At 46.1% G+C, this 288,358-nt stretch overlaps 1 protein-coding gene, 1 long non-coding RNA gene and 1 pseudogene across 3 annotated transcripts; 1 reads left to right on the top strand and 2 right to left on the bottom strand.

Annotated features, from left to right (window-relative positions):
- The first annotated feature begins 24,981 nt into the window (after positions 1-24,981).
- Positions 24,982-29,167, top strand: LOC139057221 (uncharacterized). The gene is made up of 4 exons (XR_011512643.1): positions 24,982-25,283; positions 25,538-25,717; positions 26,039-26,234; positions 26,543-29,167. It is a non-coding gene; the product is annotated as an uncharacterized lncRNA (long non-coding RNA).
- A 62,778-nt stretch (positions 29,168-91,945) lies between these two features.
- LOC139054450 (mblk-1-related factor 1-like) lies at positions 91,946-246,840 on the bottom strand. 2 transcript variants are annotated; one of them, XM_070531430.1, is made up of 9 exons: positions 246,514-246,840; positions 231,412-231,525; positions 231,045-231,113; positions 230,910-230,986; positions 230,772-230,856; positions 230,475-230,568; positions 165,041-165,338; positions 132,537-132,691; positions 92,593-93,073 (listed from the first exon to the last, which is right to left on the bottom strand). In XM_070531430.1, the coding sequence occupies exons 2-9, from the start codon at positions 231,503-231,505 to the stop codon at positions 92,728-92,730; spliced, it is 1,218 nt and encodes a 405-aa protein (XP_070387531.1). In that variant the 5' UTR covers positions 231,506-231,525; positions 246,514-246,840; the 3' UTR covers positions 92,593-92,727. The 2 variants fall into 2 exon arrangements, with proteins under 2 accessions (XP_070387532.1, XP_070387531.1); XM_070531431.1 differs by lacking the exons at positions 132,537-132,691; positions 246,514-246,840 and having other exon boundaries at positions 91,946-93,073; positions 231,412-231,673.
- Positions 140,947-141,614, bottom strand: LOC139054967 (piggyBac transposable element-derived protein 4-like; annotated as a pseudogene).
- Positions 246,841-288,358: the final 41,518 nt, after the last annotated feature.

Below are 288,358 nucleotides of genomic sequence, written 5' to 3'. Positions count from 1 at the left end.
ATTTCTCATAGTGGGCTATGTACCCAAATGGAGCATAACAGAATGAAGCCTCAGCGATCGCAGCGACCGACCGCCCACAATATGTGCACGCGCACCGTGCCGTGAACCGCAGTATACGAGCAGTGCACGAGCCACCATTGTTGCGCGCACAATATGGGAGCTGTTCACAGTTCGTTATAACTAGGGGCTTCGGCGCCTACGACGGCGACTTGTGATGTGCCGTCGCGACGATTTCATCTTTTTGTTTCTAAAGCCTTGGATGTTTCACTGTAATTATTGCTCAAGTTTCGTCGCACTTATCGGTCTTCTCAGCGAGCAATCATCCGCTGCTTCTTAATCCAGTACATTTCTTTGTTTGGTGCTGCACAAGCATAAGCCTATGCCTTTTTTTAACGTGTTTTTTAGCGTTCCCTTTCCATTCCGGTGAACTTGCCAGCGTCTGCCATTAACAAGTTCACCGACCAAAGCTTCATGACGTCAGCCGGGCAGCGCGCGCTTTCTGCTGCTCGCCGAACATGAGCAGAAAGCTTCCTCGCGGACCTGCTTGCAGCACACGTAGCCGACGGCTGCTTGCCAGTTCTAAGTTTCGTGATCCACGCTTCAGGCAGCTGCTTTTCCCGCGTGTGAAGGTTGACGCCGGGCTCCGTTGCGTACGTCCGGAACTGCGGCACCAAGCAGTAGCCTACCATGTTGGACGCCTTCACAGGCAGCCACTACCTATTATAGTGCTCTCAAGTGTTGTCAAGTAGACACCCGAAGCGGGAAAACCTCCCCACTTAATCAGAACCGCAGGGCAGGTGTGTCTTTAAATTCGTTTTCAGCTCGCTTCGGCGCTTCCGAAGCAGCCGACGCGGCCGCTGTGTCCACGTGGTCTCTCATACTACGTCACTTCGATGGTGGCGCCAGCTTTTCCAGTAGTGGAGCTGAATTATGTGTACGAGATCTAACCCACGGAGTGTGAACGAGCCTTACACTTGCGCCGCAAAACCAAAAGCAATGCTTGCATACCAATTTTGTTACTGCATTGCGTCAAACACTTTGTCGCTGTTTTACTTGTGTTAATTATAATTTGCGATACTTTGTTCAACAGGTGGAGAACAGCAACCCGATATTAACACTCGGTTGTTGCGAAATATTTTGTTAGGTTTGATATTCAGAAATACCACTACACGTATTCGAAACATGGAATATTCTCCCACCCTATAGTAAATACATTAGTAAAGCTAAAGCCCTGTATACCCTGCTGGTAAATTCATTGTTTTCCTTTAGCTGCAATGTCATATGTAAGAGGCATGGGACACAAAAAGAAGAGGAAGATGTGCGCCGACCGGTGCGAACGGCACGAGCCCTCGAGACGCGTGCCCCAAGGTGTGATCCGAGGAGAAGCTGGGATTATCGACGTGGCCCAGAAGGTTGGAGCGCCAGCTTCGCACTGGCGACGGTAGCCATGGAGGTTCGGACTGGCCCGTGACGCTGGCGACACAGGGTGTGGCCGTCGACCTCGGCGACGTTCGAGCGAGGCTCCCTGGACCTGCTGCAGCCTCCCACGGCAGTGCCGGGCGCTCCAGGAATTGGATCCCCCTTCTTCGGCAGACCAGCACGAACGGTAGTTCCCGGGGCTTCTCGTCGGCACTCGAAGAGGTAGTGGCGGAGCCCGGCGGTAGGCCTAACCAGGCCGGAGTGCCACGTCACCGACATAGTTCGGGGCACCGACATCGGAGATCGAGGAGCTGGCCGGTCGACGCCACGACAACAAAGCTTGCAAGTCGGCAGGTGCACCGACTGGGATCAAGAGACGACGCACATCGGACTTGCAGTTGCGTGCGACAACGGAACCTTGTAAGAGCGTTCCTTTTTGTTAGCGTGCAGTGATAGGCCAGGGTTGCCAGACTTTCGCGCGAAACGCCCTAAGGACGCACGTAGGCGAGGATTAGGACATTGTTTTAGCTATGCAAGTGTAAAGTTTTATTTTTTGCCAATTGAGTTTAGACGTTTCCTTCTCGCGTTTTGACTTTTCTATTTCGAGTTTGAGTAAATTAAAATCTGTTTGCTGTGCTCGCCTACGTCTCCCGACTCCATCTCTCCCAACATCCGCACGGCCCCGAGATCAGTGTGACATGCACGGACATTCGACCAACATGAAATGTCTAGGTGAAATATTTACTTCACATTAGCTTGTATTAGGCTGTTTCAAAACACCTACAGTTTTGAACTGGACAGTTATAGCGAGAATCTGCGACTTTTTTGTGTCACTTGAGTCACGCGCTTTGGCAAACAATGTTCGCAACATGTTGTGGTGTATATTAGCGCGATTAAAACCCATATCGGTCGATGACAAAGATTCACTGGCGCATTTTTTCAGCCTTTTCTTATTGCCTTGGCAATCGGGTAATCCGCAAGGCAGGCGATCTTTACAGTATACGTGCCACCTGGGCCCGGGCTGAGTTTGCTCCGCCGAGTAATGAACGTGAACTTGTGCATAATCTCCAATGAATATCTTACAATAAATGAACATGCCGTTATTACTTTAAATAAAAGAACGTGTCGTTTTTTGTTTGTCTGCGACCGCTAAATCGGCATCCCCTTGGCCCTCCGTGTCAGGCTTTGTGGCAAAGCATATGAAAAACGAACAAGTGCTGCAGAAGTCAAAGGGGAAAATTATATGCACGTTTACAGCAGTACAACTTCGGGCTTGGCGTCAGTGCCGACAGAGTAGCGGCGGCAGAGCGATGCGAGGCGGCACGTGCTGCACTTTCCAATCCGCAACCTTTCTCCGCGTCACACGAACAGTTCTCCGGATGTTGTTTTAAAATCACAGCGAACGAATGTGCGAAACGCTTGTTTTTCGCGATGTTTCGGCCGGGGTCCGGCTCTTGCCCTCCAACTCTAAAAGTAGTTGGTACACCACTGGTGTGAAGAGCAATTTTTCAGACTGAATCAAATACGCATCGGATTGAATCTTGAATACCTTTGCAATAGCATTCGAATGAGGAACAGTTGTTTCCACTATTACTACAACTTAATATTCGTCTCCTAGTATTTACAGTGTCAACATGTGTAAGGTAAAAGCTATGGCGTCGACCAGATTTCCACAGATAGTAAATTTTTGTTCACATACGCAGGACTCCTCGGCGAGTGTGGATAATTTCGAAGCCCAGAGCGATCTAGCGCGCTCCGCCGCAGTGGAATTGTCCCACGTGTGCTCCGAGCTTATATGCTTGTTTCCCGCACTTGCAGATTTGAACTATCCAAACATTATTCGAGAGATAATCATATTTACCAGTATCCACTATTCACTATTGGAATCAATAGGATAGGGTATTGAAATCGGAACACTCCTGATTCGTTATTAGTAAGTTTCGAATATTCCTAACGATCACATGTGCCACTTGATTCCAAAGAGTTGATTGATGGGCTAGTTGGCTTTCCATAATTGCAGTAGTAACATTGTGCAATAAAAACCACAGACACAAGAAAGGTAGACAAAGACAAGCGCTTGTCTTTGTCCACCTTTCTTGTGTCTGTGGTTTTTATTGCGCTAAGTTACTTGTTCAGTTAAGCCACACGATTATTTGTGCAATTTCCATGAGATGTGAGATAAAGGTTTTTCTTTATTTCGCCGATTCCCGTCGCCTTTTTATGCACTTAGGCTTTCAATGTTTATAAGGTGCTACAGCTATGTTTAACGATTCTTTCCTTTTGCCAATTACCGGAATCTACATTCAGACTGGCTCGTTCATGAGCCTTTTTAAGAAAAAAGCCACAATTACAGCAATTCCACAACATCTGCTTATCGATCAACGCTCAACTTGTAGAAATTTTGCGTATTTCTTGTACACGTTCCTAGTCCTCAGCGGCTGCGGAGCAACTGACCAAGGTGGCGGACAGACCTGCGAAGGGCCAGAGGGTGCTACGAATATCTGGATTCGGACACGCCGCCACTGGAAACTTAACCTGGCAACGTTCAACACACGAACCCTCTCGGTTAAAGCGAGCTCAGCAGGCTTCTTTGAGGAACTATCAGGCATTGTGTGGGATATTATTGGTCTCAGTGAGGTTAAAAGAACTGGGGATGCTTATACAGTGCTCACTAACGCCTACCTCCTCTGCTACAGAATAATTCCAAACAAGGAGCAATAAGGGGTAAGATTCCTAATCCATAAGGAGATGGCGGGCAACATTGACGAATTATACAGCATTAGTGAGAGGGTAGCAATAGTCGTAAGAAAGCTAAATAGGAGGTATATAATAAAGGTAGTACAAGCCTGAGCTCCAAACTCCAGTCACGATGATGAAGAAATACAACAGTATTATGGAGATATTCAATTAGCGATGGGGAATGCGCAAACTCAGTATAATGTAGTAATGTGTCACTTCAATGCAAAAGTGGGGAAAAAATAAAGCTGGTGAACAAACAATTGGCAACTACGGCGTCGATTCTAGGAACGCTAAACCAGAGATGCTAGTAGAATTCGCAGAAAGGAATAAGCTACACATAATCAACACCTTCTTCAGAAAGCGTAGCAACAGAAAGTGTACCTGAAAAATATCTAATGGTGAAACAAGAAATGAAATCGATTTCATACTTTCTGCCGATCTCAGCACAGTGCAGGATGTAGAAGTGTTAGGTAGAGTAACGGGCAGTGATCACTGGCTAGTGAGGGCTAGGATTCACCTCAATTTGAAGAGAGAAAGAGTAAAATTGGTCAAGAAGAGACAGGCCAACCTAAACGCAGTAAGGGTAAAAGCAGACATATTGAGGCTGGTACTCGCAAACAAATATGCAGTCTTAGAACAGAGAGATAAAGACGGCATAGAGGTAATGAATTAAACCGTAACTAGGCTGGCTTCAGAAACAGCAATTGAAGTGGGAGGTAAGCCACCGCGGCAGCCAATATGTAAGCTCTCCCAAGTAACAAAGGACCTAATAAAAACGGCAAAGCGTGAAAGCGTCCAACTAAAGAGATCAGATAGAATTCGCGGAACTGTCAGAAGTGATCAACAAGGACAAAGTAAGGAATATTCGAAATTATAACGTAAGAAAGGCTGATGAAGCAATAACAAATGGACGCAGCACGAAATCAGTGGGAAGAAAACTTAGCATAGGACAAGCCAAGATGTGTGCACTGAAAGATAAGCAGGGTAATATCATCAGCCATTTCCAAGATATAGTAGAAGCAACGGAAGAATTCGATACTGACCTGTACAGTACGCAGAGCAGCCACTCTACCTTCATTCGAAGTAGTAATGAATGGGTTAGAGAGGCTCCTTCTATAACTAGCGATGAAGTTAGAAGGGCCTTGCAAGACATGAACCGGAGAAAAGCGGCATGAGGGAATAACAGTCGATTTAATAAAAGATGGAGGAGATATCATACTTGAAAAGCTGGCAGCCATTTATACACAATGTCTGACGACTACAAGTGTTTCAGAGTACTGAAGAATGCCAGCGTTATACTAGTCCACAAAAAGGGAGACATTAAAGAATTGAAAAATCATCGGCCCATTAGTTTACTTTCATTATTGTATAAAATATTCACGAAGAAAATTTCCGATAGAACAAGGGCAACACTTGACTTCAGTCAATCAAGCGAGCAGGTTGGCTTCAGGAAGGGATACTCTATAATGGGTCACATTCATGTCATCAATCAGGTAATCGAGAAATCTGCTGAGTACAATCGACCTCTCTAATGGCTTTCATGAATTATGAAAAGGCGTTTGATTCAGTAGAGATACCAGCAGTCATAGAGGCATCACGTAATCAAGGAGTACAGGGGGCTTACGTGAACAGCTCGGAAAACATCTACGAAGATTCCACAGCTACCTTGATTCTCGAGCTGTAAAGTAGAAAGGTACCTATAAAGAAAGGGGTCAGGCAAGGCGACACAATCTCTCCAATGCTATTCACTACATGCTTGTAAGAAGTATTGAAGCTATTAAACTGGGAAGGCTTAGGAGTGAGGCTCAATGGCGAATATCTCAAGAACCTTCGGTTTGCAGATGACATTGTCCCTTTCAGCAACACTGGGGATGAATTGCAACAAATGATTCAGGACCTTAACAGAGAACGTGTTAAACTGGGATTAAATATTAATATGCAGAAGACAAAGATAATGATCAATAGCCTTGCAAGGAAACAAGAGTTCAGCCTCAGTTAGCCTCTAGAATCTCTGAAGGAGTACGTTTACCTAGGTCAATTACTCAAAGGGGACCCTGATCATAAGAAGAAAACTTATAGAAGAATAAAAATTGGTTGAAGTGCATACGGCAGGCATCGCCAGATCCTGATTGGTATTTGTAAAGATTGGTTGCGCTTACTAGACGATCACAAGGAAGAAGACAGGACAGGCGCAAACTAACAACTGAGGTTTATTCGAGGAAAGCACTTAAATATCAGACCATACCAGCGCAGGCGCATCAGGGCATCAGCAGCAGAAAAGAAAAATACAAAATCAGAAAACACCAATGGCGTGGCTCAGCTAACCATCTTATCTAGGAAACGTGCCTCCCAATTGTAAACCATGACCGATGTGTTACTGATGCATGCTTGTCCCTTCTTTTTTATACAATATGCCTCTAGAAGTTCTCGTGCTTTTTCGTTATTGCACTTGCGCAGGATCTTAACCTGGTTGAGGAGAGGCCTGCATTTATGATCTAAGCAATGCATGGGTAAATGACGTTGCTCCCGGTTTATAATTGATCTTTCGCGTTCTCGGATTCGCACATTCAAACAACGGCCCGTCTGGCCTATGTAGGTTTTGCCGCATGTCAGGGGAATCTGATAAACAACGCCAACTTGGCAATCTAAATAGGGGTTCTTGTGTTTCACGCCGCAGCCACCTTGCTTCTTTCTGGCGTGAAGTCTCCCAATGTGGGCGCAAAGGTGACTCAGCTTGCAGGGAGCCGAGAAAACGAGTGGGACACCATGCTTGGTTGCTATCTTCTTCAGGTTGTGTGCAGTTCTGTGAACATATGGAATTACGACTGGCTTGGAAGCTTTGTTGCCAACATCAGAGTTTACTTTTGGGGGCGCTTTTAGCCTCTTTTCGAGCGTTTCAACCACTGCCAGCACAACCACATCAGGGAAGCCAGCCTCTTTCAGCCTAGAAATTTGCATGTCGAAGCTGGCCTGCATGGCATGCGTACATGACTTCTTCAAAGATTGCTCAATAATCTGTTTAGCAATGACCCTTTTGGTGATTTTAGAGTGAGCTGAATCATATGGTAATAGTTGTTTTTGTGTGCGAGGGCAGAAACAGCAACAAACGTGCTCTTTTCCAAACGTAAGTTTGAGGTCAAGGTACTGCAGAATCTTATCGACAGGGAGCTCATGTGTAAAGGTTAGACCTACGGCATTAGTCTCAAAGAGATTTAAAATGTCTGGAATGGCATCGTCATACATAAAATCATTTCGTTCTTTCAGCAGCACAAGAAAATTGTCAACATACCTGCAAACGTGTGCTACTTTGTCTTTGTCAAGTACACCAAACAAGGTGCGGTCAATACTCTATAAGAAGATATTGCATAAAACTGGTGCTACGCATGACCCAATGCACACTCCCTGTCGCTGCAAAAAGGTTTGGTTGTCAAAGGTGATAAAAGTAGCACTGAGATAAAATTCTAAAAGAGCCAGGAAACTGTCTACCGAAATGCCTGCTGAGTTTTGGAAACCAATGACACCATTAGCTTCAATGCAGCAACGCACTGATTCAAAAAGTGGCTGGTGAGGTATGGAGTAGAATAAATCTTCTACATCAACGGAGAACCCAAATCCGATTGAGTCTACTGTCTGCAGAAGCGAAATAACATCTTCAGAATTCTTCGTGGCAAAAGGATCATCAATATGCAACATGTTCAAATGCTTCTGCAGAAATATACTAATTTCGTGTTGCCATGTGCCTTTCTCGCTACCAATGGCTCTGAAGGGTACATCAGCCTTGTGCGTTTTAGCGGAAAAAAAACACAGACAAGCTATCGTTCTTACTGTTGTTAACAACATGAGACAGTTTGGCTAACTCTAGGATATCGCATAAAGAGATTGCGGCTTGCTTTACGCGAGTACGCTTCACGGGTACCCTTTTAAAGTTCTTGAGCACAGCTGCAGTTGCTTTTTCGTTGAAAAGTCCGGAGGGCAGAACGACGAAGCCACCTTCTTTGTCAGATTCGATGAGCTGGAGGTCATTCCTTACAAAGAAGTCGTAAACAAAGCTTGTTGGGTGTTTCTTGTAGCCAGTCTTGTTCACTGATTTTGCCAAGCTGTCGACTCCGTCCAATAGGCACCTTTCCTCGTCTTCCGGACCTGCTTTCCTTGATATTTGGCGATTCGTGGCTAGCCATTCATGGGGTTCCAATGTTGGTTCGAAGCTAAATTTCTCGCCTTTCCGGAGTAGTGACGACACTTTGTCTGAGACCGCAGCTCCGCCCAGACACATCAGGTTACCTCGCACCAGGTTACCTCGCTGGGGCAAGCCCCAGCCAGGTAACTTGTTGTGAGCTCCCTGTCAATAACATTCTGCAGTTCCTTGACCTCAAACTTACCTTTGGAAAAGAGCACGTTTGTTGCTGTTTCTGCCCTCGCACACAAAAACAACTATTACCATATGTTTCAGCTCACTCTAACATCACCAAAAGGGCCATTGCTAAACAGATTGTTGAGCAATCTTCGAAGAAGTCATGTACGCATGCCATGCAGGCCAGCTTCGACATGCAAATTTCTAGACTGAAAGAGGCTGGCTTCCTTGATGTGGTTGTGCTGGCAGTGGTTGAAACGCTCGAAAAGAGGCTAAAAGCGCCCCAAAAAGTAAACTCTGATGTTGCCAACAAAGCTTCCAAGCCAGTCGTAATTCCATATGTTCACAGAACTGCACACAATCTGAAGAAGATAGCAACCAAGCATGGTGTCCCACTCGTTTTCTCGGCTCCCTGAAAGCTGAGTCACCTTTGCGCCCGCATTGGGAGACTTCACGCCAGAAAGAAGCAAGGTGGCTGCGGCGTGAAACACAAGAACCCCTATTTAGATTGCCAAGTTGGCGTTCTTTATCAGATTCCCCTGACATGCGGTAAAACCTACATAGGCCAGACGGGCCGTTGTTTCAATGTGCGAATCCGAGAACACGAAGGATCAATTATAAACCGGGAGCAACGCCATTTACCCATGCATTGCTTCGATCATAAATGCAGGCCTCTGCTCAACTAGGTTAAGATCCTGCGCAAGTGCAATAACGAAAAAGCACGAGAACTTCTAGGGGCATATTATATAAAAAAGAAGGGACAAGCATGCAGCAGTGACACATCGGTCATGCTTTACAATAGGGAGGCATGTTTCCTAGATAAGATGTTTAGCTGAGCCACGCCATTGTTTTTTTTCTGATTTCGTATTTTTCTTTTCTGCTGCTGATACCCTGATGCGCCTACGCTGGCATGGTCTGATATTTAAGTGTTTTCCTCGAATAAACCTCAGTTGTTAGTTTGCGCCTGTCCTGTCTTTTTCCTTGTGATCGTCTAGTAAGCGCAACCAATCTTTCCAAACACAATGAACCACCTTGCCCAACAACGCATTCTGCTAAACTTCCTGATTGGTAGCTTACCACTACCATTAACGTTAAGGCGTAACGTTAAGAGACAGGAAGAGAGCGGTGTGGATCAGAGAGCAAATGGAGATAGCCGTTATTCTAATTGACATTAAGAGAAAAGAAATGGAGCTGGGGAGGCCACGTGATGCATTGGATAGATAACTGGTGGACCATTAGAGTTACAGAATAGGTGCCAAGAGAAGGAAAGCGCAGTCGAGCACGGCAGCAAACTAAGGTGGGTCGCCGGCGCAAGTTGGGATCGGTTGGCGCAGGTCTAGGATAATTGGATATCGCAGAGAGAGGCATTCGTCCTTCAGTGGACATAAAAAATATGAGATGATGCATACGTCACAGCAAATGTTTTCGCTCTGTCCCTGTGTTGTGATGGCCACGCTTATTGATGTATTGCCTAAACCTTACGCAATAACCCACAAGGGTGAATAAATCGTGGGCTCGTTAAATGCCACCTACTTAATCCCGAGGCTTGCATTAAGCGCTCGGAACGCAACACCAACTCGCTCAGCAAACCATTAAGCGAATCATTTCAAACCGGTAGGTTTTTTTCACAGGAAAATATTTCACTCCTGGAATCACGTAGCAGCTGCCAAGGCAATCTGCTTTTCTTGCTGTTGCGAAAATTTGAAATAGCTTACCGGCTAATAAATAATGTTCATCAACATTATCATCGTACCAGCATTCACGTAAAACAAACAATGCAACATTGTCAACTATCACTACTTCAATGTATTTGTTCCTTGTGTATTAATTTATATCGGAATGGACGCCTTTTTATTAGTGTGTTCTGAAGAAACTAACAAGCGGTCCCGCTGCAGTTTCTACTTGTGGTACACGAGTGTGTATAACATATATATAGTTGTACCACTAATGAAACAATCAAATTGAAAGTGAATCCAACAAAAATATGGCGACGATGAATCATCAATTAACTGTGCCAGCATCAAGTATCTCGAGCCCTGCCTTGTGCCGATGGGAGGCTCGAATGCTTTCCGTAACATTGCGTTCTCGACTTTCAAGTTTCCCGCGAATGCCATGCGCCGCGCGGTGGGCCAGGTGTCGAGCGAGCCGTGGGAACGCCGCCGCGCCTTTGTGCGCGCGGGCCCGCGTTCTCACGATGGTGAATGGGTGGCGCTCAATGGCGCCGCCGGATGCGCTTGCGTAAGGAGCCCTGAGAAAACGCCGGCCTTGTGCAACCACGGCTTTGTGCACCCACGCAACCTCCAGCGACAGTGTCTGGCCCGCAGCAGTACCGCATGCTTAGCTTAAAACATCTTCTGGAGGACAAATGGGATTCGTTGATTACGCTACTACGAGATGTGCCGCGGAAAATTCTGATATTCTATAAGGTTCCATCGTCATTGTTTGTCCTGCTGTCCATAGAAGATATAGCCATGCCTTTTGCGGATAATCGCATGCCGTATAACCAACTCTTCAGTCCTAGTATTTAAATAACTTTTGACGGAATTTTCATCAAAATTTAGGCCTGGTGCTCATCGCGGCAAAAGAATAGTCATCACTGACACTCACGCACAAAAAAGATGATGGCAGTGACAGTTGCACGCAAAAGTGACAAGCTAAATTTTACTTACCAGATTAACGATAGCTCTTTGTAGTTTCAAGTTACAAACGTTTAGTGCTTCAATCACGTCAATCTCAAATAGAACGATAACGTATGCTGAGAGAAAGGCGATGACAGAGAGAAACGTTATTAGACAGCAACACTAGTTTGAGGATAACTCTCGCTAAGGCCACGAAGGGTACAAAATTGCAGGGGCTGAATTCACAAAGATTTTCGCTCACAACGGCTCCATTTGCCTATCGCCTTCGCCAATAATATGTCCTGCATCACTATTGACCGGCACGAGCGCTTTTAGCGTAAGAACGCTTTGTGAATGCGGGCCCTGGTATTTAAAACCTATATACGACTAGTATCTGAATATGGGCCCTGTACACAGGTCGAGCGATATCAGCCATAATATCCTGGTCTGTATAGCTGCATACAATGCACTGTTGTGAGAGGGTTTGATTTACCATGACAAACTTGAAATTTATAGAAACAGTTTTTGAAACATTTGGCTCGGTTACCTACTCGTTCCTTTCAGGTGTAATTGAGTGTTGCTCACTTTCTTTCGCCACAATTATGATTGATAAGTTATCAACTCACACTTTGTCGAATTATAACTTGATTCAATAAATCATCGATCAATCAATGTCGCAAAATAAAAGAACGAGGGAGAAGTATAAGTTTAAGCATCTCGACAGGTTCTCAACTCAGGAGCATGAGCAGCAGTTACAAAAAGTAACATAAAATAAACACGAGGCAGTGAATATAGTCTGACAAGGATATTCAGATATGGTAGGGATAAAATTAGGGCCTTTTTCGCTGAATACAAAACTGAAACACTGTAATCGCAATATATTATAGTGTGCCGAGGAGTTATATGAGTCGACTAAGGCAATTTATATTAAAAATAATTAGACTTTCAGCAAGTAATGGTGAACAAGTGTTTGTGCGGCATAAATGAGAAATACACGACAATTATTCCGATCTAATGCACCTGAAACCAAAGTAATCAAGTACTAACAACGATAACCCTTGATATCTTAAGCAGTTTTTTCTTCAAGCACCGTATCATGCTCATGAAATTAATTTAACATCGTCAGACTTGCGTTTGCCAACATGTGCATAGTTCGCTCATGACGTAGAAACGATCGTTCGTGCTCGCATTTTTTTCTGCTTTGTCACGCTGTCATTTTTAGCTTTCGGCATAGGCAATAGTCACAGTATTTCTTTAATGTTCATTAGGCAAAATATACGCAGGAGCGGATCAGCTTAATATAACGTGGAGGCTGCAACTATGACAATCTTGTTTTGTAGTCGCGCAATAGTTTACAAATTAGTCGATGCGCCCCATACGAGAAAACAACAGGGATCGTAATTACGCGAGTGATAAAAGTGCAATGCTCCCGAGTAGCAAATCGGTGTATTAAATCTCTGCCATAACGGACAGCTGACCTTAACTGTGTTCCAAAGGCTCAGTGAAAGTTATTCCTAACATTCTAAAATTCTTAAATATTCCTGCTGTATATGCATTCAGATGAAGGGAATGTCTTGCGTAATTTCCGTCGTTCATTGCACTGCTGTTTATTGCACGCAGCCCATACCTGTCATGCGTGTCATGTGCCAATATCTGATGGTATTATAAGTATTCCAAAACTATGTGGTAATGCAGTTTTCGATTTTTAACGATGTCACTAGTATTCAAGAAGAGTTGCATGACATTGTTATCTGGTGCAACGAACGTATATATACATATGTTTTTTTCTAAATGCACGCGCGCGTCTCGCACTTTATCAAATCTCACTAATGGTGCCCTTTCCTTGTCAATCAAATACCTGGGTTTTATCACTACTCTAGCTTGGAGGGATCACATAGATTCAATCACTGAAAACGCTAACAGAATGTTGGGATATATCACACTAAACTTCTCTTTGGCACCGCTTCCGTTAAAAAAGTTACTGTACACTACATACATTCGCTTCTTGAATACGCTTCAGCTTTACACTTTTTGTGCGCAAACAAACAGGGACGAAGAGTAGGGGCAACACAAGGACGAGCGCTTTCTAACAACTGATTTTATTTTTGAAGAACTACTTACTTAAATACCCACAGAACTGCGCGATCTAGTGTATAAATAAAAGTATAAATATGAATATGTTCCAACTAGGCCAACTCGCAGTTATGCTTCGCTTCAGCTGTTTAGAATCCGGGGAATGTCACTAACAATACGAAATCGCACGTTTCATATTGAATTCTGGGGTTTCACTTGCCAAAAGTACCATTTGATTATGAGGCATGCCATAGTGGGGGGGATTAATTTCCACCACCAGGAGGTCTCTTTCACGTGGCGTCCTCGTCTCGTGTCATCAGACCACAACCCAGTGTATCCCTGCACGCCGGCGGACCTCTATTCGTTCCACGAAAAACGCTCTCGATAAAATCGCCACATATCAACCATGCCAGGATGAAAAACATTTTGCCGAAATGGATTGGCCTCAAAGCATTGTCCCGCTTTCGTGCGAGTGACTTTCGCTTACCACTCGTGTTCCTGTGCTCGATCATCTTTGTGCTGCTTTGTATTACTTCCAACTGTTCTTGCTTTTTATTTCCTTTTGCTCGCTCCTGCTCCCCTGTGTAATTCTGCGAAGCCATGATGGTAAAAATAAATGAAACAATGAAATTCAATTCCCCTGTGTTATACTAGAAGGGAAACTTGGGCGAGTTGGTGGTAATTCGTGTTTCTGGAAGGTCACACAGACTTGGCCATTTAGCGCTGTTACTTTTCAAAACATGAATTCACTATATAAATACATGTAAGACGAGAAATGCTTTTATTAGATATCCACTGCAGCATTTGAATGGTTTGTTGCATTTAAGAGAGAAACAAATTTTGGTGACACTATTAAGCGAAATTCTGATTTATAACTTGCCATTTCTTACCAAAATTCCAGAAAATTGCCAAGTTTAAAAGAAATTACACCAGTAGGTTTACAAATCCGTAATTGCGCACAGAGATCGCAATTCGGTAAGGCGCATTCGTTAGAGCATCTAACTTTGGTATAGGAATGTATAGCTTACGTTGAAATTTTATAGAGGGTTTTGCAAGAGGTCCTACTGAAAATTAGTGCCGTGTTTCAGAGGGGTGTAAATGAGTCAGTGTTTTTTGTAAATAAACACCCTGATATTTTTGGTGCGCTGATTTCAAGTGTATAAGTTGTGGAAACAATCAGTTAATTTACCGACTTTTTGCATGTTCTGTGACGAGCTGCCGCGATACATCTTTTTAAAGGAAAAATAACTCGCACATTATTTCCGGTGCTAAAGTCACAGTTGGTAGAGAGGACACAGATGAACATGGAGGTACAAGTATCCGTACACCTTATGCGGTAACAAAGAGTTCATCGCACATGTGGCCGTCTCGCGTCTCCACAGGACGCATCGTCAAAGCACATCAACTAATTCGAATCAACTTATGAACAAATGTTCTCCTGAACTATATACTTCCAGACCACTTAAACAAGGAGTTCTATTAGCGCATGGATTATGTACCATTTCTTACCATTAGAAAGCTTTATGTAGACAAAAATCCGCTTCCTTGTTTGTTTTTTTTTTTAATATTTTACTTCTTTCGTTTTTTTTCTTGCTGTTTTGAGATTGTGTTATGTCTAGCATGTCAAACATATTCATATATTACGCCTTCTCTTTATGTTGTAGCCACTCATTATATTGTACTGTAGTCACCACTGCCGAAGTCTGGCGAGGCCTGCCAAGCAGTCGTGAAGACTGCTTTATTCTCGTCAACCCCAGTTGTTGTACATGCCTTGTACAAGAAGCTGAAGTAAGGAATTCATTCATTCATTCATTCATTCATTCAAGTCGTCACCGACGGATTTTGCTTATGCGGAATGGGACTTAAAATTCTCAGAATTATCAGACAATCGTAAACATTAATTACAAAACCAATTTTGTTCAATTTAGAGGGTTGGTGACCAAACAGACGGTTTCATGTCGCATCGACCTAACATAAAAATTACTTTTTATCAAGATTATGTTCTGTAGGCGACCAGTGAAATAATCACAAAACAGGGCGCTTCCTAGCCGAGCTCAACAATTGCAGGTACGTGCTGGTTGTGGTCGCTTGAAACCTGCAGGCCCTTGCCATGCTGGAGTACCACATTTTGTGTGGCCTCCATGGCTGTAGTGCTAGCTATTTTGAGGACGCCAAAAAAGATACATCTTTCACATGAACGTAGCCTGTTTGGCACCCAGGCGCGTAACAGTAGTTTTGTCGATGTCGTGGCATGGCTCAGTCACTGCAACGTATCCTCATCTCTTGCATGCTGTGTGCGACGAAAACACAGCAGGAAAAAAAATCACACAAGCCCTGTGGTCCAAGTATGCGTAGGCTTGTGCTCATACCCACGCAGCCCAGTGTCAGTATCAATGTTACGGAACATGATCCGACCAGTATAAGCCCTTAGCTCGTCGTGTTCGCTTATTATGTTCGATAGCGAACTTAATTAAGATAGAGTTCACTACGGCACTTCCTCGACCCGCGACCATTGACGGTAATTTCGGTGAAGTACACACAATGAATTAATATAAGGTAAATTGATGAGGCATTCGAACCCACGACCTTGAGTGTTAATTAAGGAGAACTAGGGTTAATTTAGCGGAGCTTTTGCAAACCCGCCGCTACATTTGCTGAGGTAGGTATGCAATGCTTTATTGATGATTCGGATGCTTTTGAGCTAGTTCTTTATTGAAACGCATGCTGTTCTGTCTGCTATTTGGGTAATTTCAATAAATTTATGCACTGTTCGCTGTTTTCATTTCATTTTATTATACAGTCAGCCTCATTTAGGCTTTAACAGGGGTGGACAGGAGCATATATACTCAAAAATAAGCACTCCTTATACAAACAACTACAAACATATTGTCACGTGGTAGTGACGGTGAAGAAAGAAGCAATACGGTGGAATACAAAACTAGCTTTTATTGGGCGAACCTGCGACTTCAACGATAGTGGCGAACACGGTCGGCGATCGTCGGAAAACTGATCAGCGGGTCAAGCGCGTCGGCTTTTATAGATCAGTCGTCGAATGTTCCAGATTAACTGATGGGATCCCCGCGTGTCTTCCACAAAGTTCTACACCATTCATGTCACGCGATGAAATCTGATAACACAAGGTTCGGCGACAACAGACGCGCGGATAGAAGCGTCGATAACTTTCCAGAAACGTCGGATACATGCAGGCGCGTCCCTCGCTCTGCGATTACAGTTGTTAAGCGGCGAAACGTGGTTGCCCGATAAAGATAAGTACACGTGTCAATATAACAATGATTGACAAAGATAGCCAAAGCTTTTTACTCTGAAGCACAGCAAACAATACATAAAATACACTATACATCCTTACACACTAAGTCATTTAGTTTTTTTTTACGAAAGAAGGTACACATTCACATGAAACAGTGGAATTTGGCAGCCTGTTCCCCTCATTGATCGCCCGCGGAAAAAAACTGTACTTAAAAGAATTGTTGTGTTGTCTCGGAAAAGGAATGTACATGTTATTCCGGTGCCTTGATGTTTCCCCAGTTTTTATTTCTATGTACTTTGATCTGTCAACTTTTACTTTATCTTTAATTATTAGAAAGTGTAATTTAAGCCTTTCATACTCGTTCCTTTGTTCTATAGTGATTGAAGGTGAGCTTGTTTACAAAGCTGAGATGGCGAGCGCAAACGCTGGTACTTGTTAAATATGAAACGTGAAGCCTGTCTTTGTATTCTATCTAGCTTACTGCAATTACTTTTTGTATACGGATCCCACATCACTTTTGCGTACTACATGATTGGCCGTACGAGTGCCTTGCAAGCCAAACATTTGATTTCTGGGCTGGCATTGTGCAGATTTCTCCGAAGTCTCCACAGCGCTTTGTTGGCCTTAGCACAAACGGCGTCGATGTGTAAATTCCATCGCAGATCTGGAGTTATCGATAAACCCAAGTAGTTGTGTTCTTCAACTCTGGCAAGCTCATGATCACCTATGTAGTATGTCCAATACGGAATGCTTTTTTTTTCTTTGAAACGCTCATTGCAACGGATTTTGCCGCGTTTAGATGCACATGCCAAATAATGCGCCAGTTATTTATTTTCTGGAGGTTTTGATTTAGTTCTAATTGATCAGAAGGAGATTTAACTGGATTATAAATTACGCAATCTGCAAAAAAACTGTATAGGGAACCGTAATATCTTTAGGTAAATCATTGGTAAAAATCAAAAACTGCAGTGTCCCCAAGACACTACATTGGGGAACTCAGGAAATAAAGTGAGTAAATGTAGATTTTTTAGTGTTGACTTGAATGTACCGCTTGCGATTGGAGAAAGAGGAGGAAAACCATTGCGTTATGTTGGGGTTTTTAAAGGTAGTGCTCATTTATTTTTAACAACAGTTTAGCATGGGACACCTTATCGAATGCTTTCGCGAAATCTAAAAATATTATATCAACCTGACCACGGCAATTTATTTCAGAGGCGAGATCATGAACAAGCTCAACGAGCTGAGTAATCGTGGACAGGCCTTTTCGAAATCGATGTTGCTGATGGTATATTATGTTGTGAACATTCAGATATACCAAAAGATGTTTGGTGACAATATGCTCGAGAAATTTGGATAAGTGAAATGGGAAGCAAATTTTTGCAGTCGTTAGTGCTACCACCTTTATGTGTGACCTTGGCGTCCTTGCAAGCATTGGGAAAGCAATCACTGGTTATTGAGGACTGGGAAATAATTGCTAAATACTTCGAAACCCAAACTGCGTACTTATATAGAAATTCATTTGGTATTCCATCGAGTCCTGCACTTTTCTTTTTATCGATTTTAAGAAGCAGGTTCAATACCCCATGTTCACTAATCGCTATTTATTCTATGGCAGGTGTGTCAGAAGCCTCATTAAAAGTCGGTACTTTTCCGTCATCGTGGGTGAACACTGACGAAAAAGAAAGCATTATAAATTTCAGCACATGCTTGTAGGTCTTCTCCATCGACATTAAGACTGGCTTGTGTATTTGGGCTCACGTATCTCCAGAACTTTTCTGGCACTTCATGTAAGAATTTCTTTAACTTCACATTATAAAAATTTGGATTTTTCAACAAGATGCCTCAATTCCGTGCTCCTAATGGGAATGGTTCTCTTCCCCTCAGGCCAGGGTTTCTTTGAGTGTGCTTTCCGTTTCCATTCCAGCTGCCTTTCAGCATGGATCACTTCACGTGTTACCCAAGCATTTTTCTTTGCTTTTTTTTTTGCCTGTTGGAATAAACATTTGAATGCATTCAGTGACCACCTGCGAGAAATAATCCTATAATCTATCCGTACCTGCCTTATATTTTTGCAGAACCAATGTATCGAAGGAGTTTTGAAACATTTCTGAAACAGAGAAGTCATCCGCAGCCGCAAAATTCAAAACTGTATATTTGTGATCACTATGCTACTTGGCAGGCGCATATCTAAGGAAAAGATAGCCATCTTATGATCTGATATACCCTCAATTAAATAATAAGTTTTAATTTTTGCTTCCAAACAAATACAAGGTCGAGAACAGAGGAAGCAGCTTTAAAAACACGCGTGTATTCTGACACAATTTGGCATAAGTTAAAACAAAAGGCAAGGTCTACAAGCTTCACTCTGCTGATCGCTTGTAGCTTCTGCCTTACGTGTCTACGAGCCATTGCATTTTTTGCTGGCTTACGGGGGTATGAGTCATTGACTAAGGGGGATTACAATAATAAGGTATTACATTGATTACTGTAAGCCATTCATTGCCTTACGTGACGGAATAATTCAGTTAGTTAAATTGGGTTTATTGGCGCAAAAGCGACTAAGGCTATGCGGCGCCAGACACAGGGTGATCAAATTTCTTTAGTAAATGCAGCATACCTTGTACTAATTAAAGCTTAATTTAAAAATATGTTTCGTCTGAAAAGCAGATCATATATGTCAGAGGTATCAGTGTATCATCTCCTACCATCAACATCGGGTGAAATGAGGTGTGTGACTTGTGCAATACGCGGAAGTACTTATTTCTATGCGTCTCGAGATATGAACACGTGATTAGAATGTGGATTACTGTTAACGATTCATGATGTTTGCCAAATGTTGGTTGTTCCTCCTCTCTCAATAAGCAATTCTGTGTGATTCGCGTGTGGCCTATCCGAAGTGGACGATGAATTACTTCGATGAAGCGTTCCTGATGACAGCATGTCTTCCACTCCCCAAGGACAGGTTTAATGAGTTCAAGTTTATTGTTGTCTTTGAACTCCCATTCGCGTTGCCAGTTAGAGAGCAGTGCCTTGTGAACAATTTGAATGCCATCCGTAACAGGTATGTTAACTTTTGAAACATTTAGATTTCTCGCCCTTGCTGCATGTTCATCTGCTTTTTCATTTCCGGGCATCCCAACGTGGCTTGGGACCCAGCGCAAGCGAACGGTCTGGCCTTAGATTTGTTAGTATAGGTAGGATGTCGCCTATGATGGGTTCGTACTGTGATTGTGTATTCAGGGTTCTAAGTGCACTTAAAGAATCTGATAAGTCATAGATTTTTTGTGTTTTGGGTTTATAATCACTGCCATCCATAAGGCATAGCACTCAGCAGTGAAAACTGACACAAACTGTAGTAGTCTGACTGTGTGTTCCTATTTACCTTCAATTACGCTGCGTTCGACATAAATGGGCGTCTCCAAGCCATCGGCGTAAAATTCTGTGTAAGTGTCGTACGTGTCTTGCACTGTGCAAAATTCCTATAGTATGTAACTGAAAGGTATCTGTATAGCGCAACAAATCGCCCATATCGCCACCCTCTTTGATTTCATATTTCTAGTATGTCTGCATGAGGCGTAATCATCCTCATCTTCATCATCAGACTGTTTTATGTCCACTGCAGGACGAAAGCCTGTCCCTGCGATCTCCAATTACCCTTGTCCTGCGCCAACCGATTGCAACTAGCGCCTGCGAATTTCCTAACTTCCTCGCTCCACCTAGTCTTCTGCCGTCCTGGACTTCGTTTCCCTTCTCTTGGTATCCGTTCTGTAACCCTAGTGGTCCAATGTTTATCTAACCGGCCCATTACATGACCTACCCAGCTCCATTATTTTTCTCTTGATATCAATTAGAATATTGTCTATACCAGTTTGCTCTCTGATCCAAACCGCTCTCTTTCTGTCTCTTGACGTTATGCCTATTAGTCTTCGTTCCATTGCTCTTTGCGTGGTCCTTAACTTCTTTTCAAACTTCTTTGTCAGTCTCCAAGTCTCTGCTCCATATGTCAGCGCTGGTAAAATGCACTGATTGTACATCATCCTTTTTCAATGATAATGGTAAGCTTCCAATTAGAAGCTTACAATGCCTACCGTATGCGATTCAACCCATTTATATTCTTCTATGAATTTCTTTCTCAAGATCAAGGTTCCCTGTGATTACTTGACCTAGGTAAGCGTAATGCTTCACAGACTCTAGAGGCTGAATGGCGATCCTGAACTCTTCTTCCTTTGCCCGGCTATTCATTATTATCTTTCTCTTCTGCATATTAATCTTCAACCCTGCTCTTACACTTTCTCTGTTAAGGTCCTCAATCATTTGCTGTAACTAGTCTGTATTGTTGCTGAATAGAACAATGTCATCGGCAAACCGAAGGTTGCTGAGATATTCGCCGTAGATCCTTACTCCCAAGCCTTCCCAGTTTAATAGCTTGAATACTTCTTCTAAGCATGCAGTGAATAGCATTCGAGGGATTGTGTCTCCCTGTCTGACCCATTTCTCTATAGGTATCTTCCTTTTTTTGTGTAGAATTAAAGTAGCTGTAGAACCTCTGTAGATATTTTCAAATACGTAAGCGTTCTGTACTCCTTGATTACGTAATACATATATGACTGCTGGTATTTCTACTGAATCAAATGCCTTTTCATAATATATGAAAGGCATATAGAGAGGCTTATTGTACTCTGCGTATTTCTGAATAACCTGATTAATGACATGGATATGATCACTTGTAGAGTATCCCTTCCTGAAGCCAGCCTGTTCCTTTGGTTGACTAAAGCCTAGTGTTGCCCTTAACCTATAGAAGATAATTTTGGTAAATATTTTATATAATACTGGGAGTAAGCTAATGGGCCTATAATTTTTCAATTCTTTAAGGTATCCATTTTTGTGGATTAACAACTGGTTTCCAGTTGTTACCAGTTGTTGGTCTGCGCTCGTGTTGTGTACTTCCTTTCGTCCTTCGTCCGGGTTGCGCTGCCCTCCCACAGGAACATGTTATAGGAGGAGTTTCTGTATCCTGTTCATTACTATTTCTAATGTAGGTATCCTGACTCCTCTTGGTAGTGTACAGGTCAGTATAGAATTCTTCCGCTTCTTTTACTACATCTTCGAGATTGCTGATGATATATTGTTACGCAAACGAAAGAATAATAACTGGAGACTATTCACAAAGTGTATTTAGAAAGGATAATGCAACGCTGGCCAGTTCATCCGACAGCTCGATTTGGTTTGGTTTGGAGCCTGTGGTTACAGCACAACCCACCACGGGGGATTGGCCATGAATCGGGCGGCAGTGGGTTGAAAAAGAATAAATACCTAAATAGGATTTTTTTTACTGAAAATGAGATATTAAATGAATTCTAATCGTTAATAATAATTTTCATGCTATGGTTTCGAAAGCCAGAGAGCATTCGTCGTCTTCGTCGGGGCGCCCGCGTGCCTCGTCCACAAGAAACACGCAATATGCATGTATATTGGCGGCGGAAGCACCGTGCGATGTGCCTAAATATCGATGATAACAGGAGGGTAATATGGTTTGAGGCGTGCGACATGCACAACGTCAGTGGAATTTGGGGCAGATGAGGCACTGCTACTGACTGGCGTGATTTCGTACGTAACTGGAGTCACGGCCCGCAGCACGCGATATGGGCCTGTGTACCGAGACAGGAATTTTCTGACAGGCCAACGTGACGAGTCGGAGACCAGAGGAGTGCCAGAGATCCAGGCGAAAAGTGGACGTCTCTATGTTGGCGATTGTAAAAACGGCGCTGCTTCTCTTGCGAGGTCAGGAGGCGAGCGCGGGAAATTTCGCGTGCTTGGGCTGCGTTCGCTGGTCTCTGCTGAAGCGGACGGAAGGGATGCGTCCAGTGGCGTTCTCGGTCGAACAACAGAAAGAACTGGGAATAACCGGCAGTGTCGTGACGCGAAGAATTATATGCAAAAGTGGGGTAGGACAAGGTCCCAGTCAGTATGGTCGGACGAGACATACTTTGCAAGCACGCCTGTTAGCGTACGATTCAGACGCTGCGTGAGACCATTAGTCTGTGGATGGTAAGACGCAGTCAGCTTGTGCTTGGTTGAGCAGAACTGCAGGATGTCGGCGGTGACTTTAGAAAGAAATGTCTGACCATGGTCAGTGAGCTGTTGGCGTGGAGCACCATGCTACAGAATCACAATGCGTAAAAAAAAATGGTGGCATCTGTGGCGCAGCTCATTGGAAGAGCTCTCGTGATGGCGTAGTGCGTGGCGTATTCTGTCGCCACAGTGACCCACTTGTTGCCAGACGTGGATAGCGGAAAAGGGCGAAGTAAGTCCAAGCCAACGCGAAACAACGACTCCGAAGGAATGTCGAGCGGTTGAAGGCACCTGGAAGGGAGCGTCGATGGTGTTTTTCGGCGCTAGCATTTCTCACACGCCGCAACGTATTTCCGCACGGAGCGCGCAAGGCCTGGCCAAAAGAAGCTGGAACGGGAGTTTCTATTTAAATTGAGACTTCTCGAGATGTCTGGAGGAAGATGGTTTTCTTGATCAAAAATAACGTACAGAGCGAAGGACAAGGACTGCGAGAGACGACATACACAGCGCTCTCGCAGTCCTTGTCCTTCGTGCTGTACGTTATTTTCGATCATGAATTACCAACTAGCGCAAGCAACCACCACGGTTTTCTTCTTTTTTCCTTTTTGAGCCATGATGTGCCTCATTTTACGACTACTGCTTTTGGTTATCAGGTTGACGGAAGCATACCTGGGAAGTTGTTTTTCTTCTTTTTTTGCCAATACTTCCAAATTGTAATTTTATAGTTTACCATTTATGGTCTCTATTATTTCCTCGATAACAGCCATAGCCATTGGATTATTTATAATTTCACATAGCTTTTCTGTGAGATGTGTGCCATATTTTTTTTCAATTGCGTTCGGTATTTTTCTGTTATTTCACAGTTATTAAGATGATGATCTAGTCAAATGCTTCTATGTTGCAGGGACAAGTTCTATGTCGTCTTATATTGAACCTGAACCTGGCAGCTTCGGCTAGATGCTCTCTGCTCTCAATTAGCTTCAAGTTATGCCCCCGTGCAAGCTCGTAAATAGTTTGACATTTCAATGCTCCGTAAACCCGCCGTGGTTGCTCAGTGGCTATGGTGTTGGACTGCTGAGCACGAGGTCACGCGATCGAATCCCGGCCACGGCGGCCGCATTTCGATGGGGGTGAAATGCGAAAACACCCGTGTACTTAGATTTAGGTGCACGTTCAAGAACCCCAGGTGGTCGAAATTTCCGGAGCCCTCCACTACAGCGTGCCTCATAATCAGAAAGTTGTTTTGGCACGTAAAATCCCATAATTTTTTTTCAATACTCCGTATTTTACACCTTACTCTAGTGAACTGCCACCTTTTGTACTTTGTAGAATCCTGGCGTTCGGCATATAACTCCTACCTTGAACAAGTACGACGGTTGCAAAAACGGGCTATACGTACGATAACCTTCTCGCGATACTATATGAACCAAGCAAACCCCTGTTTTCTATTCTAAAAATCTTGCCTGTGATTTCGCATGGGAATCATGATTAGCCACATGTATTAACAATGTTATAAGATACAACAAGCAATTTCCTATTTCGTTACTGCACCACACAACGCCACATTAGGAACCAAACTTTTCGTTATTTAGATATCCCACCAATAAAAAAACACCTATGGTAAACGACTGCTACATTATACTGGAGCGAAGGTGTTGAATGGCATTCCGCATTACATAAAGAACTCGCAGAACTTGCTGAGAGCAATGAAAAAGTATTATTTCGAAGTTATTCTCTCTACTTCTTAAGCTGATTCTCGTGTTCTCTTTTTGTTAAACCGTGTACAACTATTATTTCATCAGCATTTTCTTGTGTTTATTGCGAAGTGTTGCAATTTTCCTGTTCTCTTTGCTGTTACGTTTCGCCTATGACGCGCGGTATAGCCGGCGCGGATGCAACGGACGCCGGGGCTTCACTCAAAGCGGCGGACATTTTGGCCCGTTCGGCGCTGCCGCGACGCCTCCCCGCCAAGCGCGTCCAGGCATGTTTCGATGCCACGTGTGTTCGTGTGTGCGTGTGTGTATGTGTGCATGTTGGCGCCCACGCTTGTCAAAGCGCGGCAGCCGGGGAGAGGAGCTCCCCAATTGTAAAGCGAGGAGGTCTGACCGGCGCCGGCCCGGCTGATGCGTCACTATACACGTCTCAACATGCCTCTCAGCTTGTCCGTGCCCCGCCGTCACGTGGCCTCATCCCGTGACCTTCCTTCTTGCCCTCGACTCCGAGAGTATAAAAGCAGCTGCCCCCGGACGCCAGGAGAGAGGCTCCGATTTCTTCTGTCGAGCAACGTGCTCTCCCGTCTCTCCACTTCGGTCGACCTGACCGGCCGCTCTTTTGCGATGCTAGAATAAACAAGTTGTTCTGTTAGCAGTCGACTCATGCTTTGCCGGGACCTTCGGATGCTTCCAGTTGTGCCCCAGGTCGCCAGGCCAATGCTATAGGCCTCGTGCACTGCAGCTTCAAGCCGCGCACGTAGCGCCCTCTGTCGCGGGTGACGGCGATTATAGGTTGGGGGTGAATGCGAAGTGGACGCGTTGACAACGTAGGGGAGCATGGCGCCTCGTCGCGTGGTTGTGAAAACCGGGTCCAGGAAAGACAATTCGCCGTATTGCTGCGTTTATGGCTGTCACAACAGCTACAGGAACACTGCTGGAAAATTGCCGCCGATCAAATTCTACCGTTTTCCTTGGAAATCGTATGAGACTGAAAGAAGACAGAGGTGGATCGCAACTGTCCGCCGAGCAAGGTAAACATGTCTTACTATCGATTGATGCCAGTTTAATGTTGCACATTGGGCTTCTTGGTATATCATGATGGAGGCAAAGTAGTTGCGCATCAGAAACAGAACAAAAGAACACAGACAACACACACCAAAGCGCCAAATGTGTGTGTCGTCTGTGTTCTTTTGACCTGTTTCTGATGGGCTGCGCCTTTTGCCTTTATAATGCCAGTCTGTGCGCCTTATGTATTCAGACACGTTATCTTCTTGCTTTCTAACAGCTCAGAGGGAGAGCTGTGGCAACCGAAAAGGAATGAAACGCGAATATGCAGTGCTCACTTCGTGGGAAACGAGAGAAGCAACATCGCTCAGCACCCAGCGTACATTCCAACAATATTTCCACCTTGCTACAAAAAGAGTGATGCCGCCTTGCCCCAGACAAAACTGGGAAGATTTGAAAGGTAAGCAGAGAATAGTTTCGTGCCGACTTTTACTAGTGTAGCATGATTATCGGAAGTTCGGAATCATTGTTTGGAAAACTACGTGAGCGTTCGGCCGGCGCGCGGGCGCCCGCAACACGTGAAAATAATCGGCATGATAAAGGTGAAGTCGCAGCGCCGACGACCAATCATGGGCAGTACTACGTAAGGGAAGTCTTCTGAGTACAAGTTTTGAAACACTTGGTGGAACCTTGAAAGTGAAACTTCGTAGTTTTGCCCCGATGGTGCATTCGGGCACCTTCTTACGCAGTAACACTCATGCTTTCTGTCTCGTTCTTCTAGGATTCAGCGACGGAGCGCGCTGCGACCAGTCATTGCTCCAACGTGTCAAACTGCCGTCTCCTTGAATTCAGAGGACGACACAGCGGCACTGGAAGAACGCAACGAAATGTCAAACTTGGAAGCCACCGTTTGCTTCAGTCCTGACTCGGCACAGGGCACATCCGCGTCGGAAGAATGCAACAAGTTTGCGTCCGTGGTAAGACTCTCGTTTTTTTACACAGTACACAGTCGGTTTGTGTTCCAAGCAGGCGCATCTTGAAATCTTATGGGCTAACATTAACTGTTGTGCTGATTACGTTCTGTTGCTATTTTCTGTTCTACAAAATATATTTTTCTGTACCTAACTAGCTGATACTGATACAGATAGGTTCAAAGATTTTTGTCCATGACTTGTATACTGTTCCAGACAACATACAATGCCTATATTTTGGTCTGTTTGATCATTTTCATGGCAACACAACAATAAGGTGTGACAATAATATATGTTAATATTGAATTTTTCAGATGACTCAGACAGAGAACAGTTCATTCCAGGAGCCATGTAGCTTGTTTCTTTCTGTGGTGTCACAGTGTGATGCATCGACACAAGTGTCTCATATTGAAACTAGAGACAGCAGCGTGCAAGCAGAACCTGCAGTGAGGTCAACCGCCACTGGGCCAGAAGAGCGAAGCTGCGTTTTCCTTGGATACAGCTCTCTTTGCGAAAGGAAAGATGCATTCACAGAACTATGTGGAGTCAGTGCAAATGTGTTTGCCATGCTAATGTCTTTATTTTCATCTGTAGTCGTGAGGTCTGTTGATGTCCCTATCCCTCAAAAGATGGTGATCTTCCTAATGAAGATGAAACTTGGCATTTCATTTGCAAGTATAGCTGTACTTTTTGGCCTGCATCGTACAACTGTTAGCCGCATCTTTTTTTTCGTTTTGAGGAATCTTCTTTACTCAATGCAACACTTCATTCCTGAACCGCCGCAAGCTGCTGTCAAGGCAACTATGCCAGCATGCTTTAAGGTACACTACCCTAACTGTCGTTTTATTATAGACTGCACTGAAGTGAGAACGGAAGAGCCACCTACTGTAGAACAGCGTCGAGCTCTTTTTTCACACTACAAGGGATGCTACACATTGAAGTTTTTAATTGGAATCTTGCCCAATGGTGCAGTGACTTTTGTATCAAAGGCTTATGGAGGTCGAGCTTCAGACACGCACATAACTCTAGAATCAGGCTTTCTCAATCGAATTGAGCCAGGTGATGTTGTGTTAGCCGACAAAGGTTTTCCAGGCATAAAAGCACCAGCGGAAGGAAACAAGGGCATTGTTGTCTTGCCCCCTTTCTCTAAAGGAAATATGCAATTTACATATGATGAGCTCCAGCAAACTTACCACATTGCTCAGGTACGCATTCATGTTGAAAGAGCTATCCAGCGAATAAAATTGTTTAATATTCTTAATTTTCGAGTATCTAATGATCTCATTCCTTATATGAGTGATATCATGCGAATGTGTTGCATCCTGGTGAATCTGCAACCGCCAATTATAAACACACAAAAGCTTGAGCAATCTTAAGACAAATGCCGTAGAACATGGTACTATTCATTCCGAATTAGGAAATGAACCTTCTCACCCTGTCAGCCTATATTATATGTTAATGTACATGCTACAATAAATTAAGAAATTTCACGAAGATTTACTCCTTCAAATTGAAACTGGCGTGAAAAGGTTCACCTTCACTGTTGTATTATATGCATTTGCAGGTAATTCAGGACAGCATTAGTCGTTTTACCAGCATTTATCATGTAGGGAACCATTGCATGTGACCTCAGGTGTGTATTGCAAGGAGTACCTAATTGTGAGAGCTAGGCCCATCATTCTTCTTGTGTACAGATTTTATAGGAACTGTGTTGAGTTTGAGGATTTTCACCTTGGTATTAACAATGGAACAAGCTGTAGCCTTGGGCAGAAATGCAAAAGACCTCTGTATGTGAATTTAATGCACATTATAAGACCCAGGCAGTGAAAATTAATGCGGAGCCCTCTACCATGGTGTCTCATAGCTCAAACAGAGCTTCAGTAACCATGCTTTAGAGTTGAAAAGTTAAAAAAAGCAGCTGCAACATGTTCATCTATGTTGTCTGTAAAATAACAAAATTTGACTTAACAGAGTGCACATGGCGCTGTGTACAGTACTTTTAATGAGGTTCCTTTTGATATAATTTCGCTAAAGTGGAACTCAGTGAATGCAAGCTGCATCATTTGCACTCTGCTGTAATAACACCAAGCTTGTTTCACATTTATTGTCTTTGCACTCACGCTTGCAGACAAAGCATAAGAATATGTAATGGAAAAGGAAACAAAGTCAACTATATGAGCAACAGGTTTGTGGCTTGTAGGCAACACTAGGCAGATCACTAGCAAACTACCAATGGCCTTGTGTGGAACTCGTACAGATATTTCTTAGTGAAATATTTAGCGCGCACAATTGGAAAGGACACAGTGAAATGGGGACCCACGAGCGCTTACTCACAACTGTATTATTTTCGGAAAGACACAGAACATAAATACCCCAGCTGTCAGCACTGAGCATGTGCAACAAGAGTCGTCAGTATAAACAGAAACAGATTAAAAAGGTTCAACCTGTATTTAAAAAAGCAAATTCTTTGTCAGTGATTGCAACTCATGTTTGGCTTACGCATTTTTCAGCACACATTTGGATATGAAATGCTTCTTTCACGTGTTTGTTTTTATCCGAAAACAAAATGTCGGTGTCGAAAAATACCAGATCATAATGACATAGATTACAGTGGTTTGACAAGTGCGAATAGTTTTCTTTACTGAGAGAATGCTCATGTTCTTTTAGACGGGTGTTTATGCATTGACCGGTTTGTCCTATGTGCACGTTGCCACAGGTTAACGGAAGCCGGTACACAACACCTATTCTGCATTTTGTGAATATTTGGTCTTCTGTATGACTGCAGCTGCATTTTTTACCCTGTTGTCAAACATTTGAAATAGCTTGGCACAGTTTTCTCATCAGATCGGAAACAGGGGTGTAGATTGCATTTTCTCTGCATTACCTGCTGGATACCACTGTGGCTGGATATGTTAATAAAGAATAATAAAGAAGTGTATGTTAATAAAAAAACAAACCTCCTTACGGCAGCCTGGCCCTTGGTGATTTCGGCAATCTCTAATATTTGATCAATGTTTTTTTGACGAATTGTTTGTAGAAATCTTTTCCAGGGATAGACATCTTTGAGACCATGTTCTGACTTTTCAGAATAAAAGGAGAGGTCGAAGTGACCCTTAGCACACTGTGTATGCTGCCCTCCTTATCTAGTTTTTTTTTTTAGCAACTCTCGGCCGAAGCTGTCGTCTGCTAGATGTGCCGTCGACGGCACCTGGATCATGTCCCTGCGCTCCTCAAGCCCCTTAATGGCACAATTTACACCTGCAAACTGCGAGAAAAGAGCTGCAGGGTTCACCATCTGCAGAATTGGTTTTCGCGAAGGTCGACTTGCAAAATTGATTGCGTCAATCAGCGGCAAAGTCGCATCACACACACAAAAAAAGTAAAAAACGAACTTCCCGTACGGGAAAAGACTTCTTTGATTGATTTTTTGACATCGACGTTGGGACACGATGATGGTTTCTTCCATGCGCATGGAACATCCGTGCACGATGTATATTCGTATTCATTTACGAATATCGCCATGGCCGCGGCGTGCTTGCACCAGCCTCCACAGCCAGCTTTGCATGTACAGCTTGCGTGCAAAATATTTCTGCAATTTTCTGACAACTAAAAAAGAAAAAAAATGAAGCGGTTAGCGATATTGAGGCACTTATTTATTTATTATTTTTTTTGAAGAAAGGATCGGTTCACCTCAAGACGCACATCGTAGTCCACGCTTTTCATCTGGGCGACACATTTGCCGACGATGTCCGACGGGCCTCTTGCGTTCACCGATTCTTCTCTTACTGCGTAAACGTGCCTGCTATAGTACAACCTCGCACCCATGCGTAAGCAGCTCTTCTTGAAGTAGCCATCGATGTTTTCTATCTTTAGAAAGCCGCAAAACAACACACGCCGATCACTCGTCAACGCCATCTCCACCCATAGCGCAGTGCGCGGCGCGGCCGTAAACAGTAGTGCCCCCAACCTGAAATCTCCGAGGATGGCCGCATGTGGCGCTGCATGTACCGGTACAGTGGCGCCGCGTAACCAGAGCTCGAGGCCTATTGAAGATATTTACAAAGAATGTACTTGCGTTTTGATACAGTAATTGAATAGTTTCAGTTTTAAATTACCTGGTCCTGGAAAGACATCTTCAAGTTTCTAACAGCTAATTCTACTTCCGCTTGTGTGAATTCCAAATCAACATCTTGGTTGTTATTCATTTCAACTGCTTGGATTTTTACCATATCTAGTTGTGTTTCCATTGAAATTGCATATAAGGTGCCTAAAATATATTCAGCTGTTCCGGCTAAAAAATTTGTGTTCTTATCATCTTTTGTCATGCTTTTTGTGTTTGGTGGTTGTTTTATTTGATGCCTAGCAATTTTGTAACCTATGCTGAATGGGTTGCTAGTTTTTTTTTTTAAAAGAAGTCGTCCCAATGTTTTCTTTATTGCACTTGCTATGTTTTCTACATATGCTTGGTGTTCTTTTTAAAACTGTTCTTTAAAAAATTCTCTTATTTCTTCTCTACTCTTTATGAACCATCTTTTCATTGCTTTTATATTTTTTTTCTTTGTATTTCCAACTCCATATTCCACCAACTTTTCTCTTGTTTTTTTTTCTCTTTCGTTATACTTTTTTGTATTTTTTGTATACATCTTCAAGAGTGTTATAAAATTCACTTATTAGTTCTTCAATGTTTTAACGTTACTAAAGTGGTTCGCTTACATACATATGTAAAGACACGGGTGTCGTCCCCCATTTTAATCTCATCCGCCCTAGTATATATATCTTGTTGTTGTTGTTGTAGCTTGTGGCACGTGTGGCTCCTACCCACAATGGGGGATTGGCCAAGAAATGGGTGGAATATTCCAAAATAATAAAGAGCATAAATTTCCTAATGTCTATGGGAATAGCATATAATAGGGTTAAATTACCGGCTAAAATAAAATCAGGAAGGTGCTGTTGAATGAGTAATAGTTAGTTTAAAAGTAATAAAAAAAAGAATTTAGCAGGGCATTCGTTACACTCTGTAAGGAATGTTTGGACAGCGAAGCATGCATCCCTGTGGCTGAATCCCAAAGTGGACGCCCCGAATGAAAGAATTACAGGTTCTGTCAAGTCCAGGCCAATTCTTCGAAAAGGTATCTCCAACAATCTTTTTCTTAACGCAGCAAAGCGGCGACACGATAGAAGAAAGTGGTGTATCATCTCTTCCTCATTACAAAAAGAACAGAGGGGAGAGGGAACCAAACCCGACCTGTGTACATAGAAATTTAGGGAGGGAATGCGGCAGCGTAATTTGGTGAGGCAGACCTCAAGCATCTTTGTGTAACAAGATTCGCTATGCCAGGGAAATGCCAGGTGTTTATACTCTGGAGAAGCTGTCAAATGTGGTTTTGATAAGGCTAATCTAATTGATCTCATCCGAAATCTTGCCCCCATGATCTGTGCTGTCACTGGTAGAATAGGAAGAATAGGGCCGGATAGTGATGCATGTGCCAGTGAATCGGCAGTTTCATTAAAAAACAAACCTTTATGACCAGGCACCCAAATCAAATGAATCTTCTTGCTCCTCTTCTTACCCCTCTTCATCGTCTTCTATGACTCTTCCGGGGCAGACCGCTTCCCTCCTCCTCAGTTCATTGTTCACACCTCCTGGTGAAATATTTGAACACATTGCTGATGGAGGCGTACTCCATTTGCCCAGAGTTTCCCAAGTACCAGATGGTCTTCAGGATACCACGCAGTCTTGATGACTTGAAAGGGTCCCCAAGATGTGTCATCGGAAGTGCCACTGCTCTTGCGTACTGAAACGCGGTCGCCGGGTTGTATGTCCGTTATGTCATTGCTGCGCCTTCTGTCAAAGTTTCTCTTCATTCGATCTTTATATGCCTCTTGTTGTTTCGCGCTTTCCTTGCGCTCAGAAAGCTTTAGGTTGCTAAAAAGGCCCAGTTCGCGATCCGCTGGAAGTATGGGCACAGTCCCTGAAACAGCGAAAAGAGGACTGCATCTGAGACCACTCCTGCATGAACGGTTGTGATGTCTCACAGCGGCTTCGAGGCAGCACATCCAACCACTTGCAAAGTTCGTGTACATTTTTATGTACTGTTTCGTGTCTCGTATAGCACGTTCGGCGAGGCCATTAGCAGCTGGGTAATATGGTGAACAAAACTTGATTGTCATTCCTTTATCAAGCTTTTGATAAAGGAATGACAAGCTTTTTGCTCCGAGAAGCAGACCCATTATCACACACTAAGATCTCTGTGTCTCCAAAAGACCTAGCCTTAACAAGAGCTATGAAGCTGTTGGCGTCTTCCTTTCCTGCCCTGGCCATAACCATCCTTGTACATTCATCAATAGCCAGCACGAAAGCTTGTGTTTTCCTGACGCCTTCCCCTTTCTTTCTGAGCTCCGCGAAATCCAAATGAACGACTTCAAACGGTATACTTGAATGCTCTGTGGTTATCATTATATCTGTGGGCTGCCTGAACTTGTCTTTATTCGTCTGGCACAGATGGCACGTTCAAATGTAGGTTCTGGTATCATGCTTCATACCTGCCCACGTAAATCTCTTGAGTAGTTTATTGTACGTGCGCCAGGAACCATCATGCCCACCGCATTCTGGGGTGTCATGGTAGAGAAGCAGTATTTTGGGAATCATTGTTTTTGGAACACGATATTTGCCTTCGATAAACTTAATTTCTTTGGTGCCCTCCCAATGCTTCATGCGATTAATTTCTTGAGGTACCAGCAAACTGGATACTGCATCATCATCGGTGATGAGAAGACCGGGGCGATGGGAAATGACGAAATTAAACTGTTGGAGATAATTTACCCATCTAGCGATGCGTCCTCTTGGTTGTGTCATGCCAAGGTGAGTCAGTGCCTGGTGATCCGTGAAAAGCGTGAATTTTCCGCCTTCTAGGAAAGTTCGAAAATACTGCACAGCTTTCAAGACCGCCAGGGCTTCTTTTTCTGTTGTAGAGTTGTTGATTTCAGCTGGCTTCAGTGTATAGCTCTAGTACCCAACTACATAATGCTTTTGGTGGTTAGACTCCGATGATTTCTAATATAGAAGGGCGGCGGTCACATAATATGACGCATCTGTATTCAGCACAAATGGCAAGGTCTGGTATCCGTAGGATAGGGTCCGACGATATCATTCTCACAAGTTCACCGCACGCAGTCTCACACTCGTCATCCCACCGGTAAGATATACCTTTCTGCGTCAAACGTGTGAGACATCTCGTCTTAATAGCATAGTCTTTGATGAAGGACCTGAATTGTCCGGCTAAACCTAGGAAAACACGCAGTGAGTGTACATCAAAGGGCATCACCCATTTTGAAAGCTCTGCGAGTCCCAACTACTGGCTTTGGTTTTACGAATATGCAGAAGAATTCTGACATGCATATTTGAAGTTATGCAGCCTGAGCACAGTTGACATGAGTTCGCTCTGATGCGTCTTCTGTTCTTGCTGTTCCTCGATGACATTCAAAATAAGACTCACCTCTGCCGATGTTTTCTGCTTTAAGAGGAAGCTTTAGCTCGGGCCCAACTCCGACGCGACCTATTCAAGTACATGTAAAACGCAAAAACGTTTTTCTGAGATAACCCCTCGACCGATTTTAATGAAATTTGTTGCATTTGAGGGATAAGGTTAAATTCTAGTGACTGTTGGAAGCGGAATCTCCAGTTAGGGCCTGAATTTTGTTGGAAAGATTTTCAAAAATTTGCAAGTTTGAAAAAAAATAGAAGCACGAAGTTTACAAATTAGTAGCTCTGCATCAAAAAGAGATATCACGGTTCTGTAAACGGCACCCATTAGACAATTAAAAGAGAACAAATACAACATGTCATTTTATAGCTTACCTGAATTTGTTACGTTGTGTACAAGGCTTCTGCAAAAGCAGTATTTTTATATTACTAAATTTTTTTCAGATTCATGTGTAACATATCAGTTTTCTCGGCCTTAGGGGTACTATTAGATGCAGTTCACGGAATTGTGAGATCATTTTTCATTGCTAAGTTACAGAGTTGTAAACTTGATAGTTCAGTTTTCTTGAAATTCTCAATTTTTGACAATCTTTTATAAAAAATTCGCCACCTAAATGAAAAATTCAATACCAACAGTCACTACATTTTAAGGTTTCCTTTGAAATGCAACAAACCTAGTCTAATTTGGTGCAGTGGCGGCCGAGAAAAGCGAATTCTCCTTTTGCATATATTTAGATAGAAGCACCCGAGCTAAAGCTTCCTCTTAACGGTGCGTCGGTGCGATGGCTCCAGGACCAAGTCCGCAAGCTCCTCTCCAAAGTCCACAAGCTCCTGCAGCTGAAGGTCCACTTGAACGGATCCCGTCTGCAGAAGTTCTTCGCAACTCATAGAAGCTCCTTCCACTTCGACGAGACTGGCCGTTGCCAGGCAAGGTCTTTCGCTGGCTTACCTTGCACCCTGTAACGGCCCGATCGTGACTTTGGGTCGACGAAGAAAGTCCCCCACATGTTCGCTTCAATGGCTGCACCAAAATGTAACGTTCCTAAAGTGATTTACTTAGACACATATGTAAAGAGACCGTCCGTCCACCATTTTAATCTCCTCCGCCCTAGTCTCCTTCCTCCCCTCATTACCCGTCTTCATCGTCTTCTATGACTCTTCTGGAGCAGACCACTTCAAATGTCTTCTGGGTTATGGAGGCGTTGGGATTCTATTTCCCAGTAAACTTATAATAGGTCTGTAAGTGCTATTTGTTTCCCTGTTTTAGTTATTTTGTACACAGATGATGATAAATCTTCTGATATTTCTATTTTTATGACCTTATGATCACTATATGATGAGTCATTTAGTACTTTCCAATTTTTCGTTTAATTACATAGATTGTTCGAAATGATGGACAAGTCTATCCAACATTTCCTATTTTTGGTTTCAAATGTAGGATTACTGTCTTTATCATTTAGTGAAGTTATTTTTTATAATAAATTCTGTTACACTTTCTCCATTATTGTCTAGAATATCACCTAACCGAATGTGTCTCTTAGCATTGAAATCCCCTCTGCTATTAGTACATTTTCTGTTTGAGCCTATTGCATAATGTTATAAATTTTAAATATTAGCCTCTCTATGTTACCTTTAGGTGTGGAATAACTATTCATTAATAATGTTCTTTACTTTTGAATTTTACTCTTACTGCTACTAATTCTTCTATTTGCAAGGGGAAGATGTTTACAGTATTACAGTGGATTATTATACTTACTTTGGGATTTTCATTATGCGCTATTATTCTATCTTTTATTGGGAAAGGGATTAGGATAGGATAGGATAGGATAGGATAGGATAGGGATAACTTCAATAAAGTGCCGGCAAACAACGGTTTAACGCGTCGTGACGCTGGCCAAGCGTCGGCCCGGGGTTATACCCTACTCTGCAATACCCCAGTTGAACCCGTTTGTAGTGGCTCATGAGGTTTGTGCTTTTCGAGCGCACCCCGGGCCTGCTGGACGGCCCATAGTTGTGTGTCCTTGTCTGCAGACTGTAGTGCACCTTGAAGTTTGGGCGGGTAAGTCCTTGAGGTAGCTGCCGTCGGGAACCTGTCACAGTCCCACATGATGTGCCATTGGTCCGCCGGACCCGCTGCACAAACAGCGCACAGCCCACTCGGATAGAGCTCTGGGTGAAGCACGGGCAGCATTGCGGGGGCGAGGAGTGACGCCGTCTGTATCCGCCTTAGGATTACGGCCTCCTCCCGAGTGTCGGGTGGGGAGGCGGCAGTGTCCGTCGAACTAAGCGGTAACACTTGGTTACTTCGGCATAACTGATCAATCTGTCCTTGGTTTCGAACCACCACATGGAACGATCACTCTCGGGGGCGCGGAAGGTATTATTTTTCCTTTCAAATGACAAGGTCCTTGTACCAAGGAAATATGTTGCTTTTTATCTTGTCGAAGATTGCTGAAATTCTCATTTGCTTCAAATGCTCGCTCTAAGTTGTATTCTTTGAAGCTTATTATTGTTTCGATTTTGCTTCTGATTTGCCATTTTGATTTAACAAGTAAACACAAAAATAGTTCTAAATGTAGTTGTTTTAGTTTTGACTCAGTGTTTTACACTCGTGCGAGTTGTAGCTGCTTGAGGATATTTCCGCGTTCTTGCTCTATTCTTTTTTTATATATAGGGCAGCTTACCGACATCATTGAGTGCACTGCCTGCCGCACTCCCTCCGCCATGCAAACACACCATTCATACTCACTGCTTCCACACTCCTTGTAGTGATGCCGTCCTCCGCAGTCAGCACATTTCGCTGTCTTCGCTTGACACCATTGCTGGGTGTGGCCATAGTTGTCGTAAAAGGTGCATCTTGGCACAAAGGTGTTGTCGAAGAGTGGGCATCTGTTCCATCCAATATTGATGTGGGTTCTACCCCTCAATTCTTCCCAGGCTTGCAAGTGCATTGATATTATGGATGTTTTGCCATGTTTCCCCTTCCAAGTTCTGATCACCTTTAGTTCCTCGGTACACTGAAGACCACTTTACTCAATCATTTTTCTTACTATTTCTTCGTTTCCATGTTCTTCATCAATTCCGATGACTTTGAGTTCCAAGCGCTTTTCTTTGGGTTGCTTAGTGCTGAGCTTGCACCCGAGCTCTGGATCGTTTGCAATGAATTCTTCTAATCTGCCAAGTCCTTTTTTGGAAGAGGCCATGACAACTCCCTCTTTTCCTGGTCGCATTTCAGGCTCGTGTACCCCCAACTCATGTGGGTCGACCTTCCTCTTGATGATTTCTTGTATCTCGTATTTGCTCACCTGATCTGATGTTATGATCACTGCCAACTTTGTCTTGTTCTTTTTTCTGTCTACCCGCCGTGGTTGCTCAGTGGCTATGGTGTTAGGCTGCTGAGCCCGAGGTCGCGGGATCGAATCCCGGCCACGGCGGCCGCATTTCGATGGGGGCGAAATGCGAAAACACCCGTGTACTTAGATTTAGGTGCACGTTAAAGAACCCCGGGTGGTCAAAATTTCCGGAGTCCCCCACTACGGCGTGCCTCATAATCAGAAAGTGGTTTTGGCACGTAAAACCCCATATATTATTTTTTCTGTCTTTGCTGTCTTCGTTATAAAACTCGGGTAGTTCCTCGCTTTGTCCTTGCGCCTTCTTTTCGCCTGTCGCCACTGCTGCGTAGGTCGGCCTTTCAGTCTTTTCTCTCAGTTGAGTTGCAATTACTCCTTGGAGTCTTGCAACTTCGTCTGTGACGTCCAATGTCACACTTTGTAGTTTTGTGAAGTCTGTGAGAAGTTTGTCGAGTAGAGCTTCCTTGTCTTCTACTCCTGTTGTCAGCGTCAACAGGGTTTCCATAAACGACATGTCGATTTCGGAAAGCTTCTTCAATGTTTGACCCAAACTCGTAGCTTCTCTTGTCGATGTTTCCTGGTCATTCATTTCGTCGTCTTGTCAGGCCTCTGCAAAGTTCTTTGATCCCTGTTGAATCAGTTGTGTCTCCTCGGACTTCTTTTTACCCTTTTCTTGCGGTTGTGTTTCCTCTACTGAGTTCTTTCCTGTTTGTTTGTTCCTTTTCTCGTTGACTGTTGCATGAATTCCGTTTCTTCCCACGAGTCAGGAATGTCCTCCCCAGAACTCCAGTCACCCTCAAAATTTGAGCTATCGCCCAGAACTTCCTTGTATCTGGAGTTTTCTTCTTTTCTGTGAGGTTCTGCAGTGTCATCAATTTGATGCCGCTTTCAACGGCCTTATCTTTTGTGCCTCCTGCTCCTGCTTGTTGCTTCATTGTAGAGATGGATTGCTTCTATTTGCTCTCCCGTCTTTCAGAGTGTCCTCCTGAACGGAGCATTTTCATTTGGTTTCTCTCGTCGCTCTTCTTTTCGCCCATTTTTTGTGGCGCTGAAATTCTGGCTTATATTTACAATGAGTTGATCACACTGTGAAGTTGCACTTATCTCACTGTAAAAGGTTATTTGAGGTCCTTGTTGCTCAATGTGTAGGTCTTTTTTTTTCGAGATGCCGCTTTGAAAATACGAGATGCTTCACTGCAACACTCTGTAAAGTTTTCGTGTACTCTTAATCCATGTGGTTAGGGTGTGATTTGTCCGAACTCTTCTTTAAACTGCACAGTTGCCCCTTTACAGAACTGGGATGTTTCAGCTTCCTGTAGAAAAAACAGGGGCCTTGTGTACTTGCATCCGGTCCCTTGGCCTCCTAGTGGCAGAGTAAATGAGGGGACAGTATGATATCGCGCTACAGTGAACTGTAGTCGCACCACTCAATAGTTGTAGTACAATCTACCCATGCACACAACTAAAGTCCCTTGATAATTTGAAAGTACCGCCACGCCGCCGCGCGACCTCCTCGCCTCCTCCTCGCTCCTTGCGCGTCCCCGCCCCCCCCCCCCCCCCGCGGGAAGCGGTCTTGCACCCGTTTTTCTGCACGACGATTGGTCTCCCTGCCGTTGCCTTAGGAAACGCGCGTATCTTACGTTTTGCGTGTGTTTTTCTTTTTCGTCCGCGCCATTTTTTCTCCTCACCTCGGCGCTTTAGCTCGGTGTAGCGAACGTTGTACACAGTGTTTCCTACTCTTTGTGCTATCGCAATGCCCTGCTGTTGCGCATATAACTGCAGCAGGAAGCCTGAAGATGGTTATGCAACATTTGTGACACCACATCAAAAAGCGTGACGGCTGGCGCAGGAAGCAGTGGCAGCATAACAAGAGGCTCTCGTCCAGCAAGTACGTCGAGCAGCCATGGCCAGGGGAGTCCTGGAATGAGGACACCACCCACTCGACCTCAATAGAAAGACCTCGATGGTCCAATTAAATGTTTTCTCTCTCTCTTGGCCGAAAGAACTTTGTTCTGACAGACAACAATGTTGTTTGCGAGGTGAGACGTCTTTCTTATTGCTCGCATCAAAGCATTCCCTAATGCTGCATTTTTTTTAATTCTCCCGGCCTGTCACCAGCGTTTTTGCTGCGGCAATTTGTACGTTGCATAAAAATCGAGTTGTCCTCAGTATGCTTAATATTCCTGTGGGACTCCATCACCTCGCACGTCGCCAACTCTTGTTATTCAGTCGGAAATGTAGCAATGTAGGTTGTTTCCCTCTGTGAATAATTCTGAGCGATGATACAGCCTCTCGATCGCACTTCTCGTTATTGTTAGGGTGCGTTGCCTGTTTTACTGAAAATCGAAATAGCAGCTTGTAGAGGAGCTATTATTTTCAGCTTACGTTGATGTGTGCGTCAATTATACGATGAATGCAGGCCCCGAAAAGATTAGCGGCAAGTATACCCGTGGCATTGCAGGTGATGAGCGCTAGCTAGTTCACATTGCGTTTTTTTAAGCTTTAAGGCGAAATCCTCTAAATAACGCGACCCAGGAAGGCCAGAAACGACCCAAAGCATGTCCAGCCGTGTATAAAAGATTAATGATTAGCCAAGTTAATTAATCATTCATTTGTGATTGAATTAAGGCGGATTAGGGAGCAGTAAGGTTGATTAGGGTGTAATAAAGTGGAATAAGGTGTATTAAGGTGTGTTAAGGTGGATTAAGATGTATGAACAAGGATTAAGGGGGATTAAGGTGGATGAAGGAAGTTTAAGGTGAAATAAATTGCACAAAGAAGGATTATGGTGCAAGAACAACGATTAAGGCGTATTAAAGACTATTAGCGTGGATTAAGGTGCATGAAAAAATTAAGCTCGATTAGGATAGATTAGGGTGAATTAGGGTTGATGGAGAAATAAGACAGATAACGGTGGAGTAAGGAGGAATAAGGTGGAATATAGGGTGGATGAAGGGTGATGGAGGTGGATTAAGGTGAATTACAGTAGGCTTTACAAGACTTTCGCATTCGCGTCTCTTAGAATATACCTAAGGACACCTTGGATTTTTGGAATTTGCTTTGAACTGCACTTCCACGCACGCATGAGTGGGCGACGATTATTATTTGGTTTTCTCTTGGATACAGGAAATGTGCAGGAGGTCTTCACATGATCGCGCATGCTTGCTGTTGATATCGACATCTAGGCGGAGGCCGGTGATCTTCGCTTTAATAGCGAATGTTCAAAAACACTTTTCTGCGGTTTTGTTCTGTAGGGAAACTTTTTCTATTGATTTAACAGGAGCCGAAATCATTGCATCAATGCGCTTTGATTACGAAGGTTGAGCAATCAATCGTGATTGTGGTCATGAAGTAGTAATGCAAGAAATATTCTGCAGGCAATAATGTTTAGCACCCCAACGTATTTCATCCTATTCCACCGTAGTCCACCTTCATCCTCCTTCTACTAGAATGCCAGCAAACTTGAAAGTAGAAAAAATCGAGAAGCAGACATAAACAAAGAGACAGTAAGGTGGCAGGACTAACAACTGGACCTCATTCATGAAAACGACGTCCCCTACGTTTTTAGTAGAGTAGAGAAAGTAGATTTTTTTCTACTTTGAAGTTTGCTGGCATTCTCCTAGTATAACCATGTACCAACTAGCCTAACAAGCCACTCCCATGAACTCATCCTTCTTCATCCACCTCAGTCCACCCTACTCCTCAAGGCACCTTGATCCACTTTCATCGACCTACATTCTCCTTAAAGGGACACTAAAGGTTAATATTAAGTCAACGTGGACTGTTGAACTACCAACCCAGAAACCTCGAAACGCTTGTTTCATGCGAAGAAGAGACTTATTTTAAGAAAAAATGCGTTATGAAACGTCCGCGTATCTCTAGCGCAGTTCAAATCGCCCGCCCTCCGATCGAGGAGTGGTGACGTCAGGTGTCATAGTGATTTTGGCTTCTAGCGCGAAGTGAAACACGGACACAGAAAGGAGCAGACAGGACAAGCGCCCAACTGTCTATCTTTTTGTCATAGTGATGTTGCGCCGTCGGTGAGTAAAACGGCGCCCGCAGACGGCGCTACGACTTTTCTGCGAAAAACGCAAACGCGCGGCCAGAAACAGAGCCAAGACAGAGCCGACAGCAGCGCGAAAGCGGAATTATGGTGGCTAGCTGAAGGGAAAGCGCGCGACGATAAGCTGGTTTTTTTTTTTTATGACGCCACCTTTGACGCTCGTTGCAATGGACGACCCTGACAACCACACAATGGCTCGCGATGGTGGGCTCGACTTCAGCGATTTAAGCACTGATGAACGTGACCTGCTGCTAAGGGCTCGCGCTGCCGGCGTGGTTGCGTACTACTACGAAGGCAACTGTACGTCATGTACATATTCGCACATTTTAGCTTTTCCTTCGCGAAAACCAAATGCCGCACTCACTTCAACCTGCAGTTTTTCTTGCGCTTCAGATAATGCAGGCAAGACCGACGGAACAGCGCTACAGGAAAGTATTGCTTTGAAAGGTACTCCACACGACTTCACCGTTGAACTCTTAATCCTCTGGACGAAAGTGCAGCGAGCACACTATGCAATTTTCGGCTCTTTGCCAACGTGCTGTGGCAGAGGTACGGCACTTAAGCACTTCGAACGGATAGTTTCACTCGTTGACACATAGTGATAAGTAACATTGGATTCGCCGCTGCAACTGCCCTTGGCCAAGTTCCGCAGACCGTTCGCGCATCACACGACATCACATGGACGTGGCATTCTCACTGCTTGTTCCAAATGCAAGTTTCGCTAGCCAGCACAACCAGCGCAGCACGACGCGATAACGAAACAACTGAAACTCCAAAGCGCGCGCGGCGCAGAATCGAGCGCGCAGAGTCGAGCGAAAACGAAACCTTTCGACAGCCCATACTAGTTAAGGGTAACGTCAACATGTTATTTTTTCGTATAATCAAACAGAAGTAGACAAGTAGCATTTTCTTCCGTCTTATAACCAAATGAAATGATCTTTTTAGTATGAGTAGTTGAGTACTAGTGACATAAATTATGATGAGGAGTGCCTTCCTCATCGGGCTACTACCGAAATCTCGCTGGGGGGTCTCAAATCGTGTCATGCATTAACCTCAATTTCTCGGTTACTAAAGGGACCCTGAAACGATTTTGGCGATTTTCTACAAACGTACTGAGTCGTTAGAGTAGGTCCTTCTGATCATTAATTGACACATCTAAGTGCTCTGCGTAAAGCGTGTAATTTATTATAAGGTTTTGAAAATGCACATCGCTGTCGATCGCAGCGCACTGCTCGGCGGAATTTTAAGCCGCCCCTACCCATATGATGCAAATAACCCATATGACGTCACATGGGCGAGCTATCTGATTGGCTGACCAGGGCGCGTGGTCGATAATTTTTCCAACTTTATGGTGAACAAATGATGCTCGTAATAGTTGGAATGTTAGTTACATTGTTTTTGTAAAAAGAAAATAACTTAAAGAGAACACACAAGAATAGTTTTTTAGCACACTTGAGCACTTCCGGCACACAGCAAGTGTCGTCTGCTTGTGTTACAACGTGCGCAGTCTTTGACGAGAGCTCCGCCGTCAGTGTCGATCAGTCTTTTCGTGAGCACGATGAATCACCCTTGTTGCGTTGTGGGCTGCAGACGTAGCGACTGGAAAGATGTGAAGTTGCGAAATCGTGTCTCTCTGCAAGGCAGCATACGAGCGAACTGGCTGCTGCGCATCGGACTGCGGCTATCCGATAGGCGCCAGGATTTGCGCGTTTGTGGCCGTCACTTTACAGCGGAAGATTACTAACGCAATAGCGTTTCGCAAGTCCGGTATTAGGGCAAACACAAGCGCAAGGGGACGGAGTCTGGCCGCTTGACTGTGCCGGGATGAGCCATGAGATGAGCAGAAAGGTAAATGTGAATGGTCTGCACGGTGCAGCCACCTGGTGGCACAGAGCTCAACCATACACAGTAGCAGCAACGAAGTGCATTCTTCTTTGCTGCAGGTGTGTATTTTTCGCAGGAGTGTAATCATCAACACGTTGTTCTTATAAATGTTTAAAATGTTTTACACTTGGTTAGAGCAATATTAGCGCTTCGTTTGACTGGTTGAGCGCTGCGCCAACAAGTGTCTGGACAGTGCAGACCGATCAGGCTGCTCACGTACGTCTACTCTGAAGTTCCTTCATCAGCTTGAGTTTATGCCTCCAGTCATTTGCCGAAATGACCAGCTTGCCTGTGGTTACCGGAATACCGGCCACCTTCGGTGCTACGACAGAATGCTCGCAATGCACGCTGCTTCGATGGCTCTCGGTCGACGGCCAAGCGGCCAGCGGAGAGTTCTCGCGCGGGAGGAGGCGTGCTCCAACAACCGGAAGTGGACGATGTGACGTCGCATCGTGACGCAGGACCAGTGAAGGCGGAGCTTAGCGCCGCTCGCTCGGCGAGCGAGTTGAGGAGGAAAGGCATGGCTAGGGAGGAGGGTAACTTCTAATCGCTTGTAACTCCATTAATACGTAACGCTTCACTTAAATTGTGGTGCGAATGTTCTACTTAAGCTGTACCCTATGCGCCTACAAAATTTGTCCGAACCGTTCCAGGGGCCCTTAAAGCTCTGTTCGCGATTATATTGACGCCTTAGACGTTCTGGAGCATTGCTTTATCACTTTAACTTGACTTTATAGTAACCTTTAGTGCCCCTTTAACACACCTTATTAGTCCTTAATACACCTTAATCCATATAAATACAGTTACTAATCAATCATTAATTAACTGTGCTAATCAGTAATCATCTCTTATACACGTCTAGACATGCTTTGGTTCGCTTCCGGCATTCCTTGGGTCACGTGATATTTTGAATACCTTATAACGCGACCTTGAAACAGAGATCTAAGGCATTGGCTTAATAAACCACACGCAGAGGGATGTGCCACAAGCAATACTAGGTCAGACGCACAAAGTAAAGCTTCTCATCATGGGGCAGAAAAATTGTCTGCAGCATCGAACTCGCCTCGAAGCTCCTTTTACATCAGTATGCCCCGTTCATACGGCTTTAGGAAAAAGCCTACCTCCTCATAAACGTTGCCTTGAGCATTATTGATGCGGTTATCAGCATTTTTCAAAATTTTCAACACCACTGGGCTGTGCAACTGGCCCAAAAAATAACGTGCCTCCACAGAATGCTGCGGCCCGGCAGCCAAGTAGAAAAAGCGAGGGGAATCGAGGAGGAAAACGCCGCGGGGAGGAGAGTGTCGCTACTTTTAAATTACCAAGGGATTTCACACACAACAGCGCAGCAGCGCCAGATTTCCCTCCGAGTAATATTGGCCTCGAGCTCCACCACTGGAAAAGCTGGCGCCACCATCGGCGTGACGTGCTAGGAGGGATCACGTGGACATAGCGGCCGCGTCGGCTGCTTCGGGCGCGCCGAAGCGAACTGAAAACGAGTTTAAATTCTCTCGTACGCTGCGCTCCTCATTTAGTGGCGAAATTTTCCCGCTTCGAGTGTCTCCTTTACAACGCTTGAAAGCACTACAATAGGCAGTGGCTGCCTTTAAAGGCGCGCAACATGGTAGGCTACTGCTCGGTGCGGCAGTGCCGGACGCACGTAACGGAGGCCGGTGTCAGCCTTATTCACACGTAGCCGCAGGACAAGAAGCTGCGTAAAACTTGGCTCGCGAAACATAAAACCGGCAAGCAGTCATCGGCTACAACTCGGGTATGCAGCAAGCACAGCCGCGAGGAAGATTTCTGCTACGGCGCCCGGTCTGCGATGTTCTGAAAACGCGCACTGAGACGCTCGCCCGAGTCCGCTGCCCGACTAATGTCATGACGGTTTGGTCTATGAACTTGTCGATGCTATAGATACTGGCAAGTTCAGTGGAGTGGAAAGGCAGCGGTAAGAAGCACATTTAAAAAAAGCATGGCATATGGTCATGTTTGTGTTATTAATTAATGCACTGGATTACAAAAAAAGGAGCAGCGGGAAATTGCACGATGAGAACACCGATAAACATACAGTGCGACGCAACTCGAGAAATAGTATTGAAAGGTCAAAGAATTTAGAAGAAAAAAAATGGCTGTGGCTTAGGTAAGGTTAAGCCCAGGATGCGAAGCATACTAGCCTTTATTTTAGTTGTTGAACCACTGTTTAGCTTGGTGAACTGCTGTTGCTTGACTATATTTGGTTCGGCTAGACGAAGAAACAACTCATGCGTTACTCTGCTTCGCCTTGGACGCCCCGCATTGGACGCGGTGAGCGTCGAGCAACGCAGCGTTCGGCGCGGCAACGAAATGTGCGCCTGAGCAAGCGACGCACGCCTGAGCCTTAGAAACAGCTCGTTTCTAAGGCAACACCGCATTCACTAGAGGCGCTTTTGTACCGCTTTGAAGCATCGTACTCGTGGCTCAGTGGTAGCGTCTCCGTCTCACACTCCGGAGACCCTGTTTCGATTCCCACCCAGCCCATCTTGCAAGAGTTGAGCCAAAGCCACTTCTCCTCTGTCGTGACGTCACGGTGTCACGTGGTATTCAAGGCGACACCGCCGCGCCTGAGGAGCTGGGTTGAGCTCTCGTAATATGCTTCGCATAAAACTCCTCGTAACTCCTCGCCGCCAACAGGAAGAAACTCTATGAGAGCACCAGTACTATGGTGGCTAGAATGGGGCAGTGTGACAGGCAGGAGCCGGCTGCCTGCACAGAGGAGCGATGAAAGTTGTAGATGGCGCTACTTGTAGCTGTTGTGCAGCTCGCCCGGCGTTTGAAGGGGGCTGCGCACGGCAGCTAGCACTCGCGTTCACTTTGCGTTGCGTTTGAATTTTTAATGTAATTCACGGTGCAAACATCACCAAGTGTTTGCAGCTCAGGGATGCGTTATTAAGAAGGAGGATACTTCTTCGGAGAACAGACAACAGAAATATGCGTTATTGGCAACACCAGAACGCGCAGCAGATGTTTAGCCATTCGATTTGAAAAAGGAGGAAGATCACATTTGAAGGCCACTCTGGACGATTTGGTTTTTACTAAAAGGCTTGGTGTTAGCACAAGCGAACGTGGACCGTGAACACAAACAATCCGACTTTCAACTTTTGTCATTCGGTCATCTGCCGCAAATGTAGCCAGTGGGCGCAGAGAAAATCGTACACACAAACAGTCAGAAACAACGCTGGGGCTGCGCGCAGTAAGCCTGGGAATAACATTGTCGCATCGTTCAGTTCACTATCCGCGTCCACCAGCAACATGCCCTCTGAAAAGCGTTAGCGTTGTAAAAAAATTAGGTACATATGTGGGCGCTTTGACAAAACTAAACATGCGCCAAATATTTTCCATCACTACTTTTGTTGTACAGGTCCACAAGACGAGAGGAAACACTTATGGCTGCATGCGGACAGAAATCCGCATGCACCCATCAGACCTAGCTTAGCAGTAGGCTCTACTTCACTCTCCTTAACTTCAAATGTTTCTCGCGCTCCTTTTGAACAGCCTTGTCCTTGTTCAAAGAGTGTGTTAAAAGTGCAGTCTAGTTAACACCACAAACTGGATCAATTTTGCAGTGAGCTCTATGCGATGGCACCCCAAATCCCACTTGCCGGAGTGTTAAACGGCTGAAGAACTGCATGAAATCATGCACACTGAAAACTTAACGCTTCTCTGTCGGAACAAATAATGTGAATGCATCCTCTAGCACTTTAATCAGCGTGGTTAACTCATCTCCACGGTACAATAGGCCTGCCCTGTTAAATTTTTGCGTGAACACGCTGTCTGCATTGCATTCAGTTGCTTCTCTGGTGATTACTTTTCCATTTATCACATGCCGAGAGGTCCTTTCGATGTACTTCAATTCGAATTGTTCTTCGCAAACGACACACACTGTTGTCAACTATCCGCACGTTTGATGTATCGCAACCACAATTCACGCCGAGCCGCGTCATTATGCGATCTAAAAAGGACGATTTGGCTTGGCTTTGCACGTTCTGTACCCACTTCTGCACCCGGGTACAAGACATGTTCGCGCTTTCGACGCAATGAGGGCACGCCGCGTTATCTAATGCATAACACATGAACTACGCACCTCAAAATAATCACAGTGGCACATGTGCGACACTTACCAGCTTCCAGGTGATCACGATATACGTGCAAGCAAGTCGCGGCCGTCCTCGCTGGCGCTACACTGGCAAGGGCCGTGCCATGTCTTTGGGCGATGGGTGGGTGTTGTGAGCGGAAGGCGGGTTCCTCCTAGACTAGAAGGCTCGGCGAGTGACGTCACGGGCAAGAGGCCATCGGCAGGCTCGGGGTTCAGTGAAGGGATCGCGGCTTGGTTCACCTAGCAGCCGTGTGCTTTTATTGACCACTCCACACGTTTTCTTCAGTCGAAACTGCGGAATGAGCAGCAGGCACCTTACAAAGCATTTATTTAGAGGCACAGATACAAAACAGCTTTGGAAAGCTTGTGCATGTATTGATGCCAGAAGCTTTTATAGCGTCGCGCTTTGTCGTCTTTGTAATGTACGTTTTTTGTGAATTATTATTATTATTTATTATACCCTATACTTCATACCTATTACTTCAAGTAAATTGAATCCATAAAAACCTCTCCTTCCGTATTTTGTACTTGTTTTTACGGCACGGCAATGACGAATGTAATGCACTCGATTAGCTTCACAATTGCGTATGAACAATTTTATTGGGGACACGTGTATTTATTACAATCTAGAATATGGTCAAACGAATAATTTCGCTTTCGACACACTAAGTACCGCAGTCCACTAATTTACAACAACTCAAATGAGTTTAGAAATGGGATATAAAACATTTGTGCAGCTATTTACACGATAACAGCTGCCTTATTGCGCAGAGTTTCAGCTTTTCTCTTCCTTGCCTTAGCATTGGCGTCCAATATCTTGTCATTCATCTTGCAGCAGTAGTTCTTCAATAAAATATTCGTGCTACACCACAAAAGGTGCCTAAACACAAATTCAGATTTATGTCTATCCTCGCAGGCGTCGAACTCTGAGGAATCATCACTTTCTGTAAATGCACTTGCTGTAATTGAGCAATTAACCTTACCGTATTTTTGAAAAGTAACTATTTAAAGAAGTTCTGAACATCTTACCCTGGAGTGCGCTAATACAATGAAGTCTGCACGTGGTAGCGCCCTAATCCAGGCACTCTGGGCTTCTTCATCTTGCGGAAACTTGAAGACATTATTTTTCTGCCTTGATTTGCACATGTAATTGCTCCGGCAATTGGGCACGCAGCACTTATTAGGCATATCTTGGCATGGCACTCCACATTCCGGGGCAATGAAGACTCGCGGTACACACAATCGCAAGGAAAGCACAAGTGTTGAGACTACATGCACTGGTCACGTCTAGAAAAAATGTGCGTTCGGAAGCATGCAATAGCATGGCCGAGTATGCCGGGACTTGTTTAACCCCGAAGCTATTCAAGGAGCGCCAGGGCTCCTGGAACTAATTGAATTGTCGCCGCTTTCGTACCCTCGGTCTTCTCCGAATAGCCGGGGTTAACCATTGTTTATCTTCCGCGCTTCATTTTCAAAACTGGTGCGCCGCTCGTAGCTTCGTAGCACGCTGCACGGAACTTCTATGTTTGCCTCTTGTGCGTGACGTTGCTCAAGGGGAGAGGGTCAACAAGAAGGCCTTAAGTTCTCTAGAGGGTGTTGGTTGCGCCACCAATTGCTCTTATCTTATTGCCTAATCTCCTACCTATGTTAAAAAATTAAAAATAATAAAGGGAGCAACCCACGATGAATTCCGATCGCCAAAGTCTCTGAACCCCTATTGTGAACACTGTTTTTGCAGGCTTCCGTTTTTGTACGCCTCCGCAGGATCATGCACACCATGGATGGATGGATGGATGTTATGAGCGTCCCCTTTGGAACGGGGCGGTGGCTTGCGCCACCAAGCTCTTGCTACTATGCTGCCTAATATCCTACCTAGGTTAACCAATGAAAAAAAAAAACACTATGAACTACCACGTCCAAATTTTCTGATACCCTATTGCGAACTGTGCTTTTGTACGTCTCCGTCCTTTGTCGTTTCCCTACTTTTCTTCCACCAATCCTCCAATCGCCTCTTACTGATGTCTATTGCGGACCTGTTTGCTTTACCACTGCTCCCGCTGAACCCAAGGGCTTCAAGGAGGCCAGTGGTGCCTAAATCGACCGCTGGGCAGATATCTTCACATTCTAATAAAACATGCTCCGTCGTTTCCCTAGCTTTACCGCAGCAAGCACATGCTTCTTCTTCCTTCTTATATCTCGTTTTCTAGGTGCGTGTTCTAAGGCATCCCGATCTCGCTTCGAAAAGTAATGAGCTTCCCTTTGAGTTATCATAAATGGTATCTTTCCTAATTTCGTTTTTTCCCCTTAAGTAGTTACTCATGGCAAGTTTCTTTTCCATTGCCGCCACCCATGAGATTAATTCAGCCTCTCTGACTTTCCGCTTGACCTTCTTTGTTGCTGTGTTGCCCACCCCACAGGCCGCATACTTGCTGGTAAGCTTCCTAGTTCTTTTCCTCCACTGTGAATCAATGTTTTGCCTGTACAGATACCTGAACACTCTCCCAGCCCATTTACTTTCATCCATATTCCTCAGCCGTTCTTCATACTCAATTTTACTGCGAGCTTCCCTCACTTCAAAACTAGTCCAGCCCATATCCCCTTGCACAGCTTCATTTGTAGTCTTCCCGTGAGCGCCCAATGCGAGGCGACCCACTGACCTTTGGTTCCCGTCGAGTCCTGATTGTACCCCTGATTTAAAGCAAACAACCGCATTTCCAAAAGTAAGTCCTGGAACCATTACCCCTTTCCACATACCTCGGAGGACCTCGTACCTATTGTATCCCGATAGCGCTCTGTGCTTCATTATGGCTGCATTTCTCTTCCCCTTGACTGTTATGGTTTTTTCCTGTGTTTCCATATATCCGTTGCCTTCGTTTATCCATATACCAAGGTATTTATATTCTGTTACCCGAGGTATTTCTTGGCCCTGTATCTCCACTGTCTGTTCACTGTTTTCATTGAATACAATAACACCTGATTTTCTAACACTAAATTTCAAACCTAAATTGTTGCCTTCCTGTCCACAGATATTAGCCAGACGTTGCAAATCACTTTGCTTGTTTGCGAGCAACACAATGTCGTCCGCATAAAATAAACCTGGGAGTTGCTGCTCTATTACTGTACCTGCCTGTTTCTATGAGAGATTAAACCTGATATTACTTCCTTCTAGCGCCCTCTCCATCCTCACCATGTACATCATAAACAGCAGCGGGGATAAAGGGCACCCCTGCCTCAGTCCCTTGTTGATATGAACTTTCTCCGCGCTCCTCAACCCTTCCCATTCAACGCAAACAGTATTTTCTAGGTAAATCTCTCTCAAAAGCTGTATACAATCGTTACCTAAGCCTTCCCCTTCCAGAATATCCCACAAAATGCTGCGGTCTACGTTGTCGTATGCTCCTGTAATGTCCAAAAAGGCCACATACAACGGTCTGCTTTCTGCTTTTGATATTTCAATATACTGAGTAAGAACAAACAAGGTATCATCCAAACGCCTACCTATTCTAAAGCTATTCTGAAGCTCTCCCAAAATTCCATTATTTTCTGCCCTTGCTTGAAGGTTTAAATTTGATTGCCTGCATTGCTAGCCTGTATATTACCGATGTAATGGTCAACGGTCTATACGAGTGAATTCTGTCTTTCTCCCCCTTACCTTTATAAATTAAATTCATTCTACTTTGTCGACAACTGTCTGGTACTCGTCTATCTTTTAAAGTTTTTTCAACTGCTTTCACGAGAGCTTCCTTACTTTTTGGTCCCAGTTCATTTATCAGCCTAACGGGAACCCTAGCCCTGTAGCTGTGCGCTTAGGAATTTTCTCTTCCGCTTTCTTCCAGTTTAAATTTGTAAGCACTAGCTCCTTTCCCCCTTGGGTCTCTTTCATGCTCTCTTTTTCTTCAAATACAACCTCGTCCTTGCCTTGGAAAGATTCGGCTGTTACTTTTTGGATGTAATTTATTGCTGCTTCTCCTTCCAGTCTGTTTTCATCTTCGTCTAGGATATGTTGTTGTATTGTTGTTGACTTCCTGCCTAATAATTTTATGTGATTCCAAAATATTCTAGGTGCGGCCTTCTTTTTCTCACGTATTTCTGACAACCAACTTTCACTTTCACCTTTTAATTTTGCTTGCACCAGTATTTGAACCATAGACTTTTTCTCCCGGTATATTTCCCATTTACTGGTTACTTCATCCTGTGGCAACTGCGCCTTCTTTGCCTGCCTGTGCTCTCGGGGCGCTGAATTCAGCGCCCCTACCGGCTCCGGGAAATTTCATCGCTCATCGCGCCTCTACCTCGCAAGGCGGAGATACGCCGCCCGTCACATACAACGTAAAAAAACAGCAGTTGGCAACCAAGGCACATGGACCGGGCGGTGTTGTTACTTCGCCAGCCAGTCGCAGAAGCAAACAAAATCGCCGTCATGGGATCATTTCAAAATGGCGTCGTACTTGATACCTCCGGAGCATCTGCTGTTCTTGAAGAGTCTTTTCATCGGCGGAAGCGATGAGGTGTGCAACAGACATGAACAAAGAGTATGGAGTCTGAGCATTTCACTCTTCAAAAGTCCGCGGTACAATTAATTTCACTGCTCAGCCCATTTTACTCATGAGACTTTAATGCCAACTGAAGCGAAACTTGACAGTAAATAGTTGCAGCGAAGCAAGCATTTTATTTCAATTCAATAAAGAATTACGTTTTCACCATTCCACTATAATAGACCAGTCAAACCGTATAAAATTACGCGCATATAATTTTATTATTGTTGTTACCCCCTTATTTAGGTGAGAGGAAAAGTTTGAATTACGAACTATTTGCAGCCTCGCGGAGAAACAGTGGCTGGCGGTTCAGCCAAGAGGAAATGATGAAGCTCATTAGGGCCCAGGACCAGATAAGAAGCTCTCTTCCGTTTGCGGGGTTCTGTCGCGCTTTAAAATGTAAATTAGAAGTTTATTACGCACTCTTTTTTTCACCATAACTACTGCAATTTGGTATGGGCCACAATGACCAAAACTAACATAAATAAGGTTCTCGCCCTGTAAAATAAAATTGTTCGACTAATCGCCAATATTGACAACACAACTACCTCCACGTATGCTTTTGAAGCACATATCGTTGCACACATCAACCATTTGTATCACTTTAAGTTGTTACAAAAAATACATTTTTCGACGGCATCCATTGCCAATTTTTATTCGACTCTGGCATCTTTGGACATGCGTCATGCTAACATACACACAAGAACTATTAGTACATGGAATATACCACGCTTTCGCACTAACTATAAATTACAAATGTCTTACAACCTGCCCCATGTTCTAAACACTTATAAACACACAATACGATATACCAAAGCTGAGCTGCTGAAATATTTTGTTCAAATGTGATTTTATGTATTTTTTATGTTTTGCTTGATTATTCCTATTCAATTCTGAAAATCTGTATGACCATTTGAGCGTTTCTATTTTAGATTTTATTGTTTAAATTTTCGTGCAATAGATTATTAGACTTTGTATGTATAACTGGTGAATGTTTTCTCTTTATTGACTGTAACTATTGTATGTGCGTCTGATTTCTGTACCACTCGTGTACTACTGCTTGTAGGGGTTTTCTGGACATAGTCAAGCTGCTAATGCAGCTTTTTGCCAGAAAACCCTTCAGATGAACCTGGAAAATAAACTTTTACTTACTTACTTACTTTACTTACTTACTTACTTTTACTTACTTACTTACTTTTACTTACTTACTTTTACTTACTTCACTTACTTTTACTGATGATACCCCTGTCAAGCGGGCAAGTTAAGTGCACTTACTGGGAGTGCACTTCGGGACCTTGAGTCACACTTTAGGCAACGCGCTTCTTAACGGGAAAACAGAGTGCACTCCCAGTAAAAAAAAAAATGGCGACAGACTAAGAGCGCGTTTTTAAAGATGTAAATTAACAAGAGAAAGCTGCTAAAAAGCGATTGTTTTAAGTAGAATTATATATAAAAACAAACTTCATCTATTCGTCTCAACAAAAAACGAATACGTTTTTATTATAAATCTGTTGCAAGTCAATGCTGGCCAAGACGAATGCCTAGAAAATCCAAAACAACATGGCGGCGTGCGGCGAGGCGACAGTTGATCCTGCTAGAACAGAATATGAGCGAGTATATATGAGCAAAGACGGCGAGTTCGATATAGCTACACTGCAAAATGCCACGCACACGGCTCAAAGCACGACCGGCATGGTCAGCACGCTTTCATACCAAAATAAACACGAACTGAATGAACATGGCGGCGCCGCAGTGCCGCATCGTTCTGGCGCCGTTAGTTGCGTACATGATAAATTCGTTTCTTTATTGTGCTGTATCGCTTCTCGCTAAACACAAATTATATTCTTAAAAGCTGTTCACTAACTGAAATGAACTTCTGTGTCCTTTTTCTATGCTTTACATTTTGTGTCGTTGAAAGCGTTGGCGGCGAGGCTAGGCACTCCTTCAAACCGCTGGCGGCGAGGCTACGTACTCGGCCAGCAAAGTGCGTTCCGTGAACGTACTCCGTCTTGAGTGCACTCATCTGAGAGTACACTCCGCTGCGACGTTAAGATTTGGAAAAGTGCACTTAAAAACAGAGTGTACTCGCCGTAAGTGCACTTAACTAGCCCGCTTGACAGGGGTACTTTACTTTACTTACTTACTTTACTTACTTACTTTACTTACTTACTTCTCAAATCCTGGCAGTCCAGGGGGCTCGCGAGAGGGCCCTCAGGTTTCACCTGATGGTCCCAGATGACGTTGAGTTTGCTTGCGTCTATTGTGGACCAAATAAAGTTGTTTCACTCAGACACTCACCACATAACGTGCGCATGCGCACTAGCCATTTACAACATCACGTGCTAGCAATGCACCAATCACAGACGCGAAAGAATTAGAACAGAGCAAGTAAACGCGAGAGTGAGGAGAACGGCGGCAAAACCCATGCATGAATGGTGCAACCTTACATAATTGTAATTGTGGGGTTTTAGCTGGCAAAACCACGACATTATTATGAGGCACGCTGTAGTGGGAGACTCCGGATTAAATGTGGCCACCTGGGGCTCTTTGACGCATTTCTCTTCTGCACGGTCCACGGGCGTTTTTGCGCTTCGACCCCATCGAAATGCGGCCGCCACGGCCGCTATTCGGTCCCGCACCCTCGGCCTTTGCAGCTCTACGCCAAAGCCACTAAGCCACCATGTCGGGTGGCGCTACTTTGAAAACGTTTCCTTCATCCATCCAGGGTCCTTAAACGATGATGATGATCTATTGGCATCCCCTTCCAAAACGGCGCGGTGACAGATAGTCACCTAGCGTGCTTGATTTAATCATGTATGCTGACATGGCTTTCATCCTGCTATTTCGTGTACATCTCCTTAATCTTTTTTTTTTCTCAAACCTTCTCTATCTACCTTGTACCGCTACCCATGACGGTATTTGATCCAATCGTATCAATCTCTTGTTTCCCACCAATACCATTAACATATCTTGCTTATCTCGAATGCTGACCGGTTAGTGCTTCCGTCCACTTTAAATCCAAGCGCTTCTGGAAGGTGTACGTTGCGTAAAGGTCTCGCTGGGTGAATTCCTTCACATTCCATTGGGATGAACTCAGTGGTTTCCGCATTTTTTATGCACCATACACATGCCACATCTAATTGCGAATATTTGCTGCGGTATGTCTTGGTCCTTCGCAAATAGCGAAGCACTTCCCTTTGTGTTATCGTACAAATTTTCTTTTTTAATTTATTTCTTTTTTCTCATCCTTGTAAATCTGCATAGCCTTTTTCGCTTCTACTCATCGTCACCAGCCTATTTTATGTCCACTGCAAGACGAAGGCCTCGCCTTGCGATCTCCAATGACCCCTGTCCAACCGATTCCAACTGGCACCTGCGAATTTCATCGCCCCCGCCTAGTATTCGACCTTCCTCGGCAGCGCTTCCTTTCTCTTGGCACCCATTCTGCAACACTAATTCTCCAACGGTTATCTAACCTATACGCATTACATGGCCTGCCCAACTCCATTTTTTTGTCTCAATGTCGATTAGAATATCGGCTATCCCCTTAAGCTGTCTGATTCACACCACTCTTTTCCTGTCTTCAACGTTACGCCTAGTATTCTTCGTGCCATCGCTCTTTCCGCGCTTCTTAACTTCTTTTCAAGCTTCTTTGTCAACCTCCAAGTTTCTGCCCCATATGTTAGCACGCGTCATCATCATCATCAGCCTGGTTACGCCCACGGCAGGGCAAAGGCCTCTCCCATACTTCTCCAACTACCCCGGTCATGGGCTAATTGTGGCCATGTTGTCCCTGCAAACTTCTTGATCTCATCCGCCCACCTAACTTTCTGCCGCCCCCTGCTACGCTTCCCTTCCCTTGGAATCTAGTCCGTAACCCTTAATGACCATCGGTTATCTTCCCTCCTCATTACATGTCCTGCCCATGCCCACTTCTTTTTCTTGATTTCAACTAAGATGTCGTTAACTCGCGTTTTCTCCCTCACCCAATCTGCTCTTTTCTTATCCCTTAACGTTACACCTATCATTGTTCTTTCCATAGCTCGTTGCATCGTCCTCAATTTCAGCAGAACCCTTTTTGTAAGCCTCCAGGTTTCTGCCCCGTACGTGAGTACTGGTAAGACACAGCTGTTATACACTTTACTCTTGAGGGATAATGGCAAACTGCTGTTCATGATCTGAGAATGCCTGCCAAACGCACCCCAGCCCATTCTTATTCTTCTGATTATTTCAGTCTCATGATCCAGATCTGCGATTATTACCTGTCCTAAGTAGATGTATTCCCTTACCACTTCCACTTTACTTCCAGTTAGCACCCGTAGAATGCAGTAATTGTACACGTTTATTTTCAATGATAATGGTAAGCTTCCGGTCAGCATCTGACGATGCGTGCCGTATGCACTCCAGCCTATTTTTATTCTTCTGTAAATGTCCTTCGTGATGAGGGCCTAGGTGCACGCCAGAGGCTGACTGGACGCCCCGTTTCCTTGCAGGGCGAGGATCCTCTTCTTCGGCGACCAGCGGCGTGCACACGATGCGCGACCGTGCCTGCCGGCGCCGCAGAAAGAGCTGGCATCTTCAAACCGCCTCGCGGGCGCCGCGCCGGAGGGATGAGCGCGCGTGTCTTTGCTGTCGCTCTCAGTGACTTCGATAATTATTCAGGGCAGCATCTGTTATATGTGCAATCTATTGCATCGATAGACGAATTAAGGTTTAGAGAAATAATAAAGCACACAAACCGAATGTGTGTACACGGCAGCGGCAATGGCGCATAACCACGCATGGCTTGTTTTACAGATTCTGCCGCTTATCGTCAGCAGTTTGGAGCCCAGTTCAGCAATGGTGGACGTCACCTGGATGAGCCAATTAGATCGTCAAACAGCAGTGACATCAGCAACGGACAGCGGGAATATAAAACCAACACTGCATTCGGCTACCTTCAGTGCGGGCGGCAGCACGGCAGCGGCAATGGTGCGTAACCACGCATGGCTTGTTTAACAGGTTGGTTATTACTCTCATGTATCAAGAATACGGTCAAATTGCCTATGTCTATTGGTGCTGCCGCTCCGTGTGAAGTGTTTGCAAGTTTTGAGCATGTGGTGGTTGGAACTAAAAGTCTTGCTTTCCGGGGACGTAGAAACAAACCCTGGCCTGTGGAAGAAATGATGAAGCAAATTTGGGATAAGCAAATTCAAATGAACAACAGGCTCGCCAATTTACAAGAGAGCCTGGTTAAAATTACGAGTCAATGTGCTCGGGTGGAAATCCTAGAAAGAATGATTGAAGCCGTTAAGCGAACAGTTCAGTATCAATAACAACAACGACTAAGTGATTTGGAAGAGCGGGCACGACGGAATAATGTTATTGTACTTGGTGTTCCCGAGACTGAAAACGAAACGCGTGAAGACATCGAGCAGCAAGTTGTAAAAAATATTTTTTCCGAGAAACTTGGCCTCACGATTTCATCACTTGAAAGAATGCATAGGCTTGGTCAAACGAAAACATCACGCAATAGACCTGTTATCCTAAAATTGTACGACTACAACGAAAAGGCGGCAATCTTTAAGAACTGCAAGAAACTCAAAGGAACGAAAATTGTTGTTTCTGACGACTATTCACCGCAAACAGTCGCAAAAAGAAGACTACTTTGGAAATCGGCTCAGACTGATAAACGCGATGGCGCAAAGGTCAGTCTGGTTCACGATAAGCTTTTCATCAATAGCATTGCTTACACATGGGACTTTGAGCAGAATGTGCGCATGAGACTGCGCAATGAACGACCACCTGCCACCGAAAAAGTTGACTGACGCGCAAGGCACCCCGAAATAAGGTTACTGAAGATTAATGCACGGAGCATAGTGAATAAGGTAGAACAGCTTGAATACTTGTCATTGCTTCACGACGCAGAGCTCATTGCCATAACAGAAACGTGGTTGCACAGTGACGTGAAGGACGATGAGGTATTTCCAAGCACTTACAATGTAATCCGCAAAGATGGAGCAACACGAGGCGGTGGCGTGGCGCTTCTAGTGAAGAAACCATTCAGATATGAAACTGTGCCATCCATAAACGGGCATGAAAGTGTGTGGTGCAAACTATTTCTTGGCAATACCATTTTGCTAGCTGGCGTTATCTATAGAGCCCCCGAAAGCCCTGTTGAATTTTTGTATGCTCTTGACCAGTATTCAAATACCACAAGGAATGTCAGAAATAAAATCTCCTGTTAAAATAATTCTAATTTACCCAGTGTGGATTGGGATGCGAGAATTACGGGGCCAGTGGAAAAGCCTAGCGCTGACATAATGTTCGAGATCATGCTTAAGCATAACTTTGTTCAGGTAGTTCATGAGCCGACCAGGACACAGGGGCAAAATCAATCTACGCTGGATTTATTTTTGACTAACGGAACATGTAATCATAATGTCGAAATTGAGGAAGGCATATCAGATCATAAAACAGTAGCAGCAATTTTAAGTATAGGTAAGACGCAATTAGAAAAAAAAATCCCTCTGTATATGTGTATAATATAACGACACGTCGGTTATCGACTACTTAGAACGTGCTCTTGATAATAGGCCGGTTGATAATGACATAAATAGGGTTTGGAGATACTTTGTATCAGTTGTTCGCGCCTATTTAGAAAATATGTGCCCAAGAAAATCAAGCGCATAGGAAAACCCAGTCCATGGGTAACTAGAAACACCATTCATTTGAAGCGGCGACTGAATCGTGCACGTAGAAGGATGCCAAAGCGATGTGCAGAAATAGCCAGTCTCAGTACGCAAGTTAGAAAAGAATTAAAAGATGCGAAGGCGGCATTTTTTTTTCAACAACACTGGTGGATTACTTGCAAAACTCGCCTAAAAAATTCTGGAATTACTTATCTGGTTCTACGTGCAACATTGATGAAATTAAGGTAGACGGAAATGTCTGCACTAAACCAGCTTTGATCGCACAGGCTTGTAACAGTATGTTTAACTCTGTATTTACTCCTGGCAGTAATAGGCACCCCATAAATGCGAGCGATGGTTTGTTGCTGTATGAAGATAAAAATGATATGGTACTTTCTCGAGAAGGCATTCTAGCATTGTTGTTAAAACTGGATACCAAAAAATCTTGTGACCCCGATGAAATACCGAATTAGTTTTTAAGGCCTTATTGTGAATGGATATCACATTTTTTGTGTAGAATTTTCGCAATGTCATTTCGTATCGAAGGTGTGCCGGAAGATTGGCTCCTTGCACGCATCGTATCTATTTTTAAAGCGGGCAATAAGTTATTCGCGGAAAACTATCGGCCAATTTGCATTACATGCTCCGTGTGTAAAACGTTAGAACACATAATATCGAAATATCTGGTTGAATATATAAAAAATAAAAACTTATTCTACAGCAAGCAGCATGGCTTTCGCCAATGTCTGTCAACAGTGACTCAGCTTTTTGAGGTGTCTCGTGCTTTCGGCGTCGCAATTAACAACAAGGAACAAATTGATGTTATAGCAATTGATTTTTCAAAGGCTTTTGACCGGGTGTATTCCACAAAACTTATTGAGAAATTGTATAAACTTGGAGTTAATACACAAATTGTGAAATGGATCCATGCGTACCTTACAAATAGAAAACAATATGTTCAAATAGCAGGCGAAAGATCATCCTCCTTACTTGTTTTATCTGGTGTGCCACAAGGTTCGGTTTTAGGACCAATTTTGTTTCTATATACGTAAATGGCATTGCTAATGACTTGCATCCTAACATTGAACTGCGTCTATTTGCGGATGATTGCCTTATTTACTGTCGCGTTGAGAATGTCCAGGATCAAGTGTTGTTGAACGAATGCTTGCAGAGAATTTATGGCTGGTGCGTTACGTGGGTCATGAAAATGAATTTCCATAAATCAGCTTACATGACTGTATCTGACAGAAAATCCCGTTGCTTTTTACTTACCGAATAAATAATAGCCCACTTCAACATGTTAGTAAGCTTAAGTATCTCGGGGTCACAATCACGCACAATTTGAATCGGAACGAACACATTGAAAACATTTGTGGTTCTGCTCAACGCAAACTCGGTCTGTGAAGGTGAAAGTTGAAAGATGCTACACCCGATGTAAAGCTTAATGCGCACAAAATAATTGTACGGCCCACACTGGAATACACATGTATAGTCTTGGATCCGCACCATGTGGACTTGACAAATAAAGTGGAATGCATTCAAAGACTAGTCGCATGGTTTATCTTTATTGCTTACCAAAAACGCAGTCTGTAAATGCGTTATTATCTCCTTCCGGTTTGCTCAAGCGCGCAACGCACAGAAAAATGGTGTGGTTGAAATTCTTGTCAATTTGGACTCCATACTATACGTGCGTCCCCTTGGACCGGTGTCCCCACGTACAAGTCACCCTCATGCTGTAATGCCCCATGTGCCGCGCGTTCATGCCAATCGAAACAAACTTGACGCAGATGTATTTATTGAAACGCACACAACTGAATCATTTGAGCGTAAACAGTCATGTGTGTGCTGAATACATTGTTTCTTTATTGCGGAACCGGTGTTACGTGTTTGTGGAAAATTATTTTCCCCCCATCCCTGTAACAGCCCGCAAGGGCTAACAGTATTGGAAATAAATAAATAAATTGTTTTACTTCGCACCGCAGTAAGAGAGATGTACAGTACTTCCGTTTCGTCTGCTTGTTCCCACGTCGTGCATTCGCGCGCGCACACACCGCAACTATGCAAATGTCTCCCGTGCGCGCGATCATGCTCCGCTTGAGTCCGCTAACACTGGCTACAGTCACGTGTTCTCGTGCACAGCGCGCACAATCGAGTGCTGCGCGCTACGAGACAAATGGTCGCGCGCGACACCATCAGCGGAAGTACGCCGAGCCGCCAAAAAGCGAGGGGAAAAAATATGAAGGCGGGGCCCGTGACATTTGCGCCACGCGATCCTCGAGGTCCGGTATGGGAGAACGCAAGGAAGGAATTTCGCTTGCGGAGGCTAGACGGAGCGAGTGTCTCTCTCGGCAGTGCCGCTCGCCTCCCGAAATCATGGGTTCCCGGCAATGAATTATTTATATCTGGGCTATTAATGAACCAATTCGAATAATTATTCCGGCTGAACGTTCCTTAGAGGGCGTGTAACAACTTCAAGCGTATAACCAAAATTTTTTACGGGGCATGGTGAGGGGCCCTTTAAGGTCCACAACCATTCGTTGCCACTTGTACCCAGTGTTGCTGAACAGGACAATTTGAGCTGCAAAGCGAAGGTTGCGGAGGTATTGGCCGTTGATCCTCACTCCTAAGCCTTCCCAGTTTAACAGCTTGAATATTTCTTCCAAGCATGCAGTGAATAGAATTGGAGAGATTGTCTCCTTGGCTGACCACTTTCCTTATAGGTACCTTTCTACTTTTCAGGTGGAGAGTCAGGGTAGTGTGAAATCTTCGTAGATATTTTCCAAGATATTCACGTAAGCCTCCTGTACTCCTTGATTACGTAATGCCTCTATAACTGCTGGTATTTCTACTGAACCAAATGCCTTTTCATACTATATGAAAGCCATATAGAGAGCTTGATTGTATTCTGCAGATTTCTCGATTACCTGATTGATGACATAGATCTGATCCGTTCTAGATTCGTTCCTGAAGCCAGCTTGTTCCCTTGGCTGACTGAAGTCTGTCTGACTTGAGGCTGACTGAAGGTTGACTTAATATATTCGAAATTAACTTGGTGAATATTTTATACCATACTGGAAGTAAACTAATGGTCCTGTAATTTTTCAATTCTTTAACATCTCCCTTCTTTGTGGATTAGTTTAATGTTGGCATTTTTCCGGTTCTCTCGAACCCTTGAAGTCGTGACACATCTCGCATAAAGCGCCGCCAGCTTTTCAAGTATGATATCTCCCCCATCTTTGATTAAACGGACTGTTATTCCATCTTCTCCTGCCGCTCTTCTCCGGTTCATGTCTCGCAAGGCGCTCCGAACTTCATCGCTAGTTATAGAAGGAGCATCTGTAGCCCGTTCATTACTACTTCGAATGGAGGTAGCCTGGGTACTATGGGTACTGTAAAGGTCAGTGTAGAATTCTGCTTTTACTACATCATCCAAATTCCTGATGACATTACCCTGCTTATCTTTCAGTGCATAGATCTTGGCTTGTCCTATGTCAAGTTTTCTTCGCACTGATTTCAGGCTGCGTCCATTTTAACGGCTTCCTTATTTTGGAGGTGACCTGGGAATGCAAGGAATCTCTACTACTACACGACAGCGGTTGCGGGGCAACTGGATATGCTTAAGCTCAAGGTACGGTAAACACATACCTGCTATTTCTGAAAAATGAACACCATGCAACTATGTCAAGCAGATGAATTACGCAGGGCACGGAGAAGCAGAGCGTCATTAATTAAAGCGCACCGCAGGGTCCAGGCGACAATACGAATGCGGTCGACCGTCAAATCTACACTTCCGTGCCCGCCGCGGTAGCTTTGTGGCTATGGCATTTCTAGAGGTCGCAGATCCCGACCGCGCAAACCGCATTTTGCCGGTGTAGGAGTTGGCAGTCGTAGCTGTAGGAAGGAGCTTGACTCTTCGTCGGGACTTAGGAGAGCAGGATTTACATTTAAAACATGAGGTACATCGACAGTCTAGCGTGACTCCCATATGGAGCCCGCAAGACTAACATACAGCAAACAGCTTACGAGCACACAGATCACTAGTACATTTCTAGCATGACAACGAGCACTCAGCTCCCGACGACGAGCACATCTAGCAGCCGGCAACCGCTGCTTATAATCCCTTGGTCCCCCCTTGAGTCCCAGTAGACGGAAACGTTCGTCCAGTCATCGTTCGACGTCACCGTTCGACGTCACCGTAGATGACCCGCCCTTTTGGAGGAGGATGATGACTCACATACACGTGCCGCGCATACACACAGGTGAAAAGGGCCGGAGCCGACGTCAGAGGGCTTCGTAGAACTCTGCTTTGTCCCGGGCGGCGCGGCCGAGTACTACATTCCTGAGCTGACCGCGCGCCACGTGGCTGCCGGTTATTCGCAGTTCTCTGAAGTGTGCCCCGTCTGGTTGGATTGGAACACGTGCATCGGGCTGAAAGCTGGCACGTTGTCACCCCATACGGCCATTCCTAACAGCTCCTCCATGGCCCGGAAAATCTCGCCTGGCCAGTGCTGGCAACCGCTGGTCAGGAAGAGAATGGCTGGCGAGCAAGACGATGGCTTTGCTCTCTGCAACCCTTGCGTACTTGGAATGCCTTCAACCATCTAACAACAACTGGCACAGAAGAGTCGACGCAACACAATACCGCTCAGTGTTCAAACGCCCGGAATTAGCTGTTAACCCGCCAGGCTTCCTATGAAAATTTCAATGCAAGTCACTCAACTGGGAACCCCAAATTTTGCCCCAAAATTTTGTGCCGCCAAAGCGAGCAGTCACGTTCCCCCTGAGTTTGACCAAACCTGACCGTCGCACTGCATACGAGCAAAGTTTTACGTAGAACTAAACCGAAGGCTTCTCAACCACCAATCCCCGAACATATCTCAAGCAGCCTACGTTCACGAACAGTCTGTTCTTATCCTATCGCAGTGGCGTACTTATCTCATGTACGGTTTCCACTGAACCGTCTCGCCAACTCCATAGGTACGTCAATACAATCGCGCTAGCTTTGTGGTGTCTATTCAAAACGCGTACTTGCGACGCTTACTGATATTTGTTCCTTTAATCCACACAGGACACGTTCCTTAAACAACCAAACTTGCGTAACTTACGCAACACAGAGGAACCTTTGAACAAATGTGTCTTTTACTAACTAGCTCTACGCACGCGTACTAGGAAGTCAGAACACGGCTCTCCTCGACACACACGAGCACAACCAAGTCATTAACAATCTGCTTCACACCGTCCACACAGGACACGCGCTAAAGGAACTAAGAGCTCTTCTCAGTGCAAATCACGCACTTCCTGAAAACCTACGCGCTTAACCTAAGAAAATTCAAAAACACTTAAAAAAGAAGGTTAAACAACACACCTGCGCATTACGATAGGCCTCTCAACGATAACCTTGTCCTTCAGGTTACTCACATACGCAAAAAAAAAGCCTATTTACTCATTAACTAACACCTCGCGAGACTAAACATTTACTTAAAATGCATCTTTCCAATTTCGGAGCTTCTCGAACAAAACACAAAGCTCATACCTTACATACTGAAAGAAACCAGTCTCAATTCGCGAAAATTTTCAACTGCTAAAAAAATAAAATGAAACAGAACGTTTTACTTCTAAGGAAGCTCTGTTTGCCTCCCGTTGCAAACGTTTTCGACTGACTCACTTTTGAGCCGTGCTCGAGGTGGTCGCGGTTTGAAAGCTATTCTGGCTACCGGGAAACAACAAAAGGCCTGACTCACTATCAGCTCCCCCAAGACGTTACAATCTCCTGCCAATTTGCGTCCTGGCGCCCCTCTTTCCTCACGAACTCGATTGACCGCGTTGCTACTCCCCACCTGGTCTCGACTTGCCACCTTGCGCTTCTTTGTACTACACGCTGAGCTTCGAAGAGAACGACGGAACGACGAGAAATTTAACTGCCCCGTGCCCTTTGTCCACGTCCGTGCAGAACATGCTTCTCGGTCCCCCTTGGACCGGTGGCTCGAACGTGTTTGATGCCTCAACACCGTCCGTGACGACCGCACCTTTCTTTTCGCGCCTGCCGTCGTCCTTGGCTTCGCTACATTAGCCACCGCATTCCGATCTTTTCGGCGCCTCTTTCTGCGGTATTTTTTTTTGTGAATTCTCTTTCATGTCACTCTCTCGCGCCTCGTGCTGGCCGTTACACATCTCCTCGGCCCGGATCGGTCTCATACCCGCACAGTCTGAGTGATTATCATTTAAATCGACTCTATCTTTGCCTCGACTGGCGGACAGCTCAACCGACTCTGGCACAATGCAGCAGGCTTTACTCGAGTTATGCAACTCGCACTCTTGCGAACTGCCTTCTACTGCATTGCCCAGTTCATGCTGTGCATCGACACACAGCCCGTCAGTCTCGATCGCTGTCTCACGCGCACAGTTCGAATGATTCCTAATTAAATCATCCATCTCTAGGCTACCTAGACTGGCGGAGAGCCGCACCGATCCCTGAACAATGCAGTTGTCTTCTCTTGAGCTACGGAGCTCGCCATCCTGAGAACTACTCTCAACTGCATCGTCCAGCTCGCACATCACTTCGGCACGCAAATCTGACTCGACATGGGTGCTCGTGTCTGTCAAGTCCGTAGTATTCTGTACCTCGCTAACGACCTCGCTACCATGAGATGCAACGCACACGCGCGGTAACTGTGCCAATTTGTTCGCAGCTGGCCTAGCTGTCTCTACAGTCCTCTGTTGGCACAGCACCTCGTCGCTCTCACTCTGGCCTTTAACGGCCTCTGCTGTCACTAAGGCATCCTTAGCAGCTAGCACTTCGAGTTCACTTATGAACGTGCTGCTATTCTCACAGGTACTACTACTCTCAGCTTTCTAACAAAATCTGCTATCTACTTCCTGCCACTTTCACTGCGTCCAGCCTACAGATTTCTGAAGCCGCTGTTGACTTTGTGCTTTTAACTGCTGCAAATCCTGTATCTGTTTCTTCACTGCTGCCATTTCCCTTTCAACCTCCTGCCGTTTTTGCTCACGCTCTTGGCGTTTTCGCTCGCGCTCTTGGCATTCTTGCTTAATTGATTCCTGTTCCTGTCTTTTGCTTAGAATTTGTTTACCTAGATGTTCGATTAAATTCAAATCGTTGCCACTTTGCAGAATGGCCTTACGAATTTCTGATTCCTTCAAGTCCTTCTCTACGTCTACATCGATCTCTTTACACAACCACAACAGGTCAGCTCCCGTCAAACACATTAGGACCATGGTCGCTACTTTAAGATTTGGCTCTGCTGTCACACAGTACTTGTTGCGATACTCACGCAAATCAAAATACAAGTAAAACATCCCCAGTGAATCAAATCCAAAAACACAGAGAAATTGAAGCCTGGTAAATCTTACGGCCAAAACCAAACGCTTACCCACTGAAGCAGCACCATATCACCAGTCCTTCTCCGCCGTACCCAGTCAGTTGCAAGAGGTGGTCAATCCCAAGTAGCCGCCAACTTGATCAGGATGCCGGTCGGTCACCATGTGCCAACGTCCGTCAGCTGCCGTTGCTGTCTCCGATTCGTAGGCCGATTTACGAGCCGTAGGCCGATCTCACCGCTGCCATTCAGTTGTAGGATTTGTCAGTCGTAGCTGTGGGGATGAACTTGGGAGGACAGGGCTAGGCGAGCAGGAATTATTTGCAGAAATTTACATTTTAAGCAAGACACATTGGCAGCCTAGCGCGACTCCCACATGGAGCCCGCAAGACTAACGTACAGGAAACAGCTTACGAGCACACAGCTCACGAGTACATTTCTAGCATGACGAGCACCCAGCTCCCGACGACGAGCACCCCTAGCAGCCGGCAACCGCTGCTTATAAGCCCTTGGTCCCCCCTTGAGTCCCAGTGGACGGAAACGTTCGTCCAGTCATCGTTCGACGTCACCGTAGATGACCCGCCCTTTTGGAGGAGGTCGAGGGCTGTTGGAGGATGATGACTCACATACACGTGCCGCACATACACACAGGTGACAAGGGCCGGAGCCGACGTCAGAGGGCTTCGTAGAACTCTGCTTTGTCCCGGGCGGCGCAGCCGAGAACCACATTCCTGAGCTGACCACGCACCACGTGGCTGCCGGTTATTCGCAGTTCTCTGAAGTGTGCCCCGTCTGGTTGGATTGGAACACGTGCATCGGGCTGAAAGCTGACACGTTGGCACCCTGTACAGCCATTCCTAACACCGGGAGCAAAATAGAAAGCGCACGTGCTCTAAGATTTTCATCATCACCATCATCCTATTTTATGTCCACTGCAGGACCAAGGCCTCCCTGCGATCTCCAATTACCCTTGTCCTGCGCCAACCGATTCCAACTAGCACCTGCTAATTTCCTAATTTCATCGCACCACCTAGTCTCCTACCGTGCCAAGGTGGATTTACCTCAACGGGGCACCGCACAGATGCCAGCTGTACCGCAAAAAATACGAAGTGTGTGTCGCCTGTGGCCGACTCGGGCATCGCGCTGACGTGTGCCCGGACCCGACGAACGTCAAGTGCCGCGGCCGCGGCCTCGAGAACCCGTCAAGTGACCACAGGTGTGAGCTGAAATGCCAGCTGTGCGGCAGAGGCCACGCCCTAGGAGATCCCAAGTGCCGAGAACTCTTCCGCACTCCCTACGATGTTAAGAAGCGACAGTGGGAGAAGATGGAACAAGCAACGACGACTGGTGCGGGACATCAGAGTCGACAACGCGAACCCAAAGGGGGAAAAGATTTCAAGTTCCGCGAGGACTCTTTCCCAAAACTGGAAGCAAATCAGAGCAGACCATCGCCGCCGCCAAAGGACGCTCCAGTTCTCGTGCCAGGAGCCAGTCCAGGGGGCGCTCGAGCTCAAGGGACCCTGCCAACCCATGGAGACGAGGTAGGAGCAAGGAGCGTAAGGGTGTGAATTTCGCAGGCAAGGTCTCCTAGGAAAATAATCAGAGGGATAAACGGGACGAGGAAATTGAGAAATTAAAGAAAATGGTCGAAAAATTAACGGGGATAGTCGATTCGCAACGGTCCGAAATCCAAAACTTAAAGAAATCACAGAGGCAGGCAACCCCTCCTCCGCAACAACCCATTAGACAGATGACCCCCCCAGCGGCACGTCAACAGCCGCAAGGAGAGGATAAGATGGTCACAGAGCGTCCCTCCCGCCACCAACGAAACGCAATATTCAAGACGCCGACCCTATTCAGGCTATAGAGAAAAGGGTCGAAAATTTGGAAAGGTTAGAGGCCAAGATGAATGAATTTATGAACCATATCAACATCCAAATTCAAGCTGTCCTCGGGGCAGTTCAGAAACAGGCCGAGGAATGCCAGTGGCTAAGGAATGAGATGGTCGCCATGAACGGGTGGCAACAGAATATGAAGCAGATCGTCACGCAACTGCAAAATGGCCAGGCGCGCAAATGAAAATCAAATCTGGCAGTGGAACTGTCGCGGCTTCCGGCGCAAGCGGTCGATTCTGCAACAGTACCTTCCGCTATTAGATGAGACTCCTTTGGCGATTGCCCTCCAGGAAACTGGAGGACCCGCAAAACTGTCAGGTTATCAGGCATTTCATAGTGGCAGGGGGGAGAAATCCTCGGTCACAACACTCGTGAAAAGAAATATCGCGGCCATTGAACACGATTTAGAGTCGAGAGAGATCGAGAACGTGTTTGTCGAAATTCTAACCGGAAAACAGAAGGACCCTAGTTTATTCCTTCTAAATTTATACAGCTCACCCAGGCAAAGGATGGTGAGGTTCAGGGCTCTGCTTCGCAAGGCCCTCAAAATTTCAAGCAACCAGCCACTGTTGATAGTGGAGGACTTTAATGCACATCACCAGGAATGGGGGTACCCCCACCAAAGCCCGAAAGGCAGACAGCTGTGGGAAGATACGCATGACATAGGGCTCACTCTGCACACGGACCCTGAGAGTCCAACGAGGGTGGGCAATAGCGTTAGTAAGGATACATCTCCAGATCTAACATTCTCGAAAAACATTAAAGGTCTAGAATGGCATAATTCGGATCAAAATTTTGGCAGCGACCACTACATAATTGTTTCCATATTGAAAGTGGGCCTTCAAACGCGCAGGGCTCGCGCGCCGGCCGTCGTTGAATGGGATAAGTTTAGAGATATCAGGAGAGCGCAGTAACTGGGGCCCATCAGAAACATCGAGGAATGGACGACGGCGCTCAAATCGGACGTTAGAGGGACGACAAAAACGCTCGAAGGGGATAACGCCCCGGGGATAGCGGACAGCCGTCTTCTGCATATGTGGGAAGCTAAGCAAAGCATGGAACGTCGTCTCAAAAATCAGAAATGGAACCGCAACCTCAGAAGAAGGATTGCTAGGCACAATAAGGAAATCGAAGATTATACTTTTGCATTATGCGAACAAAATTGGGCCAACAAGTGTGACGAAATGGAGGGGAGCATGCACCTCTCCAAGACGTGGAACATCCTCCGGCACTTGTTGGACCCCGCAAGCTCGAAAACTCAATCCGGTATAAGATTGGCAAAAGCTAGGCACGCGTTCGTAGGGAACGATGATTATTTCATGAAGAAATTAATTGAGACGTTCAGTTCAGTTTCAGTTTCAGTTTATTATTCGTTCATAACAACTTGTTACAAAATATGGTATACAGACAAGGGTCCCAAAGTCAGAGACTGCACCGGGACCCTTGGTTTAGAAGTTATACAAAAAAAAATAAAGCGGAATACAGAGCAGAGAACGAAATCATGAAATAAGCAAAATATAACCAAGAAACTCAGTGACGAACACACATAAAAAACAAACAACAAAAGGAAAGATGCACAATCAATGGTAATTCCACAGCTTCTAAATAGCAAAATAACAATGTAGGAAATTAATCAGACAGCAAATAATTCTTGAGTTCACATTTGAAAGAGTACAAGGTAGTTGACAACTTAATGGGGAAACATCGCGAACTCCACTACCCGACTATGGTGGAGCGCCTAACGAGGCGTTGGACGCCCCCATCACAGAAGCGGAAGTGCGAGCAGAGATTGTAAGACTCAGAACGAAGTCGGCTCCAGGCCCTGACGGGGTAACGAACAAAATGCTCAGAAACTTAGACGATGATTCCATTAGTTATCTAACGAAGTACATGCAGGAATGTTGGGAAAAAGGCGAGCTCCCACAACAGTGGAAGACGGCAAGCATTATTTTAATACCAAAACCCGGGAAGCCTCCGCAATTGGAAAACTTGCGGCCAATTTCCTTAACTTCATGCGTGGGGAAATTGATGGAGCACGTCGTCCAGACCAGACTGATGGGCTTCATGGAGCAGGGCGATCTGTGGCCACATGAGATGGTCGGGTTCCGACCTCAATTGTGTACGCAGGACGTCATGCTCCAAATCAAACATGATATAATAGACTCAAGGTCTAAAGATGCAAAAGCAATTCTGGGACTGGACCTCACGAAGGCTTTTGACAACGTAAAGCATGAGGCGGTCCTGGAAGGGCTGAACAAGATTAATGTTGGTACCAGGACATATCGATACATCAGGGACTTCCTGACGGTAAGAACTGCTTGCATGAGGTTCCAAACGCTGGAATCCCCCACAATTGAGCTAGGGAGTAAGGGTACGCCCCAAGGATCAGTGCTGTCTCCCCTACTCTTCAACGTGGCTATGAGAGAACTCCCCGAGCAATTGGCAAAGCTCGAGGGATTAAAATTTAGTATATATGCGGATATCACCCTCTGGGTCAACCGGGGAAGTGATTCAGCCGTCGAAAGCCTGCTCCAGGCCGCCACCGACATCATAGTTGATTACGCGGCCGAGAGAGGCCTAGCATGCTCACCGCAGAAATCAGAATTGTTTATATACAATCTGAAACACTTAAGGTGCAAGGCACCGTCGGAGATCAAAATTAAGGTGGCGGGTAAAGAGGTACCAATAGTCGAGAAAATTAGAATCTTGGGCCTGATTCTCCAGTCACACGGCCACAACGGCGAGACCGTCAAGAGGCTGCAGAATCACGCATTACAGACCCTGAGCCTAATTAGGCGGGTGGCCAGCAAAGGCCGAGGGCTAAAGGAAAAAAATTTAATTAAGCTAATACAGGCGTACATATTCAGCCGGGTGAGCTATGCAACGCCATATCTCGATTTGAAAGTGGTAGAAAGAGAAAAGATTGATTCTCTAATGAGAAAATGCGTAAAACGAGCGCTGGGACTGCCCATGTGTACATCAACAGAGAGACTGATGGCTCTAGGAGTGCACAACACATGGGCAGAACTGGCGGAAGCGGTGCGAACCTCTCAAATTGAGAGACTTAGCACCACGAAGACAGGAAGAGCCATATTGGCCAAAGTTGGAATAAATCCGGACAGAGGCCCCACCAAAAAGGTGGAAGTAGATAGGGAAGTTAGAAAAAATCTGATTATCCCCCCTCTGCCAAAAAACATGCACCCGGAACATAACAAAGACAGGAGGCATAAACGAGCCGAAGCATTAAAAATTAGATTCGGTAATATCTCGGAGCATGAGGTGGCCTATGTAGACGCGGCGGGAGGTAGCGGCAGTTTTACAGTGGCAACGGCCGTCAGCGGCCGGGGTATTCCCGTGACCGCTGTCACTCTGCGCGGGCGCAACATAGAAGTTGCCGAGGAAATTGGGATCGCATTAGCTTGCGCTGGAACGGACGCGAAATTTGTGATCAGTGACAGCAAAACTGCCATACAAAATTTTAGCAAGGGAAGGATCTCGCCCTTAGCCGCCAGAATCCTAGGCCAGAGAAAGCTAGACAGAAAAATTCACATAATTTGGACTCCGGCGCACGAAGCCGTCCCCGGCAACGAGGCGGCCCACGAGCTGGCTCGAGATCTCTACCGCCGAGCCGCTACGGTGCCCGTCGATGACCGAGGGAGCGGAGAGCGCATGCTAAAATATGGGGAGATCACGCAGCATTATAGATTGGCTCGTAGACTGGTATCCCCGCCAGACCCAAAATTAAACAAGACAAGCAGTCGCGTGGAGACGACTACAAACTTATACATATCCGCACCCGGTTATGGCGAACCACATGTTCCCCGAGGCCAGGAGCGATAAGTGTAATCTTTGTGGGGCGAGAGGGACCCTCGACCACATAATATGGGAATGTCGGTACTCTCCCGGGGGAACGCACAAAATAGGTAGCAGAGACACCTGGGAGACCCTGCTGCGCAGCTCGGACTCTGAGCTCCAGCTCCGTCTCGTCCAACTGGCTGAAGAGGCTGCTGGGACCCAAGACCTCCCAGCCTGCATCTGAGGCGGCGGCACTCGCCCCCTGACCTGCGTGTCGGGGGGTGGGTAGATCACCTTCTCCGTTGGACATTAAAGTTTATTCTATCTATCTATCTATCTTGGTATCCATTCTGTAACCCTAATTGTCCATCGGTTATCTAACCTGCGCATTACATGACCTGCCCAGCTCCATTTTTTTCTCTTAATGTCAGTCAGAATATCGGCTATACCCGTTTGCTCTCTGATCCCAACCGCTCTCTTTCTGTCTCTTAACGTTATACCTAGCATTCTTCGTCCCATCGCAATTTGCGCGGTCCTTGACTTGTTCTCAAGCTTCTTTGGCAGTTTCCAAGTCGCTGCCCCATATGTCAGCGCTGGTAAAGTGCACTGCTTGTACACCTTCCTTTTCAATTATAATAGTAAGCTTCCAGTCAGGAGCTGACAACGCCTGCCGTATGCGATCCAACTCATTTTTATTCTTCTATGAATTTCCTTCTCATGATCAGAGTTCCCTGTGATTAAGTGACGTAGGTAAACGTACTCCTTCCCAGACTATAGAGGCTGACTGGCGATCCTGAGTTCTTGTTCCCTTGCCCAGCTATTCACCATTATCTTTGTCTTCTGCATCATAATCCTCAACCCCCTTCTTGCACTCTCTCTGTTAAGGTCCTCAATCATTTGTTGTAACTCGTCTCCAGTGTTGCTGAATATATGTCAATGTCATATGCAAACCAAAGGTTACCGAGATATTCCCCGTCGATCCTTACTCCTAGGCCTTCCCAGTTTAACAGCTTGACTACTTCTTCCAAGCGCGCAGTGAATAGCATTGGAGGGATTGTGTCTCCTTGTCTAACCCTTTTCTTTATAAGTATCTTCCTACATTTCTTGTGTAAAATTAGGGTAGTTGTGGAATCTCTGTAGATATTTTCCAAGACATTTAAGTAAGCGGCCTATACTCCTTGATCACGTAATGCCTCTGTGACTGCTGGTATCTCTACTGAATCAAATGCCTTTTCATATTCTATGAAAGCCGTATAGAGAGGTTGATTGAACTCTGCGGATTTTTCGATTACCTGATTAATGACATGGATGTGATCCATTGTAGAGTATCCCTTCCTAAAGCGAGCCTGCTCCCTTGGTTGACTAAAGTACACTGTTGCCCTTATTCTATTGGAAATCACCCTGGTGAACATTTTACATAATACTGAGAGTAAACTAATAGGCCTATAATCTTTCAATTCGTTAACGTCTTCTTCTTCGTGGATTAGTATAATATTTGCATTCTTCCAGTTTTCTGAGACCCTTTAAGTCGATAGACACTTCGCATAGAGAGCCGCCAGTTTTTCAAGCATTATGTCTCCTCCATCTTTGATTAAATTGACTGTTATTCGATCTTCTGCTGCCGCTTTTCCCCGCTTCATGTCTTGCAAGGCCATTCTGCCCTCATCGCTAGTTATAGGGGGAGTGTCTGCAAACAGTTCATTACTGCTTCGAATGGAGGTATCGTGGCTCCTCTGGGTACAGTACAGGTCAGTATAGAATTCTCCCGCTGCTTTTACTATATCTTCGAGATTGCTGATGATATTGCCCTGCTTCTCTTTCAGTGCATATATCTTGGTTTGTCCTATGCCAAGCTTCCGTCTCACTGATTTCCGGCTGCGTCCATTTTTGCCTGCTTCGTCAGTCTTTCTGACATTATAATTTTGAATATCCCATTCTCGTAGTTGATCAAGTTCGACAGTTTCGCGAATTCTATCTGATCTGTTGAGTTGGACACTTTCATGCTTTGTAGTTTCTTTATTGTGTCCTTAGTTACTTGGGAGAGCTTGCCTACTGGTTGCCTTGATGTCTTGCCTCCCACTTTAATTGCTGCTTTTGAAGCCAGCCAAGTTACTGTTTCATAGACGGAAAGTCTTCATTTTACCGCGGAGGGGGGGTGGGGGGCTGGGGCCCGACCAGCTATATATTGTCACGTGGTAATCAATGCGAATGCCGTCTGGCATGACCTTATAGTCCAGTGCGCCAATACGTCGAATGACCTTGTAGGGTCCGAAATAGCGTCGCCATAGTTTCTCACTCAGTCCTCGTCGGCGTGTCGGGGTCCAAACCCAAACACAGTCGCCAGGCTGGTACTCGACGTAGTGTCGTCGAAGGTTGTAGTGTCGGCTGTCGGTCCTCTGCTGGTTCTTGATCCGAAGGCAGGCGAGCTGTCGGGCTTCTTCGGCGCGCTGGAGATAGGTGGCAACGTCAAGATTCCCTTCGTCACAGACGTGCGGCAGCATGGCGTCGAGAGTAGTCGTCGAATTCCTGCCGTAAACCAGCTTGAACGGTGTGATCTGTGTTGTTTCTTGCACCGCCGTGTTGTACGCAACGGTTACGCACGGCAGGACCGCGTCCCACGTCTTGTGTTCGACGTCGACGTACATCGCTAGCATGTCGGCGAGGGTCTTGTGCAGGCGCTCCGTGAGACCATTCGTCTGCGGATGGTAGGCAGTTGTCCTCCTGTGGCTTGTCTGGCTGTATTGCAGAATGGCTTGGGTGAGCTCTGCTGTAAAAGCCGTTCCTCTGTCGGTGATGAGAACTTCTGGGGCACCATGTCACAGCAGGATGTTCTCCACGAAAAATTTCGCCACTTCGGCTGCGCTGCCTTTTGGTAGAGCTTTAGTTTCAGCAAAACGGGTGAGATAGTCCGTCGCCACGACGATCCACTTATTCCCGGATGTTGATATCGGAAACGGCCCCAACAAATCCATCCCGATCTGCTGGAATGGTCGACGAGGAAGTTAGATCGGCTGTAGTAATCCTGCTGGCCTTGTCGGTGGTGTCTTGCGCCGCTGACAGTCTCGGCATGTCTTGACGTAACGGGCGACGTCGGCGGTGAGACGCGGCCAGTAATACCTTTCCTGTATCCTCGACAGCGTCCGGGAGAATCCGAGGTGCCCAGCGGTTGGGTCGTCGTGTAGGGCGTGCAGTACTTCTGGACGCAGCGCTGACGGTACAACAAGAAGGTAGCTGGCGCGAACTGGTGAGAAGTTCTTCTTCAAGAGCAGGTTGTTTTGTAGCGTGAACGAAGACAACCCGTGCTTAAATGCCCTAGGGACAACGTCGGTGTTCCCTTCCAAGTACTCGACGAGGCCTTTTAACTCCGTGTCTGCTCGCTGCTGTTTAGTGAAGTCTTCCGCGCTTATTATTCCAAGGAAGGCGTCGTCGTCCTCGTCGTCTTGCGGCGGGGGATCGATGGGGGCGCGTGATAGGCAGTCGGCGTCTGAGTGTTTTCTTCCGGACTTGTAGATCACCGTGACGTCATATTCTTGCAGTCTGAGGCTCCACCTCGCCAGCCGTCCTGAAGGGTCCCTCAAGTTAGCTAGCCAACACAACGCGTGATGGTCGCTGACGACTTTGAATGGCCTGCCGTATAGATAAGGGCGGAATTTTGCTGTAGCCCACATGATGGCGAGGCATTCCTTTTCAGTTGTAGAATAATTGCCTTCAGCTTTTGACAGCGACCGGCTAGCATAAGATATCACCCGTTCATGTCCGCCTTTCTTCTGGACTAGGACGGCACCGAGGCTTAGGCTACTGGCGTCATTGTGGATTTCGGTATCGGCGTCTTCGTCGAAGTGTGAAAGTACCGGCGGCGACTGCACGCGTCGTTTGAGTTTTTGAAATGCCTCGGCCTGTGGCACTCCCACTTGAACTCGACGTCACATTTGGTTATATGTGTTAGCGACTCAGCGATGCGGGAAAAGTTAGTTAATTTGGGTTTAATGGCGCAAAAGCAACTAAGGCCTAGCTGCGCCAGCCACAAGATATTAAGAAATCAAATGTTAAAGCCTCGAAAGCTGCGTTAGTTATAGTGTGTGCAAAAAACTGGTTTCTTCTAAAAAGTTCAACAAGTCAGTGAAGGACACTAGCTGTTCATCTCGGAGTATTAAGGCGGGGCGGGCGTAAAGGTATGTGTAAGTTGTAGAGATTGTGTAAAAGCTTCCGTCTCTGTGTTTCAGTGTTTAGACATGTCATAATAATGTGCATTACTGTGAGTGGGTCATGGCATTTCTCCCAAGTTGGCGGGTTTTCGTTTTGAAGTAGAAAATTGTGTGTCAGGTGCGTATGCCCTATTCGAAGTCGACATAGGATCGCCTCGTAGAAGCGTTGCTGGTGACTGCACGACTTCCACTCGCCAAGCAGGGGTTTTATTGCGTGTAACTTGTTATTTATGCAAGAGTCCCATTCTAGTTGCCACTTTGATGTCAGAGCCTTATGAATCGCTCGGATACTGTCTTTGTACGGAAGTGTTGTTTGCGTTCTTAACTTCGTGCGCTGTCATGACGTGCATCTATCTGCTGCTTCATTCCCTGGTATTCCAACATGGCTTGGGATCCAGCAGAATCGTAAGGTTCTTCCGTATTCATTATAGGCCAACATGTTTAGGATATCGCCAAGTAAGGGTTCAGATGCGGAGTTAAGGTTTAGAGCTCTAAGTTCGCTTAACGAATCGGTATATATGATAGAATTCATCTGCTTGTCGCTGGTAATTTTTTTTACTGCCGTCCATATCGCAAAAACTTCGGCGGTAAACACTGAAGAAAAATTGTTTACCCAAATGCTATTTTGCCAATTTTTCGTTATTATTCCGACACCTACGTATTCTTGTGTTCTGCAGCCATCAGTGTAAAATTCCGTGTAATTTTTATATTTTCCTTGAATAGCTGGGAACTCTTGTGTTATGTGTTCTTGTGAAATGTCTTTTTTCTTTAGATGTGTTAGTGTCCAGTCACATAGCTGTGAAAAGTTGTACCATGGGGGCAATCTTGGTGGCCTTTCAGCAACCTGCAGGACCTCATGAGGGAGTTCATAAGTCTGACAGTATTCTTCGTGTCTTAAGATCAGTGGCCGAATCATGTGCAGTTCGTTTGTATGGCGTATCCGTGATTTGTACCGTGTTACGATGCTGCAGCATATATGTTGTGGTGATGACCAAATTCTCAGTATGTAGGAAAGTGTAAGTAGTGCTTTGCGGTGCTGTAAGGACGGCTCATTACAGTCAATGTATAAACTTTGGACAGGTGATGTTCTGTAGGCACCGCTCGCCAGTCGTAGGCCAAGATTGTAAACTGGATCTGGAGCTGCACCGTAAACTACACTACCGTAGTCGAGGATGCTATGCACAAGAGACCGGTATATATGTAATAGACAAGTTCGGTCAGATCCCCAGTGCTTGTGCGATAAAACCTTGAGGAAATTTAGATTTATTTGCTTTTATTTTAGTTGCGTTAATGTGGGCAAACAAATTCAGTTTTGTGTCAAATGTTATGCCTAAAAATTTGTAGTCTTCTTTGACCGGCAGCGTTGTACCATACAATGCGAGAACTGGAGTGCAGTGTAACCCTCGCTTCTGGGAGAAAAGAACTGTAAAGGTTATGTGTATTGAAAAACAGAAACCATTTTTGTCAGCCCATTGTGTGAGATTATTTAGAGTTATTTGTAGATGTCTTTTGCAGGTGGGTAGATTTGAAGTGTGGCAAGCCACTTGCAAATCATACATATAATGAATGCATAACAGAGGACAGGACGATCTTATTACCAGAGTTCATTTTGACTATGAAAAGTGTCGTGCTTAGAATGCAACCTTGTGGGACGCCATATTCTTGTGTAAATGTGAGTAAAGGTATTGTGCCGAGACGCACTTGAAATGTTGAAATCACATAGACAATTTAGCATTCTGCCGCGAATCCCCAGGTCAGCCAGGTCCCTCAAGATTCCATATCGCCACGTCGTATCATGCGCTTTTAGAGCGCAGCTCTTTGGCGTCCGTTCCTGGGTTTCGCGTCGTCGTCGGCCTCGTAACCAGCTCCGCCCCCCTTTCATCCCCCCAGCGCTAGCAGCGACCGACTGATACCGCTGGATGCCGCTGACGCCGCTAGAGAGTCAAGATAACGTGACTGCATAGAACACCGTCGCCGCCATGCAGAAAGAGGAGGAAAGGGTCCCCCCCCCCCCTGTTCTTGTGTGGCGGATAGGGTGCTCTTCAGTTGCCGACGCGCCGGTTATTTCACGTAGGCCCCGGCACGTCGACGAATACGTGACCACCTTCCCACGGCTAGACCTGGTTCTTAGCGCTGCGGAAGCGAGGGTATCATATTGTTTGTGTCGGCATCGGCGGCGTTGTCCCTGAAACCAACTCCGCAGCTGGGGTTGACTCACTATCGGCGTCAGCGGCATCAGTCAGTCGCTGCTATCTCTTCCCTCCTCCCTTTATCGTGTTGTCCGCTTGCTGCGCGCGCTTCTGCCCCCATCGTTTGCCGCTGGGTGTACACGCCGCCCCCCTCCCCCCTCTTCCTGCGAGTCTCCGGTTGTCAAAGCGCCGGCTCGAACTTAATTCCTTTCTTCGCTCCTCCTCCAATGCAACCCCTGTGCAGTGGCAATCAGAGAGCCAGATCGGTGGCGGCGGATCTGTATATGTGCACCGCCCGAGCCGAAATTGCCGCTGCCGTTCGCCCTGTGCGGTGGCAATCAGAGAGCCAGATCGGTGGCGGCGGATCTGTATATGTTGTCAAGAATGGCGAGTTGCGCAACAAGATTGCCACCTTGCCACCCGATTACGACAAGGGGTGCAAGACGCGCACCTCCCCCTCTCCGTCGCTGCAGCTGCGAGGCGTTCAAAGAAGCGACCTTTGCGCTGGAATCCGCCGCCTTCCTCCAGCCCCTTCGACATTGTGACGGGACGAGTTCGGTGTGTGGACAATGATTCCAGAGTTCCCCAACGCGGAGCTGATTTGACACGCCTGGAGAAGCTACCGCGGGAACGCCGTATTTTTGCGCTTCTCACGTTTCGGCAGACGCAAAACAACGAGCGACCCTCGAGCGGCGTCGATACTTTCCGGAACGGCACCCCCTTCAACGCCGTCGCTTGGGCTTCGGAATGTGTGTGCCTTTGTGTCTGTAAACTGATCAGCAGAGCAGCGGCGAGGTGGTGATGAGTAAACGATCAGTCGCCGCGTCGTAGGACCGGCGCATCGAGTGTATAAAAACTGTGGTTGTGCGCATGCTGGACACACTTCTCTTGAGCAGTCATGTTAGACTGGTTCACTTTTCTCATGCAGTCCTGTTGGACTAATACTCTTTTTCTCAAGCAGTCATGTTAGACTGAGTTAATTTCTGTAAATAAACCCTTTTCCCTCGTTCTCGATGAGAAGCAGTTCTTCACTTCATCAACGATCTCAGCGTAAATAAGTTGGACGACGGCATGGGCCAGCTACCTTCGAATTCATGCCGTACTCCAATCTTGGCAAAGGACCACGGACGAAGGGATTGAGCCCCCAATCCTGACAACTGGCTGACAGCGGTGAGATGGACTTTGCGACATGGTGCTGTATCTGCGGTGAGTGCTTGGTTTTTGCTTTGACTCTCTAGGCTTCATTTTGTGGTTGTTCTGTTTAGAACAGTAGGGAAGCTAGATTGTTGTGTGTTAGCTAGGTTGTGTTTTCCTAGCTAGATTTAGAGAGCAGAATCAAGGCAGTAAAGCAGCAGTCATGGAGTTAAGGACACTGCTGAGAGACGAGTTGTTGATTGTTGGTGAGGAACTGGGCCTAGATGTACGCAAGGAAATGCTCAAATCGGAATTATTGGAGCTAATTTCCAATCAGGCCAGTGAGCAAGATATTGAAATGGGATTGGAACTTCTCAAAAAGAGAGAGAAACGGGAAAAAGAAAGAGAAGAACGAGACAGAGAAAAACGAGAGAGAGAGGAACGGGATAGAGAGAGAGAGGAACGCGATAAAGATCGCGAGATAAGAAAAATGCAACTTGAACTTGAAAGCAAACGTTTGGAGATGTCTCAAGGAAGTGAAGGCGCTCTGGGACGATCAAGTGAGGCAGAATCGTACCGCATGGACAGGCTATTAAAGCCATTTGAGGTCGGGACCGACATAGGCTTGTTCCTTAGCAATTTTGAAAGGACTTGCGAGAAGATGAACTTCGGCCCGAGTACATGGCCACAGCGGTTGCTGTCTATGTTGCCGTGTGAGGCGGCGGAAGTAATCGCCAGACTGAGTGTGCAGGATGCATATGATTATGCAAAAGTTAAGGCTAGTCTCCTGAAGAAATACCGCCTTTCAGCCGAAGCTTTTCGGCAAAGGTTTAGGAGCACAGGCAAGAAAGATAGCGAGGGCTATCCGGAGTTTGCATATAGCTTAAAGGCCAACCTAGTCGAGTGGCTTAAAAGCGCGGAAGCGTACGACAGCAGAGACATGATCATTGAATGCATGTGTCTAGAGCAGTTTTACAAAACCATCCCCCAAGCTGTGAAACTGTGGGTGCAAGACAGAGGTAATGTAAACACTGTGGAAAGGGCGGCTGAATTAGCCGAAGAGTACGCAACCCGTAGAAAGTTGAACGCCGAGGAGGGAAACTGGGACGGTCGAAATGGACCGCGGAAACCATTTCCGTTCAAAAAGGGTGCGCAAACTAGACGATCCGAGCCTGTAGACATGGCGGAAAAGCCCGCAGAAAAGAGCGAGGAGAAACTTAACGGAGAAACCACACAAAAAGAACAGAAAAGAAAATTCGAATCTGTTAGACCAATTCGCTGTTACAAATGCCACAAACTGGGACATATAGCTGTAAACTGCGAGAAGTCTAGCGTAGTTTTTTCCTACGTGGAGGAAAAGGATGAGAATATGGAACTTTTAAGACCATATCTCCACGACCTGCAAGTTAATGGAAAACCATGCCGAGTGCTAAGAGACAGTGCCGCCACGCTGGACATTGTCCATCCGTCCTACGTGATGGTAGATGACTTCACCGGAGAAGTAGCATGGATAAAACAGGTTGTAGAAGAACACAGCGTGTGTCTGCCCATGGCCAAAGTCAAAATCAGTGGACCATTCGGGGAGCTAGAGACTGAGGCTGCAGTTTCCAAATTTTTGTCACGGCAATATCCCTACATCTTTTCGAATCGTTCGAATCAGTTGCTGCGTGACAGAGGGCTCAAACTGGGAGAGGGCATAGTACAGGCATTGACCCGAGGCCAAGCTCGTAAGATCGCGGCGCTTTCGGCTGAAAATGCTCAAGCTCCTCCAGCGGAAGCAGAAAAGGGCATAACTTCAATACCCGAATCCGAGCTAGGCCCGAGGGACAAAAGAACAGTTGAGGAGAGCCTGCCAGCTGACCAGCTCAATGAGAGCGTAGCACTAGAGTGTCAGAGTTCTAGCCTGCAGGAAGAGCAAGCAGACGCGCTCACAAGCGAGACAGGGTCGTTATTATCACCGGCCTCAAAGAACTTCGATCAACTCTTACGCGTGGATAGAGAGTCACTGGCAGCTGAGCAAAAGAATGATGAGAGCTTAGCTAAATTACGTGACACAGCTAAAGAAGGCATTGCTAGGCGCAACGTAACGATACATGAGAGAGGAGGATTGTTGTATCGGCATTACAGAGATCGAAAGGGTAAGATTTTAGATCAGTTAGTCATACCTACTAAGTATAGGGAGGACCTTTTGAGTCTTTGTCATGGAAATGGGTGGTCCGGCCACCTAGGCATAAACAAATCAAAGGAAAGATTGCTTATGGAATACTACTGGCCTGGCTGTTTCAAAGATGTAGAAAACTTTGTAAGATCATGCGACGCCTGCCAGCGTTCTGGTAAACCAGGAGAGACTTGGAAAGCTCCACTGAAGGTAGTGCCCTTAATAACAGAGCCTTTCAGACGGCTTGTAATAGACACGGTAGGGCCTCTTCCAAAAACAAAATCAGGCTACAGGTACTTGTTTACCATGCTGTGTCCGGCTACCAAGTTTCCAGAAGCAATCCCTTTGAAAGAGCTCAGCTCCACCGAAGTAGTAGACGCGCTTTTGACAGTGTTTGCACGAGTTGGATTTCCAGCCGAAATTCAGGCAGATCAAGGGTCAGTATTCACGAGCGCACTGACTTCCACATTCTTGCAAAAATGCGGGGTAAAGTTAATACACAGTTCTGTCTATCACCCTCAGTCAAACAGTGTAGAGAGGTGGCATTCGGTGCTTAAGCGAGTTTTGCGTGCGCTCTGTTACGAGCACAAGGAGGACTGGGAGAACTGTCTGCCGGCAACTTTGTTTGCTTTGCGAACGGTTCCACATGAGGCGACAGGGTTCTCACCAGCAGAACTAGTGTATGGGAGGACACTCCGTTCTCCACTGAGAATGTTAAGAGAGATGTGGGAAGAAAGAGGGGAGATTCCGACAGTGGTTGAATACGTGCTAAATTTACTGGAACGGCTAAGCGCAAACCAAGAACTAGTCGGAAAGAACATGGCAATAGCTCAAAAGAACGCCAAAGTCTATTACGACAAGAATGCGAGGCTTCGTACGTTTAAAGTTGACTTAACGATGAAAGCGGAAAAGTGTAGGTTTGGTTGTTCGCAGGTTACTTATCTGGGCCATGTTGTCGGTCAGGACATGAGACGGCCGGCTGAGCTGAAAATAGCGACGATTGGAGATTTTTCTCAGCCGCGCACGAAAACGGACCTTCGTTCATTTTTGGGACTTGTGGGGTACTATCAACGGTACATTCCGAATTACTCGCAATTGGCAAGTCCATTAACAGACGCCCTCCGAAAGGGAGCACCGAGTAACGTACACTGGGATAAGGACAAAGAGAACGCTTTTCAAAGTTTGAAAACGCTATTGGTTTCTCGCCCTGTGCTTCGCGCGCCAGACTACACAAAGGAATTCATAGTTCAATGCGACGCAAGCGACAGAGGTATGGGCGTGGTACTTAGTCAGGTCGGCGACGATAACGAGGAGCATCCTATCCTCTACGCCAGCCGTAAACTAAATGTAAGAGAGGAAGCCTACAGCGCTTCAGAGAAGGAATGCGCTTGTTTGGTTTGGGCCGCCCAGAAGTTGTCGTGTTACTTGTATGGAGCGAAGTTCATCTTCGAGACCGACCACTGTCCTCTGACGTGGCTCAATCAAATGTCACACAAAAACGGCCGCTTGCTCCGATGGAGCCTCACTCTCCAAGAGTACACCTTCTCCGTTAGATATAAGAAGGGAAAGTTGCATAGCAATGCGGATGGTTTGAGCAGGCTAATTTGAATTCTGCGTTTGGGGGTCCCGCCTAAATTTTAGGGTTACTAGTGTTAATTTTATTAAGCGAAGAAGATCCCCTCTCATTTAGCAGGATTTCCCTCCATTGATTGCTGAATTTGTCAGCAGGAATTTGCTTCAGAAATTGGCATAGTGAAATGCAGCATTTTTTTTTGTTTCTGCACTTATGTTGTTGTTTTTTTGAAGCCTAGCGAGTCTAAAGTGAGAGCCAATGCACGTCATCTCGGCGCAGAGCCGTGTTGTGGGGTTCATTTTGCAGTTGCCTGTCCTTGTTGGATGTTTTGGGGCGGTGACATCAATGCACAAGTGGTCGCTGCGAGCCAAGACATCAATCCCCCCCTGACCAGCAGCCGTTCTCTTCCTGCCTAGCGGTTGTCAGCGCTAGACAGTCGAGACTTTTCGGGCCATGGAGGCGCTGTCAAGAACGGCGAGTTGCGCAACAAGATTGCCACCTTGCCACCCGATTACGACAAGGGGTGCAAGACGCGCACCTCCCCCTCTCCGTCGCTGCAGCTGCGAGGCGTTCAAAGAAGCGACCTTTGCGCTGGAATCCGCCGCCTTCCTCCAGCCCCTTCGACATTGTGACGGGACGAGTTCGGTGTGTGGACAATGATTCCAGAGTTCCCCAACGCGGAGCTGATTTGACACGCCTGGAGAAGCTACCGCGGGAACGCCGTATTTTTGCGCTTCTCACGTTTCGGCAGACGCAAAACAACGAGCGACCCTCGAGCGGCGTCGATACTTTCCGGAACGGCACCCCCTTCAACGCCGTCGCTTGGGCTTCGGAATGTGTGTGCCTTTGTGTCTGTAAACTGATCAGCAGAGCAGCGGCGAGGTGGTGATGAGTAAACGATCAGTCGCCGCGTCGTAGGACCGGCGCATCGAGTGTATAAAAACTGTGGTTGTGCGCATGCTGGACACACTTCTCTTGAGCAGTCATGTTAGACTGGTTCACTTCTCTCATGCAGTCCTGTTGGACTAATACTCTTTTTCTCAAGCAGTCATGTTAGACTGAGTTAATTTCTGTAAATAAACCCTTTTCCCTCGTTCTCGATGAGAAGCAGTTCTTCACTTCATCAACGATCTCAGCGTAAATAAGTTGGACGACGGCATGGGCCAGCTACCTTCGAATTCATGCCGTACTCCAATCTTGGCAAAGGACCACGGACGAAGGGATTGAGCCCCCAATCCTGACAATGTGCACCGCCCGAGCCGAAATTGCCGCTGCCGTTCGCCACTGCGAAATTATCTGCCAGTTCTTTCTGAGCCATGAGCGAGACGCCCGATGGAAGTCCTCCGTCTGCTGCTGCTAAACGAGCTGCCAGAGCAGAGGCCCAGCGCCGTCGCCGTCAGAATCCAGAGGTGCGTGCCGCCGAAGCAGAAGCTTACCGTCGAACATATATCAGTCTATTTCTCCGACCACAAAGCTTCCTTCATGACTGTCAAGAACTGTTAGTGGAGTCTTTGTTAAAGGAATACGTGTGAAAAATAAAAAAAAAATTCTGTGATAGCGCATACATGTGTTGCTCGATTTCTTTGCCTCAATCTATCGAAAAGGTGAAACAGCTTATTTGCTGCGCTCAAATTTCGCATTAGGAAGTCACGTAATCGTCGGTAATTTTTTCTAAATCGAAGAAAACCGTGAGACAGTATTGTTTGTGTAGAAACGCGTCACGTATTTCCTGTTCTAGTCGCACGCGATGGTCAGTGGTGGAGCAGCCCTTTTAACGCGATAGCGTTAAGGAGCTCGTGTCGCAGAAAAGCCGGTGTCGTCGGCGTCGGGTGTCGGCGTCGGCGGCGTTGACCGTGAGCGATAAATCACGGCAGGCTCTTCATAAATAAAAAGCAACTTCCAAGATTGGCCCGGTGGGAATCGAACCCAGGTCTCCGGAGTGTGAGACAGAGACGCTACCACTCAGCCACGAGTTCGATGCTTCCAAGCGGTGCAAACGCGCCTCTAGTGAATGCGGTGTTGCCTTCGAAACCAGCCGTGGAAAGTTATACTGCGGTGTATATCGGTAATTATGAACATGTAACGTACAGAAGTCACAATTACACGAGTTGCGAAGTGCGTTTCCGCTGCATTTCTTTTGCGCTTTCCGCACACGCAGAGCCATCTTGCGGCAAACACAGAAGACCCCCTCCTCTCAATGTACGGCGCTGCCCCGACAGGAGGCGCGCCGCGCGCGCATTGGGACCGCTGCCAGGCGCGTCGCGGGACTCCCTCTCCCCTGACGACGCTTCGCCGTGCTTCCGGTTTAGATTACTATCTCTCTGCCCGTGCCGATCACGACGTTTGGCGTGATCGTTCGCGTAGATCGTTTTCCCTCCGAGACACCGAGTTCTTTGGTTCGTTTCGTTCGCTCAGGCGCACGTTTCGTTGTCGCGCCGAACGCTGCGTTGCTCGACGTTCACCGCGTGATAGGTGGGCGCTAAGTCCGATGCGGGGCGCATCGTAAGTGATTGCTGTGCGTAGCGCATTGTCTTATAACCCTTGGCGGGTCGACGGGAACGCTGTCGCGTCCCACTCTTGAAGGCGAAGCTTAAGCGTCCTCCAATTTTTTGTATCCGCACTGGTGCATATCTATTAGACGTCTTGTTTCAAGGGTGAATGTGAGTCTGATGTTTATGATGCTCTCATCGGATTTGGCTAGACAGCTTGTTAATGTAATGGGTCTGTAGCTGCTAGGGGATGTTGCGGGTTAACCAGGTTTTAGAAAAGGCACTACTATTGCATTTTTCCAATCTGTGGGCATTACCCCGGACTCGTATATCTTATTGAAAAATTTAAGAAGTGCCCCTACCAATGCTTGAGATAGGTGTGCCAGCATTGTGTAGTGGACACGGTCAAGACCTGTTGCCTTTTTTACAGGCAGAGAGAACTCTGTCCAATTCATGCATAGTGAGGGGGTTGTAGTACATTTCAGATGAAGTAGCGGGCAGTGTCTGTCTCTCCGCCGATTTTTTATATTTTAAGAATGAAGTTGAATAGTGTGCTGAGCTGGAGATGTGTTCACCCAATGAGTTGGCCTGGTCCTGTAGTATGTTTGTGTGCCTGGACATGTGAGTAGTGGTATTGTGTATGATGAGCACTCTCCTCTAAATTTCCTCACCTGGTCCCACATTTGTTTTGATATGACTGTACTATTGATTGGAGATATACATTTTTGCCATGATAATTTTTCCGCATTTCTTCGAATAAGTCGCGCTTTGGCCTGTTCAAATTTTAGAAGATTGTTATAAGTGGGGTACCTCCGTAGGATTCCCCAGGCCTTATTTTGTTCTTTTTTGGCTTCAGTACATTCGTTTGTCCGCCAAGAATTTAGCTTTTTGCGCACAATACTGGATGACTGGGGTATTGTCTTTTCTGCCACCGAGATTATAACTTCAGTGATTTTTTTTATTAAGTTCACCAATACTAAGCTCTGGCAAAAAGACATTTTCCAGTTTAGCGTTCTCCATAAAAACCTGCCAGTCAGCCAGCTGTAATTTCCATCGGCGTGGTCTAGTTACTAAGCTTTGTGGTGATGATAGGAGTTTGACGAGTGCGGGCAAGTGATCACTACCATATGACGTGTCGAGAGCTTCCCATTTAAGATCAGTAAAAAGAGAGGGCGAACAAAAAGCTAAATCTAAACAACTAAAAGCGCGGGAAGTCGGTGAGAAATAAGTTGGTGCACCTGAGTTTAAAAGACATATGTCATTTCACAAAATAAAATCAACGAGTTGCCCTCTTTGGTCAGTTTTCACACTGCCCCAAAGAGTACAATGAGCACTAAAATGTCCTACTAAAACAAATGGCTCCGGTAACTTATCGGTTAGATTTTATAAGTCTTTAATAGTAAAATGTGTGTGGGGTGGAATATATAGTGAGCAAATGGTGATGGTTTTGTAGGATAGAATGGTGACAGCTACGGCTTCTAAAGATGTATTTCATCAAACATTTCGGGTAGGAGTTCCGCCCTGCAGTGGCGTAGCAACAGGGGGGGGGGGGGGCGGGGGCCCCGGGTGCAAGGGGCCAGTGAGGGGGGGGGGCGTCATATACGTCTGAAGACACCCCTCTTTCCGCCGGCTACACCTGGGGAGGGGGGTGACAGAAGACCTATGGGCCCCGGGTGCCAGACGACCTAGCTACGCCACTGCCGCCCTGCAAGACTATAGCCACTCTACCTGACAAACGGCTGGAACATTCGCGGTCCCTTCGGACAACGGTGAAGTCTCTAAGGAAGTGACTGTGTTTAAGGCTTAAGTTTGTTTCCTGTAGGCAAAATATGACTGGCAAAAACTTATTAGTGATGTCGTTAATGTCACCTAAATTGTGAATTGTGAACCACGGCACTGCAATTTTACTTCAGTAATTTTCCTTTTTTTTCTCTCCTCCCTTAAACTCGTTCTCTTAACTACCACATGCAGAAACAAAGCAACAGCGCTCGCATTCGATCCCACAAATGAGAAATATATATATATATATATATATATATATATATATATATATATATATATATATATATATATATATATATATATATATATATATATATATATATATATATATATATGATATATATCATATCATATATATATATATATATATATATATATATGATATGACTATATATATATATAGTCATATCATAAGAAGCCAACAAACACTGACACCACGGACAACATAGGGGAAATTACTTCTGTTTCATAAATGAAATAAAGAAACGATAAATTTATGTAAATTAAAGTGGATGAAAAAACAACTTGCTGCTGGTGGGAACCGAACCCACAACCTTCGCATTTCGCGTGCGATGCTCTACCAATTGAGCTACCGTTTTCCCATCCACTTTGTTGGGCATTTATGTGTCCTAGTATAAGCCTGGGAGTATATATATATATATATATATATATATATAATTGTCAGTCATAGCACTCGTAGTACAGCGCTCTGCGCCATTCTCTTTTCGAAAGTAGTCATATTAGGGTTATTATAATTAGACAAAGGTATTTCGCTCTCGTGAGCAGCAGTCCTTGGGATAGTTACTCGGGCTAGCTTCCCACGCTAAGCGTGCCGCGCTCGCCTCACACCTGCTTAAGCTTTTCCTAGTCTCTAGAGCCGCTCGAGTTCCCTCTCATCGACGGTCGGCCATTTCTCCCAGAAAGTATGCCTTCCAACCAGCAAAAATTGATCGTCGCGGACAACATCAGTCTCTTTCCACGTCTTGGCACGGCCACATTGCTGCCGTGTTCGGAAGTCAAGTGAAATGATGGGCAGTGTGTCGACTTTTTGCGGCCTAAAGTGCTTGCACTCTTGGATGATGGAAACGACGGTATCACAGTCTTTGCAGATTAGCTGACTGAAGGCATCATCTGCTATCTCCTTTAACATGTGGCCCACTTTCTCAGACTCCACCATTCCGTCGTTGGCTTTGCGGCAAAGGGCAAGCACATCCTGTATATAAGTCAGGTACGACTGTCACTGCGCACAAGACGCCAGCTCCTTCTTTGCTGCTGCCTTTCTACCTGCAGACTTGCCAAACAGGGAAGACATCTTTTCCTTGCATGCATCCCAGCTCCCAGTTTCGTCTTCGTTATCTTCAAACCACACCTCCGCTGCTCCTTTGAGGTAAAATAATGTATGCCAACATGATCGTCTCACCCCAGTGATCATTCTAACTTGCACGCTCATACAGGGGTAGCGAGTCCTCCGTGTCAACATTGTCAGTTCCGCAGAATGTGCCTGGCTCCTTTAGCTGAACCGAGGCGACTGCTGTCATTGCAGTCGCCTCGGTGGGCGCCGACCCCTCTTCCGCCACTGTGGAGAAAGCCAAGCATCGGCCGCTGTGGAGCTCTGTTGTACCCTGTGGATATCCAGCACCTTCCACCAAAACGCCACGGGGATGAGACCAGCCAAAAGGGATAGGAAATTGTATTTACAATATATATACAGAGAGAGACAGCTACAGGCTAGATGGCAGAACAACACGAGCGAGACTCTGATCGTCATCTTCACCGTCTTTCTGGCGCGTTCTTCCATGCTCAGCAGGATGCGTGCTTCATCATCAGCCTGGTTACGCCCACTGCAGGGCAAAGGCCTCTCCCATACTTCTCCAACAACACCGGTCATGTACTAATTGTGGCCATGTCATCCCTGCAAACTTCTTAATCTCATCTGCCCAACTAACTTTTTGCCGCACCCTGCTACGCTTCCCTTCTCTTGGAATCTAGTCCGTAACCCTTAATGACCTTCGGTTATCTTCCCTCCTCATTACATGTCCTGCCCATGCCCATTTCTTTTTCTTGATTTCAGCTAAGATGTCATTAACTCGCATTCGTTCTCTCACCCAATCTGCTCTTTTCTTATCCCTTAACGTTACACCCATCATTCTTCTTTCCATAGCTCGTTGCGTCGTCCTCAATTTAAGTAGAACCCTTTTCATAAGCCTCCAGGTTTCTGCCCCGTATGTAAGTACTGGTAAGACACAGCGGTTATACACTTTTCTCTTGAGGGATAATGGCAATTTGCTGTTCATGATCTGAGAATGCCTGCCAAACGCACCATTCTGATCTGCCATTCTGGTTATTTTAGTCTCATGATCCAGATCCGTGGTCACTACCTGCCCTAAGTAGATGTATTCCCTTACCACTTCCAGTGCGTCGCTACCTATCGTAAACTGCTGTACTCTTCCGAGGCTGTTAAACATTACTTTAGTTTTCTGTAGATTAATTTTCAGACCCACCCTTCTGCTTTGCCTCTCCAGGTCAGTGAGCATGCATTGCAATTGGTCCCCTGAGTTACTAAGCAAGGCAAGTTACTAAGGTATAAGCAAGCAAGTTACTAAGGTATTTTCCATTAACTTTTATCCCCAATTCTTCCCAATACAGGTCTCTGAATACCTCCTGTAAACACGCTGTGAATAGCATCGGAGAGATCGTATCTCCCTGCCTGATGCTTTTCTTTATTGGGATTTTGTTGCTTTCTTTATGGAGGACTACGGTGGCTGCAGAGCCGCTATAGATATCTTTCAGTACTTTTACACATGGCTCGTCTACACCCCGATTCCGTAATGCCTCCATGACTGCTGAGGTTTCGACAAAATCAAACGCTTTCTCGTAATCAATGAAAGCTATATATAAGGATTGGTTATATTCCGCACACTTCTCTATCCCCCGACTGATAGTGTGAATATGGTCTATTATTGAGTAGCCTTTACGGAATCCTGCCTGGTCCTTTGCTTGACAAAAGTCTAAGGTGTTCCTGATTCTATTTGCAATTACCTGAGTAAATAGCTTGTAGGCAACTGACAGTAAGCTGATCGGTCCATAATTTTTAAGTCTTTGGCGTCCCCTTTCTTATGGATTAGGATTATGTTAGCGTTCTTCCAAGATTCCGGTACGCTTGAGGTCATGAGGCATAGCGTATACAAAGTGGCCAGTTTCTCTGGAACAATCTGCCCACCATCCTTCAACAAATCTGCTGTTACCTGATCCTCCCCAGCTGCCTTCCCCCTTTAGATAGCTCCCAAGGCTTTCTTTACTTTTTCCAGCGTTACCTGTGGGATTTCGAGTTCCTCCAGACTATTCTCTCTTCCATTATATTCGATGCATGCTTCAGTGCGCGGAAGTAGCGCATATATATATATATCCTCTTGTCTATCGGCAAACAAAGCAATTCATTTGCACACATGAACCCTGGAAGACATCACTCCACCTCCGCACTGTTCACATAGGATTATAACCTACCTTATTCCATGCCTATCGTGTTTCCAAACACAACTGAAGATGCCTCAAGCAGTGGCGACTGCTGGCCAGGGCAGCAGAGGACAAGTGTCAACAAGGAGTGCCCCACCCCTAGAGAAATGTCGACTTGGAAAGAGCACAGTACGTAAGTGAGGGTCAGCAGCACTGAAGAAAAATGTGCCTATATATACAGGCCCAAGGGCACATTCTGTGCATTGAACAACCTAAGTGCGTGCTCCATTGTGTGCTCATTGCCACAATGAGCACACAATGTGTGCTCCATTGCCGAGGAGCTTACAAGGCCAGAAGCCTCTGCAGCATTTTCACTGAACTTATGCTACTGTAAACAAATGTTAGTATTCTAAACTGCTAGGATCCCTCAGGGATTGTTGTTGACAATGCTTTTACTGACCCGGCTACGCTACTAAGAACCTGAGTCAGAACAGTATGCACTGCACTTCTCACCAATGCATTCTGGGATGACCACAAATGCTGCTACGATACAGGCAAATGGAAGTCAATTGATCACCTCAATTATACCAACACTGATCACAAACAATCATGCACAAGTGTCTTGAAGCCTTGATCAGAAGTTACACTAACAGGTTGCCTGAGCAGATGAGTGCTCACACATGAACAGCTGCTGACCTACTAAATTAGGTTAACAGTGCTCCTAGCTTCGTTTCAACATATAGACAACTTTAATTGCTTGCTGCAAAGAAATGACATTGACTGAGGCAACATTCAATGCTTTAGTAACCTGAAGCAGTTTTCAGTGCCTGTTGTTGCAGTATCAGTCAAAATACTGTATTCATTGAAATCTAAGCCGGCAGTTTTTTCCAAATGATCATATAGCAAACTGTAGGGTTGGCTTAGATTGGAGGATTTTAAAGAATGTGCCAGTTTTTCATTGAAACTGATAAATATGGTGCATAGCTGGCACCATCCAGAAAAGTCGGTAACGAAACCACTACTAGCCGCACCAGCAGCCAACTGAAGTACCGAGCGACGCTGCCATTTTGACCTGTGTCGTATTGGCGTGCGGTGTGGTGTTATCCTACTAATGGCACCAAACAGGCGATGCCACTATAGTGCCACTTTCAAGCGAAAAGTTGTGCTCGCCATAGAGGCATCGTCAAGCGTTCAAGCCGGGCAGGACTTGGGCATCGATGACAAAAATGTCCGTCGTTGGAGGGGGCACTGGGAGATGCTTTTTGCGTGGGCTGCAATGAGGAGATGACAGTGATAAGGAAGACAGCGATGAGGTTAGCAGTGATGATGAAGAGTGACATCGGCATGTTCATATTCAATAAATGCTGTTTTCGTTTTGTGAATGCTGCCCTCACTTTTTTGTTTAGCTTACATTCGAGGTAAACTTTTTTCCCCGACTTTGGACTTTCGGGGGTCGGCTTAGAATTGGGGCCAGCTTAGATTCAAGTAAATACGGTAATTCTTTGACACATAAGACACCATGTGTGAAAGCACAGCAATAAAAACCGTGCTGCCATATTTGCTCTGCAAAGGTAGACTTCAACGGGGAAAAAATCACGTGGTTTAATCATGGTTGTCTCTTTAATACAGACTTGCCCACTTAAGGATTAACAGGTGGAATGTTCATCCAGTCACAAAGCAAATCATTTGGCCTTTACTCCTTTTTTGTACAGTGGTGTCTGCCACAGAGACTGGGAAAACGCCGCCAGAAGTCTCTCATTTCAGGGATCTCAAAAATACATTGACATGTAGATATCCTCAAAAGAAAAAAAGATGAAATCTCTGACAAATCAACAAAACAGTAAACATAAAACATATGATAAAAAAGCGACAACAAAGATGACCTAGCCACCGCTGTGTAGGGTCAGCGGGACCAACTCAACAAGGCTTTGCACTAAGTGTGGAATGGGCGCCGGGCGCGGTATGGCAGTGCGGTTAAGTCCACTGGCCGCCCAGCCCAAATTATGCGAAAAATACTCTGCGTGGAAAAATAGTCTTTCTCTAAGTACACCGGGCAGGCACTTGGCAGGGACCCATAACAGGGCCCCGAGGCACGAGATCCGGAAAGCGCCGTCATCACAGTCGGCCCAACAGCAGTCCAATATAAAATACTCTTTCTCTCGCCGTGGTCATCACAGAGTAGACTAGCTTATCATGAGGGACGCTTTCCGGCCAGGTGCCGGTCACTTGTCCAGCGTGGACTTGATAAGCGCCTCAAGCAGGCCGTCTGGCTGGCGCCGCTTCTTGGGCCGCAGCAGGTGGCGCTCCTTGACCTTGTATTCGAGCGTAGAGTGCGGGACACCAAAGTAGGTGCCTGCGCGGTGCACGCTCATCTCACCCCGCTGCACAGCAAGCACCGCCTGAATGAGGTGGTCACGATCATAGTTGCGGTAGCGGCCCCGTTTGGGCCGTGTGCGTTTTTCCTCAGTTGGTGGCCCGGTGGCAGCCTCTGATGAACTGCTCGAGGCGGCAGCGGCAGGGGTGGAGGGGGGCACAGCTGGTCGGTACGATGGCACCTTGAGAATGACATCTGCGGGGGCTGGACGGCGCGCGTCTGCCAGCCGCTCTTGTGCGAGCAGACGGATAAGGTCCGACACAACTGGTAGTGCAGGTGCCTTGGGCGCCTGCTCCTCGGACGTCTGGTGCAGCGCCAGTTGCTGGATGCTCGACAGGAACTGCGTCACAACCAGGTCCCTTCACTGCCGACTCTTGCGAGAAATTTCTACCATTATAAGTGATTAAGGCCCGTATTCACAAACCAACCTTATCTTAACGCTATAAGGCGCCCTTTTATAAGGATGAGGAAAGTATAAGGTTGAGAAAAGGCCAAGGTATGATTCAGAAGCGTCCCTTATTGCGTGAAAAGGCGTCCTTATCGAAGGCGGCCTTATCGTCATAAGAGATGAGCATGGGTGCGAGGCTATGAACTTTTCTTGGCCTTAAACCGCTCAGTTATTAAAAAGGAAACACATTTTTGTCGCTGAGAACAATAAATATAAAATTTGGATGGCGCATTATTACGCGTTGTGAAAAAAACAATGTGAAAAGAGCGAGTTCTAGCCGTTGCGCGTCTCATCTGCAGATGAGAGACGCGCAAAAAGAAAGCGGCAACGCGTGTTGCCATGGCAACACGCGTTGCCGCTTTTTTTTTTTCCATTTGCGGTGCTTCATTTTCCATTTCCATTTTGCGGTGCTCGAGCGCAGTTCCTTCACTTTTTCTCGTGTGTTAGCTATAACTTGCGTTAGATGCTGTAAATATTGCGCGTATTTATTTATTTATTTCCTTATTTGTTCATTTATTTGTGTTTTGAAGTGTTCGTTTGCTTATTGTAAGATTTGTTGTGGGAATGGCCACTGAGAGGAAAAAAATCAACTTTACGGAGGAGGAGCGGGGAATTTTGATTGACTTGGTGACGAGAGAGAGCAACGTGCTGGAGAACAAGCGTACTGATGCGGTGTCCCTGAGCGAGAAGAAAAAGAAATGGCAACAGATAGAACAACAGTTCAACAGTAAGAACGGAGTCCACCCGCGCACGGAGCATCAGCTACGCAAGTGTTGGGAAAACTTGAAAGAGAAGTGGCGGCACGGGCGAACCGCGATCGTCTGGGCTCGGAACAAGTGGCAGGATGGAGAGAAGGTGTACCACTGCTCGTTTTGAAAAGCGGAACCTGCCAAGAAACTCGCCGTCGTTGTACATCTCCATGACATTCTGATGGTCCCTGAATACACGCCGGATGAGCTTTACATAAGGAAGGGCTTCGCGAACATCGGCTTCCCTTAATAGGGCGACAAAATCGACTAGCTCCGAAAAGCTGCTTGCGTGGTCGGCCATAATAAGTGGCGCCTTAAGGTAGCTGCCGGGCTACCTTAAGGAACGCTCCTTTTCCGAGCCGGTAAGGTTAAGGAAAGGTTCGACTTAAGCATAAGGTTTGTTTATGAAACGCGTTAAGGCGCTGAAAAGGTAAGGAAGGCAAAAGATAAGTATAAGGTTGGTTTGTGAATACGGGCCTTAATATCAATATATCGTGTCACAATGTGCTTGCCAGTAGCCTCTCGAAGTAACCAACTTGGCTGGGTTACCTACTGTTATATATCCCAGTGATGCTACTGGCCCATGTCATTTAGGAGCAGCTTTTAGAGCGGCCAGAAATGCATTTTTGCCCACAAAAATGAACACAAGTAAGGCCCAGCATTCTGAGTCTAAATTGCCTAAATAAAAAAGTATTAAATGCTGTAAAAACCAGAATATACATGGAGTTTCTTTCTCAGAAAAAAGTGGAAAAATGCCCCTTCATCTAATATTGTGGCCTTTGGCACAATTTAAACTGTCTGGCCACTGTGACACAAAAAAGAAAAGAACTAAGAAAGCGTTGCATCATTTTTGTTGACATTGCGAATGCATGCACAGAGAAAACTGACAACGCACAAAGACCACAGGACAAGTGCTGACTTGCAACTACAATATGCAGTTTCACTAACTCACCAAACTTTCCATCTTATTGCGCTATTACCATCTCGAAGCGGAAAATTAGTAGACCTTGGCTTGACTTTAGTTCTGTCTTCCAAATTGATAGAGCATGGCGGCACTGCACCATTTGGTTTCCACCAACAGAAAGTGAAACGGTGAAACTGTTGACTTTCACTGAAAACTTCATTCTGCGATTGCTACGCTGTGGAATTTCTTTATGAGCGTCATACGCTAGTTCAAATAATAATGGCAGATTTGATTCCCTGCAAAGGCTGTTGCATTCGCTTATAAGTGCGTCATTTCACATAGCGAAAAAGGCTTGAATTTTTGTCATCTGCAAAAGCGGACAATATTTTAGCACTTTGTAAACAGAGTGCAGCAGAAGACTATCTGTTGGGAAAAATCGCCGGTCTGAAAGAGATGTCTCGTCGGCCGCCGCAGGCTACGAACACAGTGCAAAAAACCTTAAGCTGCTATCGACGAGAGGCCATCAGAACAAGTGATCGATGGTGTGCAATTCATTGGCCATGTTTAGTTCTGCATAGCAAATGCTTCAGACAACACTGATGATGTGCTACGCCACGTCATAAGCGATAGCCGCTATTCCCAGACAAGAATGCTGACATCGCACATGCGATTTTTGTCCTCAATGATGAATGAGTGCATTGATTGAATAAAATATGTTCTGTAGTTAACTCTAACAAATAACTAAAAAAATTTTTATTCAGCTCAAATCAATGATCAACCTGTACTCTGACAACTTATATTTTGCTTTTTACCGTACACATGAATATTTTGTAATCTGAGTAAAATTCTATGAGCTATTATGGCTCCAAAATTGAGCTTCCTGTAACATAAGAGTGAAATGTTATCACAAACCGCAGGTGAAAAATTTTTTCAAGCTTGACAAACATTTGAAAAATCGCTATCCACAGCATCCTATATACTTTCATGACCACCCATCGGTGCAAAGAGCACTGGGCTCTAGCTGTGGCGCTTAGCTGCCAGTCGACAGTGACATCCCAGAATAGAGCAGACCAGACTGGCATTGTTTTGCTGTGCACCGACTGTTGCTTTAGTGGAGCACCTACAATGCCACAAACAGACTGCTGCAAGTTCTACATGTCGCAAAACATTATGTGCATGAGAAATTAAGCATAGGAAATAGACCACATATTACCTAAGATGCTTTCTTGCGCTTTTACACGGCGAAGCTGTATTAAACACTGACCTCGCCAAAGCGCAATATGAAAAGTGCGAAGTGCACCACAAACACAAATATTGCCATCATTTACAGCTACACCTTGCAATTATCTGTGAAAACATTCTGGCAATGTTGTTCTTATCCGTTACCTTCAGGCCAAATTTCATTATGAGAGGCCGAAAAAACTTAGGAAGGTCACATCATTTATTTTACCCCTACATAATATTTAAGGTGGGGGGGGGGGGAGAGAGCAGAGGTAATACAAAGAACAATTGATAAATTGAAATGTGGTTTCATAGCATGTAAACGAAATACGCATTTTATAAGACATTTGCAAAATTAAAAGAGAAATATAATATGTGACGAGGAAAAGTTAGAATAGTTGACTCACATTAATTCGTCTTTGGTTAAATTGATTTTTAACACGACAGCATTTAAATGCCCATTTCGCAGAAAATATGCACCGGCGGCGATGTCCATATAAGAAAAATTATCCTGAACCATGTATCCTGATCCACGCAAGCCTTCCATGTGGCACATAGGCGATACTGAACTAATTGAATTTATCAAAGCAAAATGCATCCGAAAATTCGCAAAGTATGACTTACACACAACCTACAGACATAATAGAATCGGAATGTAATTTGAATATGCAAGAAAACATAATTCTGTTACGCAGAAACTCAAACACAAACCCCTTTTCCAGCTGCCGTTTGAGGTCTCAGTAGGAGGAGCGCGCTCCGCTCGATTCCTTGTGACACCACCCAGATGGCGCTTGCCTCTGTGCATTCGTTGCTGATTCAGGAGGCTGCGTTTCAACCAGAAAGCTCGCCTTCATGCATAGCGTTCACCGCCAGCATTTCACGGTAAATATTGCAGTTACATAAGCTGCAGTTGCTGGGAAGTGCGAGAAGCAGTCAGGGACCTTTGGTGCAACCGTGTTCCATGCTTAAAGGCAAAGCTTACGCATCCCCAATTTTTTTTATTGAAACGATCTTGACCGGAGGTTCCGGCTGGGCATCCATGTATATTTTTTGGGGCCCAATCTCATTATTTCGATCCTAAAATTGGCCTTTGCTGGATGATTTGAACTTAACCACTCAGCACACACGTGCCCAATTCCTACGGGGACCCCAATGGCGACCCCTTTAGTGGCAGCGTCTGTCTTGGTGGAGGTAACGGGACAGCGTTGAACACACGTCATCTCTTGTCGAAAACACCTATCTTCAGCTGGCCCTAGGAATATTTTCAAGCAATAACCGTAGCGTAGCTCACGATGTCTGATTATGCTATTTTTTCCTAACTTTAACATGCATCTTCCTTTTTTTTTCAATAAAAGGTGGGCAGTGCTTAAGCTTCAGCAAGTGAAATGCGATAAAATTAAACGATTCTCGACTGCTTCTCATGCTTCCTGGTAATTGCAGCTTATGTAACCATAATGTTTTCCTGAAAATGCTGGCGATGAACACCATGCACGAAGGCGAGCTTTGTGGTTCTTTTTCTAATGGTATTTGAAGTAACCCAGCTGGAAGAGTCGCTCCAACTAAGATAGACCTCAAACGGCAGCTGGAGAACACTATCGCGTTAAAAGTGTTGGAATTTCCGCGTAACAGAACTATGTTTTTTTTATATTCAAATTACAATCCGACGCTACCATGTCTGTAGGTTGTGTGTAAGCAATACTTCATGATTTTTCTGATGCTTTTTACTTTGAGAAAATTAATTACCTCAGTAATGCCTATGTGCCACGCGGGGAGCCTGCGTGGTTCAAGATGATTTTCTCGGCCAAAGATGCCGGCGCCGGTGCCAAGGTCGATCCAAATAGGTGGCGAAGCTTCGGGCGAAAAGCGGTTCAGAACAAATTGTCACCAACATCGGCAAGGGTGGTTATGGAAGCAGCAATTGACGTGCAACTATGTGAAGAGGAAACAAATACTGGGAAAGAAAAAGGTGTTTTTTTTTTTCAATTAAAATGAGACACAATTAGATTATTTCAAGGAAAATAACATTCCTCTTCAAATTTAAACGCATGTGACGAGAAAAGAAAAGACAGCTCTATTTTTTTTATCATTATCAATAAATACCTTTTTTCCACGCCAATCATAAGAGGGGGCGGGGCCCTATCACTTGCAATGCAATGCACCTCTTGAAGTGTGCAGAAAGGCGTGCTCGTAAAGTGCACCTGTTACAATATGTCCCTGTTGCACGTTGTGTTGTTTTGCTTGTCGACGTTTGTCTGAATTTGATGGCGTGGGTAGTTTCATCGTTTCTTAGCCTGTTCAGTGAAAAGTGGAGTTTAGCTGTTTTCATGCGACTGGGCTGGCTGGTGGGCTTGGCGTCTGAAAATGGGACCAGCACTTTGCAACCAAAGCTTTCGTCGGCCTCCAAAGAAACTATGTTCTGTGCAGGGGTACGACTGCAACACTTGTACGGCTGACTTTTACTGCATCGCTTTTCGGACCGAAAACTTGGGATGCCCATCAAGTCGAATGGCAGGGAATTTGAATATACAGCTGTAATGGCAGGCCACCAAAACAAATTTCGCATCTTTGAGAACAAATAACATCACTTCTGTTTTTAAGAGATATGGCGTACCATTATTTTTTTCTCCTACCAGAAGTGTTCCGTCCTCACAGAGATGACACTAAGCCCGATGAACTGCCATGTTTTGAACATATGGGCTTCTATGGAAGCTTTGCTACCAGGTATATTAACCTTGCTGGCACTGACACCAGATTTTCTCTGACAGAGGGCCCTTAGCACAGCGTTAAAATTGGACAGAAAATTGCTGGTGCTGTGCAATTGGAGACGAAACGAAAAGTGCCTTTGCAATGGTCGTATGCTTTAACCGCACAACCCTGGTGTATTGCAGCGAAGCTGACAAAGAAAAAAACACCGTGTGGTTTAGGAAACAGAACACCATTGTGCAAGGCTTTTTATTGCGGTAGCAATTATATGGACACTCCAAGCGCATTTCTGCCATTGGCATCAACATGTGTTTCCGTATAAAGTCCCAGAGTGATAACACTTTACATACTAACACCGGCGCGTAATGTAGGAGTGAAAGCGTGCGAGGGGAGCCATTGATTGCGGTTCAATCTCGCCTGTGCGAAAGGGACGAATGCGAAGAGGAAGTGCGCAGTCTTCTATCACGCGCGAAGCAACCAACGTTGCGAGGCGGCGGGTGATGTTCTTTCCGGTGGCAACTGTGCATGTGGCAGCAGTGTCTTGAGAGCGATCTGCGTTGGGGGCAGAGTCTAGACGTCACCGGCTCATAGCTTTGTGCATGGTGTGCCCTATGCACTCGCTTAAACTCAGGCGATTTTTCAATGTCAGCGGATGTCATTGAAATTTGCTGGCATGTTCCTCTGAACACTTCCGTCATGTCCTCAAAAAAGCAGGTTTGAGAGTTGCACAGATTTTTTACCAAACAATTTAATTGCCTTTAACACCCTACCTTGTCTCCTCATCAATTACAGGCCACATTGTGTATGACGTCAGGAGTGTTCCATGCAGAGCATGCCAGGATTATGCAGATGACAGCAACAAGAGCGTCGAGGAGTCGACGATCGTTAGCTAGCACGTGTTATGAAAAGTTGCTTCCCCTGTAGGTGTGCAAGAGATGGGAGGCAAGTGGTGTTGTGTTGTTGGCTGCACGAACTTCAGCCCTCGCCATCCGCACACACAGTTTGAGCTGATCGCATTCAGCCTAAGTTAAGCCTATATGTCACAGTCGCGTAGTTCATGCTCCTGGTGGACCTGAGTGACCATTATTTAGCTTCCAAGGTGCACTGCTTGCCTCGTATTTCAATTGGGCAGCAAACGCAGACCCCCCAAGACAGCAGCATAAACAATCGCCTCGTTCAGCTGCCAACGGTGTCTGTACTGGCATTGGCATTCCCATGAGAAAACTAGGCATTCTGTATATGAACGACCATGCACTCAAAATCCTCATCTATGTTAACTTTACGGAACATAATGTGTGCATGAAGAGAATACAAAGAATGATGAGTAGGCAGCATAAACTGCCGTACTACGGTCTCCCACTCGCTGTTTCCGAAGGTGTGTGGTCGCTCATATCAGCACGATTCAGAGTGATGCAACGGCACTCACATGCACAAAATCTGCCTGTTGGGTATGTTCCGACATTATTTGACATCACAGATGAGCAGCTAGCATTATATCTCAAGCGAACGACGAGTGGTCGCTGTACCTGCCGATATAAACAAATGCACCATTCGGTGCTTTGGACTGCCAGCGGTGTTCTTGCGGGATACAAATGCGGACTGTCGTACTCCACATGTTACAGTGGGCATGCAGTACGTTTCCCTGGGAAGGGATAAAACACCTAAAATAGCAATCAGCACGTATAAAATTAGTGTGCAGCACGATATGTAGTGCATGGGCACTGGCTCTCATGGCGACGGGTCGAATGCGAACGGCGATTCGTGGCTGTTGAAGTCGTCAAAATCATAACTGTCAATATTTGACAGATCCGAAGAGCTAGTGCAGCTGAGACTGTTCCCCGAAGGTCCAGCGCGGTCACGATTCAACCGAGTGTCTGCTCTTCGCTGCCAGTGGGCGAGACCAGCATACCTTGCGCGCCGCCTTCCCCGGTGGAGACACTCGTGACGTCACATGAAGAGGTTTGCTCAACTGCTTGGTCAGGTTTCGGTTTCGTTTTTGCGCTTTTTTGCTTATTTAAAATAATTTGCAAAGCAAGTCTATCAGACACATGATAAAGGGGTCTCAGGAACCTAAACATTCCATTACCTTGACATGGTCAATTTCGTCGAAATTGCATTTTAACATTGAAGCGATAGACAGCATGAACGTCACTTCACTTGCTGCTGCTGTTGTATTTCCTCACGCCAGTGGTTTTGACGAGTATCCGCAGTCATCGAGCGTGACTTGATCATGTTTGCTGTGCGCGCTGACACCATGCTTATTAATTAAGTTAGCAAGCAAATGTTTACAAGTTAATACGGCTGATATATGTACTATCCTTACTTTGTATGGCTGTTTGATGATTTGCTGTTGCAATCGATGCTTCGCCTATCGGGCGAAACTGAGTCTCTTTTTAGCGAAAAATCGGGTGCTCATTAGATTTCTACTTCATTTAGGAGCTTTATTGTCATTCTTAGGTTAGTTTTCTCCTTTGCACACATGGAAAGTGGCGGTGCATTAGAATAGGGCCAATAGTGCCAAATGAATCGGCGGTATGTTTTGAAGTTTTTTCTGCATCTTGTTTAATTCGACCCGCCGGGCAATTCGGCCAACTTCGGTAGTCCCATCAGGGTCGAATTAATGGAAGTAGACTGTATAAGTTTCTCAGATGAATTGGTAGCATGCACTTGAATTTTAGGGGTTTCTTTCATTGGGGACTGTTAATTCTAGTAGATTGCATTCTTCAATTGCTGTTGGGAAAATTGATTGGTTAAATTCAGCTTCCTCTCGCATACAGTGAACTCTCACTTGAGTGAACTTCAAGGGACCGAAGGAAATAGTTCATTTAACTGAAAGTTCACTAAACTGAATATTGCTACGAACGGGTGGATGTCTGATTTTCCCTTTATTCATTACTTCTCTCCACTTTGTGGGTTTCCGCAGAACTACTATGTAAAACACTGAATATTCACTAGACCAACATAAGACATGGCATACAGAGTCAAAAGTTTGAAGTGCAATTCATGGAGCAAAAGACAAGGCTTCCATATGTTAGAAATATTGTCACGTGGTCGTGACATCAAAGAACACAGTAGCAATACTGTCAAAAGGCAAAAACTAGCTTTCATTGGGTGAACCTGTGCCCACCAAACAGGCTACACTTAAAGCACAACGAGAGCGGCGAACACAGTCGGCGATCGGCGTAAATCTGATCAGCAGGTCAAGCGTGTCGGCTTTTATAGAGCAGTCGTCGAATGTTCCAGACTAATCGTTCGGACCCGCCTGCCTTCCACAAAGTTCTACACCATTCGCGTTACGCGATGAAATCAGATAACACAAGGTTCGGCGACAACAGACAGCTGGGTAGAAGCATCGATAACTTTCCAGAAACGTCGGATACATGCAGGCGCGTCCCTCGCTGTGCGATTACAGTTAAGCGGCGAAACGTGGTCGCCCGATAAAGATAAGTACACGTGTCAATACCCCCCTCTTAAAAAGCATCGACCCGATGCTGAAAACAAATGAAGGTAATAAACAAAAGCACTCGTAGCAAAGAAAAGAACAAAAATGGCGAAGTTCGTCAGTGTCTGTAAAAGGGTTTAAGGCGCACCACGTGGACCACTTCAGATCGTGCGCGGCGCCGCTGTGAATGCGAAATGCCGTCTGGCACGACCTCATAGTCCAGAGCGCCAATACGTTGGATGACCTTGTAGGGTCCGAAATAGCGTCGGAGTAGTTTCTCACTGAGTCCTCGTCGGCGTGTCGGGGTCCAGACCCAAACACGGTCGCCAGGTTGGTACTCGACGAAGCGTCGTCGGAGGTTGTAGTGTCGGCTGTCGGTCCTCTGCTGGCTCTTGATTCGCAGGCGAGCGAGCTGTCGGGCTTCTTCGGCGCGCTGGAGATAGGTAGCGATGTCAAGGTTCTCCTCGCCAGTGACGTGTGGCAGCATGGCGTCGAGCGTTGTCGTCGGGTTCCTGCCGTAAACCAGCTTGAACGGCGTGATCTGTGTTGTTTCTTGCACTGCCGTGTTGTACGCAAAGGTTACGTACGGCAGGACCGCGTCCCACGCCTTGTGTTCGACGTCGACGTACATCGCTAGCATGTCGGCGAGGGTCTTGTTCAGGCGCTCCGTGAGACCATTCGTCTGCGGATGGTAGGCAGTTGTCCTCCTGTGGCTTGTCTGGCTGTACTGCAGAATGGCTTGGGTGAGCTCTGCTGTAAAAGCCGTTTCTCTGTCGGTGATGAGGACTTCTGGGGCACCATGTCACAGCAGGATGTTCTCCACGAAAAATTTCACCACTTCGGCTGCGCTGCCTTTTGGTAGAGCTTTAGTTTCAGCAAAACGGGTGAGATAGTCTGTCGCCACAGCGATCCACTTATTCCCAGATGTTGATATCGGAAACGGCCCCAACAAATCCATCCCGATCTGCTGGAATGGTCGGCGAGGAGGTTCGATCGGCTGTAGCAATCCTGCTGGCCTTGTCAGTGGTGTCTTGCGTCGTTGACAGTCTCAGCATGTCTTGACGTAACGGGCGACGTCGGCGGTCAGACGCGGCCAGTAATACCTTTCCTGTATTCTCGACAGCGTCCGGGAGAATCCGAGGTGCCCAGCGGTTGGATCGTCGTGTAGGGCGTGCAGTATTTCTGGACGCAGCGCTGACGGTACAACAAGAAGGTAGCGGGCGCGGACTGGTGAGAAGTTCTTCTTCACGAGCAGGTTGTTTTGTAGCGTGACAGAAGACAACGCGCGCTTATATGCCCTAGGGACAACGTCGGTGTTCCCCTCCAAGTATTCGACGAGGCCTTTTAGCTCCGGGTCGGCTCGTTGCTGTTTAGTGAAGTCTTCCGCGCTTATTATCCCAAGGAAGGCGTCGTCGTCCTCGTCGTTTTGAAGTGGGGGATCGATGGGGCCGCGCGATAAGCCGTCGGCGTCGGAGTGTTTTCTTCCTGACTTGTATATTACCGTGATGTCATATTCTTGTTGTCTGAGGCTCAACTGCGCCAGCCGTCCTGAAGGGTCCTTTAAGTTAGCTAGCCAACACAATGCGTGATGGTCACTGACGACTTTGAATGGCCTGCCATAGAGGTAAGGGCAGAATTTAGCTGTAGCCCAAATGATGGCGAGGCATTCCTTTTCAGTCGTAGAATAGTTGCTTTCCGCTTTTGACAGCGACCGGCTAGCATACGATATCACCCTTTCAAGTCCTTCTTTCCTCTGGACTAGGACGGCACCGAGGCCTAGGCTACTGGCGTCAGTGTGGATTTCGGTATCGGCGTCCTCGTCGAAGTGTGCAAGTACAGACGGCGACTGCATGCGTCGTTTGAGTTCTTGAAATGCGTTGGCCTGCGGCGTTTCCCACTTGAACGCGACATCACATTTGGTTAGATGTGTTAGCGGCTCCGCGATGAGTGCAAAGTCCTTGACAAAGCGCCTATAGTAGGCACACATGCCAAGGAATCTGCGCACTGCTTTCTTGTCGGTTGGCTGTGGGAACTTTGCGATGGCAGCTGTCTTCTGTGGGTCAGGGCGTACTCCTGATTTGCTGATCACGTGGCCTAGGAACAAAAGCTCATCGTAAGCGAAACGGCACTTTTCCGGCTTCAGAGTGAGCCCTGATGACTTGATGGCTTCTAACACTGTCGCAAGCCGCCTAAGGTGATCGTCGAAATTTCCGGCGAAGACAACGACGTCATCCAGGTAAACAAGGCACGTCTGCCACTTCAGTCTGGCTAACACCATGTCCATGACGCGCTGAAATGTTGCAGGCGCCGAGCACAGTCTGAATGGCATGACCTTGAACTCGTAGAGGTCGTCTGGCGTGATGAAGGCAGTCTTTTCGCGATCTCTCTCGTCGACTTCTATTTGCCAGTAGCCAGACTTGATGTCCATCGACGAGAAGTATTTAGCGTTGCACAGCCGATCCAATGCGTCGTCTATCCGTGGAAGGGGGTACACATCCTTCTTCGTGATCTTGTTCAGTCGACGATAATCGACGCAGAAGCGTAGGGTTCTGTCCTTTTTCTTTACCAGGACTACAGGAGAGGCCCACGGGCTTTTCGACGGCTGGATGATGTCGTTGCGCAGCATTTCGTCGACTTGTTGCCTAATAGCTTCACGTTCTCGCGTCGAAACTCGGTAAGGGCTCTGGCGGAGTGGTCGAGCGCTCTCTTCGGTTATTATGCGATGCTTTGCAACTGGTGTTTGTCGAATCCTCGATGACGTCGAAAAACAGTCTTTGTATCGTCGGAGAAGACTTTTGATCTGTTGCTGCTTACTCATAGGAAGACTTGGATTCACGGCGAAGTCTGGTTCTGGGACAATGCTCATTGGGGTAGATGCGGCTGAATCTGAGAGGACAAAGGCATTGCTGGTTTCCACAATTTCCTCGATGTATGCGATTGTCGTGCCCTTGTTGATGTGCTTGAACTCTTGGCTGAAGTTGGTTAGCATAACTTCCACTTGCCCTCCGTGGAGTCGAGCAATCCCTCTTGCGACGCAAATTTCACGGTCGAGCAGTAGATGTTGGTCGCCCTCGATGACGCCTTCTACGTCAGCGGGTGTTTCAGTGCCGACGGAAATAATAATGCTGGAGCGCGGCGGGATGCTCACTTGATTTTCGAGCACACTCAAGGCGTGGTGACTACGACAGCTCTCCGGCGGTATCGCTTGATCTTGTGACAGCGTTATCGATTTCGACTTCAGGTCGATGACTGCGCCATGTTGATTCAGGAAGTCCATGCCGAGAATGACGTCTTGTGAACACTGTTGGAGGACAACGAAGGCGGCAGGGTAAGTCCGGTCATGAACGGAAATCTTGCCGTGCAGATTCCAGTCGGCGTAATGAGGTGTCCTCCAGCGGTCCGAATTTGGGGGCCCTCCCATGCAGTCTTAACCTTCTTCAACTGGGCGGCGATGTGTCCACTCATTACGGAGTAATCGGCCCCTGTGTCGACTAAGGCAGTGACTGCGTGGCCGTCGAGAAGTACGTCTAGGTCGGTGGTTCTTTGTCTAGCGTTGCAGTTGGGTCTTGGCGTCGGATCACGGCTGCGTCGCGTTGAACTGAAGCTGGAACGTCCCGTCGTCAAGTAGTCTTTCATCGGTGTAGTCTTGGATTCCTAATTTCGTCGGGACGGCGGCGTGTCGTTATGTCGTCGAGGTAGTTTCTTCGGTGTCTTCTTTGGCGGCGGAGGATCTTCCTCAGTTCGACGAACAGCAACCGCACCTCCATCGGTTGCTGCTTTTAGTTTTCCGGATATGGGCTCGCTGACCGGCGCCGGGCTGGGCCAGTGTAAGGTTGGCGCTGCGGCTACAGGTAGCGGCCTGGTGATGGCGAACGCGACGGTCGTCGAGAGCTCCACTGAGTAGCGGCGAGGTAATCGGCGATATCGCAGGGGCGTTCACCTTGCTGCGGGCGCGGAGCGTTCACGGCGAAACCTCGCAGTCCCATCTCCCGGTATGGACATCGTCGGTAGACGTGACCTGCTTCTCCGGAGTGGTAGCAGAGCGGGTGGTGGTCAGGAGCGCGCCAAATGTCCGTCTTCCTCGCGTAGGTGCGCTGGGCGACGGGTGGTCGTGCTGGCGGTGGCGGACGACGGAACTGCGGCGTGACAGGGCCCTGGCGCGGTCGAGGAGGGGGACCTTGACGGCGTGCGACGGCGGCGTAGGTCATCGCTTGCGGCTCCGGCTGGGGCGATTCAGGGGCTACTCCAAGTTGTTGTTGGAGCTCCTCACGCACGGCGTCGGCAATCGAAGCCACTTGAGGCTGTGATGGTGGGAACAGCTTTTGTAGCTCCTCCCGCACGACCGCTCGGATAGTCTTGCACAGGTCGTCGGTGGCCAGTGATTGAACTCCGGTGTAGTTTGTCGAGTTCGTGCGGCGGTCGAATTGCCGGTTTCGCATCTCGAGTGTCTTCTCGATGCTGGTGGCCTCGCGAAGAAACTCGTCGACGGTCTTCGGTGAGCTTCGTACCATTCCGGCAAAAAGTTCCTCCTTCCCACCACGCATCAGCAGGCGGACTTTCTTCTCCTCGGGCATTTCAGGGTCGGCGTGGCGGAAGAGACGGCTCATTTCTTCCGTGTAGATTACGGTCGTCTCATTAGGTAGCTGCACCCGGGTTTCTAATAGCGCTTGGGCTCGTTCTCGGCGTACGACGCTTGTGAATGTCTGCAGGAAGCCGCTTCGGAAAAGTTTCCAGGTTGTTAAGGCTGCCATTGGGGTGGACTTGGTGGCAATCTTCCTGCTCGTCTCAGGTAGAAGTCAGTGCTCTGGGGGCAGTCCTTGCAGTCGGCGGCTAGCACGCTGGTCTTGGGCGACGTTGGTTTTGTCCTCGGGCTTCGGGCTTGAATCGAGGCTTTGCGGGGGCGTTCGGTACATGAACGCACAAGCACCTCCACCAGATGTCACGTGGTCGTGACGTCAAAGAACACAGTAGCAATACTGTGAAAGGCAAAAACTAGCTTTTATTGGGTAAACCTGTGCCCACAAAACAGGCTACACTTAAAGCACAACGAGAGCGGCGAACACAGTCGGCGATCGGCGTAAATCTTACCAGCGGGTCAAGCGCGTCGGCTTTTACAGAGCAGTCGTCGAATGTTCCAGACTAATCGTTCGGACCCGCGTGCCTTCCACAAAGTTCTACACCATTCGCGTTAAGCGATGAAATCAGATAACACAAGGTTCGGCGACAACAGACAGCCGGGTAGAAGCATCGATAACTTTCCAGAAACGTCGGATACATGCAGGCACGTCCCTCGCTGTGCGATTACAGTTAAGCGGCGAAACGTGGTCGCCCGATAAAGATAAGTACACGTGTCAATATGTGAAATGGAATTTGTACATATCAATAAAAAACACACCACGTGGGTCGTTTGTGTGCACATGCGGAACCAACGAGGCTGGAAAGAAAGAGACGACGACCATGCCACGACTAGCCGGTCAGAAAAAAACACACACCACGTGGTTTGTAGTGTGACAGATCGCCGCTTTGCTCTGACGGTGTTGCAAGCAGCAGCGATGTTACTTTCTTCATGGCCTCCGAGATTACATGCTTGCTTGTTTTGTGTGGGCGACCTCGGAGGCCATGCCTCGTTGCCATTCGTTTTCCACGCCGCCGCTTTGCCCCAGAGGCGCTGTAGTGCCAGCGATGTTACATTGCCGCTGGAGTGGCAGTTTGATGAGGGCAGGCATTGGTTGTGCCTGCAGTGCAGTGCAGTTCAAGCCTTGGTCCTCTAAGCGAGTTCGTTAAATTGAAATATTGACTGTTCTGAAATTCGTTTAAGTGAAACGTTTTTGCATAGAATCGATAAGAAAACTGCCGGGGATTTTTAAAAAGTTCGTTATTGTGAAATATTCGATATACTGACGTTCCTACAACTGAGAGTTTACTGTATACAGCGAAAACTCATTACCACGAAACTAAGATTAAGGATCTCGTGATGATTGGGACCTGAATACTTGACGCTGTTGCAGCCTTTCAGCACTATTATCGCCACAGTCAAGCACCCCTAATACTGGTCACGCGTTCGTGATAAAATGACACCAGTCGAATGCCAAGAACAACTAGCAGTCCGAGCTTTCAGTATGTGGTATACAATCGACTATGTTTCCACTACACATTGAACAGATAATGTTGTGACTGTTTATTGACAATGTGCAGAACAAGAAAGCTGCACATTATGGTAGACGCTCTCGACCAATGCTGTTATTTGCATAAAAGTTACTGAAATTTAATAGCAAACTAAAAGTCTGTTTAGTACAAAGCACAACAATGAATTTGCTAGGACAGGCTGCTCATCTGTACTTTTTCTGGGAAGGATATGCCGACAGTGAACTCCAAAGATGAAAGTGCCTTTTTGCTTCATGCACAGTAGCCGCTGCTTCACACTCATTTGATTCTTTATCCTCAGCTGCTGCTTTATCCAGGCAAACAGGTTTTGTCACGCTTTAGTAGTCTTCCAGATTTGCACATGCTACCTTTATGCCTTTTCCGCATGCTGATCATGGCTTGGAGACGCTTTGATAGCGCCCCCAGAAAGCGCATTGTCAGCCCAGAATCAGTGAAATGCGAGGAGGCCAGACGAAGAGGTCAAACGACACCAGCGGAGCAATGCACAGAAACAATATAGGAGGAGGCTATGCCCCACCCAAAAGACTGTTTTGATGTAAATATATTTCAGCACTTGCAATTTCAAAACATGGAATATTTCAAGATAACAACCAAAACTTGATGCTTTCCTTGTATTAGTAGCACCTAACGAATTTGTAAGCCTAAAGATCATGCACATTTGTAAGCCAAACATCATGCCAAATCACGTAAGCCAAACATCATGCAGCACCACCACCAGCCAATACACAGCTGCCTTATCGTCGCAGTAATGGTCGCCGCCAGAAATACAAACCAGACCTAATACTTTGAGCAGACTCATTCAGGGCTCATTCACACCACCCATTGACATGCGACTGACCATGACTGGCGACCACAGAGCGACTCGCACACACCAGCAAGCACGACAGTGGCACATCATGTGCAGAAACCCTGCAAGCACTACATGCTCCTTGACAGTATCAGTTTACAGGGGCCCTGAACAACTTTTTAGCCAAGTCGAGAAATGCGTCTGAAGTTAAAATAGACTATTCCAAAAACACTTTGCTGCAAAAAGTACATCAAAGCGTTCAGAAAAGGCAGAGGTACCCCTGCACGCTGCTTCCACTAAGACTTCAATGACTTGCACTGCGAATGCTAGGGCAGAGCAGTGCGTCTTCACAAAGCTCTGCCTACTGAATGTCATCGTGGCGTAAAATTCTAATTTGGGGCCCTATAACGCAACACTATTCCAATATGTTAGTATTCCAATCTCCTGACATCAAATTTGCGTAACCACCGACGCAAGCATCGGGTGGTCAGCCGCAGGGTTGTCTGAAAAGATTAATCAAACGCTCTCCTCATTTATAGGAGGTCAGTTTTGTTTGCTTTAAAAACGAATAAGATTGCCTACACTGAGTGTCTTGCCTTATCTAATTGGCTGACGAGAGGCGAGGAGCACGATCAAGTGGAGAGGGATTTGATGGGGCTGAGCCAGTGCACTGAAAATCGATAACCGGATGAAGAGGGTGGTGCCGACGTCTGCTATTGGTCCCCTTTCCCTTGCTTTGCTTACAGTGGCTGGTCGAAAATCGTGGCGGCATGCAACGGAAGGTTACGAATGCTGCTAAAACGGATCCTCAGCAAAAAAGAGTTGGCAGAGCAAGATCATAAACATGCCGATAGTGCTCGAAAACGTTACAAGGCCACACAAAATGTTTTATTGTACGAAAATAAACCCATGCTCTCTGGCAGGTGCGAGTAGCCAGTGCCTGAGCAATCGGAAGCAGCCACCTTTCATTCCTTTCATAACGCAGCAGCCTGCGGCTATTCAGAAAAAAAATTGAGTTTGTTTTCGGCATATTAATGCGTACGCATGAACGTCACTTTGACGCGGTGAGTTTTTTCGGTTTGGTGACGTTGCGTGACAGGCAGGTGAAGTGGGTGCAGCCCTAAAGCTTTTGACCAATAGCCGAGGTCTAACGGCAAAAATGTGTCGAATCGGAAATAACTATTTTTCTTTTGTTTGGTCAAATCATGCATAATCAGTGTGTACACGTCATATCAGATGGGCACCTATCGCGGTTTTTGTGACATCACATGACATGTAGGTGAAGTGGTGGTGACTCAAAAAAGTTTTTGATCAATTGCAGAAGGCTTATTGCAAAATTGGAATAAAGTTTGGAATAGCTTTACATTTTAGCGTCCCTGGCTTTTGGATGTTCACATAGGCACCATTACTTGCCCTATGACGCGCCGAATGCAGTTGTGCTCAGTGAGCTGCAGTGCTCTCAGAAGACTCATCCCAGTACACTGCAGAGGGGCAGCGGTATCTACACTACGTGCAGCAAACCGCAGCTACATGCAACTGTACACTGCGTATGCGCAGCATTTACTTTGTGCACGGCTTGAGTGTGCGCTTGCACTCCAGTGTGGCCGTGCTACATGCGTGCGGACCAGCTTTGTCCTGCACCAGCTTGACCAACATAGAGTAGCCACATCCAACTTGCGCATTTTGATGTGCTATTAATAGCTCAATACGAAGTCTGCCAAGGCGTTCAACGAGGAGCGGCCACGGGTGAGTATGCGCTGGCAAACGTGCGTGTGGTCCGATCTTATGTTTTGCGTAGTTCGAGGCTAGTTGAGCGTTCAAAACTAGTCGAAATTAGAGACCTGGCGGCTACGACACCGATAAGCAGGGTGCCCAAAGTGTAATTCTTACGCGGGCGGCCGAGCGTGAGCAAATGATGGCCGGCTTCTTCCAGATGTATGTAATTAGTATAGAAATTCAAAAGAATATTTTCACTTACTTCAGCCTGTTTATTAAACTGCATCAATAAATATACACAGTAACAGTTCAAAGGAGCGCACTTATCCAAACACCCTTCTTGATTGATGTCAGCTATTGGCCAATAGCAGCCGCGTATGGGAACATGCTATATTACAAAACGAAGAGTCCAGAAAAGAGTGAGGAGCAGGTTTCTGTTGAAAAGAGAGCGTTTGAGAAAAAAGTGACTGCGTTCTTCTTGCAAGCTCCACGAGCCATGCACAACTGCAAAATATGGCTGAAATCCTCACAGCAGCGTATGCTGGACCCCTCACCAGGTCTGGCCACTTTGAGCTGACAAGAGCAGTGCATACAATGCGCGCTAACGATTGTGTCTGCTAAGTATTACATTGCTAAGCGCTGTGGAAAGAGCAGAAAATTCAAACCAAATGCCAGTTGCTTGTCTCCGCGCAGGCACCGCGCTCCAAGAGAGTTGATGTATATATGCGCAAGTGCACCTGCGTACATGTCCGCTGTGACGTCGCTAAAAGTGAAATGTGACTTCGAGAATTATTCATGGCAACATGTTATTTGTGTAATCTGTTGCTTCAACAGACGAATCAAAGCTTAGAGATATAATAAACACACAAACCAAATGTCTGCCTGCTTTTGTTTTACTTCGCACTGCAGCAAGAGAGATTCATTCAGCTACTTGCTCCGACATGGTGCTGTTGTGCGTGCACACACCGAAACTATGTCATTTTCAACCGTGTTCCAGTGCGCCATCATGCTCTATGATTTGCTTGTGTAGCATCAACTTATACAGCTAGTGAGGTGTTCCCATGCACAGTGTGCAAAATAGTCCGCTGCACGACACAAGACAAATTGCAACAGCTCACGCGTGACACCACCAGTGGAAGTGTGCTGTGATGCAAGAAAAAGCAAGGAAAAAAAAGGAAATGAAGTTGGGGCCCATGACGTATGCGTCGCACGATCATCGAGCTCCGGTATGAAACAACGCAGAGAAGGAATTTCGCTTGTGGAGGTTAGATGGGGCAAGTGGAGAGAGTTTCTATTTATTTATTTATTTACTCAAGGTTCTCATAGGCTCCGAAGTGGAGTATTGCGTGAGGGGAGCTACAATAAGGTTAAACAATGAAAAGGCGCAAGTAAACTTGTACACAAATTCACCATTATGGAAATGGAAGCTATACAATAGTGAGCAAAAAAGGTTGTATCCAGCTTATGCAATTCAGGCTGGAGAAAGAAATTTCTAGATATACAGGTAATGGTAATTACAACATGTTCACGACATATTTGAATATCAATTCAAAGTCAACATTTGAAATGTGCACTTTACTCCTGTCTAAAAGTCATGGGATTAAGAATATTAGCTATTGTGTCAGGAAGATCATTTCAATATTTAATAGCCTGTGGCAGGGCGGATGAATTAAACACATTAGTTAATTAAATCATGTTGAAGGTGAAGGTCACCTCCTTAAATTGTAGATTCGAGGCACCGAAATATTTAGATCTCAGCTATTATTAACCAATTTCAAATATTCTTGCACTAGAACGCTCCCTAGTGGGCATGTGACAACTTCAAGCGTACAACCGAAATTTTCTATGTGGCCTGGTGAGAGGCCCTTTAAGCAGTAGCATAATAGTGAGGTGACGGGAAATAGCAGCGCCAAAAACAAATTTTGCAGAAAGTGACTGAACTATAATGTGATAGTGTAGTTTACATGTGGGACGTTGTTCAATTATGCTTTAAATTTAGCATACATATTGCACATAAGTGATTTTATCTAGTTGCCAAGCTTAGCATGGGCGTGCGAAAAGCAGTGCATTGTATTCGTACTTCCTATGTCTCTCAATCAGTACAAGCGAATTCAGTACAAGCCTGCCGCCCGTGACTTCAGAGATCACCCAATCTTGGTGGCCAGATGCCGTTGTGCCTAGCTCTCGACTTCGATGATAGGCGGCGCTGCCATCACAGAAGTGACGTTTTTTTTTTTTAACCTAGGTAGGACATTAGGCAGTATAATAGCAAGAGCTTGGTGGCGCAACTCACTGCCCCGTTCCACAGGGGACACTCATAACAGCCATCCATCCATCCATCCATGGCACGAGATTGTGGCAAATGGACGTGCTTTTCAGGGCTTTGTGGCGACGACGAAATCATAAGTTTTCTGTGCCTGCTTTGAGCTTGCTTCTGTTTTTGATTTGCAGATTTTTTTTTAAATATTCATTGGGTAGTTTTTTTTTTCTTTCTTTTTTCGTGTGCATTTGGTTTTGCAGGATAGTCAGAGCGTCCTTTCACGCCGCGCGCTTCAACTGTGCGACCGAGTGGAACGTTAAGTTTTTATAGCCTTTAAATAGTAGCTTGGAAGTGGCAAGACTAATAGCTATTAGTGGTTTTACTGTGTTTGCTTTGGTAGGAAAGTGAGAGCATGGCCGCATAGTTGAACACGTGCAAAAACGTGTCATACCTGAAGTCTATGCGGCGTGGATTGCTTTTAAAACATTGGTGAGAATTACTTTCCGGCATTTTAAGGATTGAGATTCTGTGTGCGTATTGGTTTTTGCAGGAAGGCATGTGCTCTGCATTATTATAGTATTATGGTATTTGCATTAGAAAAAGCCATGCAATACATGGCAACAAAGCCGGGAAAGCGTGCAGTTTGTGGGGGGGGGGGGGGGGGCCTTCAAGACAGAAGAGGGGATGGATGAGAATGGAGGGAATCGAGTCAATCGGCACACACTGTGATGTTGATGCTAGGCTGAAAAAAATGGAGGCTTTCCAGGAAGAGCATGTCAAACAGGTTGAAGAGCTCAAAAATGATCTACATAGGGAGCGTGACGCACGGAAGGTAGTGGAAGAAACACTTCAAGCAGCCGAGGAAAAACTGAACAGGGCCGCCACTGTGAACAAGAATGGTCGTGACAATGTAACGCAGTCCCCCGATCTGACAGGAAACGGCATGTCAGCGAAGCATGTGGAATGCGTGCAACGTGGCGAGGAGGTAGCTGGAAAGAGCGGCACCTACCTTGAGGCCACCACACACAAAAAGCAGGGAGCGCAGAGGTCAGTGCCCCTTGTCGAGTCCGAATCACGCGGAGAAGGACAAAGGGAAGCAGGCAGAGGTAGGAGAGAGTGAAATGGTGATTATCGCCCGCGACTCAAACCTGGCTAGGTGCTCACAAGCAATTGGGGAGAGAATGAAAGGCGATAAAAGAGTGGCGGTAGGGACATTTCCAGGGCAGACATTGGGTTCTGTCATAGAGCGAGCAAAAGCGAAGCTCGCGGAAAATGCCCATGTGCGCAACCTTGTCATAGTAGCAGATGGGCTAAATGATGTCCTAAACGGGAAAGGGACAGGACTAGCCCAGTGCTTGGCGAAGGGGGTGGACAACTTGCGCAAACTATCCCCTCAGGTGCAGATTGTGGTGTGCACGGTGCCGGAGGTACCTGTACGTGAAAGACGCGTACAAAGAGCCGTAGTGGCTGCTAATGAGGCAATATGGAAAATGATTCGAGAGAAAGCTTTCGAGGTTGTCGAAATAAACAGGGAGGTGAGAAGGTGTAGTGGTTTTCAACGAGATGGGATTCACTTCAATTACAGGCTTGCACAAGAAGTGGGCTGGCAACTTGCTGGTCGCGCTGTTGCTTCTTTAGGGGGCCCACAGGCGCTCAGGAGCCCGGAGTACATAGTAACGAAGACGGCGCCCTAAGGGAACCTCGGAAGAGCATCGCCTTAAATAACAGAAAAAGGAGGAAAGCAAGAAAGAGAGCTTGCCATGCAATTGGCTACATAAACCTGCAGGGCAGCAGAAGAAAGGAAAAGTGGGCAGAGATTGAGGAGCAGTTAAATAGAGAACAAATAGGGGTGTATATGGTTACAGAAACGCACCTTAGAGACTCGGAAGAGCCGCCAGATATTGAGAATTATGTTTGGGAATGGTGCAACACAACTAAGTCAGAAATAAAGGGAGGGGGAGTCACAATGCTCATCCATGAGGGAGCCAAATGGAAAAGAGTAAATTCAAACTGTCAAGAGCATCCTTGGTTATCATGTACAATGAGTGGGGAAAAAACTTGGCTGGGCGTTACGTATTTGTGGACTGGAAATAACTGCACAGAGAAAAATAGAGTTAGTGGAATGCATAAGTGCTGATATTAACGGTTTCGGGCTTGATGCCGAAATTATTCTGATAGGCGACATGAATGCCCACACACAGGATTAAGATAGCTATACCAACAACAACAGGAAGTCAATACTAGACCTTCGTGAGCAACATAACCTTGTTATCATGAATACAGGGCCTAAGTATGAAGGGCAGATCACGTGGGAAGTGGGAAACCGGCAATCGACCATTGATTACTGTCTGATGACAAAAGGAATTCGTGATAAGTTGAGAGAAATGGTCATTGATGAGGAAGGGTATAGCAGCATAGGGAGTGATCATAAACGGATCATTTTGAAAATGGGATATGTAGTTGGGAGAGAGAGCAAGGAGTGCAAAATGGACACTCCAAATTTGAATGCTGAACAAATAACAAATAGAGTCACAAGAGTTGAGGAAGAACTTGGCAAATGGCCAAATAAAGAGTGGGAATATAGTGAGCTTCTAAGTGTAATAATGACAGAAATATGGAAAGAGAAACAACATGTTCGTTGGAAAGGAAAATATAAACCGAAAAGCTGGTGGAACAGGGATACACGAGAAGCGATCGCCGAACAGAAAGCATCCCGAGAGCACAGGCAGGCAAAGGCGCAGTTGCCGCAGGATGAAGTAGCCAGTAAATGGGAAATATACCGGGAGAAAAAGTATATGGCTCAAATACTGGTGCAAGCAAACATAAAAGGTGAAAGTGAACGTTAGTTGTAAGAAATAAGTGAGAAAAAGAAGGTCGCACCTAGAATATTTTGGAACCACATAAAATTATTAGGCAGGAAGTCAACAACAATACAACACATCCTAGATGAAGGTGGAAACAAACTGCAAGGGGAAGCGGCATTAAATTACATCAAAAAAATAACAGCCAAATCTTTCCAAGGCATGCTCTTTCCAAGAAAGAAAGAGCGTGAAAGAGAACCAGATGGAAAAGGAGCTGGTGCTGAGAAATCTTAACTGGCAGAAAGCTGAAGAGAAAATTCCTAAACACACAGCCACAGGGCTAGACGAGGTTCCCCTTAGGCTTATTAATGAACTAGGACCAAAAAGTAAGAAAGCTCTGGTGAGAACAGTGGAAAAAAACTTTAAAATATAGACAAATACCAAACAGTTGGCGACGAAGTAGAATGAATTTAATTGATAAATGTAAGGGGGAGAAAGAATTCACTCGTATAGACCAGAACACGCTAGTCTCGCACCCAGACTAACCGAACGCATACTCTCGCACCCGGGTTGCCCGGTCGACCGGCGCGATTTTGTACTGGGCTGCCAAAGTGTGTTCGCCGGCGACCAGTAGACATGGCATGCGCCAGCTCTAGGGCTCCAAAGTGCGGAAATGTGCCCGTTCACACGGATCCAAAGTAGAAGAAGTCATCTGGGCATCATTGCGTCGTGTTTGGATGCCAAAACAACCAGCGGAAAAGGAGCAGGTTGCTTAGCGCTGTTTGCGAAGAGCACAACACACGTAGGGAATCGTGCCGGTGCGGTGTTTTCAGCCTGCGCCGATTTCCATCCGCAACGAAGAATGCCAAGCTGCGCCACCGCTGGATAGCTGCAGTGAATAGGAAGAACTACCAACCCAGTGAAAATGCACGAGTGAGTATTGGATCTGTGTATATTTTGGTGCCACGTTCAACTTTGCGCCCTACAAACGTAATACGTGTAACACGCAGGTTTGCTCCGAGCACTTTCTGGGCAACAAGCCTACAGAGCAGAATCCCGCGCCCATGCTTCGCCTTGGCTATAACAAAAAGGCAAGCCTTTTCGTGTTTTCAGTCGGGCAGAGCTCCCGACGGTTAAGCGGAACAGTTGAGTTTGCGGTTAGCGATACTTGCAGCTGGTGCACGGAATGACTATTAAGCGTGAACGACAAGTTGTAGGCCTTGCTGGTGAGCGTTATTGCTAATGAAAGTAAACCGAAGTCTGCTCGTCACGTAGCATGCGTCCACAAAAACGTAAACGACGACTACTCGTCGCCGAAGGTGTTCTTGCAGCGCACCTACCTTTACGAGCTGGTGTTGCAGGTGTCATTCGTAACGAATTCATTTGAGCCTCCTGAGCTCTAAACTGCGTGCGGGCTGTTATGCGGGGCAAAGCGCAAAATATTTCCGTTCATATGGCGAGGAAAATAAGGTGCTTAATTATTCTTGTATTTTGTAACAAAATTTTGATCGTTCTCACAAGTTCTTTTTTTACTGTTTTCTTTTCTAAGGGAGCGCCAACAATCCGATGGCCTCGCACAAGCGAAACAGGTCTGGTACCAGGTAGCTGCAGTTGGTGGGGCTAATTTCTTGGAATGCAGGTGCGGTTGTTGTCTTGTACCAAAGGGGTCCTGATGATGCAGCTTTAAGTAGGGATGGTAATTTTATGTGCCCTGTCATGGTTCGTGCAACTGTACAACACCTGCAACTGTCATGCTCGCCCTGTTATACGGGCTTTGACTGCACATGTAGTTTAACATTATAACTACTGTAGTACCTCATTTTCCAATGAGTGCAGGTTTAGCATCATATGCTGCTTGTTCGAGTGCTGCAGGCTTGTGTTCTGAATGTTGTACTCTTAAGTGGTTGCACGATACAATTGGCCTGGTGTATTTTCTATTTCATTTTGCGAGGACTTTATATCTTCGCAACAGTGATGGCATGGGAAAGAACTACAGCCCTTCTTACTATAACATCTATTTTGTTTTCAATGTGCAGGTGGTGAAGGGCAGGCGTCTGCTAACCAGGCAGTCAAACGACCTCGCCAGTTGGATGCCAAACGCGGCCAACCCAGTAGAGACCATGACAAACAAGACCAAACTGAAAGTGCAGATGACAGTGTTCTGCGTGCTTTAATAATATATGGCACCAACACAGTGCTGTAAATTCCTTCACAGGTTACGTGCCGAAAAGCTCACACGTGTTCTAGCATATAGCGCGCGGTTTGTACAAACGTAATAGCGTACCTACCCGATGTATTCGCTTCTGCAGTCTGCACAGCACTCAGTGTGGCCATTGCGGACTTGCATGAGGTCTTGAAGTTTGATTGAATCCAGACAGCGAAAATGACAGGTTAGAAAAAACGCGAACCACGCCTTCCGCCCAGCTAAAAAGCCCAAGTTTCGCTTTCGCGCCGGGTCGCATCTCCCGGCGTGGCAGCCCAGGCCTGCTACTTGGCGGCGCTTGGGATAGATGGCGCGACCGGCGCTCATCAATATGGCGGCGCCCTTTGAATTCACGGTGTTCTGGTGTATAGACCGTTGACCATTACATCGGTAATATACAGGCTAGCAATTCAGGCAATCAAATTAAAGGTGCAAATATGGGCAGAGAATAATGGCATTTTGGGAGAACTTCAGAATAGGTAGGCGTTTTGATGATAACTTATTTGTTCCTACTCATTGTACTGAAATATCAAGAGTAGAAAGCGGGCCGTTATATGTGGCCTTTTTAGACGTTACAGGAGCGTACTACAACGCTGACCGCAACATTTTGTGGGATACTATGGAAGGGGAAGGCTTAGGTAACCATTGTCTACAGCTTTTGAGATATTTACCTAGAAAATACCCTCTGCATTGAATGGGAAAGGAGGAGGAGCGAGGAGAAAGTTGATATCAACAAGGGACTGAGGCAGGGGTGCCCGTTTTCCCCACTGCTGTTTACTATGTACATGGTGAGGATGAAGAGTGCGCTAGAAGGAAGTACTATATTTACTCGCATAATGATCGCACTTTTCTGTAAAAAAAAAAAAAAAATTTATGCAAATTCAGGGGTGCGATTATTATGCAAGCTAAATTTCCCGGAAAAAAAACATTCTTTTTTTCATCCTGCATTTGCTGCGGGATGACAACAGGTCAACAAATAGGCGGCTGCTGCTGTATGCAGTGCGGGACACCAAAACAAAAATGGCGTCCGGCGGAGCAAGCTGAACACGCCGAACACGTTTTTTTTTCTTCTCGTGAGTACATTACGTGCATTGAAACAGTTTCTTCCGTATCAGTAATGAATAATATCGTTAATATAGGCAAGTTTGCGGCAATAACGTAGCCATGTCCACTTTGGGGGGACAGAAACAGATGGGCACGCTTAGCTGCCAGTGACATAGAAACACATGGCACGCATACTGCGGAAACTGCGGCATTTGCCTTCACTACTATGCTAATACGGCACGTTTTCACTAAAGGTGGGTATCTTAGCTGTATATCTTATCTTATGCTGTGTTATCTTAGCTGTGTTACAAGCGTCGGCGTATGAATAGGGTACACTTCTAATGTATCAGTGTAAACATGGCTGCTACCATCTTCGCTCGCGATTGGTTGTGTGCCCACGAGTGCAGACGAGAAGAATCGAAAGGAGCCTTTTTTTTGTTGTTGGTGTTGACCACAACCATTAAAAGCCTACACATAATAAAGGCAAGTTTGGTTGTAGCTTTTTTTTTTGTCATGGAAGTGCGGAAAGTGATGAAAGGAATAAAATGGGGCATCTGCTTAAGAATGTTTGGTGCATGCAAACATTCTTGGTTGCGTGCACCAAGAATGTTTGGTTTGTCTTGGTTTGTCTTGGAGAGTTGTTCGTGTAGCATTCCACAGATGGTAAGCACGAACATTATTAGCTAGACTTGGCACAAGACATATCTCTGCGGCAAGTTCGGGGTGCAATCATTACACGGGAAATAAAAAAAAGCAAATTTTGATGACAAAATGCAGGGGTGCGATCATTATGCGAGTAAATACAGTAATATCAGGTTAAATCTCTCATGCACACAGGCAGGTACACTAGCAGAACAGCAGCTTCCAGGTTTATTTTATGCGGATGACATTGTATTGCTAGCTAACAAGCAAAGTGATTTGCAACGTCTGGACAGGAAGGCGAGAATTTTGGCATGAAATTTAGTGTTAGAAAATCAGGTGTTATGGTATTCAATGAAAACAGTGAACAGGCAGTGGCAATACAGGACCAGGAAATACCTTGGGTAAGAGAATATAAATACCTTGGTATACGTATAAATGAAGGCAATAGATAAATGGAAACACAGGAAAAACAATAACAGTAAAGGGAAAGAAAAACGCAGCCATAATGAAGCACAGAGTGCTATGGGGATACAATAGGTACGAGGTGTTCCGGAGTATGTGGAAAGGTGTTGTGGTTCCAGGACTTACTTTGGAAATGCAGTTGTTAGCTTGAAATCAGGGGTACAAGTAGGGCTCGATGGGAACCAAAGGTCAGCGGGACACCTCACACTGGACGCTCACGGGAAGACTACAAATGAAGCTGTGCAGGGTGATATGGGCTGGACTAGTTTTGAAGTGAGGGAAGCTCGCAGTAAAATTGATTACGAAGAACGACTCAGGAATATGGAAGAAAGTAAATGGGCTGGGAGAGTGTTGAGGTATTTGTACAGGAAAAACATTGATTCACAGTGAAGAAAAAGAACTAGGAAGCTTACCAGCAAGTATGCGGCCTGTAGGGTGGGCAACACAGCAACAAAGAAGGTCAAGCGAAAAGTCAGAGAGGCTGAAAAATCTCACGGGTGGCAGCAATGGAAAAGAAACCAGCCATGAGTTACTACTTAAGAGGAAAAAAAGAAATCAGGAAAGAAACATATTATGATAACTCAAAGGCAAGCTCATTACTTTTCGAAGCGAGATCGGGATGCCTTAGAACACGCACCTATAAATCGAAATATAAGAAGGGAGAAGAAGCATGTGCTTCCTGCGGTAAAGCTAGGGAACGATGGAGCATGTTTTATTAGAATGTGAAGATATCTGCCCAGCGGTCGATTTAGGCACCACTGGCCTCATTGAAGCTCTTGGGTTCAGCGAGAGCAGAGGGAAAGTAAACGTGTTCGCAATAGAGATTAGTAAGAGGCGATTGGAAGATTGGTGGAAGAAAAGTAGGGAAACAACAAAAAACTGAGATCTACAAAAGCAAATTTCACAATAGGGGGTCAGGAAAGTTGGTTGTGGGAGTTCATGTTTTTTTTTCTTTTCTTTTTTTTTACGTAGGTAGCACATTAGGCAGTATAACAGCTGCAAAGCAGACGCTTAAGCCTCGCCTTCAAGAGTGGAACGCGACAGCGTTCCCGTCGACCCGCCAAGGGGTGTAAGACAATGGGCTACGGCGCAGCGACTACACGCCCCGCATCGGACGCGGTGAGTGTCGAGCAACGCAGTGTTCGGCGCAACAACGAAATGTGCGCCTGAGCAAGCGACGCACGCCTGAGCCTTAGAAACAGCTCATTTCTAAGGCAACACTGCGTTCACTAGAGGCGCTTTTGTACCGCTTTGAAGCATCGAACTCGTGGCTCAGTGGTAACGTCTCCGTCTCACACTCCGGAGACCCTGGTTCGATTCCCACCCAGCCCATCTTGCAAGTTGTTTTTTATTCATGAAGTGCCTGCTGAGATTTATCGCTCACGACCAACGCCGCAGACGCCGACGACACCGGCTTTTCTGTGACACGAGCTCCTTAACGCTGTCGCGGTAATAGCAAGAGCTTGTTGGCGCAACCCACTGCCCCATTCCAAAAGGAACGCTCATAACAAACATACATACATACATACACGCACCCGCCCACCCGCTTGTTCGTCCGTCCTCGAAATCTCCGCAAGGTTATCCATAATACTCTGTCGTCGAAGCGGCCTGATACTAGGTGAAGGCTGTTTACATAGTCATTTGCTACAAACAAAGTGAATTCTACAAAAGCGATCCCAAATTCAGTTTAAAGTGGGTAGCCGGGACCACCACCTGTTGCCACGCTATGTACAGTCGAGAGCAAAAGTTTGGGGGCCAGCGGTGCCACTAAAAATGTTTTTCTTTGCAGCCTAGACATAAAGGCTGAAGTGGTACTGCCTACGTGTGCCTGTATCACCAGCATCATGCATTAAGACAATAGAGTTTAGAATTGAGGCCCCAAGCTGCATTGTGTTGGTTGCTCTTGGGTTCAGAGGACTAAAGTTTTAAAATTGGGACAAGAGCAGCGTTGGGTTGCGCTCTCGGGACGCCGCAGTGATGAGGATAGAAGGCACTTGAAAGCGTCAAAACAAGAAGAGTTTTTAGGAGTGAAACCTAAAGAAACGCATTTTAAAGAATAAAGCCTTGGGATAGTTTCTAATAAATATAATGACTATGCTATTATTTGTACGACCTGCTTCTGCCCTTTTTAAAATGGCGCCAACCGGATATCAGCTAGTGTCTTCTTGAGTTGCCTAGAGTCTTTTACCTATAAAAATGCCCAACACAAACCGGAACATGGCAAGCTTGCTCTGCAACGAACTTGACTGAGTGACATGAGATTCGGATGTCTTCAGCTCGTATTTCTCTTGGCTATCTCGTGATATGTCGTCACCCGTGACGCCACTGTTGTGTTATTCACTTCGGGCTAACACAGGTGCTCCAAATTACCCGAGCATTAGGCCTGGCTGACGCACCTTTGGGCTACCAAACGGAGTGTGGAAAGGCAATTCACTGCAGTGTGTGCAGGAAGCACGACCAGGAACTACGCCTGTCTATGTCATGTGCCTGTTTAAGTTTGCCTGTCTATGCTGCTTCTGTCATTCCTCGTCTTTTGCTGCACCAGAGAGCTTGCAGTGTCTCATTCAACATGCGGTTTCTGAAATCATTCTTTGTCAATGAAACCTGGCTGAACACGCGTTCGACACGTGCGTTCAAAAGAGGCAGCACAAGTAGGAACAAAGCAAGCTTAGACAGCAGGGGGAACATTGGATTTGCTGCACTCCTTTTTGTATTCCTGATGCTTGGTGATACTGGAGCAGAATATTTCATTTTGTGTTTGCTGAGCATGTACACAGACTCTACTTATCGCGTTTCTTCTTTAAAGAAACTTGCAGATTTTTTTGTAATGTTAATGGGTAAATAAATAACGCGGTGATTTGCGGAAAAACCAAGCAAAAGGCTTTGAAGAACCCCTGACAGACATTCAAGGACCATGGGAGAAAATGACACGACATGCATGCGATTACTTCAGCTGTTGTGTAAGTCGACGTAATAGTTCGCTGTATAGCAGCTGGCATGAAATAGATACTCGGTCGGCCCCACCGTTTTTTCTTACTGAACCATGCTTGAATCGGGAGCAGATGACACCGAAACCAAAACAACAAGAAGAGAGCATAACGCTGGAATGACGTATAAATTTGGCAGCCATGACTTGATGCCATCCTCCCCAGCAGGAACATTGCAAAAAACACAGCATTAAAGATTGCCTTTACATGTCTTTATAGCAGCAATGAGCTTTGGCTTTTCATAAACCGGCATTCTCAAATTTTTTGTCAGTGTTCATATGTCCTTTGGAGTCATAAGTCCTTAAGACAAAAGTAGCCCAAATCAAGCCATGTATCCAACTTGAAATTTTCTATGGGAACCTGCATAATAGCCCAATTTGGCTATTAAAGGGAAGCTGAAAGGTTTTCCAGAAAAAATGAGTGAACATGTGTACGTAATGGTTTTCAACCCTCCGAATTCGAATATCGTATCGAAATTGAGCGAAAGAAAGCGCAAATATATTTTATTTCGACGAAAAGTGCAGCAGCGGACACGCCCAGCTCGCGCGTCTCGTTTCCGCCTGTGATTGGTCGGGCGACCCGTGACGTCAACTTTAGCGACCGGCCGCTGCCGCTCCACATGAAGCGCGGTGCCAGGTAGTTTGGTGCCGTAATGGAAAATTAAGAGGTAATAGAAAATTCAGAGAGACTGCGTTTTTCTGAAGAGTTCGGCGTTGCTCCCTACATGTACGAGCCGATTGCAAAGAGCCGGCCTCTCGAAGAAGCAAACGATGCTGGTGCGAGCAGTGCTTTCGACGAGAACGAAAGCGAAGTCTTGGGATCTCCTCGTGTTGGAAATGCTCTTTGGTGAGTATGTTTTTTGCAAAGCGATCTAGTGATCTCGCCGATCTTTCGCCGATCTAGTGAGCTCGTTTCCGGTCAAACTGCAGTGTTGTGTTCCTGCATGCCTCCTCGTGGAACGTAAGCGGGGATGCGATCGTCGGCATTTGTGCGCTGTCCAAAGCTGTCGGCAACCTACAAAGACGGTTCAAACGCGTGAAAAGCTTCCCGGTTCATGCAGTACGTGTAGTGACCTTCATCTGTGCGCCATCCGCACACTACTCGTAACCGAAGTCGTAAAGGCGGCGAATTCCGTCGGCTACGTGAGACGGTCGGTTTCTCGCTGTGCGCGAGAGAAGGGGGGAGCGTAGCGTCCTGGCGTGCGCCGGCTTTCCAGCACATGCAAATTCTACATTTGCACTGCGTTATGGTAGCTGCGTGCAGGCTGTTTTACAACACACGCGCAAATAGAAAATTCGCGGCGCTTTGCGACGAAACCTGCGTCGAGGGCGGAAAATAAACATGCACCTTCCGTTCAGCGTGCTAACATGAAGAAGCTCGCAGTAAATCAAAATCCAGGTTTGGGCGAGTTCGTGTATTCATAAGGCCTTCCAACACCAGTTATCATCAGTCAGTCCGCACTCGTGCTGTCTTTGTTTTCGTTGCTCCGATCTTTTCGCGCTGCGTTTAGAAAGCCTGCTAGTGGAAATTCTGGTGATAATCGTCGTCACGGAAGTGGTTGGAGCACAGCAGTGTTGTTCTTGAGGGCTTGAAATTCTTTCGCTTTACAGCAGCCTCCCACTTCCTTAAAAGCTTCTTGTCTTGTGGGAAGCAATGGAAGACACCATCGTCGCGGCCGCTGGTGTTCGTGCAACCGTAGGCTGCACAGAAAGACGGCATGATCGGCCCACCACATCAGTTGATGCTGCGCACGTTGACCACCACTCTACATACACACAGACGCACCAACAAAGAAATGCAGGGTCGATCGAAGCAGATTACGAAGGCACGCACGTAGAAACAAGCACGGTCAGGCACGGTCGCGCAGGCTGCGAAGGAGCAAAACACTAAAGTTGACGTCACAACACCGCGGTTTCCGGTCTCCGCTCGCATCGTCAGCGTCAGCAGCAGCGCGCGGCATTCGACGGGGGGCGGAGCTACAGCGCAATTTCAACCGACGATTACGTCGCTCCTATTTGAAAAAAAAAAAAACCAAATTTGACCTACATGGTTTATAAGGTTCCCGCATCCGTATACGAGCGTCTTATTGAATTCGACAGACTCTTCAGCTTCCCTTTAATAGCCCAGTTTGGCTGCCACGCCTATGATGGCCATCAATGCAAAGATGCCGACACCAACTATTGTCCTTGGGATGCACGACATGTGCAACAGTGTTCCTGAAAGACAGTGTTGTGATACTAGGCCAACAACACAACCAATGACTGTGGTTGGTTGTTTAATTCGGATTCAATGGCGCAAAGGCAACTAAGGCTGTGCCATGCCAGTCACAAGACAATAGAAAATGCAACGTCTGAGCAGTTAAACCTGTGCTACATTATAGATGGTGTAAATAACCAGCTTTTTCTAAAAAGTTTAACAAATTAGTAAATGGCACTAGCGAGTCATCTGCCAGTAGTAGGGCAGGGTGTAAAGATACATTACACAGGTTGTGTAAAAGCTTCTGTCTCTGTGTTTCAATGTGTGGGCATAAGGATGTGCATCACTGTAAGAGGTTCGTGGCGTTTTTTGCAAGTTGGTGGGTTTTCTTTTCAAAGAAGAAAATTTTGTGTCAGATGTGTGTCCAATCCCAAGTCGACACAGGATCACCTCACAGAACGGTTACTGGTGGCTTCACGGCTTCCACTGGCCAATTATGGGGTTAGCAAGACATAGCTTGTTGCTTGTACAATGGCCCCATTCATGCTGCCATTTTGACCTCAAGGCCTTCCAAATCGCACGGATACTATATTTATATGGAATTGTTGTGTTTGTTATGTCTTTGTATACTGCCATTGATACGCATCTATCAGCTGCTTGATTACCCAGTATCTCAACATGGCCTGACACACAGCAAAAACTAATTGACCTATCGTATTTGTTTGATGTTACCATGTCTAATATATCCCCTAACAGGCATTCTCATTCGGATTTCACATCTAGAGCCTTCAGTGTGCTTAAGGAATCAGTGTATATGACTGTGTTTTCGTGTTTGTCAGCGATGACCTTTTGTACTACAGTCCATATTGCGTAGACTTCGGCCGTGCAAACAGAGGCATGCTGTGGTAATCGAATGCTTGTTTTCGAATTTTTTGTCATGGCTCCCACATTCACATATTTTTTTGTTTTAGAGCCATCAGTGTAAAATTCAATGTAATTTTGATATTTGTCCTGAAGAGCACGAAATTCTTGTATGGTGTGTTCATGTGGGGTGTCATTTTTCTTTAGAGGTGCCAATGCTCAATCACATAACTGTATGAACTCACACCACGGGTGTAATCGTTGTTGCCTTTAAGCAACCTGAAGGACCTCATGAGGACTGTCATAATCGAAACAATAGTTCTCATCTCGCAGAAGAAGCGGTCTAATCATGTTCGGTTTATTTGTGTAGTGTAAGTGTAAGTTGCACTGTGTGACGACGTTGTAGCATATGTGTTGTGGTAATGACTGAATTCTGAGCATGTAGGAAAAAGTTAGTAGCACTCTACACTGCTGTAAAAGAGGCTCATTACAGTCATCGTATAAACTCTAGACAGGTGATGTTATGTAAGACTCACTTGTCAGTCGTAGTCCAAGGTTATGAACTGGATCAAGTCGTCGCATGAAAGACTGCCTGGCTGAACCATACATGATGCTATTGTAGTCTAACAGGCTGCATACCGAAATGCTGTAGATGTGCAACAGGCATTTATGGTCAGAGCCCCAGCGCTTGCGGGACTTTGAGGATGTTAAGTGCATTGTTTGCTTTAATTTAAAGACTATTAATGTTTCGTGAGAAAGTTGAACTTTTTATCATACAGAACACCCAGAAACTTGTGTTCTTGATTACGATAGACATTCATCCCTTGCTCCATAGAAAACAAATCCCACTTTGTTGATCATTCATTGTGGACGGGTGCAGCACAATGGCCATTTTCAACAACAGCAGTGCCATGCAACAGAGCTACCGGCACATAAGGCTGTCCGAGAAAGGTCCACCGCTGGGAACGGATATGTCGACTTTGCATTTACGGTTGTAATTTGCCCAAAGAGGGGGGGGGGGGGGGGGGGGGGCATATTGCCTTTAGTGTCCCTTTTAAGGGCCACTAAAGGCAAATACTAAGTCAACGTGGACTGTTAAAAAACCATTCCAGAAACCTTGCAGTGCTTGTTTCGTGCCAAGAAAAGACTTCGTTAATGAGAATGTCGTGTCTGAAGAGTGTGCATACTTTTAGCGCAATTCAAGTCGCCTGCCCCCGAGCAGGGAGTAGTGACGTTGCATATGCCACACCACTGCTCTTCTCTGCCGTCGGTGAGTAAAACGGTGCCCAACAGACAATGCTACGGTTCTTTGTACAAAACGCAAATACTTGACCATAGAGAAACTGAACCAAGACAAAGGCATTTGATTCATCGCTGCAGCTGCTCTTGGTGAAGTGGTCAAGTGGTGTGGACCATTTGGGCATCCTGCAACATCACATGGGTGAGGAATTCTCTACTACTTGCAGTTTATGCGAGTTTCACGAGCCAGCAGAACTGGGGCAGCACTACGCAATACTGAAACCACTAAAACGCAAAGGCGCAGGCGGCGCAGGCGGCGCAGAATCGAGTGAAAATGAAACCCTTCGACCGCCTGAATTATTGTCAAGGGTAACGTCAATGAGTTCTTTCCTCTGAAAAATCAAATAGAACTGGACAAGTAGCATTTTCTACCTTCTTATAATGCAATGATATTTCCGTAGCTAGTACAGTGAAATCTCGTTACAACGAACTTCAGGGGACCGCGGGAAAATGTTCGTTATTCTGAAAGGTCGTTATAGTGAAAGCCCAAAAATTAGCCATAACAATAGCATTTCAGTAACGCAAGCGTCCTACCTTTGAAACGGTACCTGCTTGAACTCGTTTCTCACACAATGCACACGTGATCGTCAGACAAGGCACATTTATTTGAAATAGTCCGTGATCGTCTTCTGACGGGTGCAGCACAGACTCTGCAGCACGAACGATTCCAGACCGTCCGCATTCTTATGCACGCCTTCGGTCGCTGTGCCGCTTTTGGCTATAAATATGCGGAGTTTTCGCAAGCAGTCCAACGCATCTGTGGCCGACACGGACTCGTCGCGGTCTTCGGGTGCTGCCGTAACGTGCAGCAAGATTCTTGCTGGTGCTTAAAGATTTTCTCCTTATCTTTGAGAATCGTGGCGATCGTCGACCGCGCCACTCCACGTTCTTTAGCCACGACAGATTGTTTCTTCCCGTCTTCTATCTCGCGAAGAATCTCTACTCTCTCGCTCAAAGAAAACTGCTTTCGCTTCTTCGCCGTGGTTAGAGTTGTTGAGCTCATGGCAACGCGAACGCCGGCACGCACTTCTAACACAATAATATAACCAGAAGAAAAACAAGATGGACAGGCCTGATACGGGTGACAGCACGCGAACAACTGAGAAAACAAGCAAGAAAAACGTGATGCGTTGTCACCTCCGCAACAGGAAAAAAATAAAAAGGCCCACTTCAGCGTTAATTACTACTTTTTTTTTTCTTCTGCCGCACCGTCTCAGGTTTTACGAGCCCATGCTCCCCGCCTCTCCACTCACAAAACCTGGTGCGTCGTTGCCTCCACAACGGAGAAGGACCTCCGTGGAGAAGGAAAAAAAAAAGTCTCCGCCCGCATCTTTCTCCTTCCGCGCCATCTCAGGTTTTTGCGGGAAGCAAGTTGCAAGGCGGCCCCCGCTCTTCGCGCTGCGTCGTCTGCTAGCTTAGAGCTCCGACTGCCGTGACGGATACACTGAAATCTAAGAATCCTCGCATTTCGGGATATGAGTTCGTAGTACTGAGGTGTTGTTAAGAAGACACGGAAATTAAATAACGATCGTTATTCTGAAATGTTCGTTATTCTGAAGTTCGTAGTAGTGAAATGTTTTTACATTGAAACTATAAGCAGTCGGCACGAGATTTCATAAAAGTTCGTTAATCTGAAATGTTCGTTAATGTGGTGTTCGTTGTAACGGGGTTTGACTGTACTAATGACAAATATAATGAGGAGTGCCTACATTATCGGGCTAGTACTTGAATGTACCGGGGGAGCCTCAAATGGTTTCCCACATTTACCTTAATTTCGTGATTACTAAAGCTCTGTTTGCAATAATACTGTTTGCAACATTAGACGTTCTCGAGCATTATTCGTCACTTCAGATTGACTTAATACTTGCCTTTAGTGTCCCTCTAAGCCCAGACCACATGTACACCATCAGAACGGCAAGTTGGGCCACTTGGTTGGGATTCATGGTAAGGGTTGTAACAGCGCACCCAAGACAAGGGCAACAGAAGGAATAAAACGACACAGCGCTGTGTCATCGTTTTATTCCTTCTGTTGTCCTTGTCTAGGGTGCGCTTTTACAACCCTTACCATGAATCACATGTACACCATGCCTGCCGCACCTTGCGATGAATAGCGGTTAGTATCTACAAGGAACGTGCCAGTATGTGCTCGCTCCTGGCCAAGAGTGCATAGTGCTTCGTATGGAATGCTACGAAGTGCGCAAACTGAATTTGCCTACTATCCGTGCGGGACTAAGCTGGCCCACACCAAGTAGCACGGGCTAGCTGGAGCACATGAGCGCACACTTCAGATCTGTCGTGCACTTACAGGTACGCACAGTTGCTTAGTATAAATAACAGCGCGATGCTTCTTGATGTAGGCAGGGCATCACCACTTTATCACAACCTTCACAACAGAAGACACTGAGGGCGAATGGCAAAAGTAAATCTCGTGCTCGAAGTACTTATGCTCATAATACCTTATTTACTCAAATCTAACGTGCACTCTTTTTTCTCGATAGAACGTGTCTAAAAGTTGCGTGCGTGTTAGAATCGAGTACGACCCTAAATCTGTGTTACCGTACTGCCATCAGCATTTCAAAATGGCTGCCTCATACGAGCTTCCAGCCTAGCTGCCGTAGCTTCCTCCATTTGCTGTAGTACATGGCTTAGGCAATGCTTACTTTGGCTTAGGTTAGTGCACCATCTGTCTTCCCATTTTCTGCGTTTGCTCTATCAGCATGGAAGTGCCGACTGCGAAGACATGCAGAGTTCATCACGATGCCGCAATTAAAAGGAAAGCGATTACGTGTGCAGAGACGGACGGAAATCGGGCCACACCACTGGCGTTCGGAGTTCCCGAAACATGCGTGCGGAACTGGCACAAACAGGAGAAGCGTTCTACACCGGCGGCTGCTACATACGGCGGGGCCACGCGGCCCCTATCTTGAAAGCGATCTGCGACGGAGACAAGAGTCTACGCATATAGGCGCAGAGCGCTGCGTTCTCGTCCCCTAGTTCGCATCGAAGTGAGAGGCCGCACAAAAGTCAATTCCTTCCCTCCTGCTACCACACTTCCTCACTCCAGTGTTTAAAGAGTTTCCACGGTCACTGAGTGAGACGTATTCCTGTTTGCTTGTGCATGCTTGACGCCAAGCTTGTTAATTTAGTTAGTGAATGTTCAAAAGTTTATATGGCTGATAAAACTACTATCCTAATTTTTTGTAAAGCTGTCTACTAGTGTGCTATTGTAATCGATGCTTTGGCTGTAGGGCAAAACTGCGACTTCCTTTATTTATCGCAACTTTAATGCATTGGGAGTAAATCTTTTGTTTTTTTCCAAATGAGAGAAAGTTGTATTTCTATATGAAAGAATGAGGTGCACGATACTGTAAAGGACTTTTCTTTCTTTAGGTCACGGCGAACGGGTGTGCGTTAAAATCGAGGGCGCGTTAGGATTGGGTAAATACGATGTCTTTTTGAAAAATTATTTCGGCAATATATTCTTGGGAGGTATACTCGTATGAAGGTGTTTTTCAGGCTTTAAAAGAATGTGGTTCAGGGCCCCGTTCATATATAATACTCCCTCCATCTTTGATATTGTTAGCTTATTTGATAGATTGCTATTCCATCTTCTCCTGCCGCTTTTACACGTCTCTTGTAACCTCATAGCTAGTTACACATGAAGCTTCTGTATCCTGCTCATCACTACTTGCAATCAAGGTTGCCTGGTTGCTCTGTGTTCGGTACTGGTCAGTCCTCTACTGCCTTTACGAAATCACTGAAATTGCTGATGACTTGACCGTGCTTATATTTTCGCTAAATACATCTTACTATTTCTTATGCCAAGTTTCCTTGGCACTGATTTCATGCTAGGCCCCTGCTTCCTCAATCTTTCCGACGTTACAATTTTGAATTGCACTCCAGCCCAGACCACGCGCAGACGGTGCGGAACAGCTCGTGCAGCGTGAGCGCAGAGATCAGACAAACATCAGTGCTCAGGCTGCCTCGTGTTGCTGTGTGCCTGGCTATGCAGCAACAGCATGGTACAATCAATTCTCAGTGAGGCTGATTTATGTTGTGTGAGAAAGTGCTTTTTTCTTTCCTTTTGTTACACTGATTTAAGAACTCTAGAAAAATTAAAACAATTACTTTTATAAATATTTAAGCATTTCAAAGCAAAAAAACAAAACAAACAATGCCTGCCAAGATGGTTATAAGTGCGTCAAGTGAGCATGCGTCTCTTGCCGATGCAAACCGCCATTACTCACGAGGCGCCAATGCAAGCACTGGTCTGGTCTTTACTTTCTTCCTTGTTAATCAGCTTGGACAGTTCGGTCTCCCCCGAGCTAGACATGTTTTGTTGTTTTTTTTATTAGGTCCTTTGTTACACAGGAGAGCCTACCCACTTGTTGCCTCGGCGCTTTACCACCCACTTCGATTGCTGCTTCTGAAATCAGTCTAGTCATGGCTGCATTTATTAGCTCTTATGTTATCTTCACCTTCCTGTTCTAAGACTGCATGTATGTCTGAGAATACCAGTCTGAATTCATGTGCTTTCACCCTCCCTGCACCCAGGCTAGCCTGTTTCTTCTGATTTTGCTTTCTCCCTACAAAATAAGAGCAATCTTAGACCTCACTAAATGACCAATGCCCCTTACCCTAACTAACACATCCAGCACTATGCTAGGGTCGGCACAGAGTATGAAATCTATGTCGTTTCTTGTTTTGTTTTCCACTTCCTGTTATTGCACTTCCGGATGAAAGTATCGGTGAGCGCACAGGCAAATACAGGATAGCGTCCACAGGGGAAGGGCTCATTAAAACGTAAGGACTCATCAATACACACAAAAAGTAAGAGGGGGTGCGGGGAAGGGCTGTCAGCGCTAAAGTGCTGGCATGTCTGAATTTAGAGAACTGCACAGGCCCGGGCTTACCCGAAAGCCCTGGTCGGATAAGGTGATTTTTGGCGGGCCTGTGCCTGATGCCCTCGAGCCTGGGCCGGGCTCGGGCCTGAAGCCGCGGGCCCGGACCGGACACGGGCCTGTTCGCTGATGGGCCTAGGTCGGGCCTTCAAGCACACGCGGGCGCTCTGCATAGATCCAAGGCATTCTGCGTGAACCTCAAAAGACAAGTTGGAAAAAGTGGCCCCCAATTACCTTACCAAACACAATATGAAACGATCCTAATTCTTTTATTTCTACAAAAAACGAACTTTGTTCCCACAAAAGAAAAGGAAAGCTTGCTACAAGAGCCCTTGGCATGGCCTATTACAGCTTGTGCGATTGCAATTTTTTATCGCTCTCTAAATGATTATTTTATTGCAAATGGATAATTCTGCCACTTCTTATTTAAGCATTGCACCACATTGATGATTGCTTTATGGTTGCTGCAGTACACAAGCTTCCACCTTAACCGCTTTTGTAATGTTCTTCGTGGGCCTTGCATGTAAACAAGAGAAGTGGTCGTCGTGTACTAGCCTGTTTTAGTCCGTCCACTTAAACACCGTGTTCAAGCCCTGCTGTACTTGTCTCTCACACACTGAAAGGTTACAGGATTTGAAACCTATTTGTATGTCATCTACGCAGATAGAATCAAAAACAGCTGGTGGTAATAAAGCACGGAGCATGTTCATCTTAACGATAAAGAGTGCGCAGCTGAGTGCACGCACCCCTGAGGTACACCAGTTTCTTGTGCAAATGGATCTGAGCACACACTGCCAATTTTGATGCGGAAGGTACAATTAGACAAATAGCTTTCCATTATGTTTAGCATACTTCCATGGATGCCCATTCCCGACAAGTCTCTCAAGATTTGGTAACGCTGTGTTATGTCGTAGGCCTTTTCCATATCGGAGAATACTTATGAGAAAAACTGTTTATGCAGAAATGCGGCACAAACATTTTCTTTGATGTGCACTAGGTGATCAGATGTGAACCGCCTTCCTCTGAAGCCACACTGATAGCGATCAAGCATTTTGCGCAGTTCAAGGAAATGTATGAGTCAATAATGAACAATTTTTTCCAAAAAGCTTACAAAGGGAACTTGTGAGGTGGTAACTTGCACCTGAGGAAGGGTATTTACTCTGCTTCAAAACGGGGACCATAATCACTTCTTTCCATGTGGACAAAAGGTATCCGACAGCCCAAATAGTGCTGAGAAGTGCGAGTAGTGTATCAGTGTGTACGGTATTAATCATGTCGGGTCCGGGTGCAGAGCTCTTGCAAGTGACCAAGGCAACTCTCAATTCGGGCAATACTGAAAGGACGGTTATATGGTTTGTTCTGCTGCCATTTTTGTATGAATGGTGTACATTCTTCTATTTGTTTATATTTCAGGAAGGATTGTGAATAACGGATTGAGCTTGACACACGCTCAAGTGCTCGCCAAAAGAGTCTGCCTGCTCTTGCGAGGTAATACCTTGGTCATTCACCGGAGGCAATGGATGGATTTGTTGTCCCTTTAGTTTTCTTCAGCCATTCCACACTTTCGCCTCTTACGTGTACCAGCTTATACCATAGAGGAATCTCACCCAGCTTTCTCTCTTTGCCTGAAGTCGTGTCCGCCATCCCTGCAAATAAGTGTGCTTAAAAGCAATGACATTTTTCCCAATTGGCGATCTAAGCAGTATGCCCCATGCTTTATACTGCCTCTTCCGTGCATCTTTGCAGTCTTCGTTTCATTAGAGAACATGTCTTTTAAGTGAAGCACCACTTGTCTGTGAAATGAACTTTCTGGCTGCATCAATAATAAAAGTGTTAAAATATGCAACAGCATCATCTATAGAGTAAAACCTCGTTAAACCGTACCCGCTTAAACAGTAGTTTCGTTTTAAAAGTAGTAAAGTCAAATCCCCGACTCAGCAGCCATTGAACATAATGTGTTTTGTATCGACATAAACCGTACCAGCTTATTGCGTACGCATCGGTTAAGACTTAGGGTTTCCACTTTTTGTCGTGCAAACACGGCGGTGTGTCGTCTCCATCGGGTGGCCCGGCAGAACAAGCCTCAGAGATAGAAACAACGGCCTCCAAGCGCCCTGTGCGTTTGCGCCTAAAGCCACATCAACATCAACATCATTTCGACGCTGTGCCAGAGAGCGTTGTGGCGTCGTGCAAGCGAGGACTTGCGTCATGCCGAAGCTCGGATAAAAAAGACACCGGGTGCTCAGCATAGAAGAAAAATTAGACATCATCTGTGCTATCGAACGTGACATGAAGTCGGCGCTAGCATGCGACAGGGATCTGCTGTTGACTACGGTGTGCGGCATTTGGGATGCGAAGAAGTTGCTCGGCAGCGCTGCTGCGTCCGCGAAGAGATGTCGGCTACGAGGCTCGACTTTTCGCCATCGTTGCCTCTGTTGTTGCCGAAGTGTCGACTAGCGACAGTGATGAGGATGACACGGAAAGCGACAGCACGGGCGATTCAGGCCCGACAGTGGCAGAAGCTGGCGTTACGCCAGCCTCATGAATGCAATCGTTGCGGCAAGAACAGGGGTGCAATAACGTAACTATTCCAAACGAAAAGTATTCCAAACTCCGGCACCCGGCAATGAAAAAGGTGCCCCGGGACGTCTGCAGCACTACTGCGTGCGTGCACAGAGAATACGTAACGCCAATGAGGAATCTACCATGTGAGTGTTTGCCGAGAAGAGGGGGCTGGCTGAAAAGCTGGCACGCAGCTTCAGAAAGTTTGAGGCCACTGTCGCCGTGCTAGGCCGCTGCGGCATCAAACGAAAATAACACTTTTGTCTCGTGAAATGAATAAATACTGCATGTTTTTTCCCCTTTAATCGCACTCTTTCTGAGTTCCGTTTTCGACAGGTAAGTGGGCGATCTCATGTTATTTCGGTTAAACAGTACTGCCGTTTAGTACGTACTTTCTTCGAGCTCCGGCCAACTACGGTTTAACGCGGTTTCACTGTACTAAAATTTTTTATAAAATGTCCTGGTAAGTAAGTGGATTCTTTAAAATGCTCCCAGTAAGCCGATGCTAATTTCCATCGAGGAATATAAGGAAAGTTGTCATGCTGCATTATAAAGTTTAAAGTTACAGCAAAGTGGTCACTTCCAAAGCGATTTTTGATGACATTCCATTCCAGGTCGGGCAGAAGAGCCAATTGCTAGATCTATCGACGAATATGATTTGTGTTGAACGTTGTAATAGGTCGGCTTCTTATAATTAAACAGGCATGCACCAGATGCCAGAGGAAAATTTTCAATGAGTCGACCTCTTGTGTCGCAATGGCAATCTCCCGACATCATGTTGTGAACATTAAAATCTCCCATGCGTATGTAGGGTTCAGGAAACTGATCAATGAGGTTACAGAAGTCAGTTTTCCCAAGATGTAAATTCAGAGGTACATAAATGAAACATACAGTAATGGTGTATCCACACGACGGACGGCTCCGCGCAAATCTGTGCCGCGGACGCTTATTCCACCGCCCGTCCGGCTGCGAAGCGCATCCAGACGACGGACGGACTGAGCAGACGACCGCGCCGGAAAAATGAAGATGGCGGCACCACCCGAAGCGACTGCCGTCAGCCTCGAACCTGTCAAGTCGTCGTCGTCCACTGTGTGGCCCGTAACTTTCAAACTGAGGATTGTATTAGGCCTAAATTTGTGTCCAGAAGCTTCGATAGCAATGTATTCGTGATGAGTGGGCACCGTTTCCGAAAGCGATACTCAGATTCTCGGCGTGTAGGCTTAGAGTGGCTGTATTGGCTGAACATGGCCTCGAAGATGTTGCGGCTGCCCGGGCGGATATCAGTGGCCGTAAGTTAACATGATTGCTTGTTTCTACTCGCTCTAGATGGCGCCATCGGTGTAACAAACACTTTGTCATAGATGTTTTTCACTCTGAATGAAAATGGAGGTCGAAAGGAAACGACGGTTGGCCGCAATGGCTGTTGTTTTGTCCGAATTGGACACGAATGGTGTCAGCAGCGATGAAGCTGTTTCAGAAAGATCCCAAAGCCGTGCTTGTTGCCAGACTGTAGAGCATGCTAGGCTAAATCCGCAGCATTGGACCCCCAAAATCCGGATGCGAAAAATAGCTCGGCATTTTCCGTCCGTGGGGGTCGCGGACTACGCGCGGACGGCACAAATCCGTGATGCATAGTCACGTGATGCGCCGTCCGTCGCGAAAAAGACGGATTTCGTCCGTCGTGTGGATCCACCATAACCAACTTATTAAAAAGATTTGCCCGAATCGACGTTGCTCGCAAAAAGAATTGCCCGAGACCGCAAGACGACGCGTTCATCTCATCATGGTCTTTATGATAGATTGTGTATTGAAGAAAGTTTGTGTGTGTGGTTTTCAATAGTGTCTTTTGAACACACAGCAAGTTTAGATTATGTTTGTGTAAGAGTTCTCTAATATCATCGAGGTTAGGAAGAAGTCCTCTAACATTCCATTGTAGTATTTGCGTCTCCATAAAGAGAAAAGTGCTTGTGCTGTGTGTTTAAGAGATGGAGATTATCTCACGGGGCCCCTTCTAGGCACTGTGATGCGATGTTTTTCTTGTTGGAATGGTTGAGAAAGGCTCGCCACTCCTTAGGTGCTGGCAGTGCCATCTGGTTGCAAGATGTGTCCATCGTCTCTTCCGGGACGTTAGACACGCACCCTTGCAAGCGCTGTGTTTGACGTGAAGGCCTCATCTCAATAGACAAGACCCTTGAGGCCACCAGCCCGGATGTCGAAGGCCCCTTCTCCTGGGAGGCGGCGGGGCACTAGCTGCACTTGCCAGGGGAGGGAGGGGAGATGGCGCCACTTAGGCAAAGCTGTTCTTGGGCAGGTATAATACCTGTCTACATGCCTCCTTGAATGAAATATTTTCCTTGACTTTGATTGTACAATTTCTTTTTCCATGATGGGCATGAACGCGAGAATGCAGTCCCCATCCAAATTTACACAATGCAGAGTATTCTTACATTATTCAGACGTGTTTCAGAAGCACTGCATTTGGCACAAGTCAGTTGACCTCGACAGCTTTGTGAACTGTGGCCGAACCTCTGGCATTTGAAGCATCAAAGGGGACTAAGGATATATGGCCCGACTTTGATCTTTACATATCCTGCCTCGATAGACTCGGGAAGTACACTTGAGCCAAAGGTTAGAATGAGGTGCTTGATCAGAATCTCCTTTCCACCATGACTCATGTTAATTCTCTCATTATCACTGTCATCCTTGGAATCACGTAGGAAGACAGCCACTCTCTGTTTATTTCATAAGACAGTCTACGGTGTGCATGCAAATAACTTGCCACTATCAAAACCACATCGCATATCTCGCAGGCTTCATAATCAACATAGCTTTACTTGTCTTTTTGGCCATACCCGAGCCTTTAACACATCTATGCTTCCACGTGCATTTGGTCAATGGAATGACCTCTACGATGATGTCTGTATTCATGACCATATGGCACTTAGAAATAAAATACTAACCATCTATGAGTGTTTTTGCTAACCACATGATCACTTGAAATCATGTTAATAGATTTTATAGGGATATTTGTAGGCCCACTTAATTTTGTATAACACCTACTAAGTATTCTATTATTATAATGTTACACCATATCTACTACATTTTACCATTGTATAATACCTGGTTCTTGAATTTCTATTGTTTGTTTTCGTGTTCTTGTAAAAAATTATTGTCTAGTCCCCCTCACATAATACTCCTCCATGGAGCCTGTGAGGTATTTGTAAACAAAAATATAAAAATTCACTTGACACTGACGACATTCTAGTGATTCCATCTCTCTAATGTAGTTCCGTCTCCATTAGCTCCAGCAAATCATCCGAAATTACAACACGACTGATGTTTATAGTGTGGTGTGCGGTCACAGTGAAAGGAAAGTCTAGGTTCTTCAGTTTCTCATGTCGTTTGATATTCTAGAGTTCAAGAAGAAGGTCACCGTTAGCCAATTTCATAGCATTATAGCTGGCCCTTATTGTGTCTGTCAAGCACTTAGCAACGAGGAAGGGAGAATGCTCTCACTGGCTTTTCTGGTCTAATGCTGTTAATAACATGGTATCGAGAAAATGGTGTGCTCCCTTTTCTGGGGGCGATCGGGTAACGTGAGAAAAGACCAAGCTATGCAACTAATATTGTTTTGGCAGGAACGCGAGCCACCCACCATGGAGTCTAACAAGGGGATGCTGGAGGACCTGCAAACATAGGCCCCACAAGCGCCAACTGTACTTCTGTCTATCATAACCAAATATGTATAACCAAGGGTGGGTTATTAAACAAGAAGGGGTTTAACCGAGGGGCCCGAATTTTATTAGTCATATCATAAGAAGCCAACAAACACTGACACCAAGGACAACATAGGGGAAATTACTTGTGCTTAATAAATGAAATAAAGAAACGATAAATTACTGGAAATGAAAGTGGATGAAAAAACAACTTGCTGCAGGTGGGGAATGATCCCACCACCTTCGCATGCGAAGGTTGTGGGATCGAATACTTCCAGGGCCCTGCCTTTTTTTTTTCTCTCTCTCTCTTAGGTTTTAGCTGAGTGATGTGCTTCCGATGACGGTCTCATGCGTAAGCTGTTGCGTCTGTCTCGTTTCACGCAGCGGATGATCTTGAGCGCTCTGCATGAGAACACCTGATTAGTGGTGTAAGTCAGCACCACAACCAGGAGCACTAAGGCAGGCACGAGAGGATGAAAGAGCATGATCGCAGTGCTGGAACACGGTAGAAAATGACATAGGTAGTTTCGTCCTCTGCATGCATGACTGCCCGATGTGGGGGAAAAGAAGACGAAAAAGTACAGCTCTCTTGCTACAGACATCGTCATCATCAACCTGTTTTATGTCGACTGCAAGACGAAGGCCTCTCCCTGCGATCTCAAATTACCCCTGTCCTGCGTGAACAGATTCCAACTAGCGCCCGCGAATTCACTAATTTTATCGCTCCACCTAGTCTTCTGCCATCCTTGACTGCATTTCCCATCTCTTGGTACCCATTCTGTAACCCTAATGAGCCAACGGTTATCTAACCGGCGCATTACATGACCTGCCCAGCTCCATTTTTTCTCTTGATGTCAATTAGAATATCGTCTATATCTGTTTGCTCTCTGATCCAAACCGCACTCTTTCTGTCTCTTAACATTATGCCTAGCATTCTTTACTCCACTGCTCTTTGCGCGGTCCTCAACTTGTTCTCAAGCTTCTTTGTCAGTCTCCAAGTCTCTGCCCCATATGTCAGCACTGGTAAAATGCACTGATTGTATGTACACCTTCCTTTTCAATGATAATGGCAAGCTTCCAGTCGGTTGCTGACAATGTCTGCCGTATGCGATCCAACCCATTTTTATTCTTCTGTGAATTTCCTTCTTACGGTCAGGGTTTCCTGTGTTTAATTGACCAAGGTAAACGTACTCCTTCAGACTCTAGAGGCTGACTGGCGATCCTGAACTTTTGGTCCCTTGACCGGCTATTCACCATTATCTTTGTCTTCTGCATCATAATCTTCAACCCCACTCTTACACTCACTCTGTTAAGGTCCTCAATCATTCGCTGTAACTCGTCAGCATTTTTGCTCATCATCATCATCATTATCATCATCATCATTACCAGCCTGGTTACGCCCACTGCAGGGCAAAGGCCTCTCCCATACTTCTCCAACAACCCCGGTCATGTACTAATTGCGGCCATGTCGTCCCTGCAAACTTCTTAATCTCATCCGCCCACCTAACTTTCTGCCGCCCCATGCTATGCTTCCCTTCCCTAGGAATCCAGTCCGTAACCCTTAATGACCATCGGTTATCTTCCCTCCTCATTACATGTCCTGCCCAAGCCCATTTCTTTTTCTTGATTCCAACTATGTTACACCCATCATTCTTCTTTCCATAGCTCGTTGCGTCGTCCTCAATTTCAGCAGAACCCTTTTCGTAAGCCTCCAGGTTTCTGCCCCATATGTGAGTACTGGTAACACACAGCTGTTATACACTTTCCTTTTGAGGGATAGTGGCAACCTGCTGTTCATGATTTGAGAATGCCTGCCAAACGCACCCCAGCCCATTCTTATTCTTCTGGTTATTTCAGTCTCATGATTCGGATCCGTGGTCACTACCTGCCCTAAGTAGATGTATTCCCTTACCACTTCCAGTGCCTCGCTACCTATCGTAAACTGCTGTTCTCTTCTGAGACTGTTAACCCATTGGCTTCCGCGCCCTCCGCCGCGTTTCCTGCCTGGTATTCCATGCGGAAAAAGCGACGCGCGTTGGGCGCGCGAGCCGCTCTTGAAAAAAAGTGATAAACTCCGCTGCACACCTCGTAGAGAAACAAAATTTACTTTATTCCATTCGGAAGGGCTCGCTGCATCATCCCGCCTAATATGATTTGCGTGTATGGAAAGCTTTGAACCACACAGGCATGCGAAGTGCAACTTCACATTTTTCACATTCCCATCGGCGCTCCGACTTTTTGCCGTGGGTCTTGCAGACTAAGCATAGCCTCGACGGATTCTGCTTGATTTTGTTTGGTGGGATATTGCGAGGAAAATGAGCCCACTCGGAAGCCTGCAGCCGCATTGGTGTAGCCGCGACAGGCGGCTTACGTCGACCATGGTACTGGGGCAAAACGGCCGCTTCGAGAATCTCCTCTGCGAGGTTCACTTTCCAGTCTGTGTAGTGGAGCCGCTTGCCTGATGCTTTGGCAGATAAAACGTAGCTGTTATAAACAGCGATGTGCATAATATAAAAGAAGATTTTCTTGTAGCCTTTGGCGTATCTTCGCATAATTGGAAAGGAAGCCAGTTGTTGGTCCTCGCGATCCACTCCACCCATGCCTCGTTGTAATCGATTACAACCTGCGGCTTCAGAACTGGCAAGCCATTCTTGCGACCCTTTTTTCCGGTATCAGTGAGACCCGTTGAACTGTGGCAGGTTGACAGCATTGTGACCTGCTTTTTGTCTTGCCAAGTGAGGGCCATGATGCCTCGCGCAAAGAGGGACTTGCATTCGCCTTTTTGCAGCTTCGCCTTGAAATCCTTCGGCATGTTCTTTTGGTGAAGGCGGACTGTGCCGACAGCATTCGAACCAGCTTCCTTTAGGTGGCGAAGAATACCAGTTGTCCATAAACACTGTGTGGCCATCGGGCAGACGGTTTTCTAGAAGGTCGATTACAACTGCCTCACTGCACAACAATCCAGCGGTAACTGGAGTCTTCTCACTTTTTCCTGTGTAAATCGAAAACTTCAGGCAGTAGCCGCTTGAAGACTCGCACAGTTTGTAGAACTTAAGGCCAAATCTTGCCGGTTTCGAGGGGTTAAACTGGACGTAGGAGAGCCGACCACGAAACTTCATAAGGCTTTCATCAATTGCCAGACACTCTTCCGGATCATAGGCTGTGTCAATGCATTTCAGTACGTGGTCGAGCACAGGGCGCAACTTCCACAGCCTATCTCCACTTTGAGGGAGAGAGTTGTCGCAGAAATGCAGATATCTTGAGAGTGCCCAAAAACGCTGCCTCGACATCACAGAAGCAAAAAATGGTGTGCTTATAACAGTTCTTGTTGACCAGTAAGATTGAATAGTGCTTTTTTTCACTTGGCTCATCAACACACACATGGCGAAGTAAGCTTTCATTTCATCCGGTATTGTTTCATGCCAACTGGGATCGGGATGCAAACGCTGTTTCTCGCATGCAAAGGCATTTGTGTGTAATGCGATGGTGCTCCAAATTTCGTCTCCGAGGAGAGCGTTGAACATTGCCAGAGCACTGGGATTTGCACCTACTTGTGGCTCGTTTGATGCCCGGTTGACCACAAAAGGTGCTCTTCACAACCTTTTCCACTGTGTCAGCTGCTCCCCATTGCCAGTCTTCTAGTTTTCGCGCCTTCGGAGATGGTGGCCGAGAGTCGCATGGATCTTGCGCTAAACACAAGTTGTCTTCATTGTCGCTGTCACTGTCCGTAATCCGGTCACTCTCGTCATCTGACACAACATCCTCTTCATCGCAGCTGTCACTCTCGTCATCACTCTCGAACACAAGATTGAGAATTTCTTCCGCCGTCAAAGCGCACTTCCTCAGCGACGCCACATTTGGAATGAGATGGGAGTGCGAACTTTTTGTCGATAAAAACAACAAAACTGACCTCAGACAGTGGACAACTATGTCCATCTGGTGGAAAACACATGAATCAATCACTACACAAGCTGTGTTGTGCTGCCATCTATCGAAAAAAACCCGAAACATACCATACCCTGAGCGGCCGGAGATTCGCTGGCCAAAGTGACTTTGGCCTCAGCCGGTGCGGCCGGCGGATCGCCGGCTGCGGAAGCCAATGGGTTAAACATTACTTTAGTTTTCTGCAGATTAATTTTCAGACCCACCCTTCTGCTTTGCCTCTCCAGGTCAGTGAGCATGCGTTGCAATTGGTCTCCTGAGTTACTAAGCAAGGCAATATCATCAGCGAATCGCAAGTTGCTAAGGTATTCTCCATCAACTTTTATCCCCAATTCTTCCAACTCCAGGTCTCTGAATAGAAACAATTTATGATAACTCAAAGGGAAGCTCATTACTTTTCGAAGCAAGATTGGGATGCCTTAGAATACGCACCTATAAAGCGAGATATCAGAAGGAAGAAGAAGCATGTGCTTGCTGCGGTAAAGCTGGGGAAACGATGGAGCATGCTTTATTAGAATGTGAAGACACCTGCACAGCGGTCGATTTAGGCACCACTGGCCTCCGTGAAGCCCTTGGGTTCAGCGAGAGCAGGGAAAAAGTAAAAATGTCCGCAAAAGAGATTATTGAGAGGCGATCGGAATATTGGTGGAAGAAAAGTAGGGAAACGACAAAAAAAGGAGACATTAAAAATTAAATTATTGGGTTTTACGTGCCAAAACCACTTTCTGATTATGAGGCATGCCGTAGTGGAGGACTTCGGAAATTTTGACCACCTGGGGATCTTTAACGTTCACCTAAATCTAAGTACACGGGTGTTTTCGTATTTCGCCCCCATCGAAATACGGCTGCCATGGCTGGGATTCGATCCGGCGACCTCGTGCTCAGCAGCCCAACACCATAGCCACTGAGCAACCACGCCGGGTCAACGGAGACGTTAAAAAGCAAAGTTCACAATAGGGGGTTAGGAAATTTGGTTGTAGGAGTTCAGTGTGTTTTTTTTTTTTAACCTAGGTAGGACATTATGCAGTATAATAGCAAGAGCTTGGTGGCGCAACTCACAGCCCCGTTCCAAAGGGGACGCTCATAACATCCATCCATCCGTGGTGGCACCCATGAAGAAACGGTGTATACATGCATCTTTTGCTGCTGTCTCAAAGCTATTTGCAACACTCCTGTGCATTTTGATGAGTTCACGGCCTATATAATCTAATCTGATTTGCTGACGCGAATCCATATTTATGCTCCGTTCCTGCAGAGAGACCCTGCCTTGAATGTGCAAATCTGCTCAAAAGCGAGGAAAGCTCACGTAGGTTTTAACATTGCACTTGTGAATGTGGTGCTCTGATGAAAGAAATAGTGCTAGCTTCATTTTCTTTTTTCATCCCGAAATGAAGTGCTGAGAGTGTATGTACAGGGTGTCCCAGCTAACTTTAGCCAGAGTTTTAAAATATGCAAATGCCACATAGCTGGACAGAACCAAGGTTATGTTGTTTGCCATCGCTTGGAGATACTCAAATTGTTTTTCTTTTTTTGCATTCTGCCTCAGTAGATAATTAGTCTTAATTAATGAACTTTTCAAATATTATAATTAGATGAAAATTATCAATGAGAAAATTGTAGAGCGACATGAAGAACTCCCAATACAGCTTTTTGTTGCTCAATACGCGCTGAATAAAAGTGTTTTTCTGAGCGTGAAAGAAGCCCGCAAATGCACAGAAAACTGCCGTGCGAGTGGCCGCTACAGGCACTTTGAGTGTACTGTATTTTTCAATATTAATACTGTGTTGTATTATGTATCGATGTATCCTTTTGTACCATCAATCATCTGTATTTGAACATATGTATAATATTCCTTCCTCTACTCTAATGCCCAACATTGGGCGCTGTAGGTATGTAAGTAAGTAAATAAATAAATAAATAAATAAATTGGATTGCGCTGTCTCTGTCAGCAGGGCCCTTTTTCATTGAGGCTAAACAGTTTCTTCAAGTAGCAGAAGATTTCAACCTTCAACAGGGGGTAGCAGGTCTCACCAGAGGCATAAACATACTATACTTGCTCCTTACTAAACAACCGGACGACATTTCCGCCATTACTGCGATACCTGGCTTCAGCGATCATTTCTAGGGCCACCTGCCAACTTTGATGGATCACCCGTTGGTCACTCGGAACCACCTGTCAACATTGATGCATACCTGCCAACCTGGCGAGATCAAAAATCGGGAGACTTTTTATTTGCGCCAAATGGGGGGGGGGGGGGGGGGCATTACCTGTTTCAACTCCCAGGGGGGGGGGGGGGTTCGTTCAAACTTTCAGGCACTGTTCCATGAATCCTTTTGCAGGACATTGCAGCAGCAGACTTTGCTCACTTAAAAAATTCGTCGGAGTAGCTTTGTTCAAAACATGGTCCAGACTGATGGCCTATCACTAGCAGCTGGTGTTGGGGGGTTGTGTTGCACATTGATGAGCGGAACTCAGTCCTAGTTTTTCGCGCCGTGGTAAATATCTTCTCACATTTTGCGTTGCTATGAGGCATTACAAGTGAATCCAGCATCACCTTAACAACTCGGTGAAACACGTTTTCCATCAGTGTTTTCCATTTTTCCAACCATAGACCACTGCACGTCCCACCTTTCTTCATTGAGAATGTCCTCTGGAAGACTGCGCCTGTAGTGCAGCAAACTCAGCTTCGAGAGCATCTAAAGCGTCTTCAGCAGATTCAGTGGAATCTCGGGGCAGCAGCTGAGGAAAATGCTGAATAAAGAAATGAAGACTCGAGAGCGATGCCTGCGAAATAAATTTCAGGTTGGCCACCTCTGCATTCTTCAGAGTTGTGTTTCAGAATTGCATCCACATCCATAGTGCTTCGTTTCATCGCATTTGGGAAATATTTTATGTAGAAGAGGCCCAACGTAGTCGCTGACACTAAGGGGTAGGTTCTGTTCCGAGAAGGAATCCCGTAAACAGGCACTCCACACGTATAACACTGTCATCGCACTTGTTCCGAAGAATGTTCACTATGTTGCCTTGCTGCTCAGCAGTACGAACATAGCTTTGATGCTTTGCCATGGAAACACGCAGTTTCAAGTCGCCTTTGACACCGCGAGACATGCTGACGCAGCATCCACACGTTGTACAATATGCAAAATGTTCTCCTTGTTTTGATGTCAAAAAGCACGAAAATTCAGAAGTATAAGATCGCAAGAACTTCTGCAAATACCTTTTCTTGGGCTTTGATAGCGCCATGGCATCAAGCACATGAGGATTCTAACTTTACACAGTGCACCGCACACACACAGCCTAGCCAACACTAATCATACACACAAGCAGCAGCAACAAGATGCACCATGGAGGAAGGCATGCACGAAATGCAAGAGCTACATTGGCTCTGGCTTTGGTCGGCTTACTGGGCACCGTAGTCGGCAGCTTAGTCGATGATACCAATGGTGTTAGTGCAGCCGTTGTTGGTGATGCTGACGATTACGATGTGGCTGTACATTCCGCGATGCCGGTTTGGCAAAAACCATTACTGCGCGAACGGAGACCACTTTTCGGGAGATATAAGACAGTGATCGTACAACTGGAAAGTTCAGTAAAAAATCGGGAGTCTCCCGGGCAAATCGGGAGGGTTGGCAGGTATGTAATGATGTATACGTTGTTATTCGTCTACCACAGAGTAAGAAATCACGTACCCAAAAACCAAACTCAGATTAGCAGAGAGGAAACTATATGCGGCTATAGAGAGTGAATTTGAGTTTTTTGGGCACAATTTTCAGCCCATTTAGTTGTCATGCTCAGAAAACACAAACTGGGAGCTATTCAAAAAAGTCGCAGTTTCGCCCGAGAGGTGAAGCATCGATTAAGATAGCAAATTAGTAGACAGCTATACAAAGTAAGAACAGTAGTTTTATCAGCCGTACAAACTTGGACAAATTCGTTTACTAACTGAATTAACAAGCATGGTGCCAGCGAGCACAAGAAAACATGAACACATCACACTCCATCAGATATTGGCTCTCAAAATGTTGGTGTGAGCAGCAGCGAGAACACAGCGTGCACGAAGATGTCAGCCGCCTTCAGATTCCTTTCAAGGTATGGCGCACGCGACCGAGCAAAATACGCACTTGTTTGAGGAGTCTAAGCCCTTCCTTTCGTGCTGCCTCCCAGCTTTCCTCCGTACCGCACGCGAGATTGAGCTGCGCTCGTCAGTTCCTCCTGCACCCAGTCACGAAATACGCAGTTGCTGCCAAAGCACAACGCCTCCCCCACTCCCTCATGGCCTTTCGTACAATGGAAGACAGCGCATTTGCTTTCCACTTTTCTCCTTTGCACGTGCCAGATTGTGCAGCAAATGTCGGCTTCCATCACATGTTTTCACTCACATATACAGCATACAATGCGCGTCGACGGTGTAATCGCCCTTGGACTTTATACAGAATATCACGGTGACAACAAAAACGCGCCTGGCATGTCCATATAATTGCTATAGCAATAAAACACGGTGTTACTAAACCTAAAAGATAAGTACTACTATTGCTGTGAAATAAGACTATAAAAATGCTTCGTTCACTAAATGGGTAAAACCTCTTCTCAAACATAAAGAATTTCTCCACAGGAAAACTTATCAAAGTTACAACATTGCAGCGTGGGAAAGGTTTCACATATGCGTATCTTCAGGAGGTCAGTCAAGCCAAGGATAAGATCTAGTACTTTCTATGCTCTAATCAATGCAAATGAATTTTGCAGCATGTTCTCCACGAAAGACAGATCTAACAATGTGGAACTTGTTGACCTCGACAGAGATCCCATTTCTAATGATGAATCTGCAGCTGCCCTGAATACCTACTACTCCTCTGTATTTACTGTCCCCATTGACGTCCCTAACTAGCCCATACTGCTTCTGTTCATACTATGCCAGACCTATGAATTTTTGTGGAGGGCATATTTAACCTAGTCAATAATCTTCAACAATCATCTTCAACTGGCTGTGATGGTGTCAGCAGTAAACTTCATAACATAGACATATTTACCAGGGGGGCAGGGAGGGGCACTTGCTACCCTCTGTCAAAAGTGGGGGGGGGGGGGGGGGGGGGCTAAAACTATGCCTCGGTAAACTATGTGGGGCATGGTCTTTATTCAAAGTACGTAGCAATGTTCTGAGTGACGAGCCATAAATGTTTATTGTGTGTAGGTTCGATACAACCTTTGTAGAATGTTACTCATTGAAGCATTCCTGGATGAAATAGTGCCACTAATCGAAATATTTCTCCTAAAACAACAACACGAGACATGGACGTGAAATTCTGCGAAAATAAGAACATTTTAAACGTAATGCATTGCAAAACTTTCACTTTCTGCTTTAAATGCACGCCTCAGTTAATTACTAAACCCTCTTTTATCTATGTATTTTTGTGCATATTACAAGATTTGTAGTTAGTTTCTCCGGTGTCCTCGGTGAGCTAAACAAGGCATCTTGTTTATGTCTGAGGAAGATTAGGAGCATGGGACGGGTAACGTGTAGGCAACGTTCCAAGTGGGTGGGTTAAATGTGGTTTTTCCAGTAGAATATGTATGCCAGTGGGCCACAGCTTTATTGGTTTGTTTTACGAGCGGTGTAAAACTTGGACAGCTCTGTTGGCATAATGACGACCACAGTTGAGGTCACATTTTTCTATCATAGTGGGAACAGTATACAAAGTTCATGCGCGATGGTAAATTCGTGTTTATAAAATAGAGCTTTAAAACAGTTGAAAGCAAGTATTCAAAAGTGTCACGCTGCTATTATTAGCAAGGTTTTGCAATGTCCCAAGAGAACATTGCGATTCACATATTTTATATCTTGAAGGAATAGGAAGCAATTTAAGTACAAGTACTACAATGCATCGCATAGTTTTAACGCTTCTGGCTTATTTAGAAATGTTACGAATAATTATTGAACCCTCATTTTTTTTTCCATGTGTCATATATTAGTTTCGCCTGGTGTCCTCACTTAACTAAAGGAGGCAGCTTCTAGATGTTTGGTGACTGTAAGGACAAGGCAATGGGTGATCCATAGGTAAAGTTCAAAATAGATGGGTAATTGGGGACACCATGGTAAATGTTATGGCGAAGTAACTAAAAAATTTGATAGACTCAACTATTGTTGACATCTACGTAATGTGAAGCATTGCCCTGATCATTGCGGCATGAGACGCCGACGCGTGTTGAGCTGGAGGTGCTCCAGCGGAACAAGACGTGTTTTGTTCTTTTCCTGCTGCGTGGTGTTTTAGGAGGGCGACTGGAAACCGAAATGAAATCGAGCCAGTGGGGGACGCGGGATGCTCCCGAAGCAAAATGTTATAATCACATCACACTGCCTGCAGTAGGGAACAGCAGCACGTTTGGATTATTGCCTACTAAAAGCGTGCAGTATGCTACCAATGGCACTATACACCACGCACTGTAAAACAGATAGATGAAGATGCTTATCGCAATAGGTTTGGTCGCGATAGCTGCGAATGCGGCGTGCGACGACCGAGGCGAAGATTTGCTGGTAACGAATAAGAAACTGTGCGTGCCGTTGTTTTCACAAGACGGGCAGCTATACAGTCGCCGACCGATTTTCCGGACTCCAAAAATTCGGACATGCCTGATTATTCGGTCAGCTTCGCGGCACTGCCACTCTCCCCAGAGACCATAATGTATAACAACTGTCGAAAGTTCAGACACCTTGCAACCTCTCATCTGATTTTTCGGACACTCCTTTAGCCAACTTGATCGAGGGCATCATGCACCGACTCTGACCGGCGCTTAGTTCGTCTTGCTGAACGCCATTTTTGTTTTGAACGGAGCCTCCTTGCTGCCCCACGAAGTGGCGCTACTGGAAATCCCTGCTCATCATCATCGTTTCTGCCTGGTTCGATAGAGTGGCCGTACAGCAGTTACGGTTTCAGCTTAGTAAGCCATGTGAGACAATTCAGCAGCTGATTTGTTTCTTTCGCGCACGACGCTGCAAGCAGGCCACGTTTTTCATTTGTGCGACTGGTGTCGGCACGGTGGTGTTTGCTTTGTGTGCTATATCGAGGTTTCGGTGATCCAATGTGGCGTACGGAAACATTGCGTCTAATGTTTCTAATGGTTTCTAAGTGTCTAATGGTGCTGACAGTGCCCGCGTAGACTGCGCTGGGGAATGCCGGCAAGCAGGTGCCGGGAAGCCTAAGATTTGTCGCCTTTCGATGTGCTCCCTACTGACGCGAAAATGTTCTGCCAAGACCGGCGCAGTGGTTGCATTGTGATTCCGGACACAGTCTCATTTGACAGTTTCACAGGTGCTGACACTGCTGTACTGACATGCGCAGAACTCGACGACGGCGAGATCATTCGTCTGGTTTCTGCTGCACCGCCGGACGATGACTCCGAGTCATAAGATGACGCACCATGTGTTAGGCTGCCGTCGCATGCAGAGCGTGCACAAGCAGTGACTGTGCTTTCAGCCGTCTATAGTGACCGTACGACCCTCTCCGAGATTCAGGCTTATCTGATTGCACGTAAATGCAACAGCGTGCAACGGCGCACTCACGATTTCTTCAAGCCTACTACTGAGCCCAAATAAGTGCGTGGAAATAAAGGATTTCTTTTTTTTTTCTTTATCTGCTTTTTCGGACACCTGTTTATTTGGACATTTCCGCAGTCCCCGTGAGGTCCGAATAAACGGTCGGCGACTGTATATACTGTTCTCGATCCCGCGCGCCTTGCACTTTTTCTTGTTCACACAGGATCTAGCGGCCGGAAAACGTATATGATTGCAGTCTACAGCAGGGAATAGCAACGCGTTTCAGTTATCGCCTATTATCTGGCTATTATCGCCTAATGCGGCCTGCCGAATTGTTGTGGGAGCAGAAGCCTCCGTCAGGCCACATGGCCTTTAGCTTCTGCTTCCTTTCTGTTGTAAACAGAAGAAATAAAACTCATTCATTCATTCATAAAACCGTGCGCTAAGCTTCCAACGGCACCACGCATTGTGAAACAGATAGGCAAAAATGCTTATCACAATAGGATTGGCGATGATAGCTGTAAATGCTGCGTGCGATGACCCTGGAGAAAATTTGCTGGAGCCAAAATGAAAAATTGAGTGTGCGCAGGCATTTTCGTGTGAGACAGGCAGGTGAGTATTGCGGTGAAGCTGCCGTGGCGGGCAGCTATATACTGTTCTCAATCACGCGCGCCTCATGTATTTTCTTGTTTACATGGGATCTAGCAGCCAGAAAACGTCTCATACGATCGCAGTTTGGCAACATACTGAACATTGGTGGCGAAAAATAATGTTTTCAGGGAACGTGTGAGCCGGTAAAAGTTCAGCGTAAACTCTATTGGGTCATTTTTTTGTTTTAAATTGCGAACGTTGGCACCGGGAAAACGTACGTAACGGGAATGTATCAATGAGTTTCTACTGTAGTACTTGATATGAAAAGTACATACATTTTCCAGTTTCAAGTGCTACTTAACCAAAAGAGAAGCACTTTTAAGCTAGCACATACCTAATGAACTGCAGCAATGACTTTGGTGTGACAGCTAATGGACTTGCCTAGCCACTGTTGATGACGCACACCACATTGTTTGTACAGACATTCTACTGAATAACTAGACGGAAAAAAAAATTAATAGGCTTGTGCTAGAAAAAGAAATGAAGCAGTGAGGGAAAGTTGAGATCATAACATTACAAGTTAAATGAAAATATGAAATCAATAGGTAATCATCACAAATAATGACGTGGATTGAAGCATATCTTTCTAACAAAATGCAGTACGTTTTAATAAACAATGTTCATTCCAGCCATCTTAACGTTTTATTACATGTCCACAGGGACTGGTTTTGTTACGTTCATTGTTCCTCATTTAACATCACTGTTGCCTCTGTTAAGAACTCAGCCACAGTCCTCGGGGGGTCGTGGATCAGTCCGGCAAAAAGTTCTTGCTTTATGCCCCACATCCGGACTTTTTTTCCTCGGACATTTCCGGGTCGGCATGTCGGAAAAGATGGGTCATCCCTTATGTGAAGATAGCGATGGTCTCATTGGGCAGTTGCTATCGGGTTTCCAGCAGAGCTTGCGCTCGCTCTTTGCGCACGACCCTCGTGAAGGTCTGTAGCATAAGAGATGGGGTCGGGCATGTAAAAACAGAGTAGCTAGCCCATGTCGTTGTCCCACTCGTCCACCCTAAGAACGTTGTTGAAGGGAGGAACATGTTCTCATCAAGAGCGAGGAGTACTGGGTTTACTAACAATATCTATATGAAGACTGGAGAACGTTATGTCTCATCAGTCTAGCATGACAGAATTGAAGCACACTGAGGAGCCAAAAAAGTCTGCTTAAACCACCTCTGTCCTAAATTAAATTAAATTATGGGGTTTTATGTGCCAAAACCACTTTCTGATTATGAGGCACGCCATAGTGGAGGACTCCGGAAATTTCGACCACCTGGGGTCCTTTAACGTGCACCTAAATCTAAGTACACGGGTGTTTTCGCATTTCGCCCCCATCGAAATGCGGCCGGCATGGCCAGGATTCAATCCCACGACCTCGTGCTCAGCAGCCTAGCACCATTGCCGCTGAGCAACCACGGTGGGTCACCTCTGTCCTCCCTAGATCTCTAGGCCAGGGAAATCTGTCATCCCACCTTCGTCAAATCGGAGCGTCCAAAGTTGTCGAAGAACCCGCGTTGAGGGCGAGGTTTCACATAATCAATCCCGCACCTTTGTTCACTGAACACACAGAAAGGAGGGGAGCATCGCAGACAGAGATTGCCACGCTTGACTCAAGCTGGAGCGTCTTGGTTCCTGGGATGACCCAGCAGTTAGCTGGAGCGTCTCTCAAACGACCGTGGCGATTACCGGAGTCCGTTAGGAAATGCTGTAGAACACCCTTTTCCAGGAGTTTCTTGCTACCATCGTCTGTGACGGCGACAGCAAACCAACAAACACTCGATCCGCCAAACAAGTCTCGCCTTGCTGTAGCCGCAGGTCTGTCTCAGGGGGACTCATTGTTAGCTTCATGAAGCGATTCGTCGCAGTGGTGCAGGGGAAGCTAGAAGGTCTCTACTCCCACTGGCCAATCGTAACAGCTCCTCCATGGCCCGGAAAATCTCCAGTGGCCAGTACTGATAACCGCTGAGAAGGAAGAGAATGCCTGGTGGCCAGAAGGATGACTTGGCTTGCAGCAACCAGCTTCGAAATGCTAACATACACCCCCCAAAACATCTCACAATGACAGGCAGCAGTAAAGCGGACCCACACAACATGGCTCTGCACAGCGATTAAGTATCTTGGATCTCGCATTAGACTAGCCAGGCTTCAAAGAAAACACGAGTGCAGAAACAACGAATACTGCATTTCGATATGCAAATTTGTAAGGTTAGCAATCATGGATGGAGTCCTGCTAAATGAAGGGGGATCGTCTTAGCTTAACAAAATAATAATAACGTTGTTATGCGAACGACGAGTCAGTAAGACGAGCAACTATTTACAGGTTATATTTACAACAGCGGTTGCAGCGCTGACCGGTTAGATTCACAGCTTGAGCCCTGTTCATTCTTCCTCCTTTTTTCTCGAGTGAAGGCGCCCACGCGCCTCGTTCAAACAATCAAATACCACACGCGTGTAGCATATATCCACTGGTGGCAGAAGCGACATCCCGGAGCGTCTAAATGTCTATCAGTGGGAGGGTGATACTGCTCCAGTCGTGTAACGTGCAATCACTGGACTGGGAAGCAGATGGGGCGTCAAGGGCGATCTCGTAGGTGACGGGAGTCACGGCACGAAGCACTTGGTATGGGCCTGTGTAACGAGACAGTAGTTTTTCTGACAGGCCGACCTTATGCGACGGAGACCATAAAAGCACCAAAGAACCAGGCAGGAAGTGCACGTCTTGGTGTCAATGGTCGTACAAACACCTGCGACTCTCTTGGGATTTAAGAAGGCGGTCACGGGCAATTTCCCTTGCATGGGCACAGCGGGCGATGGTGTCAAGTGCATATTCATTCGTCGGTGCCGCGTGAACAGAGAGGGTTGTGTCGAGGGGTAGTGCTGGTTCTCAGCCCAACAGAAGGGAAAATGGGGAATAACCGGCTGTGTCGTGGCGCGAGGAATTATAAGCAAATGTGACAAACGGTAGAGCAAGGTCCATGGTAGAGTGTATAAGCGTGACTGGATGAGGACGTAGAAAGAAACAGATACACCAACACAGCGCTACTTTCAACTATAGATTTTATTTTCACACGCATCGATAAATATATACCGTGTGAGCGGAAACAAACGTAACAGCAAAAAAGAACATTGAGTGGTGCATTTCGCTGAACCGAACACGTGTGCAAGGCAAGGGAAAACATGTACTACAATGGTCACAAAGATAAACCGAGGAATCGTATCTCCTTTACCGATAGTGACACCAAAGGCTTGCTTATGCGCTTTTGCTCTAATTTTGCAATGTCGTAGGCCTCTACAATCTCCCTCATCATCCTGCTATGAGCCTTATACAGAATGGAAGTGCTTTCAAACATAGGCTTGCAGTAACAATCTCGGCAGTGGACATCCAAATTACCCTAGATTACCTTAGTGACGTTATATCGATGCTCTTTTAATCTCTCGTTGATGCATCTGCCGGTTTGACTAATATATGTTCTTCCGCATGAAAGTGGGATGGCATAGACAACGTTATGAGTACAGGTTACAAATTGTTTGCGATGTTGGGTAGAACATGTGTGCCTTTTTTTCTTTGAGGCGACGACATAGGTTAGTGCTCATTATGGATACTTGGGCTCCAGTATCAATTAATGCTGTCAACGGAACACCATCTACGTCTACTTCAATTAGGTTCGTGTTGGTGAGGAGCGTCAACAGAGGATTTGGACAGGACGAACGTGATGCAGCACTACCTCCAAGAGCTGCATGGCCTAGTTTTTCGTCCGTCGGTTTGGCGAGGAAAAGCGGCGAGGTTGGGGTGACGGGGAGCGAAGGCGTTGAAGCGACGGCAATCGCACGGAGGAGCGGCTGTCAGGGGTATCAGAAGTAGGGTACAGACGGCGAGGTGAATAATGGCGAGCGTGAGCGTATGGGCGAGGAGCAGAGAATCAGCTGCAGTACGGCGTTAAGTCAAACCCCGTTACAACGAACACCACATTAACGAACATTTTAGTTTAACGAACTTTTAAGAAATCCCATGCCGACTGCTTATAGTTTTCATGTAAAAATTTCACTACTATGAACTTCAGAATAATGAACATTTCAGAATAACGATCGTTATTTAATTTCCGTGTCATCTTAACAACACCTCAGTACTACGAACTCGTATCCCGGAATGCGAGGATTCTTAGATTTCAGTGTATCCGTCACGGCAGTCGGAGCTCTAAGTTAGCAGACGACGCAGCGCGAAGAGCGGCGGGCGCCTTGCAACTTGCTTCCCGCAAAAACCTGAGATGCGCGGGAAGAGAAAGATGCAGGCGGGGGACTTTTTTTTTTTCTTCCCTGTTGCGGAGGCAATGACGCACCAGGTTTTGTGAGTGGAAAGGCGGGGAGCATGGGCTCGTAAAACCTGAGACGGTGCGGCAGAAGGAAAAAAATAAGTAGTAATTAACGCTGAAGTGGGCCTTTTCTTTTTTTCCTGTTGTGGAGGCGACGACGCATCACGTTTTTCTTGCTTGTTTTCTCAGTTGTTCGCGTGCTGTCACCCGTATCAGGCCTGTCCGTCTTGTTTTTCTTCTGGTTATATTATTGTGTTAGAAGTGCGTGCCGGCGTTCGCGTTGCCATGAGCTCAACAACTCTAACCAAGGCGAAGAAGCGAAAGCAGTTTTCTTTGAGCGAGAAAGTAGACATTCTTCGCGAGATAGAAGACGGGAAGAAACAATCCGTTGTGGCTAAAGAAAGTGTAGTGGCGCGGTCGACGATCACCACGATTCTCAAAGATAAAGAAAAAAATCTTTAAGCACCAGCAAGAATCTCAGCTTACACCATCAAGGAAGCGACTGCGGCTTGGACTGATGCGTTGGACTGCTTGCGAAAACTCCGCATATTTATAGCCAAAAGTGGCACAGCGACCGAAGCGTGCATAAGAATGCGCACGGTCTGGAATCGTTCGTGTTGCAGAGTCTGTGCTGCACCCGTCAGAAGACGATCACGGACTATTTCAAATAAATGTGCCCTGTCTGACGATCATGTGTGCATTGTGTGAGAAACAAGTTCAAGGAGGTACCGTTTCAAAGGTAGGATGTTTGCGTTACTGAAATGCTATTGTTATGGCTAATTTTTGGCCTTTCACTATAACGACCTTTCAGAATAACTAACATTTTCCCGCGGTCCCCTGAAGTTCATTATACCGAGATTTCACTGTATCCAGGTGGCGCAGCAGTGGCGGGATACCTGACCAACACGGTGGCAACGGAAGCAGATCGGTTTGTTCCCTGGGGTTCACCATTCAGCAGGATTGCGTGGTCTGGGAGCGAAATACTAGTGATTACAGATTGTGGATGGGAATGGGTGCCGAATCAGGTCGGGAGACAGAGCAGGCAGTAGGGATGCCAAAGTTTGCAATTTCTTGCCGCACAACTGCTTGAATAACGGAAATAGTGGGGGCTGCTTGGTCAAAGGTACCGTCAGGGGGTCGTGGATGAAGGGGGGCTGGACTCGCCGCTTCAATCTCATGGCGAACGATACGTGTGACGTTCTCTTGAAATGGTCGTGTGGCGGTAAGAGCAGAGCAAGAGAATGTGGCAGGGGTGTTTGGGAGCCGGGAAAACTGTGGGACGAGGCGGTGGCTTTTGGCTACCTTGAAGCGGCGGCCTTCTTTCACGATGGCATTGACGGCAAAAACGTTGTTATAGACGAGCAAATTGAAGGCGTCGTCCGTGATGCCTTTTAGGATATGGCCCACCTTGTCAACCTCGGTCATGTGCTCGTCGACTTTCAGGCAAAGCGCGAGCACTTCCTGTATGTAGGAGACTTACGATTCGGTCGACAACTGGACATGGGTGGCAAGCTCTTTCGTGCAGCCTGTTGGCGACCTGACAGGTTTTCAAATAGGTCGCGAAGCTGCTCTTTGAAAATGTCCCAGCTGGAGAGCTTGATCTCATGGGTGCGAAACCACACACGCGGTGTCCCGTCCAGATAAAAGATCATATTGGCAAGCATGATGGTAGGGTCCCAGTGGTGGCTTTGGCTAATAAGCTCATACATGCTGAGCCAGTCGTCGATGTCAACGTCATTCTGGGCAGAGAATGTCCCAGGATCATGGAGACTAGGAACCGTAATGTACGTTGTGGTTGGGGCCACAGTGTAGGTGGCGATGGGATGGTTCCATCGGAAGCTATGGCTGTGAAGACGATGGTGCGGCTGCTTCGGAGCTCTATGGCGAGGACGGGGAACGTTCCACCCCCACCACAATGTTACACGAAGCTCGCTCGCTTCGGCGGCGTGTCTGACGCATGATGCATGCATCTGGAGAGTCATTGGCCTGACACTAGGTAATGCAAGAAAAGTAAGCTGCAAAGTATAACTTAATTTGTTCGCAGATATTTTTAGTTTTGCCAGGAAAGAATAAAAGAATAAAACAATGTCTGTTCACTTCATTTCACATTCTTTTTTTTTCCAATGCTCACGGTAGCAAACGGTTGACGTTAATTAATACTAGCGTGATGTATTTCCTGTTGCCAGTTTTCGCTGAGTGTCCCTTCTTTTTGAATTTCTTTCTCTATGCGTCGCCTTTTATACACGAGTCATGAAACGTTCCAGAATACCGCATTTACACAAATCTAACGCACACTTTTTTCTCAATAAAAACAGGTCCAAAAATTGTGTGCGCGTTAGAATCGAGTACTACCCTAAACCTGTGTTGCTATATCACCATCGGCACTTCAAAAGGGCTGCCTTGCATGCACTTCAAACCTAGCTGCCCTAGCTTCCTCCATGTGCTGTAGTATGTGTGTTTAGGTTTGTCCACCATCCGTCTTCCCGTTTTCTGTGTTTGCTCTATCAGCATGGAAGTGCAGACTGTGAAGATATGCCGAGTGTTCATGGTGCAGCAATTAAAAGGAAAGTGATCACATGAGGGGAGATGGGCAAAAATCAGGCCGCATCACGGGCGTTCGGAGTACCCAAAACTTGCGTGCGGGACTGGCGGAAACAGGAGAGGTGTACTACTCCAGCGGCTGCTGCGTAGGCACGGCCGTCCGTCCTCTATCTTGAAAGCGATCTGCAATGGAGACAGTCTACGTACCTAGGCGCACCGTGCTGTGTTCTCGTCGCTTAGTTTACGTTGAAGTGAGAGGCCACATGAAGGTCAATTCATTCACTCCTGCTACTACACTTTCTCACTCCAGCATTCTGATAAAGTTTCCATGGTCATTGAGTGAAACATATTCATGCTTGCTTATGCACATGTGACCCCATGCTTGTTAATTTAGTTAGTAAGCGAATGTTAAAAAGTTTATACGGCCGATAAAAGTACTATCCTTACTTTTCATATTGCTGTCTACTATTTGCTATCGCAATTAATGCTTTGCCTTTTGGGCGAAACTGCGACCTTATTTATCGCACCTTTAGTGCATTGGGAGTAAATCTTTGTTATCCCAAATGAGAAAGTTGTATTTTTGTATGAAATAATGAGGTGCGCGGTACTGTAAAGGACTTTTCTTTTTTTAGGTCACGGCAAATGGGTACGCGTTACAATCGAGGGCGTTCCCCCCCCCCCCTTTTCGTAGTCACAGAAAATGGGTGTGCGTTAGATTAATCAAGTAAATATGGTAATTGCTAGTGCCCGCGTGTCTACCAGAAAGTACTACACAATTCACGTCTCGCATACAACCCGATTACACAAGGTTCGGTGACAACAGATAGAACCATCAATATCATTACAGAAACTTTCGATACATGCAGGCACGTCCTGCGCTGAACGGTAACGTTTACCCTTGTTAGCCAGTGAAAAAGCGGTCACCCGAGAAAGATAAACAAGTACATGTGTCAATATTTATTCATGTAGAGATAGATCCAGGGAGTGAGGTTATTCGCTGATAACTGTTATCTACATCACTGTGTGCAGCGTGAAGGACTAGGAAAGGTCCAATTTCTCATTACAAAAAACTGCTAACTGGTGCTTGGCTTAGGACATAGCAATAAATGTCAAAAAGACAAAGTGCCTCAAGGTAACCAGAAAATAAGCGCCTCTCTTGCTTTATTACCAATTAACACAAGCGCCACAACCAAAATATTCGAGTGTCACATTACACCGAATCTAAAATGTGCCGACCACATTGAAACTACATGCATCAAGGCAATTCAAACAATTAGGAGTTCCGCACCGGAATTTAAGAATGGCACCCCCACAGGTAAAATAGCTTACAAATCTTTAGCAAGGCCTGTTCTTGAATATACAGTGTAATTTGGGATCCCAGCCAAGCCCATCTTATTGAAATGCTAGAAAAAGTACAAAATAAAGCACTCAGGTTTATATACAGTAAGTACTAATGTCATGTCAGTGTAACCGCTTTAAGTGGTTTTGTCCCTTCAGCAGGCTATCACTGCAATGAAGCTTATTTTTTACTTTACCAAGGAAGCATAAAAATTGACAAGTCTACCTGAAGCCACCGTATTGGCATTCTGGCAGAAACAACCAGGACAAGTGTATTCCACCGTTTATTGCAATAGAATGATGAAACAGTCTGCCAAATTTCATTTCATTTCATTTCATTTATTCAACCTTAAGGGCCCGAAGGCATTACATAAGGGGGGGCGCGCATCAAAGTCGAACAGCTTCATAAGAAAGTTACTTAATAAAGTGCACATTAGTTGTAATAGGTACATAAAAAGGAAATTTCAAAAAAGAAGAAGACGGAACATATACACAATAACAACAAGGCGATAAATAAATAGATGTGGTATTCATGTGGTTATGTTGGCATTATCAAAATCGTTTAGTTTTTTGCGAAATGTTTTGCGGTCACTGCACGAAACAATGTCATCCGGGAGTGAGTTCCAAAGTGTTATGGCATGGGGGAAGAATGAGCTGCTCATCGCCGTCATCCGGCACTTTATCGCCGCCAAGGGGCGAGTATGAAATAAACGGGATGATGTTCTGAACGGGCGTTTTAAGAGGGCGTGTCCTGAATGGGTGAAGTAAAAGAAAGTGTGAAGAAGGCAAAGACAAGAAGTTACGCGCCGTGAAGCAAGCAATGGGAGAGACAAAGTTTGTTTTAAGGTGGTTACGCTGATATGTCTAGAATATTGTGACGTAATGAAGCGAGCAGTGCGGTTTTGTATGGCTTCTAAGTCATCGGCGAGATAAGCTTGTGAGGGATGCCAGATAGATGATGCGTACTCAAGTTTGGGTCGCACATACGTTAAATATGCTAGTTTTTTTATTTCAGACGATGCAGATTTTAAGTTACGTTGTAAATACCCTAGTGTGCGTGAAGCTTCGCAGCGAATTGTTTGGATATGTTTCACCCATGAAAGTGATGGCGTCATATGAACTCCTAGATATTTGTAAGTACACGTGTGATCAATAGGAACAGAGTTAATGCGATAAGTGTGGTGTACGGTGGTGTGTTTGCGCGTGAAAGATATTACCTTGCATTTAGTGAGGTTAAGAGGCATGTGCCATTTTTCGCACCAAGAAGCGATAGTATCAAAATCGTGTTGTAGGGCGATTGTGTTGTTAGATGTATGAAGGGGGTTATAAAGAACGCAATCGTCTGCGAAAAGCCGCAGCTTCGTTGATATGTTAGTGGGAAGGTCATTTATGTAAATCAAAAACAATGGAGGAGATAAACCTGCGCCTTGGGGAACCCCGGAAGTTACACTGGTAAGGGTTGACTGAAAATTGTTAGCATACGTAAACTGAACGCGTCCTGTTAAAAAATTTTCAATCCATTTGATAATCTCGGGGCGGATACCGAGAGAGGATAATTTTGCAAGGAGATGGTTGTGAGACACGCGGTCAAAGGCCTTAGAAAAATCTAGAAAAATTGCATCTATTTGAAGGTGATCGTCCATGTGTAGCAGTAGGTCGTGGGTAAATTTGGCAAGTTGAGTTTCGCAAGACAAACATTTACGAAAACCGTGTTGTAAAGGGTAAAAAAAATTGATTGATTCTAGGTAATCCATTAGGTTAGATGCTATAATGTGCTCAAGGAGCTTAGATGGGACACTGGTTAGAGAGATCGGACGGTAATTAGTAGGGTTATCGCGCCTTCCTGCTTTAAAAATGGGAATTGCCTTCGCTTTTTTCCAATCGTCGGGAACGTTTCCTGTGTTTAAAGATTGATTAAATATAAGGTACAAAAATTTTGTAGAAAGAGTTATAGTACTTTTAAGTAATTTGCTGTTTATGCCGTCGCAGCCAGCTGAGGATGATATTTTAAGAGAGCGAATTAGATTAGATATGCCGTCCGGGTTTAGTTGCACTTCAGGCATTGTTTTTGCCGAGAAGCTAGGTAAAGGTTCCATAGTGCAAGGATTAGGGACGTGAAATACCGACGTGAAGAACTCATTTAGGGCTGCTGCGGAATTAGTAGGGCTTATTAATTCATCATCTGAGTCAACGAGATTTATTTCGTTAGTTTGTTGTTTCGTGGAGATGACACGGCCGAATTTGTTTGGGTTTGAGCGAAGCATTGTAATCAGGTCAACAGAGAAGAATTTGTCCTTGGCCTCATTTATTGCTTTAATATATTCAGTCTCACAGAGGCGGTGTCGCTCCCATGCTTCTGGACTATTTTTACTTTTGGCGGTTCTGTAGAGGCGTTTTTTCTGGTTAAGTAGTGATTTCAAGTGTTTGTTAAACCATGGGTTATTTGAGTCGGACTTCATAATTATTGTAGGGACATATTTGTTTTTTAACTTAGCAACGTGTTTTTATAGAGCTCCCAATTAGCATTCACAGAACGGGTTGCGTAGGACTTTTCGAAATGTTCATAAAAGTGAGTGAGTTCATGATTGATTAGCGGAAAGTTTCCTCTATTATAGTCGGTGATTAATTTCTTCGTAGGTGATTTTCTTTTTAGTGGTATAGAAAGGGATACATGAAGAAGGTTGTGGTCGCTAATTCCGGGCAGTATTGTCACACTTGATATGTCATCAGGGCAGCTGGTGAGTAAAAGATCAATTGTGTTATCGCCTCTAGTGGAGCTGGTTATTGTTTGATGGAGGTTGAAGTCTAGCGCCAAGTCTAGGAATTGTTGTTTGGATTCATTCAATGGCGATTGATTAGTTACTGAAAGGAGGGCCCAATTGATGTAAGGGTAGTTAATATCACCGAAAAGAAAAATGGGCGCATCGGGGAATTTGTCTTTTATGTTTGTAAGGGAACTGCGAAGGTGATCACAAAAAAGCGGATGACTGTCTGGTGGTCTATAGCAAATGCCGTATGTTGATTTAACCGAGGAATTATGTACACATACCCATGTTAGTTCTAAATTGAAATCATGGCAGATGAGTGAGGACGATAGGTTGTTGTTCACTGCTATAAGGACGCCGCCTCCTCTCCTTTCCTTGCGGTCATGCCGGTATAGCGTGAAATTCTGATTTAAGGGGAAAACTTCTCAGTCTTTGATGTTGTCAGTCAGCCATGTCTCCGTGAGAAGAATTAGGTCTGCGTCGATGTCTGTGATAAAACCGTGTAGCTGTTCACGTTTTGGAATTACACTTCTGATGTTCGTGAACCCAATGTTTACATTTACTGACAAAGATGAACGGTTGCTTAAACGACCTGTGTTGTTTAGTTTGTGTCATTCGGTGTACGTATCAGCCTTGTCACGCGACGGATGTGCGGAAGGTACTAATGCAGGGGGTTTTGCGCATTCTAGGACAGCATCGGTTGCAGTGTCATAAAAATATGACTTATTGCCTACGTAAAGTTTGTCAACAGAAAGCTTAAACGCACATTTTTGAGGGCGTATGAACTGGATTAATTTGGAGCGCGCGTGGCGAGTAGAGGGAGCGAAATCTTCTCTGATAGCGTAGTCAGTTCCTTTCAGTTGGCGGCCGCAAGCAAGAATGTTTTCTTTAGTCTTGTAGTGATTTAGCTTTACAATAATTGGTCTCTTTTTTTCGTTACCATATTTGCCTAGGCGGTGCGCACGTTCAATGGCGTTTCCGTCCAATTGCAGTTTCAAAGTGTCAGCGCAAAGTTTTAGGATCTTTTTTTCAGACTCTTGCCAAGTTTCTTTTTCTGTGTCATCGAAACCAAGAAATAGAAGATTGTTCCTGCGCATTCGATTGTTAGTGTCATTGCTAGCCGCTTTCAGAACCGCGATGTCATGCTTAATTTGAATTGCCTCGTGGGCAGCTGGATCGGGATTGGTTTTCGGGTTTGCGATTTCCAGTGCGGCTAACCGGTTGCTAATTTCTGTGAGCATTTTGTCCTGTGCTAACTGAGCGGTTTTCAGGTCATTAAGTTCGGTCCGCATAGTATCTTGGCATTCTTTGAGTTTAGTTATGACAGCCTGAATTTCTTTGATAGGACCGGGGTTCAGCTCTACGTCACCGGAAAGAATCTATAGCAGGTGGTATAGCAAATTGAAGGCAACAGCATCCGTACACATGCAAATAGCACGGCCCCAATCGGGGTCGTAGGGGCACGACACCGTAACAAGATAACGGTTGTCACTCCGGTACTCGGCTGAGTAGCGGAGGTAACTAACCTGCAGAAATAGACCTGGGGTGAGAATGGTGTTGCACGCGGTGTCGTGCCCCAAGTGGTCGATTCGTTGCTGCGCCTTAAGTAGCCTGTGCTCGGAATGCGTGACCGGTGACGTAATCGATGATAGGGGTTGCCAGGCCAGGAGAAGAATCCGGGCTGGGTCTGGGATTTCCGGGGGTGTCGGCGGGTCCGTAGGCCATTCAACGATGCAGTCGCCTGCCTCGTGAAGGCACAGGATGCTGGGCTGTGGCAGAAGCTCAAGGGAAGAGCACGAACCAGGCGATAGGCAGCACATGAGCATCTGCAGAAATAGACGTGGGGTGAGCATGGTGTTGCATGCGGGGGCGTGCCCCAAGTGGTCGATTCGTTGCTGCGCCTTAAGTAGCCTGTGCTCGGAATGCGTGACCGGTGACGTAATCGATGATAGGGGTTGCCAGGCCAGGAGAAGAATCCGGGCTGGGTCTGGGATTTCCGGGGGTGTCGGAGGGTCCGTAGGCCATTCAACGATGCAGTCGCCTGCCTCGTGAAGGCACAGGTTGCTGGGCTGTGGCAGAAGCTCAACGGAAGAGCACGAACCAGGCGATAGGCAGCACATGAGCATCTGCAGAAATAGACGTGGGGTGAGCATGGTGTTGCATGCGGTGCCGTGCCCCCATTACTATTGTGAATTCCTCTTATGCTGATGCATTTGTCTGCAAAGTTGAAATATTTCTTGAATCGTAGCGTGATCAATAAAATTGGGTTCATAGTGTACTTGATTTCCATAATTATTATTGCATGACCTGTCAGCATTTTTGGATTTACTTTTCCTCTGTTTCTTTATAAATTGTACTCTTTTTTTGCAATGTACTGATACTTTACTTGCACCAACTTTCTGTATCTGTACCCACCTCTTGTATGAGCCTCAGAAGGCTTACAGTACGAATAAATTAAACACAGTTAAATCTCAACATAACAAACTTCAATGTAAAGAAATATACACACGAACTTGGAAGGCATTAGCAGTTGCGGCCAGCTAATCCCCACCAGACCCCAACTCTGCTTCAAGCACGTGACCGTCAGTCCAGCCTGTGCACGTGATCTCATGCCTGATTGCTGATGTGGTCAACTGGTATTATTACTTTAAAAGAGAACTTTCTGTAACGGCTTGCCAGCCACCACACCCGCTGGCTAGGCCTAACTAGCGCCACTTTGTCGGAGTCAGTAGCATAAGTTAGGTTTGGTGCCAAGGGCAGTATATGGTGATGATAATGGCAATGTTGCCAGGACAAGTCCTGTCTAGTAGTGGCTTGGAGAAATTGACCAGCATGCAGGCATGCATACCTTTTTTCAAAATTTTTGTGCCCCAATGTGGGGGTGCAAGCTTTACACGACGGCGGGCCTTACACACGTAAATGCGGTAGGTGCTCTTGCCATCACCATGGCCCCAGAACTGTCCTTTGCAGTCTGCAGCAAACTGGACAGTGAACATAATTAATATGGCTCCCGTTAAAGTGCTGTTCCTCCCTGGCTTATGAATTTGCAAAGCAGACATTATGTTTGGATGAATGCATTAGGTAGAGTTCTCAAACATTGTTTAGCAAAAAAAAGGAGAAATACGTAATGCCTCTCACTGCTGATCCGGTAGTGTAAACTGACCTGGGCAAAGAGGGGCCCCAGGGCTGGGCTGTGCTCCAGAGGCTGCTTGGCTGGGGTACACAGCAGCTGGCGCAGTGAGTCAGGGGGGGGGCTGCTGCTGCTGCTGGCGGCTGCAGCTGTGCCATTGCGTCGCTCCAGGGCCAGCTTGTAGACCTTGTTGCGTAGGGTGGAGCGGGGAATACCGTAGATGACAGCAGCGCGGCGTGTGCCCAGTTTGCCGCTCTGGATGTCACGCAGGGCTGCCTGAAGCTCGGCCTCTGTGTACGACCGCTTGCCCCCCTCTGGCCGGGCAGGGCGCCTGCACATTATATTTTGGCCTCAAGTTTCTCATACTTGGCCTCAAGCATATAAGGCATTTGAATACATGCACAACCTGACAAGCTATCTCTTCGGGGCAAAAGGGGGTGCACACACATAAAAACATACACAGAACTGCTTTCAAGAAGGGCACAACAGACTCGCATCTTCTCGACGATTGAGAGCATGCCACATCTTCCATTTTGTCAATGACGTAGACATGCGAGAGATACGCCCTCGTGTGCATGCGCGAGTCGCGAGAACAAAACCTGGAGACTGCACCTAGGAACTGCAGAGGAGGACGTGTTTTGCTCGTTTGTCCCTAGCCGAGCTGCACTACGTGACCATGGATAGATATTCCGGAATAAGTTCTCTCTCTCTCAGCTCATGGTTTCGTGGTGTAGCAGTCAAAGCACTGCGCTCATGATTAGGAGGTCCATCATTCCAACTGCATGCTCGACAGGTTTCCTTTAAAGCGAAGCTTTCTTTCCTCTTCAACTTTCTCAGTGCTGCTGCTATCTTGCACACTGCGTCGAGGTGGGGGGGGGGGGGGGGTTCAGAGCATGTATATACATGACAGGAGTGAGTCAGAGAGGAAAGACAATGCAAGAAACTCGTTTGGACCCCACCGCGTTGAGTGTGCACAATGCCGAGTGCAGTTCCCTAGGCGTCGTCAGATTAGCCTATTGACAGCTGTAATTATCAGTTACCACCCTCAAAAGCATTGCAGAAATGGCCACCGCTCCCTTTCTACTAACGCACAGGTCCAGAGAGGATGTAGATAGAACTGTAGAAAGGAGGGATGAGAAGAGACAGTTGCCATACAAGGGGAGTGACATGAGAATACTACATGACAGTGGTTGTGGGAAAACCAGATATGCTTAAAGTTCCAGGTACGGTATACACATTCTTGATATTTCTGAAAAATGAACACAATGCAAATATGTCAAGCGGATAAATTACGCAGGGCGTGCAAAAGCAGAGCCGCATTAACCCTTTGAGGGTCGATGATGTAAATATACAGCGCCAAAAACAAGTCCCAAAATGGTAGATGCCGTATATTTATGGCGCCATCTGTTTGTTTAAAAAGCGCGCCAATATTGAAACTTTTTCTTTTCTGTCATGTGCTGCCACTATGTGGGAATACATGGAATTTTTTTCGCGCGCCTCCTTCTCTTTGTTTTCGTTGCATGGTTTGTTTTAGAACTACTTTGCTCCCGTGCCTCTATATACTACCGCCGGCGCATTGGTGCGCGGGCAGGCAGCAGTTCGGGTTTTGTTCCACGGGTGGTGTAGGTCTCATGCGCTTGCAAAACTGGTGGCTAACTCATTACTAATTGCTCAAAGGGCGACTGCCTCTTTCTCGCTCGTTTAGTGCTCACAGGGGTGTGCATAGGAAGGATGCCGCTGTGCATGCGTTTCCGTTGCTTTTTTTTGACACTCGCAAAAACTAATTGCCTCTGGTTGGCGATAAGATTAAGATTAGCGGAAGTTTGTCACATGTTGTGCTTTTTTGGTGGGCACAGAACCACACATATTTCTTGAGTGCGCGCACCTATACAGTTCGATTACGCTATGGATGTACATATTAGTGTAAGAGCAGGAAGATGAGTCTTGCAAAATATTCTCGTGTGTGCATTTTTAAAGCCTTGAACTATGAGTATAAAAATGCATCAAATTTATAATCCTCATAGGTTTATTTCCTTTTTTATTGTTATTATTCATGAATGAAGAGTACATATATACCAACGCAAAATATTTTTTTCTCACCTTACGGTCACTGTAGAAAAATTGCGGTAAATTTTTTTCAAAATAAGTCCCTAAGAAAAATTGTAACCTGCAATAAAAGAAATCGACCCTGGGCGGTCACATATGGCGAAAAAAATCGACCTTCAAAGGGTTGAGTAAAGCACACCGCAGGGTCCAGGTGACAATACGAAAGCGGTCGACCGTCAAATCAACACTTCTGTGCCCGCAGCGGTAGCTTTGCGGCTATGGCATTGCTAGAGGTCGCGAAATGCTAGAGGCCGCGGATCCCGACCGAGTAGTCACATTTCGCCGGGGGCGGAATAGAAAGCGCACATGCTCCAAGATTTTCATCATCATCATCATACTATTTTATGTCCACTGCAGGACGAAGACCTCTCCCTGCGATCTTCAATTACCCCTGTCCTGTGCCAACCGATTCCAATTAGAGCTTGTGAATTTCCTCATTTCATCCCCCACCTAGTCTTCTGCCATCCTCAACTGTAACCCTATGGTCCACAGGTTATCTAACCAGCGCATTACATGTCCTGCCCAGCTCCATGTTTTTCTGTTAATGTCAATTAGAATATCGGCTATACCCATTTGCTCTCTGATCCAAACCGCTTTCTTTGTCTCTTAACGTTATGCCTAGCATTCTTTGTTCCATCGCTGTTTGCGCGGTCCTTTACTTGTTCTCGAGTTTCTTTGTCAACCTCCAAGTTTTGGCCCCATATGTTAGGACTGGTAGAATGCACTGATTGCACACCTTCCTTTTCAATGATAATGGCCGTGTACTCTGTTGCACGTTTCTTAGAACATGGTTCGGGTTCTGCCTTTGTCAGGATAGGGCATATCTTGACCAATTTACACGGTGCGCTGAAGAGAACATTAACATTGTGCCTTTGCACAACCTTCTTGAGGTTGTGGGACACCTAGTGCCAATATGGAATCACTTGTAATCCCTTCCTATCAACTGGCTTTTCATTGTTGATGCCCTCCCTTACCTGTCTGATCTTTTGAAGAAGCTTATCATGGAATGCACTAGAAATGTCGTATATGAGATACCCCTAAGCTGCAACCAGGTTTATATCGGTCAAACCGGACGGTGTTACAACGGCGCATGAGCACAATTGGGCTGTAAAGAACAATGCAGGGGGGCCATCTGGCTGAACATTGTAAACGTCAAAAATGCCATCCGTATCTTCGTGACACCAGGTTTCTGGCACATTCTAGAGATAGACTAGAAAGAGATATTTGAACTTTCTACATTGCAAAGGCCGAGGACACGTGCATTAGCTGCCCATCAGTGGCACTTACCGAAAAAGAGATTGCTTTTCTGATGCAATAGAGAGGTCGTGAAGTCCCGGTGGTACCATTCTTGTTTCTATCTATAGTCGGATACAACTTTAGAAAAAAGGGGGCGTTTACTCCTCCGAGGCGGGTGCGCCAGTGGGCGCGCACTCTGGACCGACGTCATGCGCCGGACGGCCGGTGACTTCGCTGCTTCGGTCATCTGGGCGGGGCCTCCCCTTTTTTCTAAAGTTGTATCCGACTATATATAAATCCTGTTTCTTCAAATAAACATTTGGTTGGAAGTTAGCGCCTGTCCATCATACATGTTCTTCTTTTAGTCTGCGTCTTTGTAGAGCTCTTTTTTTTTTTTCAAGTATGTTAAACCAACTCGCCAACATCAAGCTTCTGCTAATAGCTTGACTACTACTTCCAAGCATGCAGTGAATAGCATTGGAGAGATTGTGTCTCCTTGTATGGCCCCTTTTTTTATAGGTATCTTCCTACTTGTGTAAAATTATGGTAGCTGCAGAATCTCTGTATATTTTCCAAGATTTTTAAAGGGACACTAAAGGCAAATACCAAGTCAAGCTAAAGTGATAGATTAGTGCTTGAGAATCTCTAAGGCATCACTATTATAGCGAACAGAGCTAAATGCAGGACATGATTAGAGCCTCCCCCGGGACATTCAAGCACTTCCACGATGACAAAAGCACTCCTCAGTTAAATTCTGTCACTAGTACTCAACTAGTCGCTGCAAAAAACATCCTCGTATTGTATTATAACATGAAATAAAATGCTACTTGTCCAGTTCCATTTCATGCTCAGAAAAGAGAACTCATTGAAATTCCCGTTGACAACAATGCAGGCGGTCGAAAGATTTTGTTTTCACTTGACTCTGTGTTGCCCACGCTTTCGCGTTTCAATACTTTTATGATCACGTAGTGCTGCACTGGTTTTGCTGGCTCGCAAAACTCGCCCAAACTGCAAGTAACAGAGAATGCAAGTTACATGTGATGTTGCGGAATGCCCGTACGGTCTACGCCACTTGACCAAAAAGCAGCTGCAGCGGCGAATCCGCCGCTCTGCCTTGGCTTGGTGCCGCCGTCTGTCAGGCGCCGTTTTACTCACCGACAGCAGCAAAGGGCAGTAATGGCGTATGCAACGTCACCACTCTCCCGGTTGGGTGGCGGGAAATTTGAATTTCGAAAAAGGTATTCGGACCCTTCAGATACAATTTTCTCGTAAACTAAGTATCTTCTTGGCACTAAACAAGCATTACAAGGTTTCTGGAATGGTATTTAAACAGTCCACGTCGACTTAGTATCTGCCTTTAGTGTTCCTTTAAGTAAGCGGCCTGTACTCCTTGGTTACGTAACGCCTCTATGACTGCTGGTACCTCTACTGAATCAAATGCCTTTTTGTAATCCATGAAAGCCATATAGAGAGGCTGACTGTACTCTGCGGATTTCTTGATTACCTGATTAATGACATGGATCTAATTCATTCTAGAGTATCCCTTCCTGAAGCCAGCCTGTTCCCTTGGTTGACTAAAGCCCAGCGTTGCCCTTATTATATTGCAAATTATCCTGGTGAATATTTTATATAATATTGGGAGTTGGCAAATGGGCCTATAATTTTTCAATTCTTGAATGTCTCTCTTTTTGTGGATTAGTATAATGAAGCATAACTGCGAGTCGGCTTAGTTGGAACAGATTCATTCATTAACAGATGCATTCTTCCAGTTTTCTGGGACCCTTGAAGTCAATAAACATTCGCATAGAGAGCTGCCAGTTTTTCAAGCATTATGTCTCATCTATTTTTGATTAAATCGACTGTTATTCTATCCTCTGCTGCCACTTTTCCCCGTTTCATGTATTCCAAGGCCCTTCTAACCACATCGCTAGCTATAGCAGGAGTCTCTGCAACTTGTTCATTACTGCTTCGAATTGAGGTATTGTGGCTCCTCTGGGTATTGTACAGGTCAGTATTGAATTCTTCCACTGCATTTACTATACCTTCAAGATCGCCGATGATATTGCCCTGCTTATCTTTCAGTGCATACACCTTGGTTTGTCCTATGCCAAGTTTCCTTCTCCCTGATTTCAGGCTGCGTCCCTTTTTTCAGCCTCTTCAGTCTTTCCGACGTTATAATTTTAAATAGCACTTATTTTCGCCTTGTTGATCAGTTTTGACAGTTCCGTGAATTCTATCTTATCTTTTGAGTTGGACACTCATTCTTTGTTGTTTCTTTAGTGGTCCTTTCTGGTTGCCTTGGTGCCTTGCCTCCCACTTCAATTGCTGCCTCTGAAGCCCAGCCTAGTTACGGTTTCGTTCATCACCTTTATGTGTGCGTTACAATTAAGGGCGCGTTAGAACCGAGTAAATATGGTACGATTGTTTGAAAAAATACTATCGGCCTAGATTTGAATAAATATGGTATGTATCATGCTGGTTTACCAACCACAGTAATCGCTGAGTTGAGCAGCACCGTCGGCTGCGTACATGTGGCTAGCGTAGACATATCAGTCATTTCAAGCCTAATAGACCTGAAATGCGTGAAAATGTTGCCGGCATATCACAAATACTTGATACCACCTAGAGCTTAAATGTTTCGGGGTTGCCTTAAGTTGGCCATATACGAGCATGAGCTTTAATGTTTTACTTGAAACGCCAAGCAATCACATATTGAGCAGATTTTCCATTTCCTGGCAATACACAGACACCGGTTCTCTTCGTTGAATTAAAAGCAATACACCTACAATACTTCGCAACACATACTGTGTACACACCACGGCTGATGATGCTCATCACGTTTGCGGCCCCAAGAGATATTCCCTCATATTGTAGTTACCGATGCACCGAAAGGCTACACACTGGTTCCCCGAAGACCTTTTATGAATGGACATTGCCTAAATTTATACGAGCTAAAACATCTCCAAATCATTCCGCAGCATGTGACAGCAATATGTTCAAGCAGCACCGCACCAGATCGCACAAGCCAGGGAAAAGGAAAGGCGCGCCGCGCACCCCTTTCTTCTTGCCCCATGAAAAGGTCTCTAGATTTGGAAACTAAGTGCTTCTAAACGATGAGGCAATCATCGCAAACGTGCTTGTATCGGATAACAATGGTGATGACGGCAGTGATGGTGCGGTAGGGCAAGCTGCCTCAACATTGTCCTGCAACAAGGCCCAGCAAATGATTCAGTCCATCCAGTGCTTCGTCTTTGTGAGGAACCTTCCGCTGCACTATGTAGAGCACCTGGACGCCTTGGAGAAGGATGTCGGCAAGCTTCGCGTAAAGCATGCAAGGCTGATGGACACAGGGTTTTCTTGTGCAAGCCAGTGAGAAGTACGTGGGTGGTGAGATGCTTGCGGAAATCTTGCCCCAGAGTTTCTTCTGGATTTCTCAATCTCACAGGCTGCCGTGGCAACCTTCTCGCAGTTCTTAAAAGGCCCCTTTTGGGGCCACTAAAGCGATGCCTCGGCGAAGCTCACATATTGCTTGCACCCGTCACCCCTCTTTGCAGTTGTTATAGCAGTGCCATTCTTTCACGCCAACAGCCGTGTCTTCTTACACGGGATTGGAGCACCCAGGAAGCAGGACGAGTGAAAACAATCAGCAGCCGGATGGAGGAATGTGGTAAGGAGGGGCACTGGCCTCCCCACCATTACAGTTTTCTCACAACAGCTCTGCCATCCCCCTATTTTGATTTTTTCATGCAATCTGGTTATAACAATAGAATTTTCGTGGCACATGAATATTGTTGTAAGTGGGTTCGACTGTATATACTCTTCTTCTCTGCCTTTGAAATAAAGTTCTTATCAGCGCCTGGAACGTGTTCTGTGTCTCTTCTTTGTAATTGTGCCTTTGTGCTACATTATGTCAGTAAGCAAACACCAAATAGCCAAACAGCAAGTCCTTTTACAGAAGACATCGTAGAGGTTGAAAAGGGCGCAAGAACACACTACTCGAAAACTGTCTACACCGACAATTTTGACTGTGAATTGTCGCAGTGTTGTGAATAAAATGCATGATCCTGAAGCTGTTATCATGGCTTATCAGTCGGGCATTGTAGCAGTCACTGAAACATGGCTGCACCCTGGCATTTGAGAATACGAAGTTGTGCTGGCCTGGGGTATGCGATTGTACACAAGAACAGGAAACCAAGAGGTTAGGGTGTAGCTTCAATTTTTAAGCACGGCACGGCACGGCACGGCACGGCGGCGGCGGCGGCGGCGGCGGCGGCGGCGGCGGCGGCGGCAGCAGCAGCAGCAGCAGCATTCGCCGCCACCATAGAGTTTCGAAACTCTATGCGCTTCCCTTCTCTTGGTACCCATTCTGTAACCCTGATGGTCCAATGATTATCTAACTTGCGCATTACATGACCTGCCCAGTGCCATTTTTTTTCTGTTAATGTCAATTAGAATATCAGCTATACCCATTTTCTCTCTGATACAAACCGCTCTCTGTCTTTTAACTTTATGCCTAGCATTCTTCGTTCCATTGCTCTTTGCGTGGTCTTTAACTTGTTCTCAAGCTTCTTTGTCAGTCTCCAAGTGTCTGCCCCATATGTCAGCACCGGTAAAATGCACTGATTGTACACTTTCCTTTTCAGTGATCATTTTTGAAAAAGTCCATTCAACGTTGAAGCATTGAAAGGCTTGTCTGACCGCAAGATAGTTTTGTATTACTTGCAATATCTGAATGCAGTTCATACAAAAGGCACAACAAAATGTGCTTGTATTTAAACAGAGCAGACAACGCTGCCATTATGACATATATCTTGCTCATAATTTTCCCAACATCTCTGGTTTAGAAATATTGTTAGGCACTGCATAAAAAACTGGAAATGTACAACCTACGGATCTCTCGTGAAATAATTCTAATGAAATGCAAAATAAAGCAGCTCAGAAGAGCTAGAAAGGCTTGCTCAAGATTGGGTCACAAATTTCATTGCTGATTTTTGGCCTGAAGAGCAGACCAAAAGACAGTTCCTGAGTAACTCTCTGTGCAGCTTTAGTGAAATGGCTCCTCGTAAGTGTAGAACAGAGTAACCAAGCATCCACACCCACCACGGGAAGAAAACAGGGGGCTGGTCTTTTTCACAGCTTTCACTGCTGATAATGGCCTTCAGCAATGTTCCTCATCCATATCAGGTAGGTGAGGCACATCTTTGCAGACCCCTATCACATCACAGGCTGGCATACTATCCCTTTTAGTGAACGTCTACAAAAAAAAAAAAGTACCACTCCGGATAATATCCCAAGCGCATTGTTAAAGGAGTATGCTGAACCCGTACGTAAATTTATTCACCTCATATATAAAATCGCTTCACACGGGTCGCCTTCCTGCTGAGTGGATGTTGCAAAGTTGCAAAATTATTACTGTACACAAATCAGGTGATACTTCTTCCCCTACTAACCTCATATTTAAGATCACTTCACACGGGTCGCCTTCCAGCTGAATGGAAAGTTGCAAAGTTATTATTGTATACAAATCAGGTGATACTTCTTCCCCTACTAACCATAGGCCAATCTCACTTATATGCACCACTTGTAGAAAATTCCAGCACAATATCCTAAACTACATAACAGAATAAGTTGAATCCAACAATATACTACACCCAAATCAGCATACTTTTCCTAGTGGCCTATCGACTGTTACCCAATAGTGGAAACACTACACGACTTTTCTGATGACATTACCATCATCATCATCATCAGCCTGGTTACGCCCACTGCAGGGCAAAGGCCTCACCCATACTTCTCCAACTACCCCGGTCATGTACTAATTGTGGGCATGTTGTCCCTGCAAACTTCTTAATCTCATCCACCCACCTAACTTTCTTTGCACCCCGCTACGCTTCCCTTCCCTTGGAATCCAGACCGTAACCCTTAATGACCATCGGTTATCTTCCCTCCTCATTACATGTCCTGCCCATGCCCATTTCTTTTTCTTGATTTCAACTAAGATGTCATTAACTCACGTTTGTTCCCTCACCTAATCTGCTCTTTTCTTATCCCTTAATGTTACATCTATCATTCTTCTTTCCATAGCTCGTTTCGTCATCCTCAATTTAAGTAGAACCCTTTTCGTAAGCCTCCAGGTTTCTGCCCCGTACGCGAGTACCGGTAAGACACAGCTGTTACACCCTTTTCTCTTGAGGGATAATGGCAACCTGCTGTTCATGATTCGAGAATGCCTGCCAAATGCACCCCAGCCCATTCTTATTCTTCTGATTATTTCCGTCTCATGATCCGGATCCGCCGTCACTACCTGCTTTAAGTAGACGTATTCCCTTATCACTTCCAGTGCCTCGCTACCTATTCTAAATTGCTGTTCTCTTCCAAGACTGTTAAATATTACTTTAGTTTTCTGCAGATTAATTTTTAGACCCATCCTTCTGCTTTGCCTCTTCAGGTCAGTGAGCATGCATTGCAGTTGGTCCCCTGAGTTACTAAGCAAGGCAATATCATCAGCAAATCGCAAGTTACTAAGGTATTCTCCATTAACTCTTATCCCCAATTCTTCCCAATCCAGGTCTCTGAATACCTCCTGTAAACACGCTGTGAATAGCATTGGAGAGATCGTATCTCCCTGCCCGACGCCTTTCTTTATTGGGATATTGTTGCTTTCTTTATGGAGTGCTACGGTAGCTGTGAAGCCGCTATAGATACCTTTCAGTATTTTCACATACGGCTCATCTACACCCTGATTCCGTAATGCCTCCATGAGTGCTGAGGTTTTGACTGAATCAAACACTTTCTCGTAATCGATGACATTAACAACCAACTACAAATTGACGTAACCTTCATGAACTTTTCTAATGCTTTCTGACGCATTTCTCATCCCAAACTTCTTAATAAATGAAGAAGTTTGTTAGGGAATGGTCCACCCTTGTGTTGGATTAAAGATCATCTGTCACACAACTACCAGTATGTACAGTATAATGACCATGTATTGGACACCATTCCCATTTTATCTGGTCTACTGCAGGGTTCCGTTCTGGCCTCACTGCTCTTCTTGTACATAAATGATATTGTTATGGAAGGATGAAAGAAGGGAAAGGAAGATGATCGGAGATGCTGGCTGCTGCCTGTTGTTGGTGGTCAGCCATCTTAGCTGTTCTGACTCATCCTGTATATAGACCGTTTTTTCGTAGGCGCCGCCATATTGTGAGCGCAGTGGCGCCGCCTATGAGCAGCGCCATACTGGCTTGGGTGAAAGTGGTCTTTTGCATGTCAGATATACGCTCGGCGGTAGGTTCTGGCATTTGTTTTCGCGGTCGTGCGGTCTGTTTAGTATGACGTGTGTATTCTACGTGGTAAACGGTTCTGTGAGACGTGCTGAAGTGGTTTAAGGCGTCATGGCTGGAATTTCTGCTGGCGTTGAGGTGGACGGAACACGTAGCGCGATGTGTGCGCGCGTATTCGAGTCTACAATCAGCCTCGGAGATCAATTGTGCATTTCTGAATGTTCCAATCACTAATGTGATCATATTGCAGTATTAGCCTCTATTTCTAAGCTGCGGTTTAGGAGCCATGAAACATACGCGACGATCTTAACAGCGTGAGCGTGGTTACCGTTCTGCTACGATAGGAGCTGTGATGTTATACTTTGACAAGCGTTCAAACTGTTCGCTGCAGGTTACATTGCGTGACTACTTGGTTTGATGGATGAGGTTTCTGCCCCTGAATAAAATAGTTTTGGCAAGTAATAGCAGCATACCTTACACAGTCTGAATTAAGCTTGTCCAGCAAAGGGACTGTTTACGAACTGCGCGAGCGTTCTAAGCAGTGGTAGGTGCTGGATTACATTTATCTTTGTTCTATATACTGCATGGTCCAAGCATACGGCATCAGCGGTTATATATTTATAAACGTTGTGCGGCGTGACTATGCGAGGCCCTATTGAGGCGTTAGCTCATTTTCTCTTGCTTTTTCGAGAAAGAGGATGATAGCCGATTTTTTTTTTTCGGTTGTGTTTGTTCCGTTCTCTACGACGCACTCACACGTATTACGGAAATTTTGTCCTCAAAAATAGGCATTGCATTCTTTTTATAAGATCTCTCGTATATTATGGCTGTATGCAGGCCAAAAAGGCAATGCCGAAGCGCACAGCTTACATATGTACCATGCTGGTTCACCAACCGCAGTTATCGCTGTGTTGAGCAGCACCATAGGCCTCATGCAGGAAGGCTAGCGTAGACATATGGTAATATGAAGCCTACTAGACTCGAAATGCGCGAGAACGATGCCGGTGCATCACAAATATTTAATAGCGCCTGCCGCTTAGATGTTTCGTGGTTGCCTTAGGTTGGCCATGCACGAGCATGCGCTCTTATGATTTAAGTTTTAGTCCCTACGCCAAGCGGTCAGATATTGAGCAGATTTACTATTTCATGCTGCTAATACAGAGTCACCGGTTTTCTTTGTTGAATTAAAACCGATATAAGCAAAATAGTTCACAACACATACACACACCGTGACTGATAATGTGCGTACACCACGGCTGATAAAACGAGTCACATTTTTGCGCCCCCAAGAGATATTTCCGCCTACTGCAGTTACCGATGCACCGAAAGGCTTCCCTGACCACCTTGTATAAACGGACATGGCGTAAATTTCACAAAGTACCATCTAAAACATCTCGAAATCGTTCCGCAGCACGCGACAGCAATACTTTCAAGCAGCGCCGCGCCGGATCAACACCTCCTTCTCTAAAGGGTGTTGGCCGGATCGCCCAAGCCAGAGAGGAGGAAAGGTTCTCCGCGCGCCCTATCCTCCTCGCCCGATGTAACGGTCTATATATTGTAAATATAGTTTTTATATAGTCGCAACATCCCCGTAACATATTGGTGAGAGGTGCGGGGTGCCACAGCTGGAAACGGAGCTCCGCAGTAGACGTCACATCACCGTCCGCACCATGAATGACGGTGAGCACGCGGGATTAAGGTCGTTGCCACCTCCAACGTCACCGTCGCCAGCTACGTCGCTGTCAACTTCAGTTGTCGTTGTGCAACCCAAGGATCCTGGAACTTTCTACGGGACCGATGCAGCCGATGTTGAAGAGTGGGTGGCCATGTATGAACGCGTGAGTGGAATCAACTGATGTTACCCTATGCTTATGCTAGCTAACCTATTGTTCTACCTAAGAGGCACGGCAAAGCTGTGGTACGAAAACCACGAAGAGGAGCTAACCAGCTGGGAGCAATGCAAAGAGAAATTGACAGAGTTGCTTGGCAAACCAGCTGGCCGTAAAATTGCCGCAAAGCAGGAACTGGCCTCCCATGCCCAATCCTCCACGGAGTCCTATCTCTCGAAACATCCAGGACGAGCTGGCACTTTGGCGTAAAGCCGATCACGACAAGACAGAAGCTGATAAGGTCAGGCACATGCTTAAGGGCGTTGCTGATGACGCGTTTAATCTGTTCATGTGCAAGAGCTACAGTTGACGCAATCATTAAAAAGTGCCGACAATTTGAGCAGACCAAAAGCAGACGCGTCTTGCAACCATTCGCCAGACTTCCCAATACTGCCGCAACGTCGACGTATGAAGATCAACCCGCACAGCAGCATGCGTCGCCATCAGAAGACGTGGTGTGAATCGTTAGACGTGAACTGGATGCGATGCCGCCGGCAGCTTTCTGTTTGCATAGCCCTGATGCTACCACATTTTCAGTTCCCCAGTACCGCCCCACCGTGCTTGTGCTCGCTTCAATATGTGCGTCTGTCACCCGAGGCAGTTACGTCTCTTTGACTGCCCAGCCACAGGTTTCTGATGGTGAATATGTGCTTCACCCCATCATCGACGTGCTTTTGAACCGGAATGATGCTGTTCCAGATACATTATGCAAACTAGAAGTGAGGCGTGCAGACAGGACACAAGAGTAGAGAAGTGGACAACACGAACGCCGACTATCAACTGAAGGGAGCACTGAGGCGAAAAATGAAATGATATGCCATGCCTCTTATGGTAGAGGCATGGCATATCTATAATGGTGGAAGTGCGTGCGTGAGTCAGCCTTCGATTACTTTACATAAGGAAGAGATTAAGTGTCTTAACAGTTATCTCTCACGTAGACCAGCACGTGTACCCGATTGACACGTGGTGTTACCATTCCTGAGCATGCGCAGATGAGTTTTGTGTCTTCTTTCATTTTTCGCCTCAGTGCTCCCTTCAGTTGATAGTCGGCGTTCGTGTTGTCCACTTCTCTACTCTTGTGTCCTGTCTGCACGCCTCACTTCTAGTTTGCATAATGAATCCTTACCAACTAGCTCAGCTTTCTGTCGTTCTAATGTTCCAGATATGTTGGTCACGGTTGCTAATAACGACGTCATCCTACCACTTGTTCCTTTCAGCCTGTGCCCTCAAGTGCTTCCGGCCAGCATGTTCTTGGCCAGCATTTCTAGTGCTTGTGAATTTGACATTGAGAGTCTGAATGTCGAGAGTGGCTTATTAGCGCAAATTGCAGCTGACGGCTCTGGTTCCTTAATGGATGACTTCGCAAAAATGATTGCACCTGACCTCACCTCTGCACAGGCCACAGACATACGACTCCTGCTTGAATCGTACAGTGACATCTTTGATTTCGGCGGCAGGCCATTATGCCAAACACCTGTTGTTCAGCACCGTATAAACACTGGAGATACAAATCCTATTCGTCGGCGTCCCTATCGTGTATCGCATGCTGAACGTCGAGTCATCCAATTGGAAGTGGACAAAATGCTCCGCAAAGGGGTCATCGAGCCATCAGCCAGCCCTTGGGCTTGGCCTGTAGTCCTTGTGAAAAAGAAAGATGGTACCTGGCATTTTTGCGTCGATTATCGCCACTTAAACAAGATCACGTGAAAAGACATCTACCCACTACCATGCATCGATGATGCCTTGGACTGCTTGCATGGAGCTAAATACTTCTCATCCATCGATCTTCGATCCGGCTACTGGCAGATTTCAGTTGATGAAATGGACCACAAGAAGACGGCCTTCATCACGCCGGATGGCTTATATCAGTTCAAAGTCATGCCCTTTGGCCTATGCAATGCTCCTGCAACATTTAAATGTATGATGGACTCTCTTCTGTGGGGCTACAAATGGACCACCTGTCTTTGTTACCTTGATGACATTGTTTTTTCTCCCACACCCGACTCGCTTCAATTCTTGCGGTCTTCCGAAAAGCTGGCCTTCAAGTGAACTCCATCAAGTGTCAATTCGGGTCCCGTCAGATCACCATGTTGGGACACCTCGTTGACGCATCCAGTGTCCGACCAGATACAGAAAAAGTTCGCGCCACACGCAGTTTCCCTGTGCCACGTTCCGCCTCTGACGTGCACTGCTTTGTCAGCCTGTGTTCTTATTTTCGTAGTTTCGTCAAAAACTTCACCGACGTTGCTCTGCCTTTGACAGATATTCTAATGAAGAACATGCCATTCTCATGGGGCCCGGAGCAGGCTCACGCGTTCGCCGCTCTCATCAGGTTTCTGACCACCCCTCCCATACTTGCCAATTTTGATCCGTGTGCACCAACCGAAGTCCACACTGACGCAAGCGGCTATGGCAACGGCGCTGTTCTCGCCCAACTCCAGAATGGTACCGAGTGTGTGATAGATTACGCCAGCCGCCTGCTGTCACCTGCCGAGAGAAATTGCTCCATCACCGAGCGGGAGTGCTTGGCTTTAGTTTAGGCTGTCGCGAGGTTCCGGCTAAATTTGTAGGGCCACACGTTTTAGGTCGTCACAGACCACCACGCACTCTGCTGGCTGTCTTCCCTCCAGGATCCAACTGGACGGCTTGGTTGCTGGGCTTTGCGGCTCCAGGAATTTTCATTTAGTGTCCATTACAAGACTGGACGCCTCCACAAGAATGCTGACTGCCTCTTGCGTCACCCTGTGGATCCTCCTGATCCTGTTGCGCATGATCCGGTGACCTGCGTGATGGCTTTGACTGACATGACTGACCTGCACGCTGAACAACGCGATGCATCCTTACAGTCCATCGCCGGAGTGCAACCTGGCAGCACCGACGGCACATGCCGCATGTTCGTGTTGCATGACGGCATCCTCTACCGCCGCAATATCAACCCTGACGGCCCTGAGTTGCTGCTTGTCCTTCCTCATCCTCTGCGACCCATCGTTCTCGAAAAACTTCATGATGCACCGATGGCGGGACATCTTGGAGTTTTGCGTACATACGACCGCGTAAAACGCCAGTTCTTCTGGCCGGGTCTCTACCGCTCTGTGCGTCGTTATGTCGCAACTTGCTAATTATGTCAGCGCCGCAAGAAACCACCCCTGGCACCTGCCGGATGACTCCATCCCATTGAAGTTCCCTCTGAACCGTTCATTCGTGTAGGCCTTGACCTGCTTGGCCCTTTTCTGACGACTAGAGGGAACAAGTGGATCGCCGTCGCTATGATTACGCTACACACTACGCGATAACAAAGGCGTTGCCGACTAGTTGCGCAACTGACGTCACCGATTTTCTCCTTCACGACATCATTCTCCAGCACGGTGCACCTCAACAGTTACTTACAGACCGCGGCCGCTCATTCTAGTCTCGAGTTGTGCACGACTTCCTCCACTCTTGTGCCACTGAGCACAAGCTGCCCACTGCCTACCACCCACAAATGAATGGTCTTACGGAATGTCTCAACTGAACAATAACGGAGATGCTGTCGATGTAGGTCTGCAACAATCACCGCGACTGGGACGCCATGTTGGCTTATGTGACGGTCGCGTATAACTCGTCCCGACATGACCCCGCAGGATATGCACCCTTTTATCTCTTGTATGATCGAGACCCCACACTGCCGTTTGCCAACATCCTCCCTTTTGTGCCACATGTTGCAACTGAGTACGCTCGTGAAGTCATCGATCGCACTCACATGGCATGCCAAGTCGCTCAATCTCGTTTATTAATAAGCCTCACAGCATATACAGAAAGAACGTTACGACTGCTGCCATTGCGATGTTAAGTTCACACCAGGTGCTTGGGTGCTCCTCTGGTCACCATATCGTCAGGTTGGCCTCTTCCAGGAGCTTCTCTCTCGCTACACAGGGCCTTATGAAATCCTACGCCAAATTAACGACGTAAATTACAAGATTTTGCCATTACACTATGATGCACCCTCAAGTCAGATGCCTGTCGACGTCGCGCAAGTTTCGCGGCTTAAGCCATACTTCGCTCGCAATTCTTCGCCTGCCGTGCGCCGAGACGGCACTTCGCCGCCCGGGGCTCCTGTTACGGAAGGATGAGTGAAAAGAGAGGAAGAAGACAATCGGAGATGCAGGCTGCTGCCTGTTGTTGGTGGTCAGCCATCTTAGCTGTTCCGACTCATCCTGTATATATATTGTAAATATAGTTTTTACATACTCACAACATCTCCGTAACAATATAACCAATCAGATGGATGCAAACATCCAACTATTCGCAGATGACTGCACAATGTACCACACAATTAAACCCTGTGATGACCAAACAAAACTCTGAACAAAGTGATTGAGTGGTGCACAGATTGGCAAATGCTGTTAAATGCGGGGAAAACAATTTAGGTAAACATAACAAATAAGAAATCAACCCTTTCCTTACAGGATTAATGATGTCGTACTACGGTATGTTTCACAGTACCTGGGTGTCACAATCAGCTGCAGTCTCAGCTGGGACACACATGTGACACAGCATAAAAGGCATTGAATAAGTTATGCACTTATCAGTTTTATGAAACAACATCTTGCTTACCTTATCTGACCAATGCTCGAATATGCCAACACTGCATGGCTTCTGTACACTTAAGAACAATATTCTTGCACTCGAAAGGGTACAAAGGAGAGATGTGAGGCTTATCTTCAAGCTACCCACAAGCAAACTTCTGTAATGCACTGGCGTTGCGACTGTCTAGCCGAGGTAAAGTTAAAAAATTAAATTAAATTATGGGGTTTTACGTGCCAAAACCACTTTCTGATTATGAGGCACGCCGTAGTGGGGGACTCCGGAAATTTTGACCACCTGGGGTTCTTTAGCGTGCACCTAAATCTAAGTACACAGGTGTTTTCGCATTTCGCCCCCATCGAAATGCGGCCGCCAAAGCCGGGATTTGATCCCGCGACCTCGTGCTCAGCAGCCGAACACCATAGCCACTGAGCAACCACGGCGGGTCCGAAGTAAAGTGAATAGGTTAAAATTTTTGTGCTTGTTACATGAAGGATTCAAGCTCAACCTTTTACATTAATAATTAACTACAACTCTTGCAGACTAATGTGCCACAAACATAAATTCACCTTAGAAGATTTCTTTTAGTACTAATTAGAAGTATTTTTTTTTGTACTAGTAACGTGTTTCACTTTTCCTTATTCCCACAAGATGTGCGACAGTAAAATTCCTTAGATGAAATTATTGTTGCTCAACCCCCGTTAGAATTTGTTACTGAACACATTGAAGAAGCTATTGAGCACAGGCATATATCCTGTTGTTTTTGTCTGAGTGATTGGTTGTGTACACATTACTCCTATTGTTTATCTTGATTTTCATTTATTGTGTGTATACTGTATGGCTAGCAACACTTTTTCTGTATTTTGTTTATTTATTTACTTTTTACCCTGTAATAATGCCAGTGAGGGATGACAGTACTTCAAGTTAAATAAATAATAAACCGTCGCAGGGATCCTTTAGGCGGCAAACCTACTTGGTGTAACCTGATGATGGTCTTTTCCATCATGTTTAAAGAACACTTACGATGGCTACAAGCAAACTTCAAGCATTATGTTCAACTAGCCTCACAATGAAATCTAAAACATGCCATTTTCGGTTTTTAAAAGCTTTGACTTCCTCATACATGCCTTCAATCATCAACATGACTAAGCAAGACTCTGATGTAATAGTGCCAAGTATACTATGAGGCCCGTATTATGTTATACAGATCTCCGAGCCTTTTCTGAACAACATTTCTGCAGCTGCAAATTTACAATTTGGAGCAGCTTATATTTATTTATTTATTTATTTCAACATACTGTCAACCCTTTGACAGTGTTATTACAGGAGCGGGGTACAGAAAGAAACAGTAATAATAGTAATTGTCAGGGTAGGTATGCTAAACAAGCAAAAATAAGAATGAAAAATATACATACAACAGTAAGTATGAATACGAGTATTGGCAAGCATGCTAATAGAAAAAATAAAACAGCTACACAAAAGAGAGTACAAATAAATGACATCAGGTTGATGAGTACGTATTAGGCGAGTTATGTAACATCTAAAGGAAATCATCAATTCTTTGCTGTTCGACTATAAGTCGGTCAATGGTATTCCATTCCCGAATGGATCTAGGGAGAAAGGAATAATAGAATGTATTGTTGTTGCACGCATATTCTTGTAGTGTGAGATCATGTGTGTGACGTAGTTGCCTTGTTTGTTTCGTTTCAACGTATGTTGTGTGGTCTATCTTAAAATAGTTGTGCAGTAGCATATATAAGAACTTCAGACGGTGGATTTTAGCACGACTTTGGAGTGAGGGCAAACCTGCGCTGCGTAGCAATTCTGTCGGGGAATCAAGGCGTCGATAGCGGTTAAAAATAAATCTAATCGCTTTGCGCTGCACATTTGCAAGCATGCCAATACCGCTACTTGTGAAAGGGAACCAGATTATATTCGCGTATTCTAGAATCGGTCGGACAAGTGTGGTGTACGCTAAAAGCTTAGTGTCTCGGTCAGCGTGCCGCAGCGTCCGCTTAAGGAAAAACAATTTTTTTATTGCTTTCGCGGTTATAGCTTCCGTGTGAGCTGCCCAGCTGAGATCAGAAGTTATTATTACACCAAGATATTTGTACTGGGTTACATTTCGGAGTGCGACATTATTAAAACCATAAGAGAATGCTAGGCTTGTTTTCTTTTTTGTTATTGTCATTGCAACTGTTTTGTCTGTATTAATCACCATTTGCCAGTTAGAGCACCAACTTACTACTTCATTCAGGGCAATGTTCAGCTCATTTTGGTCACTGTAGCTTTTGACCTCTTTATAAAGTACGCAGTCGTCTGCGAATAGCCTAATATTTGCGTTAATGTTGATTGCCAGGTCATTTATAAACAACAAAAATAATATTGGTGCCAAGACAGATCCCTGGGGCACACCGGATGTGACATTTAATGTGTCAGAAACGTGCTCATTGCATTGCACAAATTGTTGACGGCCGGAATGCTGCAGTGCACTAAAAATTTGGATCACATCTATAAAGTCAGCGATTGGAATTTTTATACTAGTCCTTCCTTTTTGGGTTAAATCCTGTGGTGTACTTAAAAATTGGTTTTCACTTGTCATTCATCCGACTTTAGAGGGTGCAAAAGACTGCTTTGTTCTACTTTCTTGTTATCACTAGATACACTCATGTCACGATAATTCCTAACCACCATAATCCCAACTAATAGATAACTTAAACAGCTTTTGGGGTCCTGTCCCGTTGGCACACATTTAAATGGGTGAAAAACTCCTAGTATGTGGAAAAGGAGCAAGACAGTTATTTCAAGTGAGATTTCCATTTCTGCTTATGACAAATGTAATGCCCTCATAAAAACTCTGGCCGAATGCTACGGCACGCGCAGTTCTTGTTCTCCATGCCATGGTGGTCCATCTGCATACTTGACGTGACACCAGCACAGAAGCAGACTAGATGCTTTGCATGCTGCAGGCGTTCTTGCAATAATTCAAACCACGATGTGTCCAAACAAGCAACATGGCCATCAGCAATGATTCTGTGAAGCATGCCATGGTGCAGCATTGATGCCATGAATGACTGCTGCAGTGAATCCTTTCCTCTGCATTGCCGACGACACATGTGTTACTAACAGCGGCTGTCATGGTCATCATACTGGATCAGTGCATTCTTAGAAAATTTGAAGGACACTTAAGCACTGCCTTTAAGAGTGGAACGCGGTAGCACTCAAAGATCCCCGACTGCTTCTCACGCCTCCCGGCAACTGCAGCTTTTGTAACCGTAAACCGGGAAATGCTGGCAGCGAACGTTATGCACAAAGGTGAGCTTTCTAGTAGAAACGCAGCCTCTTGAGTGCAGTAAAGTCCCTTGATAATCTGAAAGTAGTGACACTCTTTGAACTCTGCCGCCGCCGCGCGACCTCCTCGCCCCTTGTGCGTTCGTCCGCGGCAACCAGTTTTGCCCCCGTTTTTCTGCACGATGATTGGTTTCCCTGCCGTTGCCCTCGGAAACACGCGGATCTTGAGTTTTGCTTGTGTTTTTCTTTTTCATTCGCGCCAGTTTCCTTCTGAGCACGGCTGGCTCGGCGCTTTAGCTCGGCGTAGCGAACGTTGTACGCTGTTTCCTGCTCTATGTGCTAGCGCTAGGCCGGACTGTTGCGCATATACTGCAGCAAGAAGCCTGAAGATGGTTATGCCGTTTTTATGATACCACAAGGAAAGCGTGACGACTTGCGCAGGAAGCAGTGGCTGCATGATATTGGCCGAAAGAACTTTGTTCCGACAACAGTGTTGTTTGCAAGCTGAGGCGTCCTTCTTATAGCTCGTAGCAAAGCATCCCGTAATGCTGCATTTTTTTTCATTCTTCCGGCCTGCTCACCAGCGTTTTTGTTGCGGTTGTCCTCAGTATGCTTAATATTCTGGGGCGGCTCCATCACCTCGCATGCCGCTAACTGTTGTTATTCAGTCGGAAGTGCAGCACTATAGATTCTGCTTTGCGCCCTGAAAAAATTAGTGGCAAGTATACCCGTGGTATTGCAGGTGATGAGCGTTAGCTAGTCAACATTGAGTTATTTTTTAAGTTTCAAGGCGAAAGCCTTTGGATCTCTATGTTTCAAGGTCGCATTGTAAACCGGAAGTATCACCAAGGAAGGCCAGAGGTGACCCAAAGCATGTCCACCCCTGTATAAGAGAATGATTACTCAAGTTAATTAATTAATCATTAGTGATTGACATAAGGTGTATTAGGGAGGATTAAGGTTGATTATAGTGTATTGAAGAAGATTAAGGTGGGTGGAGGGGGATTAAGGTGAAAGGTTGGTGAAAGGGTATTATTTCTATTCGTACTATGGTTACAAGAATGATAATCGCTTCATTGTAGTGCTGCCGTGCCCAAAAGTGCTTTATTTGTCATTCGCTTCTCTGTGTCTGTTGTTATCTGGTGACATTGAGACGAATCCAGGTCCTAACACAACAACGCTCTTGAAAGAATTGCTTGACGGGCAACAAGCGATCAAAACGGATTTAGCCGCCTTGAGCGAGAGAATAAAAGAAGTTGAGAAGACAGTGCAGGCAGTCAGGGACCAAGCCAAAGTGATAGCTGAGTTAACTAAGACAAACAAAACCCTGAACGCGTCTGTAAAAACGCTGCACGATAGGCTGGTGTCTTTGGAAGACAGAAGCAGACGAAATAACCTCATGGTTTTTGGAATTCCGGAGGGCGAAAACGAAACAACAGAAGAACTATCTACAAAAGTGCTTACCGATTTATTTGACAAACAGCTGAATGTATCTCTGCACACAGTTGAACGAATACATAGGATCGGGAAACGGCAGAGCAAACAGCCACGACCTGTTATTCTAAAGCTGTACGATTCCAGAGAAAAGTCAAAAGTTTACAAAAACTGTAAAAAACTAAAGGGAACTGGCATATCCATTGCTGATAACTACAGCAAGGAAACAGTTACCAAACGCAAGCTTCTTTGGAATTCTGCGCAGGATGAACGAAAACAAGGAAAGCGCGTGCGTCTTGACTATGATAAAATGTTCATCGATGGTGATATGTACAGTTGGGACGACGAAAAAAACCGTCGAGTCAAGCTCAGGCGTAATAAGAGTACTCTATCAGCTGTAAGCGAGGACTGACCGAAACAGAGAGGGCATCATGAATTTCGTCTAGTTAACTTTAACGCTAAAAGTATCGTGAATAAGACTGCAGGCTTAGAGTACATTTTAGTGAATTATGATCCGGACGTTGTTACGATCACAGAGACATGGTTGCGTTCAGAAATTCAAGATAATGAGATAATACCTCCCGGATACAAGATAGTACGTCGGGATCGACAGTCTCGAGGAGGCGGCGTTGCAATAATAATGAAAGAAAATATTGACTTCAAAACACTAAATGGTATCCCAGAACACGAAAGTCTTTGGTGTGAAATGAATATTGGAACGTCACGAGTCCTTCTGGGTACAATTTACCGACCCCCAAACCCGCCTCTTTCATTCTTAGAGTCGATACAGAGTTACTTAGAAGCAAACAAAAAGCGCCACTGCCGACTACTCCTAACCGGGGACTTCAATTTACCTGCAATTAACTGGGATACATTCGCAACAGAATTGCGGGAACAGCCACACTGCGATTTGCTCCTTGACATTGCATTCACTTATGACCTTTCACAAATTGTTCGTCAAAGTACGCGAAATTCAGGGGAATGTCCATCTATCCTGGATCTGGTATTTCTTGACGGGCGCTTTGACCAGTTTGAAGTGTCGGTTGAGGAGGGTATCTCAGACCATGAAGTTGTCTTCGTTCAGATACCACATAACGAGACAAAGTCAAAGTATAAAGAGGCAGTTACATTTGTTCCAAATTTTTCGGAAGCTGATGACACAAGTATCATTGACTACTTGTCATTTGCACTGGACAATTTTGATTCTCAAAGTGATATCAACACCATGTGGCTGTCGTTCAAGGATATTATTTTCCATTGTATTAGCAAATTTGTGCCGATTCGTAAAAGAAAGAAAACTAAACGGAACCCTTGGATCAACAGGGAAATCATCCAACTAAAACGTCGAATAAGCCGCCAGAGACGGAAAGTAACCAAAGACCATGCAAAAATAACTGAGTTGTCTGCACAACTGCGTTCTATGATTACTGAAGCCAAAAGTAAATATTACAAAGAAACATTGACAGATTTCATGAGGTCGTCTCCCGATAAATTTTGGCGTCACATGTCGAAAAAGGACGAGTCGCATAGCATTGTAATTGATAACACTGTAGTTACTGATCCTGGAGTCATTGCTTCTTCTTACAATGAGTTCATCCAGTCCGTGTTTTCTGCTCCATCAGAATCCAGTACTGCTTCCATACTCTACCCATCGCTTCGCTCGGAAGAGATGTCAGACGTTGAAGTCTCGTATGATGGAATTGTAGTGCTTCTACTAAACATTGACGTCAAAAAATCGGTAGGCCCTGATGACATACCCAACGCATTTCTGTGCAGGTATGCGGAATGGGTTGCGCATTACTTAAAAATTATGTTTGACGTGTCACTTGCGGAAGGCCGAGTCCCTGATGACTGGCTTACGGCAAAGGTTGTACTGGTGCACAAATCTGGAGATAGACAGATAATTGAAAATTATCGTCCAATATCACTGACCTGCGTTTGCTGCAAGCTCTTAGAACATGTTGTAGCCAAGTCAATTTACACGTACATCGAAAATGCGAACTCATTTTTTCCCAACCAACACAGATTCCGACAGCGCCTTTCCACAACAACACAGCTTCTTGGAACAATCCATGACTTTGCCAGTGCATTAAACAATAGGAAACAGATAGATGCCATCTGTCTTGATCTGTCGAAAGCATTCGACAGAGTGGTACATGCAGAATTGATTGTGAAACTGACTAATATGGGAATACGTAAACGCGAAAATAGTAAAATGGATAACCGCGTACCTCCGGGGCAGAACCCAATGCGTAGAAGTGGAACACACTAAATCAAAGCCGTTGAACGTAACGTCTGGTGTCCCTCAGGGGTCTGTGTTAGGCCCTGTACTTTTTTTAGTATATATTAATGACATTTCCTCAGCAATTGACGAAGGTATCACGGTGCGACTTTTCGCCGACGATTGCTTACTATACAAAGAAATTAATAGCGTAGAAGATCAGAAATTACTCAGTAACGCTCTTAGGGCTATAGAAAAATGGTGTGACAAATGGAAAATGAAAATAAATGAGAGTAAAACTGTTGTATTGCGCATAACGAATAAAATAAATCATATTTTTGATTTTAATTACACAGTGAATTCTTCGGTGCTTTCCACGGTTGACGTGCTCAAATACTTAGGCATACATATATCCGCGAATTTAAGCTGGTCCAACCATGTTACAAAAATATGCCAAACTGCGGAAAGGAAGCTTTGGTTCTTACGACGGAAATGGCAGTTAGCCTCACAGTCAGTAAAACTAACAGCTTATTTAACGTACGTTCGACCCACGTTAGAATACGCCAGCATAATCTGGGACCCTTATCAGTCAGGGCTAATTGAGAGACTGGAAAGAGTTCAACGTCGAGCAGCAAGGTTTATCCTATCGCGTTATTCTCGCACATATTCAGTCTCCGAAATGCTCGGATTGCTGCACTTACCTACGCTCGCTGAACGCAGGCGCATAGCTAGGTTAAAGTTCTTTTTTCTTCTCACTAACAACACATTCAACATTAATAGCGAACAGTATTTGATAGCACGACAAGGTAGAACACTACGGAAAAGCAAATATAATACTTTTCAAATACCTCAGATACACATTAACGCCTACGCATTTTCTTTCTTCTCAAGAACCATTAAAGAATGGAATGAGTTACCGGTATTAACGTGAGAAAGCATCAGTGCGGAAGAATTCGAGAAAAACTTAAGGCAACATTGAAAGAAACACGCACGTATTCGTTTTTTTTTTCTTTGGGAGGGGAGAGTGTATGACCTCGTTTATTAACACTGCGTTTATAGTCATATTTATCGGAGTATATGTATTATATTTCGCTTATGTATCTTCTTTGTTCACTTATGTTCTCCTATTAAAACACTATTCATGTACTGCCTTCATGTACTGTACTAATTGCCGAAATACTGCTACTAACTTGGGTTTTTTTGTTTTTTTGCTATATGTATAATTGTAATACCATGTATTGTACTGATTGTCCAAGTGCTGCTTTGACCCACCCTGTAACGGCCGACAGGCCAACAGTATTCGTAAATAAATAATAAAAAAAAGACCAACTAGGGTGGATTAGGGTGCATGAACAAGGATTAGGGAGGATTAAGGTGGATAAAAGAAGGTTAAGGTTGATTAATGTGAATTATGGTGAATTAGGGTTGATAAAGGAGGATTAAGGCCGATTAGGATGGATTAGGGTAGATTAAGGTGGATTAGGTTTGATAGAGGTGGATTAGCGTGTATTACGGTAGATTGGGACTATTAAGAAGGATTAAGTTGGATTAAGGTGCATAAATAAGGAGTAAGGTGGATTAAGGCATATTATGATGGATTATGGTTGATAAAGGAGGATTAAGACCGTATAGGGTAGGCTAAGGTGAATTAGGAGCGATGTAAATTGATTAGATTGTATTGGGATCTGGCGCCGACATAGCTACCAGAAATTTACGCCTACTTTTTATGCAGATGACGTACGCTGCTTACGTGTTCGCCAACTTGACGTGTCCCCTGAGCGCCGGATTGACCGACAGCTGTACGGCCCTTCGCTCTCTGGTTCGACGCGGAGTACTGAACACGACACCTTTCGACTTTGACGGCACCTGCCCAACTCTTCGCTTCTCGGATCCACAAAAAACACTAGACGCCACAGCGACACCTGTGGTCGATCAACTCGTCTGCTGGCAACAGGGGTCAACCCCGGACAGAAAACTACATAAGCAGCTGCCTCGCCACCCCACTCTGGGATCTGGCGCCGACATGGCTACCAGAAATTTACGCCTGCTTTTTATGCAGGTTAGTTACTCCTACCGTTTTGTGAATGGCAAGCCATTTAAAAAATCGGTGTCAGATTCCATTGCATGCTTACTGTTCACTGCAAGCAAACTGTGTTATTTTGGGTTAAGTTGCATTTTTTGCCCTGGTTGTCTGTCTAAGATTCACTTACTGCTCTCTGGAGATATAGAACAAAATCCAGGACCCCTTTCTGCTGAACAAGAACAGCAAATGTTTCAAGCTATTATGAAAATTCCATTGATGATGCAAGGGCAGTCCGACATACTAGATGAGATCCGCTGCCTTCGAGCTAATCAGCAAGCTATGGAACATAAGATAAACGATTTCAGTGTCAAAAAAGTTCAACTCGCTAAGGAAACCGCATCACGCGTCACATCATTGCATGCCACGATAGAAAGGATTTCATCTCGTGTTGACTCGGCCACTTCTGCACTTGCCTCAATGCATGATAGCCAAGACAACCTAGAAAATAGGTCTCGCCGGAATAACTTGATTTCTTTCGGCCTTTCCCACACCGCGAAGGAGACATGGGCTGAATCAGAAAAAAAGGTTACGTCCTTCTGTACAGAGAAATTAAATGTGTCACTTGAACTAAAATCTATGGAGAGAGCACATAAAATAGGGCGATACTCTGAGCACAAAAAAAGACCATTAATAGTAAAATTTATATCATTTAAAGAAAGACGTGTCCTTGAGGCCGCCTCGAGTCTAAAGGGAACAGGATTTGGCATTAGTGAAGACTACTCTAAGAAGGTTTGTTTTAAGCGCAAGAAGTTTTCAGTTTGCTAAATCACATGGCAGTGATTTAAACTCATCTTCAATAAGCTCAAAATAGGTAAAAAAAACCTACAAGTATAATGCTGGTTCTGATAACGTAATCGAGTTAGACGGATAGCCATCACAGTTCGCTACATCTCGGAAGACGGCTCACAACCTGAATTTTATTGTCGTGAATTGTAGAAGTCTAAAAAAGAAAAAAACGAGTTTGAATTTCTTTTGGAATCAACAAAACCACATGTAGTCATTGGCACAGAGTCATGGCTAGATAGTTCAGTCTACAACAGCGAACTATTTCCGTCAGACTACACTGTCTACAGAAAAGACCGCAACAGCCACGGTGGTGGTGTCTTTGTTTTGATCCACAGTAGTCTCAGCAGCACTCCCATCAACGTAGAAAGCTGCCTTTGTGAAAGGGTCTGGTGTAGGGTGATGCTCGCAAATGGCCATTCTGCAGCAATCGGATCGTTCTACAGGCCCCCAAACTGCAGGTCACCGGAGCCTTTGTTTCAAATGAATGACATCATGCTCTCGTTAAACACGACATATATTATTCTTGGTGGCGACTTTAACTTTCTCCATAATGGGAAAACTTTCAACCGCAAAACAATTCCTCGTCTCTTTATTTCCACAGCATTTTTCGAGCTGATGAAAGCCAACTCTCTGTTCCAGTTTGTAGAGCGCTCAACAAGGTTAGGATCAGCTAATGAAAGCATAATTGATCTGTTCCTCTGCAACGATTGAGATCTTGTGTCCAGCGTCACCGTAATTCCCGGTATAAGCGACCATGAAGTCGTTACTCCAAAATGAACGTGTACTGCTATGCGCTGAAAAAGCCCACCACCACGGAAGGTGTTCTTTTATAATAAAGCAGATTACTCATCCCTATCTCTGGAACTTGACGGCTTTCTACCTGAATTTCGTCGACCGCCGCTGCTGCTTTGACGGTCCGGTGATATCGGATTGTATATATAGGCAGGGGCCACTGGAAGCAGGTAGACTGTCCCCGGAAGGTGGGCATGCGCAGGTGCAGAGGAACCCACGTGTCATCGGTCTTAGGAATGATGCAGCTGGTAGGTGAGGGTAACAAGCGGGGTGGACTGGACTGATGAAACCGGGAAATTTGCCTCTACAAGAATAAGAGGCGACTCGAATGCTGCACGTTATGCTGTCGCCGCTGCTGCTTTCCAAGACACTTTCATCTCTTGCACGAGAAAAATCTTTAACAGTGGTTGTTTTACATTTTTTTGGTGTTAAGCCACTTCCAAAGAACAAGAAAAATATACCAGACTAGGATCAGAAATTCCAGGTTCAACCGAAACAAAAAAGTTTTCTAATGAAGGAATTACAAAAACGAGGCCAAGTATGGTTGCTGACGTACCATAGGTGCGCATTAGCTGTTTTACAACTTGTTGTGGATTGTGAGACGGAATTATGTAAGTAACCTAAGTGTGAATTATTCCTGGTGCAGAAAAACCCATTCTCCCAATCAATATCTGGCAGATTAAAGTCGCCTACAAGTAATTAAATTAATTAATTATGGGGTTTTACGTGCCAAAACCACTTTCTGATTATGAGGCACGCCGTAGTGGAGGACTCCGGAAATTTCGACCACCTGGTGTTCTTTAACGTGCACCTAAATCTAAGTACACGGGTGTTTTCGCATTTCGCCCCCATCGAAATGCGGCCGCTGTGGCCGGGATTCGATCCCACGACCTCGTACGCAGCAGCCCAACACTCGCCTACAAGTAGTACTTTATCACTTGTGAATGAAACCATGTGTTCAAAAAGCTCACGAAAGAATTCTGGGGTCGAGTCAGGTGCTCGATAAACTGCAAATAGCAAAAATGATTTATCAGAACAAGTAAGCTTTATTGTAATAGATTCCAAGTTATTGGCCTGACATAACAGAGTAGCGGATATAGTTTCTTTTACCAAAACTGCTACCCCGCCCCCTCTAGTACACCTGTCACGGCGATACGCTCGATAAGATGGAGGAAAGACAACAGCATCTTCAATATCATATGTTCAATTTAATTCTACAATTTCGTTTTTGGCCATTAAAGCTGTGTGTTACCACATCAACTAGTTAAGAAAACGTCTATATCTGAAAAATAATTTATTCTGCTTTCGTGTCTTGTATAAAATTTTAAATGTAATACTTCCTACAGTAACCTGTGGCCAGAGCTGGCGTCAAAGAAATTCATTGAAGAGTGACACATAACAATACACAGGGACCCAAGTTGGTCCTACAGTTGGTTTCAAACCCTGTTTCCTCAGCACAGTAGCCTGGTGCAGCACCCATTAGACCGTGGAAAATCCAGTGACCTAAGCTGGCGGGAAAATGGTCAGCAACCTAGCCTGACTGAAACCTGAAAGTGTGTTCCCAAAAACTTCCATTAAAATTACACCCCTGGGACATGGCACCACGTAACACCACTGCAGGGGGCTCTCGTCTGGGGCATCACCTGCTGGCCAGCTACCCAACACGAGCACCGATGGCACGTTTTCTTGGACCACTGCTATTTTTGCCGATTCCAGATGCCACCGATTCATTCATCTGGCAACCTGGTTCATCGACGATGATCAACGTCACATCCAGCCACGAATATAAAAGCAACCAAGTGACCAGTGGATTTGGGCACAATACCGTGTCAGGTATGCTTCACGTAACAGTTCTGATTCTGCAGGTTAGTTACCTCGATGGTGCTACTTGTCCTAAGAGTGATCATTACTGTCTACTCACGGTGCCGTGCCCAACAATGTTCTGTGCCAACATGAACAGCTTTCTTTTGCGAGTGTCACAATGTTGTTTCTCTGCCCTGTCTCCATTGCTTTTACTTGCCGCTGATAAATCGACAAACGTCGGTCCTTCCCCTGAGCAAACATCTCAAAAGCAATTGCTTTCTTCTTAGCTGGAAACCATGCGCAGGCTTGAGTCAGGTCAGGCAGAAAGGCTGTATAAACTTAAGGGCGACAAGAAAAAATGAGATGCGATGAATATGACAATTAAGCAGCTGTTTGATGGAGTTACACAGCTGGAAGCCAAGGTGGAATTGCATATCCAGATGGATAACAGTGATCTTGACCCTGCATTGTGTGAAATCACTGTTAAGCCAGAAGAAGTTAAAATGAAATGTGATGACGTCGAGAACAGGCAACGTCGGGCAAACATGCGATTCTTAGGGTCTTCAGCATGACGTGAAAGAAATGGAATGCCTCGTAGCAGAAAATAATGACCTTTTGGTTTAATGACCAAGGAATTACTGTAACCAAATTGCAGTTTCAACATGTGCATCGGTTGAGCAAGTTCACTGTTAACAAGCAAAGACCCATCATCGCAAAACTCTTCATTGAAACACTAGTATTTTACTTGAGACAAGCTCCAGAACCCCACACTGTACAATGTTCTGTTCTCTCCACCTTGCGGGTTTCCACAGAACTATTATATCACAATGTTACCTTTTCAAAATTTTTCCTCAATAACCACTGAACAATGCAACTCTTTACCGGGCCTCTGCTGGTGTTCTAAGCAATCAAATCAAGCCTCTTTGACCACATATATATATGCTGTCCCTTTATTGTAACTAAAATATTTTACTTGAGACAAGCTACAGTGCCACACAAGCTACTCTTTCAAAATTCTTCTCAATAAGCACTGCACAATGAAACTCTTAGTGGGCTTCTGCAGGTGTCTTAAAGGGCCCCTCACCAGGCCCCAAAGTAAATTTTGGTTATACGCTGGAAGTTGTTACGTGTCGTCTAGGGAGTGTTCTGGCGAAAAGAATTGGCACATTAATAGGCGAGATAGAAATATTTCATTGCTGCGAACCCATTATTTCACAAGGCGAGCTCCACTGCATAGCGAGACACTCTCTCCACTTGCCCTGTCTAGCCTCCGCAAGCGAAATTCCTTCCCTGCATTCTCCCACACCGGACCTCAAGGATCGCGTGATGCATATGTCACGGGCCCCGGCTCAATTTTTTTTCCTCCTCGCTTTTCTTTTTTGAGGCGCTGCGCACTTCCACTGATGGCATTGCACGTGAGCTGTTCTAATGTCCCGTTTCCGTCTGTTGTGCCGCCTGCTGCCTGTGACCGGCGTTCGAGCTTCTGCGCCCGTGGGCAGGACAAGAACAGTCGGGCTATGGGCCCGAGTTCTACACCAGCTGCCGGGCCAGAACGCCGCCGCCGTCTGCTCGTGCCACCAAGCCGCCTGCTTTACCTCTCCAAGCCAGAGCTGGCGCACTCCGATCGCCCGGTCAGTCAACTTACATCACGACCTTTGGTGAGACCGGCACAACTCCTAGCGCCAACTTGTCGGCGCGTCTCCGCATCGAGACAGTTATGCGCCCCTGCCGTCGTGGCAAGCCCGGGCTCGTGCACTAGTTAGCTTCAAACTAGCCCCAAATGTGTCTTACCGCCATAATGTCTATTTGAGTGTTTATTTTATTCTTTCTATTTCTTTCTATCATTTATTTTAAGCCTTTTTTAGTTCCATTAAAAGTTTGTGTGTGTGTTCGAAACCAACGGCTTTGTCCTCAATTGGTTTCTCGGAGGCTCCGCCTAAGAGAACCGTTAAAACCTTTGAGTACACGAACCGTTGTCCCCATATTTGGGCATCACATTGAGACAGGCTACAGTGCCACAGAGCCTACTCTTTCAAAATTATTTTCCCCAATAACCACTGCACAATGTAATTCTTTACCGGGCCTCTGCTGGTGTCCTAAGCAATAAAATCAAGGCTCCTTTACCGCATCTTTTTTATGCTGTCCCTTTGTTGAAAATTCAAACATTTTGCTTGAAACAAGCTCTAGTACTCCATTCTCTACACTTTCAAAATTGTTTTCCTCAATAACTACTGCACAATGCGACTCTTTACTGGGCATCTGATGGTGTCCTACGCAATCAAATTAAGGCTCCTTACGACATATTTTTATGCTGTCCCTTCATCGAAACCCATATATTTTACTTTAGACAAGCTCCAGTACCACACGCTCTATACTGCACAATACAACTCTTTACTGGGCCTCTGATAGTGTCCTAAGCGAACAAACGAAGGGTCATTTATTACATATTTCTATGCTGTCCCTTCACTGAAACCCAAATATTTTATTTGAGCCTAAGCTCCAGTACCACACGCTCTACACTGCACAATGCAACTCTTTACTGGGCCTCTGCTGGTGTCTAAGCAATCAAACGAAGGGTCATTTACCACATATTTTTATGCTGTCCCTTCATCAAAACCCAAATATTTTACTTGAGACAAGCTCCAGTACCCCACGCTCTAAACTGCACAATGCAACTCTTTACTGGGCCTCTGCTGGTGTCCTAAGCAATCAAACGAAGGGTCATTTATTACATATTTCTATGCTGTCCCTTCACTGAAACCCAAATATTTTATTTGAGACTAAGCTCCACTACCACACGCTCTACACTGCACAATGCAACTCTTTACTGGGCCTCTGCTGGTGTCCTAAGCAATCAAACGAAGGGTCATTTACCACATATTTTTATGCTGTCCCTTCACTGAAACCCAAATATTTTATTTGAGACTAAGCTCCAGTACCACACGCTCTACACTGCACAATGCAACTCTTTACTGGGCCTCTGCTGGTGTCCTAAGCAATCAAACGAAGGGTCATTTACCACATATTTTTATGCTGTCCCTTCACCGAAACCCAAATATTTTATTTGAGACTATGCTCCAGTACCGCACCCTCTACACTTGGCAAAACTCTTTACCTCAATAACCACTGGACAATGCAACTCTTTACGGGCCTCTGATGGTGTTCTAAGCAATCGGATGAAGGCTCGTTTACAACATATTTTTATGCTGTCCCTTCATTGAAACTCAAATAGTTTACTTGAGGTAGAGTATTTGAAAGGGGGAGTGGGTCGAGCGGACGCTGAGTGCGATGGAAAAAACGCTGAAATTGCGGTTGCACTGCAGTCCCCTTATGCTGAAGCTCCAGCCGTTTCAGCAGAACCAGTGGCTGCGGCAAGCTCGTGGGTCCGATCGGTGTCATCTGCTTGACACACCGCTGTCCTTGCACCGCTTATGCTTTTTTCGTCACTCTTTTAGCATTTTCTTTAGAACACAGTGATGGGGAATAAAATCACTTTTTCCATCCCTGAGTAGCAAAATTAGATGGAGTGAAATACCTGTCCAATCTCTATGCAGCTATTGTAGGGTCGCTGACATGACACGCGTCCAGCTTGCACAAGGGCCTACTCATTCACGTGAAGACTATGGTGGGGCCACCAACGTTTTCAATGAAGAACGTCTCAATGAGGAGGCCGCCCTAAACCCATTCCCACTGTCTAGTATGCTCTACTTGAGCTAGGCTCTAGTACCACATGTTTAAGCTTTCAACTTTTTTTTTGTCAATAACCAGAGCACAAAGTAACTCGTTACTGAGTGCCACCCACGGATTGCTGCTAAATGGTTTCTTTAGATATGCTCCATAATTATTCTGCTGCGTTTTCAAACAGGCTATATAGAATTTTGTAAAGAGTGCCTGTGGCAGATGGGGCAAGTCTAGTCGAACTGGATTACTCAGAGCTAGATGGTACTCATGCAATAAATATAATCCCCAACATTTTATTAAGTTATTTAGCCAATTACTTTACAGTGCATATTGCATTTCATAAATTATAGCTGGCCTTAGCATGGCCTCACATCCACTTGGAAGAAACTCTAAGGATGGAACTGGTTCTTATATATGTGCCAACAAACTTGTGATAAAGATGTATTGCTCCCCAAATGCTGGTTTATGCATTAAAATTAAAAAAATAATTGAAACGGCAATGTATTTCATCTAACACTTTTGCACTGAATATCTCAAAACTGTCAGCATGCTGAAAATTAGTTTCGAGTAGATACACCTGGTAAACTAACCAACTACAATTTGTAAATTGCAATACGCATTGTAATGAGTTAAATATAAGTGATACTCCTTTTTTAATACTAGCTTTTCATGTGCCAAAACCACGATCTCATTAGGAGGCACTGCACAGTGGGCAACTCTGGATTAATTTTGACCACCTGGGAATCTACCTGCCCTGAATGCATGGGTGTTTTTGCATTTCACCCCCATCAAAATGTGGCTGCCATGGCCGGGCTTTGATCTCGTGACCTCTTGCTAAGCCGGTATGGTGGGCTAAAATTTTGTAATTTGTTGATTATACACTGTCCACCTCTTAAAATAACTCAGTTCAAGGACTAGAATTGTACTATCTGTCCCAGGCAATATAAAAAAAACTCTGTATAGCGCCCCAGAAAAACCTGGAACTACTAAAGTATTAGTGTGCCTGATCTTGAATTTTGCTGTTCTTTGGGCTGCAAAGATGGTACAGACTGATATTATGCTGCGCACTAGTGCCCTTGCAGTGATTGGCAATGTGCGATTGCTCCTTCGATGTCTTTCAGAGCAATCCTGTAAAGGTGCGAAACAAATACTGCTCCAACATCATCTTGACAAAGAAGCAGAAAGATACTAAACACAGCTAAATGTTAATTGCACTGCAGATCACGAAAGATCATGAAGGTACACTTTTGCTAACATATACGTTCTACAAAAATGGTCTACAGTTTTTCAGAGTACTCATTGAGGATCTTGAGACCGGCTGGAACTCAATGATAGTTCAATTCACTTGACATCATGTCTAAGTTTGCATGCTGTCTAATGGTGCCTAACATGAAATAAAATTAACCCTCTTTTTCATTGTGCACGCTGGTCTGGGAGAGACGCCAGCAGGGTACTGGCATAACTGTTTTGCTCAAATCTTACCAGCGTTCACAGGTACTTATGTGCCAACTAGCAGTCACAGTCACATCCCCTCAGCAACAAACCACCAAAGGGTCATGTTGACATCAGTCTTAGAGGTAAGTGGCAGTTAGGTAAATAGCCTGAGTTTTGTCAACCTCATCCTCAGAATATCTAGAGTCACCACAGTCCAATTTCTGCAAGCAGCAGCAAATGCCGTACCATGTACAGTGGTGGCAATGCCCTTTAGTGTTTTGGAGCAGCCATTGGAGCAGGCAAAATCAACTTTTGGAGCACTTGGAGCAGCTATAAACTTTCCATCAAAGTGCACGCGAAAAACCGAAATATACTTTAGTGTTCTCTTTAGTTTACATAATCATTGCCACATAAGAACTACACAAGCAAATTAAGTTATTCACCCACAGCACACCATGGCAGCAGCGGCAAACCTACAATAACTACATGCTACCGGCAGCTCTGTCTGAAACCACGCAAGGACCATTAAAGGGGCCATATAAAGAGAAACACTTCAATTTTGCGGTAATAAGTAGATTATTAGAAGAGCAAATGAAGGTCAAAGTCCTCCTTATTAGATATTGCGTTGAAACACCAGCACTAGCATGACATCAGGGTTTCAAAGTACTTTCTCATATTTGGGCCGTCATGGGCCAGTACAACCTGTTCAAATTTGCTAAGTAGTCTTCCGTTCTTCTAAGATGGAATCTAGTGCTACTCTAGTGATGAACAGTTATCTAGACCCAAGCAGTCACCGTCAAAATGCATGACATCAAGCCGAGCTGGGGCAGAAACACAGGGTCGCTATTTAGTCTTTCAGTCTCGAGTCTTTTCTGGCTTACTAAATATCTTCTCACATTGAGTGGGGCTCTTTTGTTGTGTGCGCTTGATCACATTACGGCAAGCTTGCTCCCCTTCCCTTTGTTCACTCGCGCGGGAAGGCAGCAATCGTGCGTGCAGCCACCACCTTTCTTTCTCACCCTTGCACACTTTCACTCGTGCCTAAAGCACAAAGTGTGTGGGGCGCAATAGGATCTTATTGCACTTGGACTTTATACGGAACGCTGGCTCGCGATTTGAGAGGTGCGTTTGCAAGCAGCCGCTTCTAATTCAATCACTTGACCATTTGCGTCCACGGAAGTTTCAATTTATTGTCTCGGCATTCCTTTGTGGCCGCAACAAACGTTCGTTATATCGAAATTGCATACAAACACAATTCGTCACACTGACGTTCCAAATACATGTTCTATGGATAAGAGGTTATGAAAAGTAAAATACTTTGTTATATTGAGGATTTCATTATACTGAAGTTCGTTATATCGAGGTTTAACTGTAGTTGATAAAGAGCATGAACTGCAGTCTAATACCCAATCACCATAGTGTGGTTTTGTTTGATGCTAAATTTAATGACCTTAAATTTTCTTGAAAAAAGTAATACGATGCAATTAATAAAACTGCAAGCAACAAGAATAAATTGCAGCATTGCCATTTGTTGGGCGTGATGGGAAACTGAAAGCATATTTAGCACCAGGAAACAAGGACAGAAGGGAGACGACAACACAATGCGCTAACTTCAACAACTTGATTTTCAGGAAATACACCTGAAATGTATTCAGGTGTATTTCCTGAAAATCAAGTTGTTGAAGTTAGCGCATTGTGTTGTCGTCTCCCTTCCGTCCTTGTTTCCTGGCGCTAAATATGCTCACAAGAATAAGTATGGTGGACACTAATAACGTTTTCCCCTATGTACAGTACACCATCGCACATCAGCCCACAATGTGTAAAACGATTGCGTTGATCATGCCGTCGCAATGCCAGCATGGCAACCCAACTCACTGTAGCCGCAAGCACGCCTTACGATTGGTGCATAAAAATAGGATTCAATTTGATTGTGTCTGCTGCCCCAATGGCAGTCTCTCTGGCTGTAACACCCTGAATGAATGTGCCTAATGAATGCAGCAGCACCGTGGTTTGTATTGTGTTGCGTGCTAGCTCCCCAATTTTCCCACAGCTGAAACTATGTCATAGCACAGGAGTGGCACAATTTAGACGAAAAAGACCCTTTAGGAGCAGTATGGAGCAACAAATTACAGTCGACAAACAATGGCACGACATTAGCACCATTGAATGTCTTGGGATGCTGTTGGCTGTGTCTTTGCTTGGTTTCTGGCCACGCTGTCATGTTTTACACAAGAAACTGCAGCGCCGGCTGTGGGTAACGTTTTACTCCCCAATGCGAGTAAACGGCAGTGATGGCGTATGCCAACGTCACACCTCCTCGCTCAAGTCAGGTGTTTTGAATTTCGCTAGAAGAATGCAGACCCCTAAGATGCGATTTTCTCTTAAGTGAAGCATTTACACTGCACAAAACATGCAGTGCAGGGTTTCTGGAATTGTATTTTAACAGTTGACGTTGACATAATATTGCCACGTACGAGTTTGTGCCGCTGTGGACAAAAGCACGCTGGGAGGTGAAGAGAAGGTTGAAGTGTCTCGACGATCAGTAGATGGTGTTACCCTGACTACTGAACTATATCCTTGTAACTGTACATATTGTAAATTGTAAATTGTAACTGTACATATTGTAAACCAAACCCTTCTGAGTAATTGTAAATACATATATTTTAGTGGACGTGCAAGGTACTCCCACCACAAGCCGGCCCTGGATCTTCGCAGCGGGCGTCACATCGGTTCCGCTGTTATGGCTACTGACGCTGCCTCTGCCACTCAGACACCAGCAGAAGTAGTGCTAACCCAGCTACGTCACCCGGGAATCTTCATAGGCACTGGCAAGGTCGAAGTTGAAGACTGGCTGACGCCGTGTCACATGAACGCGTTGGTAAGCACAACCAGTAGGATGTCACTCTTTTGCTGGCCAACGTGATCTTTTACTATGGTACAAGACGCATGCAGCCAACATTAGAAGCTGGGACCGTTGCAAGGAAAGCTACACGATCTTTTCGGAAGACCTGTGGGACGTGAAATGGAGGCCAAGCAAGAGCTAGCGTCTCGTGCTCAGATTTCAACCGAATCGTACGTCGCGTATATTCAAGACGTTCTGGCTCTCTGCCGTAAAGCGGACGCGGACATGCTGGAGGCCGATAAGGTTTGACACATATTGAAGGGCATCGCGGACGATGCGTTCAAACTCCTGCTTGGCAGGAACAGCTCAACGGTTAAGTCTATCATTAAGGAATGCCGGAATTTCGAGCAAGCGAAGAGCAAACGATCGTACAACGCTTCGACCAACTTCCGAATACAGCTGCCACTTCCTCCTTCAACGACCCTCCGGCGTCACATACGCCTACAACGCCAAGCTTGACGCAGGTCATTCGTCGTGAACTTGAGGCTATGGCTCCAAGTTCTCACTGCCCCCATACGCATGACATGATGACCATCTCGCTTATTCAAGCTTGTTGTCCACCAAGAAATTGCAAACATGGACATCCAGTCTGACGTCCGCGCAGGTCTCACCCCTACCGCTCCTGTCATTGCCTCTGCTGCACCTCGACAGTCGTTCCCGAATCGATATCAGAACCCCTCTGACTGGCGAACACTGGAGGACAGGCCAATTTGCTTTGCTTGCTCCCTGGTCGGTCACATCTCCCACCACTGCCGCAGTAGCCACTGGTACTCCTCGCCTCGACGATATGCCGATTGCCGCTTCGACCGAGACCCTCAGCCTCTGTTGCCCCTCTCTCAACAATACCATGCCGGCCTTCCCTCTCGGGGAAACACCACTAGCCGCTCGCCCTCACCGCAACGGTGTCAGTCCTGTTCACCTACAGTTAGATGTCCCTCGTCCCCGTCCTATGCAGGCCACTTCTCAGGAAACTCGGTAAACAAAGAAATGCAGCTCCCAGAGGTGAGGCTGCATTGACGACTCGGATCGCAAACCTCTGCTGACCCCTGCTGGTCGACCGAACCTTGGTGAAATTTTTGTTGATGGTGTACCCATTCAAACGCTCATCGATACTGGCGCTCAGCTGTCGGTTATGCGACCAGATGTTCATAGTCGTCTCTGTAAAGTCCTGACACCTGCCGAGTCCCCTGCCGTCCAAGTAGCTAATGGCAGTACAACAGCCGTGATGGGAATGTGCACCGCCATGTTACCATTGCCGGCCGTCCAGTATTAGTTCTGTTCACTGTACTGGCCGAGTGTACCCACGAAGTGATTTTTGGAATCGACTTTCTGACTGCCCATTCAGCACTTATTGACTGTGCAACTGGCATCCTTTCCCTCGAATTGCCCCATTACTTTGCCGACCCGACCGACGATCCCAAGTCCAAATTCTTTCTACTGAGTTTGTTTGACGGCAACCTGACGCTGCGACTTATGTCCTCATGTCGCCTTCTCCACCACTTCGAGATGGTCCTCACGTGGTGTCCCCACCTTTGCGACGTCCTCGTGGCCCGTCAAATGGCACTACCAAGCTCAATTGTAACTCTTGTCAACAATCAAGCGTGGCTTCCTCTTCTGAACTTTGGTTCGTGTCTGCAAGGACTTCCTGAAGATGTATCTCTCGCTACGCTGTCTCCTTTGGAAGACTGGAGTAGCTGCTCTTACGCCCGAACCCCGATTCAACACTGCTGCAGCTTCTGCCCCTTGCCCCTCCTACTTCACGCAACGACAAGTTTACACCAATGATAGCTACTGATTCATGACCTGCTTACGCCGCCGCCCTTCGCCGCATTCTGATGCCCTATGAAGACATCTTTGATTTTGGCAATCGCCCGCCAAGTCGAACCTGAGTCGTCACCCATCCAATCCAAACTGGTGACGCTCCTCCTATACGCCGGCGGCCCTACCGTGTGTCCGCGGCTGAACACCAGGTGATCCAAATGAAGGTGGACAAAATGCTCTCCAAAGATATTATCGAGCCTTCCTGCAGTCCGTGGGCATCAGCTGTCGTTTTGGTTAAAAAGAAGGACAATACCTGGAGATTGTGTATCGATTACCGTCCCCTCAATAAGATTACCAAAAAGGATGTTTATCTGCTTCCGCGTAGTGATGACGCGCTGGACTGCTTACACGGTGCCAATTATTTTTCGTTGGTTGATTTGCATTTTGGCTACTGGCAAATCGCAGTGGATGAATGAGATTGCAAAAAGACTGCCTTCGTCACCCCAGATGGTCTCTACCAATTTAAAGTGATGCCTTTCAGACTGTGCAATGCCCCTGCTACCTTCGAGTGCATGATTGACTCTCTTCTGTGCAGATTCAAATGGACCACATGCCTCTGCTACCTTGATGACGTCATTGTTTTTTCACTGATGTTTGAGAGCCACCTCCAGTGACTCTCAGCTATCCTTGCTGTTTTACGACGAGCTGGCCTACAACTCAATTCTGCGAAATGCTATTTCAGCCACAGCCAAATGCAAGTACTTGGTCACTTGGTTGACGCTGCAGGCATACAGCCTGATCCTGATAAAGTTCTTGCCATTGGCGAGTTTCCACTTCTGCGTTCTTCTACCAACGTCCGAAGTTTCCTAGGGCTGTCTTCCTATTTTCGGCAGTTTATCCAGAACTTTGCCGAAATGGCTCGTCCTCTCACAGACCTCCTCAAAAAGGACACCACTTTTCGTAGGGGACCCCACTAGGCTGCAGCATTTTCAACGCTTATTAGTCGCCTTATCAATCCACCTGTGTTGGGTCATTTTGATCCGCATGCCTACACAGAAGTTCGCACTGATGCCAGCGGCCATGGCAATGGCGCTATGTTGTCGCAACGACAGCGGGACACCAATCGTGTGACCGCGTATGCTAGTCGTCTTCTTTCAGCACCAGAGTGCAACTACTCCATAACAGAGCATGAATGCTTGGCCCTTGTTTCATCCATTGCTAAGTTCTGCCCTTACCAGTTCGGTCGGCATTTCACTGTCGTGACAGATCATCATGCCTTATGTTGGCTATCCTCACTCGGAGACACGACAGACCGTCTTGGCCGCTAGGCTTTACGCCTGCAAGAGTACACCTTTTCTGTGTCCTACATAAGGACGCCGACTGCCTCTGCCGCTATCCTGTCGACCCTCTCGACCGAAACCGATACAGATACCTGCATTTTGTCGATCTCCGACTTCACACGCATTGCCGACAAGCAGCGTCGTGACCCATATTCGCAATCCGTCATCGAACGCCTTACCTCAGAGCCACAGGAAGTTTCCCTCCATATGTTTGTTCTCCAGGACTGGACCTTATACCGACGCGATATGAATCCACATGGTGCTGAACTGCTACTAGTCGTTCCACAGCATCTGCACTAGACAACAATCTCGCAGTTACACGATGTGCCTACTGCTGGCCATTTGGGTGTCTCCCATACGTATGACCGTGTGCACAGGCAACTTTTCTGGCCTAGGCTATATTGCTTTGTTCGAAGTTATGTTGCTGCCTGCGAACTTTTCAGATGTCACAAGACACCTCCATTGTCTCCCGTTGGGCACCTTCAGCCTATAGATATCCCCAGTGAGCCATTTTACTGCGTCGGCTTAGACCTCCTTGTCCCATTTCCAACTTCATCCTCGGGCAACAAGTGGGTGGCCGTTGTTATACTACACGTTATGCCATAACGTGAGCCCTCCCTACGAGCTGCGCAACTGATGTGGCTGATTTTCTCCTTCATGAACTGTTCCTACATCATGGTGCCCATGTCAGCTACTCACTGTTAGAGGCCTCTATTTTCTTTCTAAGGTTGTCGACGACCTTCTTCGCTTACACGTTCACGACGGCTTACCACCCACAGACAAACAGACTTACCGAGCGTCACAACCGTACACTCATGGACATGCTCTCCATGTATGTGCCTGATGAACACCGGGATTGGGACGGCACCTTACCTTTCATGACGTTTGCATACAATTCATCGCATCACAATATTACTGGTTATTCTCCATTCTATCTACTATATGGCAGTGACCCACTCCTGCCTCTTGACTCGCTGCTCCCTTTCGATGCCACCACTACCACATTCTATGCTCATGACGCCATTGTTCGCGCGGCCACAGCACGTCGCATTGCTCGTGACCATCTTCTGGCATCTCAGACTATCCAAAAGCACCGTTATGACAGTTGGGACGTTCATTTCAGCCCTGGGTCACTTGTCCTGCTTTAGTTACCCTCCCATCGCGACGGCCTGCGCGAAAAACTGCTGCCGCGATACGTCGGGCCATACCGAGTTCTTCGCCAAGTCACCAGCCTCACATATGAGATATCACCTGTGACTTCGACGTCTTGTACCCCACCAAGAACTGATATCGTGCACGTTTCGCAACTAAAGCCCTATAACTCGCACACTTATTCAACACCCTAGGAAGCATCAAGACGATGCTTCTGTCGCCGGGGTTAATGTCACATACGAGTTTGTGCCGCTGTGGACGAAGGTTTATTGGGAGCTGAAGAGAAGGTTGAAGTGTCTCGAGAATCGGTAGATAGTATTGCCCTGACTACTGAGCTACAACCTTGTAACAACATATATTGTAAATAGATATATTTTCTCCTCGTAACAATATTTGCCTTAAGTGTCCTTAGTAAGACATTTAATACTCTTTTTATAATGCCTATAAATGCCTATTTCAGGGTGTCTACCAAGTTGACATTTCCAAATTCCCTAAGTTCTCCATGTTTTCCCTGAGTGCTTTGGCTAAATTCCTTGAGTGATGGAGAACTGTTTTATGTCAAGACAGGCTGAAACCATATTGCCCGATGCTGTCACTCTCTGGTAAGCATATAAAAAAATTTAAAAAAAGACGACTTCATCCAATTTGAATACTAAGGAGTAGTGTTTATGTTGTTCAAAAAGAGAATAGAAGGTAGAGGTTGGTAAAATGCACAGCAAATAAGATGTCTTCAAAAAAAATTGCAAATCGAGTCGGAATTCTCAAATACAAATAAAAAGAAGATACATATAGAAGCAAACATTTTCGAATGCGAGCAATTTCTATCGATTGATAGCAAGCTCAGTGGTATGAGGCCCGAACTTTGTCTCAATTTACATTCTCTCTTCAACAGCTCGTAAATCAACCTAAACTGTTCTGACTTACTCTCAGCCCGTGCACAACGCCTCACTGTGTTTCACTGCTTTAAAGAGTTTATTTTGGTTTGGATGAGGGACACCTGCATCTCGGCATCAGCCAACACTTTGTTTTTTGAGCTCAAGCTTCTTCAAAACGGCGGCAGCACACTTTCTTTCCCGTTCATTCCTCAATGTGTAGGTCCTTTCTGTTCTCGTCCTCCTTCCGCCACTTGTTCACCCAATGGACCATTTGAAGCATTTTCTTGGTCAATTGTACAGTCAACGTCCAATTTTTAGAACTGCCTAGGAGTTGCAAAAGCGTCCAAAAAATTGGTCAGTTGAAAAAAATGAATGCGTGTCTTTTACTGCCCTTAAGGGTTCAAACTGCCACAGGCACATTCAAAAAAGCTCTAAAGGCCTGTCGGTACACGTATTAGGCATATCGGTGCTCGTACTGTGACAGCAGATACCGGGTGCATGCATGTATAATTAAGGAATACATACAGTGTCCCGTGGCAATAGCCCCTTTTAACGCTTGTTATGCTTCACTGCAATACTTTTGCATATGCTTCACCAAGTAACATCTCTGTACAGAGGCGAAGCTGGCTTTGGGGAACCGGCTTTATGCAACGCACCATGCTTTCCAAGCTTTTAAGCCAATAGCGAGAACCACAAAGGCAGAGTCGGTGCCACTGCTGACAGCAGCGAATTGTTTCAATGAAAACACTGCACCCTGTTGGGTGCAGTGTTTTCATTGAAACAATTCGAACAAGAAGCTTAATAACGAACGTCGAAGCAGCTAGGTCTAGCTTTGCCGCAGTGGTTGCTACATCTGCCAGCGGATCTGCATGCGAGAGCGCCGGTTCGAGGCAGCGAGGTGATCAAAATGGCAGCGGTGGTGGCTTTGATTAATGCCATTTCCGACCTGCAGTCACGGCAAAAAGTCTGGAAAATCAGACGGCAAAGGGTTCTTGCGTCCGAAATTTCAGACATTCTGATACATTGACTTTATGGGGTACGTGGTGGTGCCACGAAGCGATCCAAATTATCAGGCATCCGGAAAGTCGGTCGTTGACTGTACTCTTCCAACCGACGACAGGGCATCAAAGACGATTCATTACGATTCCTGTCTGTTACTCGAGCCCGCATTACCGCGACTTTCGACTCTCAATAAAATTACAGCTAATTTTCCCTGAGAGAGGCACAAATTCCCTGAGTTTTTCCAGACTACTTTAAATCCCTGAGAATTCCCCGTTTTTCCTATTTTCCCGGTTGGTAGACACTGCCATTTTCAACATCAGTACCTATATAACCACTATTTAGCCAATAGTTTCACTTTTGGGTGCAGTTTCAGATTCCTATCCATGTTACCTGGCATCACTGACTCTATGGGGTCCAAGCACGATGCATCAGCCCAGTCTACGTTATTGTTCTTGCGGTTGTTTAGCGATTTGGCAATCTGCTCTGCGTTTCTCAGTCATGTTAAAAAGAGAAGTGTGTTGATTCGTCAGTGGACACTTCACTCACTACGCTACAAAGCAGATGGAGAGACTATTTTCTGCCAACCGTACAGCATAGAAGTTTTTCACGTGGCATGCGCTCTTCGATTTCTGTCAACCAAAGCTTTAAAGTACCCTGCACCACACGGTTTACTCATTTAAAGGTACATCACAGGCTCCAGTCAGAGCACTGAGTGGTGGGGGAATAATACAACAAAATACATAATAAGAATGAACGAGAACAAAAAGTAACTAGCAGCAGTGAAAATAAAAAATTGCATCACTGTACATCTTTTGTTCATGAAATATTCCTACAAATGCTTGCAGAAAAGTTCTCGATTATTGATGGAAACAATGGTATCTGAAAGATCATTCCAAAGGGCAACTGCTCGTGGCAGCACAGTCGCGAGCTGCTTTCACGGAACTCGCTGCTGTTCTTTGTTTGTACTGTTCCATGCGCTAATAAAAAAAAAAGGAAGTAGTATCTGTACTGCTTCAAAAAGTGCAGAAAATGATCCTGTGGTTACTGGGTTTTGTTCAAACATTGCGAATTTCATAAGTTAGTGTTGTTTAATAAGTTCTAAACTTACGATACCCTTGAGGTTATTGAGAAGAAGTGTGTTAGGAACCTTGTAGTAGTGAGTCAGTTCTCCATACCATCTCTGTGCCCTGCATAAAGTGAAAATCAAGTAATTTGTTGATAAACTGAGCAATTGGTCTGTTGATACTGAAAGACTATGTTCCAAAAGGGTAGCGCTGATGCATGGAGCATGTTTTTATGTTGCATAGTAAACATTCGTTAAAACGATGTCCGCTGAGGTTCTGTTGGTCTACATGGATGCCACAGCCTACGCACACAAGGCTTCTCATCTGCTGTAGACTTTCTACCCGTGGATAATGCATGTCACATGCCTAGAGCATGCGCTTCCCTATGTTAATGAAGAACTGAGGAAACACTTTAACAACATTAACGAATTTAGTGCTTCAGCCAAGGTTGCGTTCCTGAGGGCGCCCTCTTACGTGCACTCAATCAAGGAGGACTTGCCAGACGTACCAATTCTGCCAGAGCCCAACGTCACATGTTGGGGAACATGGCTAGAAGCCATTGAGTACTACAACTGCTACTTTTGCAACGTGAGGGCAGCGATCAACAGCTTTTTAGGTAACAAGAGTGCTTCAGTCAGGAAGGCTCAAGCTGTCCTCCCCGAGAATAGCCTCCTAAGGCCTTGCATAGACCTTGCATACTTGTATCCTACTTCAAGTTCCTTCATTCCTTACAAACACTATCCAGGAATTTGAAAGTTGCAGCGAAACTCTAATTAGGAACATCATGCTAATTCTGGATGTACAGCTATGAATTACCGTTGTTCCTGAAGGACAAGTAGCCGAAAAAGTATGTGGAAATTTACAATTGGGTTCTGGACAAGAACGAGAAATTTCTGGTGTTCTTGACTGTGAGCACTCTACGATACTGGTGTCGGTTAAGCCATCTGATGTTCACAAGAACATCTATGCTTTAATAACATCTGTAAGATATTGTGTGCTTTTTCTGATAAACTGTCTCTTTTGCATTTATTACTTGCATCTGTTTTTGTTGCCTCACAACTTCTTTGTGTTAGGAAGACATCAAATGGCTTTACATAAAACAGCCTTCCCTTGAATCAGCATTTCCAAGGCTTTGAAGCAATCTTTTTCATGCCTGTTTCACCCCATGGGGCATCTTCAGAAAGCAACAGTAGCCACTGAACATGAATGTGAACAGTGCGCTCGTTGAGCTAAGCCAATTGGCCAACATTAGTGTTACGAGATAATTGAATGGCTATGTTAACCGTTGACCTCTTTGTAGCATTACGAATGATCAGATCTGCGGTTTTCCTGTGTAGATATAGGTAACACCTGTCTCGGTTTGAAATTACATGCATTTCTGTTAAAATTGAGGATACCTATATTTACAATGCAGCAAACGTAAAATGTTTTGCTTGCCTATTTTTGGCACCTAAAACACACTTTTTTAATGCCTAACGATTGGGCTTCTAGTCATCATTAGGGCAAAAATGAATAGGTGTACTGAATTTGGATGTAGAAAGAAGCTTGCTCTCCTCCCCCAAAGGCAGTTCATAGTGGTGCAAGGAATTTTCATAGATTTCACTTACAACCTTGAATATTTCAACTGCTGTTTTAAGACGATGAGCATAACGAGAACAAGGTGAAAGCAGGAGCCAACATTTCGACAAGTGGACTTTCCTTCTTCAAGGGGACATATGCTTTCCTCGCCACAGTATATGTAAGTGGAGTTCTAAAGGGAAGAGGGTGTAAGGCGGGTGGGTGAGGCAACTAGCAAAGGTGTGTTAGCAGCGAGGGTGTCGAATTGAGAATAAAGGAGTGCTGTGCACAAGGCCAGTGACACGGCCGTCTGTCAATCACGTGTAAATCAACAACATGCAAAGCACCCCTCTACTACTTGTTTCATTGGTGGTCGTGGGCTATCGTGTCTCTGAAAGAGATAATAGAATGAGCGGCAGAAACTGGTGCTCAGAAAAAAAAAGCAATTTTTTTTATATACTGAAATGGAATAAATAATTAAACAAAAGAAAAAAGAAAAAAAAGGAAGAAAACGGAATGGGGGGAAAACTAAGGAACGAAAATAAGTATTGTTGCCTATAGCTTGAAATTTTGCAAAGTGAATAAATTCTAAAGCTCCCTTTGAAACACTTATGCCTATTGGTTGCAGTGGCCATGTGTACAGCACTCCTTTATTGTCAATTCGACACCCTCACTGCTAATGCACCTTCGCTCGTTGCTGCACCCAGCCGCCTTACGCACTCTCCCCTTTAGAAGAACCCCACCTACACATACTGTGGTGGGGAAAGCATATGTTGCCTTGAAGAAGACAAGTCCACTTGTTGAAACATTGGACCCTGCTTTCACCTTGTTCTCGTTTTGCTCATCAACTGCTGTTCGTTTCTAAACATGCTTCAATTTTACAGATTACGTGGTGTAGCTCACACATCAAGTCATATGATGGCATCAGACAACATAGTAATTTTACGGTCCTACCTCTGTAATCTATTGATCAATGCTATAAAAAAATTACAAAAATAGAAAATTAATAGTAGTCCCGCAACAGAGGTGTGTGCATTGCTGACAGTAAGCCTGAAACGCAGTTTTGTCATGGTAATGAAATCCTTTCTAAACTAGTGCACTCGAGTCCTGGAGTGATTGTCTACCTATATCAGTCTATCGACATAAAGAAAACACAGGCCGCTGTATTCAGAGCAAGAGGCAAACACCAGCAACAGATTAATCCCATTACCTAGATGAAAGACAGTATTAGAATTCTAGTAATAACTTTCACTAACCCATGCTTTGAGACATGCACAAAGATGACAAGCAAGTGAACTGTCGCAAACAAAAAATTACAACGAAGGCGCCAAATAAAACAACGGAGGAAGGAAGGAGACATGAGACAACCACGTAGGTACTGAGCACGTGCTCAGTGACAAACAAAAGGTTCACTGCACTGGCGTCATGATGCGCTACCCATAAGTATAAAATTTTTTCCTTTTCACTTACTTCTGCTATCAAGTATCAAGGTTCATACTGAACCTTTAAATCAAAATTCAAGGAGAATTCAAGAATGCTTAAGGCCTAAATATAAGGAGAGAGAAACAAACCTTACTTGTACACATACAGTGGCAAATAGCGAAATCTCCTTTTTCTTAGCTGCAATTTCTTGCAGCTAAGCAGCTGCCGAGTTGGACACATGCTTCAAGCTCTTCAGGAACTTTTCAAAGTTGACATTCTTATTGTAATGATGTCAATTACCTTCCGGCATGACGGTTAGTTACATCCACTTCCAGCCAAAGGTATTTCAAGAGGATAGACTGGTGGGCTAGTTGATATGGAATTATTTACATAGTAGCGCAAAAAGCAGACGGACAGCGAAAGAAGCAGAGGGGACACTTTTTTTGCTTCTTTCGCCATCCATGTGCTTTTTGCACAACTGTGTAAACAAAGAGACTTCCCGTGTTAAAGCCCAATGGCTTAAACTTACTTTCCACCAGGCATTTCTAGAGTCTAGGGCTCAAAAATCCAGACATAATGGCTGCAGTATAAACGAACTAGGAAAACAACAAAATGATGGCACGACTTGGTCCTTAACCTGACTTGTTCAAGCTCCACCTAGACATTGGCGATTTAAACAAACCCATCGATGGTGGGTGGAACCTGATACATCACAATCATTTAGTGACAGACTCAAAAGAAAAAAAAAAAAACTCAGGATGGTCACGAGTGTGTAACACAAAGGTTTAAAGGGACACTAAAGGCGAATATTAAGTCAATGTGGACTGCTAAAATACCATTCCAGAAACCTCCCAGCACTTGTTTCGTACCAAGAAAAGACTTAGTTCAAGAGAAAACCGCATCTGAAAGGTCTACATATCTTAAAGGGACACTAGAGCTAAACAATAAATCAGTTTGGACTAATGAAGCATTGTTTGAGAACCCAGCAGGCAGTCATTTCAAAAAAATAGTTTGATTACTAGATGAGGAAATGAAGGTCCAAGTATCAGTATTTGAATTTCGCACCGAAACCCCGACGCCGCTACGTCAGGGTGACGTCAGGGATTAAAAAGTATGTTTTCGCATTTGGGCCGCGTTGGCTGAGGAAAGGTTCCCGAAACTTGCCATGTTTAATATTTGGTTCCTTTAGAACACAATGTAGTCAACCTGAACCGCTATATCTAATTAGTAGGCCCTAGAAGATGGCATCAAAATCCAAGACGTCACAGCCACCAGGTGCGGGAACGTAGGCGTTGCCACCTGTACTTCGTTCTTGCGCTTTTTCTGGCTTACCAAACGTCTCATCGTTGTAAGAGTGGTGTTTTTGCTGTTGTAGAACGGTAATTCACTGATGCAGAAGAAATCATTTTTCACTTTAGTGTCCCTTTAAGCACAATTATAATCAGCTGCCCCCGAGTGGGCAATGATGACCTTGCATATGCTATCACCACCCTTTACTGCCGTCAGTGAGTAAAACAGCTCACGACAGAGAGCACTACGGTCCTTTGTGCAAAACACAAATGTGTGGCCATGGAGAACCTGAGCCAATTGCCAAGACAGTGCACTGGATTCACTGCTTTAGCTGCTCTTGGTCAAGTGGTGTGGATCGTTCAGGCATCTCACGACATCAAATGGAGGTGGCATTCACTGCAACGTGCAGTTTGTCTTAGTTTCGCGAGCCAGCAAAACCAGTGCAGCCCTATAGGATAATGGAACTACTAAAACACAGAAGTGTGGGCAACACGTGGAGCAAAAACGAAACCTTTTGACTGCCCACGTCATTGTCAAAGCTAACGTGAATGAGTTCTTTTCTTTTAAAAAAATGAAATATAACGGGGACAAGTAGCATATTCCTCAGTCTTATTATGCAATGCAATGATCTCTTTATTATGAGTGGTTGAGTACTAGTGACAGAATTATAATTAGCAGTGCCTGCATCATGAGGCTAATGCCTGAATGTCGTGGGGGAGTCTCAAATTGTGTCCTGCATTTACATCAATTTCTCGATTACTAAAGCTCTGTTCAAGATAACATTGACGCCTTAGACATTCTTGAGCACTGCATTAATCTATCACTTTAGCTTGACTTGATATTCACCATTAGTGCCTCTTTAAGCATTAGCTGTGGTGCGGGCTTAGCGTATTCGCTCCTGATCTCGAGATCACCAAATCGCCGAAGGTATGAAGGACCGGCTTCTTCCATGACATTTCTTTGTAAACAATGTTTTATAGTGTTTTCATTTAAACTACCCTGCTCCACTCTGATGCTGGAGTGCTCGCTGGTTTTATAAGCATACACTGGAGCAGCCGAAGGTGGTAAAATGACAATGACATGACGACAAATGGATGACAAATCTGCGACGATGAAGATAGTTGACAAGTGCATGACAACGACGACCGTACGACAAAGCTGGAATGACGATGATGGAATGACCGTGACAGCACCACAACATTATGGCAATCCATCCACTAAAAAATTTCATTCTGGGGTTTTTATGCCCCAAAACCACGATCTGACTCTGAGGCAGGTTATAGTTAGAGAGGGAGGGGGGCTCCGGATTCATTTTGACCACCTGGGGATCCTTAACGTGCATAGAATGCACGGTACATGGACATTTTTGCATTTTCACCCCCATGAAAATACGGCCGCGGTGGCTGAGATTTGATCATGCGACTCATGCTTAGTAGTGCTACACCATAGCCATAAGCCACCGCGGCAGATACGCATGCATGACGATTGTATGATGACGGTGGCATGACAATGTTGTAATAGTCACAACTAAATGATGACAGCACGATTACGATGGCACATCCACGATGGCACATAACCCAGTGGCATGACATTCCCAGGTGCACATACCTATAGGAACAGTAGACTGCACTATCTTCGGGATTGGCTCCGCGGTAAGGACGCTGCTAATGGCACAAAACTGAGCAACAAGCTAAGAACTTTAAAATATCTGGGATTGTTTCCCGATAGACAGTGTCCATGGAATAACCCTATGCCAGAGTGTTTCTCAAACTGCGGATCATGACCTAAATGGAGGGTCCATGTACATTCTGCTTGTTGGAACAGAGGTAAATTGTCAGTATCAATGCCCATACTCTTTATACAGTTTTCTTTAAAGGATCCCTGAAACAATTTGGACAAACTTTGTAGGCGCGTAGGATACAGCTACAGGAAAACATTCATGGTGAAATTTAGGTGAAGTGTCTAATATTAAGAGAGCTACGAACGTTTACAAGTTACCCTTCACTTTAGCCATGCGTTTTCTCAACTTATTCGCCGAGTGATTGGGGCTAAGCTCCACCTTCACTGGCTCTCCGTCATGATGTGAAGTCGCATCATCTGCTTCCAGTGTCTTCAAGCCAGGACACGAAGCCTCTCCAACCTCTCCGCTTGCTACCTGGCTGTCAATCTCCAGCAAGAGCTATCCAAGCAGTGTGTGTTGCGAGCCTTCTGTTGCAGCATTGAGCACATCCAGTATTCCGCTAAACGTAGGCAAGCTGGGTGTTTTGACGAGTGGGCAGACGCGTAAACTAAAGCCACTCCACACTACTACCACTGTGAAGGGGTTTTAGTGTAAACGTAAGCGGCCTGAGTGGCTTACACTGCAGCCACATGGTGGCACAGAGCTCAATCAGCCAAACACAGAGCTATTATTGCTGTAACCAAGAGTAAAACATTTGAGACATTTAAATCGACGTGTTCACGATTATGCTGCTGCCAAAAGCTTACACCAGCCGCAAAGTAGAACGCACTTGCTTACTTCTATATCAGCTCGGTGTTTGTCTGGTTGAGCACTGTGCCCCCAGGTGGCTGCGGCCTGCAGGCTGATCACGTTTGCGCCTCCACCCATCTGGCAAAACACCCAGTCCGCTTGCGTTTACCAGAGTACCAAATAGGCTGAAACTCCCTAACTGCGATAGTAATCCTCTGGCTTGATGTGACAGCCACAAATGCATAGATGCTGGTGCTGATCGGATACCAACAACCCAATTCTCTGCAGCCACTCCACTCGCCTGATGCCTTGCAGAGGGACACGATGTCACAGCTTGACATGCCACTAATTGCTAGGTTTGCAGGTCACAGTGCAAGAAGTGTGATTCGTGGTCCTCGTGAAAAGCAATATTGACACCAACACTGACCACGCAGTTCGCGTCAATACACGGCCCGTGTGTAACACAAGCAGACAACACTTTCCGAGTGCCAAAAGTGCTTTAGTGTAGTGATAAATTGTCGCTGTGTATTCTCTTTCCATTACTATCGAATGTGTTAGCATTATTTGGGTACTTCATGCACTTTCCAGGGGCTATTTATCTATGTATGTTCCATGTCTTTCCTTGTATTGAACTGTTTTTCCACTTACCTAGGTCACGGGGTAGTCAGTGATCGAATGGGTAGTGCATTGGGCTGCTGTGCTGAGGTAACTGAGTTTGAAACCAACCATCGAACCAACCTGGGTCACCGAGTATTTGACAATGTGCACATATGGGGATTTGTTCAACCAGTCAAATGTACCATTAGAAACCGTTTACAATTTATCTCGTCCTGGGCAGAATCAAACCCTACCTGAGTCATTGCATAGCCAGTGGTTGAATGGGTAGCGCATCAAGCTGCTATGTTGAGGTAACTAACTGGGTTCGAAACAAACTACAGTAAAACCTCGTTAGGCCTTAGCCGCTTAAACAGTAGTTCCGGTTTAAAAGTAGTAAAGTGAAATCCCCGACTCAGCAGCCAATGAACATAATGCATTTTGTATCCGCATAAACCGTACCAACTTGTTGCATATGTATCGGTTAAAAAGTAGTGTTTTCAGTTTTTGTCGTGCGATCACGCGGTACATCGTTCCCGTAGGGCGGCCCTGCAGAACAATAAGCCTCAGAGATATGAACGGCCTCCAAGCGCAAACGCAGAGAGCGCTGGGAAGGGTGAAGCATTCATCCAACTATCCATCCAAGAAGCCACATCAACATTAACATCACTTCGGCGCCGTGCCAGAGAGCGTTCTTTATTTCCTACGAGAAAGTGTTGTGACATCGTGCAAGCTAGGACTCTCGTCATGCCGAAGCTCGGACAAAAACACCGCGTGCTTAGCATTCAGGAAAAAATGGACATCGTGCCATCGAACGTGGCATGAAGAAGTCGGCGCTGGCACGCAAAAGGGATTTACCTTTAACTACGGTGTGTGGCATCTGGAATGCAAAGGAAAAGTTGTTCGGCAGTGCTGCTGCGACCGCGAAAAGATGTCGTATACAAGGTTCGACTTTTCCTGATGTGGAGGAGGCGCTGGTGAACTGGTTAAAAGCAGCGCGGTCGAAAAGCTTGCCTGTCAGCGGACCCCTACTTGTGGAGAAGGCCCTAGTTTTCGCTTCGCAGCTGAACCACGATGACTTCGTATGCAGCAATGGCTGGCTGGCGAGGTTTAAGGCGAGGCACGGCGTAAACGCAAGAGTCGTTTCAGAAGGTGCCGCTCGCGACGTGGATGGGGCAGAACAATGGCAAAATGGTCAGATGAGGCACATTCTGACTGACTACACGCCCGACGATATCTTCGGTGTAGATGAGTCAGCACTATTCTTCAAGCTGCTGCCAAACAGGACGCTTGCGTTTAAAGGTGAGACATGCACGGGTTGCAAGCATGCCAAGGACAGGATTTCGGTTGCGTTCGGTGTAAACATGTAAGCAACTAAAAAACTTCCACTTCTCGTGATTGGGAAGTCGGCCAAGCCAAGATGTATTAAAGGCGCCCGACTGCCCTCCAAAGTTGTCTACCGCAGCAACACGAAAGCGTGGATGACATCGAAACTTTTTGAAGAGTACATGCGCCTCATTGACCGCCGTTTCGCGGCGAAAAACAGAAAAGTTGTTATCTTGGATAATGCGTCGGCGCGTGTCGCGCTTGATAACCTTGCGACTGTAAAATTGGTGTTTCTGCCTCCTAACACCACAGCGATTGCACAACCTTTGGACCAAGGTGTCATTCGGGCTGTGAAACAGCTCTACAAAAAAGAATCTGCTGCGCAGAATTCTTCTGGCCTTTGAGTGCGGCAAGAGTTTTTCAATTTATCTGCTGGGTGCAATTCACCTGCTCGAATACTTGTGGCGCCATGTTGAATCGGCTACTGTGCAGAACTGCTTCAAGTGCACTGGCTTCACGGTGTGTGCGGACGACGCCTAGGATGCTAGCGATGCCGTCAATCAGTCTTCTGACGCCGTCGACCAGTCTTCGGACGCCGTCGACCAAGCTTGCGAAACACTGCTCGCTGAAGTGCTGGAGTGGCACGGTGTTACCCAAGGCATTTCTTTCACCGACTTCAGGGACATCGATAGCGATGTTCAGACTTCTCCGGATATGTCCGTCGAAGCTATAGTTGCCTCTGTTGCCGAAGTATCGCGTAACGACAGCAATGAGGACGACAGCGACAGCGACAGCATGGGCAATCCAGGCCCAACAGTGGCAGAAGCTGCACGTTATGTCAGCCTCATGCGGGTGTTTGCCGAGAAGAGGGGGCTGGTGGAAAAGCTGGCTCGCGGCCTTAGTGAGTTTGAGGCGGCTGTCGTCGCTGCTAGGTTGCCACGGCATTAAACAAAGATCACAGACTTTCGTCGCCCGAACTGAATAAATAGTGTATGTTTTTTGCCCTTTCATTGCATTCTCTCCGAGTTCCATTTTTGGCAGGTAAGTGGGCGATCTCATGCTATTTCGGTTAAGCAGTACTACCGTTTAGTACGTACCTTTTCCGAGCTCCGGCCAACTATGTTTTAATGACGTTTCACTGTAATTTAAACTCTAGAATTGGGGTTCAACAGATACGGTTGTATCAAGAAAGCAAACTTTTTTGTTACCACTACAAATGTGCTCATCTTTTACGCTTTTATGTTTTAACATTTTTTTCCAAGATGTAATTGTTGCAATGTATACAGCAATACATAAAATATAGCCTGGTCAGTGGCGTCTTCAACGAATGCATAGTAGTAATAATTGCTCTGACCATTTTCTAGAGTTCCCATGTGAAACTTCAAAGAAGCACCTCCAGAGCATGAACGAAAGTGTGCCGCTGCGTGCAGACTGCTGCCTTCTTTATCCAACTCGATGCTTCCAGATTTTCAATGATGACAAGACGACCCTGTGCGGTGGCTGCAGATTGCCAACTCCTTGGGAGACAGTAACAGTTGGTGAGACAGCAAAAACAAATGATCCTTTGCCAACGGGTCTTCAAAGGCTAGCAGGCAACAAAGGCGGAAAAAGATTAGACAGATTAGACGTGGCGGTGCCATTTAAGTGGGTGCCGTATCATCGTCATCAGCCTGGTTACGCCCACTGCACGGCAAAGGCCTCTCCCATACTTCTCCTACTACCCCGGTCATGTACTAATTGTGGCCATGTTGTCCCTGCAAACTTCTTAATCTCATCCACCCACCTAACTTTCTGCCGCCCCCTGCTACGCTTCCCTTCCCTTGGAATCCAGTCCGTAACCCTTAATGACCATCGGTTATCTTCCCTCCTCATTACATATACTGCCCATGCCCATTTCTTTTTCTTGATTTCAACTAAGATGTCATTAACTCGCATTTGTTCCCTCACCCAGTCTGCTCTTTTCTTATCCCTTAACGTTACACCCATCATTCTTCTTTCCATAGCTCGTTGCGTTATTCTCAATTTAAGTAGAACCCTTTTCGTAAGCCTCCAGGTTTCTGCCCTGTAGGTGAGTACTGGTAAGACACAGCTATTATACACTTTTCTCTTGAGGGATAATGGCAACCTGCTGCTCATCATCTGAGAATGCCTGCCAAACGCACCCCAGGCCATTCTTTTTCTTCTGATTATTTCCGTATCATGATTCGGATCCGCCGTCACTACCTGCTTTAAGTAGATGTATTCCCTTACCACTTCCAGTGCCTCGCTATATATTGTAAATTGCTGTTCTCTTCCGAGACTGTTAAACATTACTTTAGTTTTCTGCAGATTAATTTTTAGACCCACTCTTCTGCTTTGCCTCTCCAGGTCAGTGAGCATGCATTGCAATTGGTCCCCTGAGTTACTAAGCAAGGCAATGTCATCAGCAAATCGCAAGTTACTAAGGTATTCTCCATTAACTTTTATCCCCAATTCTTCCCAATCCACGTCTCTGAATACCTCCTGTAAACACGCTGTGAATAGCATTGGAGAGATCGTATCTCCCTGCCTGACGCCTTTCTTTATTGGAATTTTGTTGCTTTCTTTATGGAAGACTACGGTGGCTGTGAAGCCGCTATAGATATCTTTCAGTATATTTACATACGGCTCGTCAACACCCTGATTCCGTAATGCCTCCATGACTGCTGAGGATTCGACAGAATGAAACGCTTTCTTGTAATCAATGCAAGCTATATATAAGGGTTGGTTATATTCCGCACACTTCTCTATCACCTGATTGATAGTGTGAATATGGTCTATTGTTGAGTAGCCTTTAAGGAATCCTGCCTGGTCCTTTGGTTGACAGAAGTCTAAGGTGTTCCTGATTCCATTTGCGATTACCTTAGTAAATAGTTTGTAGGCAACTGACAGTAAGCTGATCGGACTATCGTTTTTCAAGTCTTTGGCGTCCCCTTTCTTATGGATTAGGATTATGTTTGCGTTCTTCCAAGAATCCGGTACGCTCGAGGTCATGAGGCATTGCATATACAGGGTGGCCAGTTTCTCTAGAACAATCTGTCCACCATCCTTCAACAAATCTGCTGTTACCTGATCCTCCCCAGCTGCCTTCCCCGTTTGCATAGCTCCCAAGGCTTTCTTTACTTCTTTCGGCATTACCTGTGGGATTTCGAATTCCTCTAGACTATTCTTTTTTCCATTATCGGTGTGGGTGCTACTGGTACTGTATAAATCTCTATAGAACTCCTCAGCTACTTGAACTATCTTATCCATATTAGTAATGATATTGCCGGCTTTGTCTCTTAACGCATACACATGATTCTTGCCAATTCCTAGTTTCTTCTTCACAGCTTTTAGGCTTCCTCCCTTCCTGAGAGCATGTTCAATTCTATCCATATTATACTTCCTTATGTCAGCTGTCTTACGCTTATTGACTAACTTCGAAAGGTCTGCCAGTTCTATTCTAGCTGTAGGGTTAGAGGCTTTCATACATTGGCGTTTCTTGATCAGATCTTTCGTCTCCTGCGATAGTTTGCTGGTATCCTGCCTAACGGAGTTACCACCGACTTCGATTGCACACTCCTTAATGATGCCAACAAGATTGTCGTTCATTACTTCAATATTAAGGTGCTCTTCCTGAGTTAAAGCCGAATACCTGTTCTGTAGCTTGATGTGAAATTCCTCTATTTTCCCTCTTACCGCTAACTCATTGAGCGATCAAATTACAATGCAGAATATCCTCACTGTGTGTCCTCTTGTCAGGGTGGCGCAACAATATTTATATCAAACAGTACAACCTACGAACACAGAATTTACCTGGCTCTTGATGTGCCTGAGTGCGACGCAGTTTTGATAGAAATTGATAGCCCCAACTTCAATTGTAATACATGTAAAACCGTGTTTGGCTGTATATATCTTTCACCTGGCTCTTCCGTGACCAACTTTTGCTCCTCACTTGATGCCTTGCTTCACACATTAACACAAGAAAATAAGAACACAGTTATCATGGATGACATCAATATCAACTTATTGGATGATTCATGCTTGTGTTCCAATCTTTATAGAAGTATTTTTCTTGGATTTGGTCTTGTATCAGTCTTTAACGATCCAATTAGCTGTATTGGCAACATTTCTGGTACTTTAATTGATCATGCTTTAACGAATTTAACTACTCCTCCCGAGGCTTTTATCACCCATGCGAATATAACTGACCACTTCCCCATAGTGCTTCGTTTTCTATGCGTAGCCATTCCTTCAAATACTTGATTTTCCAAATCGGTCTTTGACAAAAAAGGTTCACCGATTCAACAGCAACAATAGACTGGTTTCACATCATTACCTGCACAAAACCTGAGGCTGCCTACAGCTTTCTTCGCTCATATCTGATGCTGTAACTTCCTCAACCTCTAATGTTTGGCGCCGAAGAGAATATTCATCTCCCCTAAAACCGTGGCTAACTCCTAGTCGTCTTCTTACTTGTTTACAAAAAAAATAAAAAGACAACCTATACTGAAAATGGAAGCAAAGCCTTCTAATCTGTCTTTAAAAGAGCAATGCAAAAAATATAGCAATACGTTGACCCTACTAATAAGAAAAGTGAAACAGGATTACTGTGAACAATTAATAATTCAAGCCAGTAAGAATACAGGAAAGCAGTGGCGTACACTTACCTCATTTTTAAATAAAACTAGCTCAGTAACTGGTATTACTGAAATCTGTCATGATGGAAACCCTTTTCGCACTTCTGATGGCATTGCAAATGCCTTCAGCCAATATTTTTCTAGTCTTGCAACAGAATCCGAGCACTCTTACTCTGGTAACAGTCGTCGTTCTTTGAAGTCTTTTTATTTTTTCTAAACCACTCCCACTAAGGTTCGCAATGCGATCTTGAATATTAAAACAACTGGCGCTGGACTTGACAACGTACCCACTAGGCAAATAAAGGACATTGTTGGTGTTATCACTCCTGTCTTTGCTCATATTGTCAATTTAATTTTTAAGCACTCTATTTTTCCTTTTCAACTAAAGAAAAGCAAGATAATACCTATTTATAAGAAAGGCGATAGATCAGTCATCAATAATTAGAGGCCGATCCCTATTATTCTTTTTTTTAGTAAGGTTGTTGAAAGGTTATTTTCCACACATCTTACAAGATACCTTAACAAATTTAAGCTACTATCGCCGCATGAGTTTGGATTTCGTCAGGGGCTTCCCACTAATCTCACATTGGCTGCACTTACTGAAAACATCAGAAACCCAATTCACGATGGCAAGTTCCTTGGATCAGCCTTCACTGACTTCAGTCAAGCATTTGACTCGATCAATCATTCAATTCTTTCGGACAAACTCTCTTGTTATGGCATAACTGGCCAGCCGTGAGAATTTCCAACTACTTACTTAATCATACTCGGACTGTATCTATTTCAGGCATGAACGCGCTAGTGGCTTCATGGATGAGATTTCTGAATGTTTATCACTAGAATGTTGAACATGCTTTTACCATCCCTCTTTCTATGTCACTATCATCATCACACCTTCATGTCCTATTCCCTCTCCCCCTGTGCAAAGCAGGAGGCTAGAGTGGATTAGCTCAGGCTGACCTCTCTACCTTCTTTCAAATAAATTCTCTCTCTTAGGCATGCTTTCTGACACCAAGATATCAACATAAGGGTCCCACAGGGCTCTATATTAGGCCTTTTTTCATTCATCTACGTTAATGACCTATCAGACTGTCACCACACACCGAATCCTTGCTCTACGCTGATGACACCATTTTCACTTCAGATGACTACATTTCGGCCTTGACTTCCCACCTAAACAGTGATCTGCAGAGAGTTACTGTTTGCTGCCATAAAAGTAAGCTTCTTATTAATCCATCTAAGACAAAGTTTATCAGTTCTAGGTCTAAAAAATGATGTAAATTCCTCCCGGTGCATGTCAGTAACTATGCAATACACCCATCTAGTCAATGCGCATTTCTGGGTGTTGGACTTCACTGCTTTTTAAGTTTTAATACGCACATTAATCAAATAAAAAGGAAAACTGCCTATGTTATTCATGTTCTTTCTAAAGCTCCTCAATATTTCGCGCTCCATACTCAAACTTCTTTCTATTTTGCATTCATTCATAGTCATTTGACCTATTCTATCATGTCGTGGGGTCTTACCTATAGAACTTATGGAATGTATCTAAAAAAAGTCACTCCGTATTATAACCAACAGCACATATCCCACTCCCCCCATTCGGCTCCACTATTTTCCTTATAAAATATCCTTTCTATTTCAAATATTTTTTTTATTTATCCATTATGACCTACCGCATCGTGCATAATACAAGTCTTCTTCATATTATAGGAAAGAAATTTACGACTAACTCTAATAATACATGTTTTTTCCACAATAATATTTGACTTGAACTAATTACGGATGAAATACCATAACCTTCAGTGCCATCAAAGTGTGGAATAGTCTACCTTTGGAGGCTAAAACCTCGTCCTCATTAATTATTTTCAAACGTTCAGTTTGCCTGTTCATGAGCAGTCAATTTATATAATGATCGCTGTCATTACTTCTTTCTCCTCTCCAGTGCATTTCGTGTATTCTTATTTATGTTCATTCAGTTACTTCATGTCATGTGATTTATTAGTGTTCAATTTTTATTGATTGCATATGTGACTCTTTGTTATCCCTTCGCTTATATACTGACTCCTTTGCATATTTTAAATTTCGATTAGTATTTCTGTTCGTTACTTTCTATTCTTGCCAACTCCCTGTATTAGTATTTATTGTTCGCTTGTATTTCTCAATTGTTTCTGTCTGCTTGTATGCCTGCATTTCGCTAATTGCTTCTGTTATTTTGTATTATTTTTTGCCTATTTTAACAAGAGGTCCCATCGCGGTGTTTACACTAAGGGTCTCTTTCTTTGTGCCTTTTTCCATATGTAACACCCCCATGTAATGTTCAATAAACTCAAATGTGCGCACAATTCCATCCATATTGGAACACGGAAGCACTGTGGCGGGTCTGGATCTATTGGCATCCCCTCTGAAACGGGGTGGTGACACAGCTTGCCTGAGTTACTCTAGCATTTTTGCATACACCTCTTCAATCTTTTTTCTCTTCCTCAAAACTTGTGTCTATATCTGGTACTGCTGATCCATCAATGTCATCCCTGCCTTTTTTTCTACCAGCACTCTAGATGTGTCTTGCTTATCTCAAACCGGTTGATGCTTTCGTCCACATTGAATCTAACGCTATACAAATAGGATAGGATTGCACACCACGATAGATATGTTGCCTATCTTTGAAGCCCGAGTATGCGTGGGCAAATGAATTTGAAAATGCTTTTAATCTTGCCTTGCTTATCTTTGACGTCTGAGGGTGTGCAGGTATATAAATATGAAGCGTTTGTTCTGAAATCATGTAGTTGCGAGTGTCGTGTATTCTTGTGTGTCTTCGCCTTGTCAGTGCACTGCTTCACCAACACAGTATGATGCACTCCTGCTCAGTGGATATGCCTTGAGTTTGCAATATATATAGACCAATGTAAGTTAAAATTGGGGACTCATTCCAAGCCACTGTTGCTAAATGTGGGGTCCTTCCTTCAATATGGCTGTACTCACACAACCTAAGAAGTCTAGAAATAAGGCTATTTAAGAAAAATTTAGTAAACATCACACTGTCTAGCAGCTAGACAGCAATTCATCCCCGAGCGCATTGCCACCGTTTGCACAATGTGCTTAAAGGGACACTCAAGGCAAATGGTAAGTCGACGTGGACTGTTTAAATACCATTCCAGAAACCTCAAAATGCTTGTTTAGTGCCAAGAAGAGACTTAGTTTACGAGAAAATTGTATCTCAAGGGTCCGAGTGCCTTTCTTGAAATTCAAATCTCCCGCCAGCCAACCAAGAGAGTGGTGGCTTGCATAAGTCGGCACCACCCTTTGCTGTCACCGGCGAGCAAAACAGCGCCCGACAGGCGGCGGTACTGAGCCAAGACAGAGCGGTAGATTCGCTGCTGCAGCTGCTTTTTGGTAAGTGGCGCAGACCATTTGGGCATCCCGCGACATCACATGGAAGCGGAAAGTCCATGCGAGTTTTGTGAGCCAGCAAAACCTGCGCAGCACTACGCGATAACGAAACTAGTGAAACGCGAAAGCATGGGTGGTGCGGAGTCGAGCGATCATGAAACCGTTCGACCGCCCATGTCATTGTCAAGGGTAATTTCAATTAGTTCTGTTTTTTCTAAACATGAGATGAAACCAGACAAGAAGAATTTTGTTTCGTCTTATAATACAATACAAGGATGTTTTTGCAACAAATGGTTGAGTACTAGTGACAAAATTTAACTAAGGAGTGCTTTCGTCATCGAGCAAGTACTTGAATGTACCGGGGGAGTCTCTAACCATGTCCTGCATTTGCCTCGATTTCTCAATTATTAGGGCTCTGTTCGCGATAATATTGACACCTTAGAGATTCTCAAGCAATTATCTATCACTTTAGCAGCTTGACTTAATATTTGCCTTTAGTGTCCCTTTAAAGGCAGACGGCCAAGGACGATGAACTCGATGCAGCATGTGCACATGTTGTCCGTGAGAGAGTAAATAGAATAGAACAATAAAATAAAAACAATACAGTGATGGACGCTGCACTTTCGGAGCAACTTCACGAACAGTCGCAGTTCAGAGCAGAAATATATGCTTTTGGAGCAGAAATGTTTGCTGTTTGGAGCACGCAAAAAATTGCTTTGGAGCATTAACATACTGCTCTGGTGCAAAGAGGAAGCTTTGCATGCAGTTAACGAAAAAAAGGTGCTGCATGAATTAGTTGTGAAAAATTGCATCCATTATGTATTATAGTAAGATGCAAGTTTCTTCTTCAATGTGCTGCTCCATTTTTTAATAATACGCAAGATTTTTAACCTCAAGTTCACACATTATTCTGCATTTCAATAAAGACAATTTCCTCATTCTGTCTTTGGCTTCATTAACCGTTGCATCTGCTATACATTTCATTTGTTAAAGCATTTCTTCTGCTAAACTCATGTCCACAAGTGGAATACGTACAGGTGCACAATTCATTAATAACATGGCACCGTATCTTCTCACATTAACAATAATGCACTTGGTTAAACTCACGCATGCTAGTCACAGTGTATGGCACACGGGCCACCTGCCGTGAGCTACTGCAAACTCGCCTAATATATGTTTGTGTGCTTGCTGGACAGAATGGCGCAGGCAGAAAGCTAACAACTAAGAAAATTGTGCCTGATGCATGTCAGGCTGCACAATGGGCCAGGCACAGGCAAGCGCAAAGTGCCCCTGCGGCCACGACCATTGCATTGTTATAAGTAGAAACTATTTCAACAAAGCACTACACAAGATAAAAAATTAGTAGGTGTTTTCTTCATAACGCAGCCACTATAAAAAATATGACCAAGCTGATTTTCATTGCAAAAACTTTCTTTTTCTCTGCTCCATGATTTGGAGCAGGTATGCGCCGTCAGCGCAGGCACAGCACGTGGCCGCATTTTCTTAACATGCAGTTTGGCAAAATTGGCACAGCATTTCTATCTCTGCCAATAACTCCCGAACATCTATGACAAGGTCCCTTCCAATGTTCAAATCAACTAAAGGCCATAGATTTACAATACAATTTGTTCCCATCAGTACATTATGATGGAGGAAGTGGGAAGCGAAAGTGCTTGACGAGGTTCCCACCTTCTTTGCAGCAGGAGACGATTGACATTCTCGCTGTGGAATAACTAAGGAAATTCAGTTGAACTTGCACACAGTATACCACGATAACTGAAAAAGAAAATGGAAACTGGATGCAAGACTTTTGAGATAAGCCACTGTGCAACGCATGTGACTGGCTGCATTAGTAGCATATATACCACGTATTCGACTTCTTCCACTTGCGAGTGGAACTTTTTATGTCGTTCATGTATATGCACGCTTTAAAATTTGCCGCTGGGATTTAAGGATCGTGGATCTTCTGGAAAAACTACCGTGCTTTCTGCTATTGTACGTAGAGTAAACCCAAGTTGGCACGGAGAAACACTGGATATTCTCATACAGCATATAAAACATTAAAACCAAAATCAAGAACAAACACCATTGCTTGAAAATACTACAACCGAGAAAACTTCCACACCAGTACGACGAAAAAGCACACGATGGTGCAGATACAGGCATGCAATCCAACATGTCACTCATTACATGGAGATAAAAAGAGCCCAAGAAGGAAGCCGGCTGCTACACACGTGCAACCTTTGACCGTTCAACAATTGATGGACTAGGTCTTGTTTTAAAGCTTCCTATGCCGAGCGCCTAAATATTTGGAGTGGGTTTTTTGGCTGATAGGTATGCGAGCCATTATCCAAGACTGACAAAGTGATCTACTGCAGTTCTGTTGAGCATAAGTGAACAATAGATGCTGCCATAAATCCTGTGCATGTAATGCCATTTTTAAAGCACATTGACTGTTCAATGGAAGAGTATGATATTCTGGGGGGTTACCCTAATCTGGCGAAATTAACCAATGTGACACATGGTGTATTGAATTAGTAAAGGCAAGGTGCAGAAGAACAGGACTCAAGAAGGACACCCACGACAGGACCGGCGCCGTGTGTGTTCTTCTCGAGTCCTGTTCTTCTGCACCTTGCCTTTACTAATTCAAGCATGAACCAACTAGCCCCAGCAAGAGTTTTACAGGGTGTATTCCTTGGCACATGGATGGTTCAAGTGTCCCTGTGACACAAGGGATATTATTAAATGTATTATGTGCAGCACACTGCTCTGTGCATCCCCATTCTTCCCTTGACAAGAATCCTACCTTCCTGAAGTGACATCAATGCATCAAAGTCTCACAATATGCCTCCACCTGATTTGCATTTGGCATAGCTTGTGTACAATGTAATGCATAAACATAAAAGCTGCTTCAGATAAAAGTTGTCAACTGAGATTGAACGTTGAGATTGCATAAGATTACATGTTGCATCACATAAAAATAAGCACTATTATATACTCACATTTACTTGTATAGAACTTAACTGCTTGACAGTTGACAAATTCTGGCATGTTCATTCTGCACAAGTTTTCCTTGCCAAATAAAAATAACACAGAGCAACAATGGCTGGACACGGGTAAACAGGCTAAGGACGAGTGTGCCACTTCAGTGAAGCATCATTTCGAGCTCAACAAATGCCTTGTCGACTTGCAGCCCCTTGTATGGCCACTAATGATAGTCACATGTGGCCTACATACTATAAAAATTAAACGATGCCTGGACCAACCTGCCATGACAAACCAGCACAATGGTTCGTCCTTTACAAGCTCCACTACTATGTACAAAAACCCTCATAATGGCCTCTGCTGTAGTGTCTGACTACTGTGCCATGTGTAAGCAGTTCTGACACATCAGCCTCAAAGGGCATAAATTAATGTGTGAGAATGACTCAGTCTTGACACAAGGACCACAACAATAAATACTGCATGCAGTGTTACATCACACATCAGGAGTGAAGTGTCCATGTCCATTTTCTGCAGTAGCACAGTAATATATGGCATGGTCACGAGACATAACCAGCGCAAACTATTCAAAGTTAAAGCAAGGTCTCTCTGATTAAGAAAAGGAAGCTTCCACACAATGAAAATGTTGTAGATACAGCCAAAATAATATAACTTTCCACATGAAGACTAAGCACTGTAAGAACAATATAAGTACTCATGAGAATTAAATTATTATGTCTGGATCAGAAGCAAGAACATAAAGCGAATTTTTGCATACCAGTACTCGGAAGTACCCTAGTAGATGACTAAACTTGCAATACAATTATTGGAAAGCCCAATTTTTGTACACTAAGAAAGTTCAAAGCTGCATAATATGACCACTACCCACAAGCCTAGTGCTTTGCCCATAAATTTCCAGATAATCCAATTTCTCCACCAAAACTGCGTGCTACCAACAAGAGCAAAAATGTCCTACAGCATGTGGAAACATGATAGAAAAGCTCTGAAATATGTACAAACTGCAACACTTGTTGTAGTTTGTCCATATTTTTTAGAAACACCCGAAGGCCAAATCACCACGAGCACACAAACATGACTGACCCGAGCGTGCGCTCCTCCTCGTCGTTGGTGGCCCTGGGATGCAAGCTCAGGTCCAGCGGTTGCTCGTCGTTGTTGGCCGGTGGCTCGGGCGACCCTGCGCATGCACGCAGCCGTCACTGGAGGTCGGGGGCTGAGAGGCAGTTAGTAGTAGGGGTGCAGTCCTCCCATGCGCCGTGATTAGTGTCCAGACGGGTTAAGCCGCATGCCTCCATGGTGCTCCATGCAGGGAGGCACTCACCTCTCAGGGGCTAAGGAGGCTGCCCTTTCCTACAACGGCCGGTGCTGCGAGACAATTACCTGAAGCCTGATCAGAACCTGTCGACTGTTCGTCAAGGTCCAAACTCTTAAAGCTAGTATAGTCGCTCGGTGGTCCGGGAGGCTCCTGCACACAGAAAGCGGCATCAGAAGCCGCCCACGCGGCGCTGCTCGACTCACCGGCAAGCGCTGCGCGTCGCAGAAGTGGCACACTTGGTCCGGCACCCAGTCGACGAGCTGCAACTGCTCCTCCAAGGCTGCCGCGGGGGGAGAAAAAAGCGTGAGCCACTGCCGCGACAGCGACGCGCGGCCTACCGTTTTCGAGCTGTGTCATCCGGTTCCACCGCTTGGAGCCCATCATTTCCTCGGCCACGCGCTCCAAGCCTGCACAGGCGGCGATCAACTTGTTGCGCCCGCCTCCTTCGCCGGCAAACCCCATTGCCAAACTCATTAGCAACGAAAGAGTGCGTTTTATAGCGCCCGAACATCCACCCTGCCTGTGATGACCCGTGCGCACAGATTAACCCTAGCAACATCGCAACCGTATGTAAGGTCCCGTAAAGCAATACCCGAAATTTCGGTGACCTACTAAAGCAGTATCTCCGCAGTTTCGTCCCCACCAGGTCGCACAGGGTCACTTAAAGCACTCGCACTAACGGCCCAAATGTTTAACATAACTCACCGATGACAAACAGCATATCCCGACTCCATCGTTGAAATTCCTTTCGAAAGGCGCGTCGCTCTTGCGCACAGCGGGCTAAGGGGCACTCCGCCATGTTTCGTGTTCACCCTTGCCCTGACGTCATGCAAAAAAAAAAGAAACAAAGAAAGAAAAGGAAAAAAAAATCCTCAACGTCGAGCGAGCACGACAGCGGAACTGCCCCACGCGTCACGTCCGTTGCCTTCGGAAACGCAAGCAACCGGTCGAAAGGTTGCGCCGCGCGGGCGCTTTGACCAACGTTCGCGATGCCCGGTTCCACGGGCCATAGCGTGCGTTTTGCACCCTGGCGACGGCAGCGCAATGTGCGGTCGACTGCACACGATCAGTGCGATGTCGAATAATTGTACCAGTGTACGGACTCTTTTCCCTGCTTTTAAGTGTAAGTAGTACGGCACCGAAGAGAAACTTTTACGCGGGATAATTGCTGGTTCCTACTTTACGGGTAAACTCCTGCACAAAGGACACATTCTCTTGTTTAATGTTTATTTGTTCATGTACACAATCAGTCTACTGAAAGTCCTAGCAGGGGGATTTGAAAACACCTAAATGAAGCATACAGCACTCGAATTGTACGCGTTGCAAAAAAAGAAGAAACCATCGGCGTATCTTCCCACCACCACCCAGACAAGAGAAGGATTGAGCGCTCGGCGAGTGACGTCACGGAGAGGAGGCCGGCGGCGGACTCGGGCATACGGGTTAAGAGGAAGCTTTAGCTCGGGTGCTCCTATCTAAATACATGTAAAAGGAGAATTCGTTTTTCTCGGCAACCACTGCACCAAATTTGACGGGGTTTGCTGCATTTAAAAGGAAATCTTAAAATCTAGTGACTGTTGGTTTCGAATTTTCGATTTAGGGCGTTAAATTTTTATAAAAATCTGGCAAAAATCGCAAATTTTCTGAAAACGAAACTATCAAGTTTACAACTCCGTAACTCAGCAAGAAAAAATGATATCGCAATTCTGTGAATTGTACCTGATAGCACATCTAAAGCGGACAAAATTGATATGTTACCCATGAACCTCAAAAAATGGGGAAATGTGTAATTATAACTTTTGCAGAACCCTCGTAAACAACGTAACAAATTCACGTAAGATGTAAACTGACATAACAAATTTGTCCTCTTTGAATGGTCTAATGGATGCCGTTTACAGAATCGCGATATCTGTTCTTGATGCAGAGCTATTAGTTTGTAAACTTCGTGCTTCTATTTTTTTCAAACGTCTGAATTTTTGAAAATCCTTTTAACACAATTCAAGCCCTAAATCGAAATTCCACTTTCAACAGTCACTAGAATTTAACTTTTTCTCTCAAATGCAACAAATATCATTAAAATCGGTCCAGGGGTTATCTTTGAAAAACGTTTTTGCGTTTTTACATGTATTTGAATAGGCCGCGTCGGAGTTGGGCCCGAGCTAAAGCTTCCTCTTAAATGAAGGGATCGCGCACTTACGTGCAACGTTAACCGGAGCCCAGTTATTGTTTTTTTTAGGCATAGTTGAACAAATGGCCCGCAGAGCACAGAGGGTGTTCCAAGATTATTTTATTTATGCAAGATTATTTACGCGTTGCATTATTAAAAAGCCCGTCCATAAAAAAATGAAATGGTTCAACCTTAGCGTTGAGAACATCGCGCACATGATGACAAGGAGCATGGCTTATATTGAAAAGTAACAGTGCTGCCCTCTTCTTCAGAGTAGCTTCTTTGCCTTGATTTATCGTCAGTGTCAGAGAGTTTGCCGTTCATGCGACCACAAAAGTTATTCAACAAAATGTTAGGACTGCACCATAACACATATCTCATGACAACTTCACTAGTGTGCTCTTCTTCCCATTCGGGACACATGTATTTATTCCAGTCTAGATTAGGCTCTAAACGAATAATTTCGCTTTCCAGGCATTATTACATACAGTACCGCAGTCCACATATTTACAACACCTCAAATTAGTTTAGTAATGGAGATACAAAACATTCGTGCAACTATTTACAAAGAAACAGCTACCTTATTCCGCAGAATTCCAGCTTTTCCCTTTTTTGCCTCAGCATTGGCACCCAATATTCTGTCATTGATCTTGCGGAAACATGAACGCATGATTTTAGGGCCTCGATTTGTAATTGCTCCAGCAATTGGCCGCGCAGCACTTATTAGGCATATCCTGACACGAACGTAATCCACATTCCGCGGCAATGGAGGCTTGCCGGACACACAACCACAATCGCAGCACAAGCGGAGAGACTACATGCGTGGTTCACGTCCAGAAAAAAAGTGTGGTCGGAAGCATGTCGAAGCATGCCAGGACTTTTCTAACCCCGAAGCTATCCAAGGAGCGGCAGGGTTCCCGGAACTAATCGAATTGTTATTGCCGTCGTCGCCCACTCGGTCTTCCGTGTCTCATTTTCAACCCAGGGGCGCCGCTAGTAGCTTCGTAGCACGCTGCACGGAACTTCTACGTGGGCCTCTTTTGCGTGACGTATCTCAGGGGGCGAGGGTACATTAGCAGGGAAGAAGTTTGAGCGTGTTCGTGGGATACATACAAACTGGGATACATAGCACAAGAATGACACAAAGACGAAGCAGGAACACGGGAAGAGCGCTAAATTTCAACAATTGATTCATTGCAGCTGGTGAGCATTGTTATGATTGGGGGTTCATTCCCATCGCTCGTGATCCGTTGTCCAGATTGGAGTCGGGCATGAATTAGAAGGTAGCTGGCCCATGCCGTCATCCAACTTCTCCACGCTGAGGACGTTGATGAAGGGAAGGACTGCTTCTCATCGAGAACGAGGAATATGGGTTTATTTACAGTATTTCTATCAGACTAACATGACCGTTTCAGAAAGTACATCAGTCTAACATGACTGCTTGAGAGAGAGTGTCCTGAGCAGCCGCACAACAGCGGTTTTTAAACATTCGGTCCTCTCCCGATACAAGGAGATGCGAACGTTCGTTTAGATATCGCAAACTAGCCGCCTCTCCGCGGCACGGTTTACACACGCACACACGCATACACACAAGGGCGATGGTCCGGAGCCGACGTCAGAGGGGCTTCGTAGAACTCGGGAGCCGTTCCGGGTATCGCGTTGTCATGCGTCCTGGTCGGTGCGTGGGAAGGAGTGTCCGTCGGCGTTCCCGCGGCAGCTCCCCCGCCCGTAGGGTATCAGGGGTGCGATCGGAGATGGTTGTTCGGCGCGTTCGTTCGCTTACCGGCGCGCGCAATTGGCCTACTCCGCGCCGACGTGCTAGCCGCGGGGCGCCGCCCCGTTTTTGGTGACGTCAAAATGACGACACGCTCCTGTCAATCATCCGCCCACCGAGCATTTCGTCCGAACGCGACGGGAGTTGAGAAGTTTGGAGCGATCACACGGCTTCGCATGGCGCGTCTGGTGGATTGGACTGGATCCAACAGGCGGCCTTTTCGGCTGCGGAATGGCACGTTTGAATCCAATGCATAGTTTAATTCTAGAAAATGGCGCTTCCGTTGGAAACTTAGGTTGTTGCGCTGGCGTTTCTAGAGGAAGGAGGAGAGCGGGTGGCGGTGCGAAACGCGTTTGAAGAAATGACAGAAAATGAATTCCGGCGTCGTTTTTCTTTCTTGAAACAAATAATTCGTTGGTTGAACAGAGAAATCGACAACATCATCGGTGCCAGCGAGCTACTGGGATGTTGTCGCTGCCTCTTGAAAAGTGCGTCACTCTTCCCGTCGTTTTTTTTTTCTTTTTCCTTCTCGCTGTGCGCGACACCACCTAGGGACGATGCAAAGAACCTAATAGTTATAAATTGCAGTAGTCACACGTACTGCTATTTGAAAACGTGTTTTGGCTTGAGAAGAAAAAATACACTTTTTTAGACAAAGATTTCATTCAATTGGAAGACGAGAAACATTCGGCTTTGTAGTATACTGTTTGCAAGCAGACGACAAACGACGGAGGTAAACTTCCGGGGAGGTGACCGCTTCCTGATTGGCTGCTCTCTCCGCCCCGCTGTCACAAATTTTGCGTACTGCAACTTTGTGACGTTGCAGCAACTGAACAGAACACGTATCGAACAAAATATCTCCGATCGCGCCCCAGGTCCGCTTTGTCGTGTTGCGCACAAAGCCTGCTTCGTCGAACTCCTTCAGTCACAACGCATCCTAGCTGAAGCGACGGAGAGTGGAGGATGTGCGTATTGATATCGACACAAAGTCGACTTAGTCACGCCGTGGCTAGAGGTTGGCGGCGATGCTCGCGGGATGTTGCCTCCACAGTCGCAAGGGGTTGGCAAAACTTTGCACTGCTGCTGGCCGTTCTTAACAGCGCCTCCATGGCCCGGAAAATCTCGACTGTCTAGCGATGACAACCGCTGGGCAGAAAGAGAACGGCTGGTGGCCAGGGGGTGATGCCTTGGCTCGCAGCGACCACTTGTGTAATCTCATCCCCCCCCCCCAGAACATCCAACAAGGACAGGCAACTGCAAAATGAGCCCCACAACACGGCACTGCGCCGAGATGACGTACATTGGCTCTCACCTTAGACCCGCTAGGCTTCACACACAAAAAAAAACGTAAGTGCAGAAACAAAAAAATGCTGGATTTCGCTATGCCAATTTCTGAAGCAATTTCGTGCTGACAAATTCAGCAATCATGGAGGGAATCCTGCTAAATGAGAGGGGATCTTCTTGGCTTAACAAAATTAACACTATAGTAACACTAAAATTTAGGCGGGACCCTCAAACGCAGAATTCAAATTGGCCTGCTCAAACCATACGCATTGCTATGCAACTTTCCCTTCTTATATGTAACGGAGAAGTACTCTTGGAGGGTGAGGCTCCATCGGAGCAAGCGGCCATTTTTGTGTGACATTTGATTGAGCCACGTCAGAGGACAGTGGTCGGTCTCGAAGATGAACTTCGCTCCGTAAAAGTAACACGACAACTTCTGGGCGGCCCAAACTTAACAAACGCATTCCTTCTCTGAAGCGCTGTAGGCAGTGGCGTAACTAGGTCATCTGGCACCCGGGGCCCATAGGTCTTCTGTAACACCCCCCCCCCCCCCCCCTGGTGTAGCCGGTGTAGCCGGTGTAAAGGGAAAAGGGTGTACTCAGACGTATATGACACCCCCCCCTCCCCACTGGTCCCTTGCACCCGGGGCCCACGGCCCCCCGGCCCCCCCCCCCCCTGTTGCTACGCCACTGGCTGTAGGCTTCCTCTCTTACATTTAGTTTACGGCTGGCATAGAGGATATGATGCTCCTCGTTATCGTCGCCGACCTGACTAAGTACCACGCCCATACCTCTGTCGCTTGCGTCGCATTGAACTATGAATTCCTTTGTGTAGTCTGGCGCGCGAAGCACAGGACGAGAAACCAATGGCGTTTTCAAACTTTGGAAAGCGTTCTCTTTGTCCTTATCCCAGTGTACGTTATTCGGTGCTCCCTTTCGGAGGGCGTCCGTTAATGGACTTGCCATTTGCGAGTAATTCGGAATGTACCGTTGATAGTACCCCACAAGTCCCAAAAATGAACGAAGGTCTGTTTTCGTGCGCGGCTGAGAAAATTCTCCAATCGTAGCTATTTTCAGCTCGGCCGGTCGTCTCATGCCCTTACCGACAACATGGCCCAGATAAGTAACCTGCGAACAACGAAACCTACACTTTTCCGCTTTCATCGTTAAGCCGGCTTCCCTCAACCGTGAGAACACCTGTTTGAGGTGGGATACGTGTTGTTCCCAGCTGTCCGAAAAATTTGCTTCATCATCAAGATAGGGCAAGGCGAACTCCTGCAAGTCTTTTAGGACAATATCTATTACCTTAAAGAAGCTAAACGGCGCGTTCTTCAGCCCGAAGCTGAGTGCGAGAGGGCGAAAAGTGCCTACAGGTGAGATGAATGCGGCATAGCGGCGGGCACTTTCTGAAAGGGGAACTTGCCAGTACCGCCGCACGAGATCTATAGTTGAAATGTATTTAGCAGCGCTAACTCTTTCAATTCGTTCCTCAATGTTGGGTATCGGGTACAGCTGATGCCTAGTGATGGCATTTAACTTCCTGTAGTCAACACACGGACGAGGGTCCTTGTTAGGGGTTTCTACCAGTATTAGCGGTGACGTGTAGTCACTCTCAGCAGGCTCAATAACTCCCAACTCTAGTATGCGCTGTATATCTGCCTCCATAATCTCTCTCTGTCTTGGAGACACCCTGTAAGGCTTTGATCTTACTGGTTCGGTTGATGTGAGCTCAATTTCATACGTTATTAGTTCGGTTCTACCCGGCCGATCGCTGAATCTGCCTTGATATTCCCCTAACACCTCTTTTAGCTCATCTAGCTGCTCGGGTCTTAGAGCGTGCGAGCTTACCGAGTGTTCTACTACTTCTTCTAGGCCGATTTCAGAGTTGGAGGTCGCCCTATACTCCTTAAACTTGGTACTAGTGCCATCCCGCTCTTTGATGGTATAGTTAACGACTCCGCTCCGCTCTCCATACGGCTTCATCAAATTACAGTGATATATCTTCACTTCCTTCCTGCGACCGGGCATTTTCAAAGCATAGTTAGTATCTGAAAGTTTGTGCAACACTTTAACGGGCCCGTCCCAGTGAACTTCAAGCTTGTTTATTCTTGAAGGTTTGAGGATCATTACCTGTTCTCCGGCGTTAAACGTTCGAAGCCTCGCATTCTTGTCCTAATAGAATTTGGCGTTCTTTTGAGCTACTCCCATGTTCTTTCCGACTTGTTCTTGGGTTGCGCTTAGCCGTTCCAGCAAATTTAGCACGTATTCAATCACTGTTGGACTCTCCCCTCTTTCCTCCCACATCTTTCTTAACATTCTCAGTGGAGAACGGAGTGTCCTCCCACACACTAGTTCTGCTGGCGAGAACCCTGTCGCTTCATGTGGAACCGTTCGCAAAGCAAACAAAGTTGCCGGCAGACAGTTCTCCCAGTCCTCCTTGTGCTCGTAACAGAGCGCACGCAAAACTCGCTTAAGCACCGAATGCCACCTCCCTACACTGTTTGACTGAGGGTGACAGACAGGACTGTGTATTAACTTTACCCCGCACTTTTGCAAGAATGTGGAAGTCAGTGCGCTCGTGAATACTGACCCTTGATCTGCCTGAATTTCGGCTGGGAACCCAACTCGTGCAAACACTGTCAAAAGCGCGTCTACTACTTCGGTGGAGCTGAGCTCTTTCAGAGGGATTGCTTCTGGAAACTTTGTAGCCGGACACAGCATGGTAAACAAGTACCTGTAGCCCAATTTTGTTTTTGGAAGGGGCCCTACCTTGTCTATTACAAGGCTCTGTTATTAAGGGCACCACCTTCAGTGGAGCTTTCCATGTCTCTCCTGGTTTACCAGAATGCTGGCAGGCGTCGTATGATCTTACAAAGTTTTCTACGTCTTTGAAACAGCCAGGCCAGTAGTATTCCATAAGCAATCCTTCCTTTGATTTGTTTATGCCTAGGTGGCCGGACCACCCATTTCCATGACAGAGACTCAAAAGGTCCTCCCTATACTTAGTAGGTGCGACTAACTGATCTAAAATCCTACCCTTTCGATCTCTGTAGTGCCGATACAACAATCCTCCTCTCTCTTGTATCGTCACGTTGCGCCTAGCAATGCCTTCTTTAGCTGTGTCGTGTAATTTAGCTAAGCAATCATCATTCTTTTGCTCGGCTGACAATGGCTCTCTATCCACACGTAAGAGCTGATCAAAGTTCTTTGAGGCCGGTGATAATAACGACCCTGTCTCACTTGTGAGTGCGTCAGCTTGCTCTTCCTGCAGGCTTGAACTTTGACACTCTAGTGCTACGCTCTCATTGAACTGGTCAGCTGGCAGGCTTTCCTCAACTGTTTTTTCCTCACTCGAGCCTAGCTCGGATTCGGTTATTGCAGTTATCTCCTTTGCTACTTCCGCTGGAGCAGCTTGTGCATTTTCGGCCGAAAGCGACGCGATTTTACGAGCTTGGCCTCACGTCAATGCCTGTACTACACCCTCTCCCAGTTTAAGCCCTTTGTCAAGCAGTAACTGATTCGAACGATTCGAAAAGATGTAAGGGTACTGCAGTGGCAAAAATTTGGAAACTGCAGCCTCAGTCTCTAGCTCCCCGAATGGTCAACTGATTTTGACTTTGGCCATGGGCAGACACACGCTGTGTTCTCCTACAACCTGTTTGATTCATGCTACTTCTCCGGTGAAGTCATCTACCGTCACGTAGTACGGATGGACAATGTCCATCGTGGCGGCACTTTCTCTTAGCACTCGGTATGGTTTGAGATTAACTTGCAGGTCGGGAAGATATGGACTTAAAAGTTCCATATTCTCGTCTTTTTCCTCCACGTAAGAGAAAACTACGCTACGCTTCCCGCAGTTTACAGCTATATTATGTTACAGCATTTGTAACAGCGAATTGGTCTAAAAGATTCGAATTTTCTTTTCTGTTCTTTTTGTGCGGTTTCTCCGTTAGGTTTCTCTTCGCTCTTATCTGAGGGCTTTTCCTCCATGTCTACAGGCTCCGATCGTCTAGTCTGCGAACCCTTTTTGAACGGAAATGGTTTCCGCGGTCCATTTCGACCATCCCAATTTCCGTCCTCGGCGTTGAACTTTCTACGGGTTGCGTACTCTTCGGCTAATTCAGCCGCCTTTTCCACAGTGTTTACATTCCCTCTGTCTTGCACCCACAGTTTCACAGCTTGGGGGATGGTTTTATAAAACTGCTCTAGACACATGCATTCAATGATCATGTCTCTGCTGTCGTACGCTTCCGCGCTTTTCAGCCACTCGACTAGGTTGGCCTTTAAGCTATATGCAAACTCTGGATATCCCTCGCTATCTTTCTTGCCTGTGCTCCTAAACCTTTGCCGAAAAGCTTCGGCTGAAAGGCGGTATTTCTTCAGGAGACTAGCCTTAACTTTGGCATAATCATATGCATCCTGTGCACTCAATCTGGCGATTACTTCCGCCGCCTCACACGGCAACATCGACAGACAGCAACCGCTGTGGCCATGTACTCGGGCCGAAGTTCATCTTTTCGCAAGTCCTTTCAAAATTGCTTAGGAACAAGCCTATGTCGGTCCCGACTTCAAATTGCTTTAATAGCCTGTCCATGCGGTACGATTCTGCCTCACTTGATCGTCCCAGAGCGCCTTCACTTCCTTGAGACAACTCCAAACGTTTGCTTTCAAGTTGAAGCTGCATTTTTCTAAACTCGCGATGTTTGTCGCGTTCCTCTCTCTCTCTGTCCCGTTGTTCTCTTTCTCTTTCCCTTTCTTCTCTGTCCCGTTTCTCTCTTTTTTTTCAGAAGTTCAAACCCCATTTCAATTTCTTCCTCACATGCCTTTTCGGAAATTATCTCCAATAATTCCGATTTTAGCATTTCCTTGCGTACATCTGGGCCAAGTTCCACACCAACAATCAACAATTCGTCTCTCAGCAGTGCCCTTAACTCCATGATTGCTGCTTTACTGCCTTGATTCTGCCCTCTAAATCTAGCTAGGAAAACACAACCTAGCTAACAATCAACAATCTAGCTTCCCTACTGTTCTAAATAGAACAACCACAAAATGAAGCCTAGAGAGTCAAAGCAAGAACCAAGCACTCACCGCAGTCACAGCACCACGTCGCAAAGTCCATCTCACCGCTGTCCGCCAGTTGTTATAATTGGGGGTTCATTCCCATCGCTCGTGATCCGTTGTCAATATTGGAGTCGGGCATGAATTAGAAGGTAGCTGGCCCATGCCGTCGTCCAACTTATCCACGCTGAGGACGTTGATGAAGGGGAGGACTGCTTCTCATTGAGAACGAGGAATATGGGTTAATTTACAGTATTTATATCAGTCTAACATGACTGTTTGAGACAGTACATCAGTTTAACATGACTGCGTGAGAGAGTGTCCTGAGCAGCCGCACAACAGCGGTTTTTAAACACTCGGTCCTCTTTGTATCGTATCAGTTCAGCAAGCACAAGCTATCTTGGCACGCTGGAACGACACGTGCCTTTCCTTGCCCTCTGTTTCCACTACCTCGTTTCCCTCACTCTGGTATAAAATGCCCAGTGCAATAAACATAAGAGTTCACTGTTGTCTTGACACGCCTGCTGTTGGTTTCTTCGACCGGGACCCGGTCGATACATGGTGTCAGAAGTGGGATGCTGAAGCCCTGTATGCCTGCGACAGAGGGCTAAGGATATGGAGTACTTAAAGCCACCGGAACCTCTGGGCCTGGCGACCAACGGAGGACGGACATGGAAGCTCTTCAGGCAAAAGTTTGATTTCTTTCTGGCAGCCACTGAATGCTCTGAAAAACCGAGGTCAGAGGCAGCGAAGACAGCACTTTACTTCAGCGTGGCTGGTGAGGAGGCCCTCGAAGTTTACAAAACTTCACGTTCAGCGAAGGCGAGGACAAGCAAAACTATGCGACTATCATAGGTAAACTTGAGGAATACTACGTCGAGCAACAAAACATAATTCACGAGCGTTACGTCTTCCGCTCTCGACTCCAGAACGAAGCAGAACCTTTTGAACAGTTCCTTCGCGCGCTGAAGAGACAAGCACAGTTCTGCAACTTCAGAACGATGATGGACGAGATGGTGCGGGACCAAATTGTATTTGGTACTAACTCCCAGAAGCTTCGAGAGAAGATGCTAATGGACAACCTGCTTACCCTGGATAAAGCTGTTGCTCTATGCAAGGCGGCGGAAACGTCAGCACGCGAGAACGCGCTGTGGAAGAAGACAGACGGGCAACTTCACGTGCTTGCAGCATCGTCGAGCCGAAGCGCTGCGCAAGGACCACGGTAAGTCTTTAAATGTTTCCGCTGCAGCCGAACACATGCAGCACGACGCTGTCCAGCCTAAGGGAAAAGATGCTACTTGTGCAAGGGGCGTAACCATTTCGCATCATGCTGCGAAACAAGAGACACCGTCCGTGAGGTACAGCACGATTTTAAGACTCGGGACCACAATGACGATTTCAATGTGTTGGACGTCGCCATCGGCAATATTATCAGTGACCGGGACTGGATCATGACGGCAAATATTGAAGGCAAGGAAATCAACTTCAAGATCGACACAGGGTGTCAAGCAAACCTTATACCTCGGTCGCTTTTTCGAAAATTGGAAGCCGGTTCACTGAAGACAAGTCGCGCAGTTCTACGGTCGTATAGCGGCAGCGTCATCAAACAGCTCGGCAAATTTTCGACGCACGTTACCATTGGTGACCGTAAGATATACACTGACTTTTTCGTTGTTAGGAAAGACCACAGTGCCCTCCTTGGTCTAAAAGCCTCAGAGGACTTGGGGCTTATCAAGCGGAATGTTGATGCTGTAACAACGAGCAGCAGCTCAGCAGTCGTCGAGGGATTTCCGCAGCTCTTTAAGGGAACAGGCCGTGTACAGCGCGAGTACAGGATCACCCTTCGCGAGGATGCTATGCCCCCTCATCCAGCCAGCCAGACGAGTGCCTTTGGCGCTCCGAGAGCCTCTCCGTGCAGAACTACAGTTAATGGAAGCGGAGGGCATCATCCAAAAGTCAGCAGTCCGACAGATTGGGTAAGCCCACTGGTCATCGTGCTTAAAAGAGACAAGAAGTTGCGGGTATGCATGGACCCAAGAAAAATTAATGAATCCGTTAAGAGGGAGCATTATCAGATGCCCCGCCGAGAAGACATAGAAGCGGAGCTTGCAGGCGCGAAGATGTTTTCTCGCCTTGACGCTAACGCCGTATTTCATCAGATCCTTCTGGATGAGCAGTCTTCCAACATATGCACGTTTGCAACTCCATTTGGCCGTTACCGGTTTCTTCGACTGCCTTTTGGCATTTCATCGGCAAGCGAAGTGTTTCAGAAGGCGCTCAATGAGATATTCGATGGCCTGCCAGGTGTGCGTGTATATGTGGATGATGTGCTCATTTGGGGCGCTACCAGAGAAGAACACGATGACAGGCTGAGAAACGCGTTACGAGCAGCAGCAAAAGCGGGGCTGACATTTAATGCGCCAAAATGCCTGTTCGGCGCTGAGGAAGTCTTATTTCTTGGTGACATTATCAGCAACAGGGGCATACGTCCTGACCCTGCTTTGGTCGAAGCTCTGCTGAAGATGCCGGCACCACAGAACAAGCTAGCGGTACAAAGGCTCTCGGGCGTTGTCAACCACTTTGGCAAATACGCGCCGTCGCTCTCTCAGCGCACTTCCATTTTGCGTTCATTGCTAAAAAACGATGTTGTTTGACTGGACGCCTAAACATCAGAGCGAGTGGGAGGCTATATGCAAAGAGTTCAGTAAATCGCCACTTCTAGCAATTTTCGAGCCCGGCAGAGAAACAAAGATGACATCAGACGCTTCTCAGTACGGTGTCGGCTCGGCACTGATGCAACGTCACGGAAGTAGCTGGAGGCCTGTGGCTTACGCTTCAAGAGCTATGAGCGAATCGGAGCAACGCTATTCGCAAATTGAAAAGGAATCTCTGGCGCTGGTTTTCGGATGTGAAAAGTTTTATCACTTTGTATAGATCGTTTTTTCGTAGGCGCCGCCATATTGTGAACGCAGTGGCGCCGCCTATGAGCAGCGCCATACTGGCTTGGGTGAAAGCGGTCTTTTGCATGGCAGGTATGCGCTCTCCGGTAGGTTCTGGCGTTTTCGCGGTCGTGCGGTCTGTTCAGTATGGCGTGCGTCTTCTACGTGGTAAGCGGTTATGCGAGACGTGCTGAAGTGGTTTAAGGCGTCATGGCCGGAATTTCTGCTGGCGTTGAGGTGGACGGAACACGCAGCGCGATGTGTGCGCACATATTTGAGCCTACAATCAGCCTCGGAGATCAATTCTGTGTTTCTGAATGTTCCAATCACTAATGTGACCTTATTGCAGTATTATACTTTATTTCTAAGCTGCGGTTTAGGAGCCATGAAACATACGCGACGATCGTTCTGCTACGATAGGAGCTGTGCTGTTATTGACAAGCGTTCAAACTGTTCGCTGCAGGTTACATTGCGTGACTACTTGGTTGGATGGATGAGGTTTCCACTCATGAATAAAATAGTTTTGGCTAGTAACAGCAGCATACCTTACAGTCTGAATTAAGCTTGTCCAGCAAAGCGACCGTTTGCGAACTGCACGAGCGTCCTAAGCAGTAGTAGGTGCTGGATTACAGATATCTCTGTTCTTTATGGCGCATGGTCCAAACATACGGCATCAGCGGGTATATATTTATAAACGTTGTGCGGCGTTAGCCCGTTTTTTCTTGCTTTTTAGAGAAAGAGGATGATAACCGAATTTTTTTTTCGGTTGTGTTCGTTCATTTCTCTACGGCGCACTGACACTTATTACGGAAATTTTGCGCTGAAAAATAGCCATCGCATTCTTTTCATGCGAGCCCTCTGATATATTACGGCTGAATGCAGGCCAAAAAGGCAATGCCGAAGCACACCGCTTATATATGTATCGTGCTGGCTCACCAACCGCAGTGATCGCTGTGTTGAGCAGCGCCATGAGCCTCATGCAGCAAGGCTAGCGTATACATAATTTCAAGCATACTAGACTTGAAATGCGTGAGAACGATGCCAGTGTATCACACATATTTGATAGCGCGTGCCGCTCAGCTGTTTCGTGGTTGCCTTATGTTGGCCGTGCACGAGCATGCGCTCTTATGTTTTATTCCCTACGCTAATCGATCAGACAGTGACCTGATTTCCTATTTAATGCTGGTAATACAGAGACGCCGGTTTTCTTTGTTGAATTAAAATCGATATAAGCAAAATAGTAAACAACACATACACGCACCGCGACTGATAATGCGCGTACACCGCGGCTGATTATGCGCGTCACATATTTACGCCCCCAAGACATATTCCTGCCTACAGTAGTTACCGATGCACCGAAAGGCTTCCCTGACGACCTTATATGAACGAACATGGCGTAGATTTCACAAAGTACGATCTAAAACATCTCGAAATCGTTCCGCAGCATGGGACAGCAATACTTTCAAGCAGCGCCGCGCCGGATCGCCCAAGCCAGAGAGGAGGAAAGGCTCTCCGCGCGCCCTATCCTTCTCGCCCGATGAAACGGTCTATACGGTCACCCGTTCATCCTTGAGAGTGATCATCGCCCATTAATTGACATACAAAAAAGCCATTGCTGAGGTGCTGCCATGACTACAATGTTTCTTTCTGCGATTGTTGAAATATAATTACACCTTGTCTTTTGTTCACGGAAAGCAGATGGTCGTGGCAGACATGCTTTCCCGGGCACCTGCTCCTCAAGATGACACAGCCTCGCCCACAAGTGACGTCGAAGTTCACGGAGTCACCATAGTATCGGCACTCGTAAGTGAAAGAACCGCTTCAAGGCTTGCAAGTGAGACCGAGCGTGATATCTATCTCAACCAGGTACTACAAAAGCTTCGGCAGGGGTGTGCTGTGGAAGGTCCGCTAAAGACTGTTGTTTCTGAGCTCTCTGTAGAAAAAGGAATCCTTTTGAAAGGAACGAAGGTGGTAGTGCCAAGTAGCATGCGCTTGGAAATATTAAAGCGCATTCATGCAGGGCGTCTCGGCATTGGAAAATGCAAAGCCCGAGCAAGACAGTTAGTATACTGGCCAAATCTGAATGCTGACATTGAAATGCTGATCCACAAATGTCCAGTGTGGCAGACTTATGCGTATAAGCAGCACTCAGAACCACTCATCTTGCGCCCAACATCCACACAAGCCAGGTACCGTGTTGGTGTTGATTTGTTTCAGTACGGCGGCCAACATTACCTGTGCGCCTATGACTCAATGTCCAACTTCCCTGACGTGGAACTATTACCTAATACCACAGCCAGTTCTGCGATACAAAAATTGGTGGCCATATTTTCTCGTGATGGTATACCGACTGAAGTTTGCCCAGATAATGGCCCACAGTTTGCCAGCCATGAATTTGCGCTATTTGCTCAGCAGTACGACTTCAAACATGTCACATCCAGCCCAGAGTACCCTCAGTCAAACGGTCTTTCCGAGAAAGGTGTACAGATAATAAAGTGCATTCTAAAAAAAAGACAAAGGAGGCGAAATAAAGCTTTTGGCTTGGCGTCCTGAATTACAGAGCAAGTCTACTGGAGGATGGCCACTCACCAGGGGAGCTGCTGCAAGGAAGACGTCTGCGCACGCCCATACCGGACTTCGGACCCCTTGCAGCCACGCGAATCAGAAAGCACAAGCAGGGCAAGCACAACAGGCGCGTACTTCCTGGCCTCAAGAGCAACGACGTCGTTCGCATAAAGGGGACGGCATGGGCACGAAAAGCCAAAGCGCTTGGATCAGTCGGACCACGTTCCTTCTATGTGGAAACGCAGGACCGTAACACCTTACGCCGTTATCGGCAGCACCTCTTGGCAACGAGCAAACCTTTTGAGGACACTACAGACGAAGAGTATTGCCATGAAGGCCAGGTTCCCGCCTCTCCAGAATCTCGCACATCCGACTCAAGTGCGCCAGTGGCAAGTTGTACGCAGCCACCTTCGCAACAAGTTCTGCTACAACGTAGGTCGCTGCGTCACACCCGTCCTCCTGAACGTCTGGGATACTATAAAAACTTCCAGCAGACAAACCAACGGCGTTGAAAGGGAAGATGTATCGTATCAGTTCAACGAGCGCAAGCTTTGTTGGCACGCTGGAACGACACGTGCCTTTCCTTGCCCTCTATTTCCACGACCCCCTTTCCCTCGCTCTGGTATAAAATGCCCAGCGCAATAAACATAAGAGTTCACTGTTGTCTTGACACGCCTGCTGCTGGTTTCTTCGACCGGGACCCGGTCGATACTCTCCCGATACAAGGTGATGCGAACGTTATTTTAGTCATCGCAAACTAGCCGCCTCTCCACGTCACGGTTTACATGCACACACGCATACACACAGGGGCGATGGTCCGGAGCCGACGTCAGAGGGGCTTCGTAGAACTCGGGAGCCGTTCCGGGTATCGCGTTGTCTTGCGTCCTGGTCGGTGCGTGGGAAGGAGTGTCCGTCGGCGTTCCCGCGGCAGCTCCCCCGCCCGTAGGAGATCAGGTTCGCTTTGTCGTGTTGCGCACAAAGCCTGCTTCGTCGAACTCCTTATGTCACAACGCAACCTAGCTGAAGCGACGGAGAGTGGAGGATGTGCGTATTGATATCGACACAAAGTCGACTTAGTCACGCCATGGCTAAAGGTTGGCGGCGATGCTCCAGGGATGTTGCCTCCACAGTCGCAACGGGTTCGCAAAACTTTGCACTGCAGCTGGCCGTTCGTAACAGCATATATAACTCACTGGGACGCCACTGCAACAGACACACTGAAGGGAAGGAGGAAAAGCTGTCATGTGACTACTATGCCCAAAAATTCAAGCTCTTTCTTTGATAAAAGAATAGACGGCGTGATAACACAATCGTCACCTCCTCTAGCTATCTCAGCTGCTTCGACAACTTCCCTCTTAATCTTATTCCTGTGGTGATAGACAACAACCGTTTGTTTTAAGAGAGGGAAGCACGGTGCCTTCGCGTCACATTTTCTACAATGGGCCGCCAGATGCCCATCTATTGCGATGCTCTCCACTTTATTACAATGCTCCGCCAGACGCAGGTTTAAAATGCCCGTCTGGCCCACGTAGTACTTCCCACACGGAAGTGGAATTTTATACACCACGTTGCGAGTGCATGTAACAAAAAGATCCTTGTGCGTGGTAGCGCAACCTGGCTTTCGTTTCCTCATGGGACATATATACTCACCAGCTGCAATAAATCAATTGTTGAAAGTTAGCGCTCGTCCCGTGTTCCTGCTTCCTCTTTGTCTCATGCTTACGCTATGTATCCCAGTTTGTAGGAGAGGGTACAGCCAGAAGGCCTTAAGTTCTCTAGAGGGTGTTGATGTACCGTGAGGGGGTGGGGGGGTATGTCATGTATGTAAGCAAGTGTTCTAAAGTATCGCGCTGCTGCTATTGGCTAGGTTTCGGAATGTCCCAAGATAACTGCGTTTCAGATATTCTATACTGTTGGCGTCGGTGACGCCGCCTCTGACAAGAAGTGGTCCTTGTCACCATGCAGAAAGAAGCGTTTGTTTTGCACAGAGAATATGCAGGGTGTCTCAGCTGACTTTAGCCAGAGTTTAAAAATGTGCCGATGCACTCTAAGACGACGCCACCAAATGCATGTTGCCGACCATTGCATATTGAGTAAGTCACGCTGTTTTTGTAAGCTGCTCAATTGCATAACTAGTCAAGATTAATTAACCAAACTCGAAAGCGACGAAGTTCGGGAAAAAAATTCCAATTAGAAAGTTCTAGATCACTTAGCAAAAAGTCCGATTAAACACTTTCCTACTTTCTATTAATTACGCTCTAGTGTTTTTCCGCTGACTGCAGACGCCCGCGAAATACTAAAAGAAAAATTTAGCAGATCCCCCACACTGTGTTTGGAAACGATGTAAGCGAAGCTTTCCGTGATGGATGCTTTGATTGACGATAATTAGCGGCAATGTTGACCACTAAAGCTTAATTTCTTCAGCGTTTAGGCTAACACGAGAGTGGTGAGTTGATGGTAAACGTTACCTTGCGTACACCACTGCTGTTTGTCTGCGTTGTACAGAGAACACGCAGGGAGAGCTGTTTGCTTGAGGCGTTCTTGTGCGCCATATTTTAAACCTCTGTGAGAATTGAGCGTTGTCACTTCCTCACATGGCACATCGCATTGTGGCAGAAGTATTAAACTGGAATTGGATTATGTGGCTGTACGTGCCAAAACCACACTCAGGTTATGAGGCAAGCCATAGTGGCGGACTCCGGATTAATTTTGTCACCGTGATAATCTTTGACGTGTGCTAAGTGCACGTGCGTTTTCTATTTCGTTCCCATCGAAATGCGGCTGCCCGGATCAAATCCGCGACCTCTAGCAATACCGTAAATGCCTCTCGCCGTAAAGCTAACGCGGCGGGCAAAGATTTGACGGTCGACCGCTTCCGTAGTGTCTCCTGGACTATGCGGTGCGCTTTAATTAATGCGGCTCTGCTTCTGCACGCCCTGCGTAAGTTGCCCGCTTTACATATTTGCATGGCGTTTATTTTTCATAAATAGCAGTAACGTACTATACCGTACCTTGTACTTAAGCTTATCCTGTTTCCCCGCAACCACTGTCGTATTGGGTTTCCTTGCCTTCTCACGTCTCCTCCCCCTCTCTCATTTGGGAACTGAGCTTCCCTCTCCTTCTCTCTACAGTTCTATCTGCGTCCCCTCATACCCAGGAATTCTGGACATGCATTTAGTTTCCTTTTTCGCCAGCACGTGGCGTATCGAAAGGTTTCAAATTTGCGCCGTGACGCATGCCATGGCGCACAACAAAAAACCTCGGTACTTGAAAACGGGCGCGCTCATGTATCAGCCTTATCTTGAACACAACCTGCTACTTGATCGACTGGCAATGAATCGATGGTTTTGCTAGACACCTTGCCAGACAGCTCGTCGGCATTCCGGGCGAGATGTCTGGCCGAGATAACGGCTCCCGCAAAGCTTCCCTTTGGTTTACTTCATTGCTTTTTCCTATTATTTGTGCACCACTGCGGCCGTGTGCTTCCGCATAGTTAGCTTTATGTTTCGTGGGTTTCCGATAGAACCGGTGAGATGCAATAAGAGGAAACTTTTGCTCGGGCCTATCTCCGATGCCGGCCGCTCAAATAAATGTGAAAGACATGATTTTATGAGAAAACCGCTCAACGATCTGAAAGAGAATTGTTGCATTTGAGAGAGAACATGTTGCATTTAAGAGAGAACGTTAAATCACAGTGATTGCAGCAAAAATAATTTTGATTTAGTCCATGGCAGTATTGACAAGACTTGTCGGAAATCAGTAAATCTGAAAGAAAAGAATAGAAGTACCAAGTTTAAAAAAGCCATTAGTTAGCATCAAAAGCTGATATCACATCTCTATAAACTGCATCCCTTGGAGCATCTTAATCGGGCAAATTTGACGTATGAGTTTATGACGTATGTGAAGTTGTTACAATACTTGTAAAGGTTTTGCAAATGCCACATTCAGGAATTAGTGGTGTATTTCAGGGTGGCATATTGTCACGTGGTAGTGACGTTAAAGAACACAGTAGCAATACTGTGAAAGACAAAATTAGCTTTTATTGGGCGAACTTGTGCCCACAAAGACAGGCTACACTTAAAGCACAACCATGGCGGCGAACACAGCCGGTGATCGTCGAAAATATGATCAGCGGGTCAAGCGCGTCGGCTTTTATAGATCAGTCGTCGAATGTTCCAGAGTAACCGCTGGGACCCGCGTGTCTTCCACAAAGTTCTACACTATTCGCGTCGCGCATACATGCAATCAGATTACTCAAGTTGCGGGGAAAGACAGCGAATGGAACCATCGATAACATTCCAGAAACTTCTTTTACATGCAGGCGCGTTCTGCGCTGTGCGATAACATTTGCTAGGTGGTGAGAATTGGTCGCCCGATAAAGATAAAGAAGTACACGTGTCAATATGTGATTTTCGTCCGCATGAAATTAAATATTAGGTGCAGCTTAGAGAATTGCGATATCACTTTTAGTTGCTGAGGTGCAGGGTTGTATGCTTCAGATATTGTTTCTTGAAATTTTGCATTTTCGTGGAATTTTAGAAAAAGGTGGAAGTTAAATAAAAATTTGCTTTCTGAAATCTAATTTTAACTGTTTCGTTTTAGTTCAACTTAATTCATTAATTTCGGTGGATTGGTTGTCAGAAAAAAGGATCACTCATTTCCCATGTAGGAGCTAAAGCTTCCCGTTAGGTTCGATTTAGAATATTCTTGCTGAAAGAAGAAGCAAGGCGGGCAGCGTATTTATAGTATGGCGGCCGCACTTGGATGGGGCGAAATGCGAAAATACAAGTGTACTTAGATTTAGGTGTACGTTAAAGAACCCCAGGTGGTCGAAATTATTCCGGAGTCCGCCACTACAGTGTGCCTCATAATCGGATGGTAGTTTTGGCCGGCACAACTCCAAGAATTAATTTTTTATTTATAGAATCTGTAGTAATTTACAGTAATTGTCAAAGACAATTCTACCACAGGCTAGTCCCTGAAGCATTGTCTTCTTCAATCCCAAGCTCGTGCTCATCTTCCTCAGCGTTGTGCAGAGTTGTGCAACGTATTTCCACTTGGCGTGGAATAGCCATGCCGCTGCTTTTTATGCGGAAGCGGACTAGTAGCGTTTTAGGCGGCTGTCAAGAACGACGTCATGGGACGTCTGGATGGAGCGATGGATGCGACCGGAGAGATCTCGTAGGCTACGTCGGTTACCTGACAAAGGACGCGGTAAGGCCGCAATAGCGGGACATTAGTTTTTCCGAGCGGCCGAAGCGGCGGGTGGGAGATCGCAGAAGGACAAGATCCCTGGGAACATAGCCGGCGTCACAGTGACTAAAGTCACAAATACTTTTCTGCTTTTTCTAAGAAGCACAAAGGCTACGGTGAGCAATTTGGCGTGTTTCTTGGGCTCGAGCAACGACATCGCTTGTATACTGAGACACGCACTCTTGAGCGGTAGGCAGTATTGTATTAAAAGGCAATACTGGATCTCGCCCACACAGCAAATAAAATGGCGAGTAACGTGCAGTGTTGTGGCGTGATGACTTGTACGCGAATATGACAAAAGGGAGAGCAGTATCGCAGTCACGATGGTCATCAGAAACATACATGAAGAGCATGTCTGTTATTGTTCAAGTAAGACCGTTCGTCGGCGGATGGCATGCATTAGTAAGTTTGTGCTTAGTAGAATAAAAACAGAAGAAGTCGTCCACAACAGTAAAGAGGAAGGAGCGACCCCTGTCGGTAAGAAGTTGACGAGGAGCGCCGTGGTGAACAATGTTGTTTTGCAACAGGAAGTAGGCTACGTCTGTCGGAAGGGCTGTGGTGAACGCGAAACAAGTTGTATAATCAGTTGCGACGGCCATAAATTTGTTGCATCAGTCGGTTGTTGGGAACGGTGCCAAGAGGTCTACACCAACGCGATAGAAGGGTTCAGTAGGAATGCCATGAGGTAGGAGTAAACCAGCAGTGAGAACAGACGGCTTCTTCTGTACTTGACATAACTCACAAGAAGCGACGTAGCGGCGGACAGATCGGTACAGACCAGGCCGAAAGAATCGTTGCCGGACACGGTCGTACGTACTGATTCCCCTAGGTGATGAAAAGTTGGTAGATCATACAACTTGGATAGAATAGTGGTGCGAAGGTGCCTGGGAATGACCAGCACCATCTCAGATCCACTAGGGTACATGTACATAAAGTGCTGTCCTGGAATAGGAACATGCCAAGAGAAGGACCACATGATCTATATGTGAGCTTGTCCATGATACCACGTATACTGGATCTCAGCGCTGTTCGGTAGCGATGTCAGCGAAGCACATAGCGAAAATACAGAAGCAGAAGCATAGATCGCAGGAACATCAGGAGCAGCGTCTGGGTGGTAGCACAAGCATTTGGCATCTTGGTGTAAACTCGTACAAGCAACTGTGTACGAGCATTCCTCTGGGCGTAGCGGCCAGTGACCTAGGCGACCGGTAGGGTCTTTGAGGGACGAAAGCCAGCAGAGCGCATGGTGGTCTGTGGTGAATGCAAAGGGACGACAATATAGGTAAGGGCGAGATTTCGCCACTGCCTAGAGAAGTGCAAGGCGCTCACGGGAAGTAATGAAATAATTCCGCTCATCTGGAGAAAGCAGACGGCTGGCGTAGGCAATGACGCGGTCGTGGCGTCCTTGACGTTGGCAAAAAATGGCACCGATTCCATGACCACTGGCATCAGTGCGGACTTTTGTTGTAGCAGTCTGGTCGAAGTGCGCAAGAAGGAATGGAGATGTTAGGAGAGATAGACTTCGAGAAGGCAGTTGCTTGTTCAGGTCCCCAAGAAAATGAAACGGCTGCCTTCAGAAGAGCAGAGGGCGGCTGACCTCCACAAAATTGTGCTTGAGGCGGCGGAAGTACGAGCACAGGCCCATGAAGTTCCGGACATATTTAGCACATGTTGGCATGGGAAACTACTGTATGGCACGAGCTTTGCCCGGGTCTGGGCGCACAACGCATGATTCAACAAGATGACCGAGGATTGTAATTTGGTGGCGTCCGAAGAGATATTTAGAAGAATTCAGTTGAAGGCCAGCATTGCGAAAAGCAGAAAGAACAAGCGAGAGGCACTCGTGGTGCGTAGCAAATGTAGGAGCAAAAACGACGGCGTCATTTTAGTAACAAACACAGATGGACCACTTGAGGTCATGATGGAGTGTGTCCATCATGCGTTCAAAAGTAGATGGAGAAATACATAAGCCGAAGGGCATAAATTTGAACTGGTGTAAGCCATCGGGTGTTACAAAGGCGGTTTTCTCGCGGTCCATATTGTCGACGGCAGTCTGCCAGTAACCGGAACCACGGTCGATGGAAGAAAAGTACTTCGCACCGTGGCGGCAGTCTAGGGCGTCATCAAGGCGAGGTAGAGGATAAACATACGTCTCTCTCGGTGATCTTGTTGAGGTGCCTATATTCCACGCAGAAGCACCAACTGGCGTCCTTTTTAAGTTGAACGAGAGAGGACGCCCAAAGACTTGATGATGGTTCAACGATTTCTCGAGAGAGAATCTTCTCGACCTCCGTTTGAATTACTTGTCGTTCGTGCAAGGACAGACGGTATGGTCGCCTGTGAATAGAGTGTGCGTCATCTGTGTCAATATGGTGCGTCATGAGAGGGGTCTGGCCTGAAAGGCGACCTAGGTCCGAAATGTCGCTCAACGCATAGAGCAGTTGCCATAACTAGTTGGCGTGGTGAGGCGGAAGTTCGGGAGCAATTACGTTTGTGAGCTGAGGAAGGACATCTGGCAAAGAAGAGTCAACAGGAGACGACGTAATATATGCAGTCAAGACTGAAAACAGGCAAACTTGGGAGGAAGACAGCTTACCTAAGGCTATGCGTTGTGGTAGGACGTGGTCACTGATTCCGAAGTTGACGAGATGAAGGCTGGTAGAGTTGTTGGTGATACCAACGATGGTTTGTAGAAGAGCAACGTGATGAGCAAGGAGGACTTCCACGAGAGGAGATACAACACAGTCACCATCAGGCACAGGTGGAGCTGTATGAAGCAGGACGCTGGTCATGGCTTGTGGGGCGAGTCGAATGTGCTCGGTGAAGTAGAGCCTGCTGGGAACTTGCTCAGGAGGATCAGGACAATGTAAATAAGTGGAACAAGTACAGCGGAGCCGTACATGCGGGCGGAGTGAGCGGATGGGAAATCAAGGCCTAGAAGAACGTCATGGGGACACTCTTAAAGAACAGTAAACAAAACAGATGTTTGGCGGCCACAGACACCAACGAGAGCGGCATACACTCCTATTGCGCCCAGTGTTCTTCCGCTATCGACTCGCACAAGACAGGACGTCACAGGTGTCGGTACTTAAATGAGCCGTCTACGAAGCTGGTCGCTCATCCGATAGATGTTCGGGCCTGTATCAAGCAGATCAGCGACAGGGACACCATCTACGTCGCATCAAGTAAATTCCTTTCCGTCGGTAAGGTCAGTAGAATAATTGCAATCCCGGTCGTTCTGGCAGCTTGACCTCTCGAAGCTGCACCCGTCAGTTTCCCGCAGAGTGCAGGTACATGAGGGACGGAGAACGGCGAATAGGGGATGAGCGAGACAGGGGTCGTCGTGGTGAGGGTGAACGACTCTGCCGTGTAGATGAGGACGCCTGCGTAGAGTTCTATGGCTCTGTGGAATCTTGCGGTGATAGACATGCCGAGTGGCGGTAAGGTTGGAGCGCAGACTGATATTGGCATGGCATTCAAGTACTGCGGCAGTGGCGGGAAATGTGGCCAGCGTGCCGGCACTTGATACATATCGGCCGGTCATCGGATCTTCGCCATTCCGCTGGATTGCGAAAAGGCCGACAGAGGTACTGGCCTCATGAAGAAGAGATTGTAGGAAAATGCAGGTGTCCTCTCGGTTGACGGAATAGACTGACTGAATTCCAATTTTCGCCAACTCGTCGCGCACAACAGACTGCGCAAGGGAAATCGTCGGTCGAGAATAATTCGAAGAGGTCTGGAAGCCAACCGGTGCCGCGGCCCTGATCTTCCGGCGAACTATACGGTCGAGGCTCTCAGGCGTTGGCGGCTGATGGACAGAGTGAAAGTTCTCGCGAGAAGCAGTCTTATTTCGAAGGCGCATACTGGTGCGCGTTGCGACGACTTTTTGCTTCTTCGAAGCGTCGACATTCATTAAAGACGTCGGCTATGATGGAAAAAACTCTTATGCACGAAAAGATTACAAGCGTCGTCTGCTATGCCCTTCAGTACATGGTTCGCTTTGTCTTCTTCTGATATGCTTTTGCCAGCCTTGCGGCGATCGAGCTTTGCTGGGCACGAGGGGTTAAATCGCGGGAGTGCCACCACGTGGCGCACTGACCTTAAACACATAGAGAAAGGAATACAACAAGAGCGGACACTCCCATAGAGCCCAGCAGCCGAATTCACTGCAGCGCACCAAGCCATGGATGTTAAAACCTGAAGCACACTTCCGGTTTCGGTTTTGTGCGCGCGCGTTCTGAATTCTAGCTGGTGCGCGTCACGCCGGCTCCCGTTTTTTTTCTTTTGCAGCAAATATTTATTTACATATTTATTTTTTATTTATTAAATATTTATTTGCAAATTATTTTATTAAGTAAAATTGATTGCGAACGATCTTCACAAGCCTCCATTGAGTATGTGCCACGTGCAATTTCATAAAGACGCAAGACACCTTGTGAAATGTGGAAAAATTAACGTTTATTTTATTCTTTGTAAAAGCTCGTTGCGGGCTTTTTGTGCATTCATCCAGCGTTGTGGCATCAGGTAAGCAGCAGTAGTTTCCGCAGGAAGCTCCACCAGACGGCGTGAGCTGAAAAAATTACAAGCGTTATTTTGGTATTAACATCTAAGAATAATGCCTGTAGAGGCGAAGCGTGCGAAAGTGGTGAGTGGGCGGCATTACAAACAAAAGCAGTTCGTATTTACACACACGGCGTAGAAAATACCCGGCTCATCCCAAGCAATACCGTACATACCACAAGCACACTAATTCCAAGCATTCCCCTCTTCCCAATACTTATTTCCTGCACTTTAATAGTACGAATGCGCGGGCAACGGCGCGTTTCGCGAACTTGGCTACAACCGACGCGATAGTACGCTACGAATACACAGAGGTGGCCACAACACAGGCTCTCAACCAGAGCATGCTGGACGCTCGCAGATTTCCTTTGACTCGCACTCAAGACAAAATGCGTGGGTGCCGTTCAGAAGACAGAATTTTCGAGATAATAGTTCCTGGCGTTTGAGCTCCTTGGCTTATCACTTGTGCGTTCTGCAGGCGCAAGCAACGCACTCCCGTGTTATCACTCTTGACGATTGCTCGTCGCGTTTTCGAAAAGCGTGGGTACCGAAAGAAGGCTTAAATTGTTGCGGGGACATAAAAATTGCGACAAATTTGTCGCAGTAAGATTCAGTACGCGCCAAACTAACTCACCACGGCCGAGCTGCTTTTTGCTGCGTCACAACAGGCGCGGCGAGTGGGCCTCATAACATAATAGTATCGAAAATAATTTTCAACAATGTTGGGCGTCAGAGAAAGAAAAGCGCCATGAACTTGTCAGTGCATTAAAGCGCGAAACCGCGCACCACGGCCGAGCTGATTTTTGCTAGCCGAGTCACAGCGCCAGGTGCGCCCACTGCGCTCGAAAGGTAGCCCAAAAAGCTATGAAATTAGTTTCAATAATGTTGGCAGTCAGAGAAAGCGCCAAAACTTGTCGCAGTAAAATTCAGTACACGCGAAACTGCGTCACAGCACCCTGTGCGACTAGCGCGCCCAAAAACTACCGAAATTAGTTAAAACAATATTGGGGCTTATAGAAAGCGTCGCAAACATCTCCCAGTACGTTTCTTTAATTCAAATTAACTGCTCCACAACGGCCACGCTGTTTTTCGTTAACTGCGTCACAAGTCTAGCCTAGTTGCCGGGCAGTAAGCCTAATTGCTTGAAGTGCGTCGCAGACTGTCGAACAAAGTTTCTCACCTTGCCGTAGTCCAATAGTGCAGTGCTGCCATGTCGAAGGCCATGCCATGCCGGGAGGCCACCAAACCAGACTAAATCCCAAAATAGAAAAACAGGCAGACGGGTGCCCGAACAGTCCTACGCTCAGATGCGCGGCCGGTCTCTTGTCGCTTCGGCGGTGTGCCTGACCAATGACGCAAACATCTGGCTCGTCATTCGCCGGTTCGCCTGTCGCTAGGCAACGGAAGTAAGCCGCAAAGTTTAATTCATACGCAGATATTTGTAATTTTTCCGGGAAAGAATAAAAAAAGTAAAACAATTTCTGTTAATATCATTTCACATTCTTCTTTTTTTCGATGCTCGCGACCACAATGCGTCGATGTTAATACTATAGCGTGACGTGTTTCCTGCTTCCAATTTTCGCCGAGTGTCCGCTCTTGTTCAATCCCTTTCTCTATGTTAAACATCTTAAACTTCCCGCGGTGACGCATGATGACGTCAACAAAAGGAAAATAAAAAAAATGAAAAGCTATCCCTGCACATCGAACTTTGCCACAATGCTTGTCCCGCCGGCGTTATCAGTGTTCTTGATAAGGCGTGGCCACTCGTCGCCTGGAAATGACTTATCATCCTAAGAGCGTTTAGTCGCGACGAGTGATTATGGATTCTGGGTTTCTTGATACGGTTATTTTTTTTTCCTTTCTTTCCTTGTCTTTTTTCTTTTTGATGCTACCGAATAAACAAGCTAGGCTAGCCGTCAGAAGCACTCCGTGGCAGCCTTTCTTCAGTCGGCACACATTGTTGCCGTCCGAACATCGCACAGCGTCCAAGGTCGCAGCGTCTACGAAACGCGCCGTCGTGGACGGCTTTTGATTTTTACCTATCGATTTCGTTAAGGTGACCCCAATTATTTCGCTAGCGACTTCGCTATCCGCACTCACGGGCTACCACCACAGCTGCAAATCTAGCTGTATTAAGCCATATACATGGATATGTTGGTTTTGCACCTTGGCGCAGAAATGACGACACAAGAACTGAGCAAACTGTCTCTTTGTCTTCGTCCGTAAGCATGCAATGGCCGAAGCTGCTGGCAATATTACGTTACATTTACTGCCCACCACGCCAGGTGCACCCTTGGGCATGGCACATGCGGTACTTGCAGTTAGTTTGACGTAGTAGTTCTGCGGAAACCTGCAAGGTGGAGAGAAGTAATGAATAAAGGGAAAATCGGACATCCACCCCGTTCGTAGCAATTGCTACAAAGGAAACCCATACGGGTTCCTCGAAAGAAAAGCCTCATAGTTGAATAAAAATTCGTCCTGGTCCGGGACTCGAACCCGGGACCACCGCCTTTCCGGGGCAGCCGGAAACGCGGTGGTCTTCAACTATGAGGCTTCAACTATGAGGCTATGAGGCTTCAACTAGGCGGTTTTCTTCAACTATAAGGCTTTTATTTCGAGAAACCCGTATGGGTTTACTTTGTAGCAATTGCTACGAACAGATGGATGCCTGATTTTCCCTTCAGTCATTACTTCTTTGCACCTTGCGGATTTCCGCAGAACTACTACGTCAAACTCTTGCCTTTGCTTCGTGTTGTCGACAAATTCGACTTCGCCCTGCCATCTGCTAGCCACCTGGTTATCTCATATGGTAGAGCGGCTGCCCAGGAAAGGCGGTGGTCCCGGGTTCGAATCCCGGACAAGGACGAATTTTTCTTCAACTATGATGCTTTTCATTCGAAGAACCCGTATGGGTTTCCTTTGTAGCAATTGCTACGAACGGGGTGGATGTCTGATTTTCCCTTTATTCATTGCAGTTAGTTTCTAAGGTAGTTTCCTATGACGGTTATCCACGCGCGTGAAGGAAGACCGCTATTTAAAATTATTGTGCAGTAATATATGCGGGATTTGTATGCTCTCCGTATACCATGTTGCCGCCCCGCGTTTAAATTATAGCCACAATGTAGACTAGCATTTATGGAGCGCCATAAAGGCGACCGACCACCCGCCGTGGTTGCTGAGTGGCTATGGTGTTAGGCTGCTGAGCACGAGGTCGCGGGAGGGCGGCATCACTTCGATGGGGGCGAAATGCGAAAACACCCGTGTGCTTAGATTTAGGTGCACGTTAAAGAACCCCAGGTGGTCGAAATTTCCGAGTCCTCCAGTACGGAGTGCCTCATAATCAGAAAGTGGTTTTCGCGCGTAAAACCCCATAATTTAATTTTTAAAGGCTACCGACATACTCAAACACCTCGCGCACAGCTCCTGACAATTATTTGTATTCAAGAGTTGTTCGACTGCATAGGACATCCTAAACGAATGTTACAGAATACATTAAGGGATTTTACGTGCCAAAACTACGATCTCATTATGAGGCACGCCTAGATGCCCTCTGGTGGCGGCACAGCGGTGCAGATTTCAGAAGATACTGTTGCAACACCCCCAACGTAGGCACGTGGATCCGCAACAAGAAGAAGCTGTGGCTTGTTTGATAGGCTTATCTGCGGCGACGAGAAAGACATTTCAGGCGTACTTTTTGCTGCCACACTGCGGCCAGGCGGTCCGATGCACGATGGTGTCCGGTTGATGTAGACTTGGATGGCCCCTGGTGGCGGGGCCGCAAAGGGGCAGCAAAAAGCACGCCTGAAACGTCTTTCTTGTCGCCGCTGATAAGCTTATCAAACAAGTCACAGCTGAAGCTTGACGCGGATCCTCGTGCCTACGTTGGGGGTGCAGAAACAGTATCTTATGGAATCTGCGCCACTGTGCCGCCACCAGGAGCCATCGAAGCGTACATAAACCGGAGGCCATCGTGCACCGGATCGCTTACCATCAGCAGGGGCTGCAAAGAGCACGCCTATACGTGTTTCTTGTCGCAGCAGATAAGCCTATCAAAAACGTCACAGCTGATGCTTGACGCAGATCCACGTGCCTACGTTGGGGGTGTGGAAACAGTATCTTATGGAATCTGCGCCACTGTGCCGCCAGCAGGGGCATAGAAGCGTACATAAACCGGACGCCATCGTGCGCCGGACCACTTGGCCGCAGCGGGGGCAGCAAAAAGCACGCCTGAAAGGTCTTTTTTGTCGCCGCAGATAAACCTATCAAACAAGCCACAGCTGCTTCTTGCCGCGCATTCTCGTGCCGACGTTGGGGGTGTGGCAACAGTATCTTCAGGAATGTGCACCACTGTGTCGACACCAGGGGCCATCGAAGCCTACATAAACCGGACACCATCGTGCGCCGGACCACTTACCATCAGCGGGGGCTGCAAAGAGCACGCCTATACGTGTTTCTTGTCGCAGCAGATAAGCCTATCAAAAAAGTCACAGCTGATGCTTGACGCAGATCCACGTGCCTACGTTGGGGGTGTGGAAACAGTATCTTATGGAATCTGCGCCACTGTGCCGCCAGCAGGGGCATAGAAGCGTACATAAACCGGACGCCATCGTGCGCCGGACCTTTTGGCCGCAGTGGGGACAGCAAAAAGCACGCCTGAAAGGTCTTTTTTGTCGCCGCAGATAAACCTATCAAACAAGCCACAGCTGAGGCTTACTGCGGATCCACGTACCTACGTCGGGGGTGTGGCAACAGGATTTTCTGGAATATGCACCACTGTTCCTCCACCAGTGTACATCGAAGCATACATAATCCCGACACCATCATGTGGCGCACCACTTGGCCGCAGCAGGGGCTGCAAAGAGCACGCCGGAAACGTCTTTCTTGTTGCTGCAGATTTTTATTTATTTATTTACAGATACTGCAGGCCCTTCTCGGGCCCATGCAGGAGTGGATACTGAGAATACAAACAAGAGAAGTAAATTTAAACTAATTACTTGACATAATTGCAAAGATATACATACCGAAGTGAAAAACAAAAAAACAAAAAAACATGGCTATACACTGGACATGGATGACAAATGAATACGCGGACAAGGCAATATTATCAACTCAGTGTGTACATCACTTGAACTCGAATTTCAACAAAAGTTGACATTACTAATAGATTCAACAAATGATTCCAGCGAAGCGGAGGTCACTGCTTCCTCAGATAACGTATTCCAATAATAAATTGCGCGAGGAAATAAAGAGAACTTGTGAACATTGATGTGGCTGATTGGCTGTCTAATAGTTTTACTGTGGTGCGTTCGCTCTGATCGTTTGAAAGGATCCTGAAGATATCGTTCCTGTGATAGCTTAAAGTTCTCATGATAAAGTTGGTAAATAAATGTTAATCTAGATATTATCCTGCGCTGCTCAAGTTTTTCTAGGTTGGCTCTATTACGTAAGTTGCTGACACTAGAGTGACGGGAGTAAACAGAATAAATAAACCGCAAAGCTAAATTTTGTACTCTTTCGATTTTATTAATCAAGTATTGTTGGCAAGGGCCCCAAATAACCGATGCATACTCCAGTTTTGGTCGTATTAGCGCTTTGTATGCGTTTAGTTTTACTGCAGGAGGGGTATTTCGCAGTTTCCTTTTCAAAAACGACAATTTCTGTAGTGCACCCCGACAGACATTTTCAACATGCGGCTCCCAATTGAAGTTACTGGTAAGTGTGATGCCTAAATATTTAACTTTGTCAGTTCTTGTGATGGTAACGTTACCTAAAGAGTAAGTAAAGTCAAGGGGCTTCTTTTTGTTGCTAAACGTAATGTAAGCTGTTTTGGAAGTGTTTATTCTCAATCCCCACCTTGCGCACCATGCATCAATGGAGTGTAAAGAATTGTTCAATTTAATTTGGTCATCTCTGTTATTTATGGCTGTGTATACAACACAGTCGTCTGCAAATAGTTTAATCTGGATTGGTGGTTCGACGCAATGATGAATATCGTTAATGTATACCAAGAAAAGGAGAGGCCCGAGGACCGAGCCCTGCGGAGTACACATCCAAATCTTCGGAGACACTACCATTTATGGCAACACACTGCTTTCTATCTCTTAAGCAGGATTCAATCCATGCCACTACTTTCTGTTCAATGCCAATTGCCTTAAGTTTTGTTAATAAATCTTTATGAGGAACAACATCAAACGCCTTTGAAAAATCCAAGAAAATAGCGTCCGTTTGGCCTTTTATATTGAGTGTACCAATTAATTCATCAGTTATTTCAGCAAGTTGGGTTACAGTAGATAAACCAGATCTAAAGCCATGCTGTTGCGGATAAAGCAGATTGTTATTTTCTAAGTAATTAACAATGGCCTTAAAGATAATGTGTTCGAACATTTTACAGCAGGTGCTAGTTAAAGAGACGGGCCTGTAGTTGTTAATTTCAAGAGTAGAGCCAGATTTATGCACTGGAATGATTTTTGCCGAGCGCCAATCATCAGGAATTACTGCAGTGCTCAAAGATATAACGAAAATAGGATGTAAATATTTGGCCACCCATACAGCATATCTGCTCAAAAAGGTATTGGAGAGTTGGTCAAGACCAGGTGATTTCTTCACATCTAGCCTATGCAAGAGGCCCAGAACACCGTCCTCTGTTATCTCTACCTCGGGCATAGGGCAATCATAGCCATATGATGGTAACGGTGCATGCGAAACTGTACGCGTGAACACGGATTGGAAAAATGCATTAAATTTGTTAGAAATGACAGTCGAGTCAACAATACTTTCACCTGAAACTTTTATTTTATTTTTTTATTTATTTATTTACAAATACTGCAGCCCAGAAGGGCTATTGCAGGAGTGGGTGAATACAAATGCGAGAAAGAAAATCATTATACAAAGGAAGCATACGTGAGTAACATGACTAAGGGGAGCATTCAATGGCATCCCCAAATTCTCTATGTGGTAAACAACGGATGGAACCAGGCAGGTCATTCCAGAGTTCAATTGTCCGAGGAAAAAAACTATATTTAAAAGTGTTGGTGCGAGCAAAAAAGACGGATAAGTTTAAGTCATTGCTGTTTCTCGTGATTAGGGGCTTTGCACGGGCCAGATATGTGTTAGGGGAAGCATAATGTGGAGAGTAAAATAGAGAGTGTAGAAGTTTCAGAGAATTAATGTGACGACGGTGGGAAAGAGGGGTTAAACCAAGCATATTCAGATGAGATGACGGTGAAAACATTCTATCATATCGGCGGTATATGAAACGAACCGCCTTTTTCTGAACAGATTCAATTTTGTGGATGTCCGAAATTTTGTAAGGGTTCCATATGGTAGACGCATATTCAAGAATAGGTCTTACAAGTGTTTTGTATGTGATGAGTTTAGTTTCTTTGGGGGCAGCACGTAGAGTTCGGGTTAGATAACCAAGTTTTTTTAGTCCTTTGTTGCAAGTTGTTAGAATATGTTCTGACCAGGATAATCTTGGAGTGAAAAGGAGGCCTAAATACTTATATTCATATGCGCGCTGCAGAAAAGTAGATTTATAGGAGTAGTTGAAATATGAGCAATTAGCATGCTTGTGAAAGGACATGGCGACTGTTTTCTTGAAGTTAATGTTCATTTGCCAGAGTTCGCACCATTCACAAAAACTTATAAAAGATTGATTCAGAGTGTTATGATCGTTAGGTGAGGAAATGACATTGTAGAGAACGCAGTCGTCAGCGTAAAGCCGAATTTTTACTGAAACAGAGCTTGGAATGTCGTTAATGTAAAGCAAAAAAAGCAATGGCCCTAAAATAGAACCTTGGGGCACACCGGAAGATACTGATGCGTCAGGAGAGTTGAATGAATTAAAAGAAACATACTGTGAACGATCACAAAGAAAACTACGGATCCAGTCAACGAGAAGAGGGTTATTAAGGATAGAGCTTAGTTTATGTAATAGTTTAGGATGTGGTACAGTATCAAATGCTTTGGAGAAATCAATGAAGAGTGCATCTAATTGATGACCTAAATCAAGAGCAGAAGCGATGTCATGTGTAAATTCAGTTAATTGAGTCACTGTGCTAAAACCACTACGAAATCCATGCTGAGCGCTGCATAAAATATTACTAGACTCGAGAAAAGTGATAATGTGTTTATAAATTATGTGTTCAAGGAGTTTGCATGCATGAGAAGTTAACGAAATGGGTCTATAATTTAGTAGAGATTGTTTCTGCCCAGATTTGAACAATGGAATGACTCTAGCCCGTTTCCATGAACAAGGAACTGTACAAGTGGATACAGATTTCTCAAAAATTATGGTGAGGTATTGACACGTCCAGAGCGCATAACGATGAAGGAACACATTGTTGACATTGTCTGGACTGCAGCCTTTTTTGGTGTCAAGATTTAAAATAAGGTTCAGGACTCCTTGCTTACATATTGTAACATTGTTAATTGCACGGGACATGTTAGTTGTCGTGGAGTAGGGAGGAATTATGCCATTGTCCTGTGTGAATACAGACTGAAAATATTCATTGAATGCTTTAGCAATAGGTCCAGGATCGCTTACTTCGGAATCATCTAATAGAAATGTCTGGGTGGTGTTCTTTATTGGCGAAATTGAGCTCCAAAATTTTCGTGGGTTATTTTTAACTAAGTTAGGTAGAGTGAACTGATAATAAAAGTTCTTAGCTGCGTCCATTTTTTGACGGAGTTCTTCCTTCATAAAGCGGAACTGGACATTTGTTTCGGCATTCATGTGGCGCTTCCGACGTGCTCTGGCTACTCGACGCTTCAAATGCAGTATTTCCCTTGTCATCCAAGGAAGATCTAGATTTTTCTTTTTTGTTTTCAATGGCACATAGCTCTCTATGCAAGTATGGACAATGTTTTCAAAATGGGATACTATAGCATTGATATCACTGGTAGTGCATAACTGGGAGAATCTGTCGAATGAAATGCTTAATGTATCAAGTATGGACGTATCATCTGCATGATTATAATCGTAAAAACTGGTATATTCATAGTGGCGCCTTGAAACTGAAAAATTAATAGTAGTAATAACAGCTTTGTGATCGGAAATACCGTCCGTAATCTCACACTCAAAGCCACTCGTAAAGAGCGGTGCACTTAGGAAAATCAAATCTAGTATGGAGGACTCTCTAGTAGGGTTAGATACAATTTGTTTCAATCCAAGGGATAGTGTAAATTCAAGCAACTCTCTAGAAAGAGGGACGTTATCACCAGTTATCGATAATGAAGCCCACGAAACGTTAGGTACATTGAAGTCCCCCATGCAGATTAAATTTGAGGAGCCAAAACCGTGCTCTTGGATGAACGCGTTAAGGATCATTATTTCATTTGAGGTATGTCTGGGAGGACGATAAAACACACCAATGATTACATTTGTTTTACCAATGTGCACCTTACACCAGACCGTCTCGATTTCAAGTGGGGATTGTAGTACAGAAAACTGTAGATCAGAGCGCAAAAACAAGGCAACGCCTCCGCCTCTGCCCGCATTCCTGTCTACTCTTATGACGTTATATCCTGGGGGAGTTACCTCGCAGTCAAGGATATCGCTATGCAACCAGGTCTCAGTAACACCGATAACATGTGGGGAATGTGATGCCACCAAAGAGGAAAAGCTTGAATATTTGTTAGATAGGCTTCTTGCATTAAGATTTAATATACAAAGTTTATCGTACTTGTCATTGTTAAGTCAAGGATTGTTCCCCTGGGAGAGCGGTAAATGATGGTGAGTGGTGCGGTCAGGAGCTTTTACAAGAGAGTTGGAAACAACATCCCAATTGTAGAGCTGATTATCAACGAACGCATGGTCGTACCTGAGGTGTACCACTGAACCATTGTTACGGAATTCTGCTGTAGCGTCCCATAGTTTTTTACGGATGGATCGTACGTTTGAAGAAAAATCTTCAGATAATCGCCACTGAGACCCTTTTAGCTTATAGCCGTTCTTTAGAGCACTAATCTTTTCGCGAGAATCTAGGAGCTTCATAATGATGGGGCGAGGTCTCCCACCTCTAGGTCTGCCAAGCCTATGCAATCGCTCGATTTGAGGAAAATCAAGCTTTAGTACGTCAGTAAAAAAGTTCTTAACTTGCGATTGCAGCGATTCATTAGTGTCATGCTCAGATTCTGTCAGACCATAAAGAATAAGGTTGTTGCGACGCGAGCGATTTTCCAAATCATCGTTTTGGGAAGAAAGTGTGTTAATAGTGGATGACATTTTCTGAATTTGGCTCTGTAGGTTATCGTAGTGGGCTGTGCTAACCGTGGGCGCCTGCTGCTCAAGATCAACTATGCGTTTTTCAATTGCCTCAAATCGAGCGTCGATAGATTTTCGCATGTCGGCTATATCTTTTGTTATCTTATTTTGCCCTGATATATCTATATATGATTATATATCTATATATAACATATCTACATATCTATATATATCTAGATATGATTTATCTCTGATATACCCCGTTTATCCTTTGATAGATAGCGCCAGAACTTCTGGGGTTCTTTGTTCATAAATGATTGCAAAGTGACTGAAAAAAAAACGTTCTTTCGCCAACCTTGTTTGCTCCCGCAGATTAAAAATAAGGCTTGAAAGGTCATTTGTATTACCGCGTTTACGTCGTCGCTTAATTTGACGTTTTAAATGAATCATTTCTCGCGTAAACCATGGGTATTCCCTATTAGTGCGTTTCTTTTTTAACGGGACATATTCTTGCTCGCAGAAAAGAAGAGTTTCTCTAAAGTATGACCACATTTTGTTAACATCACTGATATTCTTGAAATTAGCAAAGCGTGATTCCAAATAGTTTAAAACCGCGATATCGTCGGCGTGTGTGTAAACTCTGACGAAAGTATCTGAAGGCTTAGTAGAAGAACGCCCTCCCACAACCGGACATGACAGAGCAAGCAACTTATGGTCAGATATGCCGTCTTCAACACTAACCGTACAGCCTTGAAGTGAGCTGCTAACAAGTGCTAAGTCAAGGAGTGAAGATGATGAATTATTGACCCTGGTATTGTCGGAAACTAGTTGGTGCAAACAAAAGTTGAATGTAGTCGTGAGCAATGCATGAGCACTTTTAGAATCTTTGCCCTCTTGAGAAAAATTAGACCAGTCTATTCCCGGCAGATTAAAGTCTCCCGTTATTATAATGTTCGACCGGGAATTTGTATTATCCGCAAGGTAGTCGTGCATGGCTTCCACATATTCCGGTGAAGCATTTGGGGGTCGGTACACACCACCTAGAAGTATACTTTTGCCCCGGAATTTAAGTTTGCACCATATGCTTTCATGGTTATCAATCCCATCCATTAGTGTGAATGCAATATTATTTTTAATCGCGATAGCTACTCCACCACCTCGTGACTCTCTGTCTTTACGGATAAGCCTATAAGTAGAAGGTACGACTTCCGAATCCTGTACATGAGCATGTAACCATGTTTCAGTAATTACTAAGACATGCGGATGATAACAGGAGATTACATCTTCGAGGGAACCGGATTTATTTACGACGCTGCGCGCATTGAGCGACACAACTCGGAGAACTTTGCTTGAAGATTGTCATTTTTTATCGCGACTCCGTGTGGTCACACGGGCAGAAGCAGGGTGATCGGAATCACTCTGCGTCTGCGCATCAGATCGTGTGATTTCCACTCGGCGGTTTCGAAGCTGATCCCAGATATAAACTTTATTATCTATTTTCAATTTATCAGATAAGCCTATCAAAGGAGCCACAGCTGATTCTTGGCGCGGATCCACGTGCCCACGTTGGGATGATTGCAACAGTATCTTCTGGAAACTGCACCACTGTGCCGGCACCAGGGGCCATCGAAGCCTAGATAAACCGGACAACATCGTGCGCCGGATCACTTGGAAACAGCGGGGGAACCGAAGAGCACGCTTGTAACGTCTTTCTTGCCGCCGCAGATAAGTCTATCAAAGAAGCCAGAGCTGCTGCTTGTCGCGGATCCACGTGCCTACGTTCGGGGTGTGGCATCAGTATGTTCTGGAATATGCACCACTGTGCCACCACGAGGGGTCATGGAAGGGTTCATAAACCGGACACCATCGTGCGCCGGACAACTTGGCCACAGCGAGGGCAGAAAAGAGCACGCCTGAAACGTCTTTGTTGTCACCGCAGATACACTATCAACAAGCCAGAGCTGCTGCTTGCCGCGGATCCACGTGGCTTCGTTATGGGTGTTGCAAGAGTATCTCCTGGACTCTGCACCACTGTGCCGCCACCAGGGTCCATCGAAGCCGACATAAACCGGGCACCGTCGTGCGCCGGACCACTTGGCCGCAGTAGGGGCTGCAAAGATCACGCCTGAAAAGTCTTTCTTGTCGGTGCAGATAAGCCTATCAAACAAGCCACCGCTGATGCTTGTCGCGGATCCATGTGCCTATGTTGGGGGTGGGGGAACAGCACCTTCTGGAATATGCACTACTGTGCCGCCACCGGGGCCCATCGAAGCCGACATAAACCGGACACCATCGCGCGCCGGACAACTTGGCCGCAGCGGGGGCAGCAAAGTGCACGCCTGAAACGTCTTTCTTGTTGCCGCAGATAAGCCTATCAAACAAACTGCAGCTGCTCCTTGCTGCGGATCCACTACCTACGTTGGGGGTGCGGCAACAAGATTTTCTGGAATATGCACCACTGTGCCTCCACCAGTGTTCATCGAAGCATACATAAACCCGACACCATCGTGTGCCGCACCACTTGGCCGCAGCAGGAGCTGCAAAGAGCACGCCTGAAAAGTCTTCCTTGTCGCCGCATATAAGCCTATCAAACAAGCCACAGCGGCTTCTTGCCGCGGATGCACGTGCCTACATTGCGGGTGTGGCAACAGTATCATTGCCATTTGTTGGGCGTGTTGGTAAATTGAAATCATATTTGTAGCGCATATTTGTAGCGCATAAAGCATATATATACCGCATTGTGTTGTCGACTCCCTTGCGTCCTTGTTTGCTGGCGCTAAATATGCTTTCAAGGTGGCAACAGTATCTTCTGGAATCCGCACCAAGGCGCCGCCATCAGGGGCTATCGAAGCCTACTTAAACCAGACACCATCAATTTCAATTCAATTCAATTTTTATTTTTCCAGAAATAATAGGTCCTGGAAAGGGTCAAGAGCTAAAAGCTGTCTCGACAGCTTGACTAGGCCCATGACCCCCTTCTACAAGGCAGTATTGATGTACAGCAACAGGTAGTGTCCATGACATCAAGACATGCGAAGAACAATGTATTATACAGTAACGTAAGGATAATTAATTAACAAATCTACAGCATATGATTTCAAAATGTGTGTAATAACTTTATAGTTGTGAACATATGACAATACAAACAAAAAGAAGTTTAAAACACCAGAGTATAAAGAAAATAGAATACATACATGTTCATGTGAAACAGTACTTTCAAAACAAAAAGCAAACATACATAGCTATTCATTCTTTAGATACAAAATACATTCTCAGTCCTTTTACGCCGTAACTGATCACACATTTATGCTCATTTAGAATAAATGGAAGATTATGCTGTAATGACTGAAATTTATAATTATTTCGAAATTTCGGTCGAAACCAAACGTCATCATTACGTGTGGATAATGTAATATGTCTTTTTCTTAGCGATGCTAGATTCATTAGAAAATCTTTGGAAGCTACAGTGGAAAAGTAAAAGGAGCGGAGCAAGCGATACGGATACATATATTCCGCCCTAATTATATTGTAGCTTATAAAAGCACTTCGCGTGGGAGACTGGTGATCAAGGTTTGCAATATGTCGCACGATCCTTTTTTGAAGTGCACCTATCTTTGCAACGTTTCCCTTTGTCGTTGTAGCCCATACAAGACCACAGTAGTTAATACATGATGCAAACAGTGCATGATAAATTTGGATTTTAGCCTGTGTTGGAAGAAGATGTCGGCAACGAGATAAGATTCCTGTCACTGCGGCTAGTTTACTACAAACATCTTCTATGTGTTTATCCCAACTTAAGTTTGAAGAAAACGTAACCCCGAGAATTTTGTGTTCGTTCACTACTTTAACTTCTTGGCCTTGGCATTTGACAGCATGGCATGTTTTGACTATCTTATTTTTAGCTCTAAATATTACTACTTTCGTCTTCTTTGGATTTATTCTAATGCAATTCAAATTGGACCAGAGGTGTAATTTGTCAAGTATTTGATTACATTTGATAATTAGATCGTCTGCATTCGGACCCGAAATTAATATGCTGCTGTCGTCCGCATATATGATAAATTTTACGGTTGAATCAATACTCACAATATCATTAATATATATATTAAAAAGCAAAGGCCCTAACACGCTGCCTTGTGGTACACCGTCTTGCACTGGTAAAAAAAAGGATTGTTGATTGTCTATATATACTGCCTGCTTCCTGTTTTCTAAGTAAGACTTTATTAGAGCCATCGTGCGCCGGACCTCTTGGCCGCAGCGGGGGCAGCATAGAGCACGTTTGAAACGTCTTGTCACCGCAGATAAGACTATCAGACAAGCCACAGCTGCCAATTGCCGTGGATCCACGTGCCTACATTGGGGGTGTTGAAAAAGTATCTTCGGGAATCTGCACCATTGTGCCGCCACCATGGTTCATCGAAGCCGACATAAACCGGAGACATCGTTCGGCAGACCACTTGGCCGCAGCGGGGGCAGCAAAGTGCACGCCTGAAACGTCTTTCTTGTCGCCGCAGGTAAGCCTATTAAACAAGCCATAGCTGCTGTTTACTGCGGATCCACGTACCCACGTTGGGGGTGTGGCAACACCATCTTCTGGGTTATGCACCACTGTGCCTCCCCCAGTGTTCATCGAAGCATACATAAACCCGACACCATCGTGTGCCGTACCACTTTGCGGCAGTAGGGGCTGCAAAGAGCACGCCTGAAACGTCTTTCTTGTCGCCGCATATAAGCCTATCAAGCAAGCCACAGCTGCTGCTTGCCGCTGATGCATGTGCCTACGTTGCGGGTGTGGCAATAGTATCTTCTGGAATTTGCACCAGTGTGCCGTCACCAGGGTCTATCGAAGCCGACATAAGCCGGACACCATCTTGCGCCGGACCACTTGGCCGCCGCGGGGGCAGCATAGAGCACGCCTGAAACGTCTTGTCCCCGCAGATAAGACTATCAAACAAGCCACAGCAGCTGGTTGCCGTGGATCCACGTGCCAACGTTGAGGTGCTTGGAACCGTATCTCCTGGCATCTGCTCCACTGTGCTCACACCAGGGGCCATCGAATCCTACCTAAACCGGACACTATCGTGCGCCCGACCACTTGGCCGCAGTGGGGGCAGCATAGAGCACGCCTGAAACGTCTTGTCCCCGCAGATAAGACTATCAAACAAGCCACAGCAGCTGGTTGCCGTGGATCCACGTGCCAACGTTGAGGTGCTTGGAACCGTATCTCCTGGCATCTGCTCCACTGTGCTCACACCAGGGGCCATCGAATCCTACCTAAACCGGACACTATCGTGCGCCCGACCACTTGGCCGCAGTGGGGGCAGCATAGAGCACGCCTGAAACGTCTTGTCCCCGCAGATAAGACTATCAAACAAGCCACAGCAGCTGCTTGCCGTGGATCCACGTGCCAACGTTGAGGTGCTTGGAACCGTATCTCCTGGCGTCTGCTACACTGTGCTCACACCAGGGGCCATCGAATCCTACCTAAACCGGACACTATCGTGCGCCCGACCACTTGGCCGCAGTGGGGGCAGCATAGAGCACGCCTGAAACGTCTTGTCCCCGCAGATAAGACTATCAAACAAGCCACAGCAGCTGCTTGCCGTGGATCCACGTGCCAACGTTGAGGTGCTTGGAACCGTATCTCCTGGCATCTGCTACACTGTGCTCACACCAGGGGCCATCGAATCCTACCTAAACCGGACACTATCGTGCGCCCGACCACTTGGCCGCAGTGGGGGCAGCATAGAGCACGCCTGAAACGTCTTGTCCCCGCAGATAAGACTATCAAACAAGCCACAGCAGCTGCTTGCCGTGGATCCACGTGCCAACGTTGAGGTGCTTGGAACCGTATCTCCTGGCATCTGCTACACTGTGCTCACACCAGGGGCCATCGAATCCTACCTAAACCGGACACTATCGTGCGCCCGACCACTTGGCCGCAGTGGGGGCAGCATAGAGCACGCCTGAAACGTCTTGTCCCCGCAGATAAGACTATCAAACAAGCCACAGCAGCTGCTTGCCGTGGATCCACGTGCCAACGTTGAGGTGCTTGGAACCGTATCTCCTGGCATCTGCTACACTGTGCTCACACCAGGGGCCATCGAATCCTACCTAAACCGGACACTATCGTGCGCCCGACCACTTGGCCGCAGTGGGGGCAGCATAGAGCACGCCTGAAACGTCTTGTCCCCGCAGATAAGACTATCAAACAAGCCACAGCAGCTGCTTGCCGTGGATCCACGTGCCAACGTTGAGGTGCTTGGAACCGTATCTCCTGGCATCTGCTACACTGTGCTCACACCAGGGGCCATCGAATCCTACCTAAACCGGACACTATCGTGCGCCCGACCACTTGGCCGCAGTGGGGGCAGCATAGAGCACGCCTGAAACGTCTTGTCCCCGCAGATAAGACTATCAAACAAGCCACAGCAGCTGCTTGCCGTGGATCCACGTGCCAACGTTGAGGTGCTTGGAACCGTATCTCCTGGCATCTGCTACACTGTGCTCACACCAGGGGCCATCGAATCCTACCTAAACCGGACACTATCGTGCGCCCGACCACTTGGCCGCAGTGGGGGCAGCATAGAGCACGCCTGAAACGTCTTGTCCCCGCAGATAAGACTATCAAACAAGCCACAGCAGCTGCTTGCCGTGGATCCACGTGCCAACGTTGAGGTGCTTGGAACCGTATCTCCTGGCATCTGCTCCACTGTGCTCACACCAGGGGCCATCGAATCCTACCTAAACCGGACACTATCGTGCGCCCGACCACTTGGCCGCAGTGGGGGCAGCATAGAGCACGCCTGAAACGTCTTGTCCCCGCAGATAAGACTATCAAACAAGCCACAGCAGCTGGTTGCCGTGGATCCACGTGCCAACGTTGAGGTGCTTGGAACCGTATCTCCTGGCATCTGCTCCACTGTGCTCACACCAGGGGCCATCGAATCCTACCTAAACCGGACACTATCGTGCGCCCGACCACTTGGCCGCAGTGGGGGCAGCATAGAGCACGCCTGAAACGTCTTGTCCCCGCAGATAAGACTATCAAACAAGCCACAGCAGCTGGTTGCCGTGGATCCACGTGCCAACGTTGAGGTGCTTGGAACCGTATCTCCTGGCATCTGCTACACTGTGCTCACACCAGGGGCCATCGAATCCTACCTAAACCGGACACTATCGTGCGCCCGACCACTTGGCCGCAGTGGGGGCAGCATAGAGCACGCCTGAAACGTCTTGTCCCCGCAGATAAGACTATCAAACAAGCCACAGCAGCTGCTTGCCGTGGATCCACGTGCCAACGTTGAGGTGCTTGGAACCGTATCTCCTGGCATCTGCTCCACTGTGCTCACACCAGGGGCCATCGAATCCTACCTAAACCGGACACTATCGTGCGCCCGACCACTTGGCCGCAGTGGGGGCAGCATAGAGCACGCCTGAAACGTCTTGTCCCCGCAGATAAGACTATCAAACAAGCCACAGCAGCTGCTTGCCGTGGATCCACGTGCCAACGTTGAGGTGCTTGGAACCGTATCTCCTGGCATCTGCTACACTGTGCTCACACCAGGGGCCATCGAATCCTACCTAAACCGGACACTATCGTGCGCCCGACCACTTGGCCGCAGTGGGGGCAGCATAGAGCACGCCTGAAACGTCTTGTCCCCGCAGATAAGACTATCAAACAAGCCACAGCAGCTGCTTGCCGTGGATCCACGTGCCAACGTTGAGGTGCTTGGAACCGTATCTCCTGGCATCTGCTCCACTGTGCTCACACCAGGGGCCATCGAATCCTACCTAAACCGGACACTATCGTGCGCCCGACCACTTGGCCGCAGTGGGGGCAGCATAGAGCACGCCTGAAACGTCTTGTCCCCGCAGATAAGACTATCAAACAAGCCACAGCAGCTGCTTGCCGTGGATCCACGTGCCAACGTTGAGGTGCTTGGAACCGTATCTCCTGGCATCTGCTCCACTGTGCTCACACCAGGGGCCATCGAATCCTACCTAAACCGGACACTATCGTGCGCCCGACCACTTGGCCGCAGTGGGGGCAGCATAGAGCACGCCTGAAACGTCTTGTCCCCGCAGATAAGACTATCAAACAAGCCACAGCAGCTGCTTGCCGTGGATCCACGTGCCAACGTTGAGGTGCTTGGAACCGTATCTCCTGGCATCTGCTCCACTGTGCTCACACCAGGGGCCATCGAATCCTACCTAAACCGGACACTATCGTGCGCCCGACCACTTGGCCGCAGTGGGGGCAGCATAGAGCACGCCTGAAACGTCTTGTCCCCGCAGATAAGACTATCAAACAAGCCACAGCAGCTGCTTGCCGTGGATCCACGTGCCAACGTTGAGGTGCTTGGAACCGTATCTCCTGGCATCTGCTACACTGTGCTCACACCAGGGGCCATCGAATCCTACCTAAACCGGACACTATCGTGCGCCCGACCACTTGGCCGCAGTGGGGGCAGCATAGAGCACGCCTGAAACGTCTTGTCCCCGCAGATAAGACTATCAAACAAGCCACAGCAGCTGCTTGCCGTGGATCCACGTGCCAACGTTGAGGTGCTTGGAACCGTATCTCCTGGCATCTGCTCCACTGTGCTCACACCAGGGGCCATCGAATCCTACCTAAACCGGACACTATCGTGCGCCCGACCACTTGGCCGCAGTGGGGGCAGCATAGAGCACGCCTGAAACGTCTTGTCCCCGCAGATAAGACTATCAAACAAGCCACAGCAGCTGCTTGCCGTGGATCCACGTGCCAACGTTGAGGTGCTTGGAACCGTATCTCCTGGCATCTGCTCCACTGTGCTCACACCAGGGGCCATCGAATCCTACCTAAACCGGACACTATCGTGCGCCCGACCACTTGGCCGCAGTGGGGGCAGCATAGAGCACGCCTGAAACGTCTTGTCCCCGCAGATAAGACTATCAAACAAGCCACAGCAGCTGCTTGCCGTGGATCCACGTGCCTACGTTGGGGGTGTTGAAAAAGTATCTTCTGGAATCTGCACCACTGTGCCGCCACCAGGGATCATCGGAGCGTACATAAACCGGACACCATCGTGTCACCGGCAAATTTGGCCGCAGAGGGCGCAGCAAAGATCCAACTTGAAACGTCTTTCTTGTCACTGCAGATAAACTATCAAACAAACCACAGCTGCTGCTTGCCGCGGATCCACGTGCCTACGTTGGCGGTGTTGCAATAGTGTCTACTGTAATCTGCACCACGGCGCCGCCACTAGAGGCTATCAAAGCCTACATAAACCGGACACTATCGTGCTCGGGATCAATTGGCCGCAGCGGGGACAGCAAGGAGCCCACCTGGAACGTCTTTCTTGTCACTGCAGATAAGACTATTTATTTTTTATTTATTTGGTACATACTGCTAGCCTTAACGAAGGCTTTGGCAGGAAAGGGTACATTCATAAAAGGGAAAATACATCATTTACACAGGGTTCAACGATAATCGTTTGCAACAGGCCTTGGCTTTGGTTTAGAAATAAGCTTATACATACACACGTACAGCGATATAGACAATGCACATTCATGGTGACAATAGAACATAATGTAAAAACCACATTTCATCATGTAGTAACAAAGATGTGGTTAGACAGCTTAGACAAAAAAGAATCGAGGGTGGCACAATCGACAACTTCTTGTGGTAACATATTCCATTCTCTAATAGCTTGTGGGAAGTATGAATATCTGAAGGTGTCATTGTGAAACCTATACTCAGATAATTGTTTATTGTGTTTCGTTCTTGAAATTCTAGCGTTAGCGTGTACTAAAAACTAATTTTTGTGTATTTTTAGGGCATTGCTCTGGAGAATAAACAGGAATTTTAGTCGGAGATATCTAGCACGATCGCTAATTGTTGGGAGTCCGGCTAACCGTAGAAGTTCAGTTGGGGAAGCATGACGACGGTATTTATTATAAATGAATCTTACTGCTTTTCTTTGTACGTTCTCTAACTTCGCTATGGCACATTTAGTGTATGGAAACCAGCATATGGCGCCGTATTCTATAACGGAGCGAATGAGTGACGTGTACGCGAGTAGTTTGGTGTTGGGTGAAGCGTATCTGAGGGACCGTTTGAGGGAAAAAAGCGCTGAGAGTGATTTTGCTGCCACGTATGACACGTGTTTGTTCCATTTTAGATCGGAGGAGATAACTATACCTAAATGCTTGTATTCTTCTACCCTGTGTAGTTCTCTTTTCTGAATTTCGTATGGAAAGGTTAGTGGTTCTTTCTTTCTCGTTACTGTCATGCAGACAGTTTTTTCTGCATTTAGCGTCATCTGCCAGTCTTGACACCATTTTGCTATATTTTTAAGTGCGTCATTCAGAACAACTTGATCATCCTTGGTATGTATTGGTTTATAAATAATGCAGTCATCTGCGAACATGCGTACCGTTGCGTCAATGCCGTTTGCGATGTCGTTAATAAAAAGAAGGAAGAGAATGGGAGCTAATACTGTGCCCTGAGGTACACCGGATAAAACTTCAACGTAGTCTGAGGATTGCCCTTCGAAATGAATGAATTGTTGACGACCTGACAAATATGCTTTTAACCACTTTGTAAGAATACCGTGTCCTAGAATTCCTTGGAGCTTATGGATTAATTTTGGATGCGATACCCGATCAAAAGCTTTTGATAGGTCTTGAAAAATTATGTCTACCTGTCCTCGCTTATCGATTGTTAATGCTAGGTCGTGAATGGTTTCTATTAATTGAGTTGTTGTAGACAAACCACTCCTAAATCCATGTTGGTTAGGGTTAATTAGAGAATGACTTTCAACAAAAGTTACGATGTGCTTTAATATTAAATGCTCAAAAATTTTTCCTGCTGTACAAGTGAGTGAAATAGGACGGAAGTTTGAAGGATTTGTAGCATCACCTGATTTATGTATCGGAATAATTTTTGCAATTTTCCATTCTTGAGGAACCTCAGAAGTTTTCAACGATTTTGTAAAAATTAGCAATAAGTATTTGGAAACCCATTCAGCGTACCTTCTGAGAAAAGTATTTGGAATGTTATCTGGGCCGCTGGATGTTTTTATATCAAGATTAAGTAATAAAGAAAGAATTCCCGCTTCCGTTATATTTAGCTCACATGGCACTTCACCTATGTCACTTCTCTGTGCGATGTTGTCTGGGATAGTGTTATTGTCTACTGTGAAAACTGATTGGAAAAATTGATTAAATTGGGTAGCCTTGGTTAAGGCTTCGGTTGGCAATAGGTTGCTCTTTTTCGGAACCCTAGATTTGAGATAGTGCCAAAATTTATGAGGGGATTTTTTAATGAAGTTATTTAAGGTTTCATCTAAGTACTTTTGTTTAGCAGTTTTCACTGCTATCTTCAACGTCTGAGAAAGTTCGCTAATTTTTCTTGTACAATTGATGGAAAAAGTTCTTTTGTTTCTAAGCTTTCTGAGCCTCGCAATTCTGCGTTTTAAATGTATAATCTCTCTCGATATCCATGGGTTCGTTTCGCATACGGTTTTTATTTTCTTAGGAATGAATTTTCTGAGACAGTGATCAACATTGGCCCTGAAAAGCACCCATAGGTTATCAGTTGGCATGCTTTCATCGTGGAAACACCGAAGGAATTCTGGGTAAGATTCTTCTAGGAAGTCAAGAACACTAACGTCATCGGCACTTGTCCAGTCGTATATTTGAGTCTTTTTCTTTCGCGCTCGCGGCCGGTTGTGCAATTTTAATGAACATATGGTTGCTTTGTGATCTGCAATGCCATTGACTGTTTCCCAAGAGATTGTGTTATCGGGAATATTGTCGCTTAAGAAGGTGAGGTCTAATATATTGCTGGTTTTCGTGGTTACACGTGTTGGTGCATGTATTATCTGCTTGAGGCTAAAGTTATAGCCAATTTCCAGCAGTGCTTCTGCGCAGGACGGATCGGCAGTTCCACCGTCAAGCGTTGCCCAGTCTATTGAGGGTAGGTTATAGTAACCCGTGAGTATAATTTTATGAGTATCCTGAAGATGACGTTGCATGTAATCAGCCAGTGCGTGAAGCGTACTGCAATCGGCGTTTGGGGGCCAGTACATAGTTCCAACGAAGAATACAAATTTACCGACAGTAATCTTACACCACAATGCTTCTATACCATGTACGTCAGGCATGGGCATCGTTGGAATGTCGTCTCTCACCAAAATTGCAACACCACCCCCCCGGGTGCATCTATCTTTGCGCAGGACAATGTAGCCGGGTGGAAAGATACCGCTGCTCGAAATTCGTGACGACAGCCATGTTTCACTGATTGTGACTATTTGCGGAGAGTGCTCCAGAAGAAATGCTTCTAATTCTTCGGTTTTGTTTACAACGCTTCTGGAATTAATGTTCGCTATAGTTAGCTTTTCTTGTTGTTCAGGCTGTTCCCGTTTTTTGCAAAGTTCTGCTTTTTTCTGTTAAATGGTACTTTGTCACCACTTTGTTCGTCCCAAACGAACACGTCATCATTAACCTTAATTTTATCAAAAATCAATTTGACTTTATCCTTATTTTCTCGATTGGTCTTGCAGCTATCCCATAGTTGTTTCCTAATATTACGCACCCTCAACGAGAAATCTTCGCTGACTGATATGGTGGTACCTTTTAGTTTGGTGCAGTTCTTAAATATTTTAGTTTTATCTCTGGAATCAAGCAGCTTAAAAATAACAGGACGTGTCTTGTTTTCTTTTTTGGCCCCAAGGCGGTGAATCCTCTCTATTCCAGAAATAGTGACACCAAGTTTATTTTGAATGAGTTTCACACATATTTCATTTTCAAGGCACTCGACAGTCTCCTCTTGTTCTTCCTTAATTCCGTAAACGATTAGGTTCGATCGCCTACTTCTGTTTTCGAGGTCGTCAACCTGCCGTGCTAGGTTAGTCACGGTTCGTTCCAATCGTATAATTTTGTCTTCTACGTCACCTACCCTACCCTCGATGTGCGACAGTCCATCCAGTTTGGCGTGAATGGTTGATAAGGATTCAGAAGCCGCCTTGTTCTCGCTTTTAATGTCGTTAAGATCTGCAGCCATTTTGCGTATTTCGTTCATGACTTCTTGAATAGTAGGTCCAGGATTACTTTCTATGTCTCCAGAGAAGAGTAATAAATTTCTCAAGGAAACACCATACTCGGCAACAAGTGAACACATTTGCCATGGGCACGGCAGCACCACAAGAAACACATTATTACTACGAAAACATCTCCCGTAATCCCTCCTCACCTGGACGAGAAAGATGAAGTGCTTCGTGAGCGCCATGCTCACTGCGGTGCGGCCGTGCCCAATGCCGACGATCGACAAGTTGCTCCATTTATACGCCGTTGGTATCGCTGCCATCTCAGTTGTAGAAGTGAAGCGGTAGGGTGCGCTCTCCCGCCAGTCCATCTCGTCGAGGGCTGCGCCGGAAAGGGTGCGCATCCGCTGTGTTCCATGGATTTCAACAAACGGAAGATCAAGCAGCGAAGCCGGGCCGTGATCCTGTATGCAGACGTTGCGGGGCAACAAAAAACCAAGGACCTGGACGAGAAAGATGAAGTGGTTCGTGAGCGCCATGCTCACTGCGGTGCGGCCGTGCCCAATCAAACAAGCCACAGCTGGTGCTTGCCGCGGATCAACGTGCCCACGTTGGATTTGTTGCAACAATATCTCCTGGAATCTGCACCACTTTGCCGGCACCAGGGGTCATCGAAGCCTACATAATCCGGACACCATCGTGCGCTGGACAACTTGTCAGCAGCGGGGGCAGCGAACAGCACGCCTGAAACGTCTTTGTTGTCACCACAGATAAACTATCAAACAAGGCACAGCTGCTGCTTGCCGCGGCTCCACGTGCCGACGTTGGGGGTGTTGCAAGAGTGTCTTCTGGAATCGGCACCGCTGTGCCGCCACCAGGGGCCATCGAAGCCAACATAAACCAGACACCATCCTGCGCCGGCCCACTTGGCCACAGCGCGGGCAGCAATGAGCACGCCTGAAACGTCTTTCTTGACACCGTAGATAAAACTATCAAACAAGCCATAGCTGCTGCTTGCCGCGGATCCACGTGCCTTCGTTGGGGGTTTTGCAACAGTATCTTCTGGAATCTTCACCACTGTGCCGCCACAAGGGTCCATCGAAGCCGACATGAACCGGACACCATCGTGCGCCGGACCACTTTGCCGCAGCAGGGGCTGTAAAGATCACGCCTGAAGCGTCTTTCTTGTCGTTTGCAGATAAGCCTATCAAACAAGCCACAGCTGATGTTTGGCGTGGCTCCGCGTGCCTTCGTTGGTGTGGTTGCAAGAGTGCCTTCTGGAATCTTCACCACTGTGCCGCCACCAGGGTCCATCGAAGACGAGATAAACCGGATACCTTTGTGCGCCGGAGCCCTTGGCCACAGCAGGGGCTGCTAAGATCACGTCTGAAACGTCTTTCTTGTCGCTGCAGATAAGCCTATTAAACAAGCCACAGCAGCTGCTTGCCGTGGATGCACGTACCTACGTAGGGGGTGTGGCAACAGTATCTTCTAGAATATGCACCACTGTGCCGCCACTAGGGGGCATGGAAACATGCAAAACCCGGACACCGTCGTGCGCCGGACCACTTGGCAGAGGCGGGGGCAGCGAAGAGCACGCCCGAAACGTCTTTCTTGCCGCCGCACATAAGCCTATCAAACAACCATAGCAGCTGCTTGCCGAGGATCCACGTGCATACGTTGTGGGTGTGGCAACAGTATCTTCTGCACCATGGCGCCACCACCAGGGGCTATCGAAGCCTATGTAAACTGGACACCACTTGGCCGCAGCGGAGGCAGCGAAGAGCACGCCCGTAACGTCTTTCTTGCCGCCGCAGATAAGCCTATGAAACAAGCCATAGGAGCTGCTTGCTGCGGATCTACGTACCTAGGTTGGGGGTGTGGCAACAGTATCTTCTGTAAACTGCACCAGGGCGCCGCCCCCAGGGGCTATCGAAGCCTACTTAAACCGGGCACCATCGTGCGCCGGACCACTTGGCCGCAGCGGGAAAAGCCCAGAGCACGCCTGAAACGTCTTGTCACCGCAGATAAGGCTATCAAACAAGCCACAGCTTCTGCTTGCCGTGGAACCACGTGCCTACATTGGGGTGCTTGCAAAAGTATCTCCTGGAATCTGCACCACTGTGCCGGTACCAGGGGCCATCGAATCCTACATAAGCCGGACACCATCATGCGCCGGACAACTAGTCAGCAGCGGGGGCAGCAAAGAGGACGCCTGAAACATCTTTCTTGTCACCGCAGATAAACTATCAAACGAGCCTAAGCTGCTGCTTGCTGCGGATCCACGTGCCTTCGTTGGGGCTGTTGCAACAGTATTTTCTGGAATCTGCACTACTGTGCCGTCACCAGGGTCCATCGAAGCCGAAATAATGCGGGCAAGATCGTGCCCCGGACCACTTGGCCGCTACAGGGGCCGCAAAGATCACTACTTAAACGTCTTTCTTGTCGCTGCAGATAAGCCTACCAAACAAGCCACAGCTGCTGCTTGCCGCGGACCCACGTGCCTAGGTTGCGGGTGTGGCAACAGTATCTTCTGCAATATGGACCACTGTGCCGCCACCAGGGGCCATGGAAACATAAAAAACGGGACGCCAACGTGCGCCGGACCACTTGGTATAAGTGGGGGCAGCGAAGAGCACGCCTGAAACGTCTTTCTTGCCGCCGTAGATAAGTCTATCGAACAAGCCATAGCAGCTGCTTGCCGCGGATCCACGTGCCTACGTTGGGGGTGTGGCAACAGTATCTTCTGGAATATGCGCCACTGTGACGCCACCAGGCCTCATCGAAGCATGCATAAACCCGACACCATCGTGTGCCGGACCACTTAGCGCAGGAGGGGCTGCAAAGGGCACGCCTGAAACGTCTTTTTTTTGCCGCAGATAAGCCTATCAAAGGAGCCACAGCTGCTGCTTGCAGCGGATCCACTTTCCTACGTTGGGAGTGTGGCAACAGTATCTCCTGGAATCTGCACCACTGTGCCGGAACCAGGGGCCATCGAAGCATACATAAACCCGACACCATCGGGTGCGGACCACTTGGCCGCAGCAGGGGCTGCAAAGAGCACACCTGAAACGTCTTTCTTGTCGACGCAGATAAGCGCATCAAACAAGCCATTTCTGCTGCTAGCCTCGGATGCACGAGCCTGCGCTGCTTATGTGCAACAGTATCTTCTGGAATCTTCACCACGGCGACGCCACCATAGGCTATCGAAGCCTACATAAACCAGACACCATCGTGCGCCGGACCATTTGGCCTCAGCGAGGGCAGCAAAGAGCACGCCTGAAATGACTTTCTTGTAACCGCAGGTAAGACTATCAAACAAGCCACAGCTGCTGCTTGCCGCGGATCCACGTGCCCACGTTGGGGTGCTTGCAACAGTATCTCCTGGAATCTGCACCACTGTGCCGGAACCAGGGGCCATCGAATCCTACATAAGACGGACACCATCGTGCGCCGGACTACTTGGCCGCAGCGGGTGCAGCAGAGACACGCCTGAAACGTCTTGTCACCGCAGATAAGACTATCAAACAAGCCACAGCTGCTGGTTGCTGCAGATCCACGTGCCCACGTTGGGTTTGGTGCAACAGTATCTCCTGGAATCTGCACCGCTGTGCCGGCACCAGGGGTCATCAAAGCCTACATAAACCGGACACCATCGTGCGCCGAACAACTTGTCAGTAGAGGGGGCAGCGACGAGCACGTCTGAAATGTCTTTGTTGTTGTTATGTTGCTGCGTGGGTCGTATCGCGAGGCACCATCGCGACAAGGCGTATCGGCAATAACCTTTTATTGCCGTCACGAAACAAACACAGAACAGTGGGAACTTGATAACTGCTACAATATACATATTCTTGAGGCCGGGAGAGGGCGCTCTTCAACACAGGGGTTAACTGATGCAGATACGTTATCCGCTGAACTCAGCGGCCAGAATCGGTACACAACACTCCTTCCCGCTTAGTTGGTACTCAACAGTCAGCCAATGCCAGCACAAAGTCCCGAAGATGTTGTGGTGTCTTCCGGGAACGCTGCGAACGGCGTGGGCCCGGCAATTCTACACTTTGCTCTGTTGGTGCTGGCTGAGGTGCTGCTATGTCGTCCGAAGGAAGCATGGCTGTCGGGTGCTCCTCGGTTTCACTGGGATCTGGTGTCTTGCTGCTGCTCATTCCGCCAGGTGAAGGGCTTGACGAAGGCTGAACCTCAGGCTGTCCTTCAGGTACAGTTTCGGCTAACCTCATGGGAATGCTGCTCCGCCGACGAAGCTGGTCCACGTGCCGGCGACACACACGACCATCCGGAAGAGCAACCTCATAAGAGATCGGGCCAGTTGCTCTGGAAATCACAGCAGATACCCATGGTGGGCCCTGGCCGTAGTTACCTGCAAATACAGGGTCGTCGGGCTGGAATATGCGTGGTGTCGGTAGAACGTCTGCCAACCGGGAGTACTTGTCAGGGGCCCGGTCTGGATGCAGCCGATCCAGCATGGTAGACAGTCGGCGGCCCATCAACAACTCGCACGGGGCGCGCCCCGTGACTGTGTGCGGAGTTACATGCTGCTGTAGAGTGAAGTCTACCAAGCACTGTGCCCAGCTTCCTCGGATTATTCGAGCTAATGCCTCTTTGGTGGTCCGTACCGTCTTTTCGGCCTGCCCGTTCGTGGATGGATGGAACGGTGCAGATGTCACTTGGCGGATGAGGTTGGCATCTAGGAACCCTCGAAATTCTGTGGATGTGAATTGCGGGCCGTTGTCTGAAACAAGGGTATCTGGCAGGCCACGAGTTGCGAGCAATCTTTGTAAGGTAGTGATTACAACACTCGATGTCATTGACGACATTAGTATGACCTCCAGCCATTTGGAATAAGAGTCCACCACAATCAAGAAGGTCTGTCCTTGGAAGGTACCAGCGAAATCAATGTGCAGGCGTGACCATGGTGTCCGGGTCGTCTCCCATGGGTGCCCAGGTGCCCGAGGCATCTCGGGCCGTGTTTCCTGGCAAGGAAAACATCGCCGGACCCATTCCTCAATGGCCGCATCCATGCCGGGCCACCATACATAACCATACAAACCATACAACCACCATACAAACCACCATACAAAGCAAGCGCTTTCATTCTGACGATGCCAGGGTGTCCGACATGCAGAGCTTCGACGACCCGGAAACGCAACTTCTGTGGAATCACCACACGGTCACCCCACAGTAAGCATCCCTTGTGGGTGGACAGTTCATGTTGCCTGGACATGAAAGGTGTGAACTCGGAACTCGGAGCGCACCTTGGCCACCCCTTCCACACCCAGTTGAGGACACGGGAGAGGATAGCATCCTTGGCGGAGTACTTAGCCACATCGTCTGCATGGACTGGAGATTCTGGAAGTACGTCCAGAAGCATGACGACCTCTGCTGGCGAAGGGTCATCCTGGCACTGGTCTGCTTGAGGCAGTCTGCTGAGACCATCTGCGTGGCCTAACTGTTTTCCTGGTCGGTGGTGGAGAGTATGCTGGTATCCATTAAGAAAAATGGACCAACGCAACATTCGTGGTGAAAGCATCTGTGGCGTTTGCCGGTCTGATGTGAAGAGCCCCAGGAGCGGCTTGTGGTCTGCATGGATCTGAAATGGGCGGCCGAATACGTAGTCATGGAACTTCTTTACTCCGGCAACCACAGCGAGTGCCTCCTTATCAATCTGGGCGTAATTACGCTCCATAGAGGACAAGGTTCTTGAATAAAAAGCGATTGGTGCTTCCGTGTCAGCCGGCATTCTGTGACTCAACACTGCTCCTATTCCGTACGGGGACGCATCGCATGCAAGGATTACCGGCTTCTTCTCGTCGAAGTGTGTCAGCACCTGGTTGGATGCCAGTAGGTTCTTCACATTGTCGAACGCAGTTTGTTGTAGGTTTCCCCACAGCCAGGGGACCTTCTTGTCCAGCAAACGGTGCAGGGGTTCAGCGACAGTGGCCTTGTGTGGAAGGAATGCATGATAGAAATTGAGAAGACCCAGGAAGGCCTGCAGCTCGGCTCTGTTCAACAGCCGCGGTGCATTGAGGATGGCTTGCGTCTTGGCCAGTGTGGGGTGGATTCCCTCAGCATCGACTCGGAAACCCAAAAATTCCACTTGAGTCACTCCTAGCTGGCATTTCTCCTTCTTGACCTTAAGCCCTGCATCTTGGAACCGCTGAAGGACCTCTCGAAGGCGACTAAGTAGTTCTTGGTGCGACGCACCTGAAATGAGGACATCATCAAAATATGGAATGACGCCTGGTAGTCCGCGCAATAGGTTCTTCATTAAACTCTGAAAGATGCCAGGTGCGACGCTGACACCGAACTGTAATCGTCGAACGCGGAAAGCACCCCGATGCGTCACAATGGTCTGCGCCTCTGCAGATTCATCAGTCACAAGGAGCTGTTGGTAGGCCTGTGCTAAGTCTAGCTTCGCAAAGACAGTTCCACCAGAGAGGGATGCCAGCAGGTGGTTGACAGCTGGTACCGGATACGAGTGCTGCTGCAAGGCTTTGTTGATGGTGCACTTCTAGTCTGCACAGATGCGGACGTCCCCATTTGCCTTCAGTGGCGTAACAATAGGGGTTTCCCAACGAGCGTGGTCAACCGGCTCTAGGATTCCTTGTGTTATCAGCTTGTCCAGTTCGGCGTCGATTTTCGGTCGCAGTGCGAAAGGAACCCTTCTTGCTTTCAGACGGATATGCACAACCTCAGGGTCAAGTGCAAACTGAACGGGCGGTCCCTTGTAGCAGCCCAGCGTCCCGTCGAACACAGAGGCAAAACCCCGGAATATGCTATCAAGTGAGGATGGTTGCTGATCGATGCGTTGCACTCCCGTGATATTGATACCGAGTGCCGGAAACCAATCCAGCCCGAGAAGACTTGGGCGCTCACCCTTGACAATGACCAGGCGCAATGGGCCGTCAAAATCTTTGAACTGAACTCATCATCATCATCATCAGCCTGGTTACGCCCACTGCAGGGCAAATGCCTCTCCCATACTTTTCCAACAACCCCGGTCATGTACTAATTGTGGCCATGCCGTGCCTGCAAACTTCTTAATCTCATCCGCCCACCTAACTTTCTGCCGCCCCCTGCTACGCTTCCCTTCCCTTGGAATCCCGTCCGTAACCCTTAATGATTATTGGTTATCTTCCCTCCTCATTACATGTCCGGCCCATGCCCATTTCTTTTAGAGCGCAGCTCTTTGGCATCCGTTCCTGGGTTTCGCGTCGTCGTCGTCGTCGGCGTTGTCGTCGGCCTCGTAACCAGCTCGCCGACGAATCTGCTGCTCCGCCGCCGCGCATGCGCGCTGTCGGCTCTCCGGGCGAGGGAGGATCATGGAAGGGAGGAGGAGAGACTGTGGAGGAGGGCTGGCTACACAAATGGCTCTTTGGCGTCCGTTCCTGGGTTTCGCGTCGTCGTCGGCGTTATCGTCGGCCTCGTAGCCAGCTGCACCCCCCTTTCATCCCCCCAGCGCTAGCAGCGACCGACTGATACCGCTTTCGTGAGTCCGCTACCGCACTCACGAAAGACGTCGTGCACTTCCTGAAACTCGCATTAACCGTCCATCGATCCACACCGATGTTAGTAGTGGGGGACTTTAATGTTGACATAAAGACAAAAAGCAATTTCCTAACACTTATGCGGGAGAACATCCCGTTCCTCTCGCTCGTAACGCGTCCCACGGCTGTGACAACCTCGCGAGGCACTTGTATAAATCTCGTCTTTGAGAATCAAGCATTGGTGTACCAAGTCGAACATATATCAGTCTATTTCTCCGACCACAAAGCTTCCTTCATGACTGTCAAGAACTGTTAGTGGAGTCTTTGTTAAACGAATACGTGTGAAAAATAAAAAAAAAATTCTGTGATAGCGCATACATGTGTTGCTCGATTTCTTTGCCTCAATCTATCGAAAAGGTGAAACAGCTTATTTGCTGCGCTCAAATTTCGCATTAGGAAGTAACGTAATCGTCGGTAATTTTTTCTTGATTTCAACTGAGACATCATATACCCGCGTTTGTTCCCTCACACAATCTGCTCTTTTCTTATCCCTTAACGTTACACCCATCATTCTTCTTTCCATAGCTCGTTTCGTCGTCCTCAATTTCAGCAGAATCCTTTTTGTAAGCCTCCAGGTTTCTGCCCCGTAGGTGAGTACTGGTAAGACACAGCTACTATATACTTTTCTCTTGAGGGATAATGGCAACCTGTTGTTCATGATCTGAGAATGCCTGCCAAATGCTCCCCAGCCCATTCTTATTCTTCTGATTATTTCCTTCTCATGATCCGGATCCGCCGTCACTACCTGCCCTAAGTAAATGTATTCCCTTACGACTTCCAGTGCCTCGCTGCCTATTGTAAATTGCTGTTCTCTACCGAGACTGTTAAGCATTACTTTAGTTTTCTGCAGATTAATTTTTAGACCCACTCTTCTGCTTTGCCTCTCCAGGTCAGTGAGCATGCATTGCAATTCGTCCCCTGAGTTACTAAGCAAGGCAATATCATCAGCGAATCGCAAGTTACTAAGGTATTCTCCATTACCTTTTATCCCCAATTCTTCCCAATCCAGGTCTCTGAATACCTCCTGTAAGCACGCTGTGAATAGCATTGGAGATATCGTATCTCCCTGCCTGACGCCTTTCTTTATTGGAATTTTGTTGCTTGCTTTATGGAGGACTACGGTGGCTGTGGAGCCGCTATAGATATCTTTCAGTATTTTTACATACGGCTAGCTGTAGGGTTAGATGCTTTCATACATTAGCGTTTCTTGATCAGATCTTTCGTCTCCTGCGATAGTTTGCTGGTATCCTGCCTAACGG

Source organism: Dermacentor albipictus, chromosome 1 (assembly GCF_038994185.2).
Source record: "Dermacentor albipictus isolate Rhodes 1998 colony chromosome 1, USDA_Dalb.pri_finalv2, whole genome shotgun sequence".
NCBI classification, from domain to species: Eukaryota; Metazoa; Arthropoda; class Arachnida; order Ixodida; family Ixodidae; genus Dermacentor; species Dermacentor albipictus.
This window is presented reverse-complemented; position numbering and strand designations above follow the sequence as displayed.

Excerpts from the sequence above, each read along its gene's own strand:
- LOC139054450 (XM_070531430.1), bottom strand. The coding sequence starts at position 231,505 with ATGGCGGAGTGCCCCTTAGCCCGCTGTGCGCAAGAGCGACGCGCCTTT. Across the intron at positions 231,114-231,411 it reads GGATATGCTGTTTGTCATCG|GCTTGGAGCGCGTGGCCGAG; the intron begins GTGAGTTATGTT and ends CCGCCTGTGCAG. Across the intron at positions 132,692-165,040 it reads TGGGGCCCCTCTTTGCCCAG|AGCGCCCGCGTGTGCTTGAA; the intron begins GTCAGTTTACAC and ends GGATCTATGCAG.